We start from the raw sequence: 288,358 nt of genomic DNA, 5'->3' as shown, positions 1-288,358 counted from the left end.
TGGAGAATCAGGAGTCAGGCCCAGAATTCCTGGATATTTCTTACTGACAATTGGGATTAACATTTGGGTTAGACTACCAGGATTTCAGTTTCTATGAACTGAGGAGTGCGATGGACTAAGCATGTCCAGCCTGATAGCTGACCAATTCCTAAAGCCCTAAGCAAAGGTTAAGCCTCCTTCAGCACACAGCCAGGATTTAGATTTCTTAATTTTTATCCCTCCTTCTACTTCACTACGATACTCCCATTTTCTTCTTTATTCTAACTATTGGAAAATGCAGTTAATAAAACAATATAATTGAAAGAACTTTATCTTGTTAGAGGATTAAAAGCCAAGGTACAATAATTTTAAAGCAATATACAAGCTTTCTACCTTGGCAAGGACTATTTTGCTTTGGACATAACTCACTTTTAAATGGTCGAGAGCAGTGTTCTTCAAAACATGATCTTGGAATACTGTTCCCAAAGAAGGTTGATGCTATGTACTCAGAGAAAAAAAAGGAGGAACAGGCTGTGAGAGTAACTCTGAGCAAAGCTGGATGGAGTATACAAAATTAAACAGGTTGCTTTACTGCAGAATTCTTCAGCTGTTAAATATTAGTGAAGTATGAATGTTTAAGAAGACAGGAATGCAGTGTGCAGCATGGCTTGCTGGAGCTGCCTGCGGCGGGGGAGGATTAGTATTCCACAGAGCATGGTTAGGAAAAGATGCTCCTATAAGGGCATCACTACTGACAGGCTCACACAGGTCATGCATATGTATGAGCTGTCAATTCACCCATGGTTTTGAATTTGCTTTAGCTCCAACACTGGGGAGGACCATCTCCTGAACTTCTCTCTGGTGTTCTTGTGTTCTCTTGTAGAATAGAAAACTTAAGTACAGTTGACCTTAAACACAGGTTTGAACTGTGCGGGTCCATTTTTACACAAATTTTTAAAAATAAAAACGTACAACAGTACTACACTATCCAAGGTAGGCTGGCTGAATACACGGATGTGGAACAGCAGATGTGGAGGGCTGACTGTAAAGTTAGACATGGACTTTTGACTGTGCAGGGAATTGGTGACCCTAACTGCTTCATTGTTCAAGGATTAACTGTAGTTGACTGACTGCATTAGGTCACGGGTACCAAAGGCATCAATCACCTAAACATGCTAATATAAATTTCTACTTGCAGTTTCTTTTTCTTCTTTTTTCTTTTTAAATTAATTAATTAAATTATTTATGGCTGCATTGGGTCTTCGTTGCTGCACGCGGGCTTTCTCTAGTTGGAGTGAGTGGGGGCTACACTTCATTGCAGTGCGCAGGCTTCTCATTGTCGTGGCCTCTCTTGTTGCGGAGCATGGGCTCTAGGCGTCTGAGCTTCAGTAGTTGTGGCACTCAAACTCAGTAGTTGTGGCTTGCGGGCTCCAGAGTGCAGGCTGTGGCACATGGGCTTAGTTGCTCCACGGCATGTGGGATCTTCCTGGACCAGGGATCGAACCCGTGTTCGATTGAAAGTAAAGCAAAGTTAACCATCTCCTTGGCCCTACCTCACACTTTAGCAACTTATTGCCCTTCATGAGTCCATATAAATAGGAAATTTGAGAAAGAAGTTATGTCCAAGCAGGTATAGTATCCTTTAAAAAATAAAAAGCTGGTATTCCTCATCTAGTGACCAGATTTTCTGTATGTATTTCCAGAATCAACTGATACTTTGAGGAATGTTGAAAGCACAAAATGAGATCATGGTAAACTATCTTCTTTCAGTAACATAGCTGAGTATGATTCATCTTAGAGAGCCACAAAGGTGAATAGACTCTATTGCCATTCTTGTGGTAAGGGGCAGAGTGGTGGGGGAGCAAAGCTGAGGGAACAATCTGCCCTTCTTTTCTCCCAGGGGTGTATTGTGTTCTGAAACAGAATATCAGGTTCTCTTATCTATGTGTGAAAAGGTTTTGAATTCTTAGAAAGAAGGGTATCACATGAGCCAAAGGTTTTAAAAATAATTTTGACAGTGTTCTGCTCATCTCATATTTGAGGAACAGTGTTATCTTGGGACTTATGGGTACCCCTATTTCAGGACCTGGTGTCCTGATACTAATGAGTTGCTACACTCTGAGCACTGGGGTTATTTAACCATGTGCCTCAAAACAGCATCTACTGTTACAGATTGACAAGGGCATCAACAGCTTCTTAGAGCCCAGCAAGCAAAGGATCCAATTTTCTCCTTCCAAATTTAGAGGACATAATATAAAAGAGATGAGGAATGAAAGCTCTCAAACTCAACAATCATTGAGGGTGATTTTATTATCCAGACAACTGATGGGAGCAACAATGTGAATACTTTTAGCTATAGTAATATACTAAATATTAATATATTGACAGATTCTTTATATAATTCATATAATATAAATTAATATATCTATATCATATGTTTACTACATAACATATTATAAACAATTTCATATATTTACTATATGAAATATTTATGAGAGAACATTAGATAAAAATATAAATCAGGAGTAACATCACCACAAGAACAATGTTAAGCCCTTCTTGACTTTGTTCCCCCTCATAAAAAGAACTAACAACTATTCATATATAAAGCACCACTGAGAGAATCCTAGAACATGAGGCTGAGGCTGAAGTACCATCCCACACCACAACATAGACCACATCAGAAGAATAAAAGGAATGGCTACACACTGACCACATTGCCCCTCCTCCAGGCTAATACAGCACCATGCTGAGAGATCACCCCTGAGCCTACAGTACCTCCAGTTGGAAAAGAGAGCCTAGGGTGGACACCAGCTCTCCCAGAATTGTGGGCTGCTTCTTGGGAGCCCCCACTCCAGTCTTGCCCCTTAAGAACTGTGGGGGAATCTCTAGGACTTGACCACTAGAAATCTGATTGTTATGGAGAAGTCATGAGGGGCTTTCAGTAACTAGTACTTGGATGGTGGCAGACCAAGTTCCTACCTGCAGGGCACATGGTGTACTCCCAACCAGTAGCTTTGCTCATCTGTGGAGCCAAGACAGTGGTACAGTCTGACCAGGGAACTCAGCAGGGTGAAGGTCTGCCTGATTCAGGTCCTCAAATAAAGAACTTTGCCAATCCTGGAGCCTGATGTGCCCCTGCCCAGGCAGGGGAGCTGAATCTTAGCCCAACACACTGCTGAGTACTGTAGAGCTCCTAGCCCTTCCTGACAAGAAAGCATGTTTGGGGACACATGGAAATTACCTAGGTGAGCAACGCTTGAGCACATAGTCTCGTAGGCAGAGCTGATTGTTCTCAGAGCAAAGCCAGTACACCGTTCAGCCAGGGAACTTGAGGAGTGGGTTGGCTTGAGTCAGGACCACAAAGAGCCTTGTTGAGCTTGAAGGTGGTTTCTCCACTCTGCCCAAGCAGGGAAACTAATTTGTAGCCCCAGCTATCACTAAACACAGTTTTCAACCCCTCTGACAAGGAGCACATGGGAAACTGCATAGCACATCCAACAGCCCTACTTACAGAGGCACTTGAACAGAAAGTACAGCCCGTCACTTTCCCCACTTGCAGAACAAAACTGGTGACCTGTCTGGCCAGGGAACTTGGTGCATAGTCTTGCTTGATTTGGGTCCCTGAACAAAGAGCCATGTAAACACACTCTGGTGTCCATTCTGTTGAATCCCCCCACCACCATGTCCAGAGCAGAACAGCTAATTTATAGCCCCACCTGTGGCTGAGTATAGTACCAAGTCTGATTATCTAGTAAGCCTAGATAATCTAGAGAAGAATCTGATTATTTAGAAAAGCCAGGCAACCACAGAGCCCCTCCTACAGCCTTACTTGGACAGGGAACCAATTCAACAGTCCTATCCAACTGTTCTTAACAAGCAGCATCCCCTACTCCCACTCACGACCTTAGAGCTTGGGCAATGGCCTTGCCCAGACGTAGACCTCAATAGTAAGCCCCACCTGTCCAAGGACATTACCAGCAGACATGTCCAGAAAACTAAACCATAAAGTTTGGAAAAGAAGACCAAGGACTCAAATGAACAGATACCAAAGTGAGGAATCAAGAATTATAATAAATCAGGTAAATGTGACACTATCAAAGGAAACTAATAAAGCTCCAATAACTGACCAGAAAGAAATGGAGATCTATAAACTATCAGATAAAGAATTCAGAATAATCCTCTTAAAGAAGCTTAGTGAACTAAAAGAACACACAGGCAACTAAACAAAATTATGAAAACAATGCATGATCAAAACAATAAGTACAGCAAATAGAAACCATTAAAAAAAAATCAGAAACCCTAAAGCTGAAAAAAATACAATGACTGAAGAATTCAACAGAGAGCTTTGAAAGCAGACTCAACTATGAAGAAAAAGAAATTAGTAACCTCAAAGACAAAACATTTGATAGTACCCAGTCAGAAAAGCAAAAGGAAAAAAGAATGAAGAAAACCTACAGGACTTATGGAACACAATTAAAAACAAAACAAAACAAAAAAACAGCAGCACTGTGGGAATTCCAGAAGGAGAAGAAGGAGGAGGGAAAGTATTATTTAAAGCATTAATAACTGAAAACTTCCCAAACTTGGGAGGAGAAATGGACATCCAGATCCATGAGTCCCACAGGACCCCCAAAGAGTTTGAACCTAGATAGCACTGTACTGAGACACAAAATTATTAAATTGACAAAAGTACAGAAAAAGAAAGAATTTTGAAAGCAGCAAGAGAAAAGAGAGAAGTTACATATAAGGGAACCACCATAAGACATTCAGCAGATTTCTCAACAGAAGCTTTTCAAGCCAGGAGAAAACAGGATGACATATTCAAAATATCAAAGAAAAACAACCCGGGCTTCCCTGGTGGCGCAGTGATTGAGAGTCTGCCTGACGATGCAGGGGACACGGGTTCGTGCCCCAGTCCGGGAAGATCTCACATGCTACGGAGCAGCTGGGCCCATGAGCCATGGCCGCTGAGCCTGCGTGTCCGGAGCCTGTGCTCCGCAACGGGAGAGGCCACAACAGTGAGAGGCCCGCATACCGCAAAAAAAAAAAAAAAAGAAAGAAAAAAAAAAGAAAAAAACCCTGTCAGCCAGGAATTCCATTCCCAGCAAAGCTGTTCTTCAGAAAGGAAGAAGAAATAGACTTTCCCTAACAAACAAAAGCTGAAGGAGCTCATCACCACTAGACCTGACTTACAAGAAATGCTAAAGATTCTCTGAGTGGAAGTAAAAGAAGGCTTATTAACATCATAAAAAGTCAAAGAACACTGATACCAAAAGACATCAAAACACAAAGACAACAGAATAAAAAATAAAAACAGTGGGTCTGCAAAAACAGTGAGAAAACAATGAATAAAATGGCAATAGTAAATCCTTACCTATCAATAATTACTTTAAACAAAAATGGATTAAATTCTCCAGTCAAAAGACAGAATGGTTGAATGAAAAAACAAACAAACAAACAAAAACCCAACAAGATCTAACCATATGCTGCCTAAAAGAGACTCACTTTAGTCTTAAAGACACAAATATACTGAGTAAAGGGATGAAAAAGATATTTCAAGCAAATGGTAACCAAAAAACAGAAAAAAAAATGAGTTGCTCTACTCAGACAAAACAGACTTTAAACTAAAAATGGTAAAAAGGGCAAAGAAGGTCATTTTCTAATGATAAAGCATTCAGTTCTTCAAGAAGATGTAACAATTGTACAAATATATGCACCCAACATTAGAACACCTAAACATATAAAGCAAAAGCTAACAGAGCTAAAAGTAGAAATAAATAGCTATACAACAGTAGTTGGGTACCCCAGTCTCAACAATGGATAGAGCAATGGGACAATCAATAAGGAAACAGCAGATTTGAACACTATAGACCAAATGGACCTAACAAGCATTCAAAAACCATCCTATCCAACAACAGAATACACATTCTTCTCAGGTGTACATAGAACATTTTCTATGATATACCATATGTTAGGTTAAAACAATCCTTAACAAATTCAAAAAGACTGAAATCATAGCAAGTATTTTCTCTTACCACAATGTTATGAAACTAGAAATCAGGAATGGGGAAAACTCATGCATACATGGAAATTAAACAACACTCTCCTGAATAACCAATGGACCAAAGAAGAAATTAAAAAGTATTATAATATAAATTAAAATAGAAACACAACATATCAAAACTTAAGCGATGCAGAAAAAGCAGTTCTAGGAGGTAACTTCATAGCAATAAACACATTAAGAAAAAAGAAAGATCTCAAACAATTCACCTGTATGTTTCCAGGAACAATATAAAAAAAAAGGAACAAACTTAGCCAAAAGTTAGTAGAAGAAGAAAATAATAAATATTAGCCATAAATAGATAAAATTGAGAACAGGAAAACAGAAAAATTGTTGTTTTTTGAAAAGGTAAACAAAATTGACAAAACCTTAGCTAGAATAACCAAGTAAAAAATAGAGAGGATGCAAATCAACAAAATTATAAATCAAAAAAGAGACATTGGAACTGATACCACAGAAAAACAAAGGCTCATAAGAGGCTACTATAAACAACCATAAGCCAACAAACTGGACAACCTAGGAAAAAATGGAAAAATGCTTAGAAATGTACAACCTACAAAAACTGAATCAGGAAGAAACAGAAAATCTAAACTTATCAATTACTATTAAGAATACTGAATCAAAATACTCAACAAAATACTAGCAAACCAAATCCAACAACACATGAAAAAGATCACACACCATGACCAAGTGGGTTTCATCCCAAGTTCACAAGGACGGTTCAGCATATGCAAATCAAAGTGATAAACGACATCAACAAAAGAAAAGACAAAAACCACATGATTATCTCAATAGATGCAGAAAAAGCATTTGACAAACTTCAACATCCATTCATGACAAAAACTCTTACCAAAGTGGGTACAGAGGGAACATACCTCAAAATAGTAAAAGCTATTTAAGACAAACCCACAGCCAATATAATACTCAATGGTGAAACGTTGAAAGCTTTCCCAATAAAATCTGGAGCAAGATGAGAATGCCCACTCTCACCTCTTCTAGTCAACATAGTATTGGAAGTCCTAGCCACAGCAATCAGACAAGAAAAATAAAACGTATCCAAACTGGAAGTGAAAATGTAAAATTGTCATTATATGCAGAAGATATGATACTATATATAAAAAACCCTAAAGATTCCACACAAAAACTACTAGAACTGATAAACAAATTCAGCAAGGTAGCAGGATACAAGATTAACATACAGAAATTGGTTGCATTTCTTTACACCAACAATGAAACATCAGAAAGGGAGTGTAAAAGAGCAATACCTTTTAAAATCACAACTCAAAAAATAAAATACTTAGGAATAAACCTCACCAAGGAGGTGAAAGACTTATACTCTGAGAACTATAAAACATTAATAAATGACATTAAAGATTATTCCAAGAAATGGAAAGATATCCCATGCTCTTGGATTAGAAGAATTAATATCGTTAAAATGCCTGTCCTACCCAAAGCAAGCTACAGGTTTAATGGGATCCCTATCAAATTACCCATGACATTTTTCACAGAACTGGAACAAACAATCTTAAAATTTATATGGAACCATAAAAGACCCAGAATTTCCAAAGCAATCCTGAAGAAAAAGAACAAAGCAGGAGGCATAACCCTCTCAGACTTCAGACAATACTACAAAGCTACAGTAATCAAAACAGTGTGGGACTGGCACAAAAGCAGACATATGGATCAATGGAACAGAATAGAGGGCCCAGAAAAAAGCCCACACAATTAATCTTAAACAAAGGAGGCAAGAATATACAATGGAGAAAAGACAGTCTCTTCAGCAAGTTGTGTTGGGAAAGCTGGACAGCCTCGTGTGAATCAATGAAACTAGAACACTCTCTCATACCATATACAAAAATAAACTCAAAATGGATTAAAGACCTAAATTTAAAATTGGATACCATAAAACTCCTAGAGGAAAATATAGGCAGAACACTCTGTGACATAAATCACAGCAATATTTTTTTTGATCCGTCTCCCAGAGTAATGGAAATAAAAATGAAAATAAACAAATGGGACATAATAAAAAACATACAAGCTTTCACACACTAAAGAAAACCATAAACAAAATGAAAAGACAACCTACAGAATGGGAGAAAATATTTGCAAAGGATGCAACCAACAAGGGATTAATTTCCAAAATATACAAACAGTTCATACAACTTGACAACAAAAAAAACAAACAATCCAATTGAAAAATGGGCATAAGACCTAAACAGACATTTCTCCAAAGAAGAAATACAGATGGCCAATAGGCACATGAAAAGCTCCTCAACATCACTAATTATCAGAGAAATGCAAATCAAAAGTACAGTGAGGTACCACCTTACACCAGTCAGAATGGACATCATTAAAAAGTCTACAAATAACAAATGCTGGAGAGTGCGTGGAGAAAAGGAAACCCTCCTACACTGTTGGTGGGAATGTAAGCTGGTGCCACCACTTGGAAAACAGTATGGAGGTTCCTCTGAAAACTAAAAATAGAATTACCATATGATCCTGCAATCCCACTCCTGGGCATATATCCAGAGAAAACTCTAATTCAAAAAGATATATGCACCCCTATGTTCACAGCAGCACTATTCACAATAGCCAAGACATGGAAACAAGCTAAATGTCCATCAACAGATGAATGGATAAAGAAGATGTGGTACATATATACAATGGAATACTTCTCAGCCATAAATGAAATAATGCCATTTGCAGCAACATGGATGCAACTAGAGATTATCATACTAAGTGAAGTAAGAAAGAGGAAGACAAATACCATATGATATTACTTATATGTGGAATCTAAAATATGACACAAATGAACCTATCTATGAAACAGAAACAGAATCAGGGACATACAGAATAGACTGGTGGTTGCCAAGGGGGAGGGAGATGGGAGAGGGATGGATTGGGAGTTTGGGGTTAGCAGATGCAAACTATTATATATAGAATGGATAAACAACAAGGTCCTCTGTATAGCACAGGGAAGTATATTCAATATCCTGTGATAAACCATAATGGAAAAGAATACCAAAAAGAATTAAAAAAAATTTTTTTTTAAATATTGAATCAGTAATCAAAAATCTCCCAATAAAGAAAGCTCAGAACCAGATGACTTCATTGGTGAACTTTACCAAATGTTTAAAGAATTAATGCCAATTCTTTTAAAACTCTTCCAAAAAAAATCAGAGTAAGGGACACTCCCAAACTTATTTAACAAGGCCAACATTTCCCTGATACCAAAGCCAGTAAAAGGACACTACAAGAAAAGAAAACAACAGGCCAATATCCCTGATTAACACAGATACAAAAATTCTTAGTAAAATACTAGCAAACTGAATTCAGCAGCACATCAAAAAGATCATTCAACATGATCATGTTGGATTTATACCTGAGAGACAAGGACAGTTACCATACACAAATCAATTAATGTGATACCTCACATAAAGAGAATGAAAAAAAAAATCATAGAATCATCTCAATAGATGCAGAAAAAGAATTGACTAAATTCAACATCTGTTCATGATAAAAACTTCTTAACAAATCAGCCATACAAGGAATATACCTCAACATAATAAAGGCCATGTATGAGAAGCTCACGCTTATTATCATATTCAATGATGGAAAGCTGAAAGCTTTTCCTCTAAGATCAGGAACAAGACAAGGATGTTCACCCTCTTCACTTTTTTTCAACATTGTATTGGAAGTCCTACCCAGAGCAATTAGGCAAGCAAAAAGAAATAAAAGGCATCCAAATTGGAAAGGAAGAAATAAAACTGTCACTGTTTGCAGATGACATTATATATAGAAAACCCTAAAGACTCTACCAAAAACTGTTAGAACAAATTCAATAAATTTGCAGGATACAAAATCAATACATAAAAATCTGTTGTTTCTATACATTAATAATGAACAAGCAGAAAGAGAAATTAAGAAAACAATCCCATTTACAATTGCATTAAAAAGAGTAAAACATGTAGGAATAATTTTAACCAAGGAGGTAAAAGACCTGTACACTGAAAATTGTAAGATATTGATGAAAGAAATTGAACATGACAGGAAGAAATGGAAAAATATTCCATGCTCATGGACTGGGGGAATTAATATTGTTAAAATTTCCATACTAATCAATATAATCTACAGATCAAAACAATCTCTATCAAAATTCAAATGGCATTTTTCACAGAGTAGAACAAACAATCCTAAAATTTGTATGGAACTGCAAAAGACCTCAAATAGCCAAAGCAATCTTGAGGAAGAACAATAAAGCTGGTGGCATCCATGCTTTGATTTCCAACTATATTACAAAGCTATAGTAATTAAAACAGTATAGTACTGGCATAAAAACAGACACATAGATCAATGGAACAGGGCCAAGAAATAAACCCACACACATATGGTCAATTTCTTCATGACAAAGGAGTCAAGAATATACACTGCAGAGAGGATAGTTCCTTCAATGAATGGTATTAGGAAAACTGGACAGCTTACATGCCAAAGCATGAAACTGGACTTACCTATACACAAAAATCAACTCAAAATGTATTAAAGACTTCAATGTAAGACTGGAAACAATAAAACTCCTAGAAGGAAACCCAGAAAAAAATATCTTTGACCTGGGTCTTGGTGATGGTTTTTGAATATGACAGCTAAAGCACAAGCAAAAAAATGAAAAATAAGCAAGTGGGACTACACTAAACTAAAAAACTTCTGCACAGCAAAAGAAACCATCAGCAAAATGAAAAGACAACCTACAGACTGGGAAAAAAATATTTGCAAGCAATATATGTGATAAGGGACTAGTATTCAAAATATATAAAAACTCATACAACTCAATAATAAAATAACTAAAGAATCCAATTAAAAAATAGGGAAAGGACCTGAATAGGCCTTTTTACAAAGTAGAAATATGAATGGCCAATAGGTACATGAAAAGGTGCTTAACATTACTAATTCGGGGAAATGCATATCAAAACCACAATGAGATATCACTTCATACCTGTTAGAATGGCCACCATGAAAAAGACATAAATGCTGGGGAGAAGAGGAAGGAAAGGGAACCCTTGTACATGGGTGGCGGGAATGTAAATTGGTGCAGCCACTACAGTACAGAAAACAGTATGGAGGTTCCTCAAAGAATTAAAAATAGAACTGCCATATGATCCAGCAATTCCACTTTTCAGAATATAACCAAAGGAAATAAACACATTATGTGGAAGAGATATCTGTACCACCATGTTCATAGCAGCATAATTTACAATGGCCAAGACATGGAAACCACCTAAGTGTCCATTGATAGATGAATGGATAAAGAAGATGTAGTAAATATATACAATGGAATATTATTCAGCCATAGAAGGAAGGAAATACTGCCAACTGTGACAAAATGGATGGACCTTGAGGGCATTGCGCTAAGTTAAATAAGTCAGACAGAGAAAGACAAATATTGTATGATTTCACTTACATGTGGAATGTAAAAAAAGAAAAGGAGATCAGATTTGTGGTTATCAAGATTTGTTGTTACCAGAAAGGGGATGAGAGGAGGGGGAATTGGATGAAGGTGGTGAAAAGGTAAAGACTTCCAGTTATAAGATAAAGAATTAATGGATATGCAATGTACAACATGATTACTATAGTTGACACTGTAGTATATTTGATATATACATACATCACATATCTGATAATTGTTAAGACGGTAGATCCTAAGATTCTCATCACAAGGAAAATAAACCTTTATTTTATTATCAATATGAGATGAGAGATGTTAACTAAATTTATTGTGGTGATCATTTTACAAAGTATAAATCAGATCATTATGTTGTACACCTTAAACTTATACAGTGCTCTATGTCAACTACACACATCGTTGACACGTGTACAGAAAAAATTAGAAAAATAAAATAATGCACATGTTCCTTTTAATGATTCTTATTTCCCCAAATCAATTCTAATAATTATAATTTAAGTTTCAAAAGACCAAGTACAACATTGTGTGTGGATAGTTTTTTAAAATTTGGCATAAAGGTTTAGAGAGAAAAAATTATACTGAAATTACTATTTTCTAAACCCTTTTTTTCTATTAGTATTCAGAATTAGAGATATAAACATGTGAATCTAGGTGTCCTTTACTTTTCATATGAATATTTGTCCTTCTCTGTGAAAAGGGTAAATATTGGGGGCAATAGTGATAAAGAGGCCAAAGTGTCTGAAACTGAATCCTGGTCCTGCCACCTCCCATTGCGCGGACCTAAGCATGTTAGTTAGCCTCTCCAAGCATCAAATAATTTTTCTCTAAAATGAAGATAACATGGTGCCATCCCCCTATAGTTGTTGCAAGGATTAACTGAGTTATTACATATAATGTGACCATGTACCCAACATTTAAGTGTGATGGTAGATTCAGCTATTATAATGATCATGATGGTGATGGTGACAATGATGTAGCAGGCAATGATGATGATGGATATATTATGGAGAATGGAGATAAAAAGGAAAACTTCTCTTACCTCTGAAAGGAGGAAGAAGATGGAGAGAAAGTATTTAATTGTAATACAAAACCAAAACAAAATGTGTAGAAATATAAATAGGGTGACCGTCTGTCCCAGCAATGATCCAGTTTATCCCCGTTCTAGCATAATTACCAATTTCATTCAGAATTGGTGCAATGGGATGAAATAAAGTAAGTAAAAAACACTTGACACAAGAGGCCAGGGGATGAAATTAAAGCCTCAAGGAGGAAAAGACTTTTGACCTGATCCATAAAATGAATGGTTAGAATAGGAAAGCCATTTCTCTGTTCCTTGCCAAGCTCCCCCTGAAAGGGAAATGGGCAGGGGAAGGCTAAGTTTTCCTTGAGTTTTCAGCAAAGCAGAAAGCAGAAAATTCTAAATGAGACTATTTTGATCTCTTCTTGCTATTGTAGCACTGAACACTAAATTAGTGCCTTAAAGCAATGCAAATAGTCTCTCCTACAGTTCAGGAGGTCAGAAGTCTAAAATGGGTCCACAGGCCTGCATGTCATTGGGAGGCTTCCGGGGAGACTCTGTTTCCTTGCCTTTTCCAGCTTCTAGAGGTTGCCTGCGTTCCTTGCCCCGTGGTCCCTTCCTCCACTTTCAAGACCTGCAGCCTAATCTCTTCTCTCTGAATTCAGCTTCCACCCTTACATTTTCCATAAATGTTAGAATCCTCCTGCCTCCCTCTTCTAAGGACCTTTGTGATTACATGGGGCCCCACCTGGATAATATAGGATCATCTCCTGCATTTTAAGATCCTTAATGTAATTACATCTGCAAAGTTCTTTTCACCATGTCAAGTAATATATCCACCGCTTCCAAGGATTAGAACATAGACATCTTTAGGGACCCATTATTCAGCCTACAGTGAGAGCCACTGTTTTCATTGTTCTGGTGTCAAGAGTACAGCACTTGGAACCAAATACCATTCTATTGAAGATGAAAGGTACAATATTTTAACAATCTCAGGCACATGACTAAGTCAGTTAACTACAATTGCCAACACCAGAATCAGGAACACATTTACTAAGAAAATAGGGCTCCAAACTTCAATATGACTTCTACATGTATGTTTAAACTAGGAGAATACCAATGTAGGAAATCTTCATTATCTGAGAATAATTAAATAAAAGGCTTTTAAGGTGAATCCCTTTATAAAGGGGTGGGGGTGGGGGTCCATAATAATTAATGATAACCAAGAATGACTGGATGTTTTCTTGACAAATAAAATTGAAAAATTTTAAAATACATATGTTGAACAAAACACATTACATTTCAATTGTGGTCTAATGTGTTGAATAAAGATTAAAGTAAGTTGACTCTTTTGGTGTAATTTTTTTTAATGTGATAGAGTATGACTGCATTTATATTTGGCTTTTATGGAATGATCTTAAAGAGGCATTTCTGAAAATATATTTGAGGGCATACCAAATTTCTCAAGCACCTCACAATTATTCACTTCTGAATAATCTATTTTGTTACCAATGTTATAAACATTTTTCTTTGTTAACAATTCTTATTCTATCAGATTTTCATTTCTTTATTGGATTTGATTACAATATTTTTCCAACATTATTTTCATCCACTGTGTTATATCTTATATTCTCAATAACATTGGTAAATTTACTTCAAAGTTGATCTGAAACAAATTTGCATAGAACTTCAGGTCATAAAATACAAATACAATAATTAAAAGCCTGGATGGGCAAGGATATTGCTGTCATGGTGACACAATGTAGTCCTATTAACAGAAGAAGGATGTTTGCGCAGGGACTAACTGAATTGAAAACTCTAAATGAATTTTTCATCATATGATGACTTTTTCTTCCCTATGCAGTATTCTTTACTATGGAGAGCTAAAACAATGAATACCCAGGTAACCAATTAAGACTTTTACTTAAACAGAGTTGTAAACATTGGGGGAAAAAATGGGGGAAAAAATCACATTAAATTTGCCTTAAAATTTTGTTCTTTATTTTATTACTATATTTACTACATTTAATGGCCACTTGACTAATTTCTAATGATTTTTTTCTTACAGTAATTATGTCTATATTGTTCACTATTGTGTCCCTAACACTAAGATAGTACCTAAAATAGAGCAGACATTCATCTGGTTTAGGGGAGAAAGCACAAAGTAAAAATTGTTTAAAGGTGAATATTGTGGTTTAATGAGAGCATTCATTAAACCACAATATTTATCATGGAGAATTTATTATATCCATTTAAACAAAGAGTTCCTTGTAGAAAGTAGGAATATTTGATTAAAATATTTTATTACCAATATTTAATGTAAAAAAAGTATAACATTTACCTCCTCCTTTTACTATGAGAACATTCTTGGTCATAATTCAAAGTCAGTATTTCCCATAATGTTTACACTAAACATAGTATTATCCAAGATAAGCATTTGGGAAACAGGGAAATTTTTGTCCAATAAATGGAAAAAAACAGCATACTGTGCAAAGCAAAACAAAACATTTTTTACAACACTTGCTGTATTTAATTGATAAGGAAGACTCTGTCCCTCTCAAAGACCTACAGGAACACAATGAGTCTATTTAGAACTACTTTTGGAAGCACTTCTTTCTTTTTCTCTTCTTCCCACCCCATCTCTTCTCTACTACTTTGAGCTTTAAGAATTTGGAAAGTAGATAATGAAGTTCTAAAAAATAGGGAAGTAAGTAAAGAAAGGAGGGGAAAAGAAGAGTAGAAATGTTCAAGAAATATGGAGTTGATGAGTAAACAAGAGGCACGGTTGCCTGGAGAGTAGAGACTTGGAGGTAAAACTGCTGGAAGAAGATGTGGGCGGCTCATCACCCACAGGAAGCTCTCCCAGCATGTGATGACATGGTCACAAATACCTGTGATTGTTTGCAGAGAGGAGGGAGGTGGTGATATTTTGGTCTTTCCTCTCTCAGAAAGCCCCTGAGATTCTTATGCAAATGGTTCTTCACCTCCCTAGAGTTTTGCAATCCAGGGAGTCAATAGAGAGCCATGAAGATTTTCTGACTAGACTTGCACTTATATAACTAAAGAACCCACTTAAATGAGTCTTTAAAATTTTTTAAATTATGAAATTATATATGTTTTTATGTAAATGGCTGTGCACAAAACAAATAATGAATATGTTTGGGTTAAAGAGGAATAAAATAAACACTTTGTTCTCTATACTATATAAGTTCACAATATCTGTGGACCCTCCCATATGCCTGTCTCTGGTCACAGTTCGCTCCATCCCCTCAAGAGCTAACTAGGATCCAGAAATTTGTGTTTATTATTTGTGTTTCTTTATTACTTTACCACACATGTACATATCCTTTAGCCATATATTGTTCAGTTTTTCATATTTCTGAAATGATATATGGCCTCAAACTGCATGTGTTCTGTGACTTGCCTTTGTTGTTGTTCAACATCTTTTGTGAGATTTATCCATGTTGGCACATGTAGCTCTTGTTCATTTATTTTCACTGCTGAATTTCAATCCATTCCATGACCGTATCATAGTTTATGTAGTCATTCTCCATTGCTGGATATTTCGACCATTTCCCTTCTTTTGCCAATACTGCCACGAACATGCTTTCTTGAGCATATACTTAAGAAGTGGAATTAGTAAGTATAAGCAAGTTCACATCTTGAACATTGCTAGATGTTAAATTGTTTTTCAAGGTGGGTGTGTAAGCAATTTGTACTCCTACCAGCATTCTCTAAAGCTTACAGATTACTCACATCCTCAAGAGCACTTGGTATTTTTAAACTTGAAGCCAATTTGCAGCAGGGCAGCAAATTTACTCCATGATCAGCTGCCAGCAGGCAGAGCCTGTGGAATTTTGAGCTCACCCTCTAAGAACATCTCTGCGGTCTCGCTCCCTTGTGAGTCAGCATGAGTTGAGACCCAGCCACTGTGGTATGGTGTCCTGTTATAGGAAACAATGTCTGAGAAAATATTTATCTAAGATATGTATCCTTGAAGCTGAAAGATGGTCACAACTCTATGCTGATCAGTTATCAGAAGTGACAAGGGCACCCCTGCAGGAGGGGAGAAACATCATCTGACTCTGTGAAACGCCCATGAGCAAACCAATGGTGGATGTGGATTAATCTGACCTTATAGTCCTCTCTTCCTGTCTGGTATTTGGAAGCAGAACTAATCTCCTTGGTAGTCAGTAAGCCCCTTTGTTCTTAGACAGTTCAGTGTGGGATTGGGATGGGAATGTAGGGGGACATCTTGAAAAGGGAAATAGAGGACATTACACTATATAAGGAAACTTGAAAACTCAAACAACTAACTGGAAAATAAAAGTGTGACTATTTATATTGCAAACAAGTTAAACAAGTGATACCAAATTCATATTAATTGCTGATATAAGACCCCTCCTTTTACCTCCTATTTCATACTAACCTCAATTTAAACTTCTCTGGCAAACTGCACCCAAATCCAGCCTTCTTATAATTAGCCAGGCTTATTTCTCACAACCTCGTCCAAAATTTCACCTTGTCTTATCAACCTGGTCTTCTCAAAACCTTATGAATATGCCAAAGTTTAATTGTCAATATTTTCCTCTCTCTGGAATAACCTCTCCTCAATTCTTTCTCAGTATAATTAGTCTGAGGTCACACTTAAAACTGTACCTTAAATCATAATAACTGTAAGTCTGTACAAACCTTGCTTATAGAAATTCCAGTATTTGTAAGGACTACCGTTTTCTATAAATTTCCAACATTTGCTTACAGTGAATTATAAAATATTTGTCACTGGTCTTACCCTTCAGACTCCAAGGTAGGAATACCTCAAATAAAGCCCCCAGAGGTCGAACTCCATTTCTAAACCTCTTTCTTCCATCAGTTGTCCGTGGCCCATGTACCATTGACAGTGACTGATTGCTGTTCCTCCCAGTGATGCAACTGGACATAAAATGTCACTGCTAACTTTGCTGGAAGCCCTAGCAACTCTTCAAGTCTGTGGCTCACCTAAACATCAATCACCTCTTCCTGAATCCCTAGTGCCATGCTCCCCAAGATCCTGATGTTTGCAGCCAGTGGCCTCATCCACTCCTTTCCTCCTTCTTATAGAAAGGATGGCCTATCCATTAGTGGAAACCTTTCTCCAAAAGAAACCAAATACAAATTCAAGCTGATATAAGTAAGTAATCAAATAAGCAAGTAAATGAGTGAAGTATTGACTCATACACCTGGAAAGTCTAAGCACGTGGCAGACATTGAGCACATTTAGATCCAGGGTTTCTGAAAAAGCTGTCACACTCAGTTCTCTATCTCTGGGCTCTCCTTGCCTCTATGTGATGATTTCCTTCTTATGCGAGCTTTTCCACAAGGTAGCAAAAATGGCTGCTGTCAGCCTCAGGTCAGTATCTCCATAGTTTATGAACCAAAAAACAATGAGAGCCTCTCTCTTTCCCAGTGTCTATCCAATCTCATGGACTCAGGTAGGTCCTGCTTGGGTCGCATGTCTACTCCTTGAACTATCGCACTCACTGATTAGGGAGATAGATTATCCTGATGAGCCAGGCCAGATGTGGAGCCCAGCCTTTTTGCTAGGAAATGGTGGCACTATGTGATTGACAGGTCCCCTCAGAACCACACTGAATGGAAGAGGAACATTCCCCAATGGAAACAGTAGTGATAAAGCATGAATGCATTCGTGCGCGCGCGCACACACACACACACACACACAATGTCCACTAGGCCACTCTAAACTAGTCCTATTTAGGGGACTTTATGTTCATCCCTTTACTAATTATTATTGTTATAGTTGATTTTACTTTTTTGTCTTTTGTTATAGTTGTCTTTTGTTATTGTTAGAGTTGATTTTACTTTTTTGTCTTTTAATCTTCATACTAGCTTCTTTAAACGATTGATCCTTTGTCTTTACTAGTGGGATTTTTCCTTTTCTATAGATTATTACTTCTTGTTATAGTGTTGTCTTTTCCACTTAGAGAAGACCCCTTTAACATTTCTTTTAGCAGTGGTTTAGTATTGATGAACTCTTTCAGTTTTTGCTTGTCTGAGAAATTGTTTCTCTCTCCTTCTCTTCTAAATTATATTCTTGCTAGGTAGAGAATCCTAGTTTGCAGGTTTTTCCCTTTCAGCACTTTAAATATATCATGCCAGTCCCTTCTGGCCTACAAATTTTCTGCAGAAAAATCAGATGATATCCTTATAATGGTTTCCTTTCTACATTACTCTTTGTTTTTCTTTTGCTGCCTTTAGAATTCTTTATCTTTAAATTTTGCCATTTTAATTATGATATGTCTTGTTCTGGATCTGTCTGGATTCATCTTGTTTGGGACACTTTGTGCTTCCTGGACCTGGATATCTCATTCTTTCTTCACATTTGGGAAATTTTCAACTGAATTTCATCACATACATTTTTGACCCTCTTCTCTCTGTCTCTTCTCCTTCTGGGACTCCTATAATGAAAATGTTGATATTGTCCTAGAGATCCCTTAAACTGTTGTCATTTTTTAAAATTTGTTTTTCTTTTTGCTATTCTGATTGGGTAATTTCCATTATTCTTTCTTTCAGACCACTTATGTGTTTTTCTGTATCACCTAGTCTGCTGTTTATTCCTTTTAGTGTGTTTCTCATTTCAGGTATTGTATTCTAATTCTTTTTTATATTTTCTAGTTCTTCGTTAAAATTCTGGCTGTGTTCATCTATTCTCTTCCCTAATTCAATTAGCATACTTATTACTAATGCTTTGAACTCTTTATCTGATAAACTGTTTATTTCTGTTTCATTAATTATTCCAGGGTTTCCTTTTGCTCTTTAAAAAATTTTTTTCTGTCTTCTAATTTTGCTTAACTTTCTCTGTCTCTATGAAATTAGGTGAAATAACTGTCTACTGCGGTCTTGAAGTAGTGTCCTTGTGTAGGAGCATCCCTATATAGTCTAGGTATGTCCACTGCTTTGGTGGGAGAACTGGACCGGACATGAATACAAGTCATGTCTTTCCTCAGGGTGTACTGGCAGCTATCACCTTGGTAGGAGGTAGGGCTGGAGATGGAGGTGCTGGGGCCAGAGCCAAGTGTGAACCAGGACTTCTCCTCTGCTCATTGGCTGTCACCACCCTATAGGGGGTGTGGATTGGTCTCAAGTTGCTGGAGCCGAAGCCCTGAGGTTTGGGTCCATGCTGCTCTGTTCCTTTTAAGTGTGTTTTGTCCCCTCTCTGAGCACTGGCACTGTTGCCCCAGAGGGGAGCAGTGCTGGGACAAAGGGAGCTGGCAATGAGCACCCGGTGTGAGTCAGGGCACGGGCTGCAGCAGTCCAGCTGGGGTCAGAGACCCAGACTGCTTCCAATACACTGCCTCTGTAAGCACCAGAAATGGCTGTCCCCACCCTGCTCAGACACTGCTTCGGGTCTGAACCTCCTTTGTTCCTCATAGCTGAGATCTTCCTTTGGCCTCTGCTGCCATTGCCTTGGTGTGGAGCCATGACACAGGGCAGGTGGGGCCGGGGCAGGTGCTCAGCATGGGTTGGGGCATGGGGTGTGTTCATCTGGCTGCAGAGATTGGGACTGCTTCTGATGGGCTGCCTGTGAAAGCACCAGAATGGCTGCCCCTGCCCCACTCAGACACCATTTTGGGTCTGAGCCATCTCTGTGTCTCACAGCCCAGCTCTCTCCTTGGCCACAGCAGCCCTTGTCCCCATGCGCAGCTAAGTCATGAAGCAAGCAGGGCTGGAATGGTCATTTGGCCCAGGCTGTGGCACGTGCTGGGGTAGTCACAGGAAAGCTTTTGGTCCACTCCTTTGGAAAAGGGGCTGTTCTCTATAAACTGGCTGAAAAAGCCTTTGGCCTGGCTCCTCCTGGACCAAGCTATCACTGTAAACTGGCTAGTATTAGCTTGAAAGCTGTTTGAATTGAGTTGTTTTTTGCTGTAACCTGTTAAAACTGTTTGAGAATTGTTCTTTTACTCTAGAGAAAAACCTCTGAGAAATGGGATCCTAGTTATCTATGTATTTTGAAGACATCCCCCCCCGCCATACAGGAACTTTAGCCAATTTTACCTTTATAAACCATTGTCCTTTCTCAGGTACCTTTCTCAGTAAATGGACTGCTCTGACTAAAGGCAATGTAGAATGCCAATGGCCATTATGGGAAATTTTTGAAATCCCCAAACTTAATTTCCTTAAAACTTAGTACTACAATTGCTCAAAAATTTCCAGAACTGAATGGTATGCCTATTTTGACTGGGATTTTGAGGCTTCCAGGCATGATCAGGAGTCTAAAATTGTCTCCCTGCAAAATTAAATTTTAAGATTAACTGAAGCAAACAAAGGTTTACAGTAAGATTAAATGGCTCCCAAAGCCTCAGGCTCTCTCCTCCTTGTTTCTTTGTCTCAGGCTCTGCCTCTGGCACCATTTTTTCTCTCTCCCTAAGCTTCTCATGGTCAGACTCCACCTCCAGTGCCATTTTCCTCCTTTCCTTCTATGCTCCTTCTACCTCCTCTATACCCTCAAGTCACCCATATAAATTCTCTTGACAAACTTCTTTGTCACTCTCCTCACTCCTTTTTCCTCTGAACTCATCAGAAACTATTTCTTTAAAATCAAGCCTTCTGAGGGTCCAGAGACTAAACCATTAATTTCTTATAGCGCATGGACAAAAGCTGTGGGCCACAAAGATTTTCCCAAAGTAGCTGAAGATCCACACAGATTTGCTGAGGAATTTAATAGTCATTCAAACTCACCACCTGGTTTCTCTGACTTATATCAGCTAGTTCATATGCTTGTCAGTAAAGGCCAGGCCCAGCGTTGTATGAAAACCGCTCACTGGGAAAAACCCTGAAATGTCTCCATGTTTACAACCAGGAGACCAGCCCACTAACTAATTTATTGTATGACAGGCTCTGGCGATCACTAGGCAACATCATCAAGTAATTCCTAGGGCTTTTCCAAAGTCTGTTGAATGTTACAAAATTCAGGCTTGCACACAAAAATTTGATGACCCTTTTCATGACTAATGCAATTGATTTCAGAGTGTTTTTAAAGAAAACTCTCATCTTCCTTCAGATATTGATTCCACCAGGTAGTTTTTAACTTTATGTTTACTAATGGGCTGAACTGCAACCTTTCACTTCTAGTATAAAGGACCAGGATGGAATGAGAAACTTGTCCCATTCCACTCCAGATTTAGTCAATCTGGCAAACAAGCTTTCTCACTCTAAATGAATCACCCAGAAGGAAGACTGCCAAAATTCTTAATCTTCAACTCCAGCAAATGAAGGCTCCTAAGTGAAACCAGAGCACTCCTAGTTATTATTCAAGACACTGCAAAAGAAACTGTTACAAATTTAAGTGCACTAGGTGCCTACAGCCCTCTAACCAGCCTTCCCAGCGTTCTCCCTGTTCTCAATGATGGAGCTCCAAGAACTACAGAGGCTCTTTCCAGTCCTCCCTCTTAACTGGCTTGGAGAAACATTTTTCTGGATTGATGATGAATCTCTTTCAGTCCTAGTTGACACCAGAACACCACTCTCAGTTCTCAACCCTACTACTATAAAACAGCCCCTTCCTCAGAATAGTACTAAAACAGTTCAAATAGTGGGGATCACTAATGAACCTCAAGAGGTTCCTGTCTCTGAACCTACTCCCTTTTGTTTAGGCCCTTTAGAGAAACACATTCTTTTCTCTTTAGTTCCTCTGCCCCTTCCAGTTTATTAGGCTGAAACTTCTTAGAGAAATATCATGCCAGAATTTCTTTCTCCTAAAAGGGGGAAATCATTCTAGAATTTGACGGTAGTCATCAATGTAATCGACTAGGTGAATTAAATGACCCTTGTGTCTCTGATTGTACTGGATTTGATTCTGGAAACACTGATCATTTTGTCCCTATTGAATCAGCTCCCATCCTCCTTATGGGCAAAATCTCCAACTGATACTGGCAAAATTCACAAGGCACCTCCCATCAAGATTCATACAGATCCCTCAAAACCTCTTCCCAGAAATAATCAACATCCTATAAATAAAGAAGCCCTTCAAGGCATCAAGCCCCTAATAGAAGATTACAAGGCTCAAGGCCCCTTGGCCAGTCCCTTAATACTCCTATTTTACCAGTGAGAAAACCTAAGGGCCAAGGCTGGAGGTTTGTCCAAGACCCTGAGCAATAAGCAACATTGTTATCCCTCTACACCCTGTTGTTCCTAACCTTCATACACTACTAAAATCCATTCCCACTGGAAGCAAATTCTCTACAGTAACTGGTTTGTGCAGTGCATTCTTTAGTGTTCTAGTTGATAAAGCTAGCCAATACCTTTTTGCCTTCACTTGAGAATAAAAACAACTCACTTGGACTATAATGCCTCAGGGTTTTATTGAGAGTCCTTCTTATTCTTGCAAATTCTGAAGGCTGATGTGGGTGATGTAAAGTTCCCTAGAGATTCTACTTTGAAGACAGCATCCAATTGCTAAAGCTTTTAGCATTAAAGTGTCATAAGGTCACAAAAGAACAATTTCAGTTTGCCCAAACTCAGTTAAATATTTAGGGCATATGATATTAGAACAAGAGTTACACCTAGATCCAGAGAGACTTCCTGGAGTCCTAAGTTTCCCAAACCCAAAACTAAGCTGAGAAGTATTCTCAGGCTAGTTGTTATTGCTGAAATTAAATTCTAAATTTCTCTCAAGGCCAGATCTCTGTATGTTTTACTAAAAATAACATCCAGACCCAATTTTACGGGAAGAACTGGACAACATAGCTTTCAAGACCTTAAAGGAGAGTTTGAAGAACCCACCTGCTCTTGGGCATCCCAATTATCAGATCTCTTTTACCTTTTTGTATGTGATAAGGAAGGGAATGTTCTTGGGGAACTCATCCCAAAATGTGGGACCACCATCAACCCATAGGGTATTATAGACAGCAACTGGACCCTGTGACACAGGGCTACCCCTCTTGCCTGTGCCATTACAGCCACTGCCCTTCTGATTAAGACCACTGTGAAAATCATTATTTTTGCACTTCATGCAGTAGTAGCTCTTCTGGATTCTCAATCACACAAAACATTTCTCTGTCAACTGCCTCACCTCCTATGAAGTCCTTTTTTTATCTGCTCCTCACATAACATTTATAATAACATTACTCTGCTACTCTTCTCCTCTCTGTCACCAATGAAGTCCCTCATGACTGCTTAATACTGACAGATCACCTCCAGACTCCTTGGGATGATCTAAAAGGTAGATCACCTTTGGGTAACACTGACTTCTCATGGTTCATTGATTTAAAAGGTGACAATGGCAAATATTGTGCTAGGATTGGAAATTCAACAATTGTTGGTTTGACAAAAAGAGAGAGCTCTGCTTTAGACCAAATAACAACCCAATCCTACTAGAGACTCTAAAACTCTCACTCCTCCCCACCATACGTGCATTAAACTATTGGTCTCCTGACAAAATAATAGCCTGCATGAATCAATATTGATGGGAAAACATTAACAAGAGTGCAGAAAGTGCCTACATCATTTGTCCAGCTTGTCCAAAGTACAACCCAGGGAAGCCTGTCTGTACTGCTCCCAAACATTTTAAACTGCCGAATGGACCACTCAAGGTCTGGAAAATGGATTTCACACAACTTTCTCCATCTCATGGATGTAAATACATGTTAGTCATAGTCTGTATGTTTTCACACTGGACTGAAGCCTTCCTGTGTAGACAGGCTACTGCCTCTTCTACGGTTAAAGTCATTTTGGAAAAGGCCATCTTTACCTGCGGAACTTCTCTTGAACTTTACGGTGACAGAGGAACCCATTTTACTGGTCAGAAATTTGGACAAATCTGCACTATTTGGCAACACTTTCACTGTGCTTACCACCCTCAAATCTCTGATTTAGTCAAACACACTAACGGCCTTATTAAGACTCATTTGGAAAAATCTGTAGAGGCCCTCCAACTACCTTTACGCTTACTCCTTCTAAATCCCAGATCTATCACTTTCGGAACTCAGAAACTCTCACCATTTGAGATAGTCAAAGGATGCCAAATGCACTTGCTTCCCTCTTCTTTTGACTCACAACTGATAAAAGGAGAGACACTCCAATATTGCAAAAACCTCATTACTTTCTAAATACAGTCACGTTTGGGTACAGCAATCTTCTCTCTGTGCGCTCTTGGGAGACGAAGACCTTAAGAATCACACTTTGAAAACTGGGGACTTTGTCTATTGGAAAAAACACCTCCAGAAGAATTCTCTTCAACCTTACTGGAGAGGTCCCTATCAGGTACTACTAACCAACCCTCATGCCAACAAACTCCAAGGAATAGACTCTTGGCTTCATGTGACACACTTATAGAAAGCATGGAACCCCAACTGGACCTGCACATCATCTAGTGACCTGAAAGTAAAGATTTCCTGGAATTGAAGTAGACAGCATCTGATAAGACAGCTTTCCCAAAATATCCAGACCATGACTGTTGGAATTTTGTCACCAAACCTTTCATGATGACATAATGCTTCAGATGATCTCCAATGTTTATAATCTTAATAACATATGGACTTTAGATAAAAAAGTGCCTGAGAGTTCTCCTTTTTACCCCTCTTTGTTACTCTCATGTGACATCAATAGGTTCGCAATATGTACATGTGCGCTTGGACATGAGACGCCGCACCCAGTAAAGATCCTTCCTGACACTGAGGGGAAAAAAGGCACTGAAACTAGAAAACCTGATTCTTGATCAGCAATGCTTTCAGAGAAAGATCTTGATCAAGATGGGGAAATGTAAAAAATTAATCAACAGAAACCTCAATTAAATAGAGTCTGGAGACCGGAATGGGAAGCTCTCATATCCTGCCGTGATAGTAGAGCCCAACAGGAAGAAGAAAGAACCCTCTTCTTTTCGGGCAAAATCTCAGCCAATGAAAAGCCATGGACCCTTTATTTACTACAGCTCTTCCAGCTTTCTTTTTCCCCTATAAAAGTGTTCTCTCCTTGCTGTGTGGGAAAATTACACATGGCTCGCTATGGTTGCAGACCCCAAATTGCAATTCCCTGCTGATCCTGAATAAACCCATCTTTGCTGGAAAAATATCTAGCATTCTACTTATTTCAGGTCAACAACAGTTACTTCACACAAGAGGGAAATAAAAGGATTAAAGTGTCAGGATGGTTTAAGAAAAAGCCCATTTAACTGGGAGATCAGTCATCTGGGTCCTATGCCTATCATAGCACATTGAATGCACTACTTTCACTCCTGACTTTATATTACATTATTGTTTTTTTCTTTGGTTCATTACTTGTTTACCTTTAATTTTCTGTTTGGATATGTTTCCTGTTTTGAGGTTATCTTAAATTCATCCTTTCATTTACTCAATAAAATTTTATTGAAAACATATTATGCATAGGCTCTGTGCTATATCTAGGAATGAAAAATTTACAATGAATATATAGAAAATACCTTCTTTAATTTTCTAGTCCACTGGGAATTTCGGGAAGTAATTGATGAATGAGTAATGGTGAGGTGATGAACTGTCAGGAAGCAGTGTTCCAAACAGAGAGAATAACGTGTTCTGCTGATAGGAGGAGAGAGAAAACACTGGGTTCAAACTAATATACTAAACTAAACGTCAGTATTGCTACAGCATAGAAGGAATTTGGGAGAGTATAGTGAATGGATGAAGCTGGAGCTTATGAACGACCTTGCAAGTCATTTTCAACAGTTTGGACATGATCAGATTTGCATTTCAGAAAGATAGCACCAGGGTGGGGGGGCTCCAATCAAGCTCGCAGAGTAGAAGGACATGGAACTCACCTCCTCCCACAAATACATCAAAAATAAGAATTCAAAATAACAATAACAAATGGAGCAATTCTCACAGAATACCTACTGATCACTAGCAGAAGACCTCAAAAACCTGAAAAGACAAGAAAGATCTCCACTTAAATGGGTACAATGAAAGGAAAAAAAAGAAAAAGAGGAAGCAGACGGGACCTACCCCCTGGGAAGGAGCTGTAAAAGGGAAAAGGTTACCACACCTCTCACTGGTGGACAGATAAGCCAGGACAGAAAAGGAGCCTTAAAGGCTCAGAGGAGAGCACAATAACTGGCCTGCAGCAAGCAGAACAGAGAGAGAACTGCACAGACAGTCAGTGCCACTGCCCTGCGCACCCCAGCCTAAGACACCTGTCCGCTGGTACGAGTGGGGCCTGGGTGCTGAAACTCGGGGTTTAGAGGACAGACCTGAGGAGGGGAGAAGACTGGTGTTGGCTGTGCAGAGGAAGCCTGAAGGGGCTGGAGTGTGGCATGTCCACAACCAACAATGTTCACAGAAGAAGCCTGGGTCCACCAAAGAAGCAAAGCACCGATGTTAAGTGGTTGGCGAAGGGAGGGCCAGGGCCGCCATAGCAGCCTCTTTCTCTGCACACCAGCCCCATCTCCATGGGCTATGGGAGTGCATGCCCCAGCTGCCACCTTGGCGGGTTCCCGCATCTCAGCTACCGCCTCTGCAGGTTCTGGGAACAGAGGCCAGCAGGTTGCCCATCCACAGGGGTTTCGGGGGTAGGCTGAAATCATAGCTGAGGCCCAGGGGCCTTACAATTTAGGAAGTGGGCTGAAATCTCTCCCTGCATCTGCATGAGCCACGGATTTACACCTCCGCTGCTGGCTTTGTAAATTCAGCACCTGCTCGGGACATCTGAGTGGATAACAGGTGCTCCTGCTGCAGGGACTGGTCTGGCCTCAGCAGCAGTGGGCTTTGTGGGTGCACGCACTCAGGGGCCAGGGTCTGCGCTGTCTCCATACTCCCACAGTGAGTGGGTCCAGGTGCATAGCTACTGTAGTCCTCAAACCTGACTTCAGTGGATCTGTACTAGTAGCCTTGTGAAAACAATGCCTGAGGGACACCACGGCTGACTGCTGGCATTCCCACGGTTGAAGTGGGTTGAAGCAGGGCCTAAGGCAGTGACAAAAACAGTGTATTTTATAAGCCTGCACAATGGGTGACAGGTGACACAACAGAGTGCACTCAGCGGTGGACAGCTGTGCCAAAGGAATACTCAGTGGCTCCTCTCCCAGGGAGGAACATTTCTATCCTGCCTACTTCATACTGCAGCTCAGAAACAAATCTGGGGGCTTGTGCTCCAACAGCTAGGGAGGAAACCCTGCCCCTCACAGCACAGTGACAACCACAGAGCAAAGAGGAGGCCCTGGTCAATATCCAGGGCAGGCTCTGGTCACCCCAACACCAGTCACACCTCCTATCAAGGGGATAATGGCTAGCATACACTGAGGAAAGAGGTGGCAGACATCCATACTAAAAACAGCCCTCACACCAAAAATATTAAAACCACACAGGCTACATACGGACACTCTCATATAAAAATAGCATTCCAAGACCGCAGTAGATAACTGTATCTCCTAAACTCATACAGCAAGAGAAATATAAGTAAAATGAAGAAGCAGAGGAATCACTCCCAACTGAAAGATTAAGAGAATTCCCCTGAAAGAACAAACAATAAAACAGACCTCTTCAGTCTTATAGACACCAAGTTCAAAAAGGAGATAATGAAAATACTGAAGGAATTAAGAAGGGCTATTGATAGAAATGCAGATTGCTGTAAAAAGGAATGAGAAACTATGAAAAGGAACTAAGAAAAATTAGAGAACTGATTCACAGAAATTAAAACTGAGCTAAAGGCAATGAATAGCAGAATGAATGATGCAGAAGAATGAATAAGCAATCTGGAAGATAAAATGACTGGATGTCAGCAAATCAGAACAGCAGACAGAAAGCCAAATGAGAGACAAATGGGATAATGTAAAGCATGTCAATCTACACAGAATAGGGATCCCAGAAAGAGAAGAAAGAGAAAAGGGGATTGAAAATGTATTTAAAGAAATTATGGCTGAAAACTACCCAGACCTAAAGAAGGAAACAGATATCCAAGTACAGGAAGCACAGAGGGTCCCAAACAAGATGAACCCAAACAGACCTACACCAAGACAAATTTTAATTAAAATGGTTAAAGTTAAAGAGAGGGTTCTAAAGGCAGCAAGAGAAAAACAAAGAGTCAATTACAAGGGAACCCCCATAATGCTATCAGCTGATTTCTCTACAGAAATGTTGCAGGCCAGAAGGGAGTGGCAAGATATATTCAGAGTCCTGAAAGGGAAAAAACCTGCAACCTAGGATACACAGCAAGATTATCAATTAGAATAGAAGGAGAAAAAGAACTTCTCAGACAAGCAAAAAAAGAATACAGCAATACTAAACCTATCCTAAAGGAAATATTGAAAGGTCTTCTCTAAATAGAAAAGTAAGAATCTATAGGAAAGAGAAAATCACAGTTGGAAAGTAAATTATTTAAATAAGCCAGTACACAGATTTTTTTTTTAAAAAATCAAAACATTTCTGTGAAAGCGATGATAACCACAATGAACAGCAAAAGGATGAATATAAAGATGTAAAACAGGATATCAAAATCATAAAACATGAGAGGAGAGTAAGAAAATGTAGGCTTTTTTTCTAGAATGTGTTTGAGTCTATATGACTACCAGTCTAAAGCAAGTAGATATAGTAAATGGTTAACATACTTTAAAAACAGGGTAGCCACAAATCAAAAACGTACAATAGATTAACAAAAAAAAAAAAAGAAGAGAATACAAGCATAATACAAAAAAAATCATCAAACCACACAAGGAAAAAAAGAAAAAGAGAGGGAAAAAGAAGAAACATAAAATCAATGGGAAAATAAGGTTTAAAATGGCAATAAATACATAGTCATCAATAATTACCTTAAATGTCAACAGACTAAATGCTCCAATTGAAAGACACAGAGTGGCAGATTGGATTAAAAAAACAAGAGCTTACAATATGATGTCTAAAGGAGATCCACTTTAGAGCAAAGGACACACATAGATTGAAAATGAGGGAATGGAAAAAGATATTTCACGCAAATGGAAATGACAAGGAAGTGGGGGTCACAATACTCATATCAGACAAAATAGCCTTTAAAACAAAGGCTATAAAGAAAGATAAAGAATGACACTATATAATGATAAAAGGATCAATACAAAGAAAGGATATTACATTCGTCAACATAGATGCACCCAGTAAAGGAGCAATCAAACACATAAAACAAATACTACCAGACATAAAGGGAGAAACTGACGGGAATACAATAATGGTAAGAGACTTTAACACCTCACAGACAATGGACAGATCTTTGAGACAGAAAATCAATAAAGCAAAAGAGATCCTAAGTAATACAATAGAACAATTAGACTTTATTGATATTTTCAGGACATTACATCCAAAACAAGCAAAATACACATTCTTTAAAGTGCACATGGAACATTCTTTTCAAGTGCACATGGAACATTCTCTAGGATTTATGACACACTAGGGCACAAAACAAGCCTCAACAAATTTAAGATTATAGAAATTATTTTAAGTATCTTTTCTGACCACAATGGCACAAAACTAGAAATCAACCACAGAAAAAAAACAAGAAAAAAAAAAAACAATTACATGGAGACCAGACAACATGCTATTAAAAAACCAATGGGTCAACAATGAAATCAAAGAAGAAATTTTAAAAATGCCTTGAGGCAAATGACAATGCAAACACAGCCATACAAAATTCTATGGGATGCTGCAACAGCAGCTCTTAAGAGGGAAGTTCACAGTGATACAGACCTTCTTTAAGAAACAAGAAAAATCTCAAACAACCTAACCCACCATCTAAAAGAATTAGGAAAAGAAGCAGCAAAGAAAACCTAAAGTCAGTGGAAGGAAGGAGATAATAAAGATCAGAGAGAAAATAAATTGAGATTTAAAAAACAATTTTAAAAAATCAATAAAACCAAGAGCTGGTTCTTTGAAACGGTAAACAAAATTGACAAACCTCTGGCCAGGCTCACCAAGAAGAAAAGAGAAAGGACCCAAATAAACAAAATAAGACATGAAAGAGAAAAAATCACAACTGATAGTGCAGAAATACAAAAAACCATAAGCGAACACTATGAACAATTATATGCCGATAAATTTGACAACCTAGAAGAAATGGACAACTTTCTAGAAACGTACACCCCACCAAAACTGAATCAAGAAAAAAATAGATAACTTAAATGGACTGATCACTAGAGGTAAAATAGAATCCGTAATTTTTAAAAACTACCTACAAACAAAAGTCCAGGACCTGATGGGTTCACAGGCGTATTCTACCAAACATACAAAGCAGAACATATACCAATCCTTTGCAAACTCTTCCAAAAGACTGAGGAGGAAGGAGCACTCCTAAAGACATTCTATAAAGCCACCATCACCCTGATACCAAAACCAGACAGACACACTGCCAAAAAGGAAAATTACAGGCCAGTATCTTTGATGAATATAGATGTAAAAGTTCTCAACAAAATATTAGCAAACTGAATTCAGCAACATATGAAAAGATCATACACCACGGACCAAGTGGGATTCATCCCAAGTACAGAAGGATGGTTCAGCATACACAGATCAATCAATGTGATACACAACATCAACAAAAGAAAAGACAAAAACCACATGATCGTCTCAATAGAGGCAAAAAAATCATTTGATAAAATTCAACATCTATTCATGATAACAACCCTTATGGAAGTGGGTACAGAGGGAACATACCTCAAAATAATAAAAGCTAGTTATGACAGACAGTCAATATAATACTCAATGGTGAAAAGCTGAAAGCCTTCCCACTAAAATCTGGAACAATACAAGGATGCCCACTTTTACCACTTCTAGTCAACATAGTATTGGAAGTTCTAGCCACAGTAATCAGACAAGAAAAAGAAATAAAAGGTATCCAAACTGGAAGGGAAGATGTAAAATTGTCATTATATGCAGCCGACATGATTCTACATATAGAAAACCCTAAAGACTCCACACAAAAATTACTATAACTGATAAACGAGTTCAGCAAGGTAGCAGGATACAAGATTAACATACAGAAATCAGTTGCATTTCTTTACACAAACAATGAAATATCAGAAAGGGAATGTAAAAAAGCAATACCTTTTAAAATCACAACTCAAAAAATAAAATACTTATGAATATACCTCACCAAGGATGTGAAGGACATATATTGAGAACTATAAAATATTAATAAAGGAAACTGAAGATGATTCAAAGAAATGGAAAGATATCCCATGCTCTTGGATTGGAAGAATTAATATTGTTAAAATATCCATACTACCCAAAGCAATCCTCAGAATTAATGTTATCCCTATCAAATCACCCATGACATTTTTCACAGAACTAGAACAAAGAATCCTAAAATTTATATGGAACCATAAAAGACCCAGAATTGCCAAAGCAATCCTAAGGAAAAAGAACAAAACAGGAGGCATAACCCTCCCAAATTCAAATAATACTACAAAGCTACAATAATCAAAACAGTGTGTTACTGGCCTAAAAACAGACATATGGATCAATGGAACAGAACAGAGAGCCCAGAAATAAGCCCATACACCTACAGTCAATTAATCTTTGACAAAGGAGGGGAGAATATACAATGGGAAAAGACAGTCTCTTCAGCAAGTGGTGTTGGGAAAGGTGGACAACCACATGCAAATCAATGAAGTTAGAACACTTCCTCACACCATACACAAAACTAAACTCAAAATGGCTTAAAGACTTAAAGATATGACACCATAAAACTCCTAGAAGAGAACATAGGCAAAACATTCTCTGACATAAATCATACCAATGTTTCCTTAGGTCGGTCTCCCAAGGCAATAGAAGTAAAAGGAAAAATAAACAAATGAGACCTAATCAAACTCACATGCTTTTGCACAAAATGAAAAGACAACCTATAGACTGGGAGAAAATATCTGCAAATGATGTGACTGACAAGGGCTTAATTTCCAAAATATACAACCATCTCATACAATTCAATTAAAAAAAATCCAATCCAAAGATGGTCAGAAGACCTAAATAGACATTTCTCCAAAGAAGACATATAGATGCCCAACAGGCACATGAAAAGATGCTCATCACTGCTAATTATCAGAGAAATGCAAATTGAAACTACAATGAGGTAGCACCTCACATCAGTCAGAATGGCCATCATTAAAAAGTCTACAAATAATAAATGCTGGAAAGGGTGTGGAGAAAAGGGAACACTTTTACACTGTTGGTGGGAATGTAAATTGGTGCAGCCGCTATGGAAAACAGTATGGAGGTTCCTCAAAAAACTAAAAATAGAGTTGCCATATGATCTAGCAATCCCACTCCTGGGCATATAGCCAAACAAAACTATAATTCGAAAAGATACATGCACCCCTATGTTCATAGCAGAACTATTTACAATAGCCAAGACATGGAAACAACCTAAATTTCTGTCGACAGTTGAATGGATAAAGAAAATGTGTTATATATATACAATGGCATAATACTCAGTCATAAAAAATAACAAAATAATGTCATTTACGGCAACATGGATGGACCTAGAGATTATACTAAAAGAAGTCAGTCAGAAAGAGAAAGACAAATACCATATGATATCCCTTATATGTGGAATCGAAAATACAACACAAATGAACATATCTATGAAATTGAAACAGACTCACAGACATAGAGAACAGACTTGTGGTTGCCCTTCGTGGGGGGAGGGGCAGGGGAGGGAAGTACTGGGAGTTTGGGATTAGCAGATGCAAACTATTATATAGAGAATAGATAAACAACAAGGCCCTGCTGTATAGCACAGGGAACTATAATCAATATCCTGTGATAAACCATAATGGAAAAGAATATGAAAAAGAATGTAAATATATGTATAACTGAATCACTTTGCTGTACAGCAGAAATTAACACAGTATTGTAAATCAAGTATACTTCAATACAATATTTTTTAAAAGATAACACTGACTACAATGTGGAGAATAGATTGGAAAGGGATAAGTTGAAGAGCAAGAAAATCAGTAGTAAAGTCTGTTTAATAAGCCAAGGGGTAGTGGGCTGATTTTTAAATTGAATGTAAAACTTTACAAAATGGAAGCATGTCATATCTAAGCTATTCTGGCAGCTGGTCCACACCCTGTTTGGCTCTGTGCACTTCAGCCAATGGCATAATGAGGAAAAGCAGGGAAGCGGGATGAACAGAAAAGGACAACAGGAACAACCACAGGTTAGTCTGTGCTGAACACGCAGCAAGTGGTTGACCTACAACAGTGACTCTCCATCCTGCTGCTCATCAGAACCACCAGAGCACTTTTAAAATGCTGATGCTAAGGCAGAGATTCTGATTTAATTGACCTGAGTTGGGGTCTTAAAAACATCCCCAAGAGGGATGAGTAGGCAGGACTGAGATCCAACGAGAACCAATGAGTCTACCCAGAAATTCAGGCCTATCTATTCTAGCTTTATTAATTTATGTTCCAGAATCTAAGGCAGTTGTTCTCAAACTTTAGTAGGCACCAGAATTCCATGGGGAGCTTGTCGAAACTCTGATGGGACCCCCGTCAGAGTTTCCGATTTAGTAGGTTTGTGTGGGACCTGAGAACTTACATTTATAACAAGTACTAAGGCTCTGCTTCTGCTGCTGGTGCAGAAACCAGGCTTCAAGAACCACTAGTCTACGGCAATCATTTTGGAAATGAGAATTTTACCAAGTGGGGGTGGGAGGGTGGGATGAACTGGGAGATTGGGATTGACACATATACACTAATATGTATAAAATAGATAACTAATAACCTGTTGTATAGCACAGGGAACTCCACTTTGCTGTACAGTAGAAACTAACTCAACATTGTAAAATAACTATACCCTCCCCCCCCAAATTTTTTTAATTAAAACAATAAATTATTAGAGAATTTAGTCTTATAAAATAAAGTCATATTAGTTTTCATTGTAAAAAAATAAAAATATGATTTATTTTTTGCTGGAGGAACTAACTTTTGTTATTCTTTTATTCATTTAGATATGTAGAGTCTTTTTAGTTTCACACCTTGTGTGCTAGAAAAACACCAAAATGGAAACAAAGATGAAGAAACTATGGTAGGATTTTACTACAGATGTGACAAGTAAATAGAGCCTTAAAGAGTTTCCTCAAAATACAATCTGTGCTGATTCTTCTGCTTTTTAAAAATTTTAGAATGAGGCATATACAATGAGAAAATATATAATAATCTGATGGTTCACTATTGCTCATGATTTAGAAAAAGCTTGTCCACCATAATCATGACTGACCTATGTTTCTGTCTAAAATAAGTCTGCAATTTATGACAACCCAGTACCTGGGGCTGGTTGGCTATCTCATAATTCTGATCATGCTGATTCATTATTATTGATGTGACATCAATCATTGTTCTTTCAATTCTTTAGGAACCTTGGTTAGTTTACAAAGGACACTTTTTCTTCCAGAAAAATATTACCAAAGAAATTTTGATTTTATAGTCAAGCCTGATGTATTTCTCAAATGTACACAAATCATTTCAAAGTTCAAAGTAAAAGCTACTTTTACTTTAACTGCATGGTTTAATAACAACAAATGTAACTTAGGTCAGGAATTTAATGGTTTTTTATATAAAATACCTTTCCCTATTTAAAAAAATGATTTCCACAATGTCAAAATTCTTAATAATATTTTTCTGCTTAGCACATTGACATTTCTTATGCCAACTGGTGAGTAAAATCTTATGGATACCAAGGAATTTTCTTTTTCTTTTTTTAAAGGAATTTTGCCTTTTTTAAAAAAAATTTTATTTATTTATTTTTGGCTGTGTTGGGTCTTCGTTTCTGTACCAAGGGCTTTCTCTAGTTGCGACAAGTGGGGGCCACTCCTCATCGCGGTGTGCGGGCCTCTCACTATCGTGGCCTCTCTTGTTGCGGAGCACAGTCTCCAGACGCACAGGCTCAGTAATTGTGGCTCACGGGGCTAGTTGCTCCGCGGCATGATTGTTGCGGCTCTGATTGCCATGGCTGGGACTTCCAAAACTATGTTGAATAATACTGGTGAGAGTGGACATCCTTGTCTTGTTCCTGAACGTAGAGGAAATGCTTTCAATTTTTCACCATTGAGAATGATGTTTGCTGTGGGTTTGTCGTATATGGCCTTTATTATGTTGACGTAGGTTCCCTCTATGCTCACTTTTTGGAGAGTTTTTAATCACAAATGTTGTTGAATTTTGCCAAAAGCTTTTTCTGCATTTATTGAGATGATCATATGGTTTTTATTTTTCAGTTTGTTAATATGTACACCAGTATTATTTTTAACAGTAACAAAATGAAACCTATTCAAAGGCCAAAAACATACTAATCACCGTAGACTTTTATTTCTAAAAATGTACGAGTATCAAATATCACCAAAACTATGGATATAAAAATAAACCCATCAAAATAAAATGAAATGATGCAAATTTGAAATTAAGGAACTGGCTGACATTCTCTCAATTAGGAAAAAAATCTGGCTAAACAGATGGATTCTGAACTGAGCCCTGAAGGAGAATAGACTTGGCTTTACTGTACTTGGCTTTACTGAGACGCAAGCCATGGGTCTGGACTGTCCTTGTCCTTAACTCAGAACACTTTACCAGAGTGGAATATTCCAGAAATAAGTGACTATTAAATTGGCTTTGGGGAGCATTTTAAAAACTGACAGGAAAAGCCAACAAACACTTTCTATTTACTTACCATTCTAGATTAAGTCATCAAACAACATGAGAACTTTTAATCAATTTTGGATGGTTGCTGGATTTTATCCAAATATTTCCTGATACACCTGTATTCAATAAGATGGTCCCTGCACACACCAAAATTCCATTACAAAAGAAACAACATGGTTTCTGCTGCAATCTCACTTTTGTCGCTTCCATGCCCTTGGGAACTCTTAATTTATCCAGAGCAATTTTAGCATTTCAGGGCAATGGGAAATTATTTTAAGATACATTACAATTCTAGACAAAAAGACCTGAAGCATCTTATAAGCCCATGGATGGATCTACTCTTTATTGTTCAAATCATGCAAAGGTGTTTTTAAAAATCATTGTTTGTGTCAGAAATAATTTGTGGAGTAATTCATCACCATTCAAGAAACATTTACTAAGTGCTAATGCAAGACACGGTGCTAATGCTTCTCGACACAGGTTTAGTTTCTCTTTAAGCATACAGATTGCTTATCGTCACTTATTCATAGCCTAAAAAGACACATTTAGCTAAAAACAATCATAAAAAGCCTGAATGGTTAGACATGTAATCCCATAAGCCATTAAAAGAATATTAATATAGACTGTATTTTTACAATAAAGAATACTTGACTAAAATTAGATACTGAGATAAAATGGAATGTTTTGGATATTATTGACTTTTTGATGTTTTAAGTATTTAATATTTTCATTTGGAAGTAAAATCTAATTCAGTTATCTTGTAAGATTGTCCAAGAATATGATCATCATTTTGAATATTCTGAGTAAAAAAAAATTTGGAAGAAATGGATCAAAATGTGAAGAAAATATTTACAGCATTTGCCTCTTTCCCCTTTATTATGCACCAACAGGCGTGATAAAGTTGAAATACTTGCCTCTAGCCAATGCAGCAAATAATGTGGTCAAGCAGGAAGCCCAAGGAAAACCATATAGCATTATTTATGGTTCTTGGAAGTGGCTATGGGTACTGTTTGATAAACACACAATTTAGCACTTTAGAACAAGGAAGAGGAATTAGAGATAATCTATTCTGACACTCTGACCTACCCATGAAGAAACTGAAGCCCAGAGCTAATAGCAGAACTCTTCGTACGTAACCCTTTCTCATATTTGCTTGTAGTATACATAGCACATCTGGTGATACTTCCTCCTGTGATCTAGTATAAACTAGGGAAAACTTGCTTAGTGGCTCTCAAATTTTCATGTGCTGGTGTGTTTAATGGACAGGCCCCACGCCCTGAGATCAAGTTCAATATGTCTAAATGGAGCCCAGGTATCTGCGATTTTGTGATTGTGATGAGATCACTATGACTGTGATGAAGTCATCCTGAATTAGTACTGAGAAAAACAAAACTGCAGAATGCAAAAGTTTTAAAAAGGGATGTTATGCTGAGTGAGCACAGTTTTCCAAACAAGTCACAGCTTTTTCATTAAACTGTAATTGCTTTTCCTTACCTTTACAACTATAAGGAAAAGGGAATGCTGTTTAAACAAGAAACTGGGGAGACCACAGAGCAATACTCGATCAAATTCTTGACAATCAGAATCACCTGGGATACTTGTGCGACTATAGATTCATTGGGTCCTTTTCCTGGAGAGTCTTATTTATAGGGAGATACTGATGGGACCCAGAAATCTGTAGTTTTCAGAATCATTCCTGGTAATTCTGAAAACCAACCCACTTTGAAAACTACACCGTGACCTGTTGCATTAAAACAGACTTCAGCGGTTCTCAACTCTGGTTTACACAATCAGCCAGGAGACTCAGGAAAACACTTACCTCCAGAGCTTCTGAGCGGGTAGGTCTGGAGTAAGTCCAAGAATTTGCACTGTTTCAGGCTCCCGGGTGACGTTGACACATTGCGAACCGCGGGGCGAGACTGTGCTGTGCAAACTGAGGCAGAAGAGTCACGGGAAAATGGCCAGAGGCTGCGGCAATTTCTCTGCTGAAACTCGTACCTCCGCCTCCCGCTGCCCAAAGAACAAGACAATGGCGTCCGCGGCTTTTTCAAACCTCAAGCAGGTGCATCTGATTAGTGGAACCTAAATTGGAAGCTCCTGGGAGAGAATCTGGCCCAGGTAGTTCCCAGGCATCTAGCTGTTACACTGGGTGGGGACAGCCCGGGGCTGCCGTGGAGAGGGGCGGGGGTGGGAAGTAGACGAGGGGAAATCGTGCTAACTCTCAACACGTAAGGTAGCGCAAATGTCAGGTAACTTTTAGTAGTAGTTTGTCCCAAACTACATAAATCAGTTAATCCCTGATCATATTCAAACCATAACGCAAAAATGTCCTCGTCTTTCATGGAAGTTGTGTAGTGAATTCTGTAACGTGATACCCAGATCCCCCTTCAGGACGGGTACACTTACTTCCTCGCTGCTGGTGAGGGTGCCGGAAGCACCGCCTGGTCAACAGCCCTCAGCGCTCAGCTCCCTTCAGGAACTGCATCATTTGATGTGAGTCCCCTGGCCTAAGCCCCTGCCCCCTTCAGGAACAGCCAGCAACCAGTGACTGGACATCCGGGGTCCCTGCCAAAACTCTGAAGGATCTTGTAAGCTTTAGAGCCCCATGTGGGTTACAAAGGAATATTTTGATTGCATAACAATCCACCTTCTCTGTTATCTGCCCAATCTCATTTCCTTCTCTTCCCTCACCCTTCAAGGGCACGACCCCCAAATCTTCCTGCAGTCAAATGTCCATCGCAGAAAACCATATAGCAGGTTCTAGCTAACAAGAAAAACAAAAGAGAAATTAGATATAAATTATTAAAAAGATAAAAACTGCTATCTGGAAAAAACCCTAAAGAAAATGAATAATTGCAAAAACTCATAAAAATTCCATAAGGAGATCAATAAAAGAGCAATACACAAAAAGCTATTAAAATCTCAAAGAGCAACACAATAAAATCTAAGGCCCTTCACATCTCAACTAACAAAAAATTGAAAATGTAATGGAAAAATTCTGAATTAGAGCAAAAAGATAAAGCATCCTGGAAATCTAAAAAACAAAATAAAGCACAAGATATATACGAAACACATTTTGAAATTTAAAAAATGCAGAGTAATGAGGAGAAAGGTTTTGTCCTACCAGTTATCAAAATGTCATATAAAACTATGGTAATTTTATCAATTTAATATTGGATGAAGAATAAAGTTATGAAATAGAAGCATCTAAAAACATGCTCATGAATATATGCGGATTTAATTTGTGATAAAAGAAGCAATATGTATATGTGGGAAAAGAATGAACTAACCATTTGCAAAACATGAAGTCAGATTTATGTCGTACCGTACACTAAAATAAGGTTAACTCTTAACTTGCCACTTAATCCTTTGATTCCCGTGCTTCCTTTCACCTGTGTAAATTCATCCTGTTGATTTTCCTCATCTTTTACTGAATGTTCCTCCTCTCCTTCTCTGTTCCGTCAACAAGGAAGCAAAGTCTTTCCCATCTTAAACAAACAGCCAGCAGCGACGAAAGAAAAACCCTCAACCCCACCAGCTTCTTGGAGCTACCACCATGTTTCTTTCCTCTTGATTGAAAGTGCTGCCCCTGGTACTGTCTGTGCTTCGGCCTCCCCCGCTTCCCCTCCTACAGCGGCCTGCCTTCGGACCCAGGCCTCACACTGGGTCTCTGGAAACAGAGTCTGGGATCAGAGAATTCTGGACTAAAGGGGTTTGAGGACATTCTGCCAGGAGATACACTAGTAAGGAAGTGAAGGGGCAGGATTAAGCAGCTGGAGAAAGTGACCTACAGAGTCGGTCCTGCTGAGGCCCCAGTTGATCCTGAGGGGAGCACAGAAATCCTTCCAACTGAAACAAGGGGGCTGGGCCTTTAACCCCCACATCAGACAGTCACTGGCCTGGGCTGCCTGTGCCCTGCAACTGAGGACAGCTGCCTATGGGGATGGCGACTCTTGGCTGAGGATGGAGTAACTGGCCCTACAGAAGCGATCTGGGTGGAGCCACAATATCTGCTACATCTCTGCTCTGAGGGCCTCACAACCACTTGCTTCTTAGCCAGTTACTCCCCATCAGGGAAAGGCTTGGCCAGGATTCTGGTTGGCCTGACTTTCTGGGGAAAATTGTGAGAGAAGGGTTGGTAGAATGAACTACAGCCCCCGTTGCCACGCCTGATCTCAGAACTACAACTGATACTCACCATCTCTCTCCTCCACCACCCATTCTAGACTCCCCTCAGCTAACACCTCTGCTGGTCCAGGCATTTTACCTCCTTGGATGACCTACACCGTCATTCCTGAAGGGTTGGAGCCCCTGGTGACTGTGCCATTTCCAGGCTGCAGCTGATTCTCCACACACCATTTAAACCAGGCATGGCAGTGGCCCCGACAACCCAGTGGATCACCTGAGGACCAAACATGTTTATCCCCCCCCACACTGGGTAGCAGCTGCCCTGCCTCCTCCTGAAGATGGGCTCCATCACTGCTGCTGGGATGGCGGCTCCTCTTCTTCATGCTGGCCTCGTGGCATGAGGATCCTGGAAGACTAGGTGGCAGCAGGAGTCTAAATGTCAGTGCTACTGTTACGGGGAGCCAGAGTCTCTAGATCTGTGGAATCTACAACGGCACGGGTGGAAAACACAAATTCCCTCCAAGTGGATCACTGAGAGTGGAGGTAATAAGGGCCACTCCTACTTCAACAGTTTGGTTCCCAAGCCCCTGAATTCTCCCTGCTGTGGACACAGCTCCAGGCAATACTAGTTGATTTAGGCTGTACGTGACACCCTGGAAGGTGGCACCATCCTCACAGGGTGTCCTCTGCAAGCCGGCACCTCAGCTATGCTTTTAAGAGGCCAATCCGTCTCCATCAGCCTGCTTGGTTCTGAGGGGTGCAGTAACATGCAGGGCCAGGATAATGTGAGGCAAGTGAGGCACGAAGGCTCAGCATTCAGGAGGCACTAATCTCCAGACGAATCTCCTTCCATACAAGTTGATGGACAAGGTCCACCAGCAAGAGTTCTGCCCATCAGGAGGATCCTTCCTCATTGATGTCTTTCAAGCCCAGCCCTGAAAACTCCTCAGAACACAAAAGGGTTTATAGTGAAAAGTAATCAGCTCCCCTCAGTCTCCATTTCACTTCCCCTGAAAGGTAAACATAATTATAGATGACATATAGGTCTCTAGATAACCTATGCACATACAAGCACGTACACATATACTATACACACATGTCCATTTTATCTACAGATTTTTAAATACTTTTTTCTTAACCTTATGTTTTAAAATTTATCATATCTTGGAAATGGTGTCATAGATTATATAGAGCTATCATTGTATAGCTATAATTTATTGATGGACATTTAGGTTGTTTTCAATTTTTTGTTACTAAATATAGCATTGTAATGGATCAGATACAATTTAAATTTTGATAGATAAATTAAAATCTATATATTATGGTATTTCAAGTTTTGATTGAGGGTGAGCATCTTTTCATATTTAAAAGACATTTATATTTCCTTCTTTGGTAAATGATTGGTTAATATCATTTGCTTATTTTATGATTAGTTCATAGATTTTTTTCCCTGTTAATTTTAGAGGTTCTTTTAATTATTTTTATAATCATTTGTGTTATAAATTTTTTAATACTCCATTAGAGTTTATTACATGGTAATGGCTATAATTCCCTGTGCTATACAGTATATTCTTTATTTTTTGAATTTTATTTTATTTTTTTAATATAGCAGGTTCTTATTAGTATCTATACATATTAGTGTATATATGTCAATCCCAATCTCCCAATTCATCCCACACACCCCTTTTCCCCCTTGGTATCCATACATTTGTTCTCTACGTCTGTGTCTCTATTTCTGCTTTGCAAATAAGAGCATCTTTACCATTTTTCTAGATTCCACATATATGCGTTAATATACAATATTTGTTTTTCTTTTTCTGACTTACTTCATTCTGTATGACAGTCTCTAGGTCCATCAATGTCTCTGCAAATGACACGATTCCATTCCTTTTTATGGCTAATATTGCACTGTGTGTATATATATATATATATATATATATATATATATATCACATCTTCTTTATCCATTCCTCCATTGACGGACATTTAGGTTGCTTCCATGTCCTGTATATTGTAAACCCATTCACTGTAACTTTATGTATGAATGATCGCATTGGCTGACCACTCCATACTACATTTATTTTTCAAAATTTTTTCTAGGTTACACACAATGACTTAATATGCAAAAGTTACTGAAACAATTTACTGTCTCTGCTGTTGCAACTAGTTAAAAAGGTAAAGGTGATATTTGTTTTCCTGTTCCTCTGTCACCAGTTTTATACTTTTCTCACCATTAGCTAAAATTTCACTCTAGATGACTTACTTGTTAAGGATTTGGAGCTTTCATTTGCTTCAATATTGCCAAAGGGTTTACTCCTCAGTTGGCATGAAAACACCAAGAGATGCTCCAGGGAACCACAGGGATCTCTAAGTACACCCGTCTTCCCACACTTTGTTGCAGCAGCCCCTGCTTATGGATTCAGGACCACTTCTAGTGATAATGGTAACTCCTTTCTTTGCCTACTTGCCATCCAAAAAGAAAGAAAAAAACAAATTCATAGAAAAAAAGATCACATCTGTCTGTGGTTATGAGAGGCAGATGTGCGGAGAGGGGGAATTGGATGCGGGTGGTCAAAGGTATACATTTCTAGTTACAAGTAAGTACTGGAGATGTAATGTACAACATGACTACTATACATACACTGCTGTGTTTTATACATATATATAAGTTTGGAGTAAATCTTGAGTTCTCATCACAAGGAAAAAAACGATATTTTTTCTTTTTCTTTTTTTTTGTATCCATATGAGATGATGATGTTAACCAAATTTATTTTGGTAATCATTTCACAATATACGTAGGTCAAACCATTATGCTGTATGTACACCTTAAATTTATAGAGCTATAGATCAATTAAGTCTCAATAAAACTGGAAAATAGTAAATTAATAAAAATATAAACCTTAAACATACTTTTAAATGCAATTATTTAGGAAACAAAGTTAATTTATATAGTTAATTAACATAATATGAGGAGCTTGTAATGAATCATAAAGAGCCAACTTTCCTAAGGCAATTTTGATTTTCAATCAAGCTACACAAATCTCCGCGGGAGCGAGGGACTACCGTGCCGGGTTACTTGCTTTGAAGTATAAGGGCAGATAAGACGAGAACAAACACCCTGAGAGCAAACTAAAGTATCTCCATAATCTATCCTGCCATAGTTGAACACACACACGGACAGACACGCACACACTCCTTTAACAGTTCATTTCTGGCACCTGTGTAGTTATACAGTACAAACTACTATGGTTTGCCACTCATTGACCTTCTCGTCCCTGTGACCCACATTAGTCATCAGTGATGATTGACCCTGGTCCACTCGCCCCATTGCGTGGTCTTTCAGCCGTTCCACCCCCGTGAGCCATCGCACCTCGTGCCAGTGCGCTCTGCGCCCCCTTCCCCAGGGGCTCGGCTTCATTCTCGCATCTTCGGTCTGCTCCGGGCCACTGTACCTTCTGTGAGTCAACCTCGCGCTTCTCGTGCCACATTTCCCCGCCTCTGTCTTATTGTAAAAGTTTTCTATTGCTCTTTCACAAGGACTTTTCTTTGTCCTGGGTTACTCTCATTTCCTTAATTTATAGACTCCCTTAGGGTTAATAAATCAGGATTTGACAGGATCAGGATTATGACATATTTCTGTAATTCTAGCATAGTATTTCTAACACTCATTTTGTTGTGGTTATTGGACAAATTCTGGACATATAGCACTAAAGATTAGGTTAATGAAATTTTATGATTAAAATGAACTTATTTCTTTTGTACATTTGCACTCCAGCTGTAGTGGTATAGGGGTGTGTGCAGTAGAAATAAAGATTTAATGAAAGTTTTGAAACAACTTCTCATTCGTGTAGGGAAGTTAAATCTCTACAACCTTATAATGCCTCAGTTAAATACCAGATTTATCTGAGGACACTATGAAATGGAGCGTTCAAATTCCAGGCCCATTCAAAATACATAGGTAAATCTGCATTTTAGAAGTGTTTCCTCCCCCCTAAACTAGTTGTAAGCAACCATTTGATTGATTAGACACATTTTGTAAATCAAAGCCATTGATCTAAAAGATCCAGATAGAAAATCAACCTCTTTGAATAATCAGATAGTCTAGCTCTGTACTAGGTCCTGGGAGGAATTCAAAATACTTTGAGGTCTTTGCTTTTGCATATATACATAAAAAATAAAATTAAATATATAACAAGCAAGCCCCAAATGTCATAAGCAGTGCATTTTTCAGACAAATGCTATAGACAATAAACACTCTCAGGTGAAACTTGAGAGAAGTTGGAAATCATGTGAGCAATTATTCAGTAGGCACTTTTTGTTTTGTTTTGTTTGTTTTGCTTCAGAAGGCTATTCTTAGTTATACTATAATTAAAACTTAGAGATAGAATTGGGAGATGCTTTTAAAAAGAGAGATGGCAAAATAAGGAGTGGGAGAGCAGGAGTAATGTGGGGAAAAGCGAGAAAAAGAAGCAGAAGTGAAAAGGAGAGAGGTGAATATAAAAGCAAGAGAGGGACTTCCATGGTGGCGCAATGGTTAAGAATCCACCTGCCAATGCAGGGGACATGGGTTCGAGCCCCGGTCCAGGAAGATCCCACATGCTGTGGAGCAACAAAGCCCGTGCACCACAACTACTGAGCCTGCTCTCTAGAGCCCGCGAGCCACAACTACTGAAGCCGGCGTGCCACAGCTACTGAAGCCCATGTGCCTAGAGCCCGTGCTCCACTACAAGAGAAGCCACCTCAATGAGAAGCGCGCGCACCGCAACGAAGAGTCGCCCCCCACTCACTGCAACCAGAGAAAGCCCGCGCGCAGCAACGAAGACCCAACACAGCCAAAATAAATAAATAAATAAATTTATAAAAAATATAAATAAAAGCAAGAGAGAGAGAAAGTCACCAGTAAGTGCCATTCTGCTGAGGGGCACCCATGCCACAGGACCTATGTGCTCTGGGATGGGACAGAATGTGGAGGCTTGGATGGAAAACAAGTTCATCTGAGTGAATTACTTAATTTACCTTAGTCCCATTTTTCTTGTCTGTAAAGCAGCAGTCTGACCCCGATGATCACCAAGATTCCTTTTTTGCTTTAAAATACAAAAATGATATGAAAGGTCACACTCTAAGCCAGGTGGCAGCTGGGCAATTCAAGTACGTGTTTACATTCCAAACATATTCCAAAAGCACCCTGTAGAGTTTGAAAAGGCCCCTGAATGTGTCCATCAAAAATTCTTAAATATGAGCTGCTCTTTGGACTTTGTCAAAGTGTTCCTTTCTTCTTTTGTAAGAGACCTCTGTCTGAAAAAGCCAGCTGGGAAATAATCACCTCAAGTTTTCTCCTAGGGTGGAAACACTGTCGCTTGCTGACTGCCTAGAATGAATACAAATCCACCCAGTGGTCGCTAACGGTCATCAAAAACCTAAATCACTTTCAGCTTGGAGAAGACCTGTGTGTTGGGATGGGTCCCATTTAATTAGTCTGTTTCAGCTGAACTCTAGAGTGAATCAGGGCTTAAGCCAATTCTTAACAAACACACCAGATTTTACCATCTGGAAGGAAGCTGATCCAAAACAAGTTATATGATCCATATAGAGTGTAGCTCTGGTGTGGTCATCTGATTCCTAAGCAGTGACCATACTCTGGATGAGTATGACGAACTTTTAACCAAATGACAGTTTAGCAAACAATAGCTGCTCAACCCTTTCACTAGTAGACCTATAAAAATTCGCAGAAAATAAATTTTGTTTACAGCAGTATTAACACTTCAAAAATGGCTTTTTCTTTTTTTTGTCTGCAGAAAATAAGAGAGCTTGCAGCAATCCCAGGGTTCAGCTCTCCTTTAGGAGATAAACCATACCTTAGAAAAGCAGATAAGTTTAATATCTTTTCTTCTTCTGCTCAACTGGCTCTTTAATTTTATCTTGAGCTCTGTTTTGAGCCTTTGCTAAGGCAAAGCAGAATCTGTCTTGGATGATTTTGTTAACAATGTGGGTTATACTCTGTTTTATTACTAATTAAAATGGACTAAAAACTGCATAATGGTGTCTCAAATTAATGCACCCTCATTTGGACCCCCAGGGCTTGTCTCAGGAGGTTTTGCCCTAATCCTGTAGCCCTAGGCACTTTCAGGTGGTTATTGATTGAATCCACAGATTCACTTACAGCAAATGACACTATGTGGTCTGTCTCTTAATTACTTAATGTGGTCTCTGTGGGTCATGACAATATGCACATTAAAAAAGGTGGTGTAAATTTAGCTGGAATGAGCCTGGTTGAGGCAATTTTTATAAAAGCTGCTCTACCCAAATGGGAGGATCTCAAAGTCAGTTAGGCAAAGTGTTTCAGTGAAAATGATGCATTATCCTAAAAGCCATTTGGATGATGTTATCTGTTATGTATAAAATGACCTAATGAAAAAATTAAATTGATAAGGAAAGCGTGAATGTCTGTATATTGGGGGTCTGGATGGGCAGGGTAGTATTTTGCCTTGCAGGGAGCTCCTTTTTAAACTAGGATAAATAGGGGAAATGATGATGTCTAATTATTAAGCAGAGTTCCGTGGGTTCTTATTAAGGACTCACATCTTGTCCTAAACATCTCTGAGGCACAGCTACATGCTAGATATGAACCTTGAGTAATCCACAAGGCAGGGAATCACTTTAACTACATCGTTGGTCTGTTTTCTTGTAGTTTTAATACTTTATTATTCTATGAAATTATTCACTTTTTATTCATTTTTGGCTGGCTGTTTGGTCCAAAAACATTGCAAGGAAGAAGCCAATGATGAAGATTTAGTAAAAATTCCTGAGCTCAGGCAGTCAGTGTGTAGGAAAGATCTTTAAGAGATTTTCTTCAAGATTGTTAAACATCCCATGAGTAATTGAAGGTTAGGTGTATTTTCGTATTGATTCATCATGTTGTGTTACTTGGATGTTGATGTGTTTCCATTAGGTCCTTAGCCTATCAGTCTTGGGTCTTGTATTTTTTGAATGATAGCGATTCAGAGCCCAGAATCAAAATGCTGTGCTATATGTCACTCAATATCCTATCCAGTCCTAGTTTTTTATATCTGAAAAAAAAAAAAGTGCCCCTGAAACTACAGAAACAGATGCAGATTGTTTTATCAAAGGTTAACTATTTCCAGAATATAATTGCTTTTATAGCCTTATTATTCTAGCGTTTGGAAAGTATAATACACTCTATTATCAAAGTTATATTTCATATTGATTCTGTGGTATGCAAGGGAGGGAAAAGAAACAGATGTGTCTACTAGAAGAGGAAGGTTATTACTCTCATTAACCAGGTTTGTGAATAAGAATGAAGAAAAATATCACAGGAACTAGTTTTTGGTCCAGAAGTTATCCACAATAAAGATACAGCCAGCAAGACTTTTCAGACCTTGGCTATTAAGTCAAAGACAAGTTTTGAAATGTCTAGTCTGTTGCTAAACTCCAACAGCTAGGCTTTCTTGTCCACTTATTCATCAACCTCATGCACTCTGAGATCATGAGACTATAGCATTTCTTTAAAAATAAAGGAACTTGGACAATTCTCTTGTGGCGTATGCAAACCACAGCTCTTGTGTCAGTTGAACTACACTGTTGAGTGGCTTCATCTTCAGTAGCAATGACGGACAAGTTCCTCTTCACTGACCCCACTGCCATCTGTCATCCTGGATTCCACCTACAGTGCATTATCTGAGCTACACTGAACAGGTTTCACCCTGGTCAAGGTCACTGCCCAGCCAATCAGAACTGACGGGGTCACTGCAAATATCCAAATTACTTCCAAATGGAGGTGCTGACAGACACTGTTAATGAGGACTGTTTTGTCAGACTTGTTGATGACCTTTGACAACATCGCTCTTGCAGACTGCCAAGAGTCGTCTAGTTTTTCTCCCTCTGACATTTATGTGGTATCCGATACTTAAATGCACATTTGAGGGTAATCTGAATACAGTGTCCAAAGATAAATTTGCACAAGTGATAAAACTGAGAGCATCGTTATCCATTCATTAGCTAAGAAAATATTTTAGCCACTTATCTCAAGAAAGATCTAAGCCTGCACCTCTGGGTAACTGTTGTTAGATACGCAAATCTATATAATTGTAAGTATAGCGCAATGATGATAGCAGTGCAAATAATTCTGCTTCTAAAAAATGTCACGTACCTATTTTTCCACTTGTATCCTGTGCTGACCAGTGAGGTGCAGAATATGAGAGAGAACAGATTGTTCAAAACTATAGTTTACATTCTAAAATAATGACATCTGCATATGCTTGGATGTTGTGATAAAAACAAGCAGGGATATTATCCAATAGACTTTTTTTTTTTTTTTTGCAGTACGCGGGCCTGTCACTGTTGTGGCCTCTCCCGTTGTGGAGCACAGGCTCACGCAGATGCGCAGGCTCAGCGGCCATGGCTCACGGGCCCAGCCGCTCCACGGCATGTGGGATCTTCCCAGACCGGGGCATGAACCCGTGTCCCCTGCATTGGCAGGCGGACTCTCAACCACTGTGCCACCAGGGAAGTGCCCCCAATAGACTCTTTAATCATAACCTTGACCTCAACACTAGATAACGTTTCCAATTATCCTCTGTGATAAATCAGCCAAATCTCAGCATTCTCAAGAAGCCACTTACAATGATGAGTATTAGACTGTGTGTGTCTGTGTCTATGCAGGTAGGAAACTCATACATAGGTAGATCATTGACAAGTCTACATTTCAATAAAACATCCAACTTAGAAAAAATTAGTATATAATTTTGTTGTTTAATTTTAAAATTATTCTACCCAGCAGCTTTCTATTTATACTCCATATTTTCAGGTATGCATGTCTCTGAGTTATACTTAAATACCACTTTTTTTAATACTTCTTCACAGTCACTTGATTCTGTTTTAATTGTCTGTGAACTTAAATTATGTGAAGGGAAATCCTTGTACGACTCTATTCCTTAGCTCCAAATGTAGGCTCCGTTGTCTCTCTGTTTTCTGCTTCCTCAACTAGATTTAATCTCTGTTCATAAGCAGACAATTACTACCTGTAGCCTCTCTCAGGATTCTATGGTTCACCTTGCTTCCAACTTAAATCTGGAAGGCTGCTTCACACCTGTGTCACAACTTCAGATGAAATTACTTTAGTCTCAGAAATATAGAAATTTCCTTAGAATAGCCATAATTTCGGAAATATTGTCTGTTCTTAAAAATCACAGATGATCACCATAGAGATTTACTCTATCAATCCTCTTATTTTTTCAGTAAAAATTGTACCTGTAAACTCAGTATTTTTTTGCTTCAGAAATAGTCTAATGGAGTCAATTTTATGCTCCCCTCCTTTTGCAATTCAACATATATTTTTCAAAACCATTTACTATAAATATAAAGGACCAAAGACATTTAGAACATTGACTTACGATCTAACGTCTGGGGAACGAATCCAAAATTAACTATGAGACAAAGATAAATGTAATAGAAAACAATATAAATACAAAGTTCTACAGAAAATGATCGCCAACATTCTTTTTCCTTTGTAATTTTATGCCATCCTTCCTTGTAGCTTCAACTCTGTTTGTGGAGAGCCCCTCAGGGATTCCTGCACCAGCTCTGAAGGCTTTTACACGAATCTCTTCCTGGTTTTGTATCCTGTGATCTCATATTGGTAACCACGGTGGTGGCATTTATGCCATGGAAATGGGTATAATTTCTTTGGTTTTTCTTCTGGAGACCTAGTTAAAACGTTCACCAGAGCATCACTGATCTTAATTCTATTGTAATTCAGGTTAAGACTTGGTGAAAATAATTGTACTTTCCCCCCTTTGTTTTTAAAATAGACATACAAAAATCACATTAATTTAATGAGCTATGGCTATGAAAAATAAGCAAAGTTAAGTTTTTTGGAGAAATGTTCTCCATATATTACTACAAAAGAGACAGGTAACTGCATGCAAAGATAAATTGTATATTTTCAAGTCTGTGTCAGCTGTCCCAAGGAAGATAGTTTCTAATTGTTTGCAGAGAAATGAAACAATTGTTTCACTGTGAAGGATGAGAGAAAAGGAGAAAGGAATTGTCTTTTCTCTTCCTCCAAAATCTACCTTCATCCTCTCAACCATCAATTACAAAAGTAGACATAGAACCTTACCACTCATAGTGTGATCTGCAGACCAGCAGCATGGACACCTCCTAGGAGCTTATTAGAAATGCAGACCCTCCAGAGCAATCTTATTGAATGAACAATCTACCTCTTAACGAGGTACAGGTAATTCATATACATATTAATGCTTGAGAAGCATTGGCATCGAAGAGACAGAAGCATGGGAGAGGTAAGGAAACGAAGGGGCTTGGATGGAGGGTAAGGGGATGCGGGGTTAGGCCAGAGGCACATCCATTCGGTTGTCAGGCCATAGTACGCTGGATTCTCTACAAAGGCAGGCACAACAGAGGACAAACTTGGGCTTTTTTAACAACATTTTTTTCAGATGACTTTTCTATCCCCTACACCTGTGGTTGCTTTCCCCCTCCCAGCACCTGTTAAAAAAGACAGTGATGCTGACAAGATAATTCTCAACTACTGCTGAGAAAATTGGAGAAAGTTGTTGTTGTGACCCTGAGGGCGAAGCTCTTCATTTTTTCACCAGGCAGAAAATGTGGATTAAGGAAAAGCATATTCTTTCACTTTGGCCCTGTTTTATACAGAGGCCATGTGTAGCTGAGCAAAGCCAAATGAGACTGACCCAAAAAATCTGCTCTAGTAAGACAGCACAATTGAACAGCATCCAGGCAGTAATATGGAATCCCAGAAAGTCAAGCTTTTACTTATTTGATGCTGACAGCCAAAAAGAATCATGTTTTTGTTCTCGTGTGCACTTTTCTGCACTATATAGCCGTATCTCTAGGTCACTTATATATATGGAAAAAGCACTACATTGAGAAATAAATGTACTTCTTAGTAACAAAATATGTGACCTCTTTATGGCTGTCAGTTTCATCATCTGTAAAATGGTTGTGTGTGACAACTCTTGGGACCACCCTTGTCTTCCCACCTGCTTTATACTGTTCACCCCAGAGTATTCTCATCTGGAAGAGCCATTTACTCAGAACATTTGTCCTCTGGCTCTAGCTGTTTCAGTGTGTGCTGACAGCGTGTTCCCCTTGCCTTAGATTTTTTGGATTCTTGAACCTTACATTTGTTAAATTTGTCAGAAAGATTTTCTCAACTAAATTGTGCACAAGTATTGTGTATAATTCTACATATGGGTGTTATTTTAACCTAATCTTAATCATTGATTTTTCTTGTGATAAAGTGATGTCCTGAGACACTACAGTTGTTGGTACAATTGGTAGTTACTAGAAATTCTGCTATGCTGAAACCATATAATCTACAGAGACAAATATCTATAAATAGGAAGACAAAGCTGGAAGCCCTCATTTATAAACATTACTCTAATATTTCCTACCAAAATTTATCACTGACATTACAGATCACTTGAGTCTCATAGAGCACCTATGAATGACTCATTATAATGTAACAGGGCATCAGAGATTAGAATATTCTACTTACTAACTCTCATTAATGTTAAATTTCTTAATATTTGTGTGCCTTGGTTTCATCATCTGTAAGAAGGTAAATAATAGTAGTGTATTTTTCCTGGGTTTGCAGATGAGAATTAAACAAGATAATGCATATAAGCAACACTACCTGGCAATTAGTAAGCATCCCATTGATGTTAGCTATATTGTCATTTTAAGTAGTAGTAGTATTTCTCTTATATAAAAACATAAATAAAGCACAAGGTAGGTAATATTCCAATCCATTCAACAATTATTCAATATTTAACCCACATCTAAATATCAAGGGCCTTCTTAGTTTTGACACATACATGCAATACAAACCTAGCCTCAGTGTGCCCACTGAGTTGAGAAACGATAAGCGTTCATTACTCTTCTACCACATTAACCTTATTGACCCCTAATAGTATCTTCTCACTTCAGATTCCTTTGAGAAGCATCCAGGGCATCCATCAATCAATTAAAGTAAATGTTTGCCCCTCGTTTCTCCCTTCTTAAATATATCCTCAAAAGCAAAGCTCAAACCATGTTTATTTCATTATTTACTCCATTCACTTGCACTCACATCTAACTTTAACTTTGCTCTTCCATAACTTCAACTCTCAAAATCAATCAGCGGGTTCCTTTTTGCATGGCCATTATGTTTCCCACCTCTGAAGCTCCAGTAATGTCCTTCTTCCTCCACATTAACCTATGTGAATTCTAGTCTCAGTCCATTTCAAGATCTTTCTGCAGCAAGGAACCTTCCCCCATTACTATAGTAAAATCTCCGTTCTCTCAACTCTTACTCCTTGGGCGGTATGGGCCGAAAAGTAAATGTGGTTTTCAGTCCCAGTCCAGTAATGTGCTAGCCGTGGTGGGAACATCTGGGCTTGTTTTTCCATCTGTAAAATTCATATAACAATGCCTACCAAATCATTGCTGCTGTGGGAATTAGATGAACTACATCGGACTTATAGCTAATACATCGGACTTATAGCTAATAGAACACTCATAGAGTGAAATAGATATTTTAATCATGTTCCCTTGTTGCCCTTGTAATATAAATTATTTGATTGTTGTTTATCGTCTTTTATTAACAGATATTTTAAATTTGTCTTAGCTTTCTCTTGTACAATTGAGATGGGGTTATTCATTTTTCACATGAAGGTAGATGGTATATTAATATTTTAAATTGTTGGTTGATGATAAGTTTGAGCGTTCTAGTTACCATAATGGATTTTCAAACCAATAACTCTTCACGTTCTGAAATCTGTATTACAGTATATAGTATCAATTCCCTATTCATTAGATATTAGAGTTTAAAAGGATTTACTATATACTATCTAAAAGGGAAGATGCTGTGTGTTTATTAAGCACCTACTATAGAGTCAGCAATGTCCTAGATAATAAGAATAAAAAATGATTAAAATGAAAAACACACTGTAGCTGGCAAGAGAAAAAAATAAGAGATTAAATGTTAATAAACAGGGCTAATGCTATGACACATGTGGACAAGCCATGTGGAACAGCAAGGAGGGATAAACCAACCTGGGAAAGTGGAAGAAAGCCTCACAGAGCTGCAATTTTTTTCCTGAAAAAAAGTGTTGCAAAGAAGTCTGCAAAAAGGTTTTTATTATTTCTCTTGATGAATTTAAAAAAGAAAAGAAAAAAAAATTCTGGTAATCTCAGAAAATGTTAAGCACTTCTCCTGCTGTTCTCTGGCTGTAAATATTTTTTTCTTGACCCAGCTAGTGGTTTTGGTGGTGGTAGTGGTAGGGATGCTACAGGCTAATGCTCTTTATTCAGAAATGAATCAGACTCTTATTCCTTCTTTCCCTTCCTCAAATCCATCTTCCATAGATATTTTTATCCACAAATGTCCATAATTACTCTGTTCCTGAGAAGACACTTGGATTTTCCTCCATTTTCAAAGCCTCAACGACAGCTTCTGATGAAGCCGTCTCAAGGGAGTCAGTCCAGAAACCATCTTTCCTAGCAACACTTCGTTTCCCTTTTTAACGTGGCAGAGGAAACAGTCATCTGGGGTGGAGAAGGGTCCATTATGAAGAGCTATAAGAGCTCCAGAATCACTGCTTCAAGGCTGACCCCAGTGCCTTAATTAAAGATTTGAAGTCCTATGTAACGTGCATTGTAATTTCACCCTTCTGAAAAAGGATATTTTACCCCACAATCCATTTTCTAAGTAGTTCTCACTCACTTGACAATTTGTTTCTAAGTGCACGATGAAACTGCATCACTTGCCCAGTAAATAAAATCAGGATTAATTAACTGGATTATTAAGGCAGCTGGTCTTTACAAATTGTTGGTCTCTTAATCATGTCGCACTATATATTCAGTAAGGTTATTTATTGTGGACTCTCAACCATAAAGGCTGTTTGCATCCTCAGTTATTTACAGCCCCTGGCCATGTGACCCCAGCCTGTCTTAAAAGCATTCACACAACACTGTCATTAATGGCTCTTGGATTTTTATCCATGACTGATTTAGTTCTCAGTATTGAAACCTAAGCCACTTCCTCCTCTGGCTATTACTGCATAATAAATCCCTCTTTCTGACAGTTTCTGCATATTCTAGCTCCAGGACCACCCCTAGGGCTCTCTACAAGCCACCTTTGACCTCTTTTGGTGTCCCTTTTTCCCTTCTGGGGCAGGCCACTCCAACAATTCTTGCTCAACCTCAGGGGATGAGTACTCTCTCATATCACCCCTGCCTTTTATTTCAAAAGTACCCTCCAGGAGGAACCATTACCAGTTGTTTATACCTCTTTGTGAGTGAAAGTCAATACTTAAATCTACCGGTTATGTGCTCTTTTAAAAATATGTCTTTGACTCCTAGTTGCTCTTTCTGTTTTCTTTGTTTGCATTCCTTGCTCTCAAAAGTCCTCTGAAATACAGCCAGAGATATTTTGTATGGAATGTAAATCACTAATGTGATGTCATTACCTCCATGACTTTTGTATTCCTTAGAATCAGATCTAAACTTCTCCCCGTCGTCATCAGGACCCACGTGGCTTTGTTTCTCTGCCTTTGGAATACAGTCTCATCCTTGTCTTCTCTTCTTTCACTGAGATCAAGCCACTCAGGTTTTCTTTTCTTTGCCTCAAATCTGCCAGAATTATTTTTGCCCCAGAGCGTTTACTAGTTTGTCGCTCTGCCTGAAATGCTCTTTTCCCCTGATCTTTGCAAGATTTTTTCACCTGTCTTTAATTTCCTTCATAGAATTTATCTCAGCCTAACTTTTTTTTTTCTTTTATCGGGGTATAGTTGCTTTACAATGTTGTGTTAGTTTCTGTCGTTAGTTACAATGAAGCGAATCAGCTATATGTATACCTATATCCCCTCCCTCTTGGACCTCCCCCCTCCCACCCCCCCCTTCCCACCCATCTAGGTCACCACAGAGCACGGAGCTGAGCTCCCTGCGCTATACAGCAGGTACCCACTAGCTATCTGTTTTACACATAGTAGTGTATATAAGTCAATCCCAATCTCCCAGTTCATTCCACCCCCATTTCCCCACTCCCTGTGTTCACATGTCCATTCTCTATGTCTGCATCTCTATTCCTGCCCTGCAAATAGGTTCATCTGTACCATTCTTCTAGATTCCACATATATGCATTAATATACGATATTTGTTCTTCTCTTTCTGACTTACTTCACTCTGTATGACAGACTCTAGGTCCATCCACGCCTGTACAAATGACCCAATTTCGTTGCTTTTTATGGCCGAGTAATATTCCATTGTATATATGTACCACATCTTCTTTATCCATTCGTCTGTCAATGGACATTTAGGTTGCATCCATGTCCTGGCTATTGAAAATGGTGCTGCAGTGAACATTGGGGTCCATGTGTCTTTTTGAATTATGGTTTTCTCACGGTACATGCCCAGTAGTGGGATTGCTGGGTCATATGGTAATTCTATTTTTAGTTTTTTAAGGAATCTGCATCCTGTTCTCCATAGTGGCTGTATCAGTTTACATTCCCACCAACAGCGCAAGAGGGTTCCCTTTTCGCCACCATCAGCCTGACTTTTACACAGCTATTCGTGTTGTTGTTTTACCTTTTCCATCCAGGAAGTAAATTTCACAACAGCAAGGACGTTGCTTTGTTACCTGCTATACCCTCAATGCCTAAAATACTGCCAGGCACATAGTTAAGTGCTCAATAAAGATTTGGTGAAAGAATTAATAAATGGTATTTCTAGTAGCAAAGACATAGTGATAAAATAGTTAATACTACCTGATATTCATTTTACATCAGGTAAGTTTTGAGCACTTTACATGAATTATCATGATCTTCACTTTCTCATGAGATTGATATTATCATAATGATGTCAGACCTGTAAAGTTAGGTAGTAGTAACCTAGCAAATTGAGTCTAGGCATTCTGACTCCATGGCCTGGGCTAGATGTTACCCAGAGTCCTATAAATTATATTATGAAGGCTGCTGTGTATGAATGTTTTTGTAGTGAAAAGCCTTCTTGGTGAGACTCTAAGTAATGAAATATAGAAGATGCTTAAAGTTTGGAGCTAGACTCTTCGGGGCCTTTAGAAAGTTATTTAACTCAGGGCAAGTATCTAAATGCATTAGACTCTCAGTTTTGCCATTTACAAAACAGACTAATACCTTCACAAGATCCTATGAAGAAAGCAGATAACTACGTATAGTGTGTACCTTTACATAGGAATGCTCACAGAAAATGCTCAGTAAATGGTTATTTTTAAGAGGGTGATAATTGTGGTAGTTTTCTGGTGCTATGGCTGTTGACTGTTATGAGTTGCCTAGCACATAGTTTACGTTCTTTACCAATATGAATTCAGCCATGACTTACAATGCCTGGAGCGTTGCCAGGAGAGATCCGACGGGAGGCTATAGAATGGGAATACGGAGGACGATTATGATAAAGGACAAGTTTGTAACAATGTAGATGACAGCTAACATCCAGGGTGAGTAAATCGAAGCTCCAGGAGAGCCAGCTTCTCCTAGCAACTCAAGGTTACAAGGTGAATGGACAAGAAATTCAACTTGAGGAAAGAATGAGTCAAGACCCTGCTCTTGAATTGGGAAAATAAAAGTTTAGGGTCAAACATGAAGACCCACAGGTGCATAACATGATAATGATCATCAGAATGTCTGCTGGACAGTGGCAGGGGGCTAAGAAAATAGGAGCAACAATAAAGATAACAAATCCTCACTGGAGCTTCTGAATGAAGTGGAGTGGTCTTATAACAGCACATAACAAGAGCATTAATTCAACTAATAATAATATATAATCCTGTGGCAGGAATGTTATGAACACTTTATGTATAAATACGATTCTAACCTTCACAACAACACTGTGAGTTGCTATCATTATTATCCTCATTTTTCAGACAAGGCACCCAAGGTACAAAGAGGTTAAGTAACTTTCCCAAGGCCACTCAGTAAGCAACTGGCTGCTGGGAGTCTGCATTACAGGTGATTATCCTGGAAAATCCATGGATATGGGTCCATTGAGCCACACAGCCCATCAAGGCATGGTTGGAACTATAGGTACAAGTATTGAGAAGAAAGGTGGTTTCCAAACATTTTAAAAAATAAAATTGCAAGAGAACCTAATGAAATTGTCAGTTTTTAATGAAAATAAACTTTAATAATAATTATGTGACATATTCTTCAAAAGATACTTAACTGTTTGAATAGCAGCACTATAATGAAACTTCTTCCATCTCCATTTATGTAAGGACATTTCCTCACACTTTCATATCTAAAAACAAAAATTAGAAGTAGCATTTTGGTTCAATCTTGTTTCATCCAAGGTAATTTAATTAATGAAAGAAAAACATGCTGCATCCATCTCATATACCTCTTCATTTAAGATTTTTTTTGTTTAGTGATTTTTATGCTTTTGAGCTTTTACTATGCATCAGGTACTATAAGAATTCCACATGTATTAACTCATTTAATTCTCACAACTACTACATGTGAAAGATATTATTATAATTCCAATTTTAGAGAAAGCAACATCTCATCAAGAGGAGCATAACATTCCCAGGCTGTATCATTTTTAAGTGGAGAAGTTGGAATGGGAACTTGAAGCAGAAACTGAGACTCATTTTGAATTAATAAAAAAATTGAATATAGCTGGCTTGTGGGTCTCGAAGTGCATGATCTGTGGATACAACGCACATACATCTGCATCCATTAAAATATCACTGGGAATCCAATGAATGTCCCAGGCAGATGTGGCTTGGGTAGTACCTCCTCAGTTTTTTTGTTTCCCATGGTTGCTTTTCCTATTCACAGCTTACAACTGTGAGTTCTCATCAACTCAGAAGATACTTTGAAGGTCCAAGTTCTCTGTTTGATGAGCCATGATGCAGCAGAGAAGGGAAGTTGATTATTAACCATACCCTCTCCACCCCCGACCCACACAAATCAGTGAAAGGGAAAAAATTAAACAAGATATTGAAAAATATCCAGAGAAACAATAGGAATGGCTTTGATTTTTATAATAATTCCATCATATATCCATTTGACAATGCAGAAATCATTACGTTTTTGATCTCATAAAATGTTTGGATGGCATGTTTATAATTCAGAGGAAAAAACACTTAAGGAATATAATTCACCCCACTTTTGTACTTGGGGGTTGAGAGATAACCTTACATAGGATAAATAGTTTTAATGTGTTTGTTATAATGTCATTCTTTAATAGCACTTTATGTAAGTAACACTCAAGCATGGCAACATAATAGCCCTGAGAAATATACAATTCAACCTGTGTGGAAAGTATTATTTTGTGAGGTACATAGACAAATACATTAGTCACTAGAGTGAAGATGGCATTTTCTTATCTTGGAGGTAGTTCTTCCAATTCTCAATACCTGTGCACTATGAAAGTAAAGTTGTTATGAAATCATAAAAATTGAAATATATACCAGAGGCCCCTTAGGAAAAACAATTCATTGACAGTGAAGTTCACTGAATGGCACATACACAGAATTTGTTGCAATTGGTTTTGATTTTGCAGAGGGGCTTGTATTTTTGTGCAAAAGGTGATTGGATAAAATGATGGTGGGATAAATCTTATGAAAAAAAAATATTTTTCACAATAGTCTTCCACAACTTTGTCACCATGCATAAAATTCAAAGAAATTCTCAATGCCACGGGTTAAGTAACCATTTTACTTCGTCTGCTTTTTCCTTGTCTAGACTGAAGTTTTCAATGGACTTGACTGTGCTGCAAAACAAAGCTGCGGTGTCTCTCTTGACTTTAGCCAGAGAGCAAATATAGGAAACTGTGATCCTTTCCTTAAAAAATTTTTTCACTTAGGTAGGAGGCACAAAGCATCAGAAATGCATTAAAATTATAAGAAATGCATTTAAAAAATTTTAAACTAAGGTTAAGTTCAAATAGAAGCAAGGGAGATACTGAGAAATGAAACAATTAGGGAGTAGTGCAGAATCATCATGTTGGAAGATTTGTTGAGATTACTTTTATATTTTGTTGTTTCTTTTCCTGTGGCTTCCTTTCCCTCACTTTCATAAAGGCTCATTTATCTTGGTAAGGTGTTATCTGATCCACTGACTGCAGGCTCCCCAGCCTAGACCATTGGCATTTAACTTGTCAAAGGACACAACTTAAATATTCCTTCCTGTTCTAGCAATATGTCACTTTCTAAATAAACAAATATTAGGAAATTTATTAATACTTATTCTATGATATGTTCTGCCCTAACACTTTACTGGGATGAACTTGGGCAGAGAAATGAGGCAGAGAGAGATTCGATAACTTTCCCATGATAAGACAGTAGGATTGGATTCAAATCCTAGCAGTCTGGCTCCAAAGCCCAAGTATTTATAAACTATACTTTTTTTTTCCCCACTGTGGACACAAGTCTGAATAACTGTCCACAGACATGAATGGATGTACCATGCCTCTTAAAGAGAAAACAAACATGAATTTGCTTGCTGTTTATAAAACATCAGAGAAATACACACAGAAACTGAGAACATTGGATCCTTCTGGGGTAGGACTTGCATAAAGGAGAGATAGTAGTGCAAGGAGAGATTTCCAAGTATATCTTTCTGGAAGTTTTGTATTTTGAAATCCAGATGCATTACTTTCACACACAAAAAAAGGATAAATAAATAAAACAGGGAAAAAAAGAACAATTACGAGAGTCAGTAGATTCTACCATGCCAACAAGAAATTGTAAACCCAACATTAAAAAGGAAAATTAAAGACATCCTTGGGGAATTCAACATGTTTTATTTTGCCAGGCACATGATTTCTTCAATATCCAATTAAATAATACTGTGCTAACTACATTTTCTAACAGAGTGAACATTCACTGTAATGACAGTTTCATCATGCTAAAATCTATTCACAAACCTACACTGTTAAAAAAAAGTGCATTTCTAGGAAATTTTATGTACAAATGGAAAACATATCAAGTCATCGAACCGTCAAACTACACAAAATAAAACCAACCAATCAACCACCAACATTCAGTATACGTTAACAATATTTTAAGAAAGAAAATTTTCTTTACATTTGGCAGTTTTGTTCAAGAGGGGCTCTATAATTTTAAAAGTAAAATAATAAAAGTATATACAATTTAATAATGTTCAAAATAGAAGATATTAAATAGCACAAATAATGTTACAACACTAAACACCCTATTGTCTATCAGTTTGGGTTTACATGAAGCAAGGGGACCTGTATAGTTTACCCTATCCTCTGCGTCTAAAACAATTTTACTTTCAACTCTGTACATAGAATAGATTGGCCATAAATACAGAAGATGGTTTTGGCTTTATGCACATTTCTATTTGTGCAAGTAGAGTAGAAATAATGACCTACTTGCAAAACAAACTCCTTTAGAGACTACTTTAGAATCATATACCTTTGGAACAATAGCTTTTATTTAATAGGTTTTTTTTGAATAAACATTATTTATGTTGTGTTTGTTAACTGCTATTTTTGCCCCATTGAGGCTTCCTCTTATAATATCATAATTTACCACCATTTAAATAATAAACTTTATTCCTAGATTTTGATCAGTGATTACATTCATTTTGACAATGATTTTAGTTCTTGACGCTTTATATTGTAGTGCTTAGGAAGGTAATATATCTACCTTGATTACCTTCTTCATGGCTTGTTAACTACAAATAAAACTTTTGTATTAGAATTTGATTAGGTATGATATAAGTTCTGTTTGCACCTAGAAACATGAAAATGTCTTTAAAACTAAGTAAAATGAAAGAGCAAAAGTTGTGTTTTTAAAAGAAATGTGAGGATATGAAGAAAATTTTTATACTTATCCCATCTAGTTGTTATTTGGAGTAAAAAAAAAAAATCACTTTTAAATTACTCTAATAAAAGGATCCAAACATACAATTAGAAGATAGTTATTTTATTCATCACAAACTTACCACATTTGTATTTATATACCAGTGAACATAATGTACCAACATTCTTTTAAAATAAAGTATGTCTATTTTTGTTCAAATTAGAATTTTTCTCACTTCTCCACAAAATGAGCATCTCTCCAGCATACATGAAAGAGTATTAAAAAAAAAAAAGAATCGGTGACTTAAAAATCAGTATGATATCTGAGGTTGCTAAACAAAAAAAGTGAGTTAATCATTGAAATTAATTATTGAAGTTAAAAATTAGTAACATTTTTAATAAACTTCTGTCAATAAAATTGCATTTTCTACCTTGTTTTTTTCTATTTTTTTTCCACTTCGATGGTTTCGGTCCTCATATACAAGTTTGATATTTCAAAAGAAATTTCTTCTTATATTTTTTAAAATGCCACACAAACTAGAAAATTAGAATAAACACATTTATCAATTAAATTGTGTAAGATTATATTCTCTGAATCTAGAATAACTTAAATAACTTCCAAAAAAGAAAGTGCTTTTGTTTGGAAGATGATTACATAACAATATAAACTTAAATGCTTCACTGACATAATTCCAATTAAAGATATTAATGGTTAGGTGTCCTTTTATCTTCCTGAAACAAGGGAACAGAGATCAATGACAGATATCAAAAACTGATAATTTTTGCAATCTTAAAAGTAACCAATACTATATTTCACTGGAAGCACATAAACTCCATGTTATCTTTTTATGAAAATCGCTCGTGTTTTAGATTCCCTCTTCCTTGTCTCTTTTCTATTCTACATTTCTTTTGACAACTACTCTGTCACATGCATTTATATAACTTTTACTATGTAAAAATTGTGAACTTGGCATTTGGTCTTGTATACAAATGATTGACAGAACTCTAAACCCTTAAAGCAAGGATGGAAGATCACAGGTTATGGCCCTAGTTCAATTAAGGGATGTAAGAATTCTAGTTTTATAGTCGCCATATTGGTTTTGAAGAAAAGGTAAATAAAGATAAATAAAATCTAGGTTAAGTTAAATATTTCTATGCACCATGAGGACCATGACATGTCTAGTGCTAGTCAATATCATACAAGAAAATGCATACTCATTTCAGTTCATGTAACGTTCACTTTTAGGAGTGAGTAACCACCTTTCTCAGGAATTTCCCATGGGTAAAGCACAAGATTCTTTGCTCAGAAGTTGATCACTGAAGACAGATCATTTACTGATGGAAGCATAAGCCCCATTTAAGAAAACATTATGACTCTGGCAGCTGATTCCTCCTATTTCTACTTTTCCGGCTATTGATGAGAGCCTTTAACTTGCCATAGTCCCCTCTCATCTTCTGGGATTCTTCTCCGTGTTGATGTTGCTGCCGAGTATCTTTGCAGTACTGATTAATCATCTGCATTTCTGAGTGGCTGAACGCCCCCATGATGTCCTTTGGGTGGAAGGGTAAAGCCCTCACAGAGCTGGCCCAGGTCCATGGAGACCATTTGTCTGTAACAACAGCCACCGTTTCGGAATCTAAAACTTTAAAGTTGATCTTGGCTATGGTCTGCTTGAAGCTGTTTTCTGTTGCAATGCAGTGATACAGTCCTTGGTCAGAATTCTGAACAGAGCGGATCAGGAGTCCTTGTGAAGTGGCTATGATTCGCTCATTCAGCTTGACCTAAAAGAGAGATATCAAAGTTCTGAATAGCCAACTCTATATATCTTCTAAAAAGATATGACCAACAATACAGAGTGTTAACTTCCTTCTTAGTGGACACAGATTTTTGGTAAGTTCCATTGCCTTTTTTTTTTTTTTTTTTGCTCAGAAACTCTAGTCTCAGCGGTACTGAATCTATTAAAGAGAGGGTGAAGTTATCACTCATATTGCCCAAAATAGCTTAAAGTGCATTCCCTTTGTATAGAAGTAGTTTCTCCACATATAAGCCAGAGTTTGGGATGTTTCTGGAATGTAAATCACAGTCAACATATATAAATGAAATTCACAGATAGTTTAAAATGTCTATTTTATCCTATAGTTCTTGCCTTTTATTGTAACAAAAATACTCACTTATTGAGTAAAAACATGAAGCCACAATTAAAGAGTTGAATTTTGCCTTTTTTTCAATGAATGAATGAATATTCCCTAAACTAAAAATTTTATAAGCAGAGGAAGCATTTTGAACATTATCAAGGGCTTTTTCCTATTATCTAACACAAAGAATGACTAAAAATAAGCTGGAACTCATTATCTTGTAAGTACTCCAAGTGGTTTTACTTTCCAAGGAAAAGTAATAAGAAGCTATGAGGTGAATATTTAATTACTTTACAGGCTTATACTGGAAAAAATATCATTTTCTAGATATAAACTAAACGCTGAAATCCATTTCCTTACAGTTCCCGCTATAGTATTGTCAATGAACACATAAAAACCTAAGTGGTAAGTAGTTCCTTCACATGTATACTCAGGAATGCTCTTTCATTGAGGGAAGAAAGAAATTTGACCCAAAGAAAAATAAGGGAAGGCAAAATATAGTATTGAAATACAAAAAATAGAACAGAACTAGAAAAGAGAGATTAGGAAAAAGTAAGGACAGAAATATATAAAGCAAAATTTTTTATGTTCATTTAATTTTTAAAGTTTAAATGCACCTTGAAAATAGTTTTAAATAATGTAGAAATGCATTCAAAAATAAAAGAAAAGAAAGCCTTTTCCATTTGTGTGAAATTGGGAAAAATTTTGGAGGCCAATTTGATAATATCTATTAGCATGTATATAATATTCAGTGCAGACATTTTATTTCTAGGAATTTATATAGAAGATATACTCATACAAGTATGCAGATATTCATTTACATGATGTTTTTGATAAGAGGAAAAACAAGAAATAATGTAACCAGTAGATAGCTTCAGAAAACTTAAGGTATGTTCATACAGTGGAATACTATGCAGCCAAGAAAAATAAGGCAGTTCCACATGTACTGATATGGTGTGTGTGTGTGTGTGTGTGTGTGTTTCTGTGTGTCTGTGTGTATGTATCAGAGAGACAGAGACAGAGAAAGAGAGAGAGGAAAATAGGAAGATTATGGAGACTATTTGGAGGAATATATAATTCTTAGCAGCCTTTGATGTGGAGAAGAGGAGGGCTTTTAGTTTTCACTTATGCTATTCAATATGAACTATTTGCATTTTTCTCTGCATGCTTTTTTTTTTACCATTTGTCTTACTTTTCAAAATAAAAGTTCAATATTTGCACACCATTAATATGAGAAATATGTGTATGTTTGCCTAAACTACTAAGGAAGAATTAAGATAAATTTAATTAAATCTTAATAGTTTATTCAACTAAAGTGAGACTGAGTGGAATTGTGATCTACTTGAATTCTGGACAGAACAGATTTTCGTAATTACATTAGAGTTAATTTTTTCATAGTCTTAAATTATGGCATTCTTCTGTTTTTTGAGATTGGAAGAAAAATCAATATAGTCATATTTGAGTCTCCACATTCTTGAACCTTCTGAAATAGAACATTAGAAATACCATAAAAGTGATAAAATTTATGATCCATTCCCTTTTAAATTTCATTTGATAATTCCTGTGACATCTATTCAAGACTGTATATATTCATTTATTTCAATTTTACATAATAGAAATTACATTCACTCATTATATATTATTCCACTGGACTTTCTACTGAATAAAAGAAAAGCATGTTATCTATGTTAGGTAAGCCCCCGTTTGAGTTTTGGATTTCCAATTCACATACACACATACAGACTTTCTCTGGAAGGATGGTTCATGTCCACATGTCATGTTCTAATCTAAGAATTCCATTTCTGTATGATAATCATCATAGTACTTTATGAATTTTACCCCAGATTACTTTGCAAGGCAATTATTCTTATGCTCTATATCCATTCAAAATAATTTTAAATTAATTAGACTACAGACAATTCAAGACTAATTTGATGACAGATTTGATAGCAAAGAAAATAGGTCTCAAACAATAATTTTTTATGAATGAAAAAACTAAAAAAAAAAATTTAATATCATGGAAATCTGGGGCAAGAAGGGGCCCTGAAGTGCATGGAGCTCATCTTTGATAGTTATGTCTCATCTTATGCAAGTGTTCATCAGCCTATGGTTTAATATTCCAGTGACAGGGGACACAAAATTTCCTAAACAGCTCATAACATCTTTGGATAGGCAGGTCTGAGAATTGGGAAGTATTTTCTCATAAAGAGCCAACATCTGTTTCAGTAATTTTGATGCAATGCCTGTATTCTATATCTTGGGATTGTATCCATTCTACATAGCCCTCATTAATCTAATATGTAGTATGAAAACTGCCTACAATAGAACACACACAAATGCAGAAGGCTCTATTTTCTCTTTGCTACATCAGACTTTATGATGTACTGTTAGTACCACTGCAGGCTAGGCTACTTTAACGGTTTATATATACATATATATTTTTCTTCTTATCCTTTCATTTGTCAGGACAATGTGATATCAATATTATGGAATTCATTATTTATAATATTTCACTCTATGCTGTTTTACAATGTTTTCCTTTTTTTTTTTTTTTTTTTTTTGCGGTACGCGGGCCTCTCACTGTTGTGGCCTCTCCCATTGCGGAGCACAGGCTTCAGATGCGCAGGCTCAGCGGCCATGCTCACGGGCCCAGCCGCTCCGCAGCATGTGAGATCCTCCCGGACCGGGACACGAACCCGTGTACCCTGCATCGACAGGTGGACTCTCAACCACTGTGCCACCAGGGAAGCCCTACAATGTTTTCCTTTTAAAGCAGCTCTTTACAATCAGTGAAAGGTTAATAATATAAGTGTCCTTTTATTTGAAAATCGAGGTTTTTATTACATATCAGTAAATAAAGGCAATGGTCTCATACACAGTGATTCCACATATTACCTAACAAAACCCCAGGAGTTATGAATAATAAAGCAATGGAAACAGATTACCACACAGCAGAAAAATGCTCTTTACCATTTTCTGCTGAGGAAAATTGAACTTTTTTAAAAGCCCCTTTTATCTTGTGAATCACACAAAGCTGTTGTATGAGAACTTAGCTTCTGGATTTGCACCCATCTTGTTTCTTTTACAAATGCTACCTCACATCAATACCCCCATCTGAGTGCACAAGCTCTTGTTTTAATCACTGTGTTATCGAGGTGAGCAGGAAGAAAGGATTTCTAATTAATCCGTCAACTCTGTGGACAAAGCATTTTAAAGAAGGTGGCACTTGTCATCCCAGAGACATTAAAGGATGTTCATATGTCTTTCCTTTTCCATTTGATCTGAACCTCACTGAGGGATGGTGATTTAATGCTCTTTCCAAAGCCCTGACTGATTGCTGCTCTGCTGAGTTACTTACCTCTTTCCTTCTGTCCTCGTCTTTCTGTAACAACCACTTGATAGATGCCTGTGGAGACTTAGGGACACACTCAAGGAAAGTGGTGTTATTTTTTACTCCATACTGAACAATTTCAGCTGCATTTCTATATGCTGAAGAGCAAAAATAAAAGGAGAGAGGATGACAATGGAATTCTATTATTTGAATGTTTGTTTCTCTATAAAATTGTGAGCGACTATGGCAAACTCCAAAGGCAGTCTTAATCATTTAACAAGCAGACTATTATACATTGTTTGCCTGGTTTGTTTAACCTAAAGGGAAGGAGAGAAAGATATAAGAGAATCAGTGTTTATTCAAGAATTACTTTACACGAAGGAATACACTTAATATCATCTTGAACATTTAATTATTATAACATCTTTGTGAATTAAATTTTCTCAGCTTTTCATAGCTGAACAAATTGAGGCTGTGAGTTATGAGGAAACATATCCTAGTTAAAGAATCAGTAAGTGCCAGGCAATACTGAAGCCAAGTTCATCCCACCCTTAAACTCCATACTCAGTGTGGTATAGATTAAATTCGGAAAGGCAGAAAAGGCAGAAAGCAAGGTGTGGCCACAGTGGGATGTAATGGTTGAGAAAACGATCTTTGAAATCAGATTTTAGCCGAGGTAAAATCTTGACTTTATCACTACTGGCTGTGTAACCTTAGAGAAGTTATTTAATATCTCTGTGCTTCAGTTTTACTTGGTTCTAAAACAGACATTTTCAGACATTCTTTACTGAAATTCTTAGGAAGAGTATTTAGTATAATCATGTGGTAGCTTAGACATGGGCAGAATTCTCATTCATAAAGTGGGAATAGGAATAGACCTTACTTAAGAATAATTTCTTGAGCACGGAAATAATCCATGAAAAAGCACTTAGCTCAGGTTTTGACACAAAGTCAACATCGCTGTTTGTTCATCATTACCTCCGCTGCAAATACTCTTACCACTATGACTGACACTCGGATTTATAAAATACTCAGCAAACAGAGAAATAGTAACCTGGCTTTATTCCCTCAATTAGATGTATGGAACAATTAAGCAAAACGTGTCTCAATTTTCTTCTTGTAGTTAGTGTAGTTAGTGACAAGAATTTCATTCTTTAAATAAAAACAAAAATGCCCAGACTCAAAAAGATTAGCAACAGGAATCTCAGTGTAAACAGTTAACAACAGTACCTCTGTAGCACCTTGGTGAGCCTGGAGGAAGGTCCCTCTGTTGGTGGGGTGGAGGTGGAGGGAGGGGGTCAGTGGGAAAAGTATAATTACATAATATCTCCATGTCAGGATGGGAAGAAAGGAATTAGATTAATTGTAAGATACAAGGCAGGACTGCCAGAAGTAAATGGAATGGTTGTAAACTGTAAAACCAAGGCACTAAAGTACACCCATGTTCAGAGCAGGATAATTCATAATAGCCAACTTTTGGAAGCAGTGCAAGTGTTCATTGATGGATGAGTGGGTAAACAAAATGCGATATATATTATACATACAATGGATTATGTTTTCACCTTAAACAGGAAAAAAATATTCTGACACATGTTACAACATGAATGAAACCTGAAGAAGACATTAGGCTAAGTGAAATAAGCCATTTACAAAAGGACAAATATTGTATGATTCCACTTATATGAGATATCTAGAGTATTCAGATTCATAGAGACAGAAATTAGAACAGTGGTTGCCAGAAGCTGGGGAAGGGGGAATAGGGAGTTAGTGTTTAATGGTTATGGAGTTTAACTTCGGGATGATGAAAAAGTTGTGGTGTTGGTTGCACAACATTGTGAATGTACTTAATGCCACGGAACTGTACACTGTAAAATGGTTAAAATAGTAAATTTCATTATGTAATTTAACACAGTAAAAAACAAAAAACCAAGATGTTATATTTTCTTCAGTGGTAAACAAAAAAATAAGTAAATTTTTTTCTTCAGAAAGAAAATAATGTCTAAGAAAATCCATAATTACTATCTTTGTGAAAGACTTACCTACTAACATATCCAAAGTATCTGTGTTCCCGGACTTTTGTTTTACAAAATTCTTAGTATACATTACAAATAATATTTAATTTTTAATTACCATATATGAATATCACTAATTTTTTATAGTGAATCTTTCTTTAAAATGACATACTTGAATCTATTACAAGGTTTCCCTTACTGAAATGTGATACTGAGCACTGTTAGTCTTTACCAAGTCTGACCACTTTTAATTACCTTTCAGATTAAATCCTCTGCATTGAGTCAATGGATTTCCATGTCTCACATCTTGTCGTCGGCTCCTCCTATAAAGCACAGAAGTATATACAAGTGACTTAGAATTAACATCGCCAATTATACCACATTTAAAAGACTTCAGTTTAAATTTTGCAATCTTCTGATTGCCTAAGCTTTCATAAAGAAAGGTGGTCTGATTATCTGCATTTTTTTGTTCAATGCTTCAAATACAGTGTGGGTACTTAACCTTGTTTTCAATATGAATTAATTCAGACTCTCCCCATCTACCACTTGTGATAGATGAACCTCCTATTATGTGTACATCCTGGGTAAATGCTAGATTCCAAGTTAATATTGTAAATTTTTATTTTAGAGACATTCATAGAAAATTTTCTAAGATGATAACTCCAAAGTATAAACTCACTAGCATCTTCCTCCTTATAATTTTTTCTTAAATAAGTACAATTCTCTTACAAAAGTCAATGCTTTCAAACCATTTCCAGAGATACTAAAAAGTTTCCAGAACAAGAGATACAGAGAACATGGATTTTTAGTATAAAGCTAAGCAAAAATTTTCATTTACTAGAATAAGAATTTTCCTTCACGTTTTTATTTTGAAAAATTTCAAGACTACAGAAAAGTGGATATATGAATACAATGAATGATGGTATACCTAGACTAATAAATCGTGTTTTGCCATATTAATTTTTTCTCTCATATGCAAGTATATGTCATGTATATACTGTGTATGCACATATATGACAATCTTTGGAAAATAAGTTGCAGACATGATAATTTTACACCCTTAAATGTATGTGTCTTCTAAGAATAAGTAATTTCCGTACATAAGAACAATATCATTATTATACTAAAGATATCAATATTTATTTAATAATACTATATAATACACATTTTATATTAAAATTTCACTACTTGTCCCCAAAACATCCCTTATGAAGTTTTTAAAGTTTATTCAGGATCCAATCAAGGTTCACTCAGGGTATTTAGTTTTTACATATCACCAACTTAAGCATTTCAAAAATTTAGTTACATCCTTTGTAAGTTGGTCATTATTTAAATTAAAGTTACTTGCAAACTATTTAATTTCTTGTCTTAGATTCACTTACATATTAGCTTCAATTGTATTACATAGTGCAACAAATCAAAATAGAGCAACTGAAATTCTCTTAGCAATGAATCATGGACATGAACATGGTTATAAGAGAGAAGAAAGGCAACACTCTTCGAACATTGGGAGTACAGGGGTAGATCAGTTGTTTATTATCAGTGCTGAAAATTATATATGGATAAGCATATCACTTAATTGGGTTAGTTAAGTCTCTTAATATTTTTAACCTTAATGATAAATTAAAATATTCAGTAAGAAGAAGGGAAATATTAAAATCACACTGGGTTTATAAAATTTGCAAAGCAAAATGAACCTCAAAGTCAATGATAATGAAAAAAATTATTTTAAGGTTACAGCAAATAGTTAATAGTTTAAATAATCAAGGGATTATATACATCTATTTATGAAAATATGAGTACAATTTTTGTGTCATTTAAGTATTGTTTCTCCCAAAAAGCCACATGATGCTTATTCAATTGTATATTTCTTTACAATCACACACACACAAACTAGTGGAAGTCACTCTTGTCTCAGAAATTAAGATTAATACTGTATTTTAGAATAGATCCTATGTCAGGTTTTTACTGCATTGTATTTGCTATATTTTGAAGTTACAGCATTATTTACTACCAGCTAACTTGTGAGCGTATATTATATGAGAACCATATGACAGTTCTTATGGCTGAACTGGTCATTTTCAGCCATCTAGACAAGCAATATCACTCACAATGGTTAAACTTATTGTCCTGTGATCAGCACTGTGTTACGGTTTACTCAAGTACATGAACCTCCAAGCTGGGCGATCTGAATTTGCAGTATCACATAGCTTCCAGACATTCAAATACCATTCAAATACCATTGTTATGGCTTGGCTTAAATGATGAAAACAACAAGGCAGCCATCTGAGCTTTCTATATGTGTCGATTCCCTTTCAGGCATTTGTATAGCATTGTGAAAGCATGAGGGTAGACAGTCATATTATATTGCATTTAGGATTGGGGATTTGGCTCAAGTTGCCAATGTTTCTGCCATTATAGTCTATTCTTTTGGATAAACAATGAAATCATCCACTTCTTGTGTAAAAAAGCAGATATTTACTTTAAGGGTGAACTGATTATCTTGTCTTAAAGTTTCCAACTTCATGTCTGAATCCATAATAAATAACATTTGAGATTAAATTGTAATATTTGATACAGATGCACAAATAAAGGTAGTTGAGGGTGAAGAGGAAAAATGCTTATGTTGTTTACTATGAAAAAACTTTTTTTAAAAAAGAGAAACTACCGAGCCAATGATACTTAACAACTCTTATTATGTCAAAATATAACCTCCATTGACTTCCAAGTGTAACTGTACTTCTTTGTTTCCATACAAAGAACATGTTTTTGTTTTTCATTCCTATGAATTCCTCTACATGATCCTTGTGTTCCAGTTAGATAGTGCAATCGAAATAAAACCAGGTAAGTTAACACTATTAAAGAAAATGAAAAATACTCCAAATGATCATTTTCATATTACTATTTAATCTCTAAAGAAAACAAATGCTACATATGGGAATTTTACAAACAGCAGCAAACATGTTTTGTATTCACTATAACTGTATGCTTAAAAAAGTTTGGGAATAATTTGGAGAATTTAAATAGTATAGATAGTTTTTTGTTGTTGTTGTTTGTTTTGCGGTACTCGGGCCTCTCACTGTTATGGCCTCTCCCGTTGTGGAGCACAGGCTCCAGATGCACAGGCTCAGCAGCCATGGCTCACAGGCCTAGCCACTCCGCGGCACGTGGGATCTTCCCAGACCGGGGCACGAACCCGTGTCCCCTGCATCGGCAGGCGGACTCTCAACCACTGCACCACCAGGGAAGCCCATATAGATAGTTTTAATGAAACTCCCAGTATGCTAGCCAAAGACAGGTAAGCGTAGGCCAAGGAATACCTTATATATGTGTGTATATGTACACACACACACACACACAAGTCAAAACCACAATAAGATATCACCTCACACCTATTAGAATGGATATATATATATGTGTGTGTATATATATATATATACAGTATTTTTTTGGATCTCTGTGATAGAATTAAGACACTGCTAGAGGTATCAAGATAGCTCCTTAAATCCTTAGTTTCTTTTTCAGCCCATGATACATGTTTTTTTTCCCATCTGTACTTGAAAAACTGTGGTATAATTGACATATAACATTATATTAGTTTCAGGTGTACAGTTTCATATTTATATATATTGCAAAATGATCACCACAGTAAGTCTAGTTAACATCTGTCACTTTACATAGTCAATTACAAAAGGGTTTTTTTTTCCTATGATGAGGACTTTTAAGATCTACTCTCCTAGCAACTTTCAAATATGCACTACAGTATTATTAAGCAGTCACCATGCTTTACCTTACATACCCATGACAATTATTTTGTAACTGGAAGTCTGTACCTTCTGACCCCCTTTTGCCCATTTTTCCCACCACCACCACCCCTACCTCTGGCAACCACAAATCTGTTCTCTGTATCTATGAGCTCGCTTTTGTTGTTGTTTTTAAAATTCCACATAAAAGTGAGATCACACAGTATTTGTCTTTCTCTGTCTGACTTATTTTCCTTAGCATAATGCCCTCAAGGTCCAACCATGTTGTCAGAAATGGCAAGATTCCATCATTTTTTATGGCTGAAGAGTATTCCATTGTGTGTGTGTATGTAAGTATGTACCTATCAATCTATCTATCTATCTACCATATCTTCTTTATTCATTCATGCACTGATGGACACTTGGGTTGTTTTCATGTGTTTGCTATTGAAAATAATGTTGCAATAAACATGTGGGAGCATATATCTTTTTGAATTAGTGTTTTTGTTTTCTTTGGATAAGTACCCACAAGTGGAATTGTTGGATTGCATGGTAGTTCTATTTTTATTTTTTTCGGGAACCTATACACTTTGCCACAGTGGGTGCACCAATTTACATTCACATCAACAGTTCACAAGGGTTCCCTTTCTTCCACATCCACGGTAACAGTCGTTATTTTTTGACTTTTTGATGATAGCCATTCTAACAGGTATGAGGTGATAACTCACTGTGGTTTTTGATTTGCATTTCTCTAATGATTAGTGATTCTGAACATCTTTTCATGTGCCCCTTGTTTATCTGTATGTCTTCTTGGAAAATGTCTGTTCAGATCTTCTGACCATTTTTAATCAAATTATTTGTATTTTTGCTATTGAGTGGTATGAATTCTTTATACTTTTTTTTAATAGATCTTTATTGGAGTATAATTGCTTCACAATACTGTGTTAGTTTCTGTTGCACAACAAAGCGAATCAGCCATATGCATACACATGTCCCCATATCCCCTCCCTCTTGAGGCTCCCACCCCTCTTCCCTATCCCACCCCCTCTAGGTCATTGCAAACCACTGAGCCGATCTCCTTGTGCTATGCTGCTGCTTCCCATCAGCCAACTATTTCACATTCGGTAGTGTATATATGTTGATGCTACTCTCACGTCGCCCCAGCTTCACCCTCTGACCCCATGTCCTTAAGTCCATTTTCTATATCTACCTCTTTATTTCTGCCCTGAAACTAGGTTCGTCAGTACCATTTTTTTTTTTTTTTTAGATTCCACATATATACGTTAACATAAGGTATTTGTTTTTCTCTTTCTGACTTGCTTCACTCTATATGACAGACTCTAGGTCCATCCACCTCACTACAAATAATTCAATTTCATTTCTTTTTATGGCTGAGTAATATTCCATTGTATATATGTGCCACATCTCCTTATCCATTCATCTGTGGATGGACATGTAGGTTGCTTCCATGTCCTGGCTATTGTAAATAGTGCTGCAATGAACATTGTGGTACATGTCTCTTTTTGAATTATGGTTTTCTCAGGGTATATGCTCAGTAGTGGGATTGCTGGGTCATATGGTGGTTCTATTTTTATTATTTTAAGGAACCCCCATACTGTTCTCCATAGTGGCTGTATCAGTTTACATTCCCACCAGCAGTGCAGGAGGGTTCCCTTTTCTCTACACCCTCTGCAGCATTTGTTGTTTGTAGATTTTCTGATGATGCCCATTCTAACCAGTGTGAGGTGATACCTCATTGTAGTTTTGATTTGCACTTCTCTAATAATTAGTGATGTTGAACATCGTTCCATGTGCCTCTTGGCCATCTGTACGTCTTCCTTGGAGAAATGTCTATTTAGGTCTTCCGCCAATTTTTTAACTGGATTGTTTGTTTTTTGATATTGAGCTCCATGAGCTGTTTGTATATTTTGGAGACTACTCGTTTGTCTGTTGTTTCATTTGCAAATATTTTCTCCCATTCTGAGGGTTCTCTTTTTGTCTTGTTTATAGTTTCCTTTGCTGTGCAAAAGCTTTTAAGTTTCATTAGGTCCCATTTGTTTATTTTTGTTTTTATTTCCATTACTCTAGGAGGTGTGTCAAAAAAGATCTTGCTGTGGTTTATGTCAAAGAGTGTTTTTCCTATGTTTTCCCTAAGAGTTTTATAGTATCTGGTCTTACATTTAAGTCTTTAATCCATTTTGAGTTTATTATTGTGTATGGTGTTAGGGAGTGTTCTAATTTCATTCTTTTACATGTAGCTTTCCAGTTTCCCCAGCACCACTTATTGAAGAGACTGTCTTTTCTCCATTGTATATCCTTGCCTCCTTTGTCATAGACTAGTTGACCATAGGTACATGGGTTTATCTCTGGGCTTTCTATCTTGTTCCATTGATCTATGTTTCTGTTTTTGTGCCAGTACCATACTGTCTTGATTGCTGTAGCTTCGTGGTATAGTTTGAAGTCAGGGAGCCTGATTCCTCCAACTCCCTTTTTCTTTCTCAAGATTGCTTTGGCTATTCAGGGTCTTTTCTATTTCCATACAAATTGTAAAAATTTTTGTTCTAATTCTGTGAAGAATGCCATTGGTAGTTCAATAGGGATTGCATTGAATCTGTAGATTGCTTTGGATAGTACAGTCATTTTCATAAAATTGATTCTTCCAATCCAAGAACATGGTATATTTCTCCATTTGTTTTTGTCATCTTTGATTTCTTTCTTCAGTGTTTTACTGTTTTCTGAGTACAAGTCTTTTGCCTCCTTAGGCAGTTTATTCCTAGGTATTTTATTCTTTTTGTTGCAATGATGAATGGGATTGTTTCCTTACTTTCTCTTTCTGATTTTTCATTGTTGGTGTGTAAGAATGCCAGAGATTTCTGTGCATTAATTTTGTATCCTGCAACCTTAGCAGATTCATGATTAGTTCTAGTAGTTTTCTGGTGGCATCTTTAGGATTTTCTATGTATAGTATCATGTCATCAGCAAACAGTAACAGGTTTACTTCTTCTTTTCCAATTTGTATTCCTTTTATTTCTTTTTCTTCTCTGATTGCTGTGGCTGGGACTTCCAAAACTATGTTGAATAAGAGTGGTGAGAGTGGACACCCTTATCTCATACCTGATCTTAGTGGAAATGCTTTCAATTTTTCACCATTGAGTATGATGTTTGCTGTGGGTTTGTCATATATGGCCTTTATTATGTTGAGGTAGGTTCCCTCTATGCCCATTTTCTGGAGAGCATTTATCATAAATGATGTTGAATTGTGTCAAAAGCTTTTACTGCATCTATTGAGATGATCATATGGTTTTTATTCCTTAATTTGTTAATGTGGTGTATCACATTGATTGATTTGCGTATATTGATGAATCCTTGCATCCCTGTGATAAATCCCACTTGATCATGGTGTATGATCCGTTTAATGTGTTATTGGATTCTGTTTTCTAGTATTGTGTCCAGGATTTTTGCATCTATGTTCATCAGTGATATTGGTCTATAATTTTCTTTTTTTGTGATATCTTTTTCTGGTTTTGTATCAGGGTGATGGTGGCTTCATAGAATGAATTTGGGAGTGTTTCTCCCTCTGCAATTTTTTGGAAGAGTTTGAGAAGGTTAGGTGTTAGCTCTTCTCTAAAAGTTTGATAGATTTCTCCTGTGAAGCCATCTGGTCCTGGACTTTTGTTTGTTGGAAGATTTTTAATTATGGTTTCAATTTCATTACTTGTGATAGTTCTTTTTATATTTTCTTATTCTTCCTGGTTCAGTCTTGGAAAATTGTACCTTTCCAAGAATTTGTCCATTTCCTTGTGGTTGTCCATTTTATTGGCATATAGTTGTTTGTAGTAGTCTCTATAATCCTTTGTATTTCTGCAGTGTCAGTTGTGATTTCTCCTTTTTCACTTCTATTTTTATTGACTTACTTCCTCTCCATTTTTTTCTTGATGAGTCTAGCTAAGGGTTTATCAATTTTGTTTATCTTCTCAGAGAACCAACTTTTAGTTTTATTGATCTTTGCTATTGTTTTCTTCATTTCTGTTTCATTTATTTCTGATCTGATCTTTATGATTTCTTTCCTTCTACTGACTTTAGGTTTTCTTTGTTCTTCTTTCTCTAGTTGTTTTAAGTGTAAGGTTAGATTGTTTATTTGAGATTTTTCTTGTTTCTTGAGGTGAGATTGTATTGCTATAAACTTCTCTCTTAGAACTGCTTTTGCTGTGGCCCATAGGTTTTGGGTTGTCGTGTTTTCATTATCATTTGTTTCTATGTATTTTTTTATTTCTTCTTTGATTTCTTCAGTGATCTCTCGGTTATTTAGTAGCGCACTGTTTAGCCTCCATGTATTTGTGTTCTTTACATTTTTTTCCTGTAATTGATTTCCAATCTCATAGCATTGTGGTCAGAAAAGATGCTCGATATGATTTCAATTTTCTTAAATTTTCCAAGTCTTGATTTGAGACCCAAGATATGATCTATCCTGGACAATGTTCTATGTGCACTTGAGAAGAAAGTGTATTCTGCCACTTTTGGGTGGAATGTTCTATAAATATCAGCTAGATCTATCTGGTCTATTGTGTCATTTAAAGCTTGTATTTCCTTATTTATTTTCTGTTTGGATGATCTGTCCATTGGTGTAAGTGGGGTGTTAAAGTCCCTTACTATTATTGTGTTACTGTTGATTTCTCCTTTCATGGTTGTTAAGCATTTGCCTTAAGTATTGAGGTGCTCCTATGTTGGGTGCATAAACATTTATAATTGTTATATCTTCTTCTTGGATTGATCCTTTGATCATTATGTAGTGTCCCTCCTTATCTCTTGTAACAGTCTTTATTGTAAAGTATATTTTATCTGATATGAGTATTGCTACTCCAGCTTTCTCTTGATTTCCATTTTCATGGAATATCTTTTTCCATCTCTTCACTTTCAGTCTGTATATGTCCCTAGGTCTGAAGTGGGTCTCTTGTAGACAGCATATATATAGGTCATGTTTTTGTATCCTTTCAGCCAGTCTGTGTCTTTTGGTTGGGTCATTTAATCCATTTACATTCAAGGTTATTATTGATACATATGTTCCTATGACCATTTTCTTAATTGTTTTGGGTTTGTTTTTGTGGGTCTTTTTCTTTTCTTGTGTTTCCTGCTCAGAGAAGTTTCTTTAGCATTTGTTCTAAAGCTGGTTTCATGGTGCTGAATTCTCTTAGCTTTTGCTTTCTGAAAAGCTTTTCACTTCTGCATCGAATCTGAAGGAGATCCTTTCTGGGTAGAGTAATCTTGATTGTAGGTTTTTCTCTTTCATCACTTTAAGTATATCCTGCCACTCCCTTCTGTCCTGCAGAGTTTCCGCTGAAAAATGAGCTGATAACTTTATGGGGATTCCTTTGTATGTTGTTTTTTTGTTTTTTCCTTGCTGCTTTTAATATTTTTTCTTTGAATTTAATTTTTGTTGGTTTGATTAATATGTGTCTTGGTGTATCTTTCCTAGGGTTTATCCTGTATGGGAGTCTCTGTGCTTCCTGGACTTGGGTGACTATTACCTTTCCCATGTTAGGGAAGTTTTCAACTATAATCTCTTCAAATATTTTCTCAGACCCTTTCTTTTTTTTTTTCTTCTTCTGGGACCCTTATAATTTGAATGTTGGTGTGTTTAGTGCTGTCCTGGAGGTCTCTGAGATTGTCTTCAATTCTTTTCATTCTTTTTTCTTTATTCTGCTCCTTGGAAGTTATTTCCACAATTTTGTCTTTCAGCTCACTTATTCGTTCTTCTGCCTCAGTTATTCCGTTATTGATTCCTTCTAGTGCATTTTTCAATTCAGTTATTGTGTTGTTCATCTCTGTTTGTTTGTTCTTTAGTTCTTCTAGATCTTTGTTAAACATTGCTTATATTTTCTCAATCCGTGCCTCCATTCTATTTCTGAGATTCTGGATCATCTTTACTATCATTACTCTGAATTCTTTTTCAGGTAGATTGCCTATTTCCTCTTCATTTATTTGGTCTTGTAGGTTTTTACCTTGCTCCTTCATTTGTGACATATATTTTTGCTGTGTCATTTTTTTTTTTTTTTATGAGTGGGATTGTGTTCCTATCTTACTGGTTCTTTGGCCTGAGGCTTCCAACACTGGAGTTTTTCGGCTATTGGGTAGAGCTGGGTCTTGGTGCTGAGACAAGGAACTCTGCGAGACCTCACTCTGATGAATATTCCCTAGGATCTGAGGTTCTCTGTTAGTCCAGTTGTTCGGACTCAGAGCTCGCACTGCAGGAGCTTTGGCCCAACCCTGGGTTTGTGAACCAAGATCCCGCAAAACACCTGGGGTGGCAAAAAAAAAAAAAAAAAAAAAAGAATAATAGCAAAGTAAAAAATAAAATTAGACTAGGAAACTAACAGATATGTTAGGAAGAATATAAAAGTAAAAATGTAGATGAATCAACAACTGGAAGGTACATTAGTACCACAATAGTAAAAAAGAGGAGGAGGGAAAAGAAAAAAAATGGGGGGGGGGGGGAAGGCCTTGGCTGTGGAAGGCAGGGCCTAAGCAAGGGTGAGGTTTGGGCGGTGGGTGGGGCCAAACCTCGCCCTTGCTTAGGCCCTGCCTTCCACAGCCAAGGCTGGAAAAGTCCCTGGGGGCTGTGGGGGTGTGGGGCTTAGGCTCAATGGAACAGAAGGGGCCCAGGTGTGCCCTCCACCCCTGTTCTCAGAGGGCGGGGGACCTCACCTGGGATCCCAGCAGGCTTCTTGGGCATGAGTGGGCAGGGAAATGCCGTCCTCTCGTCTCCTGCTCCTCTGGTCTGGGAGGGCCCCTCCTGCCTGCCTCTCCTGATCTCCTTGGCCTCAGGGGCACAGATCCTATCTGGCTTCCACTTCTTCTATCCCCTCAGTCCCCCTACGTCCTGCTGGTTCACTTTGGGGTTCCTCCCATCTCCTTCAGCATCAGAGTCCCCCACCAGTGGCCAGCAGGTACCCTAGTTGTGGGGAGACACTAACTCTGCATCTTCACACACGGCCATCTTGACTCCGCCTCCTCTTTATACATTTTGGATAATAACTCCTTATAGGATATATGTTTTGCAAATATTTTCTCCCATTCAGAAGCTTGCCTTTTCATTTTGTTGATGGATTTCTTTGCTGTGCAGAAGCATTTTAGTTTGATATAGTCCCACTTGTTTATTCTTGCTTTCATTACTTTTGCTTTTGGAGTCAGATCCAAGAACTAATCACCAAGACATATCAATGAGCTTACTACCTACATTTTCTTTCAGGAGTTTTGTGGTTTCACGTCTTATGTTTAAGTCTTCAGTTCATTTTGAGTAAATATTTGGGTGTGGTGTACGAGAGTAGTCTAGTTTCATTCTTTTGCATGTGGCTGTCCAGTTTTCTCAATACTATTTATTGAAGCACCTGTCCATTCCACACTGTATATTTTTGGCTCCTTGGTTGTAAATTAATTGAGTATATATGCTTGGGTTTGTTTCTGGGCTCTCGTCTCTTCCCTTGATCTATGTGCCTGTTTTTATGCCAATGCCATACTGTTCTGATTACTCTAGCTTTGTAGTATAGTCCAAAGTCAGGGAGCATGATTCAATCAGCTTTTTCTTCTTCCTCAAGATTCCTGTGGATATTCAGGGTCTTTTGTGGTTCCATACAAACTTTAGGATTGCGTGTTCTATTTCTGTGAAAAATGTCATTGGAATTTTGATAGGGGTTACCTTTAATCTGTAGACTTTGAAATTATCCAGGCCACTTTTCCCTACTCCAGATTCATATTTCTAATTGCCTACACAACATCTCCACTTGAATATCTCATAGGCAGCATTAACTTAACATTATCTTTCTCTCCACAAACCTGCTCCTTCCACAGTCTTCTCTTTCTCAGGAAATGACATGTACATACTTCTGATGCTCAGTTCTGAAAACTTGCTCATTTTTGAGTCCTCTATTTCTCTAACATCCCTACATGTAATATGTCAGCAGATTCTGTGAACCCTTGAACCCTATCCAGAATCAGACCACTTTTGGCTACCTCCACTTCTATCATCCCTTTGCAAGCCAACATTGTATCTCACTTGGATCATTAGTTAGTAGCCTAACTGTCTTGCAGCTTCTATTTCTTCTTTCCCACATCTTCTTCCCATCTCAAGACTTCAATCACAGCCAAACCCAACCAGACGATCTTTTTAAACCAAAAGTCAAATAATATCACTCCTGAGCACAAAAACTCTCAGCAGTTTCCCATTTAACTCTAAATAAAGGACCTTCAGTGATTTACTAAGTCCTACGTCATTTGGCATTCTGATCCCTTTTCTTCCTACCCTTTTTTTTTCTCCCTACCCTTTTTTTTTTCTCATTCCAGTATTGCCCCATTAGTCTTGGTGTTGTTTTTTGGACAATCCTGGCACACTTAAGCTTTAAGGATTTCTGGCCCCTCTCTCCGAAATGCTGTTCTCCCGAATAATGGTGGTATCACCTCATGGTATCATTCATCATCACATTCAAGCCTTTGTTCAAATATACCTTCAGTAAGGCCTCCCCTGCCCACCCATTTAACAATGCAATCCCCTGCTTCCACATGCCCTATCTCCTTTCCCTGCTCTTATAAAAGTTATAGGTCTTATCATTATTTGATATACTGGGGGGTTTCTTTCTTTATTTGTTAATTGTCTGTATTCCCCCTCTAGAACTTATTATCCCTAAGGCAGAGATTTTTGTCCTTTTGTTGTTAGTTTTTTTCCTGTTATATGCCTAGCTCTAGAATATTGCCTGGCAAATAATTGTTTCATGATACAAATTTATTGAAGTAATAGATAAAAAGATCAGAATAATCTTGATATGCAGAAGTGCTAGGGTTGTTTTAATCTGTCAAGTCCTTTAAGGCCTATATCTTTTTTGTTGTTGTTTGTTAGTTTTGTGGTATGCGGGCCTCTCACTGTTGTGGCCTCTCCCATTGAGGAGCACAGGCTCCGGATGTGCAGGCTCAGCAGCCATGGCTCACGGGCCCAGCTGCTCCGTGGCATGTGGGATCTTCCCGGACCGGGGCATGAACCCGTGTCCCCTGCATCGGCAGGCGGACTCTCAACCACTGCACCACCAGGGAAGCCCAGGCCTATATTTTTAACAAAGAATAAAGGAGGTATAAAACACCATCACCCCAGTGATTTTACTTGAAATATCACTGGTGCTCAAGGCTGGTCCTATTTGCTCTCTCCTGATGACCTGTGTTTTATAGGTTTTCCTCCTGTCACCTATTATGACCCATATCAAATTTTGACTGAAAATAGCTGTGACCTTGGTTAAACCTAAATTCTGCTTATTCTTTGTTCTATAATTTCACTACTGGTGTTTCCTTCCAACTTGGTGCAAGTTGGTTCAGAGTTTCCTGCCTAAGTCTTCTCTTGGATAAAAGGCACTATGCCTCAGACTGCCTTAACCTCTTAATCTAACCAGCAGTCATGCACTCACCATTCTAAGGGGTAAAGCATGGTCATCAAGGTTTTGAAAGTGTTCATGGTACCCATTCTGGAGCGATGCTCCTGTTGCCTGAAGTAGGACAAGCATTTGATTACAGGGGAATTAAGCGGCCAGGGAAATCCTAGGAAAGTTAGATTTAAGGATATCTGAAGCATATAAAACAAAAAAGATAAAAATTAGGTAATGTGAGAGTTAAATGCTGCTTGAAATATTTGAGGTGCGGATTGTGTTGCAGAGGAATGTTAAAAGGAGAAAGGAATTTTTCCAAAGTACTGCATTCTAATATGTCTGTGAGAATCTCAAGTTATAAAGCAGGGCCATTTTCTGTTTTGTTGTTGCTGTTTTTTTTAATATGTTAATCGCAAACTCCTAATTTATCTCCTCCCAACCCCCACCCCTCTGTCTCCCTTGGTAACCATAAGTTTGTTTTCTATGAATGGCCATTTTCTTTATTCAAAGACTACATATGGTGCTAAACTTAGCTACTACTTTTAGTATCATTTTACAGAGTACTGCAATAGAACTGATTTTAATAATGTGGAGCATTGCTTAATTGTCTGATGATGTCAATTTTGATTTTCAGCTGAATATTAATACTCACCGTTTCCCGGTTGGATAGAACCTAGAGCAAGCATGGCCATCCCAGGCGCAGTAAGGGTCTCTTGCCAGGCAGCAGTCAGCACAGGCTGTACCGTAGATGTGGCAGCGATGCAGAGATACTTGGGAAAGTCCTTCATTGGAGCTCACATACAACTGTTGCTATTAGAAGAATGATGGTGATTTATTTCAGATGTGGAAGTTAAAAGTGGACTTCCAGCAGGAACACAATATAATATATGCCCACAAACCCTTGGATTCATTTTGAAATAGACTAAAAACAAGAAGCAAAGTACAGAAGGGTATAAAGCCAAAATAAATAGAATTTTCCTACGTTAATATGCCTATAACATTACCACTTTCCTGTTTAAAAAAAAAGTTCAGAGCACCATGTAGAATGGTAATGTATTTTAGACATTGGGATTCATTGTTCTCTCAGATTTGAGCTAATGTATTACAGATTTAAATTATGATGTTTGCCTTTTTTCTTTGAAAGCTGTCTCTTGGCAAAGCACAAGGCAGCTTTCTTATTCTTCAAGTCTGGCAAACCATTACCTTGTAAATTTGAAAAAGTAGAGTCTAAAATAAAGGGCACTTTTATGTTTAGAAAAAATAGATGGTAAATATTAGATAAAAATATTAGATTAAAAAAAATTTCACATGCCTTTGAAAGTGACTTATTACTGAGAGCAATTTTAAAATTATTTAGAAGACTGTAAGTATTTATATTTAGACATGTTTTAAACTTTCTGTATGATCTCAAGATCTTCAGCAGCCTAAGTCATAAATAAAGATTTCATCTTCCTTCATTTGTACAGTGGCAAGAGCTTATTATGATATTTCTCCAACTCTTTTAGCTGTGCATAAAGCCGTTCTCAGGAGTTGAAGGGATGTTTCTAATTCACAGTCCTTATTTTACAAAGGACTGATAATATGTAATTCAAGTTAACACAGAATTTCTAAGCTGGAACTTGAATACATGCACATGTGCACACACATGTGTGTGTGTCTGTATGTATATAAATTTAGAAATTATATATAAATTTAAATATTATATACAAATTATATATAAAAATATTTAAAAATTATATATAAATTTAAAAATTATATGTAGATTTAAAATTAAATCAGTGAGGGCACCATTGGTCTATCAGGTTCTGGAGGCACATCTCTGAGATTCAGATCCCAGCTACCACAAATTTGCTGGTTAACTTTTCTGAATCTCAGCTTCCTCTTTGGTAAGACTGAGACAATATAGCACTTACTCCATAGATTTTATGTAAGAACTAAATATAAGGGCTAACTCCACATAAAATGCTTAGAATAGTTTCTGGCACCTAAACGCTTAATGAATATTAAGCAATAGTATTAGTAAACTACCAATGAACAAGCTAGCAATTTATACATTTTCAATTCTAATTAATCATTTGAATCACATCTCAGCCTAGCACGTGTAATATAAAATAATTATTTTATTCAGATCAATGAATTTTTCAGAAAATAGGCTGAAAATCACTGATCCCCATTTGAGACATTCAAGCTATAAGAAAACAACTGCATGTTTTGACGATAATCATTTCTCTAGAAATATTTGAAATAAATGTTCATTGAGTACATTAATAAATAATACAGTGAATGCATCAACCTCATTAAAATATTTCAAGGAAACTTGTTTATTTGAGGAAAGGATACAGGTAATTCAATTCTAGAAATTATCTTTTTTATTAATCTATTTTCTGCTATATGGAATACAAGGATAAATTAGAGAATAAAGGAGCATAAAATGAAAACTAAAATTTTTAGTTTGAGCATTAGAGAAGGTACTAAATTCGTGGAATTTAAATATATATAAAATACCATTGGCAATTTGTAGTTCTTTCACACTGAAAAAATAATGCAATACATAGTTGTGTAAGTGAATTCTCCCCCAAATCAAACAATTACCTTGCCCTGAATCTGATTGCTTTAATTAAACATTTTAAATTACCTACAACATAAGATGTTGAAACAAATTTAATACTCAGTCTTTCCAGTGTATGTTTGTGCTGTACACTGCAATTTAATGGAATGGATTGTGTATTACAAGTTCACCAGTTGAATTATGAGCTGAAACCTATAATTGTATACTGTACTATTATGTCACACAAATGGCTTTGTGTCCATTTTGAATCTTGCTCTGATACTTTCTCCTTCCATTAAACTACTGTAAACAAAAGGATTCCATGCTGACTTCAAAGACAATTCTGACTTGGGATCAGCTCCCTAGGACACTGGGGAAAATGACAAATGGCTTCTGGTTACTTGGGAAAATGTTTGTTATGCACCATACAAACATTTTTACAGATGAGATCTTTAGCTCCCTTGTACCCTATTTATTTTTCTTCATAAAATTTAGTCAAGTGAAAAGAGTACGAGACTAACTGTGGAATACTTCTTTATCTGTAACAGACCAAATATGGTGAAGAACACTAAAGTTATATCATCAGTTATGCCAACACATAAAACCTTTATTCCATATTCCAAGAAAAATAAGTCTTAGGCTCTTACAAACAGCAGTTACCGAAGACCCACTTTGTTTTAGGTCATTTATATAAGTTAACTCATTTGTGAGAAAGCATTACCTTGCAGAGGCAGAAATTTAGGTCAGTGAAGTAAAATAATTTGTTTATAATTTAAGGTCACGTTGGGGTTCAAATGCATGTCAGTCCCATTCTGAAGCCTACCCCATTTTTGACTATACTGCTCTGCCCCTTAGAACTTTTGTTTTAGAGATAGCAACTTTGGAGTCTGGAGAGGTGCATGTTTTGCACATGTAGAGATTGGAATTGGGCTTTTCCTCTCCATGATCATTGTGTATTTGCATGTGAAGGCACAAATTAGAAGATCAAACATTTCTGATAATCATAGTAAAACATTTATTCCCCAGATCCTGAACCCTGATATGGCTTAGATTTGAGACATTCAGATTTTTTAAATGACATGTAAACCCTATAAAATAGCACTTCCTTAGAAATAAGCATAAAAGAATATACTGCATATTTCAAACATGTGACAGCAACAGGAACTCAAAAGAGGATTGATTACTCATTCCAAGTCCCTGAGAAGGTTCGTGATGCTACAGTAGCCCAAACATTATGCTAAATTCTTCCTTCAGAAAGATTATTTTTATTTTGGTTGGCTTCATACACTGTAATATTTGAGAATAGAGGATATACAAATGTTGGAATATCTTGCTGCATATATATATATATAAATATATATATATATTCTACTCTGATGAACTTCTGTACAAAAATAAGCCTATTTTGTCTTCCACTAAAGCTAAATTCCATATCAAAATTAAGTGTGTGGTATACTATGAACAGTATTAATTATTTTGCTAATAGTAAAATTAAATTTTCAGAAATTATAAAATACATTCTTCCACAATAGTAAAATTTTTATATACAAAGAAAATAAAAATGGGGTTGTTTTTACCTTTTTGGATGAAATTTTCATTGTTGTTACAGGAGCATGATTCTAAAAAAGTTAGAAAAACATTGTTAGTTGCTCAAATAATCCTTAAAACAGATTTTACATTCAAAAACTTTTCTTGTTTCTGTTAAAATTCAAGAAATCATCATTTCTCTCTATACGCACATATAGTTTCAAAGTTTAGCAGTAATTGTCTATAAAGTACATTTCCTCTGTTTGGAATAAGGACAGATTTGTTACACAAATATAGGCCTAAACTAAAAAATGTGGCAATTATAACACATCTATCAATATAGTCATTAGAAAAAAATGAAAATTTGAGAAATTTCAGAGAATTGAAAAAACTGTATCTTGGAATATTGAACACAGCGCATAACTCAGGATTGGATCTGGGTACATGGGGTGGGGGGCTGTGGAATGGTACCCCTCCTCAACACAGCACTTTGCATAAGATACTATTGTTCAGCTGCCAAATGTTGCTATGCCAAGAAGTATTTGCCTGAGCCATACTTATTCTCTTTGTTGAATACAAAGAAATATTGTTAGGTAAGGTCCTCTTTTGATAAATGTGAATTAGTGAAAGAACCTAAGAGTTATCTGAAATAGTCATCCTTTCTGAAAGTTCCTCTATTCTTAACTTTACTTCTTAAACATTATTAGTTCCTTTTAAAAATTAAAAATTAAACTCATGATAACCTGATAAAGATGTGTGAAGTTTTATTTGAATAAGTCAAGTGGCAACACACTGTCAAAGTCAACTGTGCCCATAATTATTTCACTTTCCGGAGTTGTGTGTTCCTACAAACATTTTAAAAAGAAAATGGTGATATCTTTAAATACTCAGTTGCAACAGATCATGACATTCATTCAGAAATATACACACATACAAAACAAGTTTTGCAATTTATATCCACCTAGGCAACTACTAATAGTTGTACCTCCAATTCAAATTAAGTTTAGGGAAGTTGGACATATTTTCAGAAAATATTCTGAACAGAGGATTAAAAAATATATTATGGTTCTGCGCTCTTTAAAAACAAAGTGCCTGGTTTTTACATTGAGTTTCATGCAGTATATCAGTGTAACACTTAGCTAAGGAATTTATTTCAGTTTAAATGTATTATTTCCTCAAGTGCCCATCACAGTATATCATACACACCCAATTATTTTCACCTCACCTCAGAAAATGTGACACAAACACCACGCTGAAGAGAGTAACTGTATTTGGTAACTGTTTCTCTCAATTTAGCCATATCAATCACTGGCAAACGCATCCAGAAGGAAGCTCAAACTTCTTTAGTCTCTCTTGGGTTGATGTCCCGCAACATGCATTTTGACTGACTCCATTTTTCCACTGAGAGTTTATTCTTTATGATATAACACCAGCATAACTCATAAGTAGTTAGCACATGATCAGAATAACTCTCATTTCTACGACCTTTCCATAGAACATATGTAAAACTCAATTAATGTTTCCTTATTATCAAACTCACTTAATTAATGTTTGTGTCAAACTCACTTAATTAATGTTTCCTTATTATCAAAAAAATATATTTCAGAATTAAAAATGGAGTGCTGCAATACGGCCTTTTTGCTATTTTCAAGAAAACTACTGAATAAGGTACTTTATATTATTTTGGCCATCCAAGTTGTCCCTATTGAATTGAATGAGAAGAAATATATTATATATATATTATACATAAAATGCAGTTTTGGTTAATCCAATGAAACAATCAATTTCTTTACAAAGCAAGGCATAGAAAAGGCACTTAAATGCACATAGTTAATATTTTATGAGCATAATTTTAATGCACTAACCACAAGGAACCTTATGCCAAAGTTAGTCTAGCATTAAAAATTGTAACCTTAATAACATATTGGGAAATTGCCAGAATTCCTCAGTTTCTGTATTTGATTTGATTTTTAAAATAGTTCTTCATATTTAAAATGTATTAGTAAAATCTAATATCATTGTATCTTGATCGCTTATGTGCTTATAAATCCAATATTTTTAGTGACTGGGGGAATATATATTAAGTTAATACATTCTGAGTCCACTCAACAAAGCAAGGCAACTTACTGGACTAGCAATAGGCTGCTCCCAGGGGCTTTGAAGTGCTATTTTTACTCCAGTATAGGCTGACTCTGGTCTTTTGGTGTCCGTGGCCATTGTTTCTTAATTGGTTTAGTTGGAAATAGAAGTTTGCTGTAGGATTGATTCCATACCAAAGTTTCTTTGAAATCCTCTGGCTGTGCTTTACCCATCTTTCCAAATCAGGTAGGAGGGACCACTTAAATTGCAATGACCTATACTTTAAGGAGAGAAGGATTTGCAGGACATAATGTACCAGCTCTCCAGGCTCACAGACACATAAAGAATTGGCACTCTGCCCTCAGTAGGTTACATCTTACAGGACTGAATTTTCTTCTATGTGCCTTTTTTTTGTTGTGTTTTCTTTTTCTTTTTATCCCAAATTCAAGGACAAAGAGAGTAATACAATGCAATCTCAATTTCAGACAGAACATGAAGTTTTAAGAGACAACATTTGTTTTATTTAACTAGAGTGACATTTGAGTTGAAAGCAATAAAATAAGAGAAAACAGCAGTTTTTCTTGAAGTTACTGGCTAAAAAAATATGAGAAAGTTTATCTAACAATCAATAATGTGGAAGAATTTGGGTCTCGGTGGCTTGTGAAGCAAATGATAAAAGCCCTTTCATGGCAAATCTTCTGGACCTTGACCACAAGAACTCATTTTTTAAAAATAATGATGACCACAATTCTTCAAGTTGTGATGATAGCTAAAAAACTAATTCTTTTATGCTAAGATAACTTAAAATGTTAAAAATTACTTCAGAAGCATATTTGTTATTTCTCATTTTATCTGGTGTTTCCTACCCTCAAAAATTTATAACATTCATTTATTTGATCTTTTATCAATTTTTTTCCCTCCCCAAGTGATTGTAAGATTAAAGAGTTGCATTTATCATGCGTGTGCTGGGGCTAATAGAATAGATGTTCAAACCTTAAAGACTTCCAACTCCTCCAGAATGAGCTCACCGCTGGCAGAGCTGTTAGAAGGAAGAACAACAACCTTCTGCACAGTACCTCGATCTAAATCAGAGAAAGAAACAATGAGATGTAGGAAACAAAGATATTTAGACATAAGACTACTACTGGCTTAGAATTTAGAATATTGTTTATGTAAATACTTAGTCATCAAAAAAGAGATTACATACATTGAGCTATTACCATTTTCTGATTTCATTATAAATCTCATGTGTTTAAATTGAGATTATGTAAAATTCAAAAGGAATTAATAGGAACATCTTATATTTTGCACATATTTGGTATAGTCATAATTATGAGAGAAGAAAGGAATGTCCAAATGTCTTATGAAGTTCAAAATTCTGTTTCTGAACCAAGTGTGTATTCTTGAAATAGTAATACATAACTTTAAGTTTGGCCCTTAAGAATATTACTCCTCCTAACCAACATTATAAAGTGACACTCTCATATTTTTGTTAAAATTGACACATAATGGTTTGATTATCGGAGAAAAAATTACTATGAATGAGTTTTTATAATAATTTTATTATAAATCATTAGTGCTAGAAATTGACATTTGACCTGTAGCGGTGAGAGATTTTAGACATGGTAAAATGTTTCACTCACAATTCAAAATAATTTTCAAAGCAGAAACATAGCTATGGCTTTATTTCAGATGTGGACACCTATTCATAGAATAATTCTATGATTTTCACAATTATCTTTATCAGTTGGGAATGTTTCTTTGGGTATTTTTAAAATATAGGGAAAATTTCAAAATTACATGAGTCGAATAAACTTAAGCAAATAAAAAACCTACTTGTATTTCTCAATTATAGATTGCCCAAAACAGAGACGCCCAAATAAATGTACTATATACAGAAAATGTTACTTATGTCAAGATTTTTTTTTTTTTTTTTTTGCGGTACGCGGGCCTCTCACTGTTGTGGCCTCTTCCGTTGTGGAGCACAGGCTCCGGACGCGCAGGCTCAGCGGCCATGGCTCACGGGCCCAGCCGCTCCGCGGCACGCGGGATCCTCCCTGACCGGAGCACAAACCCGCGTCCCCCGCATTGACAGGCGGACTGTCAACCACTGCGCCACCAGGGAAGCCCTATGTCGAGATTTTTAATTAAAATTGTTTCATATGTAACATAAGCATTTTCTAAACATATAATTATGCCACTCTACCAATCACTTAAATTTTAGGTTTAAAAGAAGCTAGTTGAAATTTAGCAATGTGGGGTTAAAGCAAATTTGTGAGTGATCTGAGAAAGTAAAAATATATTTCCTCACCAAAACATGTTTCCATTAAAATTAATGAGCTGCTTCATGAGTATCAAGTCATCACTGTTAAAGTATGAGCATATAACTGTGAATTTATAATTTGGATAGGCACATTATCATCAACAGATACTAAAACATTTTCTAATTCTGTTGAGAAATGTCACTAAGAAGAGGTAATTTGAACTGAGCTGTACAGGACTTTACAACTAGGAATCATTTAGTGATGAATACCAATACCACTAATCTCAAATCTCACATCTCAAGCTGGGCGATCACACAGGTAAGCATTACTCTAACATATAAGATCCTATTTATTGTTTATAGTTTCTATTTTATGAACCTAACTGGAAGATAAAATAATTCTTAATAAAAAATAAACTCTACTTTAAAATTTTACCAACTAACAAACTAAAAAATTAAAACCTACTAAATAATAATAAAAATCTTTATACAGAAAAACGACAGAGATTTTGCCAGAACAAGCCTTGAATCTTGTGAGACTGCGAAGTTTAAGTACCTGATCTTTGAAGTTTCAAACTACGCTCTGTAATTTAAAATTCTCTTCTTAAGCCATACTCAAAAATAAACAAAAATCCTAAAGATTGGCAGGCTCTAGGTGTAATTAAGAAACTTGGAAGTTTCTCTGTTTCACCGTTCAGCTTCCTAAGAATTAGCTCTGTACCAATCTGTACTATTTTCTTGGAAGATAATTAATGCAGGTATGAATTGGAAGCGAAAAAACATTTGGGGATATGGTGCAGAGACACATCACAATTGAAAATGGATAAACGTGATTGAAGGTGTTCCCCATTTTCTATTAACAATTCATCACAAAGAACAGTGTAAACTTCGACAGAAATAGAATATACCAAAAACCCTAAAATTAAAGCCTTGACATTATAACAGCTAGGGCAGGATTTGTGTGGTATTGTGTGTGTGTGTGTGTGTGTGTGTGTGTGTGTATGTGTGTGTGGTGTGCCTGTGTGAGTGGGTGGGTGAAATATGAGGGCATAAAACTATCTTTGTTTTAGGTCATGTTATCATAAAGATCACACTCTTTTTTTAAGTCACAACAGCGTTTTACGTTTCCCTGCTGAAGCTTGCAAGGATCACTGCCATTCTACATGACAGCAATGACCACTTCTTGAGTAGAGACTGAGCAGAAGCAATGTATAACCAACAGCCCCAAATAAAGCTGCATGAGAGGAAATCTTGATTACAGGAGTTCCCAAAGATAAAACTATCAGCTTTGAAAATAATTTTAAGTATTCTCAAATGAGAGAACTGGCTACTTTTTTACCTAACGTTTTAACTAACTATGAGAACATTATTCTACATAAATCATCATTTCTTCTGAAAAAGCCCACAACAATCATATTTTATTCATGCAATTTATAAAATATTACACAAAGAGCAGCTATAAAAATGGGCTAATAAAAAGACAATGCAAAACTTGGTTTTGACTCATTTGAAATGAAAGATAGAACACCACCTTTATTTATTGTTTGCCTTCCTATTTTAGTCATTTTTTGTTTTGCTGGTAATGATGAGTAGATTTCCCTTTAAAAAGTAAAAAAAAAAAATTTAAAGGTTAAAAAATATATTTTTCTACCTAGTAAAATGTCAACTTATCTGAAATTCTTACAGAAATATAAGTAAATTTAAATATTGGTAATGTTTCTACCTCAAAATCAAGTTTAAATAAAATCATAGAAATGCAAGATCCCCACAGTGAAACAAATATTTATTGGATGCCTACTATGTGCCTGGATCTATGATAAAAATATATCATTTCAAGAACGTAAATATGCATTTTAATTCCTTTACTTTTCCACATTTAGACTTGAATTGGTACTTTATGAGGTAGCATATCTGCAGAGTTCTTCATTACACTGGTTCAATTTTCATCAGTGTGTCACAAATGAACATATTTGTTCTCATACTACATATTAAAGCTTTTTATACATAAATTAGAAGTCTCAAATTTGTGGATTCAATATGAATGGAATAGCTTTAGATCCTTTTGAGAATCATCACTATTAACAGTTGTTAATTGGATTTTATGAGACCTTGAACTTTTATAATTTGGGGGGGGGTCTTCTTTAAGTAAAATAATACATAAACACAAAAACAGAGTTGTTTGGACCTTTCCCAAACAGTTACAAATGAGGAATTCTAAAGTTTCTGGTAAGTCCACCTCTGACAATTAGCCTAGTTTTCTAAAAAAAGAAAGTTTCTATAAAACTGGACAATGATACTTTCTTTAAATTGAAGAATCTCTAATTATCCAATGAAATCTCATCTACAATATCTTATCACTACAATTTTATTATCCAAGATCAGTTTTTCACAAGTTAGCAAAAGGCTGGAAAATTCTTCTTTAGTTGAATGCAAATAGCTCTACCTCCCTCTTTATTTTATCCATTGGCCTTTCTTCTACAGCTGCCAAGAATATACAGTACTCAATCTCTTTTTCACATCCTCTCCAAGTGTATCTTTATACCCTCCATACTCTGTTTCTCTGGTCTAAGCATGAGCACTCTATTCAAGTAAATCTTATTCAAATTCAAAATCAGATATTTTTACCTGCCTTTCTCTGAACACCCTGCAGTTTGGGATTATCCTATTTAAAATGTGGTGCTCAGAATTATACATGACTATGCAGTTTTTTTACCACAATGCAGACCTCACTGAAGGGACTATTTATTTATTTATTTTTTTTGTGGTACGCGGGCCTCTCACTGTTGTGGCCTCTCCCGTTCCGGAACACAGGCTCTGGACGCGCAGGCTCAGCGGCCATGGCTCACGGGCCCAGCCGCTCCGCGGCATGTGGGATCTTCCCGGACCGCGGCACGAACCCATGTCCCCTGCATCAGCAGGCGGACTCTCAACCACTGCGCCACCAGGGAAGCGCTGAGGGGACTATTTAAAAGACACAGCAGGAGTTCTAGTTGGTCAACGACTTAGGTGATTGGTCAGGATCTCTAGCACTTGGACCCTCATAAACAGAGATCCCAACTGTAGTGTACACATTTACAAGGCTCTACTCTAGACGTCTTTATATTTCTGCTCCTCTTACAAACTGCCAGACTCCCACAATCTCCAGTTCAGAGTCTCAAGAGGCAGATTTAATTTGGTCCAATTTAGTCATGATGAAGGCACACTGCAAACTGTGGCTTGGTGGATAGATCAGTTGTCAAGTGCTAATGTGTCATTTCAATCAGTTATGGCACCAGGAAGGAGCCAATATATATATCACCCATGGTTGCCCCTTAAATTGGCCCATGTTAATGGGAAAATTTCTCTCAAAATGCAGTCATGGTAGACACCTTTGGTTTCTTTTCTAAACATACTCACAAAACCTCAGTTCCATATAGAGAAAATACTTTTGAGGTATCCTTGGGATGAACCATTCACTACTAAGTAAATAAAAGGACTTGGGTTGTCTTCCACCCATTTTTACTCATTGGTTCAACAAGAAATTACTGAGTACCTTCAGTATGTCAGGCACTATCACCAGTATGAATGCAAAGATAAAAGGGCATGGCACTCAAGAGCTCACAGTCTAGAATTTACAGTTTTTTTTTTTATGGTTTTTTGAATAGTGTGTTCCCACTAAATGTTAGTCATTGAAAAATATGCATTCCGGAATGTCCATAGAATTCCCAATTACTTATGTCTACATAAAGCCATCTCTGAACCCTTTAGCTTGAAGATGATAATATATATAGTTATCAAATACCTTCCTTCTGGCGGTAGTGAGAATGGCATTCCTTGAATATATGCAGCATAAATTCTTTTTGCTTTTGATCTGCAGAATTGGGATATAGCTTATATTTCCTTGGGTAAAGCACCTTGCCTACAATATAGTTAACAGTTTGCTTGTGTGCAAATGTAAATAATAATTATAACTTTTGTAATGGATATCTGTTACTAAGGTCTACCTAGAATCACTTCCCCTTTCTTGGTAATAACACCCTGAGACATCTTTTGGAAACAACACCTCTCTCATTCTCAGTCTACATGGTTAAGGAGTGCAGTATCTCTCTTTCAGCCCCAGGGAGATGCCATGACTTAGGCCTGTGCAATTAGAACATCTCTTTGCCCCTATGATTCATGCAGGAGTGGGCATAGAAACAAGTCAGGGCCTAGCCCTCCTTGGGAATTAGATAGGTGGGAGCCTCTTTCTTTCTGAGATCAGGACTGTTAAAGACTTGTAAATTTGGAGGTGCTGAGGCCATCCCTGCTACCACATGCACAGACTCCATTTGAGAATAAAGAGGAAGGCAGAGCTGAAAGTTGGTAAGATAAATTCCTGAAAACATCCAATTAGCACAAATTAAGCTATATCTGAGGCTGCCTCCTGCATTTCCCAGTTGAACACACAAAAAAAATTATTATTCTTTAACTAGTTTAAGTAAAGCATATGGTCACTTTCAGTTGAAAGAGTTCTGACTAATAAATCTAAATGAATAATACGTGCAAATTGCTTAGTATGATGTCTAGTGCATAGTATACCCTCAATAAGTGCAAATTATTTTTTATTTGTAGCTCGACCACTTACTAAACTTTTGACATTATTGGAGTCACTATTTTTTCTGAACCCCAATTTTCTTATCTGTGAGATATACATAATAGGCATGCCTTGAATACATTAAAGCATTGTGACATGAATCAAGCAAGACACATCTTACAAGTGATTTGCATAATGTAAACTGATATACAACGATAGCATAGGAGACTCACCAACCCATATTAGTGCTCTTAATTTTCTTCTACTTCATTGAATCTTTAAAGAAAATTCCCCAGACAAACTTCTTTCCTGTATTATATATTTTATAACATCTAGGTGTTCTTTTTCTTTCTAGTACAACAGATCATAGCAATACTATCCTTAAACCTTACCACTGTCTCCAGATGAGAGAACAGCTTGCATTTATAGCACAGTATAAACAAGTGATGAAACATAACTCATTGCCTGCAGGTCATTTGAACAGTGTATGTGTATCTGTCTACTGAGTCTCCTCTAAACTAGTCCTTAGAGGTTTCCCTAGAAACTGCTCTGCCAAGCTGTCTGCTTGCCCTTGGGCTTCTGGCTGCCTGGGGATTTGGGAGAACACTGCCTCCTTAATCAGATTTAGTCAGTCCCTTACCCCTGGTTATTCTTTAAAAATATTCTAGTCAGGGTTGGCTTCATGGGTGTTAGACTTGTTCAGTCACACATATTTCTGTGGTCAGAAGGGTTCATATTTAGTTTAATGCTCTGTTGTCACCTCCTTGAAATTCTTAATAATTTTAAACAAGAAGCCATGAATTTTCATTTTGTAGAAGGCCCTGCAAATTACGTAGCCAACCTTATTCTAGGTGTTGGTAATTAAAGCTAGCAATTTGTACCAGCTAAGGAGGGACCTCATTCAATTTAGTAAAGACAAACATACAAATTCCAAAGTCATATACTTAACTGTTTCCTCCTTTTTCTCAATCTTCACTATAGTGTCTCTAAATGTCAACCTAAGAAGCCCTTTGCATGACTTCAGAGGTTAATTATTGCAGGAAAATCAGTTCTAGTGTTTATTAATTAAAATTAGTATTATCTAAGATAAAATCACTATATTTGTTAAATAACAATACTTTTTAAATTATAGTTTTCTGCACCAATTTGTTTATTAAAATTAAGAAATATATTATAAAGCCAAAAAAGAACTGCAAAAGCTCTGTTTGGCAAATGAAAGCTTTATAGACAATATAGGGAAGAATGAAATGACTAGATACCTTACATTGTTAGTTTCTATAATTAGACCTTACTAATTGGCTGCTTTAGTTCATGTTAGTTAGTTAGTTAGTTAGTCTTAGATAATCTTTTAGATTATCTTTTAGATTATCTTAGATAATCTTTTAGATACTCATGCTCTTTTAGATACCATGTTCTATTATACAAATAGTTTCTCAAAGTGTTGTGTTCAGTCCACCTCATTAAAAAAATTAGGAAGTTTCCAAAAAATTTTGATGTTGATTCCCACGTCAGATCACAGATTTATAATTTTTAAAAGTGCTAATTTTAGGGCTTCCCTGGTGGGGCGCAGTGGTTGAGAGTCTGCCTGCCGATGCAGGGGACGCGGGTTCGTGCCCCGGTCCGGGAAGATCCCACATGCCGCGGAGCGGCTAGGCCCATGAGCCATGGCCGCTGAGCCTGCGTGTCCGGAGCCTGTGCTCCGCGGCGGGAGAGGCCACAATGGTGAGAGGCCCGCGTACCGCAAAAAAAAAAAGTGCTAATTTTAAATAAGCTTTACAAAATAAATATATATCTGTTCAAACATTTGAAAATCACAAAAGATGAACATGTACTGAAAAAGCTACTAAATTCATTTTAAAATATCTTATTGATTTTTAATTTTTTTCTGCCTAAGTTCAGCTAAAATAACATATTTTCTCTGAATATATAAAATTAATGACTTATCTGGAATGTACTAAAATATTCTGGGAGTGTCCCCAAGCAAAATTATAATAAAAAGTTTCAGATATTTTGAAAATCATACTGTATATGATTTGTATGTAAAAGTGTACATGTATGAAAAAGTATATATATTTAAAAAGTGTATATACATATACATATGAAATTACAAAAATACCCACTTAATCTCCAAACATTAAAATAATGTTAAACCTAGAGCTGGTATGGATATAAAGAAATAGGTATTTTCATACACATTTGGTAGAAATGCATTCTGAAAAATCTTTCTGGAGGGCAATATGGCAGTTGGTCATGATGCAGTAACTGATACTAGAATATCCTTTTTGTAAGAAACAACTATAAAACTGGATGAGTTATATGAGACAATTCTTTCTAGGTAATGGATAACAGACAGTACAAGACTAAAAGAAGAAAAAAATTCACAAGGTGGTCTTCATGATTACGCCACTTTCTGCCTGGGAACAATTTCTCAACAGAGGTGCAGAGAGCAGGTGTCCAAGTAGTGCAGAGTAGTCCCACTGCGATGAGAATGCAGGTATGAGAATTTAGGGCAGCAGAAGCAAATTAATTCTCTGGCACATGGTATCAGAGAAAGGGAGGTGTCCAGAAAACGGGTTCTAGAAGGCCATGTGAAAATCCCCTGTGGGTCTATGGCTAATTCCTGGGCTATACATTTGCAGGATGACACTCCCAAAGCTTAACAGATTGCAACTCTTATTAGGAGTATGGAACAGACAAATTATGGGTGCAGCAGCTCTGGAGAAGAGCAATCCTGGTTTAATTGGAGCTCTGGCTCTATTAGAGTAGACAGATTGCATTAATACCTTGTTAAAAATCCTGACATCCAGATGACACGGGAAGGTTGACCCTATAAGAGTAAGCGTCACATTCTAGAGTTAAGAACTACGTTAGGTCTGCCCTAACACAACTTGTAACCAAGATCTGACAAGAGTTACAAGGGAGAGAGTTAGGAGTTTGAGTCCTGCTAAATTAGAATGCTTGAGCACAAGAATTTTAACAGAGAGTAAAGCAAGTCTAAACAAATTCAAGGTGATCAACTAATAATTGACTTCTTGAACCTAAAGGCAAGTTATTATCTACAATGTCCAGTATCAACAGCAACAAAAATTATTGTATGTGGAGAGAGAGAGAGAGAGGGAGAGAAGAGGAATGAATACATGAGTGGTTAGTCTTCGGGAAGAAAAAGAAGTTAACACTATCCAAGATGTTGAACTTAGCAAGCAGAAACTTTAAAGCAGCTATTATAGCTATTATAACTATGTTCAAAAAATTAAAAGGAAATCAGAAATGAAAAGAAGTTATGGTCTTAACGAATGAACAGACAAGAAAAATTCAGCAAAGAAATAAAAACTATAAAAAGTCAAATGGATATCTTAGAACTAAACTATAATAACTAAGATAAAAGATCAATTTTATAGACAATAGCAGATTGGGGTTGAAAGAAGAAAATCAGTGAACTTGAAGCCAGATCAATAGAAATTATCCAGTTGCAAGAACATAGAGAAAAAAATTGAAGATAAACAGAGTCTTTTGGTCATGCCTGACATTACTGAATGGTCTAATATATGTGTAATTAGAGTTCTGAAAGGAGAATAAGGAGAGACTGGGGAAGAAAAAACTATATGAGGAAATAATGGCTGAAAATTTCCCAAATTTAGTGAAAAATAATATGTTGTAGATCTAGGAATTCTGTGAGACCCTAGCTAAATAGATATAAAAAGAGCCACGCACAGGCACATTATATTTAAATCGCTGAAAACAAAACTTATAGAAAGAAAACTTCGAAAGCAGCCAGAGAAAAAAAGACATTATGTCATGAGAACAAGGAATATAATTATTGCTGACTTTTTATTATAAACAATGGAGCCAGAAGATAATGGAGTGACCTTTTTTTAAATACTGAAAGAAAAAAAGAGTTAACCCATAATCTTATACCCATTGAAAATATTCTTTAAATAGTAAGATGAAATCAATCATTTTTTAGATAAATAAAAGCTGGGAAATTTTGTTGCCGGCAGACCCCCTTCATTTGAAGAAATGCTAAAGGATGTCTTTTAGTCAATGGAAATAATACAAAATAGAAACAGGTTTATAGGAAGAATAAAGGGAATCAGATATGACCTCTTTCCATTAGGGCTGATTGGTTTGTAGATATGTTTTGGAACTTCTGCAGCCATTTGTAAACATGAGAAAAGTTAACCTAAGAACAAAGCTGATCTCTGCTCCCTGCTAAGGAGGACAGAGCCAAAAACTCCAAAGAAAGAAGCTGGGGTCTTGGTCAAACAACATGTAAAACCACTCTACAATTGTGTTTTTCAGTTTTGTGAACCAATAAATCTGTAACAAAATGTAAGTAATAATATTTATGAGAATCTTAAGTGACAGTAAAATAAAATATCCCTCTCTTCTCTTCCAAATATGCCAAGCAGAGCTATTTGTGATATCTTACAGGGTAAAAAAAATAATTAGTGTATATATAGTATAATCCCTCTGTATAAGTAGTGGGTTACACTAAATTTTTAATATGGGCTTATAATCTTTTTTCTGCAACTCTAAATTTCAAAATTTTTTTTTTTTTTTTAAGTGCTTTGGTGGTAAAATCTGCCCTGACTTGAACTCCTTTGGTCACAAAATTTGACCTGCACTTACTTAAGGCTATTTATGGTCTTTATTTATTACACTTGGTTTGAAGATTTCTATGTTTCACTGTAGAAATAGTACTGTGCATTTCACTGTGATCCAAGGTTCTACAAGCCATTTAATCTAATATATATGTACACATTACCTTGTCCTATTCACATACTTCTTAATGCTGAAATACACTTGGTTTCAAATTACGGAATACAAACTAGGATTGTTTTTTCTTTTCTTTTTCTTTGTTCATCTATTTCCTTGATTAAAAAACATTTAGCTCATGCAATGAAAAATAATAATTTAAGAGATATAATTAAGTAAAGCTATAGATCGAAATAATGTTCTGGTTATTACTAAAAAGATAAAGTAGAATGTAAGTATTCAGAAGTAAACTAAAGCTACTGTATAATTCAGGACACTGCTATTGAGTCTGCCCAACATCAGTTACATTAGAAGGAATACAACCAATTAGTACTGTTTCACCATATGCTGAACGCTGAGTACACCTGTAACTGCGCTCTATGATGGTTCTCTTTTTGCAGTTAGCTCTCAGGAGTAGATAAGCATTGCTTATTAACAGCCCAGTGAATGGCAGTTCCCACACCACTACTGAAAAAAAATATACCTATTTCCCCAAACCTACAACAGTGTCCTCTATTCTTACCCATTCTGGTTTTATACTGGAAAATGGTGTAAACCTGAGCAAATCTGCCTCCTGTAAGCCTTTTTATTTCTCTATAAAATGTGGATATAGTATTTGCTTTACATACCTGACAAGGCTGTTCAAGATCAAAGGCAAAATTCTATGTGAACCTTCTTTGTAAACTCTACAGAGATTATAATTTTTCTCTTAGTGTTCCAAAATTGTCATTCCTCATTGTCACTCTTTACCTGTTACATAAATTACTTACTGTTCTTATATACCAGGGCTTTACTTTTATCTATAATTTCCAAACAGAAGAAATGCCTCTCATTTATTAAAGGCAAATTCATCTATGGTCTGTCATTAAAGGTTTTGTTTCCTTTCTGCTTTTCCTAATACAGTGTACTCAAATTTAAGTAATGCTGTAAAATAATTATGCACATATTATTCATTGCCTGTTTCCTCCCACAAGAATATGAACTTTATAAAAGGTGAGACACTTGTGTATTTTTTTCACTGCTTATTTTTGGTGAATAGAATAGTATCAGGATTTGCAATAGAAATTCAAAAATATTTATGTATGCACAAATATACTTATATATATGCATATTTATATTCATAGATATGTATGATTGATGTCAATAAATATGTATCTACTGTATAGATACTTGTGTATATGTACCTGTTGAGTGCTTACTAATTTCTAGGCAGTACATTCAAGGTTTTATACACATCATCTCATTCAATCTTTAAAATACATCCATAAAGTAGGTACAGTTAAGAAAACCAGGCTTAGAGATGTTATATAATTTGCTCAGGTCATATAACTGGTAGATGATACAGAGCAGAATTTAAACATACGTCCGTTGAAGTTAAAGCATGTTCCCTAACCCTTAGCCTAGAATTTATCCAAGAATAACTTATTATAACTATTCTAACAAGTTATTCTGTTTTTAACAAGGTTTTGGAGAAATCCTAAACAAAGTTAGAATTGATCATTATGAGAATATCTCTGGAAATTTTAATTTCCCATTTCACACTGCCATATGTAGGACCTAGGATTTTACAGGTAAGCACACACACGCTTGTATCCATTACTGCTATAGAAAGTTTGGGAGTTACATATCTAGATAAGCTAATCGAGAAGTAGACTTCTGGGGCAAAATTTTAAGGCCAACAATCTTACTAAACTGGCAATTTTATAAGGAGTGACTAAATTATAAGCCTTGACTTAGTTGGGGCTTACCAAAAAATCAGAATCCAGCAAAATGTGCCATTTTAAAAAGTTGACTTAATTATTTATTCAACTAAGGTTTCTGTCCTCACGAAAAATATCTAATGTATCAAAATGTGTTTAATTAAGTTACAATATAATATATTCTGGTTCTAGAAGCTAATTTTTCCTGTAATGATTTTGAAAAATATCTAACAGTATTAGACCAAGGGATAATCCATCAGCATATGGTTTACTGTAGTTATTTCCTGGTGATACAGCTAAAAATAATACTCAAATAGGGCCTCAGGAATCACTGAAATTAATGTTTTAGGATTTTGTAAATTACCAAAAGGTACATATCATGTCTCATTATCCTTCACTGCATTATATCATGAATGTTTTATTTACATCTCAAGTTAAACAGACTTACATGCAGGTGCATGTCCTATGTAAAGTTTTACTGATTCTACACTATGAAATAACTAAATTTCCAAAGAGGCAAAACTGGAGCTAACTCTTTCTACTTAATCCTTTATCATTTGGGGAAAGAATTACTCATCTGAGATTAATGAATTTTATGGTCATTAATTAATTTATTTTCTGCACCATTTTTACCATAAGATAGGCTGTTCTGCATTAATTTGCAAAAATTAAAGCACATACAGAAGCTGATTTGGAACATTTACCTATGTTACTGGGTGCTTGGGTAAAAAGGAGCTTTCCCCTCTTCATTTAGTCATCTCTTAATCCACCATGGACTTGCTCATGCTAACGCCTTCTTACTGCCTCCTGTTCACAACTCATTCTTTCCACTGGAATGGTTGTTTCCTCTCAAACTTCACTGGTCTTCAAGAAGACAGGCTAATGAGGAAAGGAACGTATTGCAAGGGCAGTCAGACATAACTGTGCTACATCTGATGATCTCGACCACGGCTTCTTTCCTGCCTGCTATTCTCTTCTCTCCAGATCACCATGATATTATTTCCTCTTATTCTCCTGTTACTTTCATGGTCACTTTTTCTCCATTTTCTTGGTAAATACTCTCTATTCTCCTACGGTGTAAATGAGCTCCCCAGAGTTAAATTCTTATCTGTATAGTTCCTAGACTGACCTCAAGAATTGTCATGGATTCAGCTAACACCTACATTGCTAATGACTCCTATATCTACATCTCTAGCACAGCCCTCTCTGCTGAAGTGTATCTACAACAACACCCTCTTTGACTTATCCATCTGAATGGTACACAAAATCTTTAACTCAGTGTGAGACAGACCTGGGTTGGAATTTAATTAGTTTCTAATAGCTTCACGAACATAAGCTCAGTTTACACAGTTGTAAAATGGGAATAATGATTCCACCTCATTGGGATGCTATGAGGTTTTAATGAGATAGTGTATTTTAGGTGGTAAATTCAGCTTCTAATCATAACAGGTCATAGGAGAAGACAGGTGTGCTCTTCAGAAGGAATTCATTACTTCCCAAATTTGCTTGCTGATTCTATATTCCCTTGATCAGTGAATGGTACTTCTTTTCACCCCTTTGCCAGACCATAAATCTACAAAACACTTTAGACAATTTTCTTCATCTGCCTACTCTTCCCTCATCAATTTGTTATCATCAGGTCCTTTCCTCTTCCTAAATATCTCTTGATAATCTCTCTCAATCTCTGACTTCTAATACCTGTTTTAATTTAGGTTCTCATCAATTCTTGTCTATAAAAAACAAAAGTCTCCTAACTGGCCTTCTTTCCTCAGTCTGTAATGTATCCTCCCCACCAATACCAAACAGATCTATTTAAGTGTATCTGGGCAGTGACTGACCTACACTAAGGTGAACCCTACTAAGTCATGCCCCTGTATAACTTCTCCCCTTGAGTGCAAGTGGATGTGTGATTTGCTTCTAGGCCAAAGAATAATGCTAAATTGATGGTATGTCAATCCCATGATTATGCTCCATTGTATGAGACCCCGTGTTACCAGATTGAAGGAGCAAACAATCATGTTTTGAATGGCCAGTGGCAGGGAACTGCAGTGCCTCATTCTTGCATCAGGAAGGAACTTAATTTTTCCCAAAACCATGTGAGTTTGGAAGAGAATTTAAACTCCAGAAAGGAATGCAGTCTGGTTTACACTTTGACTGCAGCTTTGTGGGACCCTGAGCAGAGAGACCATGATCCAGGGATTAGGACTTTGGGGGACTCTTATTCTGCTTACCACATTAGTGAAGAGAAAAATAAGCATACAAGTAAGTAAAACATTTATGACTCTAAACTAAATAAAACATTTATGACTTACCTCAGAAAATCCAGTTTCAAATCTTTTTGGTTCAATTCACACTACACTTCATATTCTACAATGAAACCTTTCTTTCCATTTTTGACCATTTGAACTTTTCTCAGTTCCATAAAACTTTTTTTAAAAAAAACTGGCTTCCCACAAAGACCACCCTCACAACTGACACCTGGCTACGCACCTCCTTTGGGTAGTCACATAGAGAGGGCCTGGTCTGGCTGGGTAGTGGGCTGTGAGATTTTCTCCTGGGGACAAAGGCTGCCAAGTCTGCTTCAGCAAAGCTTGGCAGCACATCAAGAACAAGAACAGAGTGTGGTTATTTCTTCTTAAGATGCAGACAGAAGACTTCATAAATTAATGTCTTTAGGCTAGAAAATTTTCTTACATTCATATAAGAGTAAGGGGTTAAATGAAGGCAACATACGGATTAGGTTTGACTGTAGTTGTTTTATATTAGTGATTAAATAGTAAACGAACCAGTGATAAAGAGCATATTGTTGCCAGCTCTACTGCTGAGAGGCACTATCTCCTTGTGTGATATTCTGAAATCCTCCATATCTATCTACTGAATATGCAAAATCTATTTTAAGTAAATAGAAACCTGCAAATTAGATATATGTGTTTTGGTGAGTGCGTAAGACATTTTGGACACAGATATAAGCCCCATTTCAAAACACACAAAGATTTAGTGATATATCAAAAAGTAAGATGAAGTACTATTCCATTTCTGTACTCTACTCTCCCCCCAAAGTATTACCTCCTTCACTCCTAAATATATGGCAACTGACATAAAAAGATATCAGAATCACAGGTTAATTGGTTAATTCACATACAAATCCAGTCTGTTCCAAGTCTTTTCTGTCACCTTGAGAGATATCTCGTTCACATGTAAGACGTGGTGACAGCATGTGGATGGGCAAAAGCGAGTGATGTCATTCAAACAAAGCAATGCTGATGCTAATGTTGAATGTCAACGCATCAGCAATATCTTCTTGACATATGTGGATGAAACATTTAATTCATCGTAAAATGAGACAATATAAATTAAATTACCTTAACTTCATAAAAGGAAAATATGTAAAGTGCTGATGGTAGATGAGGTAATTAACTTGAAGAGGGTAAATGCTCAGGATGTGAAATCAGACAGCAAGAGGTGATATTCTGGTTGTATCATACCCTCAATATCTATGTGATCTTCACTTATCTGAGCTTCTGTCAAACACGATGGAGGATAAGTGCAACTCATTCACTCATTCATTCAAATAATATCTACTGAGTGACAACTTTGAGTGATGCACTATTCTAGGTACTGAGGATATGCCAATGAATAAATCAGACAAATATCCTTGCTCTCTATGGAGTCTACATTCTCACAGTTCTTCAATGGGTAGCTATAAGGGCTGGGGGTGATTCAATAACATATCTGGAAAAAGTAAGCACTGTAAATAACTTTAATTAGCATCACTATAATAGTAATAAAATATTTCAGAAACTTGAAAAAGTACACTTATTTGCATAATAAGTAGCATACTAAATAAGTAAATGGGTAATCCAGGCAAACTAGCAACACTAAAATTTGTACAAAAATTATGTGAGATTTTATGCTAGCTTTAAAAGAATGTATCTCTGAAGAGTAGCTTAAAGGAAAAGAATTATGCTTAACAAACTTTTTTTCAGCAATTATCCATATATTTATTTTTAACAAATTGTCTTTTTAAAGTAAAATTTAAATGAGAACATTTCTCTGTGGATTAACAATCACCATATGGGCTCTCTTACATTTTTTTCTCTTCACATATCCCTTTTGCTACTCTTCCACATGATCAAGGAGTCATCACACCATGATTTATCATCTTTCTCCTGTCAATTCAGCCATCACTCCACTCTGTTCTATTACTATTTCCTGCTGTGAAAATCCCTGTAGAATCCTTGGTAAACTCTCAGAAGTTTCCAGATTCTGCTTTGGAAAGCAGTGAACCACAATGTTATTAAAAACCAGTGACTTATAAGGGGATTTGTTCCTTACTCCTAAGCAAAGGAGTGACACTCATGCACAGCTTCCAACTGACAGTATAGTATTTTCTGAAGTCAAACGTACTGTTCCAGCTATCAAATTTTACATCTTGAGTAATTTAGGGAGTTCTTTAAAAAGCAAAATGCCTGGCTCTGCCGTTCATTCAGTGTGCCATTCCAAGAGCTGTGACTGCCAGAACTTGTTAGTTACTATGAAGGCAGTTATCCTGTAATGCTGCAAGGCAAACGTATTAAGGTTTGAGTCACATATGTGGGCACATACTTCAAAACTTCACACTTTCAAATGACTTATTGGAGCCTACAGTCCAACTTAGTACTCGTCCAGTTAAACAGACGTTAAGAAGAGCATGAAACACTACACACTATATAAGAATTTTCACAGAGTAGCACACGTATTGAGCTTACATTAAAAAATCATAATGGCATTAAATCATCCTAAACCTCTAACAACCATTCACAAGAAAACTCTCACTCTTTCATCAGAAAGCACATGGCATTCTGATTCATATTTAGTGCTAAAAATGTAAATTCGACAAAACGTGTCTGAAATTGACCTAGACACTTAAATATTTTCATAACTCCAGAGGCAAAAGGAAAACAGGCAAAAATCTCTTCACTGTGCATTATAGTTGGCTTTGAACAAATAGCCTGGACGTAAGCAGTAGGTGGCAAAGTTAAAATAGAAATGTTAATCCTATGAGAACCCTTGCCTGCTGTTTTATAGACCTTCCTAAAATTAAAAAAAAAAAAAAAGAGTAAGGAACATAAAAATACCCATTGCCCTAAATACTAAAAACTAAAAAACAAAAAAACGAAAAACCCAAAATGCTACAGAATATCAACAAATAATACCAAATTTTAGAAAGCACTGATTATAAATTACATTTTTTTCAACCTGTGCTCCTTTTTAGGGGATGTAGTAGCAGGAATGAATGGGAAAATAACTAAGTAAACTTGGTTTCTAGTTTAAGTTTTAATAGAAGAGCAGGACATTTTTTACTCAAGATTAAAGAAGATGTATTTATATGAGGCAACGTTACAAATTCTTGTATTATAGCTACATATTAGAAAATAGCTTCTTTCAGAAGTCTTAATTTTTCTAAAATTCTATAATTATTAAATAAAACAGGAGTCAGCAATTTTTTTCTGTAAAAACCCAAATAATAAATAATTTAGGCTCTTTGGGTTAAGCAGTCTCTGGCAACTACTCAACTCTGCTGTAGTAACACAAAAGTAGCCACAGACAAAATGTAAATGAATGAACGTGGCTGTGGTCTAATAAAACTTTATTTGTGGGCACTAAAATATAAAAATCTTATGATTTTCACTGCTCATGTAACATTCTTCTTGTAATTTTTTTACAGTCGTTAAAAAATGCAAAACATTCTTAGTTTACAGACCATACTTGCAGAGGGCACTGGGCTAGATCTGGCCCATGTTGTAGTTTTCTGATCCCTAGACTAGACATTGATAATGCAAACTAAGAAATAAAAGATGACAGGACAAAGCTTACTTTTCTTTCTCCCCTCCCTCCCTCCCTTCCTTCTATTTATTTACTTATAAATGTACATATGTACATACGTAGGTATGTATGTATTTATTTGTTTGTTTATTTTGTCAGCTGACAGCACACAAAAACTAATGAGGCAGTCCTAGAAGGGCGAAAAGACAGATTACCAGCCTCTCAAGCTCAGCCAGAGTAGTACACTGTAATGGACTAACTGTAACAGTTATTGGGCATTGAGCCCACACAACTACCATGGAGATTCTGTGAACTACAAATCATTCATAATAGTCAAAGTGGATACAGTTACAAGATACGTATTTGCATTCCAATGACCTGTCACATAAGTTTTTCCTATGGCAAATTTTTTGACAACCAATGTCTTCATCAAATTTCCTTAAATTCTCCATGAAGGTCCAGAGAAAAGCGAAGCCATGAGAGAAGCTTGCTTCATTGTGGGAATAACTGAAGCATCATTATTTATTTATAACAATTAAAGGGCTATTTTGTACTTGGGTATTTGACAACACCCAAGACATATTATATCCTTCCTAAGACATTTAGATACACAAAGCTAAGAAATCCTGGGAACAGTGACCTGTGTTTCTCCTAAGTTCTATTTCAGAAAAGGCTATTTTATTCACTTTTAGCAGCAAACAAGCACAGAGAACTGTCTCCTGAAGAAATTTCACCAGAAATCCAAGATCTACTCAGGCAGAAAATATTTCATCACGATATACTGTTTGTTAGAGTTTCACGAAAGTTGAAGTCACTTTTAAAAATTACAATGTGGGGCTTCCCTGGTGGCGCAGTGGCTGACAGTTCGCCTGCCGATGCAGGGGACACGGGTTCGTGCCCCCGTCCAGGAGGATCCCACATGCTGAGGAGCGGCTGGGCCCGTGAGCCATGGCCGCTGGGCCTGTGCGTCCGCAGCCTGTGCTCCGCGGCGGGAGAGGCCACAACAGTGAGAGGCCCGTGTACCGAAAAAAAAAAAAAAAAATTACAATGTGGTTTGATATAACCATGAGGATAAGGTTCAATGGTTAAGTGAGTTACCATCTATTCAGAAAGGTGCTGTTGGCAGAGGCACTGTCATAACATGCACTTTCCAAATAGGATACAGTCTTCAAGAGACTTATGTGGCTTTGTAAGCAAGCATTAGTGATGCTTCCCACTACAATTCAAAACAGATGCCTAAATACTGTTTTTGAAAATGATACAAGTTTTTTCTTTTCTTTTTTTCTTTTAACATCTTTATTGGAGTATAATTGCTTTACAATGCTGTGTTAGTTTCTGCTGTATAACAAAGTGAATCAGCTCTATGTGTATATATATATATATATATATATATATATATATATCTCCCCATAATTCGGCCCTCTTGCGTCTCCCTCCCACCCACCCTATCCCACCCCTCTAGGTAGACACAAAGCACCTAGCTGATCTCCCTGTGCTATGCGGCTGCTTCCCACGAGCTATCTATTTTACATTTGGTAGTGTATATAAGTCCATGCCACTCTCTCACTTCGTCCCAGCTTACCCTTCCCCCTCCCCGTGTCCTCAACTCCATTCTCTACGTCTGTGCCTTTATTGTTGACCTGCCCCTAGGTTCTTCATAACCGTTTTTCTTTTTTTTTTTTTTTTAGATTCCATATATATGTTTTAGCATACGGTATTTGTTTTCCTCTTTCTGACTTACTTCACTCTCTATGACAGACTCTAGGTCCATCCACCTCACTACAAATAACTCAATCTCGTTTCTTTTTATGGCTGAGTAATATTCCATTGTATATATGTGCCATTATCCATTCATCTGTTGATGGACATTTAGGTTGCTTCCATGTCCTGGTTATTGAGCTGCAGTGAATATTGTGGTACATGACTCTTTTTGAATTATGGTTTTCTCAGGGTATATGCCCAGGAGTGGGATTGCTGGGTCGTATGGTATTTCTATTTTTACTTTTTTAAGGAACCTCCATACTGTTCTCCATAGTGGCTGTATTAATTCACATTACCATCAACAGTGCAGGAGGTTTCCCTTTTCTCCACACCCTCTCCAGCATTTGTTGTTTATAGGTTTTCTGATGAGGCCCATTCTAACAGGTGTGAGGTGATACCTCATTGTAGTTTTGATTTGCATTTCTCTAATGATTAGTGATGTTGAGCATCCTTTCATGTGTTTGTTGGCAATCTGTATATCTTCTTTGGAGAAATGTCTGTTTAGGTCTTCTGCCCGTTTCTGGATTGGGTTTTTTGTTTTTTTGATATTGAGCTGCATGAGCTGCTTGTAAAGTTTGGAGATTAATCCTTTGTCAGTTGCTTCATTTGTAAATATTTTCTCCCATTCTGAGGGTTGTCTTTTCGTCTTGTTTATGGTTTCCTTTGCTGTGCAAAAGCTTTTAAGTTTCACTAGGTCCCATCTGTTTATTTTTGTTTTTATTTCCATTTCTCTAGGAGGTGGGTCAAAAAGGATCTTGCTGTGACTTATGTCATAGAGTGTTCTGCCTATGTTTTCTTCTGACAGTTTTATAGTGTCTGGCCTTACACTTAGGTCTTTAATCTATTTTGAGTTTATTTTTGTCTATGGTGTTACAGAGTGTTCTAATTTCATTCTTTTACTTGTAGCTGTCCAGTTTTCCCAGCACCACTTATTGAAGAAGCTGTCTTTTTTCCATGGTATATTCTTGCCTCCTTTATCAAAAATAAGGTGACCATATGTGCGTGGGTTTATCTCTGGGCTTTCTATCCTGTTCCATTGATCTAAATTTCTGTTTTTGTGCCAGTACCATATTGTCTTGATTACTTCAGCATAGTCTGAAGTCAGGGAGTCTGATTCCTCCAGCTCCGTTTTTCTTTCTCAAGATCACTTTGGCTATTTGGGGTCTTTTATGTTTCCATACAAATTGTGAAATTTTTTGTTCTAGTTCTGTGAAAAATGCCATTGGTACTTTGATAGGGATTGCATTGAATCTGTACATTGCTTTGGGGAGTATAGTCATTTTCACAATGTTGATTCTTCCAATCCAAGAACATGGTATATCTCTCCATCTGTTGGTATCATCTTTAATTTCTTTCATCAGCATCTTATAGTTTTCTGCATACAGGTGTTAGGTTTATTCCTAGGTATTTTATTTTTTTTGTTGCCATCGTAAATGGGAGTGTTTCCTTAATTTCTCTTTCACATTGTTCATCATTAGTGTATAGGAATGCCAGAGATTTCTGTGCATTAATTTTGTATCCTGCTACTTTACCAAATTCATTGATTAGCTCTAGTAGTTTTCTGGTAGTATCTTTATGTATAGTATCACGTCATCTGCCAACAGCGACAGTTTTACTTGTTTTCCAATTTGGATTCTTTTTATTTCTTTTTCTTCTGTGATTGCTGTGGCTAAAACTTCCAAAACTATGTTGAGTAAGAGTGGTGAGAGTGGGCAACCTTGTATTTTTCCTGATCTTACTGGAAATGGTTTCAGTTTTTCACCATTGAGGACGATGTTGGCTGTGGGTTTGTCATATATGGCCTTTATTATGTTGAGGTAAGCTCCCTCTATGCCTACTTTCTGGAAGGTTTTTATCATAAATGGTGTTGAAATCTGTTGAAAGCTTTCTCTGCATCTGTTGAGATGATCATATGGTTTGTATCCTTCAACTTGTTAATATGGTGTATCACATTGATTGATTTGCATGTATTGAAGAATCCTTGCATTCCTGGGATAAATCCCACCTGACCATGGTGTAGGATCCTTTAAATGTACTGCTGGATTCTGTTTGCCATTACTTTGCTGAGGATTTTTGCATATATGTTCATCAGTGATATTGGCCTGTAGTTTTCTTTCTTTGTGACATCCTTGTCTGGTTTTGGTATCAGGGTGATGGTGGCCTTGTAGAATGAGTTTGGGAGAAATCCTCCCTCTGCTATATTTTGGTAGAGTTTGAGAAGGATAGGTGTTAGCTCTTCTCTAAATGTTTGATAGAATTCACCTGTGTAGCCATCTGGTCCTGGGCTTTTGTTTGTTGGAAGATTTTTAATCACAATCTCAATTTCAGTGCTTGTGATTGGTTTGTTTATATTTTCTATTTCTTCCTGGTTCAGTCTCGAAAGGTAGTGCTTTTCTAAGAATTTGTCCATTTCTTCCAGGTTGTCCATTTTATTGGTATAGAGTTGCTTGTAGTAATCTCTAATGATCTTTTGTATTTCTGCAGTGTCAGTTGTTACTTCTCCTTTTTCATTTATAATTCTATTAATTTGAGTCTTCTCCCTCTTTTTCTTGATGAGTCTGGCTAATGGTTTATCAATTTTTTTTTATCTTCTCAAGAACCAGCTTTTAGTTTTATTGATCTTTGCTATGGTTTCCTTCATTTCTTTTTCATTTATTTCTGATCTGATCTTTATGATTTCTTTCCTTCTGCTAACTTTGGGTTTTTTTTTCTTCTCCTTCCTCTAATTGCTTTGGGTGTAATGTGAGGTTGTTTATTTGAGATTTTTCTTCTTTCTTGAGGTAGGACTGTATTGCTATAAACTTCCTTCTTAGAACTGCTTTTGCTGCTTCCCATTGGTTTTGGGTCATCGTGTTTTCATTGTCATTTTTTTCTAGGTGTTTTTTAATTTCCTCTTTGATTTCCTCAGGGATCTCTTGGTTATTTAGTAGTGTATTGCTTAGCCTCCATGTGTTTGTATTTTTTACAGATATTTTCCTGTAATTGATATCTAGTCTCATAGCATTGTGGTCAGAAAGATACTTGATACGATTTCAATTTTCTTAAATTTACCAAGGCTTGATTTGTGACCCAGGATATGATCTATCCTGGAGAATGTTCCATGAGCACTTGAGAAGAAAGTGTATTCTGTTGTTTTTTGATGGAATGTTCAATAAATATCAATTAAGTCCATCTTGTTTAATGTATCATGTAATGCTTGTGTTTACTCATTTATTTCTATTTGGATGATCTGTCCATTGTGAAAGTGAGGTGTTAAAGCCCCCTACTATGTTTGTGTTACTGTTGGTTTCCCCTTTTATGGCTGTTAGCATTTGCCTTATGTATTGAGGTGCTCTTGTGTTGGGTGCATAAATATTTACAATTGTTATATCTTTTTCTTGGATTGATCCCTTCCAAAGAAGTGTCCTTCTTTGTCTCTTGTAATAGTGTTTATTTTAAGGTCTATTTTGTCTGATATGAGAATTGCTACTCAAGCTTTCTTTTGATTTCTATTTGCATGGAATATCTTTTTCCATCCCCTCACTTTCAGCCTATACGTGTCCCTAGGTCTGAAGTGGGTCTCTTGTAGACAGCATATATATGGGTCTTGTTTTTGTATCCATTCAGCCAGTCTACGTCTTTTGGTTGGAGCATTTAATTCATTTACATTCAAGGTAATTATCGATATGTATGTTCCTATTACCATTTTCTTAATTGTTTTGGGTTTGTTATTGTAGGCCTTTTCCTTCTCTTGTGTTTCCTGCCTAGAGAAGTTCCTTTAGCATTTGTTATAAAGCTGGTTTCGTGGTGCTGAATTCTCCTAGTTTTGCTTGTCTGTAAAGGTTTTAATTCCTCCGTTGAATCTGAATGACATCTTTGCTGGGTAGAGTAATTTTGGTTGTAGGTTTTTCCCTTTCATTACTTTAAATATGTCCTGCCACTCCCTTCTGGCTTGCCAAGTTTCTGCTGAATGATCAGCTGATAACCTTATGGGGATTCCCTTGTATGTTATTTGTTGTTTTTTCCCTTGCTGCATTTAATATTTTTTCTTTGTATTTAATTTTTGATAGTTTGATTAATATGTGTCTTGGTGTGTTTCTCCTTGGATTTATCCTGTATGGGACTCTCTGTGCTTCCTGGACTTGAATAAGTATTTCCTTTCCCATATTAGGGAAGTTTGCAACTATAATCTCTTCAAATATTTTCTCAGCCCCTTTCTTTTTCTCCTTCTTCTGGGACCCCTATAATTCGAATGTTGGTGCATTTAATATTGTCCCAGAGGTCTCTAAGGCTGTCCTCAATTCTTTTCATTCTTTTTTCTTTATTCTGCTCTGCAGTAGTTATTTCCACTATATTATCTTCCAGGTCACTTTCCGTTCTTCTGTCTCCATTATTCTGCAATTGATTCCTTCTAGGGAATTTTTAATTTCATTTATTGTGTTGTTCATCAGTGTTTATTTGCTCTTTAGTTCTTCTAGGTCCTTGTTAAATGTTTCTTGTATTTTCTCCATTCTATTTCCAAGATTTTGGATCATCTTTACTATCATTACTCTAATTCTTTTTCAGGTAGACTGCCTACTTCCTCTTCATTTGTTTGGCCTAGTGGGTTTTTATGTTGCTCCTTCATCTGCTGTGTGTTTCTCTCTCTTCTCATTTTGCTTAACTTATTTTGTTTGGGGTCTCCTTTTCGCAGGCTGCCAGTTCATAGTTCCCATTGTTTTTGGTGTCTGCCCCCAGTGGCTAAGGTTCATTCAGTGGGTTGTGTAGGCTTCCTGGTAGAGGGTACTAGTGTCTTTGTTCAGGTGGATGAGGCTGGATCTTGTCTTTCTGGTGGGTCGGGCCACGTTCAGTGGTGTGTTTTGGGGTGTCTGTGACCTTATGATTTTAGGCAGCCTCTCTGCTAATGAGTGGGGTTGTGCTCCTGTCTTGCTAGTTGTTTGGCATAGGGTGTCCAGCACTGTAGCTTGCTGGTTGTTGAGTGGAGCTGGGTCTTAGTGTTGAGATGGAGATCTCTGGGAGAGCTTTCTCCATTTGATATTACATGGAGCCGGGAGGTCTCTGCTGGACCAATGTCCTAAACTTGGCTCTCCCACCTCAGAGGCACAGGCCTGACACCCAGCCAGACCACAAAAACACTGTCAGCTACACGGCTCAGAGGAAAAGGGACAAAAAAAGAAAGAAAGAAAGATATAATATAAAATAAAATAAAGTTATTAAAATAAAAAGGTAAAAATAATTATTAAAAAGAAAAAAATTAAAAAGAAAAGAAAAAAGAAAGAAAGAAGAGAGCAACCAAACTAAAAAACAAATCCATCAATGATAACAAGAGCTAAAAACTATACTTAAAAAAAAAAAAGAAAAAAAATTGGACAGAGATAACCCTAGGACAAATGGTAAAAGCAAAGCTATACAGACAAAATCACACAAGGAAGCATATATATACACATTCACAAAAAGAGAAAAAGCAAAAAAATACATATGTTGTTGCTCCCAAAGTCCACCGCCTCAATTTTGGGGTGATTCATTGTCTATTCAGGTATTCCACAGATGCAGGGTTCACCAAGTTGATTGTGGAGATTTAATCCTCTGCTCCTGAGGTTGCTGGGAGAGATTTCCCTTTCTCTTCTTTGTTCGCACAGCTCCTGGGGTTCAGTTTTTGGATTTGGCCCTGCCTCTGCGTGTAGGTAACCTGAGGGCATCTGTTCTTTGCTCAGATAGGACAGGGTTAAAATAGTAGCCGATTAGGGGGTTCTGGCTCACTCAGGCTTGGGGCAGGGAGAGGTACAGAACGCAGGGCGAGCTTGCTGCATCAGAGGCCAGCATGACGTTGCAACAGCCTGAGGCACACCGTGTGTTTGCCTGGGGAAGTTGTTCCTGTATCACGGGACCCTGGCAGTGGTGGGCCACACAGGCTCCTGGGAGGGGAGGTGTGGATAGTGACCTGTGCTCACACACAGGCTTTTTGGTGGCTGTAGCAGTAGCCTTAGCGTCTCATGCCCATCTCTGGGGTCTGTGATGATAGCTGCGGCTCGCGTCCATCTCTGGAGCTCATTTAGGTGTTGCTCTGAATCCCCTCTCCTTGCACACCCCGAAACAATGGTCTCTTGCCTCTTAGGCAGTTCCAGCCATTTTCCCGGACTCCCTCCCGGCTAGCTATTGAGCAGTAGCCCCCTTCAGGCTGTGTTCTCGCAGCCAACCCCAGGCCTCTCCTTGGGATCCGCCAAAGCCGGAGCCTCAGCTCCCAGCCCCCAGCCGCCCCAGCGGGTGAGAAGACGAGCCTCTCGGGCTGATGAGTGCTGGTCAGCACCGATCTTCTGTGCAGGAATCTCTCTGCTTTGCCTTCCACACCCCTGTTGATGCGCTCTCCTCCGCGGCTCCGAAGCTTCCCCCCTCCACCACCCGCAGTCTCCGCCCGCAAAGGGGCTTCCTAGTGTGTGGAAACCTTTCCTCCTTCACAGCTCCTTCCCACTGGTGCAGGTCCCACACCTATTCTTTTGTCTCTGTTTTTCATTTTTTCTTTTGCCCTACCCAGGTAGATGGGGAGTTTCATGCCTTTCGGGAAGTCTGAGGTCTTCTACCAGCGTTCAGTAGGTGTTCTGTAGGAGTTGTTCCACATGTGGATGTATTTCTGATGTATCTGTGGGGAGGAAGGTGATCTCCGCGTCTTACTCTTCCGCCATCTTGAAGGTCTCCAAAATGATACAAGTTCTTAAATACCAACATAAAAAGTCTATGTAAAGGTGCCAGATACTTATGTGGTAAGAAAAGCCAAAGAATTTGTGCAAAAACATGTTTCTTACTGCCTTCTATCTAAATAAACACTGCTGAACAGTTTATAAAGACTAAAAAATTCCATCCATGAAACCTACATATTTTATGTAGACTTTCATGAAAAAACAACCTGAATGTGATATCAGAGTCCACCTCTGAGAAACAAAAACACTAACTGGAGAAGATATCTGCACCTCTATGTTCACTGCAGCATTATTCACAATAGCCAAGATGTGGAAATAACCTAAGTGTCTGTTGACAGATGAATAGAAAAACAAGTGTGGTTTAAAATGTTACTCTGCCATAAAAAGAATGAAATCTTGCCATTTGTGACAACGTGGATCGAAATTGATGGCATTATGCTAGGTGAAAAAACGTCATACAGAGTAAGACAAGTATTTTATGCACTCACTTATATGTGTAATATAAAGAAACAAAAACAAAATGAAAAACCACATTCACTATCAGATGTGGAGAGAGGGAGAATTAAATGAAGGCAATCAAAAGGTACAAACTTCCAGTTATGAGATACTAAGTACTAGGGATGTAATATACACCCCCATAGTTTTGGGATGTACTACAGTTACATTGCTGTATGATATATATGAAAGCTATTAAGAGAATAAATTCTAAGAGTTCTCATTAGAAGGAAAAAATTTTTTTTCTTTCTTTTTATTGTATCTATATGAGATGACAGATGTTAACTAAACTTATTGCAATAATCATTTCACTATATATGTCAAACCATTATGTTGTGTACCTTAAATTTATACAGTAATGTATGTCAATTATATCTCAATAAAACTGGGGAAGAAAAGAGTCTACATTTAAGACAGCCTTCAAAAGGAAAATAAGAAAACAGTCATTTTTTTCTGAGTAATATGAGAAATTAGAGAGAGGTGTGACTCTAAATGACCTCATCACTTCAGGAAAAAAAATTTTTTTTTCAAATGCAATTTCCACACTGGATGATCAGCATCAAGGCTAAAAGAAACTCTTTATAGTTATTTATATGGAAGCAACATCTTTGGAGAACACAGTTTTATGCAAGTGAAGATTAGCTTTTGCAATCAGTTACGAATTCATTTCATTGTACGTGTTGCAGTGGATATAGTTACGATTTTCAGTTCATCTTGACAAATATTTACTGAGGTTACCCGGTACTGTGATATGCCTAGAGAGACATGACATATGAAGGAGAAACAGAACCTTGAAAGGAATGTGTGGTAATGAATACAAATATGGGAGACTGGATTAAGCACTGGTTAAAGAGTTTTAGAAGCGAATAAACTGAGTTTGAAGCATGATGTTTGAAATGTTAACCTGTCATACAACTTGTGTTACCTAATAATAACTTGTAAATGCAAATACTGAGCTCACAAAATGGCAAGGACTAGAGATACACATCTGGGATTGTTTGCACAGATTAATTAAAACCAAATGAATGAATGAGATGGCCAAAGAATACATAAAAATAAGAGGACCATGCAGAGAACCTCAGGAAACATCTACATCATGGGGAGGAGAAAGCCAGGCTACTGAAGGAAACTGAGAGAGAACTGCTAGAGACAGAGGAAAATTATGTGCCTTGTGGCTGAAGCAAGAGGTAGGGTGATTCTAAAACGCCAAATGAGGCAAAGAGGATATGGAGGCATTTCAGTGGTTAAAGGATTTTGGATTTTCTTGGCATGGGAACACTGAAGACCTTGGCGAAATCAGCAGTATAGCAGAGGTGGCAGTAGGTGAAGGTACAGGCCTAGTTTCATTTGCTAGCGTAAGGTTTCTAAACCAAGAATTCAGTGGAGGATGAAATGGAAGAATAAAGTATATACTAATATAATTGATAAAGAAACGTCCTGGAGATGGCAGGAAAGCATATATGGCTCCATGTGTTTATGAAGCGGTCACAGTATTTGTTTTAGTTGAGAGAACACTCATGCTTAAAATTTCCCATCCCTTCATTCATCTCATTACCTTATTTCACCACAATATATGCCAGGAATAGTTCTAGGTGCTTTACATATATTAACCCATTTGTTCCTCACAACAATCCTATAAAGTAATTTATCTTAACTCCATTTTACAGATGTAGAAACTGAAGCATGAAACACCTCAGAGTCAGACACATGTAACACTGGAGTTTTTCTGATTTCAATATCATGCCCGTAGCAAGTACGCTCTTTTACTACACATTAAGCTAGTTTGAGCTCAAATACTTACCTGTTCCGAGAAACAGAACATGGTATCTACCATCGGCAGCATTCACTCGATCCACAGCTATTTTTGTGTACTTATAGTCAGTGCCTGTACGAACAATCAAAGGCCTTCTGTGGATTGGGTAGATGGAATTGTACATGAGAGGGTGGTTCCGAATAAAAGTGACAACATCGTCTGGGAACTCCTTGGTGGTTCGCATATTGGGTGTAAATGCTCCTCCTGGGCACTAAAAAAAAATTTTTAAAGGACTAAGTTAATACAATAGTGGCTTTATTTTAATAATAATCAGAAGACCTCTATTTTTCAAAATACTTAGAAGCTCAAGCTGTTTTAAGTGTATTTGCTACCGAGTGAGGAGAAAACTGCATGACTATGCATAGTACTATCTGTAGAAAATAAGGTGTGTAATTTGATCATTTAAATGGGCTAAGTCCACTTATCCTGCACTGTTTGTTTTCAGAGAGGAGCTGACACCATTTGGTATACGGTATAAATTTTCACCCTTCTCATCCATCACTTTTCTGTTCCTTATTCTGCGCCAGGTCCAGTGTTGTTATAAAAAAAACCCTTGTGGATATAATCTAATGCTGCTACTGGCTAAAATAAATTAGATTATTGTTATCAAATTCAATCAGAACTCTAACCTGCGAGAGTTTTATTCTATCTGATCCCCTCTCCCAAAAGAGGGCTCTCCGAAGTTGGAGCTTGGATTGGATATGGTAAACCAGACCTTATAATTTCCCTCTGGAAAACACTCCAGTGATTTCCATTACTCTCAGAATAAAATCCCAACAGCTTAGCCTGGCTATAAGCCCCTGAATGTCTGGCCTGCAACTGCATCTACCCCTCCCATAGTTCCTGCCCTTCCTGAGTCCCAAGCCAGCTCCTGCTCTAGGACCTTGGCACTTGCTCCGCGGTTTTCTCTGTTGCCTCATTCAGTTCTCAGTTCAACAGTTACTTCCTTAAAGGTGATGACACATACAAAAATAGCTCCCCATCGCCATCTCCACTCTCCATCTCCTTAGTTTGCTTTATTTTTCATCACAGCTCTATTTACCTGTGTGTAATATATTTGTTGCTTATATCTTTATTGTCTGTTTCTTCCTCTACAATGTAAGCTGTGAATTAGTCTTAACTGGGTAAATTTTGTTCATGATTTCACCCTCAGACCTATAATAAAGCTGAAGAATATTAAATATTCCACAAAGAGTAGTTGAATGAGTGAATTACTCTGTTATATCTGGCATCCAATTTTGGTGCAGGGGCTGTATGAAACAGGCGCCTCAGTTCTGGGGAGGAGAGGAAAGATTCAGAGCATCAAGTTTAAAGGGGCAGAGAGAAAGCAATTATGAGATCTAAAAATGACTGCTGGACAGTTTCAGCAGTTCTGGAAAGGAAGCATGACAAGGGCTTCTGAGAAGAGGATTCCATTTACAGAGCATCTGAGGCCAAACTCATGGGTAGGCTGGGAGGTGCTGAAGCTTGGAACTTAAAACACACTCACTAATAGGAGCTGAGTGTTAAGTTATATGAGCAACATATAAGCTTTTAACACATACAAACATTATTTGTCTAACCCTATTAAATACTGTCAATACCTCTACTTTCAAAAAAAAAATACTTGGTCATTTTTTTTAAAACAAAAGCACTACTGTTCTAGATTTCATTTATCCTCTTTAGAGAGGTACAAAGTGAAAGGAAAGCAACAAAGCAAACTTCCTGTTCAATAGCAATGGGTACAGCATCTGTGGTGAACAGCAAGATGTAATGGGGACAGTAATAAAAGGAAAATTATACCTCATTCGACAGTGGCAATGAACATTTATTTCTAGTTGACTGCTCCTATGCAGGAATATAAGCCTAGTGTGGCCATATTCCAACAGAAGATAGAAATGTGGAATTTTATGTGAAATCTGCCAAAATTTTAATGTTGACTCAATGAAAAAAAAAGAAAAACAACTTTAGGGACCAAACAAAACATGGCAATTTCTGGGTTAAATCCATGCAACAGCTGACCTACAATGTCACTGCCTCTGGGCCAGTGTTGCCAGGCAGTCCTACATTTGCAAATAAGACTCAGCAGATTATGAATGTGCTCTCACTCATTTGAACTGTATCATCCTGAATGCAATTTTTAGTCTAACTTTGACCAGTTAACATTACTAGAATTTTTTTCTAGGACAAGTAAATATAGTTCTCTTTTTGTAGAAAGGCATAAGGAGCAATTAAATGACTTCACTGAAGAGAGATAATGAGACAAGTAATAAAACTAAGCTTCTCATTCATTATCCCATTAACTAGACTTTCATCTGGGGTTCACATGCTTTTCTTTTAGGAAGAAGTATTATATTTATGCATGTTTATAAATTGCTTATACTAAAAGACCAAATGAGGACAAAAAATTCCATGTGAGGGTATTCTAAACTTATGGGTGTGTACCATACTTCTGAGAAGTGTAGTATTATGGGTTTTTTCTACCCTCATTCCTCACACAAAGTGGAAAACGGGAAATACATTGCTCACTGAATGAAAACATGGAAAGAACAAATGCATGGGCAATTTAAATAGTTCCAGTCCTTCGTAAAACACCACTAATGATGGTCTGCTAAGCTGAGATATCTCCTTAAATATTTGCAAGTATTCTCATTTGTAAGTTCCAGAAAGATCCAAAGTTAGCATATATTACTAGGCAATTTATACAATTTCCAGTTAGCAATTATTTTCATGAGTGATAAGCTTATTAAATTGTAAGTGCCTAGTTTCTGGGTTTTACTTAATGGTAGTTGAAATTTAGATAAAAATTATGTTCAGTTGCTCAAAACCATAGTCATTAAATATGTAACCCAAATAAATCAACTCAAATCAATTATTTTATATTCATTCAAATGTTCTCCATTTGGGACTTTTGTTTTATATTCACAATAAACTTTACTTAGAAATAAGTGTCTCCTAGTAAAAGTTTGTTTTCAAAATTACAGAAGAATTCTTTTTGACAATAATTAATTTTTCCATTGATTCATGGCATAAAGCTTGTAGATAAGACACAGAATGAGTGACAGTGATGGTGACAAGAACAAAAATTGATTACCCTTTGCAGACTTTCCATCTGGAACTGTGAGTTTGCTCAGTATAAAACTGCCAAGTATAAATAAGATGTGATTAACGTATCCCTCACCTTGTGATATATGAAAGCCTCTGTACGGAAACCTCAAGATAATATAACACCCACGTGCTACCATAAAATAAAGCCTTTGTCCATTAATTGGGCTGTTGTCTCGTTCTTAAGAAGGATAATTTTGCTCTACAAATAGTCATTAAGTAATTTTGGTTAAACTTCTCCTTTAAGTGTTTGTTTTTCTCCAGTTCTAGCTTCTGTTTATCAAGTGGTGATAAGCACTCCTTTTCTGAGTAAAGACATTTTAAGTGTTTTGATTACTAAAGTGCTAAGTGAAATACAGGAACAATAAGAATGCCATGTTAAGGAAGTATGCCAAATTTCCTTGCTATTCTCAGGTATTCTTGAGCATCTGCTCCTAATCCACTCACCCATTTATACTAGTCTTCAGCATTAATATATTCACATATTAATTCATATGTCAATTCTTTGGACAGCTTTTATTCAAAATGCTTTTTGATGTGCCCAGTTGGGGACTTAAGAATCGGGAGCTACCACTGTCTTCTAGACACAAGTGTTCTAGTAAGGAAGATGGACATATTCAAAGTAAAATAACAACTGATACATATAATTATAATTTAATATAAATATAAAATAAATAACAGAATTTGGCTCATGATCAATAAGAGCCAATATTTTTAAAATGAATTTAGAATAGTAGAGAACTTAAGGCTGCCAGAATTAGTGAAGAGGTTTAGAGATTAAAAAAAATAAAAAGAGTTTGGAATATTTAGGGAACTATAAATCCTGGGGCAATCCTGAATCACAGAGCACAAAGTGAAAGAAAGAGGTAGGAGTTGAGGCTAAAGACAGATAACAGAAAATAAATGCAAAACTATTCACAGAAGGAGTGACAGGCATGTTTCAAAAGAAGCTTGACCTAACACTTGAAGGACAAGTGGTATATGGATAAATAAATGGACATAAATAAATGATATTCTAGAATCGGGGCTAGTTTCTAGCACTGGTCTTTGAAACTTGTGTTCGGAGAGAAATTGATCTTACGTTTAAACCCTTGGTAATCTAGGCCTTTTATTTAAAGCCCAAAGAATTACAAAGTTGAAGACTTGTATTTATGCACCAGCTGGCCCTCATCTTCCTTGTATTTATCCTCCACGACTTAAAAGAGCTCTTTGTTCCAGTCCTACTAGCCCATGCAGAGCTTCTAGGATTCACTTATTAATTTCTGTCTCTGCTTTGTAATGTATGCAGTAACCTTTGCCTGAAACATCCCTCCTTACTTATCCAAATTATCCACATCAACTGTCCTTCAGGCCCAGCTCAATCTCACATATTTTTATATGCCTTTCCAAACAGGGCTGTCCCATGTCGACCTCCTTTTTCTCTAGACTTCAATAATATTTATTGTCTGCTTTATTCATATGTCTTGAATAATTATGTGAAACAATATGTAATTAACTTTTCATGCCTATATGCCTCACGTGTTCAATTTTATTGTAAACTTTGCTATGTTTTAAAATGTCTATGAGGAACAAAAATGCTTCTAATGTAAGAACAACCAAAAGATGCTTTGAACATGATCCATATAATTAGTGGTCCCAAGAAAAAGGGAAACCTTTTTGCTGGCACTTTTGTCAGGATCATGAATTTTCTGTGTTCTTTTGCTGCACCAGGTTGTAGACCTGTTCAAAGCACGGCGATTGAAGCAGATGGTTCTGGTCCAGTTATAAACAGATGTTAAAACTGAAGACTTTTGTGAGGTTCTGCTTTAACAGTATAGTATAAGCAAACACAATCTTCTACAGAAGCTTAAACATGTTGTATCAGAATAATGTAATATGTTAGCTCAGCCACAGAGAGAATCTGCAGTCCTTGGCCGCCCTTTGCAACATACCAAAGGTGTCTTGTTTCTTCCACAAACTTGTATTACTTATGGAAAAACATTATGACACAATTGGCAGGCTTCTTCCTACTGACTTGGGCTTGCTAGTTGGGAGTTTGCTAACACAGCTATCAATGCTGCTTTAAAAGAAGCACCTAACAGGAACATTAGAATGAGGGTATAGGATTTCTGCCAGTGTCATTTCTTTAAGAATCCAGCCATATATTTATGAAGTTGACCTTGCAACTGGACTACTGTATAGGGAAATAAAGTATGGCGATCATAGTTGATCCTACCTTGGGAGGCTTCAGAGGCAACATTCTTAACCCTAGAGAAAAAGAATGCTTTGGGTCAATTGGCTGTAAGTCTTCTGGCTACATGAAGGTGATATTAAACCTTAGAAGCCCAAGAAAGAGACAGATACTGGCCACTCTGAGTCAGAGAGCTGACTTCATGGTGTTTTGCTCAGTGAAGTGTGGAGGAACTACATCTTCAGGGAGGTATGCTTTTCCAGGGGCAGTTCCAGAGGTCATTCCTCCACCCAGCCTCTTTTATTCCCTAAGGATTACTCATCTGACAATTTTTTTTTTTAATTTAAGGGAGTTGCTCTGGTCTCAGCACCAGATGTAAGAAACCACATTATAGAAATATGTCTCAAGTACTGACTACTCACTCCCTTTTTTCATGGAGTCTCCTCCAGATGTGTGTCACTAAGCCCTGGCTTATTTCACACTGCTTTGGAACAGGAAAAAAATGCTTATTCTTAGGAGTTCAGAAATAGTGAAAAGTGGGACTGTTCGCAGAATTTTCTAATTTAGCGTTGGTTTATATTGTTTTACTAAAAATGATTTATCTAGTCTCACATTTTATGTAGGATAATTGCTATTCAACATGAGTGTTCTTCTCAGAGACCTTTTGAGCTGCCATTGGGTGAAGAGTCATGAGGCACTGTGGGACCAGGGAGAGCGCTTTTCTTTAGGGGAAAATCCCTGATTTGTAACATCTGCCAATTTCCATGGTGTAGTAATCCCACCATGGCTGATTTCCAGTTGCTACTGTGACCTCCTCAATTGAGATGAGGTGAACACAATCTCTTCTTGCCAGCCAGGTACAAGCTAACTCCAGCACACACTCACTGAGGCTCTGAGGCCTTGAACCCTGATTCAATGAGTGTGGCTCTCTTTTATCTCTATCTGAGAGGTTTCTCTTAAAGTTTTATTTAGGGGAAATAGAATTTTATTCAGTTTACAAATCAATTGCTCCTGTACTAATCCCATATATATTTTGTTCAAAAGAATAACTGAGGAAAGCATATATAATCACAACCGCCTCTTAATTTGCTGATTTAAGATGAAGCAATGACTTGGTCAAATTCAAATAGCAAACAATTCTCAAAAATATGACAAATCTTTGGATACTTTATCAGTGAATCATTTGAAAATACATGAACTACATTCAATGAAATAATGAGAGCCTTCAGTTATGATGGAATTTGAAAGTTACTCAGCTTCCCCTTGCTTTCCCTTCTCTTATGTAAACCCTGCTTCTTATCCAACACACTCCAACTTGAGGTACCCTAAGATGGATATATCTGTTGACTTCTTTTCCTTGTGTGATACCAAATAATTAAATGTTTCTTCCATCTTCTGTTGAGCTATAAGCATCAAAGTGAAATCATTTAAAAGGAGAATGTAATTATATGGTTAAGACTTTGTTGCCAGCCATGATTAACTACAACTTTTTAAAACAATTCTTTCCTGGATAAGTAGCAATTCTGATAATCTTTCCAAAATTAATTAAAAGTTAATTGTTCTAATAAAATACATATCAATGACTAATCTTTGAGCTTCCTAGCCAGGGAACCAAACCTGAGCCCTTTTAATTTTGAATAAACATGTTCTTTAGAGGCTTAGCACACTTTTTTCTATTTTTAAAACATTTGACAGCAGTATACTTTAAGATGATGAGAAAACAAAGGAGTAAATAATGTATTGCAAAGAAACTCTAATAATAACACAAAACTAAAGTGAATCAACAGTCAGTAAAAATTACGAGGAATGAATGTCTGAAAGTATATTGACAAAGGGGATTTCATATTCAAATAAAAACATTTTAAGTAAATATTATTTTAATAAATATCTTTCAATTTTAAAAAAATCATTCTTTACTTCCCTCCAACCCAATTTATAAATATAACCTTACTTGATGAAATGCAAAGATATAAGAGGATTATATTCCTCTTGGTCAATTGTGTAACATCTCTCAATCAGTGTGTTGTATGACATTTTACAGAGACAGAAACTAATCAATATTTTAGAACGCAATGCAGCATTATTATGGTCCAAATTAAAAACAAATAGTAAGACTGTGATCATTGTCCTAGAAAAACTCAGTTCCAATCTGCCAGTGCATTGTCTGTAACTTCAGCTGGAAAAGGTAGTTTACAATGTACCCCTTAATACTACAATGTTGCAAGACATGGTTATATTTGTATGCCTTAAAACTTTATAAATATTTTATTTGAATTACATCACTTTCATTGTCATTACTTGCTCACACACACCATTTTATTTCTTTGAGAAATATACACAACGTGTAATTTTTAACTAAATATATCCCTAAAATTGAAATATCTCCACATGATTTATCTCTAAACTAATTCTCACATGATTATTCTTTCATTAAAGTAGATGAGATTCCTTAATATAAGGAAGGATTGTGAAAGGCAACTAGCATTCAAATTCTTAGGCTGCCTTCAAAATGTTAACACTTTCCAAGCTATGGTTTTTATGCCAGTAAAATTAGGAAAATATCTCTTCCCTATCTAACATATCCAGCTGTCTTGAAATACAAATGAGATTTTATTATCAATAGCACTTAGAAAAAATTGTACAGAATGCTGTAATATATATATTTTTAAAATCCCAAATCTAAGAACCTGTGAGCTGAAAAATTATAATGAGTATACCAGTAGGTCTATAGTTGTATTTAATAAACATCAGCATGATATTCATTTCTTAGTAACTTATATTTTTTAAAAAAGTAAAATAACAAAGAAAGTTTCCTGGATACTTACAGTTCCAGGGCGAGGATAAGGAATTCTACCCTGGTAGGAAATCAGCTGATGATTGGGCCCTTCTTTGTGAGCAAAAGGCCCATTAAACACAGTCTGTATATCAGATAAATGATACACACACACTGCTGATCCTTTAAAAACTGAGCTAAAAAAGAAAATAGAAAGATATTAATTTTCTTATTTTTAAAATTTAAATACAATTTTAAAAATAAAGGTAAAATTTGTGATAAAAACTTGATGTAATTCATCATGGAAAAGTTGAATGTTATCGTACACATTGTAAAAAACTAAAAAACTTCTACTGTTTTGAAATAAGCCATTGATATCAAAACATTTAGTTCACCCATGGAGGTAGTAGACAATAAGTTATAGAAAAGTACTCAATGTACTTGTCCTAAATATAGGACAAGTCAAAGAAATTTCCAGCTGGTGTATCTTGCAGAAGATATTAAACAAAAAGTGAATTGATGATTTATTAAAAATATGATTTGAATTCTAAATCAGTATCAACATAACCTATCATAGTTTACCTCACAGAAATAAATCTCATTAATAAGAGAACACTGTATCTCTTTGTCTTAAGGTTATTTCAATGTGAGAGTATTCTTACAATGCTGTCCTAAATACTAGTTGGAGAAATTGTAAACATTCCCTGCTACTCTGCTGTAAACAATAGAGTCCAAAAAAGATTCCTTAAATTATGTTTAGTCAATAAATTCTCATAAAATTTATTTGGATGCATACTGAAAACTATTTCCATTGTCACTAAGCAGACTGACTGAAACCAACATTTTCCTGAATCACATATTTCTCTTAAATTAGATGCCTAATGGGAAACTTAGATGCCCACTGAGAAAACCAAGATATATTATTAATCATTAGCATTAATAGTCAGAAATGACAACATTTTTTCTATGTTAAAGTTATTGGTGTTGGGAAACACAGAACTAGGGAAACACAGAAACTAGGGAAATATTTTTTTGAGACACACATTTTCTTCTTAAGAATCTGGTTCTTTTTGCTTCGTTCAATTCTTTGTGAGTTAAATCAAGACTATTTCCTTTGTTAAAACAGGTGTTAACCTCATCCTGAAAGACTTCTTTTTAGATATCTTATAGGGCAAAGTAAATATGATTTATAATCAATATCCCTGTGATATTCTTTTACTGTGAAGAGATCATTACAGTTTACAATTATACCACATTTCCCCCACTAGAGAAGAATGGTAAAATCTTTAGATTTTCATTTTGTAGTTGACTGTCTGATGAAAAGGACATTCTGAATTGGCCATATCACAACTGGAGTATTGTGCTGAATTCTGAGTAACATTCCTGGTGTAAAATGAGTACGCAGGAATACACGCAGGAAAGGATGAGAATATGCTGAACTGTCTTGAAATACATGATAATTGGGATTGGGCATTCCAGATAAATTAGAAAACAAAGCTATTTTCAAATATCTAAAATACTGTCACATGGAACATGAAAACTGGTTTAGTGTGTTCATAGCTATCACTTTAGATTGCTATTGAAATAAAAATTATAATAGAAATGCTAAGAGTTTTATTTGCATCATGAGTCTTCAAATTATTTCCTTAAAACAATAGCTTATATACATTATCCCTGCATTGTAGTTTATATTTTCCTTTCTTTGAGAAAAATAGCATATAATCATTATAAATACCCCATACAAAACTATTTTGAAACTCTGAGTTCAGCTTAAATATATTTTAGTAATCAGGCAAAAGTAATAAAATGAGAGAATTACATCCTAAGTGTTAAGTAAAATTAAAGAGTTGAAAAGAACATTTTTATAATAATTACTATTACTTAATAAAGTTTATTGTTTAACTCATACAATGTAATTGTTTAATATTACCTTGATGTTGTAAAAATGCCATACACTAGTGTTGTCCTTGGGTTATCAGTTTCCAGCAGAAACACATCCTCTATAAAAGGCAAATATCAATTTTTAAGATTCCCAAATATTTAAAAAATCTATCCTAAGAAATAATTTCAACTACAAAAAGTATTATTCAGAAAGATATTCCTGCAGCATCATTATAATTTGACAGCAACTAAATGATAAGCACATGGTAAAGTAAGTTAAATAAAATGTTACACAAACACTTATGGAAACTATGCTGATGAAATAATATTAAATAGAAAAGACACAATGGTATTTAATATGGACCAGAACCATGTAAACCTTAAAACTATACATCAGAAAACAATAAGAAGATTACCAGTGAGTGTTTCTGGTTAACAAAGCTACAGAAATTTTCCTGTTTCTTCTTTTTTCCTGAATTTTCTAAATATCCTTAATGATAATATATTACATTTTTAATTTAAAAAGTATTACAAATCTCAATTTCTTTTTAATCTAGGGTTAGAATTTGGAACATGGAAGAAAACTTTTTCACAGTGACTTATAAGACTTTTTTGTCTTTTAGTCAAAATTGCTAGTGATATTTTTATTTAATCAATAATTCCCCTAACAACAAGAATTTTTAAGTATATTGAGGCAAAGGCAAAAGTATAGATCATAAGGTACAGTAATACATAACAGAACTTGGAAGTAAATTTCTGATAGGAAATTCCAATTAATAACCAATTGTTATGAATGCAAGAAAGATCTGGATTTAATGACCTTTTTGCAAATAAGATTCTTGCTGACCAATACAAAGAAAGATTGTTATTCACAATAAATTTAGAACCTCTTAAGCAATAAATTAATAATCACTAGTCTTTCCATAAAAGGCTGGCACTGTCTATTCTCCCTAAAAATGGGAAAGACTGAAACATTCTAAGTCACTGAAACATAAATATACTTGCAAAGAATTTGGGGGGAAATAATGAGTAACTAGGTTATAACATGAAATCATACTTAGAACGTTTTTTCTAGAAAAGCTGACATAAAAACTTGTGTTTCTATGATCAACATAATGGCTTTTTGAGGAGACCAACTGTCTATTTCAATTATTGTAGCTGCTAGAACCAGTATTTTTTCCATATTATAATACATTTTTATTGCTTATCTCATCACCTGCCTCAGTATTTGAGACTAACCAGCATTTTATATTTTAATGGATTAAAGCAAAAAAAAGTCATTTCTAAATGGCACTTAGTAAACACGATACTATTATGTGTACCAAGTTATTCTACTGTTCGAAACATATGGATACCAAGGGGGAAAAGCGTGGATGGGGTGGTGGTGGTGTGATGAACTGCGAGATTGGGATTGACATGTATACACTAATATGTATAAAATAGATAACTAATAAGAATGCGCTGTATAAAAAATTAAATTAAATTCAAAAAAAAAAAAAAAAGAGAGAACTGTTCCTTGGCAGAAAGGAATCAGATTGTCAGTCCTTATTTGACCTGGAAAGTATAACCCTCCTCATGTCACACATGCTGAGAATATTTAGTCCCAGGGTCACCAAGAACTAAAACTGGAGCACAAGTCTACTTTCTACTCTGACACTTTTCCATCTAACCTCTATTGTGTCTATTAACTGTAGTAAAAATATATAGCTGTATTCTCATACAAACTGATTTTAAACCAGAATATCAGAATTCAAATATATATGAAATATACATTTATTTTAGAAAAGCACAAACATATCATTACTTATATATAAATTATATAAATACCTCTCTCTTCTCTCTCTAAAACACACACAAACACACACACAAAACACACGGATTCATATATCATGGTGGATTCAATGAACTAAATGTTTCAGCAGTGCACTTAGGGGCAAGACAGATTTAAAAAATACTCAGGAAATTCATGAACAGTATCCAGATCATTAATTCAAATCAGCACTTATTTATGCTGAAAACATTCATGAAAAATACAACCTCTTTTGAGAGTTTATTAAAATATGTAAACTTTACAAACTCTCTTTCAAGAACATTTTTCAATCTCACATTTATGTACCTAGTTCATCAAAGTGTGTTTCTGGGCCATCTTCATCAGTTACCGAGCACACCAGCCTCGCTTTTAAGAAGGTAGTCCACTTGTTGACAAGGCTACGCAGTCCACCAGTGTCATTCTGAAACCATTTTGTAAACACATTTCAGATTGCTTAAATAAATATTGAAGTGTATTTAAAATTTACCTTGGATTCTTACTACTTGGGGATTTGTTATAATCTGAAAGATGGAAATGTTAACCAAATCTGCATATAAATAGTTAAAGAGGAATATTTAAGATCTATAGTATTTTTTAAAAATAGCCTTAGTTATACTGTTATTCTCCTATTATATGATATCAACTGAAAATGTATCAAAATGAATTTAATAAATATATGCCATAACACTTTCTAAATTTCTGATGAAAATATGAGTAAACTGTTATGGAGACTACATAATTTAATTTGCCTTTTCTTGATAACTCATTTTCTTCAGTACAAACATAAATGATTGTATACAGGGAAGCGTGCAGATTCTACCGTGGTCAGGAGAGTGGGTTTATACTTACACCAAATAGTCCCCAATAATTCTATTTTCTCTCCTTCATTTCTCTGCATTATCATTTAATCCTTAATATTTCTAATCAGATGCTTTATATACATATTTCTCTGGTCAGGGCAAGGAAAATGGTATTTGGATCATTCACAAATAGTCTATATTGAATGACATTTTTTCTGTACTCCCTGAAGCTTTTCACATCATCAGCTGGCTTCACTGCCTTGTTCCAAATGACTGAGAAGCAGATAAGCTCCAAAATCAGTGGAATATTATAATGTTTAAAAATAGACTATTTTAAACACTAAATATTTTAAGAAATACTTTTGCACAGAAGATGCTAATCATAAATGAGTCAGGACAAGCCTGTAATACTCTTATGTGAGAAGACATCATGAGTTTTTTTGAGTTTCTATGTATACTTACTCTTGATACACAAGAATATTTTGATCAGTTTGTAATTAGAACTGTATTTTACTAAAGCATTTCTTAATTCTCACTATTATAGACAGTTCCTCAATAATTGTCTTTTACTGATGTTTTGCTGTATTTTATTCATAAGAATAGTTCTATTTCTTTTTATAATATACAATTCAGCAATTTCTTTTCAATTCTAATGCATTAAGTGGAAAAAAGCAAAAATTAATCAAAACTGTTTATTTGTGTAAAACCATAACCAAAATATTCCTTGGATTAAACTATTTTCCAAAATAGTGTGTTTATCTTGTATGACTGATGTGAATAAACATTAAATCTAAATGTTTCCTTTTAATATTTTATTAATTTGTAACCGCAGATTTAAGAAGTAGGAAGATAAACTATTGGGAAAAGAAGACATGTTTACATAATTTGAATTTCTTAGTCTTTCTTCAAATTAGAACAACTTTAATACTTACAGGACATATTCTAGCAATCATGGAATGAATCTGTTTTGTGCTTCTGCTATTGTCGGTCAGTTTCTCTTTGAAGAAGAAGTACACCTTAGCATCATTTGGATCAGTGCCATCTGGGATAACATGTGCATCCACAAACATAGGTTCTAGAAAAAATACAAAGACGATATATATACTCATGATGAAAATCCATCTACTCTCCATCCAAGTAGACCACAGGCACATGCCTTTCCCATCTTTGGTATAAAGGAACAATTCAATATTCATAGCCAAAAAGTCTAAAAGCAAGCAATTGTATTCACTGAACATACCGCATTTGGAATGTCAAGTGCCATAAAGTAGAGCTATGATATAAAGCTTCAACTATTCTTCTCTGTCTGCAATACATTCTGGAAGCACACTAATTGCAAAACTTCTTTGTGCCTGATGAGTTTTAAAATATTGAAAAACTTTTCTACCAGCTATTTCCCATGGGATCTGATAGTCGTTTCATAGAAAAAAAAGTTTGTTTTTAAACGTGTGGTTTTCAGGCTAGTGCATATAAACTCAAATTCACTGAAGCAGAATGAGGAGTTGGGAGTCCATGATCTGAAAAACACATTCCACTTAAAATACGGCATATGAAATGAAGGGGAAACTTTTCAAGGAAAAAATGCAGTCATTTGAAGACATAGAGGGATTCCTTATTTCAAGAACAAAACAATTTTTAGAATAGTCTATTTCCAGATGTACTGGAGGAATAATTTGAAGAAGTAAATGGACAATCACTGCTTTCTTGTGCTGGTCTGTCAGTGAAATAAGATGCTTAACTGTAGTGATTCATGCTTAACTGTTTTATGTTAAGTGAATTGCCAAATCTAAGGTCAGCTTAAATTTTCCCCAGGGTGAAATGACAAACATCTTAGTGGTTTCTTCTTCCTCTAAACAACAGCAACTGATTGGAATTGTATATTAAAGTCAAATGAGCACTTTTCATGATGTGAATTCCATGTGACCCCCAAAATTGAAAACATTTGAACACTGATAATCATAAAATTATCATACTTATGATTTTCATTAAGTATTAGTCAAACTGTGAAAAAATAATATATACCAGCTTTATAATTTTAGAATCTAAGCATAAAACAAATAGGAGTTCCTAAATATGCCCTATTCGTGATATCTGTCATAAATTTAGGAAAATGTTTAGATTTGGCATTATTAAAATATACAAGTAGACCAAATAAATAAATGACGTTTAATTGTAACATGCAACAATTAAACAACTGGAGAAGATTCTTGTCTATAGGTACATATGATGAATATCACTGTCACTTTTATTTATTCATATATCCTATGATAATTCTATGATTGTTAATAAAGAGTTAGAATATGAAATATGGCTCATTTTATTTACTTTTTTAGCCTAAATATTTAAAATCACAGAGTACAGAATTGTTGTTACTCATATTTTAACTTTTTAGCCATTTTAATGTAATTTTCATTATGAAATTAAATTAGTTTAAAGTATGATTCTCAGAAAATGGATAAACTGTTATTTTACCACTTAGCCATTTGGAATTGTGTTGATCAGTTCTGACTGCATTCCTCTTGGTTAAACTTCGAAAAATAGCTGCATCTGTTCCCATGAAATCTATATACATTGCAGAGAAAAGCTCCTCATCTATGAAAAAGAAAATGTGAACAAAATTAAAAGCAAATCTTAACTATTTTTAAGGCTATTTTTAAAATCAAGGAGAATTTGCTTATTAGATCATGACACATATTACAGAATATTTATAGTTGTTAATTGGTTTCCATTGTTCACCAAATTAAAAAATTGGATAAAGTTTAATTTGGTCTCATTATTGCCCGTATAATGACCAAAACAATCTTTCTGATATAGAGATAAAAATTCCTCTGCCTGTACTTAATTATACTAAATACTTAACTAAACTTGATTATATAGTGTAGTGTGTATCCGAAATGGCAGAAATAATATAGGTACAAAAATAAAGAAATGGCTTAATTATTACTTCTTTAATAAATAAAAAATACTGTAAGAGTCAGAAATCTTGATTTCTAATTTTGGCCATAGTTAAACTGGGAATTAGGGATAAGTCATTTAGTACCCTGAATCTCAAACTTCTATGGGAATTGGATTATGATCAAAAGTTCGCAGTACATATTAAAAACTCTATGATTTTACTAAATGGATTGAAAATAATAGTTTTTATTATTATTATTTCATGAGATGGAGCCACATCAAATTGACAAAGTACCATTAATGATAAAACAATTTCATCATTAAATGTATATGTTTTGATCTTTATGCTAGAAGGTTTCTCTAAGGTAAACAAACTGCTACTTTTTCAATTGCAACACATAACGTGTTAACATTATGTTAACAATATAATATGATGTTAATAAGCCATATGTGGCTTAACATATTAGCACATATAAAATAAAACTTAAAGATAAGAAAAAAGATATTGTAAAATTAAATTATCATTATTAATGACAAAATAAGATATGTTAATCTGTATGTGCACAACACTGGACATTTTGCTTATTTGTTAAGATCCACATTAATTTTTATTCTAGTAAGGAGAGTAAGCAGTAAATTGGTATGTATGACCTTTGAGTACAAAGTTAAGTATCTATTAAAAAATAATAAAATTGATCAGGTTTGGCCCACTGGACTACCATGCAGCTGCGTTCTTTGACTAATGTTCTAGAATTACTCTCCTGGCTACCTTCAGATTGTGGTCATTTTGGCAGGACTGAAACATTTTAAAGCACTCTAAGCTCACTGTTTAGTAATAAGCAATAACAGTTGGCCTAGGATAGAATGGAGAATGGAATGTTTTTAATATGTGCTCACCAGGTCACAAACTGGACCCCTACCAGTTAGCAAGTGGGTATGGCAGGCATTGTGTCGCCAAGTTCTGCTTCCTGGTAGAGATCTGAAGTCCATGGGAACAGATTATAGGGAGATAACAAAACGTGCCTGAAAGAATTTTGAGCTATTTAGCTTCTTTACAATTTTGTGAACACTTGTGAAGCATCTACACAAGTATTCTGTAGATACAATGATTGTTAAATTGAGATAACTTTGTAATTAATTATTTCACAGCTTTGTTATATCCAATTATGCCCAAAAGAGGAGGTTATAAATTCCTGATATTCAATAGATTTATTAGCATCTGTCTACAGGAAGGAAAATAAAAGGACACTCAGAGGATGGTTTATGGCAGACAGGACTGATTCTAACCCTGCTGTATACCACCTTATTAGTTATGTCTTAAACATTACAAAAGAGTTAGATGGCTAATTGGCTTCATCTCCTGTCTTAAATTCTCAGCAATTTTAATAGCAAGTTAAGGATAATAAAGTTTCTGCTTTATTTTGTGTAAGAAATATTTAATTAATGTCACTTTGGAAAGAATTTTATTTGAGAGTAGAAATTCTTTTCTTTCAGAATTTCATTGTAGGGTTTATGCAAAGATAAACTTGCTCAATTTAAACTTTAATCCAAAAATATTTTGCTTTCCAGTTGTACTTCCACTGATTAAAAACTATCTCATGAGGTTTTGAAGAGGTTCTTAAAGAGGTGTCATCTGACTTTGTTGTGCTACAATAATTACTAAAAATAGCAAAAGAACACTAGCACGTTGGGCCAGATGCCGCGCTATATTATGTAATTTGAAATTCTAATGCTCAACGCTTCTTGGTACTTTAATAGATAGAAATATTTTAACCAATTTGTGTTCTTTAGTGCACTGCAATTGAACAGAAATGATACAACATCAAATAGCAAAGTGAGATGAGTACACAAATGAAATATTAGAGATAATATTACAGGGATAATCAGTAGAATAAATAAGATGATAAATATAAGGTTATAAAGCTTCCTGCTCTTTTTAGTTTCAGGTTTCAAGTTAAGCAAACTGTTTAATGATTTTCTTTGAGAGTAAAAATTATAATGTTAATCAAAATATTAAAAAGTAGCATAGGAATATAAGCCTAGGAATTGAAGTCTCAGGTCCTTGAAAAATGAAGAGCAATAACAACTTTAATTTCATAAATGAATCCTATTCTCTAAAGCGCAAAACTATTACATGACTTACTACAGTTTAACAGGAAAATTTATACTGCCTTGTTTTAACCCTTTTTTGTTCTAAATAATATTTGATGAGATAAAACTCCAGTATGTGTTAACAATAATTTAGAATTTTGAAGTTTATTTTCATAGCATTTAACTTGAAATAAGTGAAAACTTTATATATTTATCTAGTACTATACAAATCTTACAGTTTCTAAAGGTGAATAAAATTTTCTTCCTCATGAAGAAAATACTTTCTGAGACACTGCTTCTATTAAATAATATTTAGAAACTTATTTGAAAATACTCTGCATCAGACTTAATTGGATATCTTGAAGTTTCAAAGCTTTGTAATTTTTCTGTCCTAATGATACATTTTCATTTCCTCCCTACCCAATTTGAATGACTATAGGGAAATAATTTACTGGATAATTTCCAAGCTCACATTTCAGTCAGTGCTGGATGTATTTGTCTTAATTTAGTTTCCAGATCTGAGAAAGAAAGATGAGTTGCCTTTTTAAATGAATCAAAGCAAAGGGTTTTGAACAAATTAATTATTTTTCCACCTGTTCTACTGTCAAATGATGCAATTTTACCACTGGCAATACATAGAGAAACAAAAAGGGAAAAGCATTTACTATATAATCGGCATACTGAAATCCAAGATTTGTCCCACAGTCAACAAATGTTAAGTCAGACATATTCTAGAAGTGTCTTAATTAGCCAGAAAAGAATGTCTTCTAAGTGAGGTATAGACAGGCACTGGATGATTGAGACTCAAGGATATTGATTTATTAATGTGTGTAGCAGCAATCAACTGGGCCTGCTTCTTAACTGATATATTTTATAAAAAAATGAGACAATAAAAAAGTGATTTTATGAGCGCATCTTTTTTAGTACAGCAACTTCTAGACAATCCACAGAGAATGTACTTAGCTAACACATGCACTTTGTTATTATTTCGCATGAAAGGAATACCAGTTTTAATCATTTGTAAAAGATTACTAAAACATGAGGAAAAGTGAATATAATTAATACTAGAAAAACTACAGAAAACACTGAAATTTACTTTATAATATATATTAATATATGTATACATATACACAATACCTATTAATATATGTATATACATACATACGCTTTTTAAATGGTTGACTTGCTCTACAAATAACAGCAGTCATATTAGATGAAAAAATACATGGTTATCATTTAATCATGAATATTCTTGGAAACGAGAAATTAAAATTTCTCACAACTTTCTATTATTTTACTCAGGTGCTATCATTCATGCAGCTATCCAAAATGGGCATATAGTATCATGAATTTATTTTCTTTAATTAATTTAATTTCCTTTTTTAAAAAATATTTCCCCCTCCCTCTTTTATTTTCCACTTACTGATCATAACAGACACTGTGTTCACATTGGGGTTGAAAGAGCAGCGTCCTTTTCCGGATTCACACTTGGAGTCAATCATGAAAACTTGGTCCTTTATTACAGATAAAATTGGAAATGTAGTAACGATAAATTACTTTATCTTAGTTAACCAATTTTTCTTTAGTAAAACAAAGCATCATCATAAATAATATGCTTTCTACTTGGTTGCTTATGCCTTCCCAATTTTACTATATTAAGACTCTCTTGGCCTATATGAAGAATCCATTTGTAAGTTATAAAGCTAACCTCAGCAGGTCAAGTTCACATCCTACTATACTCCCCATAAAGCTGATCCAACAAGTTCTCAAATCAACATCAATAAAAAACACTTGGAAATCAAGGATCATTGTAAACCTGAACTAGGTATGTTGAACATTGGCCAAAAGAAGAAAACTGATTACAGAGAAACAATGTGTATGAGGATTATGAAACTTTCAAAATAATCAAGATTTTTTTAAACATAAAATTTGTTACCACTTATTTTGTTATATAAAGCATTATACTAGATTCAACAAAATAATTCATAATTTAGATTAAAATGTTTCTTTTACTCATTCACTTATTTATTTAACAAAAATTTATTGAGCACCTATTACTTGCCAGACACTGACAAAACATTGGGGGTAGAGTAAACAAAATAGACAAAAATCCTTACCTGTAGGTAATTTATAATCTAATGACAGATAATATAAATAAAGAATATAAAGATAATAAATACGTAAAATATAAAGTATGTTAGATGGTACTCAGTGCTTAGGAAAAAAATTAAACAGGGAATGGGACTAGGGAAATCCACGGATGGGGGGCAGTGGGTTCAATTTGAAATATAATGGTCAGTGTAGCCTCAGTTAGAGGGAGCATTTTGTTGGTATGTTTATCTTTTTTCTTACATAAAGTTAGTAAAAGCTACTACTAAAATTCAAAGAAAAATGATCACATTTGTAGATTGCATTAAATGATGGAGGACCTTAATTATCAAGCTGCTTTTCAAAATTATCCTGAATGAAATACGGGTTCAACATTTTTGAGCATGGAATAGAAGGATCAAAACATTGCTTTAAGAAGATTGGGTCTTACTTGTGCTTTAAGAAGATTGAGAATGGTGGTTGTAAAGACAGACACTGGGTTCAAGAAAACAAACTTGTTTTGAACTGCAGTAGTCCAGGAATTAGGTAATAATAATCTGACATGCCAGGATCTCAGTGGTCAGGGTAAGAGTGGTAAAGATGTAAGAGGATTTGTAAAGTGAAAATCGACAGAGCTTGGCAATCAATAACAAATTGGAGGCAGCTCAAGAAGATGAAGAAAACAAAGTTGATTCTGAAGTTTTGACTCTTTAAAGAAAATAAAACTAGCTCATTTTTGTTATACTGAGTTTGATGTATTGGCGGGAAATCCCTGAGGTAATGGGAAATTAGAGAGCTTAAAAAGAATCACAGTGCTCTAGCCTAGAAAGGTCCTATAACACGACGCTTTTCATGGATTAACTCTAAAGATGAGGAAAATATGACTTGTCCAAGATCACCCATAGCTGAATAGTGACAAAAGCAAAATTAAAATTCAGTCTCCTGACTCCTAACTATGTCTGCTTTCCAAGAGGTCATCATTTATACAATAACTAAACAATGATAAACCTGCAGGAAAACAATACAGTTTAGTAAACTTGGTTGTGTAGCCAGAGTCATACATAGATTTGACTAAAAAAGTGACAGCTGGCACTGCAGGAATTGAGGAGATTGCTTAGGCACCACTTGCTCGCCACTGACTTCCTTCTCCATTGCATAGCCTCCTTGTACTCACACAGTGATAGTCTAGATCTTGTCATCCCCAGGAAGGGATGTAATCCACCTGAATAATGACTAATTCAAGCACCCTGCAACAATTCTTCAAACTCATCGCCTAAGAACCCTTTCTATTTTTTACAATTTATCAGCCTTCTATCTTCTTGATAGATAGATTAGATTCCATGCTTTTTAATTTTGTTTTTTTCAAAAATATCAATATTAATTTCCTTGAATCTGTGATTGTTTTCATTGCACCCATAGGCTATAAAGACACATCTATCTACATTCTCCACACCTGCCTCCAAACTTCTAAGCATTTTGCGAAAGGTTACCCAACAAGGTGTATTCAACATAGTATAGATTTGTGATCACCAACTTAAAGTGAACCCTCTACACTGCTCAGCAACCTTTCAAAGGCACTCTGTCAACTGGTTCTTCCCTTGATAACTTCAAACCATTGCCACTATCGTCAAATCTCCCAATTTATTCTCAGCTCATATGATTGACAACCATGTTGCTTAGAAAGTGAAGCCCTTAAATGAGGCATCAGTTTCTCACTACCAAATATATAACTATACGTGAATACATCCACTAATACACGAGAGGAAATATTTCTCTTACTCTGAGGCCAATCCTTCCACCAGTGTTTCAGATCCTATCTTACCCAGTCTTCTTAGGCAACTTATACTTTCCATTATCCCTACTCGTTCTTTTTTTTTTTTTAATTAATTATTTTATTTATTTATTTTTGCCCGTGTTGGGTCTTCGTTGTTGTGCACGGTCTTTCTCTAGTTGCAGGGAGCGGGGTCTACTCTTCATTGCGGTGCGCAGCTTTCTCATTGCAGTGGCTTCTCGTTGCAGAGCACGAGCTCTAGGCACACAGGCTTCAGTAGTTGTGGTGCATGGGCTCAGTAGTTGTGGCACACAGGCTTAGTGGTTTCTCTGCATGTGGGATTTTCCTGGACCAGGGCTCAAACTTGTATCCCCTGCATTGGTAGGTGGATTCTTAACCACTGTGCCAACAGGGAAGTCCCCTACTTGTTCTTTAATCTCATTAACTGGATCCCTTACAACATTATTTCAACAACTACTTCAGCTCTTATACATTACTCTCCTTGAGAATCACATTTCTTAAAGAATTACATATACTCATCACCATTTCCTGAGTTCTCACTTTCTTCTCAATCCACTTCAGTTGGGCATCCAACCTCAACTGCTCTATTGAAACCCTTTTTTGGCAAGACCCCTGATGACTATCATGTATACAATTCAGCGCTTATTTTTTTAGACCTCTTCTTTCTTGGATTCTCAATGGTATTTGAGATTGTTGTCCACTTCTATCTTTTTTAAATGACTTGTTTTTATTCCCAGAACACACTTTTTTTTTTTTTTTTCCTCTCCTCTTGTTGTTTCTTTTTAGTCTTTTTTGGAGATCCCTTTTCCTCCATCTGGCCATTTAAATTTAGGAGATCCTCAAGTCTCAGTCATAATCATTCTTTTCATACTATACTCTTTCTGCATGATTAAATCTACACTTCGTTTGGGTTTCAGTTACTCTTATGAAACAATTACTCAAACATTTATATAGCCAAATTTATATTCAGCTGCCTACTTGATATTTCTACTTGTATCTTTCAGCAGCATCTCAGACTCAACAGAATCAAACCCAGGCTCATAATTTTAACCTCAGACATGGTTCTCTTCATTGTTTCTCATCTCAGTTCATGGCAACTTTATAATTAAAGAAGCTAACAAACAAACAAACAAAAAACGAACAACAAAAGTATCAATGTAATGTAAAATACAAGTGACAACACAATTCTGTTCATGGCACTTTCTGCTTAAGGTTGTTTCAGTTGCTTCTTCTTAGACACAGGACAAAGACCAGTATCTTAAAGATAGCTTACAAGTTCTGAAATGATTTTGTTTCTGCCATTACTCTTATTAAATAAATACATATTTGTAGATTGAATCAATAAGAGAAAAAATAGGACCAGAAAGAGAGTATGTGGTGAAAAATCAGGAAAGAAGGCATGGCAAAATGTCCCATGGTTATAGATGTCAATAACGGCACTGGGCTTCCCTGGTGGTGCAGCGGTTGAGGGTCTGCCTGCTGATGCAGGGGACAAAGGTTCATGCACCGGTCCGGGAAGATCCCACATGCCACGGAGCGGCTGGGCCCGTGAGCCATGGCTGCTGAGCCTGCGCTTCTGGAGCCTGTGCTCCGCAATGGGAGAGGCCACAACAGTGAGAGGCCTGCCTACTGCAAAAAAAAAAAAATAATAATAATAATAACGGCACTGAAAAATAGAGGGCATGACCAACATGTCATAGATTGGTCTAGGAGAAAGGATGCTGATTAGGGGAGTCCATTTGATCACTGAGAATCTTGGTCATTAGGGAAGAGTTTCAGTTAATGGGTGAAAATGAAATTTAGATTAGAAAGGTTTAATGAAAGACATGGAAAATAGGATTGTAAAAGCTGAAAATATAGCCTACTAATCTGAGAAGTTTTGTGATAAAGTAAAAGAGAGAGAAAGGAGAAGAGTTGAAAAAACGTCACAAGAAAGAAAACTTATTGCTAAACAAGAAAAAAAGAGTAAATACAGGGGAAAGGGAAAGAAGACGTAAAACAGTGGAGGCTAAAGATCAGAGAACTTTCTTGATAAGAAAAATGCACAGCTATTCTTCTGACAAGAGAAAAGCTACAAAAAGATGCATAAACAGAAAAGTTTGGTGATTAATTTTGTTCAAAAAGCACATGGAATAATTTGAATGCCTGTGATATTCTTGGTCAATCAAAGGCAAGGTTATCTGCTTGATGAGTGGCAGCATCCGGGGCTTAAACAGTATTCAGTTATGAGAACTGATGTTATGGAGGCATCTGATAAAATCAACCCGAGATGAGAGGTAACATTCCAAGAATGTGCAGCACAATTAACCAATAATTGTTTCTTATTAATGTTTTATTCATTAGTTAAAGTCATCATTTACTTGTGTTGCTTTATTTTTTTCCAGAAACAGAAGACAGTGGATAAAAGAGAAAAACTGTGGTTAGGAATCTATGTAGCAAAGATTGTAGGCTCTTTGGATGGACACCATTGAATTGCTCTAGGAAAGCTCTGAATCAGTCTCACAAAATAATGGAAGGGCCATAGAGTCTCATGAAAGTGCGTGGTGTTCCAAATGTGAAGTAGGGTTATAAAATGTTCTCTGAGAACCAATGAATTGCTATTAGACAGGCAAATAAAAGATGGTAGATAATGTGTCAGAAATAAACAGGAATACTTAACGACTGTGCCACCCTAACCTGGTTCACTTTCAAAGTGGTTTCAAATACATGAAAAATGCCATATCTTAGTACTAACATAGGGTGTTAGCAGTAAGTACTACCTCTGATCACTACAAAATACAATGTTAGTGATGAATAAGGAGAATTCTCTCAAAACACAACTTTCTGCATCATGTGGTCTTTCATTCTAAACTAAAGAAAATAAATACATAAGATGTTTGATAAAACTGTGCATTCTATATTTATATTATTACTTATATACTACAGATATATAAAAATGATGTTGTGGTGAAACACTTTGACTTGACTATTAAGGAAAACAAAAAGCTTAAAATTTCATAATCTTTTTCACACTTAAATAGGCTCTTAATATATTATTTAAAGAGATTAATTAATGGAAATGATTCCCCTTTGAAACACATCTTTTGAAGTGAGACTAAAGTAGCTCATATTTAGTAAAGTGATTAAAATTTATTCCATGCTGGTTTTCCAAAGGAGATTATTTTTTGGACCAACTTCCCAATTAAACCATGAAGTGTATAGTGGGCAATTTGTACATGGGAAAATGATTTTATTTAAAATATGAAAACTGCTATACAGTTGTTGGCCTGTACAGTGACTGCACAGCCCTCAGTGGAGTGTCTGACAGACTGCAGACGTCTGGGCCGCTAGTTTATTTAATCAGCTGATCACAGGCATGTGGTTCTAATGACAAGCTCAATTCAGCCAATTGTACTCTTCCAAGAAGCATAGCTTTACTTTTCTTTAAGAATTTTAATATTTCATATCATCTTAAACTACTTGTAAATGGCTCAATTTGGGGTCCAATTATAATTACTCATTTATTTTTAAATGGCTTTTTATTCACTGAAAGATAGATGCATATAAATTACATCTGAAAAAAATTTAATAATAAAAGACTACAGAGGAAATCATTGTTCAATTATGTTAGTACTAAAGTGGATGAATCCTTGTTAAAGAAAACTAAACTTAATTAAGTATATCAGTAGCAATATTTAATCTTTTTTTACAATTCTAACCTCTGAAATTGAATTAAGATATTATTTAAGGACTGGAATTTCTAGATTTAAGTTGCATAACGAAACAAAAGCAAGTTAATTTGAAAGAATTCAGTTTTAAAATACTTGTATTAAGTAAAGCAACATGTTTCATTAAAAGAATAAGGAAAACTCTTTTGATCTAATGCGTAGTTTCCTTAGTCAATAATTGTGAACTGAGATGAACAGTCTTAAATATCACAGGTGAAGTTCAACCAGCCTTATATTTGACTATACAATTAGCTATGTATTTAGTCTTTAGTAAATGCTTTTGTTCACAGAACCCCAAATCATTTTAACCAATGTAAAAATAAAGCTATAATAGCCTAGTGTAGACCAATGTTGGTCTAAAATGGAAGTATGATTTATTAATTATATAAAGTTCTTTTCAGCTAAGGCACTTGTCATCCTGCTTTATACATCTCTTACAGGTGTCTACCTCATAAAAATTTACCAAATTTGAAATATAATAAATAAGAAATTACTTAAAATAGATTTGAGAAAGTGAGTTTATACTACAATATTTCTATAATTTGGAGCACATATTATCAATACCTTATGCTCTGAATAATTATGAAATTATACCATTCTCCTTCCTTTATCTTCTGCAGCTTTTCCATTCAGAAACATATATATTTAATTGAAGGCAAAAGGCTACACTTGAAGTAACCTGGCAGACAGGAACCAAATGTAATACATTTTGTGTTTAAAGGGCTTGAAACTTTTTTTATGGCCATTAATGATATTTCCAAGTTTTTACTGTTAAATACAGTTGTAAGAAATCTTTGACACTAACATCAAACTAAGAATGAAAAATTGTTACACTTACCTCTGATCTCCTCCCTCTGTTCAAATAAGTACAGACTGGGCTGAAAGCACCACTCCCACAAACATACAAATGCGTGCGGTTGAAAGCCTGAATTACACGGACAAAGTTCCCGCAGCCATGCTAAAACAACAGGTAAATAAGCGGTTAGTAACTGAATGACTTTTATAACTATTTCTAAGTATTACTGTGATACATTGTTATACATTTTCCTTTCTGCCCTAACTTTTTAATTATTGTTAGGAGATAACAAGAGAACATGGTGCATTTTAGGAGGAAGGTAGTTTACCAGATAATGAGTAAAACGATATGTCTCTCCTATTTCAGTATTTATATACTGGGCACCTTTTTATGTTCTGAAACTTTATGAGCTTACTCTTTATCTGAGAAAGTTTAGAAATTGAAAGGTACACCAAATTGTTTTTTCAAATTTTCCTCAAAACATTACACATACACACACGCACCCTCACATATTATATACACATGTTTTGAATGAACTTGTGTTTATAGAAGGTCCATATTATCATTAGTTACAGTTGCAAACACTATTGGTCTTCATAACTGGTGACTAAAGCAAACCTTAAACAAAATGCCAGCATTGTTGCTTTCTATGAAAAATAATGGAATCCTGATCTCTCTGCTCTTGATACACTAAAATACTCTCCTCTCCCCCAAAACTCCTTTCTCACCTGTTCCCAATCCAACCATTGGAAAGGCTGTCATTTATTCACTCAATGAAATGCAAAATATGGTAATTATAAGTTGACTATGACTTTGCAGAAATACATAAACATGGTCAGCACCAAATGCAGATCTCTGTGACTGAATTAACCATTGCATGTTCTACACTTGCAGGGTCACTATCCTTTGCTGACTACACATTAATCAAGCCTGAGGTTGAATGTAGTTCCCTTCACAAAGTCATTGATCTAGCAAAGAACATTATTAAAAATAATGTTAGAAATTAGAGACAAAAGTTTTTATAAAGAAATATGTCAAAATCTAACAGGGGTTTCCCCATGGGTGGTCATACAGTATATATTTTTTTCTCTTCTAGGTACCATGTATTTTACTAAATTATTATAATGCACATTTATTGTTTATATTGTTAGAAAAGTAAAAAAAAAACTTTTCTAAAATAGAAATTTAAAGTCAATATTATTTTATATTTTCTCATCATTTTTCCCTTTTATACTCATTGTTACTTGCCAGCAAATATATGTTTATTTTCATATGTAGTAACTGTATACACGTTTCTATTATGGATTTATATTATCAAATCATCAATCACCAACTCTGCTGTTAAATAAATTTATCCTTACAGACCAGACTATATACTTTATTTTTACTTTAAGACATTAAGGATTTTTATTAAATATATAGTGTCACTGTATCTTGACACCTGTTTATAGAGGTACCTGGAAATTGACTACATAACTGCAGATGAAATGTGTTTCTCTGGAGAAAAAAGCATAGATGAAGTACAGTGTATATATAGTATGCCTATGTTAAGGGTATCTGTGAGCAATGACACTTGTGTTTATTGTTTTCACATCCAAGTCCAGTCATTCTGGGATTCTGCATATAACATTTTCCCGTAAAACACAAATTCGATCCAATTCTATTAATAATAGGTTCTGTCTTTACATTTCAATACAGGTTATACTTGTTTCATGTATATGTTTATATCAACATATTTGTTATATATATGATTATTATGGCTAATATTTTTGAGAATTTATTATGTACTAGACATTAGAATAATCATTTTATATACTTAACCCCTTTTACTTCCCAGGAAGTTTGATTTTTTACATTTATGGATCACATTTATTGAGCAAACTATGTGTACTTAGGCACTTTATATTCATTCAGTTTTTTCAACTCAACCCCTTTTAGAAAACACAAGCTTAGATCTTGTTTAGCTAACTCGCCTGAGGTCATGTAGCTAGAAACAGGTAAAGCAGATTTTCAAACACAGACGTGTTTTGCATTGAATCTTGTACTTTTAACCACTTTATAATTTGTCATTGGGTGAGAATTCCATAGTTGTTAGAGGGAAGTTTTTATAACAATTATTAATATTTACAGAGCTCTTAATCCTTTGATGTTAGTTGTTTTTAATCCTCACAGCAATGTTCCAATTAAAGTATTCAGTCCCATTTTAGTGATGAGGAAATTGAGTCCTCAAAAATGTTAAATGAAGTGCTCTAGGTTTAATAAATAACTCTGGGTCTTGAATCATGGCTACCCTCCACCATGAAGACTAATTCCCACACTATCTGATGATGCTTTACTGTGCTCCTCCAAAGCCTCCCCAAAGAGAAAAACATGAAAGGAAAAATAAATCAATTGCTTTAATTATTGAAAATCATTTTCTAGGTCTCTTCCATTTCCATTGTGCTTAGTTTCTGTCCACATTATTTCTGTCCTAGACCACTGCAGTTGTGTCAATTCCATCCAGAAAATATTTATATTTACTGAACTCATTCTGTGAAAGCACTGTATATAGTGCTAGCAATACTGAAATGAATAGATTCAATTCCTGTTTTCAGAGAAAGGGGAGTATAATACATCAGGCTGTAGTAGATGCTATAATAGGGTTATATTTTTCAAAGTGTGCTATAGAAAGAAAGAGGAAATGAGTAATACTGAAGTGGGTGTAATGGTTTGAGAGTGGATGTCATTTGAGCTGGAACTTGCAGAATAAGCTAGAGATTCTGACAGGCAAAAGCATAAGAAAGGAACATTCCAACAGAAAACACAGCATGAACAGAAAAACTGGAGGCATAATAGTGCAGGATTTAGTTGGGGAATAGTGCCTAGAGAGGACAGAGGATTATTGTGTGATGAAACCAGAGAGGCAATTAGAACTGGAGTATCATCATGCCATAGCATGATGGGCAGCAGAGAGTGAATTTAAGTATACAGATCTCAGAGCCAGACGACCTGGGTTCAAACTCTGGCTTTATCTTTTACTAGCTATTTGAACTTGAGATATTTACTTAGCCTCTCTGTGCTTCAATCTTTTTATCTGTAAATGGTGATGATAATATTTGTTGTAAGCAGTATACTACTGAAGCACTTGGAACAGTGTCTGGCACATAATAAATATACCCAGTGTTAGGTATTAGATTCTTTCATATATATTTTCAGTTCCAATTGTCAGTACAAACCCTGTGTAATGGACAGGGAATTTGTCCTGCATAGAGATTAGTACAGGTCCTGACCACAGTAGACATCCATAAAAGGTTTGCGGAATGAGACATCAGTGAAATTCAATACCATGGATGCTTTCTTTTTATTGCTTAATTCTCTTTCAAAACTATTTCAAAGTACAATGCTAAATGAAAAATCAAGCTGCTAACATTATGCAGAATGTAATACTATTTTATGTATATACATATACATGTCATATACTAAAATGCTGGAAGAATATACCGCCAATTTTTAAGTTATTATGTTTGGGTAGCGTAATTTATTTTATTTACTTAACAGTGTGTGCTTACTATGTGCTATGTACTGTTCTAAGCTCTCTGCAAATATTAATTCACTAATCCTCTTAATAACCCAATAAGGTAGGTTTTATGAGTAGCCCATTACACATTTAAGAAAAATGAGGCACAGAGAGGTTAAGTCTCCAGGGTCAGAGAGCTAATAAGAGATTGTTTTCTGTTGCTCTCTGCATGCTTTTCTAGGTCTTCAAAAATTTCTGTGTTAACAGGTATTATTTATATAATTTTAAAATAGATGTTTTAAAATAATATATCGTGGAGCTCAGATTAATAGGGCTTTAAAAATATTGACTCTTCATGGTCCATACTATGCAATGGAAAAAAAAATACCTCTTAATTTTTTTCTTCTTGGCCTATACTTCTTGGTCTGGGGAATATATCAAGGTATTTTGATAAATGTATTCCTAAAGAAAATATGTTTTCAAATAGTTTAGGATCCTCTGGTCACAGAAACAGGGAAATTGATATTCTACAATTAATAAATCAAGTTTGACATTGTGTGTATGTAATGCATATAGGTCTAAATATATGTAACCATGCTTAATTTTTCAATGATCCCATACGGTACTTACTTAGCACATTCATTATGCTCTACCTCATTGGATATGTTTGACAGCATGTGTTATTGTTTAAGCTCAATTTATTTAGCATATGAATAAAATATTAATATTCAGAAATAAATATAGCATGTAGGAATGTGAATAAATAGGGGCAAAAAGGGAAATTGGGAGGTAAGTTATACTCTCTTAGTTGAGGCAGACAATAAGCTATATTCCCACCATGATAATTTACTTTCCTGATAAACATTAGTTTATTATATAGTATTATGATACACATTACCTGGGATCAAATTTTAAATTATATTGAATTATTTTCTAATAATTGAGTATTATTTTTATAACTTTAATTAAAGTTTGATATAAGTAAAAAATCTAAAGGAATAAGAGATGTTTGATTCTATGGTTTTTTTTCAATTGTTATAGAAATATAAAATTTGTCACTAGTTTATGCTTTTCTTAGAAGATTAATATAATATTTAAAAGTAAAAAAATTAATTTAACCAAAATATACCTTTAAAAATTGTGCACAATGAATTTATTATAAACTTATTAATCTAAAGGTATTAATAACTCAATATCCATTGTGTCCTACCCCCAACCTGAGAAAAGTACTTGGAATAGATTCCCGTGCTTAACTGCTTTCATCTCCATTTTTCCAGATCTTGTTGAAATTTCATGAAGTGCCTAGATACAGATCTGGGCACTGGATCCAATCACTAAAAATGCAGTGAAATAAGTTCTAGAGTGTTTCAGGTGAACGCACAGGGAGGGGCAGCTAGCCCAGTCCTGGGTAGCAAGAAAGGACTCTCCAGAGAGGTGACATCTGCACTGTTATTTGAAAGGATGAGTAGATGATTCCCAGGTTAAAAAGATGGGAAGATAATTCAACAAGAAGAGAATCACATGTAGCCTGTACCAAAGGCTGAAAGAGAGAAAGGATACAATTTATTTGAATTTCAGTATTATTGAACTAGAATAAGGGGACAAGTTAACGTAAGACCTAGCATAGTTGCCACCAAATCTATCAAACCTTTCCTAAATATCCCAGGTGCAGTGAATTTTTTCTTTGTCTTTGTGTGTATTCTCAGCATTTATCATATTCTCCCCGGAGAAGTGGCATGTTTTATCAACTAAGAGCAAAAAGATCTAGAGCCATATGTGCCTGAGTCGGACAGAGGCCTCCCACTTGCAGGCAGCGCAGCTTTGGGTAAGTTCCTTACTCTCTTAGTGATTCAGTTTATCTATCTTAAAAATGTGGATGAAGACAATAATGTCCATCTTGCAGCATCGTCATGAGGATTAAAACAAAACACTTAGAATAGCACCTGGCCCATTCCATTAAGTGTTGGCTAGTATTACTTGGTAATTATTGTATATATGTCCCATCATCCCCAGTATATTGTGAAGACTCTTAAAGGTAGGAACTCCACCTTATATACCTCTGGTTCCTTCACTTCAATTAACTGATTTGTACAAATTAAAATATTCTGTTCCTGCATTTAAAAAATGAAATATTAAGTAATTAGATGATATTTATTCCAAAAGAGCTAAGAGATTCTTAAATATTTAGTTTGAGAAGTGTAATTAAAATGTTGTTCTATAGAACTTCTATTTAGCATCATTTTTCTGCCATTGGTATCCTGCTTAAAGGACACTTGTTTGTAAGTACCTCACATGCCTTAAGCGAGATGAATTTGTCAACATTCTCTTCTCTTGCATAGACAGAGCATATATTTGAAACTTACTTTGATTATTATTTCCCAGGACCCAACAGCGCTGGCTGTACTACAACAGAGCCCACTACCAGTTACCTCTGACTGGCCATGTGGCAGAATATAAAGATATCCATGAATGATATTACAGCATGACAAAACTATGTGAAAACATAAGCATGTATTGAAGATTTTATCTAATGATGTTTAATTATAATAAAGCAAATAACAGAGCATTTCTACTTTGCCAAAGGGAGAAAGAAATCAAATGACTTGGCTAAGACTCTTCAGAAAATCAACAACAATTTTTGGAAAGAGAATGTGCAAAGGTATCTAAATCCTATGTATTCTGCCTGTGGCAGTTTATGTGAATGGGACACAGAAATTTTTTAAACAAAGAACAATTAAATCCAGTAATTACAACCACAGGATATAATCGTGGCAAAAGGCGAGACATGATCACATAACCATCAATGGGAAACCTCTACATTAGAGGATGAAAGAAAGTAGTTTAATTCATGCAAAATTATCGAAATCATAGCTTCAGGGGACCAAAAAAAAAGTGCCTTTTCCACTACATTATACTTCATTCTGCTATTGGTTCCCTAGAAAGCAATTGTAATGTACTCTTTTGAATGTTTCTTTCACATCTTTTCTGGATTTTTTTCCTTTTTGATTGTGGTCCAACAGATCCTGTGGGTAGCAAATATACTACTGTGAGCTCCTTTTGCCCATTTAAAATTTTCTCTTATAAGGTGAATTATGAAACTAAAACAATGAAACCCTGAGCTGAGTCACTCCTGGTCAGCACTCTTGCCAAAACACCCTCTGGTGAGACCCGGAGATCTGCACTCCAGAGTCTGCTGTGGTCCTGCCTTAAGCCAGGCTTTTTCAGAACTTTGTACCTGGACTGCTAAGAATCAATAAAATATAAAAATTTCATTTCCACACTTCTTCTTCCACAAGGAAGAAGTTTGAGACAAGAAGGTGAAATGACATCTAAGCTTCATTATAAACGTTAAATGACTTGTGCACATTAAAGAGCTGTTTCATGTATTTTTTATAATATTCAAGAATAATTCAATGTGTCAGTTTCAGAAAGTCATTTGTAGAAATCAATGTAGATTTATTCCTTGATTCTTTATATGGAATACATTTTATAAAAGTATTGCACACTGAACATTTACTGATATTTGTGTCTGCCTTGATTTTTATTTCTGTGGTTATTTTTAATTAACAAAGATAACAGCCATTACTGGTGATTTATGCTTCTGGAATGTGCTGGCTAACCACTACCCTTTTGACGAGAATCTTTCTTTGGAAAAGCCCACATGGTATCTGGGAGCTACTCCAGACACTTGAATTATCATTATTTCAGCAGCCTGCTGAGAATTCTGCAGGTTGGATCCACTTTGAACAGGGCTTATTACTGAAATCCATCATGAAAAGTGTCAGGGTTCAATAATGAAAGCAAAGCAGGAAATTTTTACCCAGTCAGGAATTCCTAAGTTACAGTGTTTAAGAGTTCCAATCACTTTGCATTTACATTTCTTACTATGTGTCCAGCCGAGGATTCAAAACACCAATACCCTTTGTCTCCTTCTTGGATGCACTCAAAGTACATGAATTCAAAGACCAAATATTTAAGTTTTGGATTTTTTTAAGCACTCACTGTGGGATCTTTGCCAGCCATTTTGCACTCTTCAACTTTGATTGCAGATGCTGGCCAGAAAACCTGCTCAGAAAGGAAAATAAAGGTTGCATAATCTCACTTGTATATATGACAGCTCAGTACTCTTCATTTACTTTATGCTAACAGATTTCTTTAAGTTAATTCTATATTTATATTTCAAATTTCTTCTTTCATTTTATGAACTCAAGTTAATAAAGATTTTATTACTTTATTCTAAGAACTATGTTTTTGTTTCTTCCATGAATTTTTCCTTCAACAATTCTTTCTATAATATGTGCTCATTTACTAATGGTACAATTTTAAAATAAGGAAATTATTGATGTGCACCATATAATGTATATTTCCGTCCCTCTGATTTATAGTACACTTTTCACAACTGCTTATATCACAATGAATTTATGTTTATACTGCTATCTTGGGGATTTTTTGGTAAACTACACAGCTAGGCTGGTAAATTTACTGCAAACTAGGTACTTCAACAGCTAAAATAACCTGGATAAAGATTCTCTCCCTGACATACTGTGCTAGCATGCTAAGTCATTGCAGCCTTGGGTCAGGTCTGGTGGAGATGATTTTTTTTTTCATCCTGTAGCTTTTTTCATCCTGTAGCTAATTGTTAAAATAATAAATTCAGATGTGTTCTTGCTGTAATAAATTTATAATTAATTTACTTTTATTTCTTTACTTTAATGAAGCTCAATTTATTTCCTTGCTGTGACATAGAATGATAAATATAGTTAACCCTTGAACAACTCAGAGGTTAGGGACACTGACCCTGTATTCCAGTTCCACATCCAAAGATTCAACCAACCATGTATCATGTAGTACTGTAGTATTTACAACCAAAAAGAATCTGCATATAAGTGGAGCCATGCAGTTCAAATCGCTGTTGTATAGGCCACATTTTTTCAAAGAACACTGCATTTAATAATTGTGTTCTTTTCAAGGCCTTCTTGGTTTATGTACAGATGACAAGGTACGCTGTCCTTTAATCTGACCATTTTTCATGCTATACTCCATGCTTCTCCTTTTCCCTTTCGATGTATGTATACATGGGAAGTATTTTCTCACTTAGCTTCAAGTTTTAGATGGCTAAAAACTATGAAACTAGACATGGAGAAATGAATTGATTATATTTTCAGTCCTTGAAATAAGTAGTAATTTCCAACTATTTATTGATATATGACCTGTATTTTCTATTGTTCTAATGAAGTACATAATTTTTTCATTGTATTTGAAACTTTTAAAGAAAAAGACACCTAGGAATTTAGCATTGCCCTCATGAAAATGATAAACTTACACTCAAAGGTTCTTGACTTATGTTGTTAATATTCAAGGAAAGAATGTGATCTTTGCTGCCCACATATATCCGGTCCTGATCTTCATCCATTAATAATATCCTGTAGTCTAAAGGGTGGTGAGATAGGCTGAAGTATTCAGAGGTCTTGGTTTCTCGAAGCTCTGAAATAGTGAATAGCACAAGTGAAAACTGAGTATCTTGATTCCATTATTTTAATGAAAATTATCTTATGGAAATATTTACCAAAAAAGTCAAAATACATTTTCCTCCTACAATAAATTAATTTTAAAACAGTTATATTAGTGGATATTTTTATTTATTTCCTCTATGTTGAATTAAAACATAAATAAATCCATAAATGCAATGTTAAAGTTTATAGTAGTACTACTTGATTACAAAATTATTCACATTTTGCTAGGACCTCAACTCAGTTGTTTACTGTTTGTCATCAGCTCAAAGCTTGTTAAAATAAATCACCCAAAAAAATATAGCAAGTGATTAGATTGAACAAAAAAACAAAAGCAATGATGGTATGAATGTCTTCCTAGACTCGCTTAATATTTTATTGTTGGACTTCAATACGTTCATCATTTTAGGGTTGTTGTTTCCTACCCTGAATATTTACCTCACTTCCTCAACATAATTCTAACTAGTTTAATAAATTTTTCTATAAATTACTTGGATTGTGTTCAGGAAAAAAGTTAGCCTCTGCTAGACCAGAGGTTGTTGCTGAAGTAGGAAAAAATATCCAAGAGCTCAGAACATGAGAGAGAATATAAAATGCAACAAATGTCACTAAAGGTGGGAGAAGACACATTCTCCTTTGATTTTGCCTAAAATCCAGGGTGTTTAATAAAGCTTGCTTTTCATCCAGTGGAGGAGATTCATTCATGGCTGCATAATTTTCCTGTAAAACATCATTTGTAGGGTGCTGATTGGGTGCAGAATAGATATTCAACAAATACCTCATGAATAAATAACTCTCCAGTGAAATACACAGATTAAAGAAGTAAAATATGACTGAGTTTGTGGCATCTGGGGCTCAGTCACTGGAGTCTGAATGCTGGCTCTACAATTTCATTTATATATGTACTTGGCCAGTGCCTTTATCCCTCTAGACTCCAGTGTCTTCATCTTTAAAGTCAGGATAATAATAGTCCCTACATCATAGGGGTATTGTCAGGTTTAAATTGTTAATATACATCAAGAGCTTAAAAGAGTACCTGTCTCACAGTGACATGGATTACATGGGTTACCTATTATTATGACTTGGGACAAGACTTCAAGCTTCAGCCAGACAAGTAAGAAGAACAATTCTTTACACAGGGAGAAAATATGGAAGACTAAATTGTCTGATTTATATGTATTAATATATTTAGTATTTCTTTTTGTCACATGTAGAATCTACTCAAATTATTTGAGCAGGACAGTAAAATAATAAATCATATTTAAGAATAAAAATTTGGTGTGCAGGATAATTTTGGGGCATGTGAGACTGGAAAACTAAGAGATGCTCTTCCAGATATGATGATGATAAAGACCTGATTTGCCAGAAATAGAAAGGAAGAGAGGAGTTGACGTGAGGGTCACTTAAAGGATTTGGAATGATTTTATATGAAGTTGGTCTTTGGGTAAAAGGAAGAGGTAATTATCTTCCAAAGATGTAAACTGAGAACAGGTTAAATGAACATGGCCTTTACTAATTTTGAGAGATTCAAAAAGGAAATTTCTTTGGTAAAGAGATTACTTGAGTGTTGATAGATTAAATTCAAGTAAAAGTGGAAATGTCCCACAAGCATGTAAAATTAGATAACTAATTTGTCATTAAAAATATCAAATCTGCAGGGAGTAGGGAGCTCAGAGAGTAGACAGCTCTGAGGAAGCTCTGAGGAACAGTAAGTCTAAAGTGAAAAGCAAAACACAGAGATGCATTGATCATTAGATCCAAAAAGAGTATCTCTGTAATTGAAACTCAAAGTGAGGCATGATGTACAGGCAGCAGTGGAGAGAGTACAGAATTGGAGTCAGACAGTTCTGAGTTGAAATCCCAGTTTCATCACTTACTAATCTGTTAGTTTAAAAAAACTACCTTGTTTCTCCCAGGTTTCGATTTTCTCATCTATAAATTGGTTATGTTAATACATAGCTCAAAGGATGTTCCACCAGCACACAGTAGAAGATCAGTGTGCTCCTTTTGGCAGGAGAGATTACTGACCCTCTGTCTAACAGATATTTTCTTTCTCTTTCCTGTTGGCAGGGAACCATATGCCAACCATAGTGGATCCCCCAGCAAGAGAGTGACTAAAAATATGACCATGTGACTAGTTCTGGCCGATGAGATTTAGAGGGAAGTCTTCTGCAAGGTTACTAGAAGAGGTTTCTTGGGTCTTAAAAATGGCACAAAAAAGAGGTGATTTCTTTTTCTGCCTCTGGACATTAGTAAGTGAGAATATAATACTTTCAGCAGTTGCTGCTACCAAAAAGATTGCTATCTGAGAATGGCAAGCAGAAATTTAGGAAAAATGCTGAGTTCTATAAGAAATCATTCAATGTCTACACTAACCCTACAACTGTTCTACTACAGGATTACTTCTGTTATATATGATTTTTTTAAAAAAAATCCTTGCTTTTTTTTAGGCACCTTGAATTGAGGTTTTCATTTCCTGTTGTTTAAACCCTTACTAACTGATCATATCTGATAATATCTCTCCAGTGTTCACAGCCACTAACACCTTCTCACTCTTTCTACCATGGTTTGTTTAGTCTGGCTATTTAAAAAAAAAAAAATTTTTTTTTTTTTTTTTTTTTTTTTTTTGCCTTCTCTTCCCAATGTATATTGAAATAAAACCAAGCGTGTGAACTGGGCTGGGAAAACAGTCTCAACTAAATTTTACTTGCAAGTAACAAACAATGACAGTTCTCCTCTTTACCTGTTTCGTTAGAAAATAATCAATTTCTTGCATTAATTCAAATACCAGAGGGAGCAATAACTGCATTAACTTAAGACCTTTCTGGTCCAAGGATTTTATCTCTTTTTCTGGGCCATAAAGCTATCTTCAAATTTAATTACCTATAGCTCACTGATAGCTGACAGCTGTTAACCAAGGAAGATTTACTTTAGAAGTGCCTCTGTTAGAAGCCTAGAAGCTAAGGCTATTTTTTTTAAATGCTATTTAAATTGCTGGTAGTTAGCCATAGCTGAACTCTGGGGCTTGGGAAAAACAAAAAAATCAAAATGAACCTTTTTTTTTTTCTTAAGGAATAAAGAGATGAGTTCAAAGCATCCAGGATTTTTATCTATAAAGAGAATGACTGAATAATCCATCATTTTTGGTTTAATGCAGATCCAACTTAAGTCAATGAATGATTCAATAATTTGGCTACAGTTAGAGAAAATGACTGATTTAATGATTTGGTTACAGCGAGAGAAGGAACTCAAAATTATTGGTCTCTCATCTAAACAAGTCACAGAATGGCACTGTCCTACATTTCTTTACCTCTTAATAATTATGTCATTCTTTTCACAGCATTGGAGGTACAGCTAGTTGAGCTGTTTCTCCGGACATGCTCAACTGACTGAGAAGGAACTTTGAGAGTATGCAGTATTAGAAAATGCAGCGGCCCCACAAAGGGCAGTGTAGGTCTCTAAATCCTTGGGAAAATCTCCTGGGAAACAGTATTAAAAAAAATACTACATGCTTCTATCCTGAAATCCACATTATTGTAGCGTTCTAGGGTGGAAAATTACTGTAATGTCTTCCATGGCAGTGTTCCCTGAGGGAAAATTTGTAGCATGATATGCTTACCTGAAATTCATGTATTGACATGGGCTTACCTTTGTATGGAAACTATTGTGAGCCTTGAGAATTTAACCAGGGCTGGGAGAAAAATAAGTTCCCCCTAAGTATAAACCCTCGCAATATAAGCTTCTGGGACCACTTGAATATAGCCAACACACTGCTATAGCAATTACAACATAGTTTAATATACAGAATATATTGTCTGTAATTAACACTCTATCCCTAACCTTATTAAGAATTAACCTTTGTTCTCTGTTAGTGATCTTAAGATTTCTGAGGTGACTAAGTCAGTGAGAACTTATTAATGTGCTCGAAAATGTGATCTTGGTGGAGAGTCTAGAGTTCTCTTTTATGAATAATATATATCTGTTAAACTACTGATTAGGGAACACATTCCCTCAGAATACTATATTATCTTTGGCCTTTTATAAGTTTCAAAAACAAGCAAAAGATTACCTGATTGAAAATCAATCCCCAGGGGTCTCTTTATGAGAAGCATATGCAATGGTGGCTTATTAATTATATTTAAAGTTCATGATGTGCTATTAATTAATTAAATTTTTTTGGCATTACTTCAATATTTTATTTTTAGGGACCACAAGATGAGTTAAGAAGTTCTGGAAAATATTGGAGAGGCAGGATCCCTATCACAAAGGCTTTGAGTACCAACATAAGAGGCTGCTACTTTGTTCTAAGGACATTTGTGAGCCTTGGGAAGCTACAAAGCAGGAAAGCAACAAGGTCATCTTCTGCCATCAGACACTATTTATTAAACAGCAAAATTAATGAAGACCAAGTGTCTACCACACCTGAAGACTGTCCCATCCCCAGGGCCCCTGCTGTGAAGGTTGTCACAGAGAGAGAAAGCATGGTTTGGAAATCAAGGGATGTTAATGTCATGGGCCCTGTCACAGAGCAGCTACTCAGAATAGATGTGTGGAAGGAGTGCAGGAATAACCAAGTGAGTGAGTGTGCCCCAGAGGCTGTGGAGAAAAGGGAACCCTCTTGCACTGTTGGTGCCAATGTAAATTGATACAGCCACTATGGAGAACAGTATGGAGGTTCCTTAAAAAAACTAAAAATAGAACTACTATATGACCCAGGAATCCCACTACTGGGCTTTTACCCTGAGAAAACCATAATTCAAAAGGACACATGTACCCCGATATGCTATTAATTTATATATTCAATACATCTTTATTAAGCCCTTATCAAGGCAGGCTAGACATCTGCTCACAAAACAGGACACAAATATGAACATACCAGGCCCCTACGACAATTCCAAATCTTGACTTACATTCTGTTATTTTGTTTGGCTAAGCCCACCATGACAGTTTCCTCACCATAAACCTCAGCTCTCCCTCTGGCAGAATGCACACCTACAGATTTTAAAGTAAATCCTTAGCATGTCTTTTACTTTGGAGACATTGCTACTGACAGGATAATTTCCTCTCCTGAATGTCTTATCTCAGAAGAATTTTAAGTAGAGTGGGCTTAAATGACCCATCCTCTCCCTGAGGCTCACTATCTTGAAAGTGGCTTAGAAACTGAACTTCACCTATCCCTTTAGGACAAACAGGCAGATAAAGATAAGACCAGTGAAACTTCAGCAGGCTGACACTGCAGTTCCTAATTCCTAAGGCAAAGAGACACCAGAAGGAATGTAGTAAAAGCACATTTGCTCAAAAATAATAGACCCAAATAGCTACCACTTGTGGGTCTAACAGCAGAAGTAACTGTGCTAGGTGCTTAAAACACCTGTTTAATTTGCATTTAAAACCTCTTTGTTAGGCTTTAATATCATTCCTGTTCCACATTTAAGGAAACTAAAATTCAGTTCATTTGAGCAATCTAACCAAGATCACATAGGAAAGAAAAGAAGAGGCTAGAGCCAGGATTCAAAGCAAGGTGGGTTCCTTAATCTGTGAACTCTATAAGACACCCTTTTGTTTTTCAAATAAGACGGACAATTTAAACACTTATTTATTGGGTTTTTACTATGTTCTTGACCTGCCCATGAGTCTGTGCAGTGCCAAATATAGTATAAGAAATGCCTCAGTCTCTCAAATTTTTTCTTTGCCAATTTGAGGAGCAGGGGGTGAGGTGGGGTGGGGAGAGGAGAACATACTCCAAACAAATTGAGAATAATCAAATTCTCACTGATGCTCTTCTCATTAAATCATCAGATCAAGTCCAAGAAAAGCTGCATGAGAGTGAGATCAGAGAGTCAGATATAGCTTCATGTAAGAGGTAAATGGTTCCACATTTTCTATGTTTTTGATGGATGGGCATGATTGGCTAAATGGAAGCAAACTGCCAAATGGATGAAAGAAAGAAAAAGGAAAACAGTTCTATTCAGTGAGTCTGGCCAGGGAAGGACAACAGTGAATACAGAATGTATCTCCCAGGCACTGCATCAGAGGGCAAATTAACCAATATATAAGAGCTTTTAAAGATGATTCTCATCCTGGCTTGCCACAAACAGCCCAGCTTTGGGCTGTTTTACCAGTGTAATTATCAATAGTGCCCCCTTTACACTCTCAAAAGATTCATGGTTTAAATGATTATTCTAATTTTAAGCTTTCTCTTCCTGTCTTGAATGATTTTCCATTACTTTTAGAACAAAATCCAAAATTCTTAACATGGCCTTTGAGGCCTGCTATAATCTGGCTCAAGATTACCTCACTAGAAAATCTCAATCATAACTATTTGGATATTTTGTTTGTGTTCTCACCCTTCTGACCTTTTCACATCTTCAAACTTGCCTTCCTCCTTTCTGCCTTAGGGTCTTTGTACATTTTATTCCTCTTGCTGAGAGGACTTTTCCTGCCTTTTTCTAACTCCTACTCATAACTCAAGCAGTAATTTCGATGTAATTTAAATTGGACTGCTTCATAAAGGCTTTGTTGATCAGGTCTCTTGATGTCAGGTCTCAGATCTGCTGAGATTTGCTCGATTTCCCTTTGAATTTTCTCTTCTCTTAAAGGCTGCCTGAAAGATCATTTGAAATGGTTTAAAATGCCATGGATTGGGGGGTGGGGGACTATACTGTATGACTTGCTAAGGCCCACACTGTTTTCTGTAGAGTTTTGCATCTGAAACTGCCTCAAAATATGAGACAAAGTTCTTTGTTCGTTCACACTCTCTCCCTTTATTCTGTTATATTGAGTTTTATGATCTTTTAATTTTAATGAATTAAAAATTATGACCATGGATCCACCAGAGGGCAGAGAGCAGAAATAAGAAGAATTACAATTCTGCAGCGTGTGGAAGGAAAACCACATTCACAGAAAGATAGACAAAATGAAAAGGCAGAGGACTTTGTACTAGATGAAGGAACAAGATAAAACCCCAGAAAAACAACTAAATGTAGTGGAGATAGGCAACCTTGTAGGAAAAGAATTCAGAATAATGATAGTGAAGATGATCCAGGACCTCAGAAAAAGATGGAGGAAAAGATTGAGAAGATGCAAGAAATGTTTAACAAAGACCTAGAAGAATTAAAGAACAAACAGAGATGAACAATACAAGAACTGAAATGAAAAATACACTAGAAGGAATCAATAGCTGGGTAACTGAGGCAGAAGAACGGATAACTGACCAGGAAGACAGAATGGTGGAAATCACTGCCACAGGATGGAATAAAGAAAAAGGAATGAAAAGAAATGAAGACAGCCAAGGAGACCTCTGGGACAACATTAAATGCAACAACATTCACTTTATAGTGGTCCCAGAAGGAGAAGAGAGAGAGAAATGACCTGAGACAATATTTGAAGAGATTATAGTTGCAAACTTCCCTAACATGGGAAGGGAAATAGCCACCCAAGTCCAGGAAGAACAGAGAATGCCAGGCAGCATAAACCCAAGGAGAAACACACCGAGACACACAGTAATCAAACTGACAAAAATTAATGACAAAGAAAAATTATTGAACGCAGCAAGGGAAAAATGACAAATAACATACAAAGGAACTCCCATAAGGTTAACAGCTGATTTCTCAGCAGAAACTCTACAAGCCGGAAGGGAGTGGCACGATACATTTAAAGTGATGAAAGGGAAGAACCTACAACCAGGATTACTCTACCTGGCAAGGATCTCATTCAGGTTTGATGGAGAAATCAAAAGTTTACAGACAAGCAAAAGCTAAGAGAATTCAGCACCACCAAACCAGTTCTACAACAAATGCTAAAGGAACTTCTCTAAGTGGGAAACAAAAGAGGAGAAAAGGACCTACAAAAACAAACCCATATCAATTAAGAAAATGGTCATAGGAACATACATATCAATAATTACCTTAAACGTGAAGGGATTAAATGCTCCAACCAAAAGACATAGTCTCACTGAATGGATACAAAAACAAGACCCATATATATGCTGTCTGGAAGAGACCCACATCAGACCTAGGGACACATATAGACTGAAAGTGAGGGGATGGAAAAAGATATTCCATGCAAATGAAATCAAAAGAAAGCTGGAGTAGCAATACTCATATCAGATAAAATAGACTTTAAAATAAAGAATGTTACAAGAGACAAGGAAGGACACTACATAATGATCAAGGGATCAACCCAAGAAGAAGATATAACAATTAAAAATATATATATACCTGTAGGAGCACCTCAATACAACTGCTAACACCTATAAAAGAGGAAATTGACAGTAACACAATAATAGTGGGGGACTTTAACACCTCACTTACACCAATGGACAGATCATCCAGACAGAAAACTAATAAGGAAACACCAGCTTTAAATGACACAATAGACGAGATAGATTTAATTGATGTTTATAGGACATTCCATCCAAAAACAGCAGATTACACTTTCTTCTCAAGTGCACATGGAACACTCTCCAGGATAGATCACATCTTGGGTCACAAATCAAGCCTCGGTAAATTTAAGAAAACTGAAATTATAACAAGCATCTCTTCCAACCACAACACTATAAGATTAGAAATCAATTACAGGGGAAAAAAACATAAAAAACACAAACACATGGAGGTTAAACAATACGTTACTAAACAACAAAGAGATCACTGAAGAAATCAAAGAGGAAATCAAAAAATACCTGGAGACAAATGACAATGAAAACATGATGATCCAAAACGTATGGGATGAAGCAAAAGCAGTTCTAAGAGGGAAGTTTATAGCAATACAAGCCTTTATAGCAATACAAGCCTATCTCAAGAAACAAGAGAAATCTCAAATAAACAGTCTAACCTTACACCTAAAGGAACTAGAGAAAGAAGAACAAACAAAACCCAAAGTTGGTAGAAGGAAAGAAATCATAAAGATCAGAGCAGAAATAAATGAAGTAGAACCAAAGAAAACAATAGCAAAGATCAATAAAACTAAAAGCTGGTTCTCTGAGAAGATTAACAAAATCGATAAACCTCTAGCCAGACTCATCAAGAAAAACAGGGAGAGGACTCAAATCAATAAAATTAGAAATGAAAAAGGAGAAGTTACAATGGACACCACAGAAATACAAAGCATCCTAAGAGACTACTACAAGCAACTCTATGTCAATAAAATGGACAACCTGGAAGAAATGGACAAATTCTTAGAAAGGTATAACCTTCCAAGACTGAACCAGGAAGAAATAGAAAATATGAACAGACCAATCACAACTAATGAAATTGAAACTGTGATTAAAAATCTTCCAAAACACAAATGTCCAGGTCTGGATGGCTTCACAGGTGAATTTTATCAAACATTTAGAGAAGAGCTAACACCCATCCTTCTCAAACTCTTCCAAAATATTGCAGAGGAAGGAACACTCTCAAACTCATTCTATGAGGCCACCATCACCCTGATACCAAAATCAGACAAAGATACTACAAAAAAAGAAAATTACAGACCAATATCACTGATGAATATAGAGGCAAAAATCCTCAACAAAATACTAGCAAACAGAATCCAACAACACACTAAAAAGATCATACATCATGATCAAATGGGATTTATCCCAGGGAGGCAAAGATTCTTCAATATATGCAAATCAATCAATGTGATAAACCATGTAAACAAACTGAAGAATAAAAACCATATGATCATCTCCATAAATGCAGAAAAAGCTTTTGACAAAATTCAACACCCAGTTATGATAAAAACTCTCTAGAAAGTGGGCATAGAGGGAAACTACCTCAGCATAATAAAGACCATATATGACAAACCCACAGCAAACATCATTCTCAATGGTGAAAAACTGAAAGCATTTCCTCTAAGATCAGGAACAACACAAAGATGTCCACTCCCACCACTATTATTCAACATAGTTTTGGAAGTCCTAGCCACGGCAATCAGAGAAGAAGAAGAAATAAAAGGAATACAAATTGTAAAAGAAGTAAAAGTGTCACTGTTTGCAGATGACATGATACTATACATAGAGAATCCTAAAGATGCCACCAGAAAACTACTAGAGCTAATCAATGAATTTGGTAAAGTTGCAGGATACAAAATTAATGCACAGAAATCTCTTGCATTCCTATACACTAACAATGGAAGATCAGAAAGAGAAATTAAGGAAACTCTTCCATTCACCATTGCAACAAAAAGAGTAAAATACCTAGGAATAAACCTAACTAAGGAGGTAAAAGATCTGTACTCAGAAAACTATAAGACACTGATGAAAGAAATCAAAGATGACACAAACAGATGGAGAGATATACCATGTTCTTGGATTAGAAGAATCAATATTGTGAAAATGACTACACTAACCAAAGCAACCTACAGATTCAATGCAATCCCTAGCAAATTACCAATGGCATTTTTAACAGAATTAGAACAAAAATCTTAAAATTTGTATGGAGACACAGAAGACCCCAAATAGCCATAGAAGTCTTGAGGGAAAAAAAACTGAGCTGGAGGAATCAGACTCCCTGACTCCAGACTATACTACAAAGCTACAGTAATCAAGACAATATAGTACTGGCACAAAAACAGAAATATAGATCAATGGAACAGGATAGAAAGCCCAGAGATAAACCCACGCACCTATGGTCAACTAATCCATGACAAAGGAGGCAAGGATATAAAATGGAGAAAAGGCAGTCTCTTCAATAAGTGGTGCTGGGAAAACTGGATAGCTACATGTAAAAGAATGAAATTAGAACACTCCCTCACACCATACACAAAAATAAACTCAAAATGGATTCGAGACCTAAATGTAAGACCAGACACTATAAAACTCTTAGAGGAAAACATAGGAAGAACACTCTTTGACATAAATCACAGCAAGATCTTTTTGATCCACCTCCTAGAGTAATGGAAATAAAGTAAAAAATAAACAAATGGGACCTAAAGAAACTTAAAAGCTTTTGCAAAGCAAAGGAAACCATAAACAAGATGAAAAGACAACCCTCAGAATGGGAGAAAATATTTGCAAATGCATCAACGGACAAACGATTAATCTCCAAAATATATAAACAGGTCATGCAGCTCAGTATTAAAAAACCAAACAACTCAATCAAAAAATGGGCAGAAGACCTAGACATTTCTCCAAAGAAGACATACAGATGGTCAAGAACCACAAGAAAAGCTGCTGAATATCACTAATTATTAGAGAAATGCATATCAAAACTACAGTGAGGTATCACCTCACAGCAGTTAGAATGGGCATCATCAGAAAATCTACAAACGACAAATGCTGGAGAGGGTGTGGAGAAAAGGGAACCCTCTTGCACTGTTGGTGGGAATGTAAATCGATACACTATGTACATCTCCACTATGGAGAACAGTATGGAGGTTCCTTAGAAAGCTAAAAGTAGAATTACCATATGACCCAGCAATCCCACTACTGGGAAACCATAATTCAAAAAGACACATGCACCCCAATGTTCATTGTAGCGCTATTTACAATAGCCTGGTCATGGAAGCAACCTAAAAGCCTATTGACAGACAAATGGATAAAGATGTGGTACATATATACAATGGAATATTACTCAGCCATAAAAAGGAACGAAATTGGGTCATTTGTAGAGACATGGATGGATCTAGAGACTGTCATACAGAGTGAAGTAAGTCAGAAAGAGAAAAACAAATATCATATATTAACGCATATATGTGGAATCTAGACAAATCATACAGACGAACTGGTTTGCAGGGCAGAAATAGAGACACAGATGTAGAGAACAAACGTATGGACACCAGTGGGGGAAAGTGGTGGCAGGGTTGGTGGTGGTGGGATGAATTGGGAGATTGGGATTGACATATATACACTAATATGTATAAAATAGATAACTAGTAAGAACCTGCTGTATATAAAATAAATAAAATTCAAAAAATAAATTATGAGCATGAACCAATAAAGTGAGAAAAAAAATGCTATCCAATTTTTTAAATTAAGGTTTTCATGATAATAATTTATTACTATTAAAAGGTAAGGTGTGTGGGGAGAAAGGCCCAGTTTTGGAATGAGCCAACTGGGGCTGAAGTTCTTGTTTCATCATTTGTTGATACAGGGTTTCGTTTGCCCCCATTCACCCAATCACTCCCCCCCTTCTATTTCCCCCCACCTTAAGTCTTACATCTACAAAATAAAAGGAGGAATGAGATTATTTATTAACCAGAATGATCTCCAATGTTCCCTGCAGCAATAAAAATGTCCATGAAAATAATTCCTTTTTAACTGTTTATAAGTTTTATCTACTATTGTAAAATATCTGTAAAGCTAATGTAATCCTTCATATTACTATAAAAATGATAAGAAAGGACTTCTCTAAAAATCTATCTTAGCAATATGTAATACACAGTAATACAACTGTGTCCTTTCTGGAAAAGAAGCTAAGCCAAAAACCAGGCTTTTTTTCTCCCTACCTAAAGCATATTCCATTTGTGTTGTGTGATTCAATCAACCAGAGAATTATAAATTCTGACTTCCCTTCCTCTAAGCTGACTTGGGAGACATGAAAGCTGGCTTCAAAGATGTTAGATGCCAGGAATTCCCTGGTGGTCCAGTGGTAGGACTCCGTTCTTCCACTGCAGGGGACATGGGTTCCATCCCTGGTGAGGGAACTAAGATCCTGCATGCCATGAGGCACGGCCCAAAACCAAACCAAACGCAATCAAAACCAAAAGTGAATCACTCTGCTGTATACCTGAAATTAACACAACATTGTAAACCAACTATACTTCAATAAAATTCAATTAAAAAGAATAAAAATTAAAAAAAATTCTAAAAAAAAAAAGATGTTAGATTTCAATCTTTGGCTCCATGTATGTGGCAAATGGTGGCTGGAGTCTATCTCAGAATATGGAGAATATACAATTAGGGGATAGCTAAGATGTCTTGAGAGTCTTTAAATTAGAAGGAAGTAACTTCTGGAAAGTAGAACCAAATCTGAACCTATTGCTAAGCTGTAGAGGATAGCATGGATGAGCTGAGCTGTCATTACCATTGACATTCCTACTGTCAGGAAGACCGCAGCTTCAGAGTGTCCACTTAAGATGTAAACAAGGGAGATAAACTTGTGGAGGAGGAAACACTTCATCTGACACCTCCTTTCTAGAGCTCTTGACACTTCTGGAAAAGCTGCTTTGGGGCAAGTTATTCAAAAACAGTGGGTCCAAGGTAAGAACAGTAGGTAAGGAGACAATACCTCAGACTCAGCTGTTTGCAGTGGGGAGAGTTGAAGAGCTCACATGTTGTATCACGCCAGCAAAATCCCAGGGCAGAGAGAATACAATAGACCCCACTCCCCCACTCTAATCCCCAATGTGAACCATTCCCCACACAAACCATCATATGGAAAGATTCTTATAGTAGCATTTAACACTTGTCTATCACAACATTTATACTATTTATTGATTTTCTATGCTTTCAATAAAACTTTCTTTGGATACCCTGTGGCCCTCCAGTGGGAACTTCTAGTTAGCAAACTTGATTAGAGCAAGAGTAGTAGGAGTTACCTTGTGCTGAGTGAGGTCTCTTGTCCCATCTCACCCCCATAAAGTTCTCTGACCCTTCATGCCAGTTCCCTATGATATAAAGCTTACATTTAAAAAAAATACAGCAGGCTCTTCACAAAATTAAAGTATTCTTTGAGGTATATATTTATTCAATCATTCAATAGATAGTAAATGAGCCAGAGGCCAGTTAAAAGATGAAAATTCTTGGTGTTTCCCTTCAAAATGGATAGTCATCGATGGAGGTACACAAACAATTGCAGTACAAGAAGATGACTCAGGAAATTAAGGGGACATTGAGGAAGGAAGATTAAGTCTTTCTGGAAATAACAAGAAAATCTTAAAAAGAAGGAAGCACTTGACGTTATTTCTTCATTCAACAAATCTTAGTTGAGCCACTCTATTCAATTAATACACAGAAATAAATGCACAAAGTATGGTAAAAGACAAGATAAGTGCTTAAAGCAAGGGCAGCTGCTTTACATCAGGGGTCAGAAAAAGCTTCTGTGAGTGTCATATAAGCTGTGACCTGAAGGATAAACATGACTTAATAAAGAGATAAGCATTTTCCAGGGAGAAAAAAGAGCTTGTGTTGAAACACTGAGATGAAAGATTCAAATATGTTTAGAAGTTTTTAGAGTTGATAAGAAAGAGGATTTGGGTGGGCAGAATCAGGGAATCAACCAATACGCAAAAATGCAAACTTCTCGGTTGTCACACAAGTAACCTGTAAAGATGCAAATTCCTTGTATATCAAACCAAAGTGCTTGAATTTTTTCAAAGTTGCTTGGGGCACCAGTGAAAAAATCTGAGAAAGTACATTACGTGATAACTTGCAAGTTTTACAAAGACTATTCTACTATTAAAGGGTTTTCAAGAGTGAGATTATTTTATGACACAATATTAAGTGAATAAAGTAGAATAAAACATTTTGTGTAACTAAACTATAAGATGCCTGCATAGATGCATGGACAGAAGTCTTGGAAAAAATTCAACTTATTAACATTCTTCTTCATGATGTGTTAAATTAGAAATAAGAAACCGATAATACTGATGGCTCAATTCAACATTCTGTCAGTTTAAAGAACAGTAATTACTCTTTAATCAAGAATCAGGCTGTGCAAACTTTCTCTACAGACCTCTATGATTTAAATGTATTCTCATACCAGAATCTGGTTGCACTACATATAACAAAATGTTGAACTAGACAAGGAAAGAAATACCAATTATCACTAACTGGAAAACAGCTATATATTGCCAAAATTTTTCTATCTCTAGATTCTTTCAGAATGATGGAAGACCACCCACAACTTCCAGTAAAACAGAGTATTTGGAAATTAACAATCCAGCTCCTCCCACTACCAAAATTCTTGAACTTTGCTTTCACTTGATGCATCTTTAAACCCATTTTCATTTGCACACAGGAAAAAAATACAATAAACTGTATACCACAAAATCTCAAATCTAAAGAACCAGACTTTATGAAAAAAGAAATACAGAGATGTTTTCCTAAAGAGACAGCTATTTTATCTAAACATTATTTAATTCAACATGACTCACGGTTTAGCCAAGTTACTGCTTTTGGCTTCAAAACAAAGAAACACATTTGGGAAAATGTAGAGGACAGTGGAGACATGTTCATTTCACTTTAAACACATTCATCAGTCATTCAATGCAGAAGCTCCCTTTTCTCTTTTTTTCTTGTTTCTCTCTCCCCTAACACTGTCTAAAATACAAGGTCAGTGACTGCAGTGCTCAGCTGCTGGAGAGGAGATTTTTAAACAGTCCTTGGGAGTGTGCCTCTACATAGTAATAGAGCTACCCTTTGATTCTTTTCAAGAGAAGCACAAAGGATCCAACCATGTTTCCTGCAGCTTTGAAAAGCCCAAGATTCATCGTATATACAATGGCTTTTCAATGTATATGTAAGAGGTTTCTCTTTACTTCATCCTAGATTGGGAAACCATTTGTTTCCAAATTTAACGTGATCCCATTTTGAGAAGGTGTAGATGCAGCCTCACTCAATTTTTCAAACTAGAAGATCAGTGTTGTACTTTTCTGCTTTTGCTCTGGGACATAATATTTATCATTCCTGCAGGCACTTCAAGGAGAATAGCAGAATATGGACTCAAAGCTTATTTATTTTACAAAATGCTGTTGCTTCCATCAGGTAAGAATTAGCCAAGGCTGTCACTTTAATTTTCAGGGTACAAGTAAAATCTTTTGGTGGAAATAAGGCACACTTAAACAAGGAAGTGACAAGCTATTAAAAACCAAAAGTTTGACCTGAGTATTAACAGCTCACGGTCGCCTATTTAATGTGGAGGGAAGTTTCATTCTACTGACTTATAGCCATTTTTATCCCTGAATCTCAAAAAGCAAAACACATTTTATTAGGCAAAATGACAGGTGTAGATAGTTGGAATGATGTTATTTGAGGGATTTCACATTACACAATTCAAGTGACTTAGCAAGACAGTCAAAAAAGCCACTTTACGCTCTAAAACTAGAAGAGTGGATAAACAGGTTTTAGTTAGGCATTTGCCTTTGGTTTATCTCATCAAAGACATACAAGTTGTACTTCCCTAATTTTAAAACTTTGCAACCTTAATTACTCATAAATAATGAACGTACAAACAACCAAGATTGTCTTTTAACATCCAAGTGGAAAATTAATTCAAGTTAGTACAATTCAAGTCTCAAAATAGTTTTAACCTAAGATATACAGATAATTAACATAAAACTCTGTGTTTTCTTTACCAATGCATTTTTCTGGAATAGTGGTGTTTCGAAACAGAGACATCTATACTCAAATTTTGGCACTGCATCTAACTACATGGCTTTAGGTAAGTAACTTAAATTATTAGTGCCTGAGTGTCCCCACCTGAATGATGGAATAAGAATACCTATCTCAGGGGACAATTGTGCTAACAGAAAGAGAAAATAGGTGTGAAGCACCTGGAGCATAATAGCTATCACTCATAGCTGTTAGTTTCTGTGCTAAGACTGGAGTTTCAATTTTAAACAGGGTATTTGTGCACTGTCATAGCTTTGGGGCATTACTCTGCAGTTATTTTCTGAGTTAATCCTACTAAATAAAGTTTGTTGAATTAACATCTAATTTGTATTGAAGTGCAATCTGTGCACCAATAAAATGTTATAATGTTTCAAAATTCTAGCAAAAACAGTTCTCAGATTCCAACACAAAAGTAAATGATTTTTGTAGAATACAATTTTTCTTGATCTTTTTCCAGTCTGCCTTTCTTAACTTACCACTCACGCTACCTACTATCTATTGAGAACATACAAAGTACCCAATTTACTAAGAAAAGTTTACACTGTTTCACTTAGTCCTCACAACAATCCTATTAACTGGTCCTACTGTTTTCTGCATTAAACATACAGAAAAAAATTTTGGATGAATCTGAGTTTCTCAAGTTTTGAATGTAAGTCTGTATGACCCAAAGTCCATGTTCTCTGGTAATTCAAGGAGGATAAGAATACTCGGCAGGAGAACTTGGTCTCCTTTACTTTTCCCTGAATATAGTAGTGGTTTAAAAATTTTAATACACATAAGAGATATGTGAATTGCTTATTAAAAATAAAAATTTACAGGAATAAAAATAGTTCCTTCCAAAAACACTTATTCAAAGGGTCTTCTCGGATCTTTCTGCTGAACACACTCCAGGGCTGCTGCCAAGGAGATTAACCAGATCTTCCAAAGACTGCTTCCTTCTTCTGATTCTGAACTCAACTGACACCTCACTGGAGGGATATCCCATCCCACTTTATCTAAACAAGCCCCTCCCATGTTACTAGGGACTACCTCTATTTTTATTATCTTCAAGGTCTTAAAATTATTTCTGGCCTAAAGCCTCAACTTTGTTTTAAATATGCTGCTGGTTGTAGAATTAATATCAATGTGTGACTGGAAGAATGGTTTTTGGAGTCACCTGACAAAGTCATTTGTTTTTGGAGTCATCTGACAAAGTCATTTGAAGCCATCTGACAAAGAATTCAAGATCCTCCAAAAGGTGAACTTACTTTTCTTCACAAGAGTTTGTGAAGATCAGAGATAACTTACACTTTTGCCCAGTTCTCCTCTTTCCACAAAGAATTTGGAAAGAGTCTCAAAAATGTGTGAGAAGGAAATAGGCAAGAGGGACTGAAGCCTTATGTACAGCTATAATACCTGTGCAGAAAGGCCTTTTCCCCAGTTTTTGGTACAGAAAATCCCTATCTTATATACAAATGTGATCCAAAAATTAATGAGCAAGCTAATTATTTGAGGTTCAAGATTAATTTTTCCTTTAAAAAACCCAATGTTATAAGTTGTACTAAGATCCACAGTTCTCCCTGAAAATCTGTCATGTTAATATTACTACTGAAAATATTGAATCAAATGTTTGTCCAATATTTTCTAAGATTTTCCATTAATTATTTCCCTTCATTACAGTTCTATAAGGTCTATAGTGGCACACAGTTTAGGCCCTGGGTCCAGAGTGCCAGGGTAAATGCTCTCCTTGCCACTTGCTCCTTGTATTATCTAGCAGTTACTTAATTCCTTGAAGCCTCCATTTACATATCTGTAAACTGAGGATAATGATATCATCTATCTCATGGATTTGCTGTTAGGGTGAATTAAGTTAATAACTTAAGGCAGTAAGAACAGTTATAGGCACATTACATTGCTCATAATATAGTAACTATTATTGTTACTCCTATTTTCAGGGACTAATGGTTAATATTTCTCAGAAAAATCAGACATCTTTTTCAAGGTCACACAATGAAAATGCCAATGGAAGGAAACTGAAATTAGGTCTTTCTGTCACTAGAACCACTGTCCTTTCCACTTCACCATACCATCTTTCTATACTATCAGGGCACTAACCTTTGAACTATACCTAACCAGCAGTGGACTATGTCTTTCTGAGGAAATGCATGCAATGTGCTAACTTAGTACATCACTGAAATCATTTTCAAGATATATAACACAGCCACCATGAAAATATCCCCCTAAATTCTCAGTATTTGTTCTGTGAAAATATATCTCTTTGTCAGAGGGTTTCATTCCCTACCTGCTTCAGAAGCAGAACTTTCCAAATGAAATCAGAAGTCAAACTATAAAACAGCTCAGTGAGAAACGGCTCTTTTTGAGTCTCTAGTAGGAACTCCCAAACCCTACCTATCCGACCTCTCCTACTTCACTATTTACAAAGCACAGTCAGTCATACTGTTCAGCTTTTCACTCCCATTCTACGAGAGGTTCCTGTTTCCTCACATTAACTGAAAACTGTTGTGAGGTCAAAACTGGCAGAAAGTTTGAAAATGGGATACAAAAGGTAATCATTCCTATAAGGCTCTAGATATTGAACTATACCCTCTATGGCATCTTTAATTTTTTTAAAGATATTTCCTGAGTACTTCTTAGCTGGACATGGTTAAACCAACTGCTATTGAGAATACCATAAAAATTAAAAAAATAAAACTTTCTAGAAACCTACAGTCTTCAAGAGAAGATATGGTATGTTCAAGGTAATATAATATAAGGCAGTATAAGATAACTGCCTTTAAAGCAAGGCATAGAATGGCACCAGCATCCATCATCCAATCTATAAACCAGGAAATCATTCTTAATTCCTCCCTCACAGCCAATCAATCAGTTCCTGAGTCTTGCCGATTTACCTCTAAAATGTCTCTCAAATCTGTCACCTTTTCTCCATCCCAATTATCACTCTTTAATTCTAGACACTTATCATGTCTCTGACTAGATAATTGCATGAACCTTCTAACTGTTCCTCCTGCTTTTAGTCTTCTCCTTTGTTCAAATATTTATTGAATGTTGGAGAAACACGGGCACTATGGGGCAGTCTGTGTGCTGGGAGCTAGGGATAAAAGACTTAGATTCCACCCTACAAGTCAAGTGGAATTCTCACATCAGCTTCATGCCTCTACCCGAATTAACTACCATCCAAAAGCTAACCATGACCATGTCTTTTACACTTAGCACTTCTGTCCCACTTTAAATCTATTCAGTGACTTCCTATTTTCTAAACCAATAGTTACAAGCTTGTTAGAAGCCATGGGGTACTTTTTTTCTCAAAAATTTCATATATGATCATAGCCATAAAATGTGTGAAACTTCAGGGTATCCCTGAAACTCTGGCATTCATTCAAGTATCCCTCCATGTTCCATGGGGGTGGTGCATAGGAGGTAGGGGTCCACACACTCACGTTATACATGTCCCACCTAAAGAGAAAATTCCTTGCCTATGAGTGTACTAAGCAAGACACTACGTGACCTGACCCTTGCTTACCTCCTTAGCCCAGCACTTGGTATTTCCTCCTTGATCTTTATGCTCCTGCCAGTAGAGCTGCCGGTAATGTCTTAAAAATCATCTTCTTACCTCATGCCTCTCAGCTATGTTCATACTAGTCTCTTCTGTCTTATTTGCCTTGTTAACTTTTCCATGTTTTTTAAGGCTTAGCCAATACTACGCTTTCTTTAGAGTCTTAACCAATTCCCACTTTTCCTGTGAGAAATGAAAATAATGACTTTATTAATAACATACTATTTTACTGGCACTGAGATAGGTGTTTTAATTACATACATTTAATCTTTGCACTGTGAGGTGTATTTTGTACTTTGTGTCTTATACATAAAGAAATTATGCTTAGAGGAGTTAAGTGTGTTGATGGATTATGGCTAGGGAGAGTCAGGATTAGAATCCAGGAAAGCTTGACTCAAGTTCTTTCCATTGAAACACAGTGAGTACACATCTATTCTTACACATATTGGACTCAACCAGATGCATCTGTCCCACAAATGTGGGCACTTTAAAAAAAATTTTATTATTTATTTTAGAAACCTCAGGAATGCTTTAGAGACATTGGGAGATTGTGCCTGTTCAATAAAAATTGCTTAAACTGGCCTTCAATTTTCAACTCAATTTGGGGGAGAGGGAGGGAGAAGAGAAGAGAAAGGATTATTTGTCCCAGCAGGTAGTGTTGCCTGACTTCAACTATTTGTCATTCACCATGGAGGGAATTTGAGGCCAGAGTGGTATAGACTAATCCTTTTCAAATGATCAGTGGTGAAGGACAAGTGTTTTGTTTGTTTTATTTTTGTAACATATAATAAAAGTGAATTTCTAGGTACGTGAAAATTAACAACTCAGCCATACAAAATTCAATCCCAAATTTCTTAACATTAGATTCAGTTGACATTACAGTAAGTCCCCTACATATGAACGAGTTCCGTTCCGAGAGCACGTTCGTTAAATCTAATTTGTTTGTGAGTGCAACAAAGTTAGCCTAGGTACGCAACTAACACAGTCTGCTATATAGTACTGTACTGTACTAGGTTTATAACACTTTTCACACAAATAATACATAAAAAACAAACACAAAAAATAAACATTTTTAATCTTACAGTATAGTACTTTGAAAAGTACAGTAGTACAGCGCAACAGCTGGCATACAGGGGCTGGCATCGAGTGAACAGGCAAGAAGAGTCACTGACTGGAGGAGGGAGAGGAGGTGGGAGATGGTAGAGCTGAAGGATCATCAGCTATAGGAGATGGAGGGCAAGCTGCCATTTCACTCTCGTCTGACGTTGATGGCACAAGTTCTGGTTCCTTGCTGGATTCAATCCTATCTACCCTCTTGAAAAAACGATCCAGTGATGTCTGGATAGTAGCTCTTTTTTTCTCATCACAGATGACACGGTAGCACTAGATTGCGTTGTGAACGGCTGCTGCAACCTTCGTGTACCATTCTGCATTCGGGTCCTGTGCCTCAAAAACTAACAGTGCCTCCTCAAATAAGGAAAAACCCCTTGCCATTTCCTGCGTTGTGAATCTCTTCGGTTCTTCAGTTCCTTCTTCTTCCTCTTGTCTCTCTTCGTCCTTTCTCTGGGCCTCCAATTCCATCAGGTCTTCATCAGTAAGCTCCTCATGTTGCACAGCAAGGAGTTCAATGAAGTCATCCTCTTGCAGATCTAGCTTGAAATAAAGATACTGTACTCTATACAGGACTGTACAGTAAAGTACACAAAAGCACAACCACTTGTAGAGAATGTAAGCACGTGACAATATATGCCAGACACGTGAACGTTCGGGACCGGACGTGCAAACGCACATTCGCATCTTTGAAAGTTTGAAACTTGAAGGTTCATATGTAGGGCACTTACTGTACAGTACTTTGTCAAATGGTTGTACTCTGATTTTCTGTATTTACCACATTGTGGACTGATAACAGTCTGATTTTCTGTATTTACCATGTGTGGGCACTCTCTGCCATTTATGAAAGACCAAATCTGAATAGTACTGGTACAGAGTAGTTTTTTCCTTTTCCAAAATTAATAAAAGCAAATTCACTTGGCATTCTCATTTTGCTTATGATGCATTTCAGACAATGAGTCAATAATGTAATTAGTCAACAAGTCTTCAATACTGAGTAGTCTGCAGTTTACTATGGCAGCAGGCATGAGAGCCAGTGTGTCTACAAACAGCAAGTATATGCTATGCATAAATCAGGCAATTTAAACATTTATTAGATGATAACTTTACCGCCTTCATGTCTCCATACTCTGTACATAGAATATGGCCAAGGTCAGGTCATGGAGTGCTGTCAAATATTTCTTCCCTTAATACACTTGGGGAAAAAAAAAGATAGCCTTCTTTAGAGAAGTCTAAAACAACTTCTTAGTCCCATCCTTTTTACAGTTTACAATGTTTTTATTTTTCAAAGGATTTCTACTCTTTCTATTCCTCTGTTAAGTACATTTAGAAAACATAGGCAAAATATTCCAAGTCCAAATATTTCTTCAAACTGAACATTCTTTTTCATCCTCCTTTCTTTATCTTGATTTTTTTTTTTCAGTACGCGGGTCTCTCACTGCTGTGGCCTCTCCCGTTGCGGAGCACAGGCTCCGGACGCGCAGGCTCAGCGGTCATGGCTCACGGGCCCAGCCGCTCTGCGGCATGTGGGATTCTCCCCGACCGGGTCACGAACCCGTGTCCCCTGCATCGGCAGGTGGACTCTCAACCACTGCGCCACCAGGGAAGCCCTATCTTGTTTTAATGAAGTATTTCTTTCTTACATATATTTACTCAGCCTTTGTATTTTATAGAACGTAGTCATTTTCATCCATATTTTCTTTTCATTTTTCAATCTATGATGGATTTTTTCATGACAATTTCATTGCAAAATCTAGATGAAGGAATTCTGCCTTTTTCTAACTCTAGAATCCCTCTCTTGAAATTGACCACAGTCTCTTAGTTGGGGAGATGATAAGATCACTCATAAACTTACTTTGGCACCCTTCCCCTTATCATGTTTCACAGCAACACATGTTTCTTAAGGCAAGAGATTTTACTGCCTCCTTCATCCAGCTTTTGAATGTCATACAAAACATCATTTTGCAGCTAAGTTTCTAAATTTAGCTTTAAGTATGTCTACCTAATTCTACCATGAGTGGATAACTGCTTAATCTTCTAGTTACTGTTCTGCATGAAAAATAATACAAAAATATTTATTTAGCCTTCATTTTGTATCATTTATAAACAGCTTTTCCACCTAGAATTTCAAACCAGAGGGGAAGTAGCATGACTAAGCTTTAAGAATTAAAGAACTTTGATACTTTTGTTGAGTAGATACATAAAAGGAAAAATTACCATTGCTGATATAATACTTTTCCCTGATTTTAAAGCCTTAATATATCTTTTAAACTGATAGACTATAAGTTATTTTTATTAAGGTCTCTACTTCACACATAATAAAAAGATTCTTATGCATAAAAATACATTTTCTTAAAGGGCGGGTGCTACTGAATGTAGTAGATAATAATGTACCATTTCATAATAATTTTTCAAAGAAAAAAGGAAATAAACACTATAGGTGAGGGTACTTTCAATCTCAGTTGGTGAACAAATCCCCTAGAGAATAAAACAGAATACTATCTTTATGGCCTTGGGATAGGTAAAAATTTCTTAAATACAGCAAAAGCAATATAAGTCATAAAGAAAAGAATGATGAACTGGAATACACTAAATTTGGTATTTCCATTTATACAAGAGCATCATTAAGTGTGTGAAAAAGCAAGCCAAATAATAGGAGAAGATTTGTAAACTCATACATATAACGTATAAAGGGCTGATATCCAAAATGTATAAAGAATTCCTAGAAATCAGTAAGAAAAATATAAACTAAAATAAAATAGGCAATGTCTTGTACTCTGCAAGATATCTACATTACCAATAAACATTTGAAACAGTGTTTAAACTCGTTAGTGAGCCAAAGAATTCAAATTAAAACTACAGTGAGATATCACTATATTGCTACCAGGTTCACTAAAATTTTTGTTTTAATAAAAATAAAAATAAATAATAAAGATGGCCATTTCCATCTTTTCCATCCAAAAGCAATGGGAACAAAAGCAAAAATAAATAAGTGAGACTACATCAATCTAAAAAGCTTCTGCACAGCAAAGGAAACCATCAACAAAGTGAAAAGGCAATAAACTGAATGGGAGAAACTATCTGCAAATTATATATCTGATAAGGAGTTAATATACAAAATATATAAAGAACTCATACAACTCAATAGCAAAAAAAAAAAGAAGAAGAAAAGGCAAATAACGATTAAAAAGTGGGCAGAGGAACCGAATACACATTTTCCAAAGAAGACATACAACCTAACAGGTACCTGAAAATATGCTCAACATCACTAATTATCAGGGAAATAAATGCAAATCAGAACCACAATGAGAGATAACTTCAGACCTGTTAGAAAGGCTATTATCAAAAAGACAAGAAATAACAAGTGTTGGCAAAGATGTGGAGAAAAGAGAACTCTTGTGTACTGTTGGTAAGAATGTACATTGGTCCACTCACTACGGGAAACAGTATGGAGGTTCCTCAAGAAATTAAAAATAGAACTACCATATGATCCAGCAATTCCATTTCTGGTTATTTATATGAAGAAAACAAAAACACTAACTCTCAAAGATACATGCACCCCCAAGTTCACTGCAGCATTGTTTAAAATAGTCAAGATATTGAAACAACCTAAGTGTCCATTGGCAAATAAATGGATAAAGAAAATGCGCCATATATTTTGATATATACAGTAGAATATTATTCAGTCATAAAAAAGAATGAAATCTTGCCATTGGCAATAACAAGGATGAAACTTGAGGGCATTATGCTAAGTCAGACAAAGAACTAAGTCAGACAAAGAAAGACAAATACTGTATGATCTCATTTATATGTGGAATATAAAAACAAACAAACAAACCCAAGCTCATAGATACAGAGAACAGACTGGTGGTTGCCAGAGGTGGATGGTTGGGGTGGGTGGGCAAAATGGGTAAAAGGGGTCAAAAGGTACAAACTTCCAGGTATAAAATGAATAAATCATGGGGATGTAATATGCAACATGGCAACTACCATTAATAATACTGTATTGCATATTTGAAAGGTGTTAAGAGACTAGATCTTAAAAGTTCTCATCACAAGAAAAACTTCTGTAACTATGTGTGGTGACAGATGCTAGCTAGACTTATTGTGGTGACCATTTATCAACATGCAAATATTAAATTATTATGTCATACACCTGAAACTAATATAATGTATGTCAAATATACCTCAACACAAAAATAATAAAATAAAGTATAGTCAGGACTTCCCTGGTGGTCCAGTCTTGCAATGCAGGGGACACCGGTTCGATCCCTGGTCAGGGAAGTAGAATCCCACGTGCCAGGGGGCAACTAAGCCTGCGTGTTGCAACTACTGAGCCCACGTGACACAACTACTGAGCCCGCATGCTCTGGAGCCCACGTACCACAAGTAGAGAGAAGCCCACGCACCACAATGAAGAGCTCACGTGCTACAATGAAAGATCCCGTGTGCCGCAACAAAAGATCCTGCGTGATGCAACTAAGACCCGATGCAGCCAAAAAATAAATAAATAATTTTTTTATGTATGGTCATTTTCAAGTTTATCAAGGATATAGAACAACTATGTATACTGCTAAAAGAGTATAAATTTATATAACCATTTAGAAAATAATTTGGCTTTGCCTGTTCAGTTTGAAAATGTGCATACTATATGACCCAGCAATTCAATTCTTAGGTATGTACAAAAGAAGGATATGAAAATGTTCACAGCAGCTTTATTCATGATAACCTCAAACTGGAAATGACACAAATGTCTATGAACAGGAGAATGGATAAACACATTATGGTATTTTCCTACAATGGGTATTGCTCAGGAATACACTACTTCTACTCATAGCAATGTCACTGAATCTCTCAAACAAAATGTTAAGCAAAATAAGTCAGACAAAAGAAAAAATATACTATACAACTCCATTTACGTAAAGTTCAAAATCAGGCTAAATTCATCTATGGTGTTAGAAATCAGGACAGTAGATACATTCAAGGAGAAGTTGAAACCAAGAAGGACCCTGTGGGGCTTCCAGGCATGAAAGCCTTTTTGTCTCCCCGTTTTCATGTAGGTAAGACTCCAGCCTCCATGAACATCCCTGAGTTCCAAAGGGCAGATTCGAACAGTTGCTAATCAAAGGAGGAGCAGTCAAGAAACCACCTGAGGCGAGATTCATGGGGCCAGGGAAGTTCATCAGATGAGGAGACTGCCCACCTGAGAAGACATTAAGGGAGTGCAGCCCTGCACACACCTTAATCTTATTAGCAACCCCACCCTTGAACTACTGCTATAAAAGTCCTCAAATCCTCCCAAGTTGGGACACATAGATTTTGAGGGCAGGAGCCCTCTGTGTCCTCCTTTGCCTGGCAAAGCAATAAAGCTATTCTTTTCTACTTCACCCAAAACTCTTGTCTCTGAGATGTGATTCGGCACCGGTGAATCACATCTCAGAGACAAGAGTTTTGGATGAAGTAGAAAAGAGGCCAAGCTTTTGGGATCAAAGGGAGAGGATAGTTATTGAGATGGACAAAAAGAAACCACACATATTTTTCAACCTGGGTGGTAGTTACACAAGTATGTGCCAACTCATGTGGTAATTTATTTATAATGAAGATTTTTGTAATTTTTCTGAATCTATGATTTGTTGAAAATCATAGTTTTGAAAAGAAAAGGTATTTAAATCTATACATAGTCTCTGAATCATGGTGTGTTAGTTTCCTCATTGCTATAACAAATTACGACAAGCTTTGTGGCTTAAGAAAACAAATGTATTCTCTCACAGCTTTGGAAGCCAGAAGTCCAAAATCAGTATTACTGGGCTGAAATTGAGGTGTTGGCAGGACCACGTTCCCTCTGGATATTCTAGGGGAGGATCTCTTCTTTGTCTCTTCTAGTTTCTGGGGCTACTGACATTCCTGGGCTAGAAACCACCTCCTCTTCTGTGTCAAATCTCTCTTATAAACAAATTTGTGATTGTATTTAGGGCTCACCTGGATAATCCAGGATAATCTCCAGCTCTCAAGACCATAAATTTATTCATATGTGTGAAGTCAAATTTGCCATATAAGGTAACGTTCACAGGTGTCAGGGATTAGGATATGGACATCTTTCAAGGAGCCATTATTCAGTCTACCATACCTAGTGCCATTGACAGTAATCACTGTGAGTTCAGAGGGGAGAAAAACAACCAAGTACTAGAATCAGCTGAAATCCCTCATGGAACAGAAGGGGGAAAACTGTATTTTTATGGATAATGGTATTGGAACATGTAGAAAAAAACAGGCCTTCGCAGTCCAAAATGGCCACAAAAGATGCCAAGTGATAAAGAAAAACAAAGTTTAATATAGTCCATTATTGGTAAAAGAAATCAACATGTGCCTAAATTGCGGTACCTTTTCATGAAAAGAGAGAATATTAATTTTAGCTGTATTTGTACATCAGAAATTATACCAGTGAAAATGGTAATTTTCATATGATAAAAATTTGATTGAAAGGTGAATATCATCAATAATTTTTGTTTGGGTTTGTTTTCCACACTTGTGAAACCCTTTGCCTTTAAATGCCTGTGCTTATTACTGTTATGCAGAGTTACTCAGGTTGCTAATGTAAACACACTGACAGAGTGTTGCTAGAGATCAAGCATTTCCTCATCGCCCTGGCACTACAACAAGACTCAGACACACTTTACTAGAAGCAGAAGAACCCTTTCACTATAGTCCCCAGTTGGGTCTCTGAAAGCAATCCCTGTGGAAAATCAAGAACTCTCAAGTGTCTGCTCCTCACGTTATTGCTACGTGTGCAGCTTAATCCCTGACCTTCTTGATGTCACTGGTTTGAAATGCATGCCTGTGCCTTTGGAACAGTAGCTGCGGTCACTTGCTATTCAGAAATTTCTTCAAAAGAAGAGGAGATTCTTTTCTGACATCCTTACAAAGAAAATAAAATAATTTCAATCGCATAATCTCCATAATGAAAACTAAGGTTATTACACAATTAAAAATTATTTTGCTCTATTTAGCAGGGCAGAAATAGAGACACAGATGTAGAGAACAAACGTACAGACACCAAGGGGGGAAAGTGGCGGGGGGGGGGATGGTGGTGGTGTGATGAACTGGGAGATTGGGATTGACATATATACACTAATATGTATAAAACGGATAACTAATAAGAACCTGCTGTATAAAAAATAAAAAAAATTCAAAAACAAATTATTTTGCTCTAATACAGTTCGATTATAAATAGGCATTAAAATGATCCTGAAAAATAGGTTATGTACTTTAAAGTGAGGTTACTGATAAAAATATTCTTTTAATTCTGGAAAATTATATGCTCCTCCCAAAATTCTGTCAAAGACAATGACAGAAAGTCTTTCCAAAGTTTCCCATCTGTCCTTTGCTTGAGGTGACCTTCAGAGCAGACTCCACATGAACTTGCACAGCTTATGAATTTACATGGAGAGGGGAGACTTCCTTTACCCGATTATGTTTTGGAACAATTTTCTTAAGCTCTCCACTCTGGGGGAGGGGGCACTATTAAAGGAACAGCAGAAGTACCTCCCATTAGAAAGGTCATAGGCTTAAGCTAGAGCCAAGTTCTGGGGATCCACAGCTGGGGCAAAAATGAACCTCTTAGTTGCTGGATCCTGGGTGAGACCAAGGTTCTTGGGTAAGGCTGAGGCAACAAAGCTGGGAAAGGTTACTTGGGGTTTTTCAACATTTTAATGATAGCACAGGTATATTGATGCTTATCAGGCAAATATTAGGCCATTGTATTAATGGGTGGCCATCTGTGCTCTTTTATATCTTTATGGAGAGGGTGTTTATCCAACAACTAAATCCAGTTATATTATGGCTAATGTATAACCTATTGTTTGCCTAAAATGATGTCTGCTTGAAAGACTAACATCCATACATGTTTTTCTACCAATAGCATTATTTTTCATTTTTGTATTTTATTACTCCCTTGGTTTGAAAATTTTGGAATGTAGACCTACTGATATAACAACTTTGTTTCTATATTTATATATAAGACAAGACACAACCAGATTCTTTGAAAATAGACTTTTGGGAGTATTTAGGATAACCATGCTGTTCCACTGTCCATTATGTTATTGCACAGGGCATGTGGAACTACTAGATTTCCCTTGTCAATTCCGTTTCTTTACATTGGAATTATATTGGAATTATAATAGACAAGAAATACAATAATCTTACATTTATAGGTAACATTTCTCTAAGTCCTTTACATAACTGTGAATCTTCACAATAGCCATTTAAGAAAAGAAACTATAATTTATCAACTAAAATGGGACATTTTTGAGTGTGAAAGGGGGAGCTAGTTATAATTACTTCAGCACAACTGTCATAAATGGGAACTGTCCCTGGCAAACTAAGATGGATGGTTACCATACATATTATTTTTATCCTTACACTGAGGAGGATATTGGGCACAGATATTTCAATGATGTGCCCACACTCACAGCATTTACTAAGTGTCAGAATCAGGCCTGGCTCCCTGGGCAGCCTGGCTCCAGAGACCTTGATCTTAATCACACCCTGGAGGACTCTAGTAGAATCAACATGATGTAAACTCTAAGGAACTGATAGACATAAAAGGAGATTATAATGTTAACAGTTTACCTCCTTTGAAATATTCAGTTGTAACACCAGTTTGAGCTGAGGAGATAACTTTTTTGTTAGTGTTTAGATTTCACTTCACCTTGAAGCTCTTTTCAAAAAGAGCTTTCTTTTTCTCAGTTTCTCATATTATGTTTTAACTAGACTTGGCATGTATTTAGCAGTCTCATTATCATGTATTTCTATAAAAGGTAAGCCTTTATGAATTTATTTCTTGCTTCTTTAAAAAGAGTTTGTGTGGGGGGGATATTTGGATTAAATGTATTCAGATAACCAGTTTTAAAATAGTCTTTAATAAATCAGAAAAAGAATTTTTAATTAACTATTGTTACTAATTTTTTTAGAGTTTTAAAATTATAATTATTGTTTCTTAAAAGGCTCTTCATGAATGCAGGTAAAAATTTACCATTCTTCTGATTTCATAAAGGTGTCAGGATAACAATGGATTTAATAGATGATCTCAACTTAAAAAATGACTGCTTTGAGGCTGCATTTTAGAATAGTTGTCTTTTGTCCATTCTCCCCTCTGTTTAGCAGATAAGGCATGTCAAACAAACAAACAAAAAACAAGAATATAAATTCACTCTGAACTAACAAAATGATAACCTGGAAGGAACAAGGGTTAGCAAAAGCGGGGAGAGGCTGGCACTGCTGTGCCGCACTGCATTCAAAATAATGGTGCCACCCCCATCAGAGATTTTCGAAGGACACACAATCCTGCAATGGTTGGGAAAAGTAGGTCAGAAGAGGAATTTATGCTGATAAAAACTGTGTACTTTAATCTTAGAGTTTAAGGATTAATAAACAAAGGAGCATTGTAGATATAAATTCCTTTCTGAAAAAAATGTTATAAACATCTTATCATCTTACTGACAGTTCTGTGACTGAGTAAAACTCATCCACTTACATGTCTCTACTGCTGAAGGAGCTAGAATTGAAAAGAAACAGATCTTATCCTTTACCTGGGCCTATGGCCCTTAGTGAGAGACGAAGGAGACTTCCACCCCACACACACCATGTCACCTAGTATGGAAGAAATTCAAGGTGTTAATCAACCTAAATGGTCACTCCATTTGCCTCCCCTATGTTTTGAGATGAAACTTAAAGCCTCTGGGGTTTAGCTTGAAGCAAAAATCAATGTTAGCTCCATCCTCCCCTTCCTCTCCTCTTCCTTCCTCTTATTTCATTCTAATCACCACATGCCACTGGACGGGATCTGGAGAAGCAGTCACTGAGGCCCTAGCCTCACAAATTTCATCATCAATGTACGTTAGAAAAAGAAAGTCTCTCTTCACCTTCGCCTAAGCCTTTCATTAAATTGATTCTTGAATTTAATCCATTTTAATTTCTTTTTGCCTGCTTATGTATATATATGTTCCTTAAATTAAAGTCAAATTCCTGACTTCCAAGAAGAGGACATAAATACTTCAAATGATGCAGGCTTTGGCGTCAGTGACATAGGGTCCTTTACTGAAGGGAATTTGAATTTTCAAGGATGTGCCCATGTGCGATATATTCTTAAACCCAACAAATTACTCAACAAAACAATAATTTCTTAAATGTTCAGCAGTTAAAAGAAAGGAAAGGAAAAGGCAAGAAAAGACCAAAAAAGAAAAACGAAACAAAACAATGTCTTAATTGCATGATTGATTGCTAAATTAGCCACGACATCTCAGTATTATCACTAGATAAAGTGTTTGCTTAAGGTATATTAAAAAATTTTAAATTAGTAGTCATAACCTGATATGAATGGATTTTTCTCCATCCAAGAATAAATACATCATAAAAAACTAAAATCATATACTTATGAGCATTTATATCTGTCAGAAACTTATTTTCTAGAGAGGATGGCCAGCTCTTCCCTTTCTCTAGACTCCTGACCACTTGACAATAATATTGAAGGAAATATTTTGATCAGACCAGTTAGCTTAGAGTCAGCATGAAGAATATTTTAAAGGAACTAAGGATTCTTTGCTAACTAAACAAACTAAAAATTTCTATCAGCTCAAACATTTTTACCAGCTAAACATTTACCAGTGTTTTAGTTGTATGACATGTTTGTCAATATCTTGTTATTAATTGTGATGTTTCTAAATATGACTAAGGATATTCTATGTTCACAAAGTTGGAAACTGAATCAAACAGCCTGATGATTTTTTCTTCTTCCCTTAAAACTTCCACAATGTTCAGATATTGGACACTGATATGGGGAGTTTTGTTGTGTTATCTAAGATATTGCTTTAATTTCACCTTATTTTTTTTAAGCATCTAAAGGACTCAACCACACTTACGGCACTGACAGATTGAAAATACTCTTAGGCATTTGTGACCCTAGATTATGGTAGGCTTCTAAATCTATCTGTATTTGAGGAAGGCTTTCAGGAGAGTCATATAAGAATATGTATCCTGGACCCTACTATAAACCACTGGCTAACAATTCCTTTGGGTGGGGCTCAAAAATGTATACTTTAAATAAATCTTCCTGAGAATCCTGAAGTTCAAGCAGGTTTGAGACCTACTAATCTATATTATGAAAGAACAAAGATATTTGCCTTTAGGGCTTCCATCTGGTTTAACTGATGACTTGACACTAAACCCCAAAGGGAAATTTTTAGTTATGCAGGAGTCCAGATATATTCCAAACTGAAAAACCTCTGTGACTACTGTACAGCAAACTAAGGTACTGCACTTAAGAGTCTTTGAGATTAGAGATTTTTGTTGTAAACTCATAAAACTACAAAACTTTGGAGGAGGAATTTCAGTCCCTATTTTTACAGACAAGGAAATCATCAAATAAAGTAAATCCTACATCAAGTACTGGTGTTTACAAATCACACATGCTCAGATGAAGTACAGAAAATGAATAAAAATTTTTTTTAATGCCTAAGATAAATTGAAATAAGAAGCTTGAGTTACATCAGGCTGAGCCATCCAAGTTCATGAACCTGCCAGGTGCAGATCAGAGCCCAACCTTTTTACATCCTTTCACACAGCCCTGCAAAGTTTAATTAGACCAGATACATTTTAGTCGAGACTGGATCTAGCTTTACATAGAGCAGCTATGAATTAGAGGTAACTCTGCATTTGTCTTTTCCATTTATTTTAGGAGTCTAAGTTTAGGGAGGAAACAAACCTTTCCAATCCAACTTGAATTTGAATATAACTGAAACTTAGACACGTAGAACTGAATGTATCTAGAGAGGATGAAGTTCAGGCTCCTTACTTAGAGTTGCATTATTTGTCTCCTTCACTGCAACACTCAGAATTTATAGGAGCTTTTGATTTTTCAGGCTTTTTTTCCTCTCTTTCACCTTTTATCATTTGAAACTTTTGCCTAAAACTCCCTCCTGAGACAGGCACTCATCTCACTTTAGTTCTTAGACTAAAAATCCAAGAAAAAATAGAGGAGAAAACTCAAGATAATTTCCCAGTTTTTTTGTATGTAAAAAGAACTACATTTATTTCATCTATATAGATGAGGTATTATAATGGTTTATCCTAATTATATGCTTAGACATACATATTTAGATAACTTTTTTTCCTTAATGTTTATGGGTCTAGAAATCACTTCCTTTGCTTTTTATAACAGATGTACTGCTAAGTTTTGGTATGCTTGTCTTAGAGTTTTGGTTGTTTTGGAAAAGTACCCAACACACTCTCCGCAAGGGATAACTTATTTTCTACTCTATCATTTCCAAGTTCATCCTAAATAGTCACATCAAGCCTCAGGTTGGTCTAGTGAGCTCACAAATGCTTACAAGCGCCTCTCTAAGCCAGGGTAGCAACTAGTCCTCTCAATCATGGCTATACAACTGCATGAACTGAACTCCATGTTGAAAACAAAGATATGACTTTTGGTGTGTGTGTTTTCTATGTTAACAATTGTTCAGGGGCACACATTTTGAAAATCCTTCCACTGCCACAGTTTGCTGACAGCCTCCATTTGGGTGTCTTTCCTTGGATGGTAAGCTCTTCTCTGAGACAAGGCATGAGGCCTTATTTGGTGATGATAGCTCAGTTCCCAGCTCAGGGGCTGGCACAGAAAATGTTTCTGCACTGAACTGAAATATAGAAATCTCTAACACCTTTCACATATGTTTTGGTTTAGGAGTCCCTTTCTAAGTCTGTCAGACACAATTTATTTTTTAAATAATCGGTTTTCAAGAATGTCTCATCTATTGGGCTATAAACATATTTAAACTTGGGAAAAATATTTTAATGAAGAGGGAAAAAAATATAAAAGGCTATTTATATAAATCTCCCTTAGGTTTTACTCAAATAAGTCTTAATTCCACTGAAATAATCCTTGTGGTTAAATGTATGCCCAGCAAATGCATATAGACTAGCATTTTTATCCCACTCACTTTTCAGCAATACTACTATTTCCTAGGAGAAATTAACTATTGCCTAGTTTTTACTGAATAAACTATGACTACAGTCCAGCAGCTTAAGTTTATAATCATAAAAATAAACTTTTAAAAAATATTACGAATCTTCCACGATGGCCAATTATTTTCTGGCTTCTTTGTTAAGATTTTGGAAATATAATAATCCTGTTATTGCTTCCCTAAGATACTTCATCATCTCTATTATAGCCACTTTCAGAGGGGAGCATCATCACATTTCTGCTAACATGAGTCTCTGGACATACAATGGTCCAACCGTGTCCCTTGAAACACTGCTACAACATGACAGAGAAAACTGATTTAACATGGTAAAACCTATACATAGCTTGAGCTCTGTCCAACAGCCTGAGAGCTACAGAGGCATTATCCTGTTTCTATTTGATAATATTAAAATAATCTCAATCAGGGAACAAGATCTAAGTTTAATTGGCAGAAACCCAGAGTGGAGGTTTGAGATCCCAAACTTGCAGAGGTCAAGGGCCCACAGCCATTATTCTTCCAGCAGTGGCAGAGACAGAACTGGCAAGTCCATTCAATCAAAGGGGATAGATAGTGAGTAGAAGGCCACCCACACAAACCTTTGTTTGCTTGCTTGCTTCTTTTCTTAGAATACCATGAAGACAGGTGCTGTGGGGCTTGAAAAGTTCTGTCTGGGGAGACCTACTGCTTGGTGAGTGCTTTTTCTTCTGTAGATACCTCCAAAGCACAGTTTTGTTCTTTAATTGATGTTTGTTTATTTAATGTCAGCAATGTTGACATAGCTTTATGTGTGACTTTAAATCAAAGGCACACAGGATGAAATAATATGGATTTTCACTTAATTAACAAAGACCTTTATCCAGTTGACCAAACAAAGAAAATGAGAACATAGCAATATGAGCATTCCTTTGCCATTTTATGTCCTGACAGCAGCACTACAGAACAAATTTTGAGTGTAGGGCACATGAAAAAAAGTTACTTTCTCCTATATTCAGTAAAACTTTGATTTTTAAATCTATTCATCCATCCATTATTCCTAAACCACAGGAGTGTCTATCCTTAAAAGGAAAAAATATATATCATAAAGTATGTTCAAAAGGCATTGCTTCCAGATCAGTTAGTTCTGAAAACTTATAAATATATTAGAAATAATTCAGTCATTTGTAATATTATAATATGCAGTTAAATTTGTTCTGAGTAGCATGATGTCACAGTCACATATTTACTTGCAACGGTTTTCAATATTATGGGCCTGCTTTGACTATCCAATAAAATACCCGAATTTTAAAAACTACTTCATTTTATGGCCACATCATATTTTATAAGATTTGGGCAATATATCAAGGGAAATATATACCAAGCCAGAATTCAGGTTTGTTCATGCAAATTAAATAGCTATAAATTTAAATGGTTAAAGCCTTTAGAAAGATGATCTTAAAGTTTTAAAAATGTAAATATCATTGACATAGCAACATTAATTATTTCAAAGGATATTCCTGAGTGTGTATTATTTGTCAGCCACTAGGCTCTGAGAATACAATGTTGAATTAAACACCATATTTCTCTCTGTATGGAGTTTTTATTCAATGTTCAATTCAATGCTGCAAGGATTATTATGTAGTTACTAAAGTAAACTCCAATTATCCAGTGATTAGAGAAAATATCAAGAAAGATTGAGTATAATGTAGGAGATTAAAAAATAATAAAGAAAAACAAACAAAACCCCCACAAACACCTTAAAGCCTCCAAAATACAGTTGACCCTTGAACAACATGGGTTTGAATTGTGTGGGTCCACTTACACTTGGATGTTTTTCAATAGTAAATTCTACAGTACTACACGATCCACCACTGGTTTAATCTGTGAACATGGAGGAACTGCATATACAGAAGGCTGACTGTAAGGTATATGTGGATTTTCAGCTGCGTGGAGGGTCAGCGCCCCTAACCCCTGTGTAGGTCAAGGGTCAGCTGTATATATGCTTAGACAATAATACTTAATTAACTTCTCTAGCCGTATCATCCGTGATACCTCTAAACTTATCTTCCACTCTGGCCTACTGATCTATTTAATATGCCACAAACATATTCCAATCATTCTATCTCCATGTCCTGGATTTTATTGTCTTTTCTATGTGTAATGTTCTTTCTCCAAATTCATCTTTCTATCTTTAAGGATGCAAACCAAATATCCAGACTTTCCTGACCTCTCTATTTTCAATGTCCGTAGCACTTAATTTATAGTGCTTTTACTTTGCTTGATCTGTAAGAAGATAATTCCTTACATTATAGTGCCTAACTATAAATGCATTAAGAGGAGGCACTATATTTTGCTTCTCTTTTTGTCCCCTGTAGTGCCTAATTCAGTGTTTTGCATATAGTAAGTATTGAATAAGTATCTCTTTAATAACATTTATCTAACAATTGGAAATATCAGGTTAATGATTCCAAAGTGCTCTGATATTTCCTCAATTAATGTGCATAAAACTCACAGATTCAATTTACATATAAGGAAATTGATTATTAGGTAAGTTAGGTAATTTGTCAAGATTATATAATCGGTGATTATATAAACTAGTGATGGTAATACTCAGGCCTGAGATTAAAAGAAAGACTGTCTTCTGAGGGGTTCAGTGTTTTTTCTATAATATTATGGTCAATATTCAAATTAAAAGAAATGTATTTGAACAATGAAAACCACACTGTAAAAAGTTTCCTTCTAACACAATTATTTTTACTTCCACTTATTTTTCACAGTTCTTTAAGAAGCGGTCATGTCACCTGGTTAAAACCTAGTTTATCAGTGAATTCCATGAGGATGGCTATGCATAATTATAATCAGCACTCCTGCAAGGTGCCAGGGCAGCTGGAGAAGGTGTTTGTTTTGACTGAAAACTGGGCATTCTGAAGAAACAAATAGTAACTTAGTGTTGAAGGAGCTCATCCTTATAGCTTCTGATAACTCCAGTAATTTAAAATAATCACTTGACATATGAAGCATTTAAAATATATGGAACATTATTTGCATTTAGAGACACTGCATTTTTAACATAAGATTTCTATGGTAGAATAAATAAATAATATAAAATTTCCACAGAAGTAAGTTCTTAGGACTACATAGCTTAAAAGCTGACGTATTTGCTTAACTAGATTTGCTTAGAAAGAATGCAAAGAGTAATGTAAGACTGAAGTTGTGGAAACAATGAAGCTTGTGAACCAACAAAAATGAGTTTTTCAGATAAGCAGAAAAAAGTGAGAGAATTCCAGGGAAGGGGTCCCCTTGGAATGCCTATTTGAGAAATCCCTATTAGAAAAGCATTTTTTTGTTAATATATGAGATAAACAACAAGTTACCAATTTAACATGCTACTATGGGAATTCATAATATTTTCTGATTAATGGTTGTAGGGAAATATTTTGAAATAATCAAAATATATCGTTTCAAGCAAAGAGAAAATGTATTTATGTTGGTGTATACATACGGCAATTATTTTTATATTGGGACAAATGTCCTAATAAAAATGCCAATATTTCAAAATATTACAGTTTGGAAATCACTAACATATAATAATATTTTGAAGTTAATTCTGTTCTTACTTTTGTCTACAGTGTTGAGTTGATTGACCTCCCCTTGTTTCCCTGTCTTGTTGTCCCAAGTGCTTTGTGAATTGTTAGTACAGGCAGGAGGCATGTGATAGATCTGAAACCAGGGAAGAAAATAAGGTGCAGAGTGGCATTATAATGCTGAGAGCACATTTATCATTTCTTTATATATCCACATGTATAAATACACACACAGACACCACACTAGTTAACCTTCTCCTTGAAGAAGACATCATGACAGGGAAGTATTCCATACATTTAGAGACTACGTGTATAATGCCAATGAGTCAAACAGGCCAGGAGATACTATAAACTGATGGTCAATAGGAACTGAGTCTTGTTCTCAGTTTTAGGATAACAGTAAAGCATGATGAGGACAGTAGAAATAAGAAAGTGCATGCCCTTATAAAGGGGGTAGCCATTTCTTAGCTACCATAGTCTCTGTACTGACAGATTTTCCAATTTTTCAAGAGAAACAGACAATTTAGGTTTTATTATGAAATTTCACAATTTAAAAAATTAGACAACTAATCCACAGGTTTTTTAAAACTCTTTATTTTATATTGGAGCATAGATGATTAACAATGTTGTGTTAGTTTCAGGTATATAGCAAAGTGATTCAGTTATACATATACATGTATCTATTCTTTTTCAAATTCTTTTCTAATTTAGGTTATTATAGAGTATTGAACCAGCATTCCCTGTGCTATACATTAGGTCCTTGTTGGTTATCTATTTTATTTAATTGATTAATTAATTTATTTATTCATGGAAAGGCATTTTTTAAATTTTTTTAAACTTTTTATTTTATATTGGGTATAGTTGATTAACAATGTTGTGTTAGTTTCAGGCGTACAGCAAAGTGATTCAGTTATACATATACATGTATCTATTCTTTTTCAAATTCTTTTCCCATTTAGTTTATTACAGAATACTGAGCCAGCGTTCCCTGTGCTATACAGTAGGTCCTTGTTGGTTATCTATTTTATTTTATTTATTTATTTTTCATGGAAAGGGATTTTACTTTAAATATAGCAGTGTGTACATGTCGATCCCAAACTCCCAGTCTATCTCTCCCCCTCTTTCTTCCCCCCTCATAACCATAAGTTCATTCTCTAAGTCTGTGAGTTTTGTAAATAAGTTTATTTTTATCATTTTTTTAAAGAAATCTTTGTACACATATGCAACTACATCTTTATTTTTATTTATTTATTTATTTATTTATTTATTTATTTATTTATTTATGGTGCATTGGGTCTTTGTTGCTGCATGCAGGCTTTCTCTAGTTGCAGCAAGCGGGGGCTACTTTTCATTGCGGTGCGCTGGCTTCTCATTGAGGTGGCTTCTCTTGTTGCGGAGCACAGGCTCTCGGCGCGCAGGCTTCAGTAGTTGCGGCACACGGGCTCAGTAGTTGTGGCACACGGGCTTAGTTGCTCCGTGGCATGTGGGATCTTCTCGGACCAGGGCTCAAACCCGTGTCCCCTGTATTGGCAGGTGGATTCTGAACCACTGTGTCACCAGGGAAGTCCCTGTATCCTTTTTTTTTTTTTAATTCTGCAGTTTTTTAACACTGTGTAGATCAAGGTCTACATGTCTGTGGGTCATCTGACCTGCAGGTAGCAATCTGTGACTTCTAGAATACAGGACGTTGCATTTCTGTCTTCCAGTTAAGGCAAACAAAACAAACAGCAGCACCAGGAACAGCAATCTCTTCTTTCCTCTCTAGATCCCTCCCTTATAATTTAAAATAGGATACTGATTATTAATATAGATATTCATTAGTCATGTATTTGTAACCAGCTGATGACCATATACTTTCCTCTCTCAGGAAGCAAAGATTATTCATGAAATTTATATGATGATGTCAAAATTTGTTGTTTGGAGCAGGGGGAGCACAGTTTATTACAGTTGGCTGGAGAAATTCCACAAATAGCAGATTGCAGGAATCCACAGCTGATGTCTGTGTGATTCTATAGCTGCTATTGTGGCTATACCAGGTGTCATAAAAGGAACTGGAACAGACAACCAACAACATTTTAGAAAACAATTTATCTGTAAATTGGGAATTACCCATATTAAATGTATAATAAGCTTGCATCATCAAAGCAAAAGCTATAACAATAAAATACACATTTAAAATTAGGAAAAACTATTTACTACTCCTAAAACCTAAGTTAAATGTATATTTAAGAGTATAAAATGCTTTGTATATTTCAAATGGATAAATTATGAGTAACTAAAATTTTAACTACAATGAGGATAGTGGAGATTTTTCAAAAGGGTATTTTAATGTAAAATCCTGGTATTATTACAACTCAGTGCAATTTTTAGTAACTTAGATAAATGAACTAGAATGCTCCCCTCCCCCAGACCTGGCACTCCTGTAAGTAATCACATATGAATTTAATGTTATAATTAACTGTAATTAGCTAGCAAAGTGTTAATGAAAGTGTGTTTTTTAGCAGCAAAGAAAATCAGCATCTCATTACAAGACAAGCAGGGATTGTTCGATGTATAAACCTACTTGTTCATAGATCAGTTCTTAAATGTTAAAAGCACAAATTTTCTGTGTTACTTTTAACATTTATAGCCTCATAAAAACTCTCACAGAAGAAGTAAAAATATGCAGTATGGGATGTTTTTCTACATAGCCTCACTCCCAGTTCTACATTCTTCTCCTTCGCCTTTCCAGACCCACACCAGAGCCCTTCCATCAGAGTTGGATTCATATTTATTGATGTTCTCCATGCCAGGCACTGTGGCAGGAGGGAAGTGAATTATAGGAGCTGTGAGCACCTCAAATATGGTTTGGATTAATATGTTTTCCTTCTGTTGGTATTTAGAATCAGAGAATTTATTGCTAGATGTATTATTTTCTTCCCCAAAGCAGCTTCTCCTTTCCTGAAAGCACTATTTACTTAAAGGCATCTTTCAAGTTTCTGGGATTCAGATCCCAGTATCATCCTTGACCCTTATTCCTTCATTTCTCAAACCAAAAAAGAGCCTCATGTCTATGGTTTCACGTCTGGGATCTCCTCATCTTTAACTGCAACTTCAAGTCCCTCTTTTTTCCAGTTACTTTCTCAGACTTTACTCTCTCTTCTCACCAATTCTTCCTTTGCCTTGTTACCAAAGCTTATTTTCTTATAGAACAGATGATAACAGATGATCGAAACCTCTCATGTTTATAAATTTTCAAAGACTCTCTTTCTTGCAGAGTAAAAGCGCAGCCTATAACTTGCAAAGTTCAATGTTCTCCACGGTGTTTCTGAACTTTTTTTCCCATATTAAGTTTCCACTACGTCACCTCTTATTGTATGCTAAGCACTGTGCATTCCTCCTTGTGGAAACAGGCTCAATCAGAGCCTTTCCCTACCTGGAATTACCTTATCCCACTTGAGTAGCATGACAACACCCTTCTAATATGTCCAAAGCCCATCTGAGAAGTTCCTTTCTCTTCCATGTCTTTCCTGATGGCAGTACTCAAAATTCTCATCTTCCTCTTCCATGATTTCACAGCACCTTGTAGATGCCTTCATTAAAGTGCTCGGCAGAGTGTGCATTACATTAGTTCTATCCCCATTAGACTGTAAACTACCTGAGACCACTATTTATTTTTTTTTAGAAAGTCATTCTTTATTCCTTTCACTCAGCACATCCATTTGTTGAATACATTTTCTCCCTTTTAATTGAACTAAAGTCAGACTTTTCTTATTTTTAGATTAGTAAATCAAAGCTTAGACATGCTAAATTACTTAATCAGGGTTTCTTGGCCATTTAGTTGTTAAGTTAGTTCTCCTTGACACCCAGCCTCCTGTGCTACCCGCAATGCCATAACAATAAACACTAACACTGCCAGAGGGAATACCATGTGTCAGGGACCATTCCAATTATCTTTACATGTGTTATTTAATTCTCACAACTACTCTATTGGAATCTCTATTTTACAAATGCATAAACTGAAGCATAGAAATGTTTAATTAGTTGCCCGAGGGCATGCAGCTAAAGTAACGTGGAGGCAGAATTAAACACAGCAGCTTGGTAAGGGAGCCCAAATTCTTAACGTTCTCTATGGGATTTGTATTTCAAAAGAGTACAGCAGAAAGAGTCACTTCAAAGAATGTCTCTCTAATGGTAGAGTTTAGACACTTGTGCTCCCTGCGTGGGAGGGAGAAAGACCTCCCCTGGAGCCCTTCAAATCACACCACAGATACCACACCTACTCGCTTTATATTAACAGCTTGCCTTGGAGGAATATGTGCATTTTTGCCTGAGTGAGTTCAGACTTTAATACGGACCATGTTTAATTTATGTTCCTCTATAAAAGTCAACACGAGTTTCTGGCTGTAAATTTGTCATGCCTTACTAATGAACTAAATTGTGTTTTCTGTCAGTGTTCCATTTAAATTGATGTGATCTCATTCATTAGGACATGAGGTATGTATAGCTGTAAGAAATGTACAAGGGTTTCAAAAACTTTTCCCCACTCAAAAAGCCAAGGGGAAAGTGGGCTGAAGAGTTGATAAACATGCGTGGGCAAAGGAATAAAAACTTTAAGATGATTTTATTTCATTTAACTTTTACTATAAAATCATTTCTCACATATGCCACTTATATCCTGTTACTTGCTCGTTTGCAGACCTTTAATTTTCTGCATTAACTGCACGTCAGTTTAACAGTCCTGCCTTGTATGCAAAACTTCTTACAGAGCTAGCTCAAACCTATCCTTCTAAACAACTCCCATTTAGACATCTTATGCTCATTTACTAATTCACTTGTTCTACATATGTTTGCTGGGTGTCCATTATGCTTCAGGCACTGTTCTATGTGCTGAAGAGTGCTAAAATGGTGAATATAACAAAGTCCCAGCCCACATGGTGCTTATATTTCAGTAAAAGAAACAAGTAGGGCTTCACTGGTGGTGCAGTGGTTGAGAGTCCGCCTGCCGATGCAGGGAACACGGGTTCATGCCCCAGTATGGGAAGATCCCACATGCTGCGGAGCGGCTGGGCCCATGAGCCATGGCCGCTGAGCCTGCGCATCCGGAGCCTGTGCTCCGCAACGGGAGAGGCCACAACAGTGAGAGGCCCGCGTACCGCAAAAAAAAAAGAAACAAGTAAATAAGAGAGGTAATTTTAGTGTTTGATATATATCTGTAAAGCAGCAATTCTCAAAAATTTTGGCCTCAAGACCACTTTGCATACTTAAAAATTATTATATACCTCAAAGAACTTGTTTTGAGTCTATGTTTAGTGATATTTACCACAATAGAAATTAAAATTGAAAAAAGTTTAAATATGTATTAATATATTAAGAATAACCATAAAACCCATTACATATTAATGTAAGTAATATGAGTTTATGAAAATAACTATATTTTCAAAGCAAAAGATTAATGAGAAGAGTAGCATATTTTTCAGATCTCTCTAATGTCTGGTTTAATAGAAGTGACCAGAAATTTCATATCTGCTTCTGCATTCAGTCTGTTGCAGTAACACCTATCATACGGCTTCTAGAAAACTCCACTATACGGTCATGAAAGAACAAAAGTGAAAACAGAAAGCTACATCTTACTACTACAATGAAACTAATTTTGACCTTGTGGGCCCTCCTGAAAGGATCATGGGGGTCTTCAGGGATCCCCAGACCACACTTTGAGAACCACTGGTATAAGGGAAGGAAACAAAGGGCAAGGGGTGGGGTAGCACTTTTAGATAGGAGTCAGGAAATACTACTCTGAGGAAGTGAAAGCCTCGCTGAGGTTGGAAGAATGAGAAGTCCCCCAAACAACTGTAGACAGAGAAAACAAGAAACATGAAGGACCCAGAGTATGGAAGAGCTCAAAAAATTTGAGAACCTGAAAGGAAGCCACTGCGGTGATAATATGGTGAGCAGGGGAAAGGGTAGTATGAACTGTGGTTGCCAAGCCAGGGAGAGCCAGACTGAGCAGGGCAGAGGTCAGAAGCTAGTGGCCTGTGGTTCTGATCTAGACATCTGTCTTGCAGATGTATTTTGTCTGCACTGTGTTGTTTTTTTTTTTTTCTTCCACTATTCTTATTGAGCCAAATATTTTTAAAAGGGGATTTCACTTAAAAATCTGGATTGCGGGATGCTCTTAAGCAGACCAGAACACCAGGCAAAAGGAGAGCTACTGCTACATGGGGCAGCTAGAGCTGAGTAGCACCTAATATCGCATTTGAAGGAGCCATAGTCTCCACCACTCCTCACGCCTTCTTCAAAGCTGAAGCCCTCTCCAGTGCTATCCATTCTGGCCTGATTCACTTATTAAACTCATTTTTCTTGTCCCACACATACATTGTATGTATGAGACCTCTAAGCAGGGACTCATTTTGAAGCATTTGCTTCTTGATTCTAAGTGAAATGGAAAATCTTTGAACTGTGGTATGCAGGGAGAAACACGCTCTCATTTATGTTTTTAAAAGACAACCAGTTATTGTGTGGAAAGTAATTACAGGGGCAAGAGTAGAAGCTCCTCTGAAATATTCACCAGGCTCCACCCCCCTCCACCCACCTCCAGCATCGTGAACTTGGTCTTCACTCCTGCCTTTCCCAACAGTAATGCCCTTCCTCCCACTTACACCTTATCTTACCTTTTCTTCCTCTAAGATCTACCTCAAAGTGGAGATGCAGTGGGAGGTATCCTCAGACTACAATCGCCCCCTGAGGCTATTATGCTATTCCTTGTTTACACAAAGAATTTATAATCCATGGTTTTAGAGCTTTTCACAGTAAGAGTAATTTCATCAATTAGACTCTAAATTCTTTGAGAGCCTGAACTTATCTCTCTACTGCTTCTACTACCTAGAACTGACTGCTCCTACCAACCCCAGCAAGAAAAAAATCACAGCTAGCAATTACAGTTCCTTAGGCGCTTTCCTCAGGTTGGCTAGGCTGTCACCGTCTCTTGCTTAGTGGTTGATTGATCATGATAGGCAAACATTTGAGAAATGACCAGAATTTTATCTATACTAGGTACAATTGCTTTTACCACAGAGGTATCACCTTGTTCTATGTATTATTTAAAATACTACAGGCAAGTGATTTATCTTCTCTCTCAAGTTTCTTCACCTGTAAAGTGAAGTTATAATAAACAGCACTTCCCTCATGGGCTGCTGTGAAGATTATATGAGATAACAGTGCTCAGTTCTTAACTACCATCAGCAGCATGGCTTTTAGATGCCTATTCTCACGTACAAGAGAAATGTTTGTGCTATTCGTAAATCAGAAAAAAAATCTGTGACATTTTTACAAAGTTCTCCCCACTAAAACGCACTTGAAAGCATACCTCTTTTGTGACGTTAATTTTTTAGTAATAAAAAACGTTTTCAGCATCCTCAGTGTATATATTACTTAACGGCACCTTTCTGGAGAGAAATTTATGACTAATCAATTCACATATTAATAATTTCTCTAATGACCTATTTTTTAGTATCTTTGCAATTTTAGATTTTCTTACATTATGTTTTCAGTACCAAGCCCCATAATCTTTGTAGGTACTACTACACGACACAGGTAAGTTGAGCATTTTAAAGAGACATACAAGGAGAATACAGAGACGTAAACTGATTAAGAACAGGGGCTTTGGAACTAGATGGCTTGGTTTCGGCCCTCAATCTATCACTGGTTTTGTGTCATAACTTCTCTGTGCCTCATTTACCACCTATAAATTGGAGCTAATGCTAATATCTAACTTATAGGGTAGTTTTAAAGATTAAATAAGTTTTGGTGGTAATTTACAATGTATGTCCCCAAATATAACAAAGCATTATCAAGTTATTTAGCAAACATAATTTAAATATAATTGATACTGCTTCTTAATCATTAAAAATATTTTTCAAAATTATTTTGATCGTTGAATAGCTCCTTCTGCAATATAAATAAAAGCCACACTGATAATATTTAAATTAGGCCACACTGAAAATCGAAATAAATTTTCAATTTCCTTGTCAATTTGATTTGTCGCATGAAAAATACCTATTCTCAAGCAGCGTGAAAACACTTGTCAGTAAAATGAAAACGCTACTGGTCTCAGAAAGCTCCCATTTCTTTGCTCTTTCCATCACTGTATTGCTTCCAGCAGCTCCTGGGGAATTGCTTTCAGGGTCACGCCAAACTGGACCCAAGAGATTGCAATAATTACATCCCAGTGGTGTTGACATTCAGCTTTGTCCCACAAGCTGCTGAGGACAGGCAGGGTGCCATCTGTTATGTTAGATGACCACTAGCTAGCTGTGAGTTGTGGAGATTACTTTTCTGACATGCTACAGTTTACTTCTGAGCCAACTTTGTAAAGTCTGAAGCAATTATAGTTATCTTGGAAAAAGATAATGGCAAGATTATGAGCATATATTGATCATATACAGTTACAAAATTTAAGCATAATATCACAGGAAACATATGTAAGTCACTATTAATTATAAATTTTCTCTACAGAGGCTACCATATATTTTTAACAAGTGTGCTAGTTTATTATACATTCCCAGTTATAACATTTATTAGTCACGCCCTACTGATTTTTTCTTCAAATTTGAAATGTTTTGCCTCATTCTCCTCCAACTGCTAAGCTCTTTGTAACCTGAGGTTCTTTAACTTTGGCAGAAATACTTTCCTTTATATTAAATGTTTATTTTTAAAATTCCTTTAAAGATTAACGTAAAATGTGATTTTAACTGCCATATACTCTACTACCTAATCTTATCTCAATGTTTTCACGCCATGTGGTGATAATGGCCACTGATGTTTCAAACAGTATTTTTACTACATTTATTTTTAAATATACTTATTAGTTGACAGATGGAACTAAAATAAAAAATACATTCACACTGTTTTCCTCTTTTCTTGAAATTAAATTCCATCTTACACAGGTTTAGTGATTATATAATTTAAATATATTTTCCCATCTAGTCTTTTGTTTTGCATTGATAAGAAAACTGATTTAACAATGTATTTTGTATTTTAAAAAATTTCCCCAAATTAACTCTTTCACGGATTTTGAAATGTAAAGTATAGTTTATGATGTATGAGATTGGATGTAGTGCAGTTGGAAGCAATATGACTCAAAGGAGGTAAAATTTCTCTCAGTAGATCTTACATAATGAATTCCGCTAAGGGTGGAATTATTTCTTTCAACCTAAATCAAACTTTTGATTAGTGTTTTTTGTAATGACAAGTTTAAAATTTATATTCTTCATTCAAATTTAATAACTCTTTATGATTAGAGCCTCTTCCATTAATGTGAATTTTATTTTCACAATTGAATTTGTGGTATCTGTTTCAAGTTTTATAGAATAAAAAATAAACATAATTTCACAAGAAGTTACATTGGGACACCAAGGTAATTTAGGAAGTTTTATGTTATAAACTATAAAAGTCAAAGTAATTGATCATATAGGGGTGGTGAAAAAGGAATCAAGAATGGTGCTCACAGGGAAAATATTCTGTATGATACTATAGTGATGGATACATGTCATTGTATATTTATCCAAACTCATGGAATGTATAACACCAAGACTGAAGCCTAATGTAAACTATGAACTTTGAGTGATAATATTGTGTCAATGTAGGTTCATCAAGTGTAATAAATGTATCACTCTGTTGGGGGATGTTGATATTGGGGAAGGCTGTGCATGTGGAAGAATAGGAAGTATATAGGAAATCTCTGTACCTTGCTCTCAATTTTGCTGTGGATCTAAAACTTCTCCAAAAAAATGGTGCTCAGGTTCATAGCTTGGACAGTGGGGTATTTAGGGCTGCCAATCACTAAATACAGGACAAGGAAGAGAAAGAAGTTGGGCAGTGTTTAGAGTTTTAGAGTTAGACATCTTGAATTTGAGGGTGCCTATGGGATATGGATTTTCACACTTGTGTCTAGGTCATGGTTCTACATAAGAACATTGGATTCACGGGAGACCTCAACAGGAGACACATCTGGGAAAGATCATAGAATGTAGATGGTGAAGGAAGTTTTGCCAGGGGTTGAGATTGTCCAGAGTGTGGAATGTCATCCTAGGGACACTGGTATTTATGGGGTGTGTGCAAAAGGAGGAATTTAAAAAGATTACAAATAAGTTGCCTCAGAGGTAGACTTGAAAAAAATGACTTGAAAGAATATTGTCATTGAAGCTAAAGAAAAGAATATTTTCAGGGAGAAAAGTGGTCCATTGCCTCAAATGTTATACATAGATCAAATCAGATAAAGAATGAAAATAATACTAACGTAGCAGTGAAGAGGTAGGTGACTCTTCAGTGAGATAATGGAAAAATCCCATCTGTAGAGGCCTGAAGACTTAAAGGGAGGAGATGATGTGCAAACAGCAAACACAGAAATGCATGTAAAGAGCTTGGTATTGAAAAGGAGAAAACAGGCAGGCGCTGCTAGAAAACGGGACCTAGAAAGCAATTGTTTAATGATGGGGGACATCTGAGCAGGTATTAATGGAAATGGTCATTTAAACAAGATTTGTTGGAGATATAAGGGACAATAAGTAACAGAACAAAGTCCCTTCACAGACAAAGGATACAGAATTCCAGAGCACAGGGAATCAAATAGCATTAGAAAGAGTAACACTTGATTCTTTTCAGTCAAGAGGGCAAGAGGCAGAGATATAGAGGCAGGAAGATTGCAGGCACCTGACTGTGTTCTCAAGATGCTGCAGAAGGAAGGGGATGCAAAGGAGCACAGATTCCAAACACATATGACACTTTGTGAAACCCCATTTCAGGCCATGCATTCAACCATTCATGGAATTTCAGGGACCATAAGTTTATGGAATTATTCATGAATATTTATTTATATATATAAATATAATTGGACCTAGAAAAGAATTTTCTATCTATCCATCCATCCATCCATCCATCTAGCTTTGTGTGCGTGTGTGTGTGTGTGTATGTGTGTGCGTCTGTGCTAAAGCCACACCAGCATGGAGTAAGAATATAAGAATAACAGGAGACAAACCATGAAGAGATTAGCTGATATTTAAAATGAATTTGGACACATTACCAAACCTAATTCAAGTGACCTTGAGCCAAGAGGCTTAAAAGGCTTCTCCATCCGGTTTTCATAAAATCCAGTTCTCCTCTTTGAAGGACACTCGTCACGGTACTGCCGTAAAGAGATGTGCATCAACCCCCCTTCAACTCATTTTGACTTTATCCCTACTATTCTATCTCTCACTCACTCTGCGTCAGTCACACTGGGCTTCTTCTTAGAATATTCCAGGAATGCTCCCTTACCCCTTTGGGTCTTTACTCTGGCTCTTTTCCTCTGTCTGGAATGCTCTTCCCACAGATATTCCCTTGGTTATCCCTCATCTCCTTCAAGTCTTTGCAAATCTCACAGTCTAAAAGAGACCTACCCTGACTACCATTTTAAAACTGAAGGCGGCCCTCCCCCATCTCTGCAACACACCATTAACCTATTCTACTTTTTCTTTTCCATAGTACCTACCACTGTCTAAGATACTAATTTATTTATTTGTCATGTTTTGTGTTTTTTATCTGTCCCCTCCCACAAGAACATAAAGTCCACTACAGAAGGGGTATCTGTTCTGTTCACTTATATGTTCTGAGTGTCTGTAAGAATATCCCACACATAATAGTGCTAAATAATACACACTTGTTAATTAAATGAATGGATTTGAATGATGTCCTAGAGATTTACTATGTTTAAAAATCATGGTGGTTGCTTATCTTAGAAACACGTGTTACATAATTTATAGAAATCTCTCAAAAGATCTGTGCCTTTTAGGATATTGAAATGTTCACTCTGACCTCCATTTAAAATAATCTTATCCAAATGTAGATCATACTACAGCAAGAAATAAATCAGCATGCCTTTTAGGGAAGTCCCTTGCATTGTAAATATTCAATAATAATCATTCTTATGGAATTATAACTTTGATGAAAAACAACCAAAGTTAATTTGATTGCTAGGATGTGAAGTGGTGTTTCTGAAAGAATGATCTTCTATCAAGAATTTTTAAGCCTAATTGTTATTTTTATTGCCTGGGGAAGGACACACACACACACACACACACACACACACACACACACACACAGTCTCAAGTTTATCAATCATTTTATCAAGTTTATCAAGTTTATCAATCATTTTACCCAAGAACTCATCAAGACCAACATTATTATTCTTCCAAAGGAAACCCAAGTTTTATTCTATCAATAGTTTCTTAGCTAATCTTGTATCATTTTTATATTCAAAAACAACCTATAAGATGTGGTTTCTGATGAAGTTTTTTTTAACACTAACGTAGCAGCACTAGCTTCCAAGAAAATAGATTGATAACTTCCTCTGAGTGCACTCTGAGTTTTACACACTGCTTGCAAGAAATAATGGACAAGTTATGGCATCATTGGAGGAGTTTTGCTTGCATAATTGATTAGGAAAGAGAACGCTACAATTGCTACATTCTCCCAGGGATTATCTTTTGTAGAATGGAAAAATCAAACCTCTCCTACATGTGGTGCTTATCTTAGTAATCATGGAAACCATTATCTGCATCTACAGTTGGCTTTGCAGCAGCAGCAGCAACAGCAGGAGCAGCAGCAATGAGTTGAAATAAAGTTAGAGAACTGGATTCATATTGTTCTTTGTGGAGATAACCAATGAGTGGGGCTAAAAACCTCTAATTAGCCAGTGCATTACCATAAAGACAGTGTGAGGAGAAAATGTCAAGCCACATAAAATTTGTAGTGACAAAGCCTGCTGAAAATCATAAAAGCCTGAAAAAGCTTGTCCATAAATGAATACAAATATTGTTTATTGGGGGAAAATAATGAAATAAACTACTCATGTGATTCTGTTGATTTAATATAGTAATAAGTATTTTGGAATGCATTATATTTCAGTAAAACATAAATATAGCTGTAAGGGGAAAAATTATAGCATACAGAAACCTTTGGGCACACAGGAAGTGACTCTATTCTTTTAAATGTCCTGATCATTTTTTAAATTTACTGTGATCATATGAAAAAGAACCACAGTAGAAGTTGACATTAGTCATTATAACTGATCTTATAGATTACTACACCTAGTTCCCCAAATGCTATGATTCAATACTGTATGGCTTAGACCACTAAAATGTACTCCCCACCCATTGCAAATAATCTCAATATATGAAATGAGATGTGTTAGTCATGTCTATGAGCACAGTCCTCATTTCCTGGGAAGTATTTTCATGGCCTGAAATGCAATACACCTTCTGGTATTTTTATTTTCTCAGAGGCTAGACTGTAGCGAGAACTTTGAATCACTGTATAGCATTGAGTAAAACCTCAAAATACATTCTGGAATTTTTAGGAAATGCATTTTTTCCTGGTACTTGACACTGTCAACTCTGCCTTATATAATTTACATATTTGCTGAAATGCAATCATATGAAGAAAAGCCATTTAACAGAGCTCCTGACTCATAGTAAGTATTCATCGAATATTTGGTGATTTGTTAAGCACTAATGTCAATGAAACATTTCATCTCCAACCAGCACACTAGAAGCCAGATTAGTACTGGCTTCCCCCCTTGCGGAGTCACTATTACCTCATGTCTCACTTCAGACAATTTATTTTTCTTGTATGCATGGCTGGGTTCAAGAGTTCTTTCCTTGTTTTAATTGGATATATTCTTTGTACCATTTTTTTAGTACAAGTCCTATAATACAGTAAAGACATCCAATAGAACTCTTTGAGAGTTCTCTGGAAAACTTTTATACACAAATGTTTAATTTGGACAGTTTCCACATTAAAATGGATCTACACACACAAAAATTTTAAAAAGAAAAAGGTCCTGAAGAGGAGGCTCCTATCAGTAAGTGAAATTCACCTAAACCCATTTGTGAAAAAGAAGGAATGATGGTAAACACACTTGAAATAGAAGAATGAGGATTCCATGGCCTGACATTCTATGACACCAGACACTCAGAAATAAGAAGTTCTCTTCCATCAAGTGATGACTTCTTTCATGTTTTACTATTATAATACTTTTTTTCTTAAGTATTTGCTAATATGCCACAACCTACCCTTTGTACTTTTTATATTTAGCAATCAATAAAAAATATACAAATTAATGAATGGTAATTCGAACATTTAGCCTCTTTCTAAAATTAAAAGGGGCCTGGAAAAGTAGATTCTACCTAAGTACATCACAGCCTACACAGAATTTAGATTCTGTTCCAAATCTCAGAGGGCAGAAGCACACACCTTAACAGCACCCCTTGTTTGGACTTTGCCTGATCTGGGATAGTTTCAAACTGAATCAGAGGTAACGCACTTGGAATATCAAATGAAAGTAATTCTAATCCAATGGTATAACCTTCTAAGGGAAAAAGTTGGTTTTACCCTCATTACGTGACCTTTGAGAACAAAACAGCTTACTTCCCCAATTCGGTTTCTGCATCCTCAGACATAAGGTCACCACTCTCTCTTTGGAATGACATTTTGTGTTTTTGTCCTATGACTCATGCATGCTTCTTGCTGCTCCTCCCACCCTGGACACAAATAAAGGCTCACAATTTTCCCTAAGACAAGCTTCACAGGCAGCTTTGCACTGGTTCAACTGCTCTGTAGTCCTTCATAGTATCAAAGCACATCTTTAAATCATGAGGAAAAGATCCACAATGTCAACAAAATTACCTCATACCACCATAACCCATAATTTGCAGGAATCATCACTCATCTTTCATTTTCACTTGGTAGTCATTATTTCCTATGAAAGAAATGTTTCTAGAGTCCACACTAAGTGTGAGGCACTATATATCCTAATCTCTAGGGTTAAAGTCAGTGTCATGGCTACTTTGTGAACAAAAATGTCATTTCAGTAAACATTTGCTATGTTAACTTAGCAGTCTTCATTTGAATTTTATTAGTTTTAAATTTAAATTTAAATTCATGGGTAAGCTTATTTTCCTTTTATAGTCAAAAAAGCTGTAAGCAAAAGAAATGTATCCCTAATTTTATATATTGGCATATATAAGTAAAATTTCATATATTCAATAAACTTGTTCCTTTTAAAAGGTGTGAAATATTTTAGATATAAGGATCCATTTGAATTTCTACATTTTATAGGTAAGAAAATTGAGAGTGGCCCAAGATCATAAGGCTGTTAGTGAAAGAATCAAGGTAAAGTTCTTTTGATTTCACTATAGATGACTTTTAACTACATAACTAGCCTCTATTTAATTGCTACAAAAATTTGAGGCCCCATGAACTAACTTTTCAAACATGAGAGACACTGAAGACTCTCTGATTTAAAAAAAAATACAACTATGCTACAATATGGTAAAGAAATGAATAAAACCTGTGTTTTTACAGACTTTTATGGGCAATTCCAAAGTGAAGATGAGCAGCAAATAAACAGAAAGGCCAGGCAGAGAAAAACTCCAGCCTTGGAGGGAAAGTGTTGATGGGAGAAAGTAAGCAGTACATTCTCATACAAATGGTGGCATTGTTTTTCATGGAAGCTGGTGCAAGGTAACCAAGATGTAAACTCTAGCCACATGTTCAGCAGAAATATTGAAATAACTGTGTTTCTTTGTACAAGAATTTCTTTATGTGTTTATTACTGCTTTGATGTACACTATAAATTTCTGCTTAAAGGTCACAAGATTGTGTTGAAACATCACAATCCAGGTTGCAATAATACGTTGACTGTACAGAAAAACTGTGTAACGAACTAGAGAATAATAAACGTTAAGGCCAATGTATGAATTAAAAAACACAGCTTTAGTGCCTTTAAAAAAAGCCTTCTAAGGAAATCTTTGGTTCCCATGAGGTAGTATAAGTAAAATATTTTACTGTTGAGTTGAAGTCATTTTTTTTAATGAAATCATTTCAGTTGCAAGCTTTCATAAGATTACAGTATCATGATAACATTTTTCTTTAGAATGAGACAAAGAAGATGATTCTTATGATTAACCTGTTTAACGTTTTACAGCTCGGGATTTTCCCCTATATATTGCTTCTGAAGCAGACTATTACCTGATCTCTTAAGTATACACAGAATTTCTTTTTATGTTTTCAGATATTTGGAACATAGCTTTTTCCCCTATTTGATCCCTAGATCAATTGTGTAAAGAATAATTTTTGCCTTCTTAAAAAACCTGTACATTGGTGAATTCATATAAAATTACAATAGTTTAAAGTAAAAAATTAACAGCTCTTTGATAATGAGTTTTAAATACATGAGTCAATTCAAAGCGATTGTTACATCTATGTAAATTTGTTATGTTTAAAATCTGTTTTCAATACTATATTCCAACACAGGTACCTATGAACTCTGGCCCACACTCCTGCCTGCCCCTCTCCCGCCAAAAAAATTCTTCACTTATATATTTGTATGCCTTGCTGCCCCAGTGATTCTGCCTACGCAGTCCTTTAATTTAACTGTCTTGTCATTGCCTAGCAAGCCATTAGTTTATACAAACCTGCTGTGCTAAGCATCTATTACAACAAACCTGCTGGTGACATATTGGTTTTTTTCCCCTTTGAGACTTTAGAGCAGCTGTGTTTTTTGTAAGATTCCACTGAGTCCAGAGCGTACTCACATTATCCATTCAAACTAATTCAAATTGAGGGACAGTTAATGAATGTCCTGTTGAAGATGCTATCTAACAGTAAATACCAATGAGCAAATTAATTAATTATAGCTTCACACATACTTATTTTCTTTTTTTCTTTTTTTTTTTTTTTTACTTTTGTGAGTTTATTTTATTTCTAACATCTGGTAAAGTGTTTCTAAGTTGGCATTTGTGCAATAAACTTACACTGTATATGCAGTATGTATTGATATGTCCATGTATATAAGAAAAATGGCTCAGCTGACTGTGTACTTACAGTTAGAAATTAAATTTCTTAAGGATTACTTGCATTCTCAGGATTTCCCTTAGCAAATATTGCTTGGTGGGCAGAATTCTAGGAGTTAGTTAAATGAGTTAAATGTACTATCTTAAAATTTATTAAACCAGCCTTGTGCTAAAAAATCACCAGAAATCAGTCTAGTCCTTAATGCTGAAAATATAGTTGAATTTATATAAGTATTTAAAAATCTCAGTAAGTCAATAGTTCCTTATAACAAGACCAATAAGAAAGGAATTAGGATATTTCTAAGTAACAAATACTGATGGATTTTTCTCTTTCCAACATTGACCACTAAGGTCTTTAAATGTGTATGTGTATGTGTAAAATCAATAACAGGTTATGTTAATTAAACTATGGCATGCATTGTCATTCTCTCAGTGCTTAGTTTATACTCAGAGTTAGTAGATAGTTAAATTAAAATATCGCATGAAAAGATTTCCATTTTAATGTAGCTATGTAATTTGATAGAGGAGATCCAATTTAAAGCATGATACATCAAGTACATTTACATTTTCTCACCTGAAATATTTATTTAAATAGTTATTTAAATGTATTTAAATATGTAAAGTATTTATTTAAAACAAAGTTTTAAATGGACAGAGATATTAAATATCTAAACAGTTGAGCTTACCACTTTTTAGTTAGTATCCAAAATATTTAATTCAATCTGGTATAACAGAAATAGACAGGTTGAAGAATAAATGTTAATAAATAGAAAAGAGTGACCCATTGAAATTTTATAACTGAGTTTTTGAATGCCTCTCACTAAGGTTTTATCTCCAGGAAATATACTGAATTTAGAAAAAGTAGAAAGATTAAATCAATGGTTCAACTCCATAAACCAAGATTAAATGGATGAATAGAATCACCAAATCAAAGCATTGGTAGTATGTCTAACAAATTACAGTACTGAAAAATACAGTAGCCTCGAAGTAAAGGTTAAAGACAATTACCTTCAGTCTGTTAAACTAGTTACTGAGATGCTGGTTACAGGTTTCACATTTCTTAGAGTTAATTATATAATAACACAGATTTGAAAGCACTGCCTACCCTGAGTATAAAGAGTAACTGAGATTGGATAACTACTTGCAATTTCATACCATGGAAAATAATCTGAAGACTCCAAATATATTCATCTCTCTAAAGAAATATTCAAATATTTAACATAGTCTATTATAGAAGCTCTATAAATATTGATGTTATGTTACCTTAGATATCCAAAGACTATAATTTTAATTTATCAATTGTAAACCATCTATATAAAGAATGTAGTTTGGAAGACAGAAATATAGACTAATACTATTTCTCCAAAGAAGTTTTAAAGATTAATGAATTTATAATTATAAAATAAACACAACATTTTAGAAAGATGTGTACTGGCATTTTTTCCCCCTTAAACCACTTAAAGTCAGAGATGATTCCTGAGATGGCCTCTAGGAAACTTAAAGTGAAAGAAGTTTGTAATTATATGAGATACTGGCATGAACACTAAGTTTACAGTACTAATGTAGTAAAGAGACATCTGAAAGGAAGGAGGTATACAGTGAATATCTATTTACATTGTTTTTAACAAAGAATGAAGAAGGTATGGTACCATTCTTAGGTGTCTGAATTTTTGTCTACGCCACTACTTCTGTTCCATGTCCCAAAAGTATAAGGATCCTTGAACTGATTTTGATTATGCTTAGACGTAATAAACATTTTAAATATTTATAATCACAATTATTAAAGAAAGTTATTAAATCTAATTAAGGAGATAAAGTATGCTGTATTTTGTCTCATAGTTTAGTGCAAAAGCATATTTTGATTTGATCTTAAACTTGAAATAAGTTTTGAATTTTATATTACAAAAATAAATGGTTTTTTTCCATTTAATCTCTCAATAGCCCTGTTTCAGAAAGGGTAGCTATTACTATTTTAATTTTGATATGAGAAAAGGAAAGATTGTGAAGTTTAAAGGAATAAGACATAGTAAAATTAAAACTAGAATCTAGGTCTCATCCTAATCCTGTATACTTTATGTTATATATAATCATCTTTTTATGTTATAAATAAATCTGCAAATAATTATTATTCATGATTTCCTTTTAGTATAGAACGTGTCATTTTCCTCTTTCTTGTATTACCACACATCCCTGTAATAGACTTAAGACACCTGTTATATTGGTTCAAAATAATAATTTAGTTTAACCTGCAAAATATATTCTTCTTAAAGAAATATGGTTACAAATTCATTATGCGTTAAAATATATATTATTTTAGATAACATGAATACAAATCAAAGTAATTGTATACATTTCCAAATACAGCACAGTGTTTTAAAGGCTGAGCTATAGTTATCTTAAGCATAAATATGACGATAGAAATGAGGACACATCATATATTGTAAAAAAAAAAAAAGGATTTATTTGTAGCACCCTCCTAAATAATACCCAACAATATAAATATTTTTTCCATTTATGACAATTTTTAATAACACAATCACAAATATCTAATTCAGTGAAGTCAGCTGTACGGAATTGACAGTGGGTGAACAATCATTCAAATTATACCTCTGGCAACTTTAAGCAAAATTAGAAGCCATATTATTCATTTTTTAAACGTTTCCTTATATGCAGTCTATTGTCCTCATAATTGCAAAAAGTAATTAAAATATGCAGAAGAGAATCAGATTAGATGTGTGTTAGAGGAAACCATTTGCTTTTAGAAGTTTGACGTATTGAAGGCACTTACATTATGGCTAAAAAGTCTGTTGTCTTTGACAGTCTGGGCACTTGTCCAATTTAATCTATCACATTTTCAATACATAAATTTTTAATGCTTGTTGCTGTTACTTTCGGATAAAATTTTACCATGGCTCAAGCAAGGGCAAGCAAAAACAAAAGCTTATTTTTATTTCTGATCTCCTCAGTTGTTGAAATGGGCAAATGTTTCCTGAAGGAAGCTGAGGACCTTCCAAGGTTCCAAAAGTATCCCTCCCTTTACTTGCATCACCCTTTCAACATAGACCATAAAGCTCAATAAAAATTAATAACAAGTTTAAGAGTGTATAAAGAAAAATGAAAGTAAGTTCAGAAAGCTTAAAATCTTGAAAGGGCACTTGGTAAAATAAACTTTGGAAACCACTTCTAAACAACCAAATCTAAAGGCTCAAAAATGACCAAAGTTGTTTTTCACTTGAGGTTTGGCTGAGTTATTTTATTATATATACTTTCTACTTTTTAAATCTGTTGCTTTCAAGGCTGAAATATACATGTTCAGTAGTGACTGAACTTTCCTCAACTAGTTTGGCACATAATGAGTTCATGGAGTTCCAAAAATACCAAAGAAGAACCAAGAGCTCAGTGTCAGAGAAATATCTCTATAGAGAAAGTTTAGATTCTGACAAGATTTTAGACAAATACTATCATAGGCCATATGATATTACTAGCATATTATCACTTTCTCCAAAATCCAAAACAACAGTCAAATGTCCTGTGCATCAAATGTATGCATTATCTAGGTATAATGCTATTATTTTATGATCATTGTAGTATTGGATTTCAGTGGGTTTCTTTGCGAGGCATATGCACAGGCAATCTGTATATTACCAAGGCTCCCTGCAAGACTTACAAGACTTAATGAATCTTGCTTCAGACCCCACATTTCTGGGCTTGATACAAATAAGAGTCTCCCAGGGAGCTCAGCTCGGTGCTCTGTGAAGACCTAGATGGGTGGGATGCGGGGGTAGGGAGGTCTAAGAGGGAGAGGATATATGTATACATACAGCTGATTCACTTCACTGTACAGCAGAAACTAACACAACATTGTAAAGCAATTATACTCCAATTAAAAAAAAAAGTTTCCCAGGAATTCCACACAAGGAAGCACAAGGAATTCTCTCTTGTGCTTTATCTCTGCTTTGCCTCTTGGTTCAGAAAAGTCAGCACACTTCTGCACCATGTGAGATAGGGCTTGGAAATTTCCACTTTTTGCTGGTTTCCACTGAAATTTTGGACACATTCAGCATTTTGTGATACTTAGCAAATTTACAAATAGTCTATGAGTGAGATAGGAGGGGTCTCAGTCACTGAAACCCCTCTGCCATATTTCCTGTGCACCCCTTCTTGAGTCCAAACTCCTGACGGGTGTCCCTCTTCACCATGCACAACCTGTTGCAGAGTGAGTCTCTCCCGCTTTTCTGCCTCCCCTCAATACCTCTACTGTTTCTGTAGTAGTAATAGCCTATTGGACCAGCTTATCTTCTCCAGCCTTGCTTATAAATGGACGTCATCCATTGCATTACACACATACAAAATCTTCAAATAATTTGGGATACATAGAGAGGAATGGGAATGAGGCAAAGAGAACAAAAAAGCAAAGAAAAACAAGGCGGCATAAATATGTTCCTTTTTCACGCTTTTTCCCTTGTTTTAAATAAAATACATAAGCGAGATGAATTGATAAAACTATTTATATTCAAAGAAGAAAATATCAAATTTCCTTAAAGAACAAACAAAAATATGCAAACTATTTTCTTGAGTCCTGGGAAAAAATGTCCTATCTTTTCTGCTGAATATAATGGTCAAAATCAAACTAGAAATTACAAATCTACAAGGACTAGTAATTTCACCCTCTTATCTAAAAAACGTTCTCCAGATAATTGAACTATTATACTTTCCCTAAATGAAGATTCTTTTTCCCATGCTAACTAGAAAATGGTATTACTATAACATTTATTCTTGAATGTAAAAAGCATTAGAAATTGTGGAATTCAGGCAAGAATGATCAACTAGAAAAATTTATTTATTTTTTCCTCCCGTCCTTCTAAAAGTAACTACTATATGCTTAGGATAATAACCTTACCAAAAGTCTGAAGCAGTCAATGTTTTTAAAAACCATATATTCCTCTCATTTATTTTTCTATTGGTTATAGGCCGTTTCATTTAGAAATACAGCTTTGCAACCACTCTTAGCATAATGGTACTACCTTAGGATCACATATAAAATCATTGGCTTGTGTAGGTAATATCTTTACAGGAGACAATAAACTATTGCTGTACAAATTGACTAAGGTCACTTTGACATTTAATTTATCTTGCAGTTCTCTGTAATCTTTCATAGTTAAAAGCTGAATACATAGCAATGTTTTCATAGGAGACAGTACAGATTATTGAAGTGTATTTATAGAGATCATTCTTCACTTTAACAGTTAATGTGAGTCTTTTCTTCTTCTTATTATAATACCAAGGTAATTTATATTCTGCAGTTATATATATTCTTTCCTTGGGGGTATATGCACAATATTTCAAAGATAGTCATGATATTTTCTTCTTTTCAGATGATTTTCTACTTCTTATTATAGACCTAACTGTGATTAAGTTCAGTGTGTACATTGTCTAAAAAGGAGACAGAAGTAGGTCCTAGACATTGTAGGAAAATGATACACTAAAAAACTTCGAAACCGAAGGGAAAAAAAGAGCAAGATAGTGTCCTACACCCAATAGACACTATAGAGACACCAATATTTTTTGAGTTGAGAAGTATAAGCCACTAAATCATTTTCACAAATATAGGCTATTGAAAATTATGTTATCTAACATGAATTTTTTTTAAAAAGGTGTTTCTAATGATTCAGGTGTAAGTACTTTGTTCTCTGTCTGCTCAGGTTCCTAACAAAACTCCTACTCTGAATAACTAACTCCACTGTTAAAGTTTGGAATATGTGGCTATATTATGATCTTTTTCTCCATTATTATTGCTGTAACAAGAAAAGATTAAATTTCTTGTGATTTTATTCTGAAGGAATATTTCAACATTGACTATTGATTATTTTCCCATTCTTCAGAAAAGGATGGAAGCTAGGAATGGTGCTGCATTGGATGGCCTGAAGTTGTACTTCAACCTTATGAAACCTTTTGTCCCTAAACTCTTTCATCAGATAATTAATGAGGAAGAGGCAAAAACTGTGATACCCAGAGTTTTTACTTATTTTTAAATCATAATAATCCCCTTTCACTAGTTTACTATTATTGGTTTCCTTTTCTAGCCCTCTGTTTCTCCTACTGTTGTTCCTTGAATGCCACCCAACTGCCTTGCCATGGCAACTTGCCTCACTATTTGGACCACATGTTAGACAGATTAGTTTCTCCAATTCCATTTCATCCTAATCCCTATAGTCAACATTGTTCAAATCCATCACATGGTAAAGACTTGATCTTAGTCTCAAACAGATCAAGTTGAGAAATCGATTTCTACACCATTGCTCTATCAGATGCACTTTCTACCATCTTTCTTGCTTGTGTGTGTGTGTGTGTATATATATATATATATATATATTTTTTTTTAAGAAGATGTTGGAGGTAGGAGTTTATTAATTAATTAATTTATTTTTGCTGTGTTGGGTCTTCGTTTCTGTGCGAGGGCTTTCTCTAGTTGTGGCAAGTGGGGGCCACTCTTCATCGCGGTGCACGGGCCTCGCACTGCCGTGGCCTCTCCCGTTGCGGAGCACAGGCTCCACACGCGCAGGCTCAGTAGTTGTGGCTCACGGGCCCAGTTGCTCCGCGGCATGTGGGATCCTCCCAGACCAGGGCTCGAACCCATTTCCCCTGCATTGGCAGGCAGATCTCAACCACTGCGCCACCAGGGAAGCCCTCTTGCTTGTATATTTTTAAACTGTATTCTTTCTTCAGGTAAAGCTCAGATTGTACCACTCCTCTTTCATTTTTTCCTTATCTCTTTAGCCTTCAACACTAATCATTAACAGTGTCATCTATTGTATAGTTATTATTCTCTTCATCTCCTTAATGGGATTGTAAATTCCTGGAAAGCAAGAAATCTATCATTTACTGATATTCCACTCAATAGAGGAGATAATGCCTTAAATGTGGTAGGTTCTCAATCAGAATATTTTAAATTAGAAAATATCTTGAAAGGCTGAGGGAGGTGTCAGATTTATGTGTACCATTGTGAACTGTGTTAGCTGTCATCCTGTAGTGATGTAGACTCTAGCTCTGAGATTACATGAATAATTCAGGGAATTATATCAAGGATATTTCCAAAGTATATCAAATAATTCCTGAAAACTAAACAAAGACCACCGTATCAAAAAATTAACTTAAGTTGCCCCTTAGCCATTATGAAACAGCCAAGCACTTTTAAAACGTAAACAAACCCTTAAAAGTTACAAGAAATTTAATGCTGTACCATGACTGAAAGGTAACTGAAGACATTTCTCTACTTTGAATATTATTGCTATGACTCGAGTTTTAACCTTTGTCACACATGAATGCTGAGAAAACTAATCCTACCTCCCAAAGATAACCCACTTTTGCCATTGTTATGAAATAAATACCCAATTTATAGTACAACAACGAGATAATTCTTCCTTTGGTAGACAGTACAAATACTTCAGACTAGTTTCTGAATATTGTGAATTACAATTTTAATTATGGCAGTTGAATAAGAGAGTGTATTAGAATATAGTATTTTTTTCTTATTTAATGTGGTGGCCTCTATTGGTAAAGAATATTAAAAAAACGCACTGAATTTGATTTGGATATATGTAAGTTAAACTCCTTGTGCCTCCTTGATAAAGTGGAATATTAACTGTATTTCATGTGTTATTCAGTTATTTCACTTTATCATTGCAGTAGGATGTTTGTTAGAATTAAACTTACATGATTTGTTTTTTCAGATTCTTTTTCCCACAATGATTATGGGAATTTTTCAGAAATGTAGAGGTCATGGATACATGTTTCTACCAACAGATGCTATTTTTTTAAACAAAATTCATATATTTCCCTAAAGAGCATGTTTCCAAAGTAGACAGATTTGGACCTTCTCTGATACTGGCTAATTAGCACTTAATGGGTTTTTGAAGGCAGATAACTATAAATGCTTTCATTTCTTCTTTTTTCAGATCTAACTGCAAATAGGTGTTTTTCAAAAAATCAAATAATTTTCATTTGTTTGTAGTCCAAAAACTCTCCCAATTTATTGGTGTCAGTTTACCTTTCACAGTTATGTATTAAAGCCTGATTGGCTCCACTCTATCCTCTCCCTTATCATCCTTCACACTGCATTTCCAGTTTCTCCACATACCCCTTTAGCAGATAAGTAGAGAAGACAGTTATGATGATGTGGGAATGCTATGTACAAGTAACAAGTATACCCAAGTTCTAGTTATTCTGCCTAGTGGCCAAGAAATTTAATCTCTTTGGGCCTCAGCTGTAATATAAAAGGGCCAGATTAAGTGATATCTAATTCTTCTTTCAGCAACAGAATTCTGATTCTAAATACAGTAAAGTGATGCATATTCTTTCTGGCCACTACGATGCCACTTAGCATTTTTACTACGATTAAACTGTTAGAAATAAGTCTGTAACATAAGATATGTCTCCATGACTAATGGCACCCAACCCAAGCACTATGATCTTATTTCTTCCTTACTGATTTATCCAAACACACACACACACACACACACACACACACACATACACACACACACACACTCCATAAATCCTCATTCTCTTTGAAAGTGCCATTTATTTTAGTTAAAACCTTTCTTAAACTAGTCTTTACTAATGGTGCTTAATCTCCATGTGGCTTAAAGTAACAAACCAAGGAGTCTGTGTATAGTGAGCATGTGGTCACGAACAAGAGGAAATCTGAATTTAAAGGGCAGAAAGCAATGGAAAATGGAAGCCAGCAGACTAACTCTGTTTTTCCAGCTGTTTCACTAGTAAAAAAATTCTAATAAAACAGATAGTATTTCTTTATGGCCTCATTAGTTTTCCCTATGTAAACTGACAATGCAGGGCAGTGTTCCCTACATCCAATGTTCACACACAGCAATCTTTTAATTTAAAAAAAGTATTTCTTGACCATGCTCAACAAAGTGGTAAACTTTCATAAAGGTGTTAAATACAAATCTGCAGAAATTCTAATCACTGATAAATAAAACAAATCCAAATTCCTAATATGCACATCAAACTACACATTAGCACAGAATGGTTAGAAAATTGCAGAGATTAAGTTTAAACATGAAAGGGTTTCAGTAATACATGCAATCTATTAATTATCTAAGTCTAGAAAAATGAGGGACACTAAAAAACACAGAGGAGAATGCCTACAAAAATCTCCTGTTAAACATCCAAACAGTTACCTCATTTTCTAAAATATCTCTGTGATCTGGAAAAATGAAGGGATGATTTAATTTAGGCTATCTAAGGCAAAGTTTATCCTACAAAAATCAATTATTTCAATTGCTCTCATTTTAAAAATTTTCTTACACAATTCACCCTTACATTGACTGATCTTTAGGCCTATGATGTTGGTATATAAATAAAGTTTGTAGGCACTTCTTAATTAATGCTTTTCATAATATTTTCTAAAATGTTATGAAATAAAAAGAGAAAATACAGAGAATACAGTATTATGAATGTAAGATTTGTGTTTAGATTTTCCATGTTGATTCTACTCAATATTCCCACACTATTTTTAGCGTAATCACAATACTATAATTCACTTTACAATATGATTTTTATTACAGCTTTTTTTTTTTGGCCGTGCCACATGGCTTATGGGATTTTAGTTCCCCGACCAGGGATTGAACCCGGGCCCTCGGCAGTGAGAGCGTGGAGTCCTAACCACTAGACCGCCAGGGAATTCCCAAAATATGATATTTAAATTGCTTTAATTTTTAATTCGCTTAAATAGTAGATTTTTGTGTTTAAAATAGCCCTACAACTACAAACACTGGATTCATTTATTAATTTATAATAACAATGCAGTTGCAGAGAACTTGAAAATGCTCCCAACTTCAATAAAATCAGGATCTTAACGTGATTATTCTGGGTACCTATAGGTATCATCATTTTCATTAAATCAAGGTAACAGTAAAAATTCTTGTCGTTGCCCTTTAGTTACTCCAACTATGGGAGTTCTTCATTTCACTACCTCCAGATGCTGTCATTTAACTAGGCTTCAATCATACCTACTGTCAAGAACGGGTATATCTGAGTTTACCTTCTGTAAAAGGATCTATGTAGAAAAAAAAAAAAATAGAAAGGGAAAGCAGCAAAGTTATCTTAGCAGCCACCTGGACCAGCCCAACAGTGAACTGGACCTCAACTGGAGTACACTAGTAGCTCTAATAGTTGAATGGATCTCTTATGACCCTCAATCAACCCTAGTGGTTGTTCCTTTAGAAGTGGCCATCACTTCCGTGTTGTATACTCTAGTCTTGCCATCCTGCAAGACTCGCCATCACACAGCTAGCCTACATCTTGGCTTCTTTTCCTTTTGTGCCAACTTTTATTTTGTATTCATCTTCTTCCTGAATTAACCTCTCAGTAAAAGAGATCTGATCTGATAAGACTGTGTGTGGCAGGGTGGCAAGGCTTGGTGAGTACTACCTTTGGAGGCAGATAAGGCTGAGAGAGGCACAGAGTCACACAGACCCCTTAGGGCAGCATGGGGCTATGCAACCATCCAGCAGCTTGCATGGCCCAACTAATCCACCGGCCTACATTCTCTGAAAGTTAGTAATTCTATTCTCTTCTTCTCCCTCTAACTTCCCTTTTAGTAGTGATTAGAAAAATAAAGATCTGAAATAAACTAGGGCTAGATAAAATTATTCATTTTTGTTTCCTGGGTTGTGCAGCAGTATATGGGGTTGTAGGGCATTGAATGGAGATATTAAATTTAGGAATTTCCACCAAAACATAAAACAACAAAACAATCCATTAAAAATCAACATTCTTTTTTTTAGTTCCTTGAGGAATAAGCAGATATCCAGAGGGAAGTAATGTCTCCTTTTGGGGATTGGAGACTATAGAAGATGTTTAGTGGTAAAATGATTGCTTAGGTAAGCTTTAAACCACAGCCTTCAGACTTGCTTACATGCCTAGGTCAATTCTGGCCTCCCTTCATGAACACCAGAGAAGAAAACTGAAGGAAAAATGAGAGGAGGTGTGGATGGCAGAACACACAGATAGAAAAGAGTGCTCGGCGGTGAAGAAGACGGAGAAATAAAAATCAGGAAAATCAAAGAGCAGAAAGATAACTAGCTGAAGAAAAATACTGAAAAACAGTGTGAAGCTATTAATCGATTGCAAGATTTGCTACTGAGGAAAACAAAGAGTTGAATGAAAATTCAAGCTAAGAAGGTTGTTGCATTTACAGTTTAAAGATTAAAGCTACTGTGCTATTTTAACTATAAACTTTTAAATTAAGACTTTTTTTAGTTTGTTATGCAGTACCTTTATTCATTGACAGTATAGTCAGATAGTGCAGAAATTATGTTGGAATGAATACATAATGAAACTTTCTAAATTCTTCATGAACTTGGAAATTGTATTTTTTTTTGTTTGTAGTTACAACTTAACATGACTTGCTAAAACTCCTGCCAACTGCCATAAAGAATAACAAGAGAGTATTTAGATGCAGTTTATGTTGACCATTTCCAGAAGATGTACTTTTTCTATATAATTTCCCAGATTAAAAAATGAAAAATATATAAACCCAAATACTAAATGTGAAATAATTCTTATTAAAGATGAGTAACATTGAGCTCCATGTATAAGAATAGAAGCAAAGATAAAGATGTGTCATAATAATAATAAAACAAGAATTATTGTACTCATTAGGATACATATGCTCTAGGCAGTGTTTTCTGTCTGTCAATATTTAGCAAAATATGGGTAGAACCAAATCACACCAATCTTGCAGCTCACAGGACTTGGGAATCAGACTTCTGTAATAACTTGGTATTGAGTATCAGGAAACTTATGTAGGGTATTTCTTTCCTTAAATAAATCTGCATGAAGCTAGGATAGCTGACACTAGATTTTCATTGAAATGACTAAGTAAAAAGTTTTGTCAATAACTTGACAAATAAGAGAATAATAGTCCATATTTTCACATCACTAACCACAGCCTACCCATAACTTCTCTGAGATCAAAAAACTAGAACTGCTGATCAGAGAGTGGCTTGATAAATTCTTCCCCAAAGTCTGTCAACATAGCCTAGACTATTTTATAGGTGATTTATGCCTTCATGCAAACCTCAACACATGTACATATGCATATATATTTATGAATATATTTATGAAAAAGAAATGCTGTTGTTGATTCCCTTTGAAAGAAACCATGAGATTAGTGGGTTTCTATATTTAAGGATTCTTACATGCCCTATATTCTCAACTTCTTTTTTTCATAACAAACTAATATTTTCATAAGCAGAGACAAAAGTTAATGTACTGTATTATTTTCAGTGTGGGTATCATGAAAATGATATACGTATTTTTAGGAAGATATGATATGTCTTATTTTATGTTTTTTTTTTTTGCGATACACGGGCCTCACTGTTGTGGCCTCTCCTGTTGCGGAGCACAGGCTCCGGACCCGCAGGCTCAGCGGCCATGGCTCACGGGCCCAGCCGCTCCGCGGCATGTGGGATCTTCCCGGACCGGGGCACGAACCCATGTCCCCTGCATCGGCAGGTGGACTCTCAACCACTGCGCCACCAGGGAAGCCCTTGTTTTATGATTTTATTTCCTTTTTTCTCTAACTGTATGTTCCTTGAAAGAAAGAATTCTATTTTTTTTTCTTTTATGCCCCAATGCCACCAAGGAGACAGGATCCTTACAAGATCTATTGTTTTATCTAGAAATTATTTTTTATCCATTATCGTGTCCCACTCTAGACCCAAGAGTAGAAAGTCCATGTTGGTGAGGTTCAGACAGGCAACATGAGTGAATAAAGGAAACCAGACTAGAAGGGACAGTCCTACTCAGCCCCTATCAGTGCTTCCTAGATCCTCTGACTTTTCAAGAAAAAAGAGAAATATACATTATAAACTAAAATCTCCTGATTCTTAAATGTTAGCATCTTACTCATTGTTAAATATTATGTGAGCCAAGAATATCATTTTCCAGGCCAGTGTCCCACAAGTTTTCCACATCTAGAATAATGTTTCTTAATATAACTAGACAATACATTTCTTAAGGTGATGGAATATATCCTAGTCATCTTTTAATTCTCTCACTTTATACAAAATAATTATAATAATATTTAGCATTTAGTATACTTTTAACTGTTGTCATGTCTTGCTAAGTGTTTTATATATGTTACCTTGTTTAATATTCACAATGACATTATCAGGTGGGAACTAATTTATCCTTATTTTATAGCCTAGTAAACAAAGTTTAAAGAAGTTGATGGAACTGCCATGAGTTGCATGTCTCATAAGCATTAGAGCAATGTTTCAAACCCAGGCAATTTGCTTCTGGGCCTGACCTAGGCTTGAGCATTTGCCTTAGCTAGTAGAGGTGGTGCAAAACAAAATAATTTCCATTTTGGTTTAAACAAGGCAAAGATAACAGGAGGGCCCATTCGCTACTGTCCTATAAATTGCTCATTAAATATAAGTAAAGTCCCTCTATATAACAAATGAATTTATAAAATATAGTTCTTTCATGACTAGTTTATTGCACTATACTGTAAATACTCCATCACCTTTCCCCTCTTTATTACTGAGATAACACAGAGACAAGAATGAAGTATGGAAAATGTGTAATATGTGTTTTAGTGTCTGTTCCCTAGAACAGAAGATGTTGGATACATTGCTTGAGTGGCTCAAAAATAAATTGGGAAATATTGTACTATCACAACTCATTTTGTAACATTGCACTGAACAGTTCTGGAGTAACTGGGTGGGGGAAATGAGTCATAGTTTTGTTTGCTGAAGAAGGTGGTAGAAAGAATTACCACACTTCATTTTGGTGGATGAACTCCAGAAATGAATTAAGAACCTCAATGTTACAAGATAGTCAAGCAAATTTTCCGATTGTCAAGTTAGAATTAAATGATAATTTGGGTTTTAACAACAATATTCCAAAACAAATAAATGGTAAGTGAAATACTCCAGGAAAAATAAAAACTACCTTTGACTACATGACTCCACAATTTACTAATGCAGTTATTTTAGTATTTTACAGAAGTAATTTCCACTCAGCAAAGCGATTTTTTTTTATACCCTTCAGAGAAGTACAGTTGTGTAACTTGCATTTTGACACACATGGAGTTGTATTCTTACAGTCTACTAAGCCAGATATTGGTATTTTACTCCTGGAAATATTTTAAGCATTTACCTCTTACTTGTGAGTTCCTCATTTACTTTGCCAGACCAAGTCCTAAATAATAGGAGCACGCTAAATCTAATTCTTTCAAAGGCAAGATACATATCTTTCCATTAAAGATCAATCAATAAAGTTATAGGTGGAAGCATGGAAAGAATGATATCTTAGCTTGATGTGACTAGAATCCTAAAAACCCACACTGTCCTAGAATATCATTTGCTGTATCATTTAATAAGATAGCTGCCTATTTGTTTTCTTTCCTAAACTTCATCCAATAAGCAAAACATTTTTCTGAACTTGCCCATTTGAGGTATATTGGGCATTTCAAGGTGTTAAATTTATATCTTCCACAAGAAGAGAGTTTTTTCCCTATTTCTCCTTTAATGAAAGACATGATTTTGGTAAACAAACATATACTATAAAGCTCCTGACAATAGCCAAGAAAACTTTTTAATTCATGTCGTTTTAATAAGAACAGGTAAACGTGACATGTCCTTCACAGTGAATACTGACATTTTCAAAGGCCCAAAGTTCTCAATTTGTGTTCTGTTTACTATTGACCTGCCCATAATATTGCTTAGTTTATTTCTACCTAGTAACCCCTACACATAGTTTTTTTTTCTCCAGAAAGTCGTCAACTGTGAGTATGCAGATATTTATCATAAACTAATGAAAGGTTTCCATGGCTTTCCTGCCTTCATGGCAATAGTAGGATCACAGTACAAAGGACAGAGATCTAAACCAAGACAATTTTCCAAGAGGAAGGTTAAAAGCATATTAAGAAAGGCCTCTCTGAATTATTGGCAACTTATGATCCTGGAACACAGAGCTGGACAGGGTTTGATTCTCTATTTTTGTGTTTTTGGACCTACTTCTGCTCTCTTCCAGTTCTCTAAAACTGCTAATGCAGACATAATTCATTCATTCTTTTACTTTCAAAAATTTATTAAGCATCTACTATGTATCATACATCATTAAAGAGACTGGAAAAAGAATGGTATACAAAAACAGATCAGAATCTGTTCCCATTGCCATAGGTGAAATATTTTTTTCTGAGTGAGAAGAAACCTTCCCTATCTTCCACTCCCAGTCTCCCTATCACTACCACTATAGACTGCCTCTTTGTCTTAGAGAGTCTGCTATCCCACATTTAGACACAAACACATACAAATGAAATTGTCTGTGAGCGAGTACATACTGCACAGATCTTTACCGAATTTTCTTAGCACCAGGCTCTGTTAGACCTGACTACATAACCTAAATCAAGACTAGCTTAGGTTGTCAAGAATCTCACTGAGATGACACTACATTTCAAAATATAAAGGAAATAGAAAATAGAACATAATCTTCTAGGTCATAACTTTGACATGACTTTCATATTTCACAAAGAAATAAGTGAAGGGTATTTGTTCACTCAATGGGTAGTGAACACTCAAGGTGCATTATGGTTACACTAATGATGATTTTTCTGGCATTGAAAATCTCCACTGTTGAGTAAAGTGGCTATATTTCAATGTTTAGCAAAGACTCTATCTTGGAAACCATTAGAGCAATAGACTGAATAGAATTATATTTCATTGTTAAAAGAACCTTGGAGATTTCATGTTCCCTAACAGAAACTGAACTTTAGGGATTTGGAGGCAGTGGTCTCTAAATATGACTGCAGATTGAAATCACCTGGAGAAGTTTAAAAACAATAGTGGCTATACCTCATCCCTAGAGATACTAACTTAATTGGTCTGGGTGTGGCCTTGGCAGCAGAATTTTAAAGCTCCCAGGTGACTCTAATGTGTAGCCAACATGGAGAATCAGTGTTATAAGGTCTTGGGTTTAACATGATCAGTCGTTCCAAACATTTAGAGTTATAGATTTTTCCCTGGTCTAATTTCTTCTGTCTTGTAGTCTTATGATAAGATGGAAAACTGCTGATGGGAATGAAAGCCCAGAGAAAGGAGTTTCTGACCTCTGGTATGGAATTCATTTTCATGTATAAAAGAAGATATTTCTGAAGACCTAGTTATTTTGGACTTCTGATGTTTAAGACAGGCTGCTTCATGTCTTTCTTCTATCCCTCACATATGGCCAACATTGTGTATTTGTGTGTGTGTGTGTATGTGTGTGTGTGTGTGTGTGTATGAGAGAGAGAGAGACAGAGAGAGAGAGAGAGACACAGAGACAGAGACAGAGACAGAGAGAGAGAGACAGAGAGACAGAAATCAAATAAGAGAACAAGAGAGACTTGGAAACTGAGAAATGGAGAAGACTCTAAAAACAGTCCCCTGCTCCTACCACCACTATGGACAGTTTAGGATTTTAAATGCTCTGGGCATTCAGAGACAGTTTGGCAAACTGGTGCCAAACTGTTTGTCAGTATATCACTCATAATGATTCTACATTGTACAGGACTGCTGGAGATTTAGAGGTGAATAACAAGACAAAACAAATCCTAGCAAAAGAGCTTTGCCCCAGAGGCTTGGAGAACCTTGGTTAAGTGTAATAACCTCTTCCTTGGCATTCCAGTTGAACTCCCCTCTCAATCCAGTTTATAACCATGATAAAACTGTAATCCCTGCTTGCAGAATGATTAATGCCCACAAAGGGTTTAAACCCAATTTTCAAAACCAACTTAAGATAATGTTTTTATTTCAAAACTGGCTTCTTCTATAAGTTGTTTGTGTCGCTCTTATGGCACACATTAAGCTGTGCCTGGTGTAGTATTTATGTAGTTGGCTTACCCTGCTGATTAGAACGGGTGGTTACTGAGGACAGGATCCATGCCATACTTCTCTTTGTACCTATAGATGTAGCAACCACATTGTACAAGGTAGGTTCTCTAAAATATTCGTGGAATTCAGTGCAGTTCTTTGGGTCTTTTTAAAAAATGGAACAATGTATTTAATGGAATCTCTCCAAAGTAGGGTGGATGAGTGGGGAGTAAAGGGATAAGAGACAGATGGATACAACATTTTTTTATAAAAGTCTGAAAGCTTTTTCTTATATTGACCCATAATTTGCCAACAATCAAGTCTAACCACATTTTCCAGCTTCCACTTTAAGGTGAACGTAATGTGTGCTATTGGAACTTAATACAGATACTTACATACCTTGAAAAATATCTATGCTTTATTATTAATGGGCCTCAGTAAATTTATCTTTGGTTATTAAAATTCTATTTTTAACCCAGAAGCAATTTTAGAAAAGGTTTTAAAATTTTGCCTTAGTATCAAATATTTATTGTAAAATTTGGAAACCAAAGATGGTTATTGCTTTAAAGGTAATTTCGTCTAAGTGTTTATGGCACTAAATTTCATTTCCAAAGCATATATAAATGATGCATCTTAACTCTAGGCCATCTTTAACTCAATTCCTGCTACATGTTCCATCAGCACCTAGGCTCTGAGGCTTTCACCATTTTGTGAATGAGTCCAGGCTAAGCTTAATAATCTTTTTCTTAATTCAATTAAAAAAGAAGAAAAACCAAAGAAAGAATGTAAGGAAAACAAATGCAAGGTGATAAACTGCTAGATAAATATATTTTACACTTTAAATTCCTGATGTAATATCTGAAATGTCTATACATAACTATAAGTATAGAAAAGTGTCAAATACATATCAAAAAAGTAGAAATATATGAGATGAAGTAAATCAATGCAGATCATTATAAAATATCTATAAAGACAAACTGTTGAAAATAAGCACATTATAAAAGGGACATAGATATTATACACATAATAAAAAGATAATCATTTCCTTTCAGCTGAAATCAGAATATTTTATTATTCTATAGCAAATAGGTATGTGCTCCTTTGTCCTTCAACAAAATAGAGCCTATTGAATATTCTTTTCCTCCTGTAATAGAAAATTGCTTACGCCACTGGAGTCAATACAATTAAATGAATAACCAAAGTATATGACTAGCATAAAAGTCTATGCTAGATATCAGAATAAAAAACATAACTTTGTAGAACATATGCATTATCAGATCTCCCTGGAAAAAATATGCATAATTAGATTTTCACACAAAGGTTTTAAAACTCCAGTCGTATCAGCAGGTTTTGAGTTCTAATGGAAAGTGGAATTGATGCAATTATGTTGAACAGTGGCAGGAAGCATGGCTTTTAAGAGAATCAGCTTAAACAAAAAAATCCCAGTTGCATGTGCATTAAAGCTGTCAAGACTCTAAGCTAAAGATCTGCCCTCTATGCCAGCTAAACCCCTACCGGACTCTGGAAAGTACTGTAACTTTCTGAAGTCTTGCCAAGCCCTTTGCTTGAAAATAACATCTTAATTGGTTTCTACTAATAAAATTCAAAATGCTCTTTTGGTGATGATAATACACTCATTGTTTTATTCCAGCTTAATGTTCTGGTCTCCTGAAATGTTCTGAGTATTACTGTTCAGGGAAAAGAAAAAAAAATCCATGAGTTTGAATTTATGGAGCGACAATCTGGCTGGATAGACCAATAAAAGTTGGAAACTTCTGATGCCAGAAAGACTGCTTCTGAAAGGAATGGTTCTATTTAAACCTAGATTTGTAGATAATAGCAATGAGATTCCAAACTCTTCCCATTGTCTGCATCTTTATTACATAATAACATTTAGGTGTGAATACAGAACTAGGTTGACGATGTTTAGAGAACGCTTAAGGTTCTTAGTGGCGACTGACAATTAATTATCCAAAGAATCTTTCAAATCAAGAGATAATTTAAGTCATGAGGTTTTGTTTTTGCTTGAATTATGACAAATAGCATATATTTAAGAGGATGGAAAAGTTTTAAAAAGAGCTTCAAAATATTCACCACATCATATTATCAGAACTTTTGCATGCCTGGTCATCATCTTAAGTTTCTTTATTAAAATATTTTCAATCCAGTCTATTGAATGATTTGCATACATATAGACGTAACTCTAATTCCATAATGAAATTCAATGAAAATCTTTTTTATACAAGCCAATTTTATAATCACTTTACTACTACTCACTTCTTCATTAAAAAAGAAGTCCCTGTGTTAAGAATTACACTTCTGTGGAACTGTAATAGTCTCTACCATTTAAAAGAAACTGTGGCCACATACACCACTTCTACCTGACCCAAATAAGCAAGGAAAGGAATACTAGATGTTCTACTCCCCTTACTCTCAGTTTCTAATTTTGTTAGTGCTGTCTTAAAAGCTTCAGACCCTTGTATTCATCATAAAATTTCAGCAATGAATGAAGTCCCAGCTTGGTGCACTTCACACAGTTTGTATAAAGTTATGTCGATTTACAAAAGAAAAAAGGGATTTTCTAATCTAAATTTTGCCAAGATTTTTAGAAAGGAGAAGCTCATAATGAAAGATTATGTTTCATATGCTATAATTGGCACACTGCTAAGTCTTTGGTAATTGATGCTAACTATAGTCACACTAGCCACTTGGGTTGGAGGACTTTACGGCTGTAAAAGAAGCAAATGTTGTAAACAAATTTAGGTATTTATTTTACAGTGCCTTTACATATTATTTTTTTCCATTCGCTCCCTTTAAGTTCCTGTTTTCTGTGCTAAGGATGGATTACCTCCTTCTGGCAGCAAGTCATTTTGTTCTCACTATTACTAGCCATAAATAATGGGAGGGAGGCAAAGCTCAAATACAGAAGCCACCAGAGTTTCTTGCCCTGGTCCTCAGCTCACTTGCACTAGCTATTACTGTATAACTAAGTGTTACAGTAACATTTAGAGTACTAAAGTGTTTGCCAAGCTAATTATCCAATTATTAAATGATAAATTTGTGCTAAATATAACTTTAAAGTAAGAAAACATATCAGTAACACATTGAAAACGATACCAGGAATACAACTCTTTTCTTCGCGACTTCTCAGTTTTTGTTATATGCACTTACAAGAGAACATATACTTAGAAAACACCAAAACGGTAATGAAATATAATTGATCTTTACCCACAGAGTATGTGTATACGTGTACGTGTATGTAAAGATTGTGCATTTATCTTTACTCAGATATATATCCCCTCTCCATAATTCATTTATCTTTAGAAAGTGAAAATCTATACCAAGGAAAGAGGAAGTTTTTCATGAAAGAATTTAACAACTGTTTCTTTAGTGCTATTACTCCTAAAGAGACTCAAGGTTTTCTTTTCGCAGGATCATCAGTCTGACCCTCTTCTTAGATAAATAGCAATTATCTTCTGTAAAATTATATTGCTTTGACTCCTTTGGTCTATCAATTCCATATAGGCTAGAGAATTGGCATTAGCTATTACATTATATATAAGCTTAAATATAAGCAATCTTATATCCAAAGTCTGGTATCTGCTAATTTTTTATAAGAAAATAGTTTCAGTAAAGTAGTAATTTAGGAATTAATTAGGTAGAATATTTTACCCTTTTATTATCAAGAATCTTAAATGCTAGAAAATGTTAAAGTTGAGAAAGGCAAGAATATTAGGCACTTTCACTGGCATCACTTCAAACCAGATCTTAAGGTTATTTTAATGATTGTTTCTTTCTAAGATAATACATAGAATACTCTGTTCTAAAGACTGACAAAGGGGAAAATGGAATCCTAAAGTACAGAGCACAGCAAGTGAAACTCTTGACTACAAAAGCAGTAACTTGGGGAAGGCAAGGTAAAGAAAGTATGTTCATTAACTTACATGAATTAGAAACAAAAATATGAACTTCTGGTATTTATGTATTGCCTCAATCTTTTCAAAGAAAATTTACAGGCATTTCTAATATGTTCAATATATTTGAAGCCTGACATATAATAATCCATAAATTACTGCTAAAAATCAGTAGTTAATTAAAAATGTAAGGTATGTTCAAGCTACAGTGTTGTGCATACTTTGAGGAAGCAAATAGCATGTGACAAATTTGCCAACATTGAAATGAATGGCCTGGCATTTCTGCAGATTTTGTAATATACATTTGCAGAATGTCTCTTATTCTCTACATAATTAGTTTTCTTTTTCCTATACCATTTCCCTCTTCCAGTCTTGTCTCTGTTAGCATCAAGCTGCAGATCCTTAGCCAAGACATTTAGCTCCTTGGGGCCTCCATGCCCACCTATTGCCTAAGCATTCTGTAATAAATGAGATAACATGTGGAAACTCTCCGAAAAGTAAAAAGCACCCTGCAGAAGTAAAATATTACTACTGAGTGCTCAAAGGCAGTTAATTCTTACTGAATAAGGAGGGAGTGTAGAAATGATTGTTTCTGAGCATGCATCTTGGAAATGTAGAATGTACTTGCCATCTTTTACAGCTCAGCACATTGTTTCATGGCTAGTGCTGCCCTAAAATAGCACATGGCTCAGCACTCAGCTCTGCCTTTTATATGCCCTTCTTGCCAACTCACACTCTGCCTTAGAAAATGTCTAACCTTTCTGTTCCTTGCTTTTAACTGTTTTCATTAACAGCAGAGGTTCTCAGTAACACATAAATGGAAATGCAGAAGGCAAAAGAGTCCTGGAGTTTGCCCAAAGCCTGCAGCTCTCTTTATGAATACTTTTATTTTTTGACAGTAATGGAACTAAAATAAAAATGACTGGATTTTTTTAACCTCATTATATAAGAGATATTTGGAAATTGAAAAAACTGAGTGTGTCTCAGTGCTATAGTTAGTTGACGCTGCAATGGTATCCATAAAAAAGAGCACCTGAATTTTTTTTTTCTTTAAAAGAAAGTATAGGCTATATTGAAGTTAGGGGGACACACCCTGATAAACCTGTATACTGAGGTAAGGAGAGTGAATAATAAGTTTTTCTATAGTTATCCTTTGTCTGAGCTCAGATTTGCTCTCACAGCCACAAAAGGAGACCTCACCTACAGCAACAAAATAAACTTGTTCCAGACGGTGATTCCCTCATCCTTACTTTGATGAAACTGAAATTGAAGAGGGAATTAGGAATGGTGTACAGAATGAGTTTTATTTCCTTTATTTTCAGGAAGGCTTGCTGTTCCACGAGAAGAGCAAAAATATACTGACACCCTTAACATGATAAAGTGAGTTATAGTGTGACTTCCTCAGAAAATGGTTTTTTATTTTAATTGTGATTTTTGTGGACCTTAAAACTAATTCTAGCAGCATCTGCAGAAACGGCTCTGGCTCTGGACTCTGACTGCTTGTGTTTTATCATGTCCCTTTCCATTCCTGTGACCTCAGGTAAGTTACTTTCTCTGTACCTCCATTTTATGAGGATGAAAATAGTGCCTAATTCACAGTGTTGTTAGAGAATAAAATGAGATAATGTGAAGTATTTAGAATAGTGCCTGGCACAAAGGCAACATTAACGTTAGTGATTATTATTATAATGAATACAAATAAATTATCAAAATATTTTAGAAACACAGAAGACAAAATGGTAGCACACATCTATGAAGGATGGAAAAATGCATATATTTAGTTCTAGGTATATTTTTCTAAATCAAAACTGCAAAGAAAGTCTATGTAACGTATCCTATTAACCACACTTGTGAAAAACATATCCACATATTTGATCAACATGCAAAATGGATTTAAAATAATCTATCAAGCATCACTTGAGTCACCTTCATTTGACAGTTCAATCATAAATATTCATATGTATCTATGGATAATCATGGAATATGACGCATTTTTTCATGGAATTGCTATAGTTGGTTGACTAAATTAACAGAGCATATAAGCTCACTCTTCTGATTTCAGATTACTGAAGCATCCCTCTTTGTTCCCAACTGCAGGAACCTTGTACCTCTAGGAATGGCTTAACACCACAACATCATCTTTTGGCAACAGAATTAAGCTTATTGGATTCTGAGAAAACTCACCAAGAATTACTTTTTTATGACAGGAAAATATGTTTCCAACTTTTTTCTAAAAATCATTTAAAAAGAGATACACAGCATATCACTGTAATACATTTCTGTCCTAATATTTCCCAAGAGACATTCTTTGCTATACCTAAAACTTCTCTCCTCCAATTCAAGGCTATGAAACAGATTTTGTCTTATTTTGACTACTAGAGTCCCATGTCAATATATACCTTACGGCAATATAGACATATAGAATTTTTGGGCAATTTCTTCTCATTTTCTATTCCCACAGTATTTTACAACTGTTTTAACTTGCTCTTTACACCACAAATTTAGTGCTACTCTAAAGATTCTTTATGCTTTAGGTAACATCCAACTCACACTTGCATTCATCAATCCCTTCCTGAGTTCAGTGACTCTCTCACAGGGGAAGAATGCAAAGAGCTTCCTATTCACACAGCACCCCTTGTTGAGTTAGGTTTATTAAAACATGCAGGTGTTATTTAAGATGTTTAATTGACATTTAACTGAGACCACTGGCAGGGAAATTAAAGGAAATTGTAGTAACACAAGTTTTCCCAAGAACTAAGTATTTCAGAAGATTCAATACAACCAGAGTGAGCATTCTCCAAGATTAATGGAGTAATCAAGGCTTTATTTTTATCTCTTGGGCAACCAGTAGGCAAACTGTTTTCAACAAATGTGCCTTGCAATGTTAATGCTACCAGAGTTCATAAAGAGGCAATTTATTGTTTTGAGTTTATTGTCCAATAACAATTTATCAGCTTTTGGATTCAGCCTACTAGTTCACAGGGGTCCTTTCATTTATTGTTTAATTAACTAAGCTTTCTGTCAAATGAGGCAGATATTAAAAGATAAAAGAAGTTTTGTAAAATTCCATCATCTTTCATTTGTATACTATCAATGACCTGGAGACTTCGACAGCTTTATTAATTAAAATTCAGCACTAAAAGAAGGCAAAAAGAATCACAAAGTAAATAACTGAAAGAGCTTATAATCTTATGCAACCCTAGTCTCTACACTGAATACACTTGTTTCCCGATACAACTCACACTGACATTTTTATGTTTTTAAACCATTGTCATGCATATGTAAATGTAAATGTAAAACTCAACTTTGGGCTGGAAAATTGGCCAATATTAGCTATGTATCCAAATAGCAAAAATCTTTATGGAGTTTTAATCTTTTAATTGTTTTTTTCTTTTGAGTTTTAGGTAATTAGTCACAGGCTTAAATGGGGTGAGGAACAGTTTAGTAGTAGAAAGTCTTTACTGAACATAGCAAGGAATTACTAGCAGTCACAAATAATTGAGTTTTCTGCCATGCATTTAACTATCAATGAATTTATTTTTGAGCATTCATAGCTTTATAAAGCAATTTAAAATATTTCCATGGTTATCTTGATAACTCATAAGAGTTTTTTAGAAACTCTAAAAAGAAAACTTGAAGTGGAGCCAGACAGCTGCCTATTCAGTAAAATGATATTCAGGCTTTTTGAAGCTTGTGTTTTATTGAGTGCACCTTAGTCTTATCCTACTTCTTTATTTCAGAATATTATCTTTCTAGATCTAAATACATAAACAAAAATGATAATCCAGTATTTATCAGGATTACTTAAAAAAATAAGGTCTGATAACTTAGAGGTTTGTACTAACAAAACCAAAACATCCACATGACTGAATTAGTGCTTCTTTGCCAAAAAATCCACCTCTGGCACAGCAACCCACAATTAGGAGGGATCTCACAAATATAGAGCTTCTCCTTGAGGAGTGAATGGTTTGTGCCCCATATCAAGCACCCCAACCCTTGGGACTTACACAGGAGACATGAGGCCCCATAATGTCTGGTTTTGAAACAAAGGGGCTTATGTCCAGGAGACCCAAAAGGCTGCTGGGAAGTGAGATTCTGCTATTAAAGGGCTTTTACATACAGACAACTCGCCTTGGGACTCAGCACAAAAGTAGCAGTTTGAAAACCTCCTAGTCTACATGTGAAGGAAATTCATTTGCTAATCTTAAAGCATCTGCTGGAGGGGTAGTGGCCTTTTAGGAATCTCTCTGGGGATGGAGGTGTTGGTGGGTGACATTTTTTGTGTTCTCCCCACTACCTGGCTAGTACCACCAGGCACATACAGTCACAGCACTTTCCTGCTGCTCTGCTAAATTTCTGGCATTCACGACCTGCCCTGTGTTCTCCTGCTGCCTTCTAAAGCTGGAAGTTGCATTACTGTACTCTTCTGCTCCATCTCTAAAGATAACATCTGCAGATGCATCATGACCCTGAGTTCTCCTGCTGCCTCGCTAAAGCCAGCAGGTGTGCACAGTCCACACAGGAGATGCACCCTGATCACCTGCCTCTGGTGGCCAGGGGAGCTTTTGTTTCTGGGCCCTACAGGACTGAAACAATCAGAGAGTCAGTTCTTGGAAGGCTACCACACCCAGGGCATTGAACAGACAGCAGAATGAAACACAACCCCAGTCTTTCTGTGAAAAAAGGCCTATTTTCTTGAGCTTCAACCTGAGGGGGAAACTTAAGGTTTGCCACACATCTAGAAGCTATGGAAGTGCTCTCAGGGAATGTAGGACAGGGAATGCCATCATTGTATTCTCCTCCCTCGGCCTCACTACAGCTCACTGGTGCCTCCCAGAAAGGAGTTTATACACTCGTCTGGAGCCCTGAGTTTTGCAACTGTCATCCAGGCGACACCTCCACATCAACTGATCTGGAAGACAGCAGGGCTTACATTTGTGGTCCCACAGAGCTGTATATATTTGCATACTTTAAAAGCTGCTACCTGAGGGTATTCTTTCCAATCAGCCTGAAACTAGGTGCTCTCTGAGATCCCTCCCTATGGAACACTGATGGGGCTTGGTATACCCTCAACATCTGTGACATACCAAAAATAAATCAGGCTGCTTAGACAATCACAGGGGTTTGAGAGACACGCAAGAGTTACTGCAAGGTTGAAAAACAAGGTTCATCTCCTACATAAGACCACTCCTTTGAGACTGAGAGAGGTAGCTGTTTCATCTAATACATAGACACAAATACAGAGAGTCAAGCAAAATGAGGAAACAAGAATATGTTCCAAACAAAGAACAAAATAAAACCTCAGAAAAAATCTGAATTAAACGAAGACAAGTAATTTGTCTGATAAACAGTTCAAAGTACTAGTCATAAAGATTTTCATTGAATTTGGGAGAAGACTGGATGAACACAGTGAGAACTTGAACAAATACAGAAAAGATAATAAAGTACCAAACAGAAGTCTCAGAATTGAAGAATACAAAAATGGAACTGAAAAATACACTAGAGGGGTTCAACAGCAGACTAGATGAAACGAAGAAAGAATTGGTAATCTGGAAGACAGGGCAGTGGAAATTCACACAAACAGGGCAGCAAAAGAAAAAAAGAATTTTAAAAAGTTAAGATAGTTTACAGGACTTCTAGGACAACATAAAGAGAAACAGCATTTGCCTTACAGGGGTCTCAGAAGGAGAAGAGAAAAAAGACAGAAGATTTATTTGAAGAAATAATGGCTGAAAACTTCCCTAACCTGGGAAAGGAAACAGAATCCAGATCCAGGAATCCCAGAAAGTTCCAAATAAGAAGAACCCAAAGAGATCCACACCAAGACACATCATAATACACTGTCACAATTTAAAGATTGAGAAAGAATGTTAAAAACAGCAAGAGACAAAAAACAACTTGTTACATAGAGGGGAACACCCATTAGGCTATCAGCAGAATTTTCAGCAGAAACTTGGCAGAATAGAGGGAATAGCGTGATATATCCAAGGTGCTGAAAGGAAAAACTTCCAACCAAAAATACTCTACGCCACAAGGTTATCATCCTGAATTGAAGGGGAGATAAAGTTTTCCAGGCAGGAAAAAGCTAAAGCAGTCCATAACCAGTAAACTGGCCTTACATGAAAAGTTAAAGGGACTTTTTTAAGCTGAAAGGAAGTGGTACCAATTAGTAACAAGAAAACATATGAAAATAAAAATCTCACTGGTAAAGGTAACTATATAGTAAAGGTAGTGGATTAATAACTTATGAAGCTAGTGTGAAGGTTAAAAGACAAAAGTAGTAAAAATAACTATAACTATAATTAGTTAAGGGATACATAAACTAAAAAGATGTAAAATGTGAAATCAAAAACATAAAAGGTGGTCGGGGGAGTAAAAGTATACAGTTCTAGAATGCATTCTAATTTAACTTGTTTTCAACTTAGAGTAGACTGTTATGTATATAAGCTGTTATATGTGAACCTCATGGTAACCACAAAGCAAAAACCTATGGTAGATACACAAAAGATGAGAAAAAAATCTAAGCATAACACTAAAGAAAGTCATCAAAACACAAGGGAAGGGGCTTCCCTGGTGGTGCAGTGGTTGAGAGTCCGCCTGCTGATGCAGGGGACACGGGTTTGTGCCCCGGTCCGGGAGGATCCTGTGTGCCACGGACCGGCTGGGCCCGTGAGCCATGGCCGCTGAGCCTGCGCGTCCGGAGCCTGTGCTCCGCAACGGGAGAGGCCACAGCAGTGAGAGGCCCATGTACCTCAAAAACAACAACAACAACAACAACAACAAACAAACAAAAAAAGAAACACAAGGGAAGAGAGTAAGAGAAGATGAAAGGAGCAGAGAAGAACTACAAAACAGCCCCAAAAAACAATTAGCAAATTTGTACATATCTATTAAACATTATTTTAAATGTAAAGGGAATAAATTCTACAATCAAAAGATAGAGTGGCTGAATGGATTAAAAAACAAGGGCCATCTACATGCTTCTTACAAGAGACTCACTTCAGACCTAAGGACATACATAGACTAAATGTTAAGGGATGAAAAAAGATGTTTTATGCAAACAAAACCAAAGGAAAGATGGGGTAGCTATACTTATGTCAGACAAAATAGACTTTAAAATGAATAATGTAAAAAAAAAAAAACCAAAGATGGTCATTACATAATGATAAAGGGGTTAAACCAACAAGAAGATATAACATTTGTAAATATTTGTGCACCCAAAATAAGAGTACCTCAATATATAAAGCAAATATTAACAGACCTAAAGGGAGAAAATGACAGCAGTATAATAATAGCAGGGGACTTTAGTACCCCACTAAGATCAATGAATAGATCATCCAGACAGAAAATTAACAGAACATCAGTCTTAAATAACACATTAGACCAGAAAAATTTAACAGATGTATACAGAACATTCCATCCAAAAGCAGCAGAATACACATTCTTCTCAAGTGCACATGGAATATTTTCCAGGATAGATCGTATGTTAGGTCATAAAACAAGTCTCAATGAATTTAAGAAGACTGAAGTCAATTCAAGCATCTTTTCTGATTATAATAGTATAAAACTAGAAATCAATTACACGAAAAAAAAGGAAAAAAACCCCACAAATATGTGGAGATTAAACAACATGCTACTGAACAACCAATGGGTCAATGAAGAAATCAAAAGAGAAATCAAAAAATAACTTGGGACACATGAAAATGGAAATACAAGAAATACAACACACCAAAATCTATGGGATAGAGCAAAAACAGTTGTAAGAGGGAATCATAGTGATACAGGCCTACCTCAAGAAACAAGAAAATATCAAATAAACCATCTAACTTTACATTTAAATGGACTAGAAAAAGAAGAATAAATGAAGCCCAAATTAGTAGAAGGGAGGAAATAATAAAGATCAGTGTGGAAATAAATTAAACAGAGACTAAAAGACAACAGAAAAGATTAATGAAACTAAGATCTGGTTCTTTGAAAAGATAAACAAAATTTTTTTGATGCACCAAAGAGAAAAAGAGAGAGGGTTCAAATAAATAAAATCAGAAACGAAAAAGGAGACTTTACAGAAATACAAGGAATCACAGAAATACAAGGAACCATAAAAGACAACTATGAACAATTAAACACCAAGAAATTTGACAACCCAGAAGAAGTGGATAAATTTCTAGAAGCATACAACCGGCCAAGATTCAATGATGAGGAAATAGAAAATCTGAATAGACCAATTACTAATAAAGAGATTGAATCAGTAATTGAAAATGTCCCAACAAACAAAAGTCTAGGACCAGATGGCTTCTCTGGTGAATTCTACCAAACATTCAAAGAAGATTTAATATCTATCCTTCTTAAAACTCTTTTTTTTTTTTTTCGGTATGCGGGCCTCTCACTGTTGTGACCTCTCCTGTTGTGGAGCACAGGCTCTGGATGCGCAGGCTCAGTGGCCATGGCTCACGGGCCCAGCCACTCGCCGGCATGTGGGATCTTCCCGGACCAGGGCACAAACCCGTGTCCCCTGCATCAGCAGGCAGACTCAACCACTGCGCCACCAGGGAAGTCCTGTCCTTCTTAAAACTCTTGCAAAAAATTGAAGAGGAGGGAATGCTTCCAAACTCATTTTATGAGGCCAGCATTACACTGATACCAAAGCCAGTAAAGGACACCAAACACACACACACAAATTACAGGCCAATATCCCAGATAAGCATAGGTGCAAAGATCCTCAACAAAATATTAGCAAACACAATTCAACAATACACTAAAAAGAGCATACACCATGATCAAGTGGGATTTATTCTAGGGATGTAAGGATGGTTCAACATCTGCAAATTAATCAACATAATATACTACATTAACGAAATGGAGAAAAATCACGATTGTCTCAAATAAATGCAGAAAAAGCATTTGACAAAATTCAACTTTCATTCACAATAAAAACTCAACAAAGGGGGTATAGAGGGAACACGCTTCAACATAATAAGGACCCTATATGACAAACCCACAGGTAACCTCATATTCAATGGTGAAAAGCTGAAAGCTTTTCCTCTAAGATTAGGAACAAGACAAGGATGCCCACTCTTTCCACTTCTATTCAACATAATATTGGAAGTCCTAGCCAGTGCAATTAGGAAAGAAAAAGAAATACAAGACATCCAAATTGGAAAGGAAGAAGTAATACTGTCACTATTTGTGGACAACATGATTATATATATATAAATTCATAAGACTTCACAAAAAAACTTTTAAAATGAATAAACTCAGTAAATTTTCAGGGTACAAAATCAATATTCAAAATTTGGATGCATTTCTATACACTAACAATGAACTATTAGAAAGAGGAATTAAGAAAACAATCCCCCCTTTATAATTGCATCAGAAAGAATAAAATACTTTATTTCTATTAATCAAAACCATTTTTGATATTCCAGATAGGAATCATGGATTAGGGCAAAGGATAAAGGGCCAAATGAATGCCGGTGAGTTTGTGCATTATATAAACCTTACCTAGTATCTTTGTCTTACATCACATTGACTAAACTTGAGTCGCATAGCCACTCATACTTGTAAAGAAATTTGGAGGACCAAGACAGCAAGGGAGCATCCCCACTTCCATCATCAATGAAAACACAGACTGCGGCTTTGGAAGACTCCATACACACTACCTCACTGGATCACTAGATAAACTCAGTGAAGTATGTATTCAGCACCTACATTGGTGCTATGAATTTTTGAGTGTTAGAATATTACTGTTTCCCATTATTTTCTGCTCTTACAAAAACCAGCCTCAGGAAGAATGCCTTAAATATTAAACTTTTAGTTGTGCATGGCCCAAGACCAAAGACAGAAGCAGAAGAGACTAATTTACCACAGGAACCATGGAGGAGCTTCTCTTTGTTTTGCTTTGAAAAGCAGCTATGAGAGGAGCTGAGTAAGGCATGATGACTAAATGTAATGTGCTATCCTGGATGGGATCCTGGAACAGAAAAAGGATGTTAGGTGAAAACTAAGGGGGCTTCCCTGGTGGCGCAGTGGTTGAGAGTCTGCCTGCCGATGCAGGGGACACGGGTTTGTGCCCCTGTCCGGGAGGATCCCACATGCCGTGGAGCGGCTGGGCCCGTGAGCCATGGCCGCTGAGCCTGCGCGTCTGGAGCCTGTGCTCCGCAATGGGAGAGGCCACAACAGTGAGAGGCCCGCGTACAGCAAAAAAAAAAAAAAAAAACTAAGGAAATCTTAAAAAATGGACTTTATTTAATAGTAATATATAAATATTGGTCTATTAATTGTAACCAATGTACCATATTAATATAAGATGTTAGCAAGAGAAGAAACTGGGTGTAGGGTATATGGAAGCTACCTGTACTACCTTCTTAATTTTTCTGTAAATCTAAAACTCTTCTAAGAGTAAAGTTTATTTAAAAGGAAAAAAAGAGTAAATACCTAGGAATAAATTTAACCAAAGAGGTGAAAGACCTGTACACTGAAAACTATATACTGAAAGAAACTGAAGAAGAAACATGGAAATGAAAAGACATTCTGTGCCTATGCATTGGAAGAATTAATACAGTTAAAATGTCCATATTACCCAAAGCAATATACAGATTCAATGCAGTCCCTATCAAAATTCCAATGACATCTTTCACGGAAATTGAACAAACAATTCCAAAATTTGTATGGAACCACAAAAGACCCTGAATAGCCAAGAAATCTTGAGAAAGGTGAATAAGGCTGGGATATCATGCACCCTGATTTCAAACTATATTACAAAGCTGTAGTAATCAAAAGTGTATGGTATTGGCATAAAAACAGACACATAGGTAAATGTAACAGAACACAGAGCCCAGAAATAAACTCAAGCATACACGGTCAATCATTTACAACAAAGAAGCTAAGAATATACAATGGGGAAAGGACAGCCTCCTCAATAAATGGTGTTGGAAAAACTGGACAGCCCAATGCAAAAAAAAAAAAAAAAGAATCCAGACTATTATTTTATAGCATACACAAAAATGTACTCCAAATGGATTAAAGATTTAAAAGTAAGACCAGAAACAAAAAACTCTTAGAAGACAACACAGGAAATAAGTTCCTTGACATCAGTCTTGGTGACGATTTTTTGGGTCTGACTCCAAAAGCAAAGGCAACAAAAGCAAAAATCAACAAATGGAACTATATCAAAGTAAAAAGCTGCTGCACAGCAAAGGAACCCACCAACAAAATAAAAAGGCAACCTTCTGAATGGGAGAATATATTTGCAAAACATATTATATATACAATAAGGGGTATTACCCACAATATATAAAGGCCTCATACAACTCAATAGCAAAATTACAAATAATTCGACTAAAAAATGGGCAGAACATATGAATAAACATTTTCCAAAGAGTCATACAAATGGCCAAGGGGCACATGAAAAGATACTCCATATCACTCATCTTTAGGGAAATGCAAATCAAAATCACAATGAGATAGCTCACCTTAGACCACACCTGTCAGAATGGCTACCAACAAAAAGACAAGAAATAAGTGTTGGTGAGATCGTGAAGAAAAGGGAACCCTTGTGCACTGTTGGTGGGAATGTAAATTGCTGCAGCAACTATAGAAAACAGTGGGGAGGTTCCTCAAAAAACTGAAAATAGAATTACCATATGATTCAGTAATTCCACTTCTAGGTATTTATCCAAAGAGAATGAAAACCCTAACTCAAAAGATATATGAACACCCAAGTTCATTGCAGCATTATTTAAAGTAGCCAAGATATGGAAACAACCTAAGCTTCCGTCAATGAATGAATGGATAAAGAAGATATGGTATGCATATACAATGGAATATTATTCGCCCACAAAAAAGAATGAAATCTTGCTATTTGCAACAACATGGATGGTCCTTGAGGGCATTATGCTAAGTGAAATAAGTCAGACAAAGACAAAAACTGTATGATCTAATTTATATATGGCATCTTAAAAAAAAAAAGTCCAAGCCTTAGACACAGCGCACAGATTGGTGGTTCCAGAGGCAGGGCGTAGAGGGTGGGCAAAATTGGTGAAGGGGTCAAAAGATATAAAACTTCTGGGTATAAAATAAATACGTTATGGGGATATAATATATAGCATGGTGACTACAATTAATAGTACTGTATTTGAAAGTTGCTAAGAAAGCAAATCTTAAAGTTCTCATCACAAGAAAAATAATTTTTGGAACTTTTTACAATGACATATGGTAACAACCTGTTGCAGTAACCATTCTGCAGTGCATACAAATATCGCATCATTATGTTGTACACCTAAAACTAATACAATGTTATATGTCAATTATAGCTCAATAAAAATGTAAACAAAAGAGAAAAGAATATCTAATTTTTAAATAGAAACAATATTTAGCACATTTAAAGTAGTCATCAGATTTCATATCTATTCAAATATAGACAATATTTCCATTTTTCTGAAGCTCAGCACCTTTTCTTAAAATTACATGCAACTGATATCTTCTGTCAAATTATGGAGTATTTATTCCTGATTTTGTAAAAGATTACATGCTAAAATTTCTTCTTGATAAAGCAGAATCTTTTCAACAATTATTTCCCTTGCATATTAGCAAGCAAAACAAGTTTTGTCTATTTATATACATAGCCTCGCCTTTCCTTATGACCCTTATTGATCTTAAAGATTTTCTGGAAAAAAATATACAATAATGTTATGAAATGTGAATTTGTCAAACAATTGGAATTTTTTCAAGAAAAATTCAACTCAAACAAAAATAATTTGCATGAACGTTTTATTCATTTGAAAAGGTATATGGCAAAAAATAAGAATTATAAAAATTATGAAATGCAATATCTAATAGGAGTCACAGTTCTTTTTTTATTTTTTGTTGCGGTACGTGGGCCTCTTACTGTTGTGGCCTCGCCCGTTGCAGAGCACAGGCTCCGGACGCGCAGGCTCAGTGGCCATGGCTCACGGGCCCAGCCGCTCCGTGGCAAGTGGGATCTTCCCGGCCCGGGACACGAACCCGTGTCCCCTGCATTGGCAGGCCGACCCTCAACCACTGCGCCACCAGGGAAGCCCAAGTCACTGTTCTTTTAACATGCAAGATTTATCTAGCACAAATGTAACTAATTAATAACACCTGAAGTACATTCTCCTATAGTAGTGATGACCATCTGGTTGACCTTGCACTAGATGAATAGGGAAGGCAAATCTGTAAATCATTGTTTCCCAAATGTTATCACCACCACAAGAAGGGATGGAATTTGGATGGGAGAAGAGATCTCTTATTTCACCCACCTTTAAATTGACTGTGATTCTTAATTGGACAGTAAGACAAGACTGAGAGGATTCTTCTAATGTGTCACTCAGAAATTTTTAATTATGAAATAAATGAAAGTATATATCTGTATATATTTAAATTAACATATATTCATATATATGTCAACCTTGTACAAAGTTCTATATTTTGATGTTAAGACTAAACCATTTTGGAAGAAATTTAGTAACCTATTCAGTGCGATACTCAGAGAAGTCATAATAAGATCAAAGAGACACTTTAAGTGATAAGAAATTTGGAACAGGATCTCAAGCAGGTTCACTGTCAAATCTCTTAAGAAAATTAATATGAATTAATGATTGAAATATATACATTTTAACAATTGGTTTTGCTCAAGGTACTTTTCCAATGATACTTTGTCTATTATACAGTTCATTTTTGGAGTTTTTTTGGTATTAATTTAGAAACCGTGGCATTTCATTATGCTTGTTGATATATCTCTTTAAAACAGTATTCAAATTAAGTGAATTCTATCTCTCTAATTATTTCCTATTAAGACTCTTGGGAAGAATAAAATAGGAATTATAAGACTTTCAGATCATTAGCTTATCTAATCATGCTGTATTCTGCATATGTTATAAATTAAAGTATTATTCTATAAGAATCAGTTTTGAGATTAAGAGCATTTAAAATTTTAGATATGCAGAATTTTAAAAAGCCCATCATAATTTCTAGTCACTTTGTAAATAGCAGTCACTGTCCTACATGGTATTGAAGTTTGGTTTTAAAAGATTGTATTAATTTCCTCTGTAAAAGGTAAATTGTAATTGTCTTTTCAAACACAGACCTAATGAATTCTCTCTACTGACACACTTGTTTTTAATGTTTACATATTTTGGTTTAAGTTTCAGTTAAAAGAAGTTCGATTAGTTTCAAAGTAATAGAGAGAGCAAGTTTAGATACCTCATCTATGAGACCACTCCATCTTCCTGTATGCTGAGAGAAATACAGAAAACTGGGGAGAAATTGTACTGTTCCTTAATGCCTTTCTTTTTTATTTGATTAGGTAATTCATAGTTCTCAACTTAGGAGAAGAGGTGTTGGCAGACTGCAAGATTTGTTAGTAATTAAAAAAAAAAAAAGATACTTCAAAGGTCTGTTTTTCCTTTCTTCCCAACTTAACTGCATAGCCATGGTCTTTTGAGGGGAATGCCTAACTCAGAAGCTAAGGAAACAAGTAGAAGCTCACACACTCTAAGTTCTAAATAAGGCCCCTTCAGTGCTTATGATGACCTTGGGGAAAGCACTTGGTGATTTAAGAAAGAAAGAGAAAAGGATAGCCATTTGAGTGATAAGTGTCAGTCATACTGCTGTTTGACATTCAACATAGAGTTTCAAAGACATCCTGCTACATAAGGCTTGAGAGTATACTATTTCTCAAATGAATGAAAATATGCCCAGTGACACTGAGGTTTACGCAGAGACAGAGCTGAAAGAAGTAATAAAAATATAAATGACCTGACTGGCAGGATGATATTCCTGCCTGATCCATTTCTTTCTTTCTTTCTTTCTTTTTTTTTTGCGGTACGCGGGCCTCTCACTGTTGTGACCTCTCCCGTTGCGGAGCACAGGCTCCGGACGCGCAGGCTCAGCGGCCATGGCTCACGGGCCCAGCCGCTCCGCGGCATGTGGGATCTTCCCGTACCAGGGCACGAACCCATGTTCCCTGCATCGGCAGGCGGACTCTCAAACACTGCTCCACCAGGGATGCCCTCTGATCCATTTCTTATTCCATCTGTCCAATTAGTATGCGTTACGTGACTGACCAAAATCATCCATCTACAAGTCATTTGAACCATATACATTAAAGCTCATGCGCACATTTGGCAAACCATACCCTCAGAGGACCATAAGCCTTTCACGTTTGTGAAAATTTGAAATTACACTCGTTTCCCTAAGCTTCTGAAGAGAACATCTGCATACAACAGCAATCAAAATATTGCAATATTTCCGACTATTCTTTTAGGTCCTTTTCAATTAATTAGGAGACTTTGCCAACCTCAGGAACTCCTCATGGAAATAGAAGAAACACCAGTAGAACAATGTATGGAGAGACCAGTTTTGAGGCTAAGGCCCAATATGTATTATAAAAAATTGTAATAATTAAACTTGCATAGCTCTTTCTGCTGATGAGGATTAGCAGTTAAGGGGTGTTCCTCAACAAAGCCAAGTGACTACTAAGATCAAAGACCTTAGGCTTTGAGTTCTTCACCATCTCCTCATACGCGTGCATGCAAACACAGAAGAAACTTCAGAAAGGGCAGAATATACTTCAAGCATTTTCATAAACAAATGCAAGAGAGGCTTTTGTCTAATAACCAATAATTTAAAATAGCTGTCATCCAAAAAGCTGTCCACTAGATATTTTTAAAGCTAGTCAATACTCAATAATATTTTACTGTCTTTAGTAATTTTTGAATCTGGATAAGAAAAAATACTTCAAATAACATTGTCCTCAGAGTGTTTATCAACTTTCTTACCATCAAATGTTAAGTAAACTCTTGCTTGGGGCTGAGATGATCCTTTTACACAGGTAGAACAAACAAATACTCCAACCAAGACCCAAATTGCCTGGAATGCCATTTCTTCAGATTTGCAAGTTAATATCCAAGGGGAAGTACCTTTAAAATAAAGATAACAAGTTTGTTATATTTCACTTCACATTTTAGGAGCACACCCCCCCTTCCCACCACACACGCAAAACCAGCAATCTAGACAGAGCACTCTATTCACAAAAGACACAGCTGAACTTTTACAGTCATGCAAACAGTAGGAGGTGCTGTGACTGTTTCTTAGATGTGAAAATTTGGATTTGATTTCATTTGTGTCTGGAAGTCTTTGTTAAAAATGAAATCATTTCATCTTCCAGCAAAATAATGCTAATATTAAATAAGGCAGCCAGGAAAAAGTTACTGATTCCCAAAGGAAAAGCCAATATTTAAACTTATTTTTCGCTTTAAAAAACACATTACATTGAAAAGACTTGAGAATGGTGCAAATAGGTATTAGTGGATGAAAACTTCTCTTTCTACCATAAATATAGTAGCAGTAGGAAAATCCCACATGAACATTCACTTCCACACACTCATTAGCTTTTTTGGAGTAACCATCTCTGAAATGATATTTCTACACAGAGATCTACTAGTGCTCAATCCTTGATCACTGGAATTAGTTATCTGCCAGTTTATACAGATGACCATACAGCTGTTAAATGATGTAGATGAGGTAACCATGGATTTGTGCCAAATTCAAACCAATGACTTAGTGGTGAGCAATCCAGTGAACCATATATCCCTCAATGCATATTTAAAATAAATCGACTAGAAAGTGGGCTGTCAAAATGTCAAAAGATAAATCAGAGAGACAGGTATTACTGTTTGAAACTATAGCTATAAAATTGACACATGCTATTAACTAATGTCTGAATAACAAAGATCAGGTAATGTGTAACTTCATATCTATAGGAGCTCTAGTGGCCACAATATGCAAAATAAACTCAGGACCATAAAAGAAACCCCATCATTTTGAATCTACCACAATTATACAATAAGATGACATGACAGAGTTTAATCTAGAAATTTATTTTTACAAGTTACAACAATACTGATCTTCAATATTATGTGGCTTTTAAAATTAAAATTTTACCACTAATTTTATTCAATAAAGAAATGCCACTAAAATTTGAAAAGTAACAGAAGCAATAGAAAAGCTTTAGTAATACAGAAGCAAAGGAACAATTAAACCGAACATGCCATTGTAAACAAAAATTATAAGTTGATTTCCTAGGTGGTATATATGTTATAAGAGGCAGAAACAAAATTGCATGCTTCTTTTACCACACAGATGGAGGAAACCCTAGAGATGTTTGTGTTGGTAATTTTCAAAAGAAACACTTTCTTCCTGCTTCCACAACCTCTTCACCTTGTCATCCCTAAATTAACTTAGAAGAAAATTGATTTTATAGGGTGACTTTCCCTTAGTAATTTACTCCCTGGTTTTGTTGACTTTATGTATAAAGACCCCCACACACAAAGCTATAAATATGCCTAAACTTTGTCTCTTTATTAAGCAGGCTGATAATAATCACGAATTTCTACATATTGCTATTAACAATATCTTATCTGATATGCCTCCACGATAGCTACATATGCCACAAATTGCAAAGAATAATATTGGAGATGAAATGACAGGTCAAGTGGAGTGAGTATACAGAGCAATGTGATTTCAAGCCAACCTAGAGCTGAGAAGGGACTGAAAGCCAAGTGTCTCATACACGCCCCCGCCCCTCATATTTTATGACTTCTTCCCTTTAACTCAAACACTTAAGACATGCTGCTTGTTGTTTTCACTTGTACTGATTGAACACTAATAACACGTAAGAAAAGGACTCTTTTATAAAATCCTCTCGAGTAATTTTGCCTTAGAAGGCAGGGAAATACTCAGCTTTAAACTCTCCGCAGGTGTCACAACCTAAAGAAACAATTCCAGCCGGGCCCTCAGCAAGGGAAACACTTCCATGACAAACTGCATGCGCTCTTAAGAAAATATCCAGACCTGAGCACACTGATATGTGAAAAGTCTATACCCAGACCCAAAAGTTATATTTTTCTAAATTTGTAATGCTGAAAACAACGAATCCAGCTTACCGATGTGGGACGAGATCAGCACGGAAAAGTCAATTTGCTACAGGTTTGGATCCGCGTGTTTGTAGTCCTTTTCCCCAAAGACCGTAATTTCTAGGGCGTCCCAGAGGTGAAATTCTTTCTTCCCGGTCCTCTGAGTTTCTTTGTAAAGGAATCCTCAGCGTTGCAGTGGCGCGGCACCGGGAGCCCTGCTCTGCGTCGCTCAATCAAGCACTATGAAGTGAATGGAAAGTGGCCGGCGCATGGGGCGAGCGCTCGGGTGTCCGATTACAGCGACGCGGCGCGCGGCTCTGGCTGCCCCAGCGCGCCGCCCAGCCGGCTCGCTTCACCCGCCCAGCACACTCGGCCGCATCTCCACCCGCCGCGAGGCCCCACCCAGAGCGCGCCCGCGAGAGGGTGGCAGGGAGCCGCCAGGGCGGGGCCGACCCCAGGACAAGCCGCCCTAGAGATACAGGAATGCGCCGCAGCAGTCTGGGGGACGAACTGAGCACCTCTGCTGCTTTCGCGCTCTGCAGTGGAGTGAACAACTTAACAGGGTGTGCTCCAAGGTTTTTGTTTGTTACTGGCTGCTCTTGGAAGGCATTCAAGATTAAGCTTGGCCTTAAATATCAAAGTGCAAAGCAGCTTTTGCAAGAGAAGGATCACTAAATCCTTTTAAGGCAAAGAGATGCGTTTTTAAAAGGGCACGAGTCTCGTTCTTTTCCCGTAGAAAATTTTCTAAAACCGGTCGAGATAAACCAACAGCCTCGTCGCAGATGCTTATCCTTTTAATGGGTATTGTTTCCTATTGTTTCCTTAATGTCCGAAAGGCAGTAACTCTGTTGACCTCACCACGTTGACTCATAATACAGTACTCTACCTCCACCCTCCCAGATATTACCAAAACATAATTACAAGAAATTATTTCACAGTTTTGTAAAGGAAGGCTGTTCTGAACTATGCCAGCAGATACAGGTTTACAAATCTAGGCCTCAGGGGGTATATTTCAGCACTACTTTCAGATAAACTTGTTAAACTCTGGAATGACTTTGATGTTTAAGTGAAAATTATTTCTCCGGATCACAATGAGCTACATACTTGAACTTCGGGAGAAATGAGCTTCGACCTCCATAAAATGAGCAAGTACTTGCTTAAAAATCACTGTGGGCTACAGCCCAGCAGATGTCACTATACAGAGGGAACATGGAGTGTAATTTCTCCACCTTGTTCCTCATAATTTTCTTTATGTAGTAAAGCAGATCACTAAATTCTTATAAACTATCATAGAAAACACTTCTGAAAGTGCAAAATCTTTGATGGAGTGGGACAGCTGAACTAAATCTCAGGTAGGAGGAAGTGAAGAAGTGATTAAGACATATCTTTCATGTATCTAAGCACCACTTGTTATGTCGACATAAGTCATGTCCCTAACTCTTTCTGTATAGCTGAGATATGAAGGGATCATGTCAAATAAGAATGCAAATTTAAGTGTTCAAAAATTATATTCCAGGGCCAATATTATCTTTAAACACAACTATGTTTATGAAAGAAATTTCCAATTCAGTGGATGTGTTCTTTTAAAAAAATCTAATACAGTTAAATTATTTTTTGTGATAATTAGTGCAATAAAAATGTGAGTAGCTCCTTGACATAAGTTTGTAATAATGAATTTAACCCACAAAACATCTGACAGTATCAAAAAACCAGATGCAAACATGAGTAAGCACTATGCATGGTTTTCTCTGAAATACTTCTGAAACTGATTAAGACCCAAGTTATACTGACCACTATTATCTTCCTACTGATGCCTGAGTCAGCATTTGTAAATTAGGAAGACAGGGAATAAGTCATTAAGAAAGAAGAATGCTGTGAGCTTTAACAAATTATGTAATTCTTAATTTCAAAACGTGGAGTCATTAGACACTAATTAATCTATAAATCTATGTAAAGTAGAATATATTTACACATTTATTTTTCAGTTTCAGGGAACTGAGATGAAGAAATGCAAGGTAAAATGCATGTCAAATGGTGTTTTTACAGGGGAGTTTACTACCAAACTCAATTTATAAAAACCCAAAGCATTATCTCAGTCTCTCATATATACTCAAAAGGCTTTAAGAAAGTGTGACAAACAGTTTAGATTTAACTACAGTCTATGAAACTTGTGCTGTGATTCCCTCTATCTTTCTTGAATAAACTTCTTTTCTATGCATTTAATTGAATTGTATGCCTAGTACTGAGACACTGAATGCTATTTGCTTAGTACTCAGACATTTACCATTGGCCGCACCTCAAAATAAGTCATGAAAATATTGATAGGCATTAGCCAAGGCAGATTCAAGCACAAGGACGCAATTACTTCTCATGTTTGACTGAAACTTGGGCCATATAGTGAAATTTTAACAGTGGCACTAAGTTCCCATAGCAAGATTTCTCTCTGCTCTCCTTTCTCCAAACTGCTTAGGAACCTAAAACACCTTGACAGGACTTACATAAGAAACATTGCTGGCCAGTGCTACTTTTCTCCCATGCAGTCTTTGACTCTTACAGGTGGGAAAGTCCTTACAGGTGGGAAACAACATGAGCTAATTGTGTAAGCTAATTTGGGAAAGGTGGACACTACATGGATGTACAAGAGTAATGACACAATTAAATTTCGAGGCTACTAATTACAAATTTTGCCCTCATCAAAATGTCTTGGGAAAAAATATCCAAGTTAAAATACTAGAATCACTCTCATTGAGATGTTATAGAAATGTTATAGAACCTTGTACACTGAAGTTTCTCTATTGAAGTATAGTGACTTTATTTTTTAGTATTTTATATTTTCGGTGGTCCTTAAAAATACTATTTAACTTAAACTCTTGGACTGATTTTGAGTAATGTACTCATCTTTTTTTTTTAATGAGTTGTACAGCTATGAATTCTCTTATTTCAAATTTAAAGAAAACAGATCATTTTCAGATTTTCTCCATCATACAGATAACCTATATAAATAAACTTTACCTCGAGAATCTCAGTCCTTCAGAGACTGAAAGTTGTCCTCGTATTAGTTATAATTAGTATTTGTCACAGGAGAAGATAGTTCATGTATATTCTAGTCATTTTGCATATTATATGAACAGTATTCTTAAATGAAGTTACTATTTTACATATGAGAACATTGAAGGTTTGCCCAAAGTCACATGGATAGTAAATATTGGACTAGAAAGAGAAACTGGGCATGACTGACTCATCATTGCACTTTTTTCAATATGAACCTGAGCAACGGTTACACTTGCTGCTTCTCTTTAATTCTCCTCTCCTCTTTACCTCTCCTCTCTCCTATTTTCCTCCTTTTCTCAAATTCCAGATGACAGCCTTTTAAACCTCCTGAACTATATCTTTAGAAAGTTTGTACTTCAAATGGTTATTCACATCAGCCTTACTTCTCCTTGGTTTACCTTAGTTGGTCTGAGAGCAAGCCGGTCAAACAGGTCTGGTCTAGAAATCTGTTGTGGAATTGCTATCTGCATGGATGATAGGCTTTAGTATTTCCTCTATTAAAATCATTCCTTATTTTTCAATAAGATGAGTGTATCTCTATTTTCATTCTTAACGCATTGCTAATCTATATCCCTGACCCTTGATCTCCTTCTCTTTTGATATGTACTAGACCCTAGGTTTCTCAAATTGTACAGTCCCTGGCACTGAACAAAATAAACTGGTGACAGTGGTTTGCACTGGAGAGGGAAACTGGCCAGAAAGAGAATTTTTGTTGTTTTCCCCTTTTTGCCTTTGTAATTTTAAACCAGATGAATGTATAAGCTTTCACAAAATTTGAAATTTAATTCTTCAACATTACTTTAAATACCCTTAAATTTCTCAAACACAATAAAGTGCTGTATTTCCCAACTCAACCAGAATAAGAGCATGTGACCTCTAATGTCTATGTATTATCGTATTTCAAATGTAAAATTAGAATAGTAAGGAATTTCAGTAGTAGGAGCCTGTTAGTGATTTTATTTTATTCTTTATATGCACATGACAAAGTTGTAAGAGAGTGTTGTGATCACTCACACTTTCATCACAGGGGTAAAATGTGAACTCTGTTTTGTCCGTATTGAAATATTTCATGGGAAACCTCATGAGGGGAGTAGTATCTGTCTTTGAGATTAACTATCAATATAAATAATTGCAGTTGCAAAGTAAGTGATAGTTACTTAATAATGTTTGTTAATTGAATATATGCACACAAACCCACAGTCAGACTTCTTTTAAGGAAGGCAAACTGCTTTGATGGCTCTGTTGTATCTAAATCTCTCTTTCTCTTTACCTGACAGTATAAAACCCTTTCCCATATCTATTCTCACAGGAGAGCTAAGAGAGGCCCATGGAAGTGCCTCTGATTGTCATATGTGTGTAAGGAGGGTCAAAAATAATAACCAGCTGGAGCAATGAATTCAGGACTGTTAGTTACGGCTAAATTGACTCCCATCTACAGTCCTTCAGCCTGGTCAAAGGCCTTTTCCATGTCATCTTCAGATTTTACTATTTTTCTATTCTTCATGGACTTTAAGTGGTTGATTAGAAAGTAGAATATTAAATTGTATAAACAACTTTCACATCCTAGCAGAGGCATTCTCGTAATGAAAATCATATGACCAAGTCATCTATACCAGTGATTTCTAGGAGATAGAGAAGACTGTGAGGTAAATTTAAAAAGCATCAACTGGGCTTCCCTGGTGGCGCAGTGCGAGAATCTGCCTGCTAATGCAGGGGACACAGGTTCGAGCCCTGGTCTGGGAGGATCCCACATGCCGCGGAGCAACTAGGCCCGTGAGCCACAACTACTGAGCCTGCGCGTCTGGAGCCTGTGCTCCGCAACAAGAGAGGCCGCCATAGTGAGAGGCCCGCGTACCGCGATGAAGAGTGGCCCCCGCCTGCCAAAGCTAGAGAAGGCCCTCGCACAGAAACGAAGACCCAACACAGCCAAAAATAAATAAATTAATAAAATAAATAAATAAAATAAAAAGCATCAACTACTACTTATTATACTTACTTTAGTCACGATACTTAATGCTTTGAAATTTCAAGTGACATCTAATAACTTTAAAGAAGGATATACAATTTTCATTTTTTAACAAATGCAACACAAGATATGCAGCTCGGGGTACATTTCAGTGAAATATTTTTCCTTTGATGGATTGTGTCTGTTGCAATGGGCTCACTGAGTTTTAGACGAGAAGTGTACCAGAGGGGAGTATGATTTAAAAGAGAGTATGTTATTTGATAGCTATTTTACAAGAGTATTTCTTTTAATATCCATAACACTCCTAAAAGGAAGGTATAAGTATTGACATTATGCAAACAGGAAAGCCAGTGCAAAAATCTGAGTCACCTTCTCCTACCTGGGCCCTATCGCTAGGCAATGAATTCAGATCTGCCTGTGCCCGAGTCCACACACTTCCCACTTTCTACTACCATTGGTACATTAGTCCAGTTCAGTAAGTAGGAAAAGGCAGTGGAGACCTTTACCTTTCCTCCTAGGCTATTTAGGTCCTGAAGAAGGTTTTCTGTTTTTGTTGGATACTAAACACTATCTCACAGATCTGAGTTGTAAGTGCAGATGTCTTATTATCACCATGAAATTATAGACAGTTTCAGAGCAAAATCACTGTCTATTTCTCCTTCATATCTTTAGAATAGCTAGAACTGAGATGATTAATGAACAGCCTTGAAGTACAGATGGAGAAGGATTTCAGGGAGTATGGGTGGAAGAGAAGAAGGAATCAATAATAAATTGGCTAGGTAAAAGACCACACAATTATAAAACAAAAATTCATGCATATTCTTTTTATCATCCATCCAAGGGCACATTTATAGTTATATAAATTGGTTCTCTTCCCTTATGTCTATTTTGTTACTTATGCAAATCAGTAAATGCTAGTCCAGAAACAAATTTGCACAGTGGATTCAGCCTGAGTAACATGAGGTTCATTGATATCAGGGAAGGTCAAATCTGATTATTACAAGTCACAGGTTACCTGTTATGCCAAATGTCACCAGGGTTACTGAGCAGTCTTTTGTTCATTCACTGAGGATAATGTTCCAGCTTATTTTCACGGCTTAGACATTCCCTTTCACTGACTGAAAGGTCCAGGGTCCAGGTTAAACCCTCATCCCCTCTCATCCATTCCTTCCCCTGGCACCTTAAACTTCTATGCATCAAATGCCTCACCTTACAATTCTTTGACCACACCATACCTTCTCACACTTCTGTGGTTTTGCACACCATTTCCTGTTTTCCCCCATCTCACCCACCTTTTAAATTTTTTCTCATTCATTGAGACTCACCTCAAATAAATCCTCTCTGTTCCTCTTCTACAATCCTAGGCAAAATTAGTCAAGTCCTGGATGTTATATATAAAGTGGTAACAATATTAATTTTGATGTCAAATAGATTTTGATCTAAATTTTTGATACCTAACTTACTATTTTGAGTATTGTTTGATTTCCAGTTTTATTTTTGTTATTTGTAAAATGAGAATTATACCAACTACTGTTAGGTTGATGGTTAATTAGATACTATAATGTATGATGATACCTCTCTCTATTGTATTCCCATAAATTTGTTTATCCCTCTGCTGTATACTTACTTAGTGTTACAATCATGTGAAAATGTTCTCCATTAAGTCCCACTGCCACAGGAAAGGATATAGGACTCTAGACATTTTGTAGCCAGAAGCAAAGCCAAGTCGTGGCACACAGTGACTGCTGGATAAATGGTTACTCAATTAACTAAATCGAATTTTTTTTTTTTTTTGCGCTACGCGGGCCTCTCACTGTTGTGGCCTCTCCCATGAGGGCCGGAGCACAGGCTCCGGACGCGCAGGCCCAGCGGCCATGGCTCACGGGCCTAGCCGCTCCACGGCATGTGGGACCTTCCCCGACCGGGGCACGAACCCGTGTCCCCTGCATCGACAGGCGGACTCTCAACCACTGCGCCACCAGGGAAGCCCTAAACCGAACTTTTGAAATGATAGTGTTGCATTTCAATACATGCAGTTTCTTACCAGCTTGTTAAGTAACCACTTTCCAAGGTTCATAACTTTACTCCCAAAGTAATTATGTTTGTATTTTCCCCTTCAGGCCACATTTGAATTTTAATTTGCATTTGTAAAAGCTGTGAACTGTAAAAACATTTGAACTGGCTTGATTCTTGATAATCAACTGTTATAGGAACAGGTGGTGTGAATTAATTCAAATTTTTAAATTTGAGCTTTAAAATTAAAATTCAGAAAACATGTTCTGAGCTCTCTGTTAAAAATTTAAAACAACGTTCTGTGAAACTCTTATCACATTAAACAAAAAATAAAAGCATGATTATAAAGAAACCAGTAGCAGCAATTCTTGGCATAGAAAGGGAAAAATTATCTATTTCCACTAATTGAATATAATTTTGTTTCTTCTCATGTTTCACTCTAGAGGTATTTCATTCTAGCTTTCTTCTACCAAGGTCTTAATTTGAAACAAGAACATAATCTTTTAAGAACTAAATTTAAAATATTCTATAGATTTCCACCCCAATTTTTTTTTTACTTTTTTTTTTTTTTCCAGTACGGAGGCCTCTCACTGTTGTGGCCTCTCCCGTTGCGGAGCACAGGCTCCAGACGCGCAGGCTCAGCAGCCACGGCTCACGGGCCCAGCCGCTCCGCGGCATGTGGGATCTTCCCGAACCAGGGCACGAACCTGCATCCCCTGCATCGGCAGGCGGACTCTCAACCACTGCGCCACGAGGGAAGCTCTTTTTTTACTTTTAAGATATATATCATTTAACATAATATCATATATTAAAAATTTGGGGTTATCTAATGCATTAATAATAGCATGAGTTTTAAAACCTTGCTTTACCAAAGGGTTCTTCAATTTTATCCAAAAGATTTCTTTAGTTAGCGAATTCTCTGAATGCATTCATGTTAAAAAATGTATATATCAATTTTCAGAAAATATCTATGGTTTAAATGAAGAGTTACAAAAAGTATCACCAATAATACCAATTCAGTTTTAAAATTCTATGATGGGTAGAATAATGCAAAACTTTTAAAATTATAAGCGTATTACTTCAGGAACATATGGTATATTATTTGTATTTATCTACAGCAAATCCATATCAACTAGGAAAAAAGCATTTATACTTCATGATAATAGAAAATATGAAAATTTTACAAAAGTAAACCTTATTGAGAGACATTGAGCTCCAGCCATAGAATTAAGTGCTAGGGTTGGGTATTTTTCTACTGATCCCTTAGAAAGTATAAATGTGCACCTGTAACCCCAGAAAATTCATTACATGGATAAGATTTTATCTAGAGAACTTTTCTTTTAAAAATGAACCATTTCTCTTCTTGGATTTAAAAAGCCCACCTCCCCTATCCCCATACATATCCATATATTTTGAAGAAGTGTCATATTAAAAGTTTCTAGGAATATTCTGACCCTGGGTCTACAAAGTTTAAGAACAAACACTAAAAGATACTATAATTCTATTACAACATAGATATACTGAAGCCATGACCTCAATTTTGAAAGTATGAATTAGAATTAAGCATCCAGTTATTGATGTTGTCATTTGTCTAGGTATGTATGTATAGACCCATTGGAAAGGTTTCTAAAAGGCAACAATTTTTGATAGGAAATTTTTGATAGAAAATATTTCATTATTTGACTTACATTGAATTTAAGTCTCTTGAGTGCACATAAGCTCCTTGGTCACAATACATTGTTTCTCTATGGGATTTATGTTCTTTATATACTTTACCTTTATATATACATACATACCCTGAGGTATGATTTGGTTATATGACACATTAATACAAAATGTGTATGTTTGATTCTTTTAGGCTTTCACTTTGATTTAAGGCAATTTAACCCCCAAATCTTCTGTTGTTTTTATTCTTTTTTACATTTCCTCCCTTATCAGACTTCTTTTTTTTTTTTACTTTAGGATTATTATTTGAATGAAGCCAAAATACGATAAGAGTATCTGCAAATTGAAACACAAGAATTTACTTTTAGTGGAGAATGTAGCCTTTGGCAATATTTTAAACACTGACTGCTGAAACAATGCACGGGCTAATAGTGAAGTTTTGCATGTGCTATGATTTAATCTTCTCAGATTTTGAAGGGCAACCAAATGTCCTTTACTTTTAAAGTTTAACATTTTCCTCATATTTAGACGTGGAAAAAATAATCTGTTCACTGCTCAGTTTCACCATTTTTAAGTTAAGATCCAAAATCACAGATTGGCATAAATTTAATTATAAATCTACTTTTCTCAGACATCGCAGCCTGGTAACTAATCAAGTCACATAGATGATCCATATTTTACTGAATTTGTCAAGTTATACAATAGTTTAACCCAAATAAGGTCCTTTACTAGAGTAATAGCTTTTCTCAACATGTTTCTTAAATACTCATACAAATAGACAGCTACCCTGCTACTTACTGTCTCTTTTCTCTTCTAATGCTTCCTCTTCACCCTCATTTTTGAGTCAAAACCCCCATGCCTGCTGTTGAAATATGGATTATCTTTAAAGAAACAAAGTTTTGCTGTGTACAATACCAAAGAGGGCTGGAGGTGGAGGGAAATGCTTTATTTCCCATTTTTGATACTTTCTAACAGAGAGCTATATTAGTTCAGTTTGCATCCTATTGTCCTAAGGAATTTTGCAAGGAATAGCTCTGTTAGCATTTCTAGCTTTTATATTCAGCATATCTTACCTTCCACCTCTCACCTAAGATTTAAAAACAAGGAAAGCGAAGCAAGGAAATAAATCTGAATGAAACACAGGAAAGACAGAAGGTAGTACTCAGAATCTACATCCCCCTCCACCTCTTTAAAGTCATCACTGTCTAGCCCTGTTACAACCTACAGGATGTCCTTTTTCTATGCAGGTGATGGCCACATTGTCTTGACTACAGTTTCAATGGCTTTCTGAATTACGCCAGTATCACTTGGGAGGAATTGTGGTTTGAACTTTGTCCCTCAAAAAGGCATGTTGAAGTCTTAACCCCCGTACTTGTGAATGAGACCTTATTTGGAAATAAGGGTCCTTGCAGAGAGAATCAAGGTAGAAGGGGATCATTGGAGTGGGCCCTTAATCCAATATGACTGATGTCTTTAAAAGAAGGTCATATGAATACGGTGACAGAGATTGGAGTTGTGCTACCACAAACCAAGGAACACCTGGGGCTACCAGAAGTTGGAAGGGACAAGGAAGGATTCTCCTATAGGGAATTCAGAGGAAGCATGTCACTATCAACACCTTGATTTTAAGCTCCTAACCTCAGGACTGTGAAAGAATAAATTTCTGTCATTTTAAGCCACCCAGTTTGTGGCATTTCGTTACACCAGCCCTGCGAACCTAATGTTAATTAGTTTTCTGCTCTGCTCCCTGCACTGTGCTTCTTTCCCCTGAATCATACTACTTGTTATAAATTAACATTCACCAAGGACTCGGACAAGTTCTCTTCTCCCTGAGCTTCAGATTCCTGACTTGTACAATATTATCAGTGATGTTTCCCTCCCATAACTGTGTCGCTTAAGCAAAATAAAAAAACATGAAATATCTAACATGTATAAGAGTCACTATTTCCCTGCTTCACTAATTTCAAACATTTTCTAATTATATGGAATGTAAAATCCTCAATTTCGTATTTATTAATGAAAGTCAAGATGTTTCATGTCTTAAAATATTTAACAAAAAATGAAGAAATATTTACAAAAATAGCATTGAGATTGCATTAGAGTCAGAGACATTACGATGAACTCATGTTGAGTTTAATATATAAATATGTATGGAAACAGAAACAGCTACAGATATGTATGCATGATGGCTAATTTTATGGGTCAGTTTGGCTGGGCCACTGTGCTCAGATATTTCATAAAACATTATTCTGGATGTTTCTGTGAGAATGATTTTGGATGAGATTAATGTTTAAATCAGTGGACTTTGAGTCAAGTGGATTGCTCTCCATGATGTGGGTGGGTCTCATCCAATCAGTTGAAAGCCTAAATAGAATAAAAAGACTGACACCTCTCAAGCAAGAAGGAATTCTGCAGCATATGACTATTGGATGTGAACTGCAACATTGGCTCTTCTCTGAGTCTCCTACCTGCTGGGCCATCCTGTAGATTTTGTATTTGTCAGCTCACATAACCACATGAACCAGTTCTTTAAAATAAATCTCTTTCTATGGTACACACATCCTATTGGTTCTATTTTTCTGGAGAACCATCATACAGTACGTACACAGGGGTTAGTATGTATATGTATACTACCTAGCTATATATATTGAGAAGCAATGACATACAGTAACAACAAGCACATGTAATACCTTGATTTTGGTGTCAAACACTATTCTCCAATAAAAAGGTACCAGGGCTCCTATTTCTCCAAATAGCTGATTCTAGAACCAGGGCAGAAAAAAATAAAAGACAAACCCTGATCATCTTGTAGCTCCAAAAAGTAAGGAAATGTTAAAAAATGAAAGGATGGGGATACTTCAAAGAGACATGACTAACTTAAAAGAGCTCCCAATGGCCAAAGCTGGAACAATTTGAGCAACAAAATAAAAAACATTGTACTGGGTTATAACCTAAAGTATAAAATAAGTATACATGAGTTCATACTGATATAAATAAATGACTGAATAAATAAATAATTGAGGAAGAAGAAACAAGTGTTTCTTCCCAGAGGAATTCCAAATAATATGTGTAGATACTCCATGCTACAAGAGGTAAACAGTAATTCTTGTTTCTATTCTCAGTTAAGGATGGACTAGACTTAATGATTTATTTCCAAAGAATAGAGCATCAAAAGGGGAAATAGTGACTGTAGAGTGGAGAATCATGGAAAACACTACTTTAACCAAGTAATTAAGATTAACACCATGAATGACGTAATCTAGATAGCATGTACTTCTGATATGATATGAAGAGAAGGGCACTTCACTTCTTTTGTATTCTTTCCAAAACCTATAACCACAGTCTAATCGACATTAAACAACAGACAAACCAAGATTAGAAGACATTATGCAGAATACCTGGCCAGTATTCCTTAACATTGTCAAGGTCATAAAAACAAAGAGAGGACTTCCCTGGTGGCTCAGTGGTTAAGAGTCCGCCTGCCAATTCAGGGGACACAGGTTCGAGCCCTGTAAGATGCCACATGCTGCAGAGCAACTAAACCCGTGCACCACAACTACTGAGCCTGTGCTCTCCAGCCTGTGTGCCACAACTACTGAGCCTGTGTACCACAACTACTGAAGCCTGCGCGCCTAGAGCCTGTGCTCCAGAACAAGAGAAGTCACCTGAATGGGAAGCCCGCACACCGCAATGAAGAGTAGCCCCTACTTGCCACAACTAGAGAAAGCCCGCGCACAGCAACAAAGACCCAATGCAGCCAAAAATAAATAAATAAATTCATTTATTTAAAAAACAAAACAAAACCAAACAAACAAAAAAAGGAGAGGCAGAGAAACTGCCACAAACCAGAGAAGCCTGGGGAGGCCTGACAACTAAATGCAATGTGCTACCTTGGATTGGATCTGGAATATAAAGAGGACATTAATGAAAAACCTGGTGGAATCCAAAAAAAGTCTACAGTTCAGTTAATAGTAATATATCAATGTCAGTTTCTTAGTTCTGATAAATGTACCATGGTAATGTAAAATGTTAATGGGGGAAACTGAGCAAGGGTATGTGAACTCTGTACTCTCTTTGCCACTTTTCTGTAAATGTAAAATTATTACAAAATAGAAAGTTCATTTTTTAAAAAGTAGCACCAATTTTAAAAGTAAATAGTAGAGATGGACTTATAATTCTCTGGCCAGTTCATTCATCTCTTCCTCTATTCCTGTTCTCCACTTTTAAACATATATAAAGGTCTATGCTAATATTTCTTACATAATTTTAGAGACGATCTTTTGTGTTCATGGAATGATAGGTGGAAGCAGAAACTTGTACAATATCTAATTTACTTTCAATCTTCTATCCCTGTAAAAGTGAGATTGCTATCACTTTTTGTTACTTTTAAAATTTTATTTCTGTTATAAATTATATTCTTACACTTTTATTCCTTTTTCCATCAACAATAGCCAATATGTCCTGAATCCTCATTTTGTAAGATTTGCATGTTATTATCACCCACAGCCTCTCCTCCAGCTCTTCTCTAACTTCCTCTCTCTAGTCACTTGAGCATTTTCTTATATATTGTCAAGGTTGGTTATACCATATTCTGTTCCATAACAATAAGTAAACTTTCTGCTCTATCTACAGCTTAGTTTTAAAATTGAAAGGCAATATGAGGTATTTTTAATTCATGTTCATCTAAATAGTGTTTACCATGGAACTGTGTCATACTGTGATAACATTTTCTTTTCTATATAGTTTTTTTTTTTTTTTGCATTACGCGGGCCTCTCACTGTTGTGGCCTCTCCTGTTGCGGACCACAGGCTCTGGACGCGCAGTCTCAGCGACCATGGCTTACGGGCCTAGCCGCTCCGCGGTATGTGGGATCTTCCCCGACTGGGGCATGAATCCGTGTCCCCTGCATCAGCAGGCCGACTCTCAACCACTGTGCCACCAGGGAAGCTCCCTATATAGTTTTATTCATCCTTTCATTCCATCATTTATATCTTTCCTGTAGTTTAAGGTGACTTTCTTTTTTTGTAGCTTTTATCATATTTTTTGTTCTTTAAAATTCTCAAAATAACAAACTTATGAAATCTTTTTTTTCCTCATGAAATAATTCCCTTCTCTCATCTTCTATTCTCCTTCTCCAATGTGGACTGATTACTGTATAAAACATTCTGGTCCATATCTATATGACTCTTGAGGATTGAATTCTTTATTTTCTAAATTCCATATGTCCATTTCCATTTTTTGGTGTTAGTTTGCTCATTTACTCCTTTTTACTAGAACTCACACTTAAGGAACTGCCTAAAAAAGTGTATGTGGAAAGTAATCTTTTGAAGCTTATTTGTGTTGCAGTGACTTTATTCTGTCCACCATTCTCTCCATATGGTCCAGGATGATTGATCGACTTTGAAGGCATGTACCACTTTCTTCCAGGATTCAATTTTGTTGTTAAGAAGTCTGATGCTAGTTTGAGCATTATTTCTCTATAGTTTAAGCAGTTTGGCCTTATAGGAACTTCTTTTTGTCCTTGCCATACTGAGCTTTTACAATGCTTTTCTAAATGTATATCTTTTTCATATACTCTGCTAAGCACTCAATTAGCCCTTTTAATCTGTAGATTTATACTGACATCTTTCAGAAGTGTCTATTAATTTATTTTTAATCCTTTTCGTTGTATTTTCTCTCTTCATGCTTTCTAGAGATTTTTACTAGTTTGATGTTCAGTCCCCAGGATTGATCTTCTATATCTTTTACCTTTTTTATCTTCTTGAGAAATTTCTTTGACTATATTTTAAACTTAATTAATTATTTTAGGGGCAATAAATTATTAATTACTAAGAGATCTTTTTTGTCCTCTGATTACTCTTTGTCATAGAATCTTATTCTTATATTATGGAAGCAATATATTCTTTACAAAAATCTAAGGCCCCTATTAAATTTTTGAATGTTTTATTTTCTTTTGTAAATTATCCATTTCCTTAGGGTCATTTATTCATCTGTTCACTTTGGCTTTTTCACATTTCATACTTTTCTAAACTTTCCTGTCAACTCTAGTTATCCATTTATGTGGATTCATGACTATGAATTTTTCTGATGTGTGAGGTATTTGCTGATTGCCAGACTGTTTAGAATAAGGTCAGAATGTTGAATTGCTACATATTTGGATCCTTAAATCAGAATATAGATGGTCTTATTATAGGGTGGCTACTTCCTCACATGTTAACAACCTTTAAAAGGTTAATTTTTGATCTCAGAGTTAAAAAGCTGGCTGTCTATATTTAGTTGTGAGAAATGGAGTAGATTAACTATTCCATCTACCTACTGTAAATTAATCTTCACCTTTTATGGTAACTGAGACTTCTGGTTCTGAACTGTCCTGTAAGTTTGTAGCATATATTGACTCTCTCCTCATCCCTGCTGCCTTTTCCTCATATTCTCTAGGCCACAGATTTTTCTATCCTTTTGCAGTAGTACCACTTTGCCATCTGCTTTCTGTCTTCTAGAAACGTGGCAGAAGCTCATGGATAACCCCATTCTGCTCGCTTTGTTGCTGCAAATCACTTTAATGTAAAGTTAAGTGGGGAATTATATAAATACAAATGTTCCATCTACCATTTTGAACAAAGCTTCCCCTCTCCCAATCTTCTTTCTATTTGGAATTACTGTCCCTCCATCTCATCTCAACATTGGTAAAAATTCTGTTTTGCACTGGGAAGATTTACTGACTAAGGAAAACAGGATGCCAATAAAATTGCTTTCAGTAGGCCTTGCTTATTAGATGTTGGCTGTTCTAAGAGTTTACTACATAAAAAAAAACTAGACAATTATAAAAATGAGATACATTATATGCGGTGTAGAGAAGGCTATCTTCTCTTTTAACTCTTGGCCCCAGCTCCTCACGTACTGAATTAAAAAAAAGAAATAGGGCTTCCCTGGTGACGCAGTGGTTGAGAGTCCGCCTGCCAAGGCAGGGGACACGGGTTCGTGCCCCGGTCCGGGAGGATCCCACATGCCGCGGAGCGGCTGGGCCCGTGAGCCATGGCCGCTGAGCCTGCGTGTCTGGAGGCTGTGCTCCGCAACGGGAAAAGCCACGACAGTGAGAGGCACACGTACCGCAAAAACAAACAAACAAACAAAAACTCTGAGCTCTCTGCTAAATTTGATATATTTCAATTTTATACATAAACCCTCTGTTAGAAATATTTTTCATAATTTTAAATAACATCTCAATACTATAACCAAACAATATGTTTCAACACTTTCAAGGCATTCGCAGAAACGGTTTTGATACGAGAGATGAAATCATACCTTGGAATTTGTCCACATAAGTCTTCCTATCTAAGTCCATGTGTGAACTTAAATGGGGCTTCATTATACACTATGCCTTCTAATTTAATAAATCAGTATATAATAAAAAAATAAGAATATATGTACTAAACACATTCATATAAGATTTTTCATGCATTCTCTAGTCTTGAAGACTATGTAGGTCTCTACATGCCCTTATAAGTATATTTTTCTTTATCACTAGACAGAATAAGTATCTTCTCATGTGGAGTGGGGCCATGACTTCAATGACATTTTAATGGATTTTAAGTGGCTCTTGACCCTGACCTTATCTTATTTGTATGTGACTTTCTGTAAAGCATTAGACCTATGTCCTTTATTCAGTTAAATTATGAGAATCAAAGCTGGGACATGCAATTCACTTCTTTTGTTCTGTGACAAAACAATATTTGTAAGTGGCTTTTATTCATATGGTGAATTAGTGATAAAATTCGATAGTTATTTTCAATTATGGCATAAAAGACTATTGGGGAGTGAATTTTGGATCAGTGCATTTGAGCTGAATATTCCATTTGATGTCATTTCCAATGTCAGGAATGGCCTCTGTCTAATGTATGGCCATTTCAGTGAGGGTTATGCCACCTTGTCTTTCTCAACTTGCGGTATTTAAAGAGTGTCTTTATGTGACTGCCTGGTATCTTTGAACTATTTATTGTAAAAACCTGGCCATCTTTATATTTTTATGTAAAGTTAAAACCAAGTGTTTATAATTATTGTATTTTGGTTGTGATAATTAATATAACTTTATACAAAATTATCAATAGACACTTTCCTTAATCCAGAAGATTTCTTTAATTTTTCCTGTAGGGAGAAATCATGTATTATCATCTTAAAACCAGTTTTATACTTGATTGAACTAAAATCTGGTCAAAGCACCTTTTATTCCCAAATTATCTGTAATATTTAGAATCCTAGAATTGGAAAGAATCTTTGAGATCATGTTGTCTAATCAATTCTTTATACTTATGGAAACTGAAGCTTGAGGTGACTGGTGAATTGTTAGTATACTAAAACTAATATTCAGCAAAGCCTCAGATCAGATAGAACCATTATGTGTTGGTTACCAGTCCACAGCTCTTTCCATTGCCACTTTGTGTCCACCACACTCCCATACCGCAGTAAATCAGATATTCATTCCTCATTGGCCCAAAGAACTGACATAAATGAGTAAGTATGTCAAAAGCTATTTGTCATTTATCATTGTACAGGAATTCACAGAGTCCTGGTATCATAGAATAAGAAAGATGTTAGGGGTCATCCAACACTATATTACATTACATTATACTAGTTTATATTACATTCTATTCTATTTTATTATAGTGTGTGTTATATGTAATATTACATAGGCTTAATGTATTATATTTGTATTAATTTTATATCCTATGTATACATGTAAATCTTGATTTTTTATTCAATTAAAACTACTTATTCAGTACTTACTACGTAAAAGATATAATGCTTAGCACTTTACATATATTATCTAATTTAATTTTCACAATCACCTTGAGAAGTTTCCTAATTGCCAATTACAGACAGGCAAGCAATGTTGAAGAGACAGTCTTTGAGAGAGTGAACATCTCACTTCATATCTCACAGAGCAGGAAATCAAAGTCAAGTCTATCTTTCCCCATGGTCTGTATTGTTAACCATACTTTTCTTTGGCACTTCACACTATGTTCTGCAAAACTGCCGATCTTATTCTCACTTTAGGGTATTCAATGTAATGGGTCCCTCTGCCTGGGAATGCTTACTCCTCCATCTTTGCATCGTTCCCAACTTCCAGTCATTGAGATCTCAGTTGCAATGTCAGCTCTTCAGAAAATTGTTTCTTGTTCATTTGTTTATGTTTATTTATCATATTTTAGTTATTCACTTTTAGGGTTAGGGTTAAGGTTGTGGTTAGGGTTATTTACTTTATATTCTTATTGATTATGATTAAATTTTCCATAACTTCTTTTTATCTATATTTCTTTCTTCCTTTCTCCCTTCCTTTCTTCCTTTTGTTCTTTCTCTCTCTCTCTTTCTTCTTTCTATTGTCTTTTTTAGACATTCACTAAAATGTAAATTCATGAAAGCAATACATTTGTCTCCTTTACAACTCTAGCTTAGTCCAATGCCTGGCATGGAGTAGCTCTCAAAGATTATGACTTGAATGAATAAATGAACTTACATGATTTATAGACTCTTAGAAATTTTGTTATTATAATCTCATCGTAAGAGTTAATGATATTTTAACAAATAATTTATTTTCAGATACAGTATATAACCTAGGAGATGCATTATAATTTACTTATTCTCTTTTAATTTTTGAAATTTTTAGTTTGCTATATATATATATATATATATATATTTTTTTTTTTTTTTTGCTCTAGATTAAAGTTTTTCATCCTTGGCACTATTGACATTTTGGCCTAAATATTTCTTTGTTGGGTATAAAGGTGGGATGCTGCCTCTTGCACTGTAGAATGTATAGCTGCATCCTTGGTCTCTACTCATTAGTAACTAGTAGCTTCTCGATCCGCCAGTTGTGAATACAACAATGTATCCAGATATGGCCAAATTAACCCCAGTTGGAAACCATATCTCTAAATTATGCTGCAATAAATACCTTTAGTTATAAAGCTTCTTTCCATATGTAAAAGTATTTCTAAGGGTCAACATCTCAGTTATGTTTTGTAGATGGAAAAGTAGAGGCTTAGAGAGTAAAGCATCTTGCCAAAGGTTACAGTTATGAAGTGGCAAAGTTGGAACTTTATCCCCAGTCAGCATGAGTTCAGGACTTTGTGTTTAACCACCATGCTTCGGGACTCCTAAATGAAGTCCCCATGAAGTCTGATCCCAGACTACAGTATCTTGCATTTCAATACGTTCCTTCACCATACTTCTACTCCTTTTTCCCAGATTATCTTGCTCTTCCATCCTGGTTTCTGGTAATCTATTTTCCTATTTTGTACTTGGAGATTCCTATTCTCCCTGTCTCTTCCCTTCCACTCACCTCTCCCTTTGTTTTGGTCAGGTTCCAAAGAAGCAAACCCTGAGTCAAGGACGTATGCATAAGTGACTTATGAAGGAAATGACCACAGGGTTACTGGTTAATGACCACAAGGGATAAGGAGTTGGAGGAATCAGGAGAGAGAAGGGAAGGAAGCCAAGTAACAGTGCAGATGCAATCTCAGGCATAAGTCCTGCAGAAGGTAACTTACGCCTGGTTCTGCAGGGAGCTCTACAGTTATATATTATGCCTTAGAGGTGCCCCATCTGGAGGCAAGAGAGCTGGTTTTCATAATATCTGTCAGTCTTTTGTCATTGTTAAGGGGTAGAAGATAGGTTGTTGAATACATACCAAAGCATTAATACCCCACCACTTCCGCATAGAAAAAGTGAAAAGGATCCAATGGATCTGTGAAGAGCCCCACACTGTCCACTATATACTTCTCAGGTACTGAGTCAGCTCTATCCTAAAATTCACCATCTGCTTACTGTTTTCTGTTGCTGTGACCATTCTACTAGGTCCTGGCTAATAAACCAGGAACACTTAACGCTAGCTGTGAACAATGGTCCTGGGACCACGAGTTCTAGGATAGCCTCCTCTGGGAATATTTGGTCTTTATCACAAAAGAAAAAAAAAAATTAAGTTTGTTCATGTGTGTGGAAATTCACTGACCCTTTGATAAGAAATCCCTGGACCAAATGTGGCCTCTTAGGGACTTCCATTTGAAGGCTTTGTCCTAGGTAGAACTGGAATTTTTGGCCTGAGGAAAATGGCAATTACCTCACTTAGGGACAGCTGGTACCTTCATGGGGAGTTAAACTTAACTTTACAGATAGAAACTAGTCATCTTGTGATTCATAAATATGAACTCATTGTTATAAGGAGTATACCAGGGGCAGGCAGGAAGGCCATAGCAAAGACAATTACAGTCTTATTTCAGTGCCATAAAGAAATTGTCACATGAGCCTTGACACAAATTCTTACAAACTGAGGATCATGCAACTATTGCCCAATAGAGTTAAACAGAATGATTGTACTTGGTCTTAACTGCCCAGTTTCTGTCATAAAAATTAGGCACTGAATAACACCATGATACATAATGGAGTGAGAAAATGTTGAATTTCTTCATATCAGAGACTGTGAACACAATCCTAAAATAAATATCAAGCTATCAAAACCCCAATGCAAAATACATATCAATTTGCAAGAAAAATTTATACAACTGATGTCCTATAAGTGTCATTTATGACATACTTCTTTCATCCTCTCTGCTCTGTTGTTTGGTCACCTTCCTTGTCTCTCTTCTCTTTCCTCTCCTTTACTTCCCTCACCAATTTAGTATTTATTTCCTAAGAAACAAGTTTACATAAACCTTAGTTAACTCTTTGCCAACAGAGATTTCTCACTTTTCAACTGCAAAGATCAAGGTATTTTTCTAATGAATCCATTCCAAAGAGGAATTCTAATGTCCACTGATTAAATAATAATTGTTTTCAATGTGTTTCAAATATACTGATATTTGAGAAAGTTATTGTAAGCAGAAGACTTCTTAATATTGTAGTGCTGACAAAAAAGTAAGTTTGTAAAATCAGACTGTTATTTAAGAGCCCTGATTCTGAATAAAAGGCTCAATTTTCTCTTCTATATCCAGGAAACACTGGCTGATCCATGGCTCTTGCCAGCACTCTCATAGCTGCTTCAGACAGCCTGTTGCAGAAACTCTGGCTGAGTCATGTCTCTGCTCAGCTACTCAGTAATGAGCCATCTCTAGGGACATTCCTGAGACGTGCCAGAGATGTATTTCTAGTCTCCACCTATTTCTCTGTTATGCCCCAGGCCACGTCCACATTGGTGGAATTTCCAGTGCAATGCCCGCTCCGGAGGATAAAGGGAAAGTTTGCAGAATTGCTACTGAATATTACTCAATAAATCAAGAAGCAATGAATGGAATGGAATGCAAAATTCTTGGCTGTTAGCCCTAGATGGAACCACTTCCTTCTTATAAGCAAATAGTGGTTAACAGGTTGACTTGGAGGGCTGTGGGAGTAGGATAGTTTCTAAGTAGTTAATTTTACTCTGAAAATATGGAAAATACCTTTTTCAAAGGGAGGAACTAAGCTATTTCTTTTTTTTTCCCCCTCAGAGTAATAAGTATTTATCCAGGTAATATAATCAGTGAACAAATGTTTGCTGATTTTAATTGTTAAACAAAATGATTCAAAAGAGTTACTAAATGAACACTTGCTGATTTAATAAATAACATTATTATTCACATATGAAATGTGTTAGGTTCTGCAAATACTACATTCTCTCCTTTCAGCCAGTATTCTACTTTTGTCCCAGGAGAGCCTCCAAAAGAAAATTGCTACTGCCAATCTAGAAAGATAGCCATCTGAGAATAAAAAGTATAAAACATAATAAAAAAGATGTTGGAGACAGTGAATTGTAGAGAAAATGCAGAAATGGCTCTTCTTTTCATCCCTATTTTGCTAATAGTCATATCTGCACCAAAACCAAAGTATAGGAATGGACAAATTTTCTTTCAGACTCAAGAAAACGGCTTCATATCACTGTTTCCTGATTTTCTTTTTCAAGATGACCTACTGCTGTTAACTTTTAAAATATTTCTTCAATTTAAGCACTCCCTTTGGTCCCCCGACCCCATCTCCCCTCAAATGTTCCAGTGTTATTAGAACTGCTCCCTCCTGAACCTCCCCCTCTAGCCAGTGTGTTCATGTTCATGTACTCATGCACCACACCCGTTTCCCACATATGGCAGATATCACTGTTGGATCAACAATATTTCCTGCAGAGATTTCATTCTGAGACCTCTATCTGGGTAACTGTGATTTACAGATAAAATCTACTTGATGCAGTAACTGTAGTCATTCATCCTTTTAAGTCCATGCTTCAAAATACCACCAAGTTTTTTTTTTTTAAAATAAATGTGAGTATGCCACTTCCCTGTTTAAATCCTACATGGCACACAATTTCCCAGAATATAAAATATAAACTCTTTGGCATGGTAAAAGGGCTTTGCAAGGTGACCTTAAACAGCCTTTTCCTCTGCCTGTCACATATGGGTTCCAAGCTCACAGTGCTCTAAATCACTCCTTGTTATCAACATGTGGTCCCTGTCAAGTCTCTATGCCTTCGCATTTGCTCTTCCCTTTAGCTGGCATAACTTCCTCTCTCGTATTACCACTTCATCTCAGTTTTAGGATTTGGTTTAAATGCTATCGTATCTGTGAGGTCGTCCCTCAATCTCCCAGACAGAGATAATTATTCACTCACTCTGCTCTTCAGAAGCTAACAAAAGCAGTGAGTGTCTAAAACTGTGTTAGTTGCTGTACTAAGGATAAGACATGGCTGCTGTCCTTTGAAAGATCATGGGCTACTGGAGCTATGAAGGTATTTCAATTTTGCTCTATGTTTTTATTATTTTTGGATAGTCCTCCCTGAACTCTGAGCTCTTTGAAGAACTGTTTGTCAACACTGATTGTGAAGTTTAGGCAGAAGTCGCTGGAAGCCATAAGCACATTGGTGTTGAGAGAGAGGCAGAATGTACGTGTAAGAAAGAGCATTACAGGACCTTCCCATAACTAGTTGAGTACTGGTCAGTGCACTAATTAAAGATAAACGTTTCCTGTTACACCAGCTTTCCAAATAGGCATCAGTTTTTAAAATTATTGAAATGTAGTAGCAACTGCAGATCTGCCTGGTAATGAGCTGGCTATTTATTACCTTTAGAACAGAGTTAGACTAGGACTGAGAAGAATTAGGTGATTAGGAAAGTGGATTATGGATGTAATTTTAGAAGAAAGCCAAGCCATTAGAGTTACTCCCTTAATAAAGCAAATTTCCTTAGAAGGGGTAACACATTAAGCAGCATCTTAGTATGCGTTTATTTATTATCTTTTCAAAAAATGTATATTGATGATCTTCCTCTGTGTAAAAGATTGTGCTAGATAGAGTTGATACAATAGATATAATCTTTTATTCTGAGGGCAAAAAAAGACAATAAATAACTAATGTGCAATAACATAAATTACAAATAATCAATTAACTATTTCACTGTAATTTTTTGTTTTTTAATTTAATTTTTATTTTATATTGGAGTATAGTTGATTTACAATGTTGTGTTAGTTTCACGTGTACAGCACAGTGAATCAGTTATACATATACATATACCCATATACACTACTACATATAAAATAGATAATCAACAATGATCTACTTTATAGCACAGGGAACTCTACTCAATATTCTGTAATAAACTATATGAGAAAAGAATCATCATAATTTTGAGACACGGGTGAAGAAAGCATAGAACGGAATAATAAAATTTAACCTTGTGGTCAGGTAACTTTTCTGTGAGGAACTGATATCTAAACCATGATATGAAGAATGGTAGGACTTAGGTGAAGAAGGGATGACAGTGTGTTCCAGGCTTAGTAAATAGCCTTTGCAATTGCCCCATGGTTTAATGGTATAGAATGCATTCAAGGATATGAACAAGGCAGATACAGTTTGGAAGCAGAAACCTAGGGTCAACATGTATTAAGCTGAGTGTAGAGATGCAGAGAGTTATCAGATTTTGGTAGGTCATATTCAGAATTTTGAATTTTATTATAAAAGCAATGGGTAGGCATTTTCTCTTCTCTTTAAGAGGAAGGGATTTGTATAGAACATTGATCTTAACAGATTTTCTGGCTAAGAAATCATAGCTTGGAGATAGATAATGCTGATGTGAGGAAGTCTAGTAAAAACGCTTGAAATGTATTTGATACAGAATTGACAGGACTTGATGTTACATTGGACATAAAGTTTAAAGGAGATGGAAGTATCAAAGATGATTATCTGCTTTCTGGCTTAAGCAATTAGGCGGAAGTCCAAGTTACTTTTTGCCAGTGGAACATAGGAGGGGGTCTGCTGGCCGTGAGGGGATCTTGTATTTACTTCTGGATATACTAGATGTGAGGCAGCCATAGTACCTCTGGATGGAGCTGCCAGTAGGCAAATGGTTATATTAGTGTGGAGTCAGATGACAGTTATAGGATTCAGATTTCTATTTTAGACTCTTCCACATATATCGGATAAATGAAGCCATTAGAGAAGATAATAAAGCCCAGGTAAAAATTATGGAGTGGTAAAGAAAGAAGGCCTAAGAAAGAGCCCTGAGGAACTTCAGCTTTTAAAAGTTTAATAAAGAAGGAAGTATTAGCTATTAGACTGAAAGTATATGTGAAGTACTTTACCAATTATTAGCAAGCTAGCAATTTAAGAAGACAGAGCAAGTACAAAGAAAATGCAAAAGACTTAATGGTTTTTTATTATGATTTTTTTTCTGAAAGAAGAGAAATTATTTTTTAGCAAATTAGTCATGTGCCTACTAGCATTATGTTATTAGAAAAGTCATATGACTATGACTATTAAAAAGTTAAAAAAGTTAGCCTTGGAAAGAAATGAAGTATTTCATCCCACAGATAAAATCTGTAGGCTAAAAGTAAAACTTCTATGCTATATGTCACCATTTTGACATTCTCCATTGTCTAGAAAATTTAACTAATTTTGTTTTTACCAAATACTGACTTCATAAATCATCTCATTTGCCTAAACGTAAGAGTTGGCTTTTTATTTTACCTCCCTATGATGAGATGACATCTTTTTCGGAGAACATAGTAATGTGGTGGTCTTAGAAGTCCCTGCTAGAACAGTAAACTGATGTTGATATGTATGTTTAAGACTAATTTCATTTTGTACAAAAATACCATATGATGAAGCATACGCCAGAATACTGTTTTTATCTTTTGAGGATTAAATTTCCCTTTGTAAAAAACAAGTCAAATGGCCTGGAGGCAATGTCACTATTGCCTATTAGTGCCACAGAGAAAGAGATTTGGACTAGAAAGTAAACTTTGCATTTACAAATCTCTCTAAAGCAAAACCAAATATCCTGGATTTTTGGAAAGCACTTGAAATAACTTTTGAAACAGGAGACAATTCAAGAAGAGGGCAGACAAGTACAAATGAATCTTTCCAAGAGTTAAGAGGGTTTCTGAAACATTCAAGCAATGAGAAAGAATAACATTTACTCTCAGAATCATGGTAACATTATTGTTAAACCTTTCATATAGTAGTAAGTGGTTTGAATATTTGAGAACTAGACAGTTCCAGAAATCCACTTCTCTTTTAGAAGAATTAACATTTGAGGTATACTTAGAAGAAAGAGGATTTCTATAGGCAGAGAATGATAGGAAGGCTGTACTGTCTGAGAGAAGATATGAAGGGTATGTGAAAGTGAAAATGTGTTGGAGGAACCAGCTAGTTTATGTTGTGTGCAGAGCATCGGGTGCCTAAAAGGAAGTAGTAAGAGGTTAGGGTGAAATGGAAGGACACTAGACAGCCACTGTTTGGTCTGCCTTGTATCTTTCCCTCATTCTGAGAAAAGCCACCTCCTCTCTCAATCATCTGATTCTCATCTAACTCAAAAATACGTGATTCTATTTGGGGCTCCCAATTATGATATATTTATTGCCTGGCTCCCAATTCCATTGTTATCACTAGAATGGATAGGTGGCCCTTGCCAGGTTGATTGGAATTTTATTTTTAAGATGAAATGAAGGGCAGTTATGTCTTCATCTTTTCCACAGTTTGGTCATTGTGGTTAGGCAGAATAATGATCCTACAAAGATGTCCATTGTCTAATTCACGGACCCTGGAAATATCTTCAGTTACATGGCAAAGGGGAATTAAGGTTGCAGATGGAGTTAAGGTTGCTAATATGATGAATTTAAAATAGGGAGATTATCCTGGAGTATCCAACTGAGCTCAGTGTAATCACCAAGTCCTTAAATGTGGAAAAGGAAGGCAGAAGAGGAGGTCAGAGTAATAAATACCAATTTATCTGGGAAACTTGAGAAACTACATGGCTTTCAAGTAATTTAGAATTTCAATTTCCCATTCTCCCTTACATCTTGTGCTTCCTTGGGCAGATTTTCTTCCTTTGGTGTTCTTGTTAATACAGGGTTAAGGTACCATATTTCCTTGGTCCTCTGACATAAGCTTTATATCTTAAAATATTTATTAATTTGGGATGCATAGTACAGTGGACCCCTGAACAACATGGTTTTGAACTGCACCGGTCCACTTCTACATGGATTGTTTTTTTTCACTAAATGCATACTACAGTACTACAGGTTCTAATGTTGGTTAAATCTGTGGATGTGGAACTGCAGATAGGAAGGGCCGATTGTAAAGTTAATACTCAAATTTTCCACTTCAGGAGGGCGGGGGGCCCCTACCGCCCACATTGTTCAAGGGTCAAATGTGTAATCAATATCACATTTAAAATAATACATGTCATGCTCCTATTTTTCTTTGAATGCTGTTATCAAATCAATAGTGTCTACAATTGATAATATCTTAGAATTGAGGAAACGTGCTAATTAATGTCTGTTTTTCATGAGGATTAAATGAGTTAGTAATGTAAAGCACTCAGAATAGTACTTAGTACATAAGTTTCACTTAACAAATGTCAGTCATTATTGTCAATAAACATCATCATGATTATGCTAGGTAGAATAGTGAAATCGTTAGGAGCACAGTTTTTGAAGCCTGAGCTCAAATCTCACTTTGCCATTTGTTGTCTGTGGGGGCTGACAAGTTATATAGTTTCTCTAAGCTTTGGTTTCTTCTTATTAAAAATGGAAATATAAGATTTACATTAAGACAGCAACGAGATTAAATATGAACATCTACTTTATGAGCCTATCATAGTGCCTGGAGCAAAGCAAAATCTTAGCTGAGGAAACAGCAGTCTGTTCCCAATTAGCCGTCAATCATTAGAGCATCCAGCATTCTGAACATTGGGCTGTATTCACAGGACTAGCATTTGTCAGCAGGTTTTTTCAGGAAATGGAGAGATAAGAAAGAGCAGAATGTATCTGATGTTTCTGGTCTTGGCTTGCATCCTTATTCCTATGTCCAGTACCATTGCTTTTGGATTTAAACTTGATGTCATCTCTGGGCCTAAAGTGACAGATGATCACAGCCTTGCTGCTGTTGTTGTTTATGGAAAGGGATAGAAAACTGTTATGGGATATCCTAATAGTGACCTTGAATACAAGTTTTGGCAGATTCATGAAGTGACCCTTTGGCTTCTCTCTGTGTAGCGGTCTCTTAGTTTGGAGTGATTCCAAATGTTTCCATTGTTGGCATATAATTGGCAGGAGAATGGGTGGGTGGTAAACGTGGCATGCTGAGTAGACTGGTACTGGCCTTGTAGAACTGATTGTTAAATTTTCAGTTTTGTAAATCCAGTTGTCCAAAACAGTTATTATTAAAAATTAAATTACATAAACTTTCAATTAAATAATATTGAAAGCAAGGTAATAAGCATCCAACCCCATCATTTCTTGATTATTTTACTACCTAATAATACTATTTATGCTTTTGTGGCTATTTAAATCTATTGTCTTTGTATGGTGAAGTGCCATTTAACGGTGTGCTACTGCACATCACTCTTCAACACTGCTCATTGACAGCACTTTGGTAGTCTTAAATCAGCCATAATATAAGTATACACTACAGGAGAGGGTCTTCTTTCCCAAGCTGTTTCTTAAACATTTACCAGGATACCACTTGAGTGAGCATAGAGTTGGGCACATTAGAGTGAAATGTTGTTAAGCGATCATCATGCGCAAGGGTTCTTCCTAGATTTCCTTGAATGCATTTGACATCAAAGTAATGGTAATTTAAAAATTCTGTGCTTGTGTTTCTTTCTTTCTCTATTTTTTTAAAAGACAAACTTGTGAGTTCAGGGTAGAGACAGGTTATGCCCCATAGGACATGAATGTTAAATATATCTAGGAATTTTGATAGCCAGTGGTAAACTGGCTTGAAATTGTCTATGATGTGAGACTATTTGCACTAGAAGTGAGAGTGGTTTTGTTGTTGATTTTAAGAGGTGGTTTACCAATACCATAACTAAAATCCTTATTTTTGCCTAGAGTTCCAACAAAATGTTACCCGGTTTATCAATATGTTTAGCAATTAGGGTCATTCTTACTCAATCTTTGCACAATTTTAGTAACAGTCTATGAATGACATGAGGATAAACTCTATAAAACATTCAGAAAATACATTAAAACTGAACCTAGGGGCTTCCCTGGTGGCGCAGTGGTTGAGAGTCCGCCTGTCGATGCAGGGGACACGGGTTCGTGCCCCGGTCCGGGAAGATCCCACATGCCACGGAGTGGCTGGGTCCGTGAGCCATGGCCGCTGAGCCTGCGTGTCCGGAGCCTGTGCTCCGCAACGGGAGAGGCCACAACAGTGAGAGGCCCGCGTACCGCAAAACAAAAACAAAAACAAACACACAAAAAAACTGAACCTAAAAAAAACATACTACTATATATAAAATAGCTAACCAACAATGACCTACTGTATAGCACAGGGAACTACACTCAATATTTTATAATAACCTATAAGGGAAAAGAATCTGAAAAAATATGTATAATTGAATCAGTTTGCTATACACCTGGAACTAACACAACATTGTAAATCAATTATACTTTAATAAAAAATTAATTAATTAAAAAAACTGAACCTGATAAAAAACAGTGAAATCATTTAGTGACATAATACATGTATACAGTACAATTTTATATATGTTTTCTGTTTTTAAAATGTTATTCTCTGAATTCCTCTAGCATTTATTCCATTTGAATTCTGTCCCCTGTTATGTACCTGAAAACATACTGGAATTCCTTTTGTCTTGTTAATGGTTTCAGTCAATAGATAACTTTCTTTAGTAGGAGTAAAAAGATACAGTAAAAAGCTTTTTGCTCAGTTTTCTAGATACTATTGCTAAATCTACATTTTATGGAGTTTGAAATAGAATTATTTACAGTCCAATACATATGATAAGGTGAAATAAGAAAATAATTATAAAAGCAAGTGATCATAAATTGGTTGCAAGACATTTTTCCTTGGTTGTGTTTGGCTTGGGTGATGAAAGATTTATTAATTTGGGGGAATCTAAATATTCACTCATGGTTAGCCTAGAGGTGAAAACTAACTTATCCTCCTTTAATTACTACTTCATTTATAACACTGAAAATGCGAAAATAAGTCATCATAGAAATATTAAGTCCAATTAATTTTAACTTATCTGATAATAAACTATTTAATAAAAAAATGTCATTTACCAAAAAGCGTATTTGCAGGAATTTTTTTAGAGGCCTTTGTGGAGAATCTCTCTTAGAACAGCTTTAAGAGAAGAGAGAATCAGTTTGATAATACAGAAGCTCATCAGAACTCTAGTATTGTATCTTTTAGAACAGTGATTATAATTGGAATCAATTCGAATTTAGAGAAATGAATCCTCAAGTCTTCCAGAAGGGTCAGGAAGGGCTTCACAGAAGAGGTCATTCTTGACTTGATATTTGAAGGAGGAAAAGTTTTGCCAAGGAATCATGGGGAAAAGAAGGAGTAGGGAAGGGGAATAAATATGAATGAACAGAATATGCAAATACACAGCAGAGGAGAAAATGTTCATGGTAAACTGGGGCAATTGCCAGAATTCTGCACTCCTGGCTGTATTGTACTATCCCTCGAATGATCTTGTTTGCATGATAATGTTTGCAATTCTTTATCCATCATCTTCATCTTTTATTCTAAAAACATGACTTTGTTTCTTCCCTACCCGCTCTCTGACAACGTGTATTTTGACTATTGGATAGTATTTTGACTATCCAAACCAAATCCACTTGATCACTTTCTTACATTTTGCTTATCTTTTATCTGTAACCAGTTTGGATACTTACTTACTTTAAAATATTGGATAATAGATTTGTTCTATTAGATTGTGCACACTTCAGTGTAGGGTCATTTATTTTCTTCAGTTATATATCTGTATACAGTATGTACACAGTAAATCATTTACACTTGAAACAGTGTTTGTTTACTGTGTAATTGGTTGCAAATAACCTGATTTTTTTAAGTTTTGAAAAATTTAATTATTGTTGCCTATATATCTTTTCTATATTTCATATTTCTATAAGTATTAAGTATCATTTTATTGAAAAGTACAAAAGAAATTTTAATGCCTTAAATGATATGTGCGAGTAAAAAAAAAAAATATATATATATGAAACATGTCTATGAGGTAAAGTGCTAAGTTAAAAAAATCTGGCATTTTGAAAATGCATTAAAATTTAAGTCTATGACAAGAAGATATTCTGTTCTAATAATTCATGTATGTACCTCAAGCTGCCTTATTAATGAAAAATCAGAGATTAAAAAAAAATGGTTACAGATGGGATAACAAGTTGGGTATAAGAGAAATGTTTGTGAAGCCTATTGTTTTGCCTCAAACTTATGTGCAAATGACTTCCAGGAATAATTGGTCAGAATGTGATTTGAGTCAGAACTTAAAACTCCAAAGAAGACAATAATAAAAAACAAACTAAAATGCTATGCAAGTCTAAGGGCGAAAAAGTTGTTTACTACAAATCCAAAGTAGAAAATATAAATATAAAGCATTAATGTATTTTCTTTTCAATGGGAATTAGTAGGAAAATGCAACATATGGCTTGTAATCACATTGTTGACAGTTTTTGGAAACTACTCACTGTTTTCCAATATGAAACCAAAAAACAGATATCACACTGTCTTTAAAATGTAGTAAGCCAACATGTGCCTGAACTACTAATGAAATCTTTCAGTGTTAACTGCCCCTGTGAGAGAAACATAATGAATAAGTGGAATTGATAGATTAAAAAGTTAATTGACCAATTTGAACCTGGATCTTCATAATCATGTGGTTGTCAGTCTCACATATTCAGAAGAAACAGCTTTTGACATGACATTTCAGATAACAGGAGAAATTTTATAGGCCCTTAGGAAATGCATGTGAAGCTTTGGAATCATCCTTTGGATGAAACCATCGGAGCATTTGTGAAGTAACTGCTCTGAAACAGTATTCCCTGGGACCATAGCTAATAGTTGCCAAATCCATCATCACCCAGATAGCCTGTTCTACAGAAAAAGACAAGTAAATCAATCTATCATGATTTTACCTCCATAACATGGTTGCCTTTACAGGTCAAATACTAAAAAATCAGAATATGACAAACATAGTTTTTTTAAAAAAAGGTTCCCATCATTGGAAAACATAATTTGTTAGGACTTCCAAAATCAAGTCACTTTCATGAACAGTCCTCTAGAATTCTACAACTTTGTAATCACATTAAAAGATGAGTTGATTATTTTGAAAGGTGACATCATATACCTGCAAAAGCAAAGATCTGGGGATCAGGGGTGTGTGTGTGTGTGTATGTTTTCCCTCACAATTTTTGTGAGGGAAACCATTATATTTTTCTGAGTCTCTTTTAGCTTTTCTGCAAACTGGCCAGTAGACTAGATCAGTGGTTTTCCACTTTTTATGGGTTGTTGTTTATATGCAGTGAAAGGTTCATTACATATAAAGTCAAATGTGAAACATGAGACATTAGAATATGTCAGTTTGGAGATGTAGGAGTATAAAGTCATTTTAGCTCCTTGAAAATCATGTAATGTTATTTCTGAAATTGCTCAAAAATAAGTTTGAGAAAAATAGGGTTCAACTAATGATGGTAAAAAAGGACACGTGGTATGTACTGAGGCATTTTGGTAGTCCTACAAACATGAAATTAGAATTTTATTACTTATGACATAGTTTTAACCTTTTAAAAAACTGTTATAAAAGATGACTTTTATTTACCAATTACTAACTGCCCAGTGCTCTTATAAACATTCTAGAGATAATGATTAATTTTGACCTCATATCAACCTGAATTACAGATGAGGAAAGCAAGGCACAGAGAGGTTAGGTTCCTTGCCTATGACCACACAAAGATTAGGTGTGGAACTGGAATTTGAAACCAGGCAGTTTGGCTCCATAGTCTGTGTTTCTTACACTTTAGTGGATTATAAAATAAATCGATATCCACTGTAAACAATCAAGTTACTAAGTTATTCTGACCAGTTAACTCATTATATAGACCATGGAATAATGCAGCTTCTGCTCTCACTGTGCACCTTCCTCAACTTTCTGTAAATGTAGAATTTTATACCTTTTATTAAAAGCATCCAGTCTTGAGCATACCCATCTTCTAATGTAATACTCTGAAAGCAAGTAGATTACTCAAACAGTTGCACAAATGTTAATAGTTTCCAGGTTATCTTTTTTTATCTTTCAACAAAAAACCCTCTTTTCAAGGTAACTCATAGGTGGAACTCAATTCACATGTAAAACTTTTACTTATTCAATGAATGTCAATGAGAAAAATTTAGTTGTCTTAGAGATATTAAAAACTGAAATCAAGGGCTAGAAAACACAGCTGCAAATAATATTCATTATTGCTCTATTTTGCTTTGATTGTACCAGATATGGACCATCTTGACTGACATAGGTGAGTAGTTGCAAAGATGACATTTTTCCAGGGTTTACCTTTGCAATTTCAGGATAATCTTCTATTAAGGCTTGGTGGATTAATGGTAGGAAATGTTGAAGTTGAAGCACTGTTATCATAAATATAAAATCAGAAAAGAAGACCTCAAAATTGACTAGTGGTAATACTCTGTAATATAATGTTATTCACTTGTTATTTAGCCATTTGCACTTTTATCCAGACATGTGAAACTACTGGGTCTTGCTAACAGGGCTTGATTCAGATACATATCCCTGAGTAACAGACCCACTTGTACTGATGTGCATTACTGGATATGCTCAGGACTGAATTTTGTATTAAAAAAATCAAGAAACATAGTGCTGAACTGCACTTTCTTAATTGATAACAACGTTTACAAGAAGTTCAAGTATATGCACGAAGATGGCTGGAGACAGTGTAAGATCTGCATAAGATGGGTTAACCCTGAAGAATAAGTTAATGTGCTAGTCGTTCTACAGGGTTGCCACTTAACATAAAATACCTTTGCTGTGGATGTTGTCTCTCATTACAACTTTAAGAGTTAAAATACATTTTTGAAAATTTAAATTCTAATTAATTAGTTGTAGAGCTCCCCCAAATACCACAAGAGAACTTAAGTTTAAGTTTTGAAAACCATTCAACTAAACAACATTGTACAGCACTTACATGATGTACAATTATGTAATTCTAAAAAATTCAAAAATATTATTGGCTACTAAATTTGTTTCTGGATTGGTTTATTATTGGCAGATATTTTGACAGATGTACTTTGCTTATTTTCTGTAAGACTTTTCTTTGTAAAGGGAACATGTAGAAAAATAAGTACCATATTTAAGTTTTGTTCCTTTCAACCTTGAGAAGGTATGAAAATTAGTAGACTGGCCAAGACTAATAGTGTCTTATTTTTGGATGTGTTTATAAAGAAAGTTTTTCAATAGGTCTTTGACCATGTATCATTTTGATCCCTTTCTTTCCCTTTAAACATGTATAAATTATCAACTTGACAATTACTCCTTCAGAATGTCTTATATATCTGCTCCCTATGTTCATTCCCATTGTAAGTCACATAGTCCTGGCTATCTGTCTGCATTATTGCAAAAATATGGTCTCTGTGCTTGCAAAATTTCTGCCTGTTTTCTCTAAATTAATCACTATGAAAATGATTTTATGTTGTCAACTCCTTCAACAAAAATAATATAGAAATTTCACATTCCTCCTATGATAAATTCCAAATGGCTCAACATGTAATTCATAACACACACACACACATGCACACACACACAGAACTTTCCAATCTAATCTATTAACATTCTTAGTGTAAACTCCCTGCTACATATATTCCAGTCTCAATGTTTCACCTATCTTCTCCTCTTATTTAAAAATTCTTAAGTTTTGCTTAAGATTTAGAAAGATGTATTCTTCCCCATTTCAACAGAATTTTAGTATTCTTTTTTTTTCCAAGTCTGTGCTTTTATTTTTTTAACATCTTTATTGGAGTATAAAGTATTCTTAATAGTAATGAGGGATTCTCATTTCATTGTGTTAATATAATTTTATTTTCTATTTATTTACTCTGATTTTATTTCTTTTGAGGATGTGTTAATTTCACCTGAGTTGTAGCTCTTGCTTCATTGATTTTGCTTCCCTGTGAGATTATTTTTTTTGCAAACTTGCTGTTCTTTTATTTCACGATATAGGAAATACAGGTGCCATACACAGCAGTTAACAGGACACTAGCCAAATGATGTGATAGAGACTGAAGCTGGTCATGTTGGTTTAAACTTATCTGAAATGACTAGCCTTGTAAATATCAGACCCAAGTGCAATTTACTCACACATGCCATATGATTTCTTAGTGATGTTCAATTACTTACTTCCCTGTAATACATTTGTTCAACAAACATGTACTATGTACTGTTCTAGGTGCTAATGATATAACGGTGAACAAAGAAGAGACAGCTTCCTACCTCTCGCAGAGTTTATAGTCTGGCAGAAAGGCAATAATCCAGGATAGACTAGTAGAATATGTCCGGGGATAAAAAGGCATTGTAAGAGCTTACAATAGGGCATTGACCTAAGGAGGGATCTCAGGGAACTTTCCCTGACGGAATGCTCTTGCACTGAGCTCAGAGTGTGAGCAGACATTAATTTGTTAAAGAAGGGAGGGAGAAGTATTCTAGCAGAGGGTACAGCATAGTTAAAGAACTTGCAGTAGAAGGAACAGGACTGGTTCTGGGCCTGGAAGAAGAGCAGAATGGTTTAAGAAGAGAAAGTAAAGGGGAAAGTGCTGGAATTTGAGGCTGGAGAAAGAGATGGAGGCCAGAGCCAGCCTGGTGCTAATATCTTGTAATGAGATTTCTTATCACCTTAAGAGCATAGGGAAGCCAGAGGGACTTTAAACCAGGGGAATGATATATGCAGAAAAATACTCAACACTAAATGGTGACTAAGAATATAGGATTTGTAGATTTTAAGCATTCACAATAAGAGTAAACACTTGGGAATTGTTAAAAAGTGCATTAAATGCTATGTTATTTTGTTTATATTAAACACTTAAGTCACAATGCAAAAGCACATTGTGCTGACATTTGGAGACTGTATGTATACCTAATAAAATGGCAACCCCGAGTCCTTTTATAAATAATCCATTAATTAAAATCTAGGAATGGCTCAATGTTTTTAAATTAAAACACTTGAACTGAAGAAGTGACCAAAATGTTTATGTAATAGGAATTTGATGTATCCATGGATTCTTAAGCAATTTTACTCCTGTATTTTTCTTCTGGCTTAGGTTAGAAATGACTTGAAATTGTTACCTCCTGACAGCTGCTGACATACTTGAAATTAATGAATTCTAGGCTTAGCTCCTAGAGCAGATGTCCATGTAGTAAAGCTAATGTCCTAATTGCCACCAATTGGTTTCTTCTTTGGCTAAGTCAGTAAAAAGGCCAGGATCAAGTTGTTTAATCACATCAGTAAGAAACGCAAAAGAGCACTTAGGTCAGTTTCCCTCTTTCCTTGAGACTACAACAAACCTGCTTCCTACCGTTTATCCTTAAGTGTTTTGCCTAGTCCAATTTAAATGTATTAAATGATACGAATTCCTTGCTTCCCTCATAAAACCTCTAAACATTCTGCTCTCTCCACCCGCAGCTGTTCTGCTCTTTGCTTCCTTAGTAAACATATTAAAGGATTCCTGCTTTTTCTCTGTATTTCCAGGATTCAGATAGTAAACGGAGATGTTCACTTAAATCATGAAGAAGAAATGAGCTGGAAAAATGAGTAGCCTCCTTACCTCAGTGGGTGGTCCTTGTGTATGGAAATAAAATTTACCAGAAGGGAGGAGTTATAGTAACTGTGAGCCATCCACAATACAATAACATAGACCTAATGTCTATTTGATATTACAATCAAATATTGGCCAAGAAAGAAAATCACTAAAAATTCTAAACAAATGAAATACTTTAAAGGTTGGAGAGGAAAATGAGAATCTGTGATCTGGAATATTCTATTTGTTTTAGTTTTGAGGCTGAGTAGAATGCACGTGACTGTAACAAATGTTTATTTTCAATAACCACACCTTAAAATGTGTTAGAGGGTAGGTAGTGCTGAAAGAAGTTATCAAATGTGCTACAGACTGAATATTTGTGTCTCCTCCCCACCCTAATTCATATGTTAAATTCTAACCCCCAGTGTGATGGTGGTATTTGGAGGTCAGGGCTTTGGGTGGTTATTAGGTCATGAGATCAGAGCATTCATGAATGGGATTAGTATACTTATAAAACAGACCCCAGAGAGCTCTCTTCTCCCTTCCCATTCCACCATGTGAACACACAGGGGGAAGATAGTTGTCTATGAATCAGGAAGTGCACTCTTACAGACATCAGATGTTCTGGTGCCTTGACGTTGGACTTCCCAGACTCTAGAACTGTTAGAAATAAATTTTTGTTGTTTGTAAACCACCCAGTTTATGATATTTTGTTATAGCAGCCCAAATGGACTAAGACAACATGTGTTTGAAATTATCAGAAAAAAAGCATTTCTATTAGTAAGAACGGGTTCTTTTTACATTATGAGAAAATACCTTTTAAAGGTGTTCTTTTCATGTTCTTATAATATGACATTATTGTTTCACAATGTAGGGAATTGAAATTCAGTAGTGTAGTAAATAAGAAGCAAATCTAGAATTAGATTCAGGGATCTTATATTTCAAAGACTATTTATCTCCCCCTTATCTATGGTTACGTTTTTCCTTTTATGGTAGGTTTTTATCATATATGAAAGCCAAAATGAAATGCTTTTGAGCTATGACAAAGAAATTTTGAAGTAATGGGGATAGAAGTAAGGAGGGGGAAACCTTGTGTTGATGAGCAAAGCATTTAACAGTTTGCTGTTTCACACATGGAGAAACAATCTTGAGGTCATCTAACACCTGTTTTACCAGATTCTGATATATCTGGCTTACATAAACTCCTTTATTTTCCTTTTTGTGTAAAGGGTTTTACTGCTAATTAGCTATGGGGAAACAGAGTCTCAAAAGCAGAAAAAATGTGGAAAATTTACAAAACTCAGGAGTTTGATCCCTGATCTTTATCTTCTAACTTCTTTATAGAGTTTAATACTAATTCTAAACAGACATTGTGAATCTTCCATGAAAAGGAGAGAGGAGATATTTAAGAACCGATACTTTCCCTATAGAAATTGCTCACAGATCTTGAAGTTTCCCCAGTGTTCACTTGTTGGAAGAACATGAACAGAAAAAGTCGGATGACTTTATAACCATGCCATAATATAGAAAGCATATAGAATAATGTATAAATATTAGTATATAGAATAATAATTATTCTATACACTATAGAATAATACTATGTCATATTATAAGAACATGAAAAGAACACATTTAATAGTAAAGTATATAGAATAATAATTATTTCCATAATATAGAAAGTCTATATAATTCCTATTTTGATTTAGTTGTTATCAGTATGACTACTAAAATTTGTCCTCCACAGAGTGCCTGGCAAATGAGCTGGGGAGGCCAAACTTTCAGTTAATTAATGGAAATCTAAGGGTAACTAGCAAATATATCAAAGATAGTGTAAAAGATTAGATCATTCTTTGTGATAAAAATCTTTAGTAAAATGTATTGCTTGACTTGCATTACTGGGAGCGTCATGACTTTCACTCAGTTATCCAACCCTCACACAGCTCATGAAGATTTCATATTATTTTTCCCCTGTGTTTTCTATATGCACACATAGACTTTGAAAAGTTCCTCGGTCCAGAATAATTTTAGTTAAATTAAAAACAATAGTTATATCTACGTGAAAAATGAATGCAGATTTGGTTCTTTATTCACAAAGCGTTGCCATTAGTCTTGTGACAATTGGTTAAATAACTACTATAAGGCAAATCAATGTAAGTATTAGGGAAGGGGCTGTGTTTTCTAAGCATTTGCTGAACACTTAATTCCAAAACCAATGCTCATAAAGTATCTGACACCTACTGGGTGTGCCAACAGGGAAAACTCATATCTTCTTATAATCACATATATTTTAATATTGTATAAGTCTGAATCCAATCAGGAGATTAAACCACATAGTAATCTGAGCAAGAAAAGTTTACTATAAAGACTTATTAACTATAAGAGGGGAACTGAAGAAACAAAGTATTGGTTAGTGAGAATTAAAGAGAACTCTAATGGATTTGGAAATGAAACATATTAGGAATAGCCAGTACCCTAAGGCTGAGATAAGTTGTCCAAAGAAGAGTCTCCCTTCCCCCACCCCAGGCCTGAGATCCAGACTTTGTTAGAGAGAAAATAATCTTGTCTCACTTGAAGACTAAGGAGTTGTTATGGTGGATCTTGCAGGAATCTGTCCTTTAGAAGTTGCCAGAAATAACTATCTTGGTATCTGGGGAAAGCTACTCATGGGAAGATGTCTCACCAAAGGCACTCTATTATGAAACCACCCATGGGGCATGCCAGAGGAAGCTGCTGGTCCCTGAATGCTGCTTATAACTGTTCTATAGAAGCCTAGTGCTGGAGAAGCTACTTGTTTCAAAATGTAGGTTTTATTACCCAGGTATGATGAGCCCAACAGATCAAGAGATTATTGCCATTGAAAAGAGAGTTTGTTATACTCACACATCCCAAGAGGAGGGAACATGCCATGGGGGAACACATGGAGAAGCACCACTGTCAGTTAAGAGGCAAAAAGAGTTAGGGAAAAGCATAGGCAAGATACTTTAATTGGGATCTCCATGTGAAGGAAAAGGCAAGGCAGGGTAAGCAGGCTCATGACTGGCTAGTTTGAATAATTTGAGCAGGCTCTGGGACAAAGGAGCTATCCCTAGTTGTCAGGTACCTGATCCTGGGAAGGTCAGGGCAGGGGGATAGTGGCCCAGAGTGTGAGAGCCTGATAAAGAAGACTGTTGGGGATATGGGCTCTGGATTGGTTAGTAGGTATATGAAAGAAGCTCTTGAAGGTGAATTGTTTGCTAGCTACAGAAATTAGCTAACCTTGGGAGAGGCAGCCTCTTAAGGGTCAGTAAGGCCCCAGTACGTCAAAGCATCAGTATAGAAAATAAAAGGCATGGTTAATACATAAACCCCACTGCAGAAGCTGGGCACTAGGAATGCTACATGCACTGTTAGAATTGGATGCTTCACTGTAGTAACCAGGCACCAGCGAAGCTGTCACTGTCTAAATCTTCTAGGAGAGCACACTAGAAAATTCCCACCTGCAATATTTTTCCAGCTCCCTCCACGAAACTTAACATCAAGCCAGAAGATAAAAGTAAAATCTTTAAAGGGCCCATATATGTTTTTGCAGAGCAGGTAATGAAATTTGGATTTGGAGCTAATAGGCAATATACATCTATGTTCAACTGTTGATTTTGAGATTATAATGTCTCTGTTCAAGCTAATTCAACACACTGTTTTAGAACCTCATTCAGTGAATCAAAATGAAGTTAGAGTGGCCCTTTGGATCTATCCCAAGTTTGGTTGAGATAGTTGGTTCTTTATATCCTTACATTGATCTGTCTTGGATATAGTTGCCCAAGTAGGTTCAAAACTGAGGCAGTGTCCGGCATACAATAGGTGTTTGAGAAATTTGTTTTGAATTTATGCTGTTATTGTTATTATTAACACTATCATTTATTATATAATTCAATGAAATTCTTGCTGTGCCCTCAGGTGAAAATTTCTCCCACTTTGAGAACCAGGATTTCGGAACCTGTAATGCGCAAAATTGCAAGAACAGGTAGCACAGACTCCCAAGTGGGTCACTGGAAGTGATGGTAAGTGGAGCTATTTCTGCTACTATAATTTTGTTCCTGGACTATTATTTCTATTAGGAGTAGAGTGTCACATAAAGAACTTTAATTTAAATTGCATACTCTTCTACTGCATCCTAGAGGATAGTGCCCCATTATCATACATTATCATAATGTGTCATCTTCAAACTACCACTTCACCAACGACTTTAACAGGCTGCTCTGTTAGCATAGATTTTAGATGGTGTGGTATATGAAATGATATTTGCCCATGGTCCAACTCTGGAATTTTCTTTGCTCTAAAATGTGACCCTTGTTCTGATGTCATATTCCTGTGGGGTCTCATGCAAGTGACTCCTACAGGAAAGAAAGACAAAAATGTACCAGAATACCTGTCTATTCCTATCAGAGTGAATTTCTTAGAGGTCCAATGTAGTCAATTTGACACTGTCCAGGACAATCCTTAAGAGATTGTGCTATATAAGCAATTCAACATTAGTCTCTGTTTCTAGAAGATTGATTTCTGGGGCCCACGCATAAACTCTATCTCTACCTCCATGGCTGCTTTACTCGGGTGTCCATAGTGCCAGCACTAGAGTGGTTATTGACAAAGACTTGACTAATTACAACTAGACAAATAATTTTGTCTGCTGAGTTGTTTAGTGCCTCTTCTCTGGTAGATGCTCTCTGATGGATATGAATGTGTGATACACATATCTTCATACTTCATTGCCACTTTTATAGGTACACTCACATATCTCTATTCCAGAACTGCTTTGTCCTTTTAGGACCCAGATCAGCCAGGCAAGCCAATGTCCCTGCCCATGATTTCAAGTATATTCTAATCCAGAGTCATTCCTTGTTTCACTCAAAGTGGAAGACCAGGTGAACTGCCCAAAGTTCTGTCCATTGGGAGGATCCTAAACTGCCTTAGATGCTTTAAATCCATTTGAATATACTAGTTCATAAGCAATCGGAAACAAAGCTACTTAAACTTCAGACAGGATCACTTGGAGAGCTTTCTCTTGCTCTGAGCCTCATGATTTTAGCATTTCAGCTTTATTTAGAGTGGGCCTCCATTGGGGTCTGCTTTCAATCAACTAAGTAAGTGAATAATTCAAATCACTCCCAATTCTGTATGTTAGCACAATGAATTGTATTCCTGCTAAGGACACCCATACCAATAAATCTGGTCCAACTTAAAATTAGAATCTTCTGTATTTATTCTGGCTCCCCCAGAATTAATTTCTACCCACATTCTTCCAGCATTTGTTAGCATAGTGCAAACTTGAGACCAGGATATTTGTAGAAGTAAACATAAAGTTATGGCCCATGCTGAGGCAGCTTGCAATTCTAGAATTCCCATAGAATAGTAGTTTCCAACCAGGGACAATTTTACCCCCACTCTTTTCCCCCGGATTGTCAACATCTGGAGACATTTTTTGTTGTCACAGCTAGAGAGGTGTTAGTGGTATCTACTGCGAAGAGGTCAGAGATGCTGTTAAACATCCTACAAAGCACACAACAGCCTCCACACACACACACACACACACACACACACACACACACACACACACACAGACATACACAGACACACACAATTATCTGGCCAAAATATCAATAGTGTTAAGGTTGAGAAATCTACTGAACTCAGAGAAGTGGTCATTCTGAGAGAAAACTCACTGTGGGAGGGGCTGGGGGATATAACTTTACCAAAAGATGGTTTCAGTGATGGCTCTGTAAGCCAGGGATGACAGAAAGAGAAGTTATTATAGAACTAGGCTCACTGGTGGCAATGAAAATAGTAGAATCCACCTAATGGTTATTAGCCAGTCCCTGAATATATAATTAGAATAATAATAATTGGTAGTTGGCAAAAATCCACTTTGGGTCCTTGGTCTGTGGGTTAAGAGCTATTATTGTTCTGTATTTCTACAGTCATCTACTTCCCTTTACAAATCACTTTGCTCTCATGCAAAATAGATGATTACTAGAGGACAAAGATGTTCCTAATTAGATGACCAATATTCAGCAACCATTATAGGAACATAAATAACCAAAATTTCCTACTAAGAATTTCAAAAAGATTCCCTCCAATTAGCAGAAATCATCAGCAGTTATGCAGCTACACCATTTTTCCCTGCTCATAATAACATGGGTTTCTCATTCAGATGGATCCAGAAAAATGAGTTTATTTTGTTTTAGGTACAAATTTGTCAAAATAACACAACAAAACAACAAGAATAGAAGGAACAATAACAAAAATAAACTCAGCTCTGCTTATTCATCTACATACCAAACATGCAGTGTTATTCTTTTGCTTTGTCTCCTTAGGTCCAGACTGAAAACACAAGCATATAACCCCAATTCAAATCACTTACCACCTAGAGAGTAATGGGTTCAGAATTTTATGCCTAAAAGTGGTCTTAAAGTTTCATCATAAAGATAAAGAAATTGTGTCTCAGGAAGCTGAAATTACTTCCCCAAGGTTGAAGAGTGTTTTAGTAGGCAGTAACCTAGATTTCTGTATTCCTATTTAATGCTAAATAACAAAATGATAGTATTAGGGATGGTCAGAATAACCTAATTAAAAATCATGCTATGTAATTCTATTTTTTGTTGTTGCTGTTTCTCTTGAATTTTTGAATTTTATTTATTTTTTTATACAGCAGGTTCTTATTAGTTATCCATACACATCAGTGTATACATGTCAATTCCAATCTCCCAATTCATCACACCACAACCCCCACCCCCTGCCACTTTCTCCCCTTGGTGTCCATACGTTTGTTCTCTACGTCTGTGTCTCAATTTCTGACCTGCAAACCGGTTCAT

The 288,358-nt window shown here is 35.9% G+C and overlaps 1 protein-coding gene across 2 annotated transcripts; it reads right to left on the bottom strand.

The window, feature by feature from the left end:
• Positions 1-60,105: 60,105 nt before the first annotated feature.
• On the bottom strand, positions 60,106-246,131 carry SEMA3C (semaphorin 3C). Of its 2 annotated transcripts, XM_070046305.1 has the most exons (19): positions 245,776-246,131; positions 243,610-243,750; positions 152,410-152,570; positions 151,089-151,151; positions 143,633-143,752; positions 136,631-136,721; positions 132,694-132,813; positions 131,154-131,296; positions 129,728-129,842; positions 127,661-127,730; positions 125,783-125,927; positions 117,692-117,914; positions 88,879-88,967; positions 85,857-85,898; positions 82,384-82,541; positions 81,774-81,851; positions 68,843-68,910; positions 66,603-66,733; positions 60,106-62,890 (listed from the first exon to the last, which is right to left on the bottom strand). In XM_070046305.1, the coding sequence occupies exons 2-19, from the start codon at positions 243,710-243,712 to the stop codon at positions 62,477-62,479; spliced, it is 2,334 nt and encodes a 777-aa protein (XP_069902406.1). In that variant the 5' UTR covers positions 243,713-243,750; positions 245,776-246,131; the 3' UTR covers positions 60,106-62,476. The 2 variants fall into 2 exon arrangements, with proteins under 2 accessions (XP_069902406.1, XP_030690131.1); XM_030834271.2 differs by lacking the exon at positions 81,774-81,851.
• Between the last annotated feature and the right edge of the window lie 42,227 nt (positions 246,132-288,358).

The sequence above is a fragment of the Globicephala melas genome, chromosome 9 (assembly GCF_963455315.2).
Source record: "Globicephala melas chromosome 9, mGloMel1.2, whole genome shotgun sequence".
Lineage (NCBI taxonomy): Eukaryota > Metazoa > Chordata > Mammalia > Artiodactyla > Delphinidae > Globicephala > Globicephala melas.
Note: the sequence above shows the minus strand (reverse complement) of the source record. Positions and strands in the feature narration are given on the sequence as shown.

What these genes read in the sequence shown, in the direction of transcription:
- SEMA3C (XM_070046305.1), bottom strand. Translation starts at nt 243,712, where the DNA reads ATGGCATTCCAGGCAATTTGGGTCTTGGTTGGAGTATTTGTTTGTTCT. An exon ending in TAAGTCAAGAACCTTTGAGT is followed by an intron (nt 151,152 to 152,409) that starts GTAAGTTTATCA and finishes CTTTCTGAGCAG; the next exon opens with GTTTTCTGGCCAGCATCTGC. An exon ending in TGATTGCTAGAATATGTCCT is followed by an intron (nt 129,843 to 131,153) that starts GTAAGTATTAAA and finishes AAATGGTTTCAG; the next exon opens with AATGACACTGGTGGACTGCG.